The 288358-nt window shown below is 40.0% G+C and overlaps 1 pseudogene; it reads left to right on the forward strand.

The window, feature by feature from the left end:
• The first annotated feature begins 19785 nt into the window (after positions 1-19785).
• Positions 19786-128704, forward strand: LOC149199469 (putative pectinesterase/pectinesterase inhibitor 51 pseudogene; annotated as a pseudogene).
• Positions 128705-288358: the final 159654 nt, after the last annotated feature.

Raw genomic sequence — 288358 nt, forward strand, 5'->3', positions numbered from 1 at the left:
GGATGCCCAAGCCAGCACCTTAGTGGATCTTTGTACAACAAACCCTGTCACTCCCAGAGTAAAAAATGTGGAGTTCGGCCCTAAGAGAATGTTAAAGATCAGCTCCTCCCTATCTCCTTCCCAGGAAAAGGAGCTGTGTAGCCTGTTGGCCAGTCACCTAGATGCTTTTGCTTGGAGCTATAAGGAGATGAAAGGAGTTCATCCTTCGGTCTGTACCCATCACATATACATCAAAGAGGATTGTAAGCCGGTTAGGCAACCTCAGAGGAGAATGAATCCAGCCCTTAAGGACATTGTCAAGGAAGAATTGCAAAAACTGTTGGATGCCAGATTCATTTACCCCATCTTAGATAGTGAGTGGGTGTCCCCTCTGGTTTTGGTTCCCAAGAAAAATGGGAAGTGGAGAATCTGTGTGGACTACCGAGAACTGAACAAAGCTACCAAGAAAGACCATTTCCCTCTACCTTTCATAGATCAAGTGTTGGATGGACTGGCAGGAAAGAAGTTCTTCTCTTTCCTGGATGGGTTTAGTGGGTACAAACAGATCCAAATCAGCCCGCAATACCAAGATAAGACCACCTTCACTTGTCCTTGGGGTACCTTTGCCTACCGTGTCCTTCCCTTTGGGCTATGCAATGCTCCTGCTACCTCCCAGAGAGCTGTCTTGAGCATCTTCTCGGAGCTGGTCCATGATGCAGTGGAAATCTATATGGATGACTTCACTCCTTATGGGGCCAACTTCTAGGAAGCATTGTCCAATCTGGGAAAAGTCCTAACCAAATGCATTGAGATGAACTTGTCCCTTAGTCCTGAAAAATGTGAATTCCTAATGACTGAAGGGACCGTGCTAGGCCATACCATCTCTTGCCAAGGGTTACAGGTGGATCCTAACAAAATTGCTGTCATCAAGAAGGTTCCACCTCCTCAAAGGGTAAGGGATGTTCGGAGTTTCTTGGGATTAGCAGGATATTACTGGAGATTCATTAAAGACTTCAGCAAGCTAGCCTCGCCATTGTTTGGCCTGTTGGCAAAAGATGTGGAGTTTAAATGGACTGACAATTGTCAGAGGGCTTTGAATGAATTGAAGGACAAGTTGGTGTCAGCCCCAATCCTGAGAGGTCCAAACTGGGCCCTACCTTTCCAAATCCACACTGATGCCTCGAACAAAGCCATAGGTGCAACTTTAGGACAAATTGAGCAAAAACTTCCATATGCCATTTACTTTGTTAGCAAAAACTTGTCCAAAGCCGAGCTGAATTACACTGTAACTGAGAAAGAATTCTTGGCTGTGGTCCATGCACTGAACAAGTTCCGACATTATATCACTGGCTATCAAACATTTGTACATATAGACCATGCTGCAATTAGATATTTAATGAATAAACCAGATGTGAATGCTCGTATTATTAGATGGTTACTTTTGTTGCAGCAGTTTGATTTGACCATTGTTGACAAACCAGGTAGAGAAAATGTTGTTGCTGACTTTTTATCTAGATTGGATTTGTCTGCAGATGAGGATGGAACAGTGGATGACCAGATGCCCGATGAACATCTGTTTGCTATTTAAGTACTCTCTCCATGGTTTGCTGATATAGCAAACTACCTTGTTTCAGCACAGTTCCCTCCGCACCTATCTTCAAGAGAGAAGAGCAGAATCATCAGAAAAAGTGCCTCATTTACTTGGATCGGGGGCAATCTGTTCAAGCTTGGCCCCGATCAGATCTTAAGGCGTTGTGTAAGGGAGGAGGAAGTATTTGATATCCTCCTCACCTGTCATGATGGGCCTTGTGGAGGACATTTTGCAGCAAAGAGAACTGCCTTCAAAATCCTGCAGGCAGGCTACTATTGGCCCACACTTCATCAAGATGTCAGAAGATATGTCAGCCAGTGTGACCAATGCCAAGAATGGGGAAACCGACCCAAAGGGATGAGATGCCTCTCCAACCTCAGGTGACTCTTGAGCCATTTGAGAAATGGGGTATGGACTTTGTGGGCCCAATCAACCCTCCTTCGAGGCAAAGGTCTTACTTCATTGTGTGCACTGGGCAGAGACCAAAGCAATCAAAGCAGCAACAGAAGAAAAGGTGGCCGAGTTCCTAAGAGAAAACATCTTCTATAAGTTTGGCTATCCAAGAGAGATGGTCACCGATCAAGGGAGCCAGTTCACCTCCAACCTGGTTAAAGATCTACTAGCTCATCACAAGATCAAGCATAGGACTTCCACCCCCTATCACCCTCAAGCAAATGGGCAGGTGGAAGTCGCCAATAGAGCATTAGAAGGGATCTTGACTAAGATGGTGAGCAGCAGCAGAAAGGACTGGGCAGATCGCTTGGCTGAAGCCGCATGGGCTTACAACACCACTTGGAAGACCACCACCGGCTTCACACCTTATGAGCTGGTCTATGGGAAGAAAGCTTTGTTGTCCATTGAATTTGAATACAACACTTTGAGGATGGCAGCTCAGCTGGACCTAGATCTCAGCCATGCACAACAAGAGAGGTTATTGCAGTTGAATGGGCTGGATGAGCACCGAATGCAGGCCCTCCTTCACTCGGAAGTGGTTCAACTTCAGAGAAAGGTGTGGCATGACCAACACCTCCATGACAAGCAATTCCAGCCGGGAGATTGGGCCTTGTTGTATGACTCCAGATACAAAGATTTCAAGGGGAAGCTGAGAACTAGATGGCTAGGGCCATATGCAGTGGAAAAATGTCATGACAATGGATCTGTTCTTATTCGGACCATTGATGAGGAAGCCATCCCCATGCTTGTCAATGGGCATCGATTGAAGATCTACAGGAAGCCTCTCTCAAGACAAGAGTTCATCAAAACTATGGAGAAGTCAGTGTTGGTCATAGAGAAGGGTTCTGCCTCTGCTTTGGGCATACCCTGAAGAATCTAAAAAAATATATATATATAAATAATAAAGATCCTTGGGTGAAAACCTTTCTGAGGCGCCCAAGGCAGGTGGTAGGGGTGAAAACCTCATTGAGGCGCCCCTATTGTCTTTCAAAAAAAGAAAAAAAGAAAAAAATTTGGAAAAGATCCTTGAGTGAAAACCTCTCTGAGGCGCTCAGGGCAGATGGCAAGGGTGAAAACCTCATTGAGGCGCCCCTGTTATCTTTCAAAAAAAAAGAGAAAAAAGAAAAAAAAAGAAAAAAACAATAAGCAAGAAAGACAAAGACAACAAGTTTATAATGTGAAATTGCATGCAGATTGCAGGTGTTCTATGGAGGAGAGGGAGCCTCTCAACTCAGAGCCAAGGAGCCTTATCATACTACCAGGAGACCTCACCAGTACCTCCTCCAAGAATATTCAGTTCCTCCAAGGTATGTGCACAATTTCATCATGGCTTGAGTCTTCTACAGGAAGATGCAGACTTTCTACAGGAAGATGCAGATTTTCTACAGGAAGATGCAGATTTTCTACAGGAAGCGCAAACTTTCTACAGGAAGCTCTGTATTTCTACAGGAAACTTCCTGTAGAAGTTCAGGACGGGCCAGAATTCATTTTATGAGGAGATCTAACGGTTAAGGATCGGTTTGGATGCATGCAAGCTACTGTTGTCACCCTTGCACACTGTTGTCACCTTATTCCACCATCCTTGTCAACATGCAACAAGTTACCTACACCAGCAAATCAGATCGATGAGCTATCAAGAAGAAAGAAATTTTTAAAGATAAACAAATGCTGAGATCTCACACCATATTCATCCCAGTCATCCAGAAGCTCCGGGAGCGTGATCGTGAGGCCAGATCCTTCATCGTGCAGCATGCACCCAAGGAGGAAGAACTAGTTACAAGACATCCCGCGGGAGTCCTGTAACAGTTAAGCCCGCTAGAGTGGATACCATTCACAGCGCTGGCCATATGCAATGAAACGCAGGCGCATGAAACCAAAGCGTCCAATCCATCGGCAGCAGCCTGTAAACATGAACCTCCGGACCTGTGTAAAGTCATCAGTGGCAGATAGATCCACTCATCATCATCCAAAAGCTGGAAAATCGTGTTGCAGCCGCGCAGGTAAGTGTCTCGACCCTTCCTTCCATCAGATTGCATGAATTTTACTTTGAAATTGTCTGCAAAGAGTGAGGTGAACGGGTTGAACGGTGGTATGGTCACTTGAATGGCTACGTCGACCGGTTAATGGTCCAGTCGGAAGTTTGGGTGGCGGCCGTGACAAAAGGAATGAGCAGCACGCACGTGAGAAAAATCCCGTCAGGAAAAACGAGTCTAACGAGAATGGCGGCGGCGGATCTGCTGGGGGATGATCGGCAGTAAGTGAACTCGCAGACAAATGATGGAGCAACGTCAGCCAACGGTCCGGTGGGGACAGCTCACCCCCGCGCCACGGATTCCGCCGATTCAAATCTAATCGGCTAGATTGCCCGCATGCATTTATCATCCACCGTTTGAACCTCAAGTAAACATTCGGATCCCTCTGCAGTTCGGAACCCCGAGCCTTTGGCTATCAGAACGCCTGTGAAGCATCGCCGAGAGCGCAGACCAACTGCAGTCTTTCCCAGAAATCACGCGCTGCTCCTACAGGAACGCTGTTTCTACAGGAAGGCGGGTTCCTCACGTAAAAAGGTGGCAGATTAAAAAGGTAACCCTGAACTCTCCATGCAATTGGTTTTCAAGGTGGCAGAATCGTCGTCTACAGTCTGGTCATAGGAAGTTGTTGCAAGTATTGTCTGCTGTGCATAGACTGTCGTTCTACAGGATGTCAGTATAATTAAAATGTGTTAAGGTCCTCAGGGATAAATTTTCGTGGATTATGTGCATGACAGAAGCGTAATTCTACGCTCTGTCTCAGTAAGCTAAATTTCCTTCGCATTTGCCACCTCTAGTTAAAACCACAATTTTTATCATGCCGGGTGGGTTTATTAGACGGGAACCCACTGATTCACCAAAGTTAAGGGAAAACCAGGAAGTGGTGGAGCTCTTCACACGAGCACAATGGATATCCTTTTGTGACAAGCTGCAGGGTTATGACGACGAAGTGGCAGAAGAATTTTTACAAGCTTTGAGGCCGAAATACAAAACATTGGCCACAGTGAATTTCAGGGGCCTAAGCCTCAAGCTCACCCCGCAATATATCAGTCGAATTACTGAACTTCCAATGGGTCTACCGTGGGATAAGGAAGAAAGGAAGTTGAGCCAGCAGACCAAGAAAGAATTCTTTCCACCTGAGGAGGAATTCTCGGAGGACAAAAATGGGGTGCGTAGAACAAGTTTGTTGCCACCATGGAATGAAGTTAGCTTGCAGATCATGAAGTATATAACCTGTGAAGGCCGTTTTAGCATCGTGTACGGGTATCACTTTAGGTTGCTCACTGAATTGAGGCACCAGATTGATCTTCCTATAGAAAATAAACTGAGCATCTCTTATTTCTTGCTACAGTCTTTAATTGAGTGTGCCACAAAGTTAAAAGAAGGCATACCAGATCAGGTGGCCCACCATGGATTGATCAAACTTCTTGTGGAGGATGCACTTCACTCATATAAGGTTCCCCTCTCATGGGAAGCATTCAAAAATTTGACAAGAGATGGAGACATAAGGATGTTGACCGAGGAAAGTGGTTCCTCCAGCAGTGAGGAAAAAGAATCAGTGGCCGCGGGAAAGAGAGAAACAGGCCAGAAGACCCCGACCATGGTGCAGAAGAAAGAACAAAAGAAGAAGCATGAGAAAAAGGATGAAAAAGAAAAAGGTGACACACCCATCTTGTTAGCAAGAGAGAAGAGGTTGCAGAGCAGAACGGACAAAGCTGAGATGGTCCACATCAGCCCAAGTACCTCATCAGCACCCGCAACCAAACCAAAAATCAAAACCCATGCAGCAAAGCAAGCCAAGGTGGCGACACCTATGTCTACAGGAAAGCAGAAACAGGCTTCTACAGGAAGCCCGAAAACAGAGAAAGGGTCTTCTACAGGAAGCCCGAAAATTATTGAGAAAGGGACTTCTACAGGAAGCCCGAAAATTATTGGAAAAGGGTCTTCTACAGGAAGCCCGAAAATTGCTAAAACAGGGTCTTCTACAGGAAGCCCTGACAAAGTAAAACCCAAGGAGAAGAAGGCTGATATTCGTGAGAGGGAGGCAGCAGCTGTGCTGGCCGCCCTCAGCACGCCACCTAAGCCCAAAGAGAAAAGAAAGAGGGAGACCCCTCTATACTTTAAAGCTCGAAGAAGTGTCCGAATAAAGACAGGCAAACCACAGCCTCCATCCAGCAGCCCGATTGTTATTGAAGATACCCCTACTTCACCCAAGGAAAACTCCCCCTCAAGGATCACAGTCACCTATGAGAAGGGGAGCCCAAAGAAGACTAAGTGGCAAGAAAGGTTAGACCTGTTGACCGAAAAAGCTCGGCTACAGGAAGCTGAAAATGTTCTACAGGAAACTCTGACCCGGCTACAGGAAACAGAAAGGAGGGAAGGAGAAGGACCCTCATCTCCACTAAGGGAGGGTGAGGTAGAGCCACTTGAAGAGGTAGAAAAAGAACATATACCAGAACCTAGCCCTTCGCCTAGTCTGATTTCATACTACACCTTTTTAGAGGCGGGCAAAATCATACCGCAGAAATTTACTGTGCCTCTGTTTTTTTGCATTAGAGGAAGAAAGAGTCCGTACACACACATGGATGAAGATAGAAAAGTCAAAAGGTGTGGCGGACATAGGACCTTTACAAGAGCAGCTCAAGGAGGTCATAAGTGAATTGTCCATGCCCAAACACGTGGCTAATTGCCAACGTGTGCTTCTACAGGAAGAAAACCAGAAGCTGAGATTGCAGCTACAGGAGCTAAGGGCAGGGGCAGGTACATCCTCCAAGGACACCACAGAGGAACAACAAGATGGAAAGGAACTGACCACCGGTCTTGAGGAGCAAATGACACACCTACAGGAAGCAGGACAACAAGCAAAAATTGAAGTGAAAGTCTTAAAACAACAGCTGCAACAAAAAGAGGCTCAATTGGCCTGCATGGCCAGTTGGGCCATGGAGGCAATAAGGTGCAGACAACCTGCAAAATCCTATGGTTTGCACTTGAAAGACCAATGGCTGCAGTTCCAAATAAATACCCTGGCACAAAGAGGTATTTCTCAAATCCAAGACCCACAACAATTTTCTGAATTGTGCAGTACTAGTTCGTCAGAGGATAAGGCTAAATTAGCAGAGTTCTACCTCCACAATTTGGCCTTGCCTAATGTAGTTTCCTGGGATCCCAATCCTGCCTTGGGTGATATGCAATTAATGGCGTTCGCTTCATGGTTGAACCATGAGGATCAAAGAGCAGCAGAAGAAAAATCGGTCATGAGCCGAGAAGTAAACGAGCCATTGCTCATTCGAGCAGAACCAGAGGATCCAGTGGCACTCATCTCAGCACACCAACATTTGTCTACCAATCCTATAGCTTCATTGAGATATATGGACCAACAAGCCCAAGCCATAGCTCATTTTGAAGACATGGAAAGACCGTTAGGAGAAAATGTTGTCCAAGCATGCACACACAGATGGAATACATTGGCATACAGCTTGAAAATCCGAGAGTACCATACCCCAACTCGGATGAGGGAAGCTCTGGTAAGAGTAGTCCATTACAAGAAATCCATGCAAAACCTCCAGGCCAGTTGGATTTGCCTTAAACTCAGCCCACCACTGCTGCTAGGATTGACTGAAGGCAGCACAGAAGAGGATGACAGTGAACAATGGGAAGAGGTGAACAGGAAAGCTGGGTTTCATATCAGCAAGGAGGACACTACTGCAGAGGCTTGGGATGTAAGGCTAGCAGTCAAAGCAATGAAGGATGAAGAGTTGGACTAGTTGCTCAAGGATGAGCAAATGTTTTAGCTGGGGGGTCATGATGAGCCCCAATTTTTGGTAACAATTTGGGCTCATTTGGCCTACTCACCTTGCTCAACCCTTCATCTTTTAACACTTATGCATTCATTTCTTAGTATATTCGTGTTATTTGTAGGAAGAAGGGCAGGCATTATATCTATGTGGCTAATACATGATGATTTCAGGTTTTTGGCATTAAAGAGAGCAAAAGACCACGCAAATGGAGACAAGGAGACAAAAAAGATGACATTGCGGGTTCATAGGGAGGCTGTCCACCGTCTTGATGACCTTCCTCGTGATTTTCACCTTAACTCCGAGCTCCAACAGCTCTCCCCACTGAGCTTAAAGGCAGCCAACGGATTCTACAGGAACAACAGTTTAACTTTCAGTTGGACAGCCAAGCTCCACGAATGGAGGAAGCCAGCTTGATCTTCATTATGTATAAATATGAAGGCCGTAGCCTTTGATAGGAGCTTTTTGAACTTTTGAACTACTGTTGCACTTTCTAAGCACGAGCTACAGCTCGGTTTTTGCTCTTTGTAAGCCAGTTTTGGCATGATGTTAGACTCATGATTATTTAATAAAGGCAGGCAGCTTTGGATTCAATTCTGAGTTTTTAAGGGAGCTATAGCTCTCAGGTTAGGGCCCAACCTGAGAGCAATAGACCTCCTCTTCCTTGTATTGTTACTTGTTTCCTTTTAGCACTTTATTTCTCTGTTTTGATATGCATTTAGAATTTACAGTCTGCTGATTTGATTTCTTTTATGTGATTGAGTAGGATTAGTTTACAGTTCAAGTGCTTTTAGTTGTTTAGATTAGAGTAGGAGGATTGTAATTCATTAGAGCTCCAAAAAAAGGTTGATAGTGCACTCGTTGCCATCTCCGTTTAGAGATCGGGGGTGTGGGCTGTACCAACCACCAAAAAATGCAGTCTTATGCTTTCATGCAAGCTGCCACACAGTCATTTCAATTGTAGATCCATCCATGCACTCCGCTCTTGAGCACTATTGCTCCATTCCAACACCATGCACGATTTTTCTCCACACTTTACATTGCTGTTCATTGGTTTAATAACACAGTTAGAATAGGTTGATGGAATTCTCGGTTTTGTGCAAGATATAGAGGATTTGTTTCTTTTACACTGCATAGCATCACTTTATCGTGTTCTTCTTCTTCTCAACCACGCCTGAAGCCACTTGCTCGACCTCTGTTCAGCTCATTAGCCTTCCAACCCTTCTACTTCTCACGTAGCTCCATCTTTTCAACTTTTCCTTGCTTCCACCCTTCTATTCACCAACCAACTGTACCCACTCTTTCCTCATCTCATATCTCTGTCCCTGAGCCACCACAAACTCCTCCTTCACCTTACCCATCCACTCATACCACTCCTTCACTCCTCCATCACCCAAAACTCCAACCATAGCACATCCTGTAGAAGTTAGCAGACTTCCTGTAGAAATCCCGAGCTTCCTGTAGGATCCCCTGTAGACATCCTGTAGAAGCCTGCAAACTCGGTTGTCGAGCATCTGAATGTTGTGGAATCTTGTGGAATGATGTTAGGGATCCCCTGGAACTTCTCCTAGCCCTCCTGACCTTTCCCAAGCTTTCTCTCCCTTCGCACCACCTCTGCACAGCCAAACCCTAATAAGAAACAAAATCATAATCACTCCAACCACTTAAGCAAAAATACAAAAACAATGTTCTTTTCAATGGAAGTAGTTTAAGTTCATGCATTTCATATCACTATAGGTAATGGCATCATTCTTAGACATTTGCACTCCCACCATTGCATCATAGAGATTAAGCTAGTCAGATTAGGGTTTACTACGGTTTCCATGTTTTGGTTCGCTTTCAGTTCATTTTTTGCAAAGTAGATTGATTTCCTTTGAGATAGCCTTCGTCCATCATTTAGAAAGCTTCTTCTGAGAACATATAGAAGTTGGCTTGAGCCCTAGCGGACTTGTGCCAGCTGACCAAGTGACAGCTGCGACAAGAGCTAGTACTTGTGCATACAGCACCGTCGCTTCCAAGTTTGCACGAACTACCGGGTTGATAAAATTAGAGATAGGAAGCTCCAGGAGTTGTAGCATTATTGCTACAATACTGGATCCCACCACAAAGCTCATCAAACTACATAGAACACATAATTCAAAGGATCAAAACTCATTTTGATGAGACCATTTTGCATTTTTCCAAATCCATGGGCTTCTTGATAATCTCAAAATACTTGTCAATGGTAAGCCAAACCTCTAAACTCATTGTCTTGTTGAAAGCCCAACAACTGGGATGGTTCATTAGGGATTGTGATAGAGAAGTGCACATTATTCTTATGGAAGGACTAAATGTTTTGATACCATATGCGCCATAGCAAGCCAAGGAACAAAATCATATAAGTCAACAACTGATACTCCTCGATCCCCATGAATGGAGGGTTCGAGTATAGACACAACTTCAAACACGATGACATCAGTGTAAGAGTTTTCATGCTGCTAAAAAAATACCATTCCCTTCATGAGCAGAGCATAAGACTAGGTTTGAGTTCAGCATAGTGCAAGAAGCCACTGTAACTAGTGCAAGAATGTAAATGCAATGCTGCAGGCAAGTCCCAAAGTATAATCAAACTAATTTTAATCCTGCAACATACAAACTTTAATTAAACTCTCATTAATGCTATTTAAATCCTGTTAAAACAAGGAAGTAACAAATACTCTTCGAAACTAATCATTTAGCCAATCGATAGCATGAGAGAAATAAATAAAAATAAGACAAAACTGAGACCCAATAGTCATGTTTCAATTTCTAATTATAGGAAGGAAGACGAAAATGAATCCATCCTATTGGCTGATTGAACATTGTATGCTCACCCTAAGACCACAAAGAAAACACCTATATATATATATATATATATATATATATATATATATATATATATATATATATATATAATTTGTTCCCAATTTACAAACTTTACATTGTATCATATATTTATGAAATTGTTAAGAAAAATATTTTTAAATACTTACATGTTAATATCTAACAAATGTAACTACATATTAATGGGGAGTTTGACCATCAATCCAGAAAATTTTATAATGTAATGTATTATATTTTTTTTTAAATATTTAAAAGTATTTTATGAATGTAATGGCATTAGTAGCCCCATGGGGGTAGGCGAGTTGGTAATCACAATGCGGTGAAGTTTGTTAGAAAGGTGGGCTCTGTACTGAAGGTCACGAGTTCAATTCCCCTGGACTAACCTGGAGCTGTGGAGAGGGGCAGACACAGTTTCCCAGGGGTTATAGTGGTAGCGGTCAGAATTGACCCTGTGTAATGCGAGTTGCGAGGCTGCTCCAGTTGCCGATTCCTTTGTAAGCAAAAACAAGAATGTAATGGAATTAGTACAAATTGATCTCATACATCTTCGACAAGGAATGAGATTAGTTTTCATCAGATTTCAATACTATCCATGGTGTTGAAACTAACTATTCTATGATCAAGTTGCTTAAATGTTTGATTAGGGATTTAAGCTAAAAATTTGTTGATAGATCATAAGTAATGACATCATATGTATCCACATTAGTATTAACTTTATTATAGTTGTCGAAGGCAGGTTATATAGTTTTTGGTTTGGTAAAAAAAAACTTATGTCTTTTAATTAGTTCTAAAACTTTTGAGCAAATTTTATAAAAATTTTGGAAAAAATAATTATTAATTTGAATATTTTGAAAATTTAAGAATAATTTTTCAATTTCTTAAAATCTAAATTGTTTTTTTCCAATTGGCTCATCTACAATGAATGACTAATTTTATGGGCTTTTAAGTTGAGTTCTGAGAGATGAAAAATATATTAAATTATAAAAATTCTTAAAAAATTGTATATTTTCCAATTGTACTTATTCCGCTAGAGTCGTTATTATATTTTACCATGGGTTAACGCAGTGTACCATACTTTTTATGATTATATCCTCCACTTACGCCACTTAAATAAATAGATCTATATGCAGAATAATGTGCTCGATATTCCTAATTCATGCTTCATATTTGATATCTTCGAATTCTATCTTAGAAACTTTGTATTCTTTTTTATAGAGTAGGCACTAAATTTGATTTATTTAAAGTTTTCACATTTTACAATTAAATCTACACTTTTCTCAAATGTTCCCCTTGAATGTAGGGTAATCTCTAATTTCTAGCCCTAAATTCGATGTATTTTTAGTATTTCTGAGTAGTTAAATTTTAGTATTTAATGTTGTTATTAACTTACGATATTTATAATTTTCCATTAAATTCTCTACTTTTCTCAAAGCTCCCTTTCCTTGAGCTTGAATATGTGTTGGCTTAGTGGGTCCCGACCTAGGTTCGGAGTTAATTGCACCAAATAAAAAACTACACTACTAGCCCTTTCGACATCAACCCGCATAGTGCGGGCTGAAGTCTCACCTGAAGAAGTATGGGGGGATGATGGAACCAAGTTTCTACATCTAGATATCAGTGTGATGTCTTTTATTTACCTAGATCTACCTTCGTGCAGATCTATAGGCCCCTAGGGCTCGATACTGCAGCTTCCTTTAAACGGCCTCTAGACCTTCACAAAGGTCTACGATAGGTCTTTGTGGAACCTTAATAGATGATTCATCTACTTACGTGCACCATAAACAAACCCTAGATCTGAGCTCGCACATATCTACTTAAGTATTTAATAAACATAGCAAAAAGTATTATAATCTTCATGAAAGTACTTAACATGCATTCCATACAATTAGTAAGACTTATCCCATAGAGTTGTGCATCAATAGATCATTATTTCATAAAGGAATTATTCCATCACAGATAAACACAATGATTCTTCAACAGTTCTTCTTTATTGATCTTCAATATGAGGTTACAGACTTAAAACTGCCCTACGCACTCAGCTGCAGGGTTTCATGCACTCAACTGCGGACTCTACTCTAGGCCTTTGCGCACTTAGCTGCGGAGCCTTTTACCTTCTATATACCTACTGCTTACTTGCCCTTTTTCATCCCTCAAACATAGACACACCTTACTTGTCCGGGTTCAGTTTTTCCATGTTTGCTTTAGTGTTTAAGTCCTAGGGGTCTTGGTGGTATGGTTAAATAAAGGTCAACACTCCATTCTCATACATCAATGGTCCCACAATTCACATAGATTTCATGTATCAAATTTGTTTTAAGGTTCTTATGCGCTACGAAACTGTCTAGCTGTTTTTGTAGTGAAAAACCCAGTCTAGGTGTTTTTATAGCGCAAAACCTAGAATTTGCACTCGCTACGCTACGAAATTGGGGATTCGTGCGGATCTGTAGCAAATCTCACCCAGCTGTCAAATCTATCAAAATCCGTTATGTTTACATCATCAGTTTTCAGCTTATACACTCCACCTATCATATTCAACCGCTTATCCTCATCATTAGAGTCGTTAGGTGTTTTGGTACGCTCAGGTTGCAAGTTTCAAAAAGAGCCAAGTATTCACAGTCATGATTTATGTTTGGTTTCATGCATGAGGAGAAAATTGACAGGTTTTCAATTTGAATTCTTTGAAGATCAAGCGAGGCAACTTTCCTTATCCATTGCAAGCGAGGTAGTGATCGAGATTGAGACGGTGCAGGCTTCTTTAATATTCACGTTGCAGGAATTTCATGGAGGGGTCTACAGAAAGAAAGGAGCATAGGTCAGGAAGGTGTTTGAGGAACGAACCTGAAGGCTTAGATATTATCCTAAAGAATATTGAAGTTGAACGAGCATTCAAACAGGTTAGCTATTGGAGATTTTGTGAGAAACTTCAAGGAGGCCATATGCAAGTCACCAGGGAATTTGCCTTAAATTTCACAGGATTGAATTCAAAAGTTGGGATCCTCGAATTGCCAATCTCTCCAGAGGTTATATCTGTAGTCACTGAAATTCCAAGGGGATAGGAAAGGTGGTTTAAAAATATCAAGTTTGATATGACTTCGTGCAAGGAATTTTTGAAGCCAGAGTTCATGGATTCAGACTTGAACAAGTCAGCACCCGGGAGTTTTGTCAAAGACTCATATGCCAATCTACTTACCTGCATTTAAAGATACTTTACCTATGAGGGAAGGTATCATAAGGTGTATTCTTATCACTTCAAGCTTCTGCTTCATTTCACTGAGAAGATATCTCTTGATTTGCCTTTCTATTTGTTTTGTATCCTAGGACACATGTGTGATAAGGTTCAGTTGAGGAAGGAAGCTTGTGAGACGTCGTTGTTTCATCATGGCTCAGTCAAGGTGATTGTTTTGCATGAGCTACAAAAAATAGACAGGGATTGGTCCATGTTCATGTTTATGTCAGGCTTCAAGGATGAAACTGGTCTCAGTCCCCAGGCTACGAAGGTTTCTCCACCAACAACCAGTCATCGTGCAGAAACAAGGTCCAGGAGATTCGTGAAGTTAAAATCTAGGAAGCAGGTAAAGGAGCCCACAAGACCATTGATGATTTAGGACACACCCCAACAATCACAGAAAGGGAAAGCTCAGATCAAAGAGGTGGTACAAGAGAAATCTACAGGTGAAACAATCCAGAGAAGAGTAACCAGGAGCGAGTTAGCTAAAGAAAAAGGCAAGACAACGGTTACTGAGGGAAGCTCAGTTTCAAAAGGAAGTCTGAATGATTTGCTTCAAGTTATCGACATTGAAGAATCTCCTCTGGTTCGAGCAGACTTGATAGAAATAGGCATAGACAAAACCGAAAAGGCCAAAACCTCTTAAAATCTCAAATTTGATGATCAGGTTTCTAAATTTATTTTTAAACCAAGAAGACCTGTGACAAGGCGTTCAAAAAAGATACAAGAAGCGCTGCCAGAAGCTGTTGAGATTGCAACAAGATGATGGAGCTTAGTGAAAAGAGTCGCCTTCACTAAGTGGGCCTGCAGGCAAATTATGGGGCAAGTTCTATTTTTGGATCACAGCAGGAGTGATCAAAGTCTATTTTTAGACTGGCTGTCAAAAATAGAAAAGTCAAATATTATTGTCTCATAATTACGCCGTAAGGCGTTTCCCTCTGAGATCAACTCCCCTATCTGCCTACCTGTCAACGTGTAAGCCACAGGATTATATGTTAGACGATTGCAACAATTTCAGCCGTTGATCGGGGTTGCCCAAACGGTTTGGGCGTTTCATCTAATAGTTTCATCCGGGCAGCAGGGTTTGTACCTCAGATCAAACGCTTGCCCTCGCAGATCAACACTTGCCCTCGCTCTGGATTTGGTTTCAGGCTCGCTGTTCTTGGCGGTCTTCGTATTTTTCCTCTGCGTAACTCCACTGGAAGATTCGTTAGCTGCATCGGGGGAGACAAGCATTGCTGCTGAGCTGGGGAAGGGACAGAGATGGAGATCCCCAGGACAGATAACGCTTTGACGGAGTGGTTGAATCAGGGGAGGCAGGCCTGCCCCTTGAAATCCGTCGATTTTGCAGAAGAAAACTCCTGTTAAGTTTCTCCGCTTCCTTTCTTGAAGATTCTACCCATTTCCTGGTATTTGTATAAATGCTCTCCTGTCCGTCCAAAAACTTCAGCAAATTCATCTCTCCAGGTCTGTGAAGGAGGTCTCACATTCAAGATCGACATTCTTTCAGTCATTTCGTCCGCAGAAGATCCAGTGTTCTTGATCCCTTCTCAATGGATTTTCGTGATCCTTTGGAATCTGAGAATTTTCCATTTCAGGGGACATGCGGCATCGTGCAAGGAAGGAGTCAACATTAATAACCAACATTCAATGCCACTAGAAACTTCTGATGCTTACACCTTCAATGTTGATCCTCTAGGTATTCATCATACATATTACAGGGTTTTTGTTCCTTTAGTTTTCTGGATTTGTTAATATTTAGGGCCTGGTGTTTATCGGTTGGTCTTGGCAGGTAAGGAAACTTCTGTCACATACACCTTCGAAGCAAAAAAAAGAGTTTCCCTGACCACAGGTCTCACTTCAAAAAGATCCCATTTTTTTAATCGTTTGCCTGTCGTTTCGTCGTTTCTTTTGTTAGTTTCCAATTCGCAGCCTGAAGGAGATGGTGCAGTTGTTAGACAAAGTATTTCTGGAATTTTTTAGGTTTTTTCTTTTTCTTTTCAAAGGTCTTGTGTTTCGATTTCATCATATTTTTGGATATCGATATGCATGCAGGCCTGAATTGAAGAATTTGGATCTTTTCCTGGGCGAATTTTCAGGTTAATTTTATTACAGGGTTTTTGTTCCTTTAGTTTTCTGGATTTGTTAATATTTAGGGCCTGGTGTTTATCGGTTGGTCTTGGCAGGTAAGGAAACTTCTGTCACATACACCTTCGAAGCAAAAAAAGAGTTTCCCTGACCACAGGTCTCACTTCAAAAAGATCCCATTTTTTTAATCGTTTGCCTGTCGTTTCGTCGTTTCTTTTGTTACTTTCCAATTCGCAGCCTGAAGGAGATGGTGCGGTTGTTAGACAAAGTATTTCTGGAATTTTTTAGGTTTTTTCTTTTTCTTTTTCAAAGGTCTTGTGTTTCGATTTCATCATATTTTTGGATATCGATATGCATGCAGGCCTGAATTGAAGAATTTGGATCTTTTCCTGGGCGAATTTTCAGGTTAATTTTATTATTCGAGACTGTCCTTGGCGGTGAAGCTGTCCTTGCTTGGCGACGATGGAAAACCGGGATTGCATTGCGGAAATGAGGAGATCCCTCCCTTCTGGTTGATGGTAGTCTATCTTAATTGTATATGGATGGATGGATGGGATAGATATTTCTTTTATATGGATGGGATAGATATAGGCGCAGCCTGAAGGAGATGTTGCAGTTGTTAGACGATGTATTTCTGGAATTTTTTAGGTTTTTTTCTTTTTCTTTTCAAAAGTCTTGTGTTTCGATTTCATCATATTTTTGGATATCGATATGCATGCAGGCCTGAATTGAAGAATTTGGATCTTTTCCTGGACAAATTTTTAGGTTAATTTTCTTATTCGAGACTGTCCTTGGCGGTGAAGCTGTCCTTGCTTGACGAGGATGGAAAACCGGGATTGCATTGCGGAAATGAGGAGATCCCTCCCTTCGGGCTGATGGTAGTGTATCTTAATTGTATATGGATGGATGGATGGGATAGATATTTCTTTTATATGGATGGGATAGATATAGGTATTTCTTGATATTTGTAGATAGATTTTCTCCAGCAAAATAGATTAAGGTAGGCCAAACCTAACCAAGACCTTCACGGATCATTGTGAACTGGGGGGAAAGGATTACAGAGCAATCCTAGATAAGCGATAATTATGGAAGGGGTGGAATCAAATGACTACACCGTCTAAGTATTTTTGGAATTTTTTAGTTTTTTTTCTTTTTCTTTTCAAAAGTCTTGTGTTTTGATTTCATCATATTTTCGGATATCGATATACATGTAGTTGTATATGATTATTGATTGGGATTTTGTCACATCCTTCCCCTTGTTTGCTGCAGTTAAGTGGGCTTGTATTCTTCTGTTCTTAATTGCTTGCTTTTGATGTATCCCTCGAGAATCAGGGTGCTCTGCCCCTGGGGTGTAAGCAGATTTTTAAGTGTTCTTTAGTCCTGGGCTATGTCACTAGGTTGAAAGCCAGAGGATAGGGTGGGTATGTTCCTGCAAGTCTTTCCGACCATTAACTCAATTGTATTACTATGCACTTTTTCCTGCAGGAGCAAGGCATGCTAGGATATTCAAATCACAGGTTCAAATCCTTATCATGGCAGTCTGTCTGTGTAAGGTTTTTTGAAGAGTAAAACTCTATGAATTGTTGTTGTGGTTGCGGGAGGGCAAAGGCTATGGTGTATAGCTAAACCTTTAGCTTATGAGAGTGACTTGATGGTGAATATCAACTATGCATGTTCCCAGTTTGGAGTAGACTGCTCAGCGCTGCAGAATGGAAATCCATTCTATTACCCCAATACTCCAGTATCACATGCAGTTGTTGCAATGAATTTGTAGTTCCAACACTATAGACGTAATTACTGGAATTGCTACTTCGACAACTGGACTTGTGGTACTCACCAGTCCAAGTAAGTATTATTCTTTAATGCCAAAAGCCATGCCAGTTTTTCTTTGAATAACTTACCATAGATTTTGCCTCTGCAAGGATCTGCAAATCTCTACCACACAGATTGTAGAGCACTTTCTCTTGCCATAATCATTCTACATACATACTTTCATAATTCTGGGCAGCTACAACAGAGGATATTCTCTCAATACTGGAGAATTTCTTTGTTCAGTAGGGTTAATTGAGAGTGTTTTTTTAGTGTGCAAGTTCTGAAAACTGTGAATATATATCGCAGTGAGTGATGAGTGGGAGATTGTTACAAAAGCTTTGAGATTGGTTATATCCACATCTCCAATAAATAAATGTCAGCAAATTCAGATTCCAAATTAAGAAATTCAACAATAGTGATTTTAATGTGTTTATAAAGATAAACCGGAGATTTTTTCCAAAAATCTTGGAGTGCATTATCAGCATTTAGCATCTTTAGTAAGGAAATTCAACGATAATGCTATTGATATGTTTACAAGGAAATACAGTGTTTCTATATGGGTCGTTTGGTGAGTATTATTGTATGTGACTACGTAAATTATGTACAAGCCCACGATGTATATCAATGCTCCTCTCGTGGGAGTCCTAGCTAAGCTCCATAGCAACAACATGGAATCACAGTTTGAATTCAAAAAGTTATGATAGTTTTCACAATGAAAATAACGAATTTAATGATGCTAATTTTTGGAAGTTGTCTTAAATTTTGAGATTTTTGTAGCCATTTATTGATCAATTGCAGGAGAAATGGGTTACAGGTCTATTGTTTATTGCAGGAAAAATGGGTTACAGGTCTACTGTTGAAAGGTTTGTGTTTATAATTCTTGCTACTGTGTTGTCTGCTGATCACCTCGGGACTGAGTTGAAGCAGCTACACAAGATTTTGACGGTAATTCCTAGGATACGTTGGATTTTATTGAGTGTGAGAGTGACTGCCATTATTTCATTTCAGAACGCATTTAGACAACTATCCCCCTCAAACTCCTTTGATGGCACTCTTACCTGGGGCCGAAGACGATGCGGTTGATATAGTGGAGAGAATTCTTAGATTCAACACCTGGTGTGGTTCTACTGGAGCTTATTACGCTTCTTACTGGTAGGCAGCCCATTGAATTGGAAACCCTTAATCATGTTTCATTCACAGACGGTGATTGGTCAAAGGCATTTATCGCGGGAAGGTCATATGTTCGATCCCACAAATAAATAAAGAATGGCTCCTCTTAACACGGTGTACATTGAGTACCCTGTTCAGCTCGGTCACAACCCTGCAATTAGAGAAGAGAAATGGAGGAAAAGGGCAAACAAAAGTTGTAGAGAAGCCTTCTATTTGGGCACCAGCAGTTGCAGTGTTGTTAAGTTTTTTTGGTTTCTGGATTGATCCATAAACTCCTTTTCTGCTGCATCACAAAGACGAGAACACCCACTTGGGAAGTTATAGCTTTCTTCATCTTTCACAGTTTGTGCATGTCCATTGAAGTCGGTATTAGCGAAGCGTCGGCTTGTCTCATGATTCCAAATTCAAAATAGATTGAGCTTTCATGTAACACAGAAACGTAATCATGAATTTATACAAATTATACTGATGTATGAAGAAAGCATGAAAACTTCGTATTTTCATTCGACTAATATCATGTGCTACTATTTTAAACGTGAAAGAAATAACCTTTCCTATTTATAGATTCAAAATTTTGTTTTAAAAATTCAATTCAAATACCTCTAGTCTAGTTTAACATATAGTCTAGTTTAGTTTAACATATAGTCTAGTTTAGTTTATAGATGCCTCTTGAGGAACAAAAAAATCAAATCTTCATATACCTAGTTATCTTTTTAGGAAAAGAGATGCCAAAAAAAATCTCAAAAACTTAACCGCTGTGTAACGTAACCTGTTCTTACAGTCATGAGCTTGACCAGCAATGCCCTTAGCATGGTAGATGCTCTGGATACATACGGACAGAATATGGTCCTATGGAGGCCTCCAAAAACAGAGAGATCATCCAATTCCTCTAGTACTGCAGATTATTACCATCATTATAATCAAATTTGGGATGTATTAGAGGTTGATAAATTGGTTCCCGATGTGACTGTGTCCAAGGATGAATCCTCTATGAGTATTCAACAGGCGGTGAACAGTGCACCGGATAAATCTGAGCGGAGATTCGTGATACATATAAAGGTTGGGGTGTATAAGGAGATTGTTAGGGTTCCTCCCTGTAAAACTAATCTTATGTTTGTGGGTGATGGCATGGGGAAGACTGTGATCACGGGGTCTATGCGTGTGCCATCCCTGCCTGGTGTTCCAAGTACATATGGCTCTGCAACTGTTGGTAATGCTCATCATTGTTCCTCTTCCTCTTCATATTAAGTTGGAATTTATTTCTTTGCCTGAGATTGGTTTTGTTATTGTGTTTGATCATGGTGTGGTTCCTGGCAGATTTGAGATGCCTTGAATTGAAATTGGAAAATCTGCTCTTCCAACATGTTTTGATCATTACACATGGTTCTTGCGGACCACATCCCTACGTGATTTTTCGGGTCAACCTTAGTCCATATTCTCTCCTCTCTCACCTTTTGTCACTAATTCACCCTAAGAGACATTAAAAGAGCTGTTAGGATCTTGAGCACTAGCAAAGAAGTAGATGAGTAAGGTCTGCAAGTTGAATTTGCATTGGCTTTCCCTCTTCATGGTCTCAAAATATCATCCACCCCATCTTCCAATTGAAGGATATTTCTGATAGAAATAATTACAGGAATATTATGATTGGGCGTGCCTTTGTCGAACTCTATGTTATGGGCGTGAACGTGTGGCTTTCTCAACATATAGAGAGGAACAAATTCAAAGCTATGGGGCAACCAAGTCTTAGAAGAGATTATGAAACTAGTGACCACATTTTTAGCCTGTGTGCTATTATCAAGGAAGCTGACGTCCCTCATCTAAAGTCCTGTTGCTTTGTGGATTTTCAGAAGGCTTTTGGACTCTGTTCCAAGGGAATTATCGTTCTGGAGACTATGTGAAATTGGCATCTTTGAGTGTCTCATAGTTGCTTTCATGAAATTCCATGGGATATACATTAATGGGTTAGAGCATAACCGAGCGAGTACTTCCACAAGGGAGATGTTTACGTTTTACACCATGCTTTGTTTACCTTATTCTTATTTGCAGAGGATTTGATCCTTTTAGCCTCCTCCCCTAGGGACATTCAGAGATAGCTTGATGCCCCTGCCAATGTGAGGTCATAGAATGATGGTGGTGAACCTTAGTGAAACTGAGGTTGTGATTTAAATATCCAAGAGCACCCTAACAAACTTCCACTTCTTCTTCAAAGGAAGCGAGGTGGAGATTACCATTGCTTATACATCTATGGGATCTGATCCATAGCCCTTAGGTTTACCTTAAGGCATGTCTTTCAACCCAAACTTAGAAAGGGTTATAGGTCTCTCTCCATGCTTGACCGACAATACTTCCATATGCATTTTCAGAACATCTCTTCTGAGATGCATTTTTTGACACAATTAACAGACCTATAGTACTATATGGTGTTGAAATCTTGGGGCCTACCTCGTTACCACCTGACTGCGCACAGGCTGAGACAGTCCAATTCCTCATGCTACAGTGTATGATTTAGCATAAACAAACAGTTCCATAACCCATTGTACAAACAATTTGGCATTCATCCCTTTTCCCTTGAGAGCATTTTTGGACTTGTCTTCTTTCTTCACGGGAAACTCCTATCTGGCCCTTTGCCTTTTTTAGATTGCCTCCACAGGCCCCTTTGTCTAGCGAATGTGCTGTTTTTTTAAAGGCGTCTTCAGTTCTTCAAAGAGTGCCTCCCTCCTTTTAGCTATTCTCTAGATGCCCTAGTGACATCCTAGCCCCTGAATGGAGATAAACATGGATATCAAAGAGGACGTCTATCTACAGTAAATTCAGGTCACTTGGATTGAATCCCACAACGGTTTCACAATCAAATGACCTTCTACTATGATCACTTATTGTACAAGTATGATCTAGGAAGCAATTCTCTTTGATACATTTGCAGATTTTTATGGGTCTTGTTGCAGAACCCAAAGGGCTTTAAACGCTTGTTCAATTCTGTGGCCAAGGAATCCACTACCTTCCAATTCCTTCTGCATGGACATAAAGTGTGACCTTTTTGCCATGTTGCTAAGAACTACTGGATAAAAATGCCAAACCACAACACTGAGGGCCTGCATGCTGGTTAAACTTAAAAGCCTGAGGAAAGGTAGAGATTTGGCTGACAAGACTTCTTTGGAGACAATCAATTGTGAAAATGACCATCCAATTAATGAGAGAGAAATTTTCTACTTGAGTTCAACCCAGATTAATTCCCTTGCAAAGGAATGCTGATCTAGAAAGCATCAACAAAATACAAATGAGAGGAGAAGGAAACAATCAAAATCCAGCAGTGCTTGGAATGCAATCCGTCATTTGCAAGGGAAGCAATAATGATTTTCTTCATATTGTAGGTTGCTGAAAAGAAGAGAGCAATAACATTTATTTTTGCAGATTCTGCACTTCTTTCATCCTATTAAAGCAGCGAAAAAATTAATTATCGTTTTACATTTTAAGAATAAGATATTTGGAACCCTTTCATATGATAGGTGTAATGTCTTCCAACATGCATTGGGGTTTGTAAGTTTGAGAAATTTCAATGGGCATATGCTAAAATCAGATCCTTTGTTTATTCTGATAACTAGATAAATATGTGTATGCTATTTCTAAACAAAGACGGAATTTAATACTTACAATTACCATCGTTCTTTGGTTTTGAACTCTTATCAAAGGAAAATTCAATCAATCCATATTCCTCGATCCCACTAAATCTTGTTTTAGATGTTGAGGATTGCTAATTTATTTGTTTTCACAATTGCAGCTGTAAATGCTAATGGCTTCTTAGCACGGGATATAACATTTGAAAATGCAGTAGGGCCAGGTAGTCAACAAGCGGTAGCCCTAAGAGTAGATAGTGATCACTCTGCCTTCTACAACTGTGCCTTTCTTGGCCACCAGGATACATTGTACACTCATATTCTTCGTCAGTTCTATAGAAACTGCAGAATAGAAGGCACTGTTGACTTCATATTTGGAGACTCGGCAGCCATCTTTGAAAACTGTCTCATTCTGCTGCGTCCTCGTCAAATAAACTCAGACAAAGGATCATCAGATCTTGTCACTTCACAGGGTCGAACAGATCCAGCCGAGCCCACAGGATTTGTTTTCCATAACTGCACTATAAATGGAACTGAAGAATATATGAGGGCTTACTATGCCAACCCAAAAATTTACAAAGGCTATTTGGGTCGGCCATGGAAGATGTACTCCAGAGCAATCTGCATAAATTCATATTTGGGAGAGGCCATTAGCCCTGAGGGATGGATGCCGTGGATAGAGGACTTTGCTCTTAACACGCTTTACTATGGGGAATACCAGAATTATGGGCCGGGGGCTAAGGTTTCTGGAAGAACGCCATGGTCTAATCCGATACCTGAGAGAAATGTAGGAATGTATACTGTTGGAAACTTTATACAGGGAGACGAATGGCTGCCAGATACAATCAATAAATTCAAAAACAAAGGTTGGTTACTATGCAATCTTCTAATGCGTGATTTTCTTCTACATTGTTGTTGTTCCCTGATGATGGTGAAGAATTCAACGGGAAGCAATGGGACTAAAAATTCTCAGACAGTTGCAACCCAAAAATCCATGAGCCACATTGTTTCCTTCTATCACTGTTTCATTTGTCTTTGGAGTATTGCAATTTCAATCTGCTATGAAGGAGCCACTTGCTTTTCATTGGAGGAAAATGTTATTTGTACTTGTCTGCAATTTTTGCTGCACTATTTTGATCGACATTGATGACCAAAATGGCAGAATAATTTTGTACCTGGTGCAGAGGAAAGTTGTTTTGTTACTGGGAAGTTTCAACGCAGCACTGTTTTGTGATTGGGTGAATCCTCCCGCAGTTATGTTTGAAGCATGGGATAAAACTTTTGGAAAAATGTTATGAACTCTAAAGGTTTGGGTGTCTGTATTTGTTGTTGTTTTTTTTTTAAATCACGAAAATTGGTTGAATGAAAATTACAGGGATTTATTGAACCACCAACATAATATTGACTCTCAAGTTTTAAGTAGATATCATTCAAGTTCTCAATATGTTCTTAATATAAAAAAAAACATGCAACTTCTTATACAGGCTAACTGTAAGTGCAGAGCGATTTGGTGAACAGAAGCAAAAACCAGTCTATCGGTCAGCTTTCTGGTTATAGAGGACTCTACGACAACATTACAGCATACTTTTTAAACTAACCAAAAGACTTTTAAAAGGCTTGAAATAAAAACCGGACCTAGAAAGTTATAAAAGTCTGACCTTCCTGGTATAAGATACAAACTATTATTAACACCAGAAATAAAAAGACAACCACAATGAAGAATAATTTAAACATCGTTGGAACTAATAGATTCTAGAACAATATAAGTTTGGATAATACTTTGATCATTTGAAGAATAAGGTACTTAATTTTTAACAACATGTTATTCTCAACAACGTCATGGCTTATTCTGTGTGACAATTTTCATACACTCTCTTTGATTTTCCAAGGAGTGATGTTATTCAAAATATATCTCCCTGTGGGTGTCCTTATGCTGCACACAAGCAATGATGCATTCACTTTTTTCAACTTTATGTATGTTTATCATTTCCATCCATATGATTGTCTTCCCATGATTTCGAAGATGTAATTGAGTTTATATCCATCCAATTGTATTATAGGCTCCTAAACCAATGGTAAGATCAATTATTTTAGATTTGCTGACATGACTAGATAGACATGTGGGATAAATCTTATATTTATAGTATACTCCTCTTTAACGTTATGAGTTTGTACACATGTTTTAACACTTTCTCAGCTCTCAATAAAAATCAGAACATTGTGGAATTCTTTTAGGATCAGAAGCAACGCTAGGGTTGGAAAAAGCATGTAGCACTTATAATGTATCAAACTTAAAATAAGCCAGAAGTCTCCATTTTATCTGGGATTCCTCTTTGTTCATCCCTTGTCTGACACTAAGGTATATAATGTTCTGAAAAGTCTCATTGTGATATCCACTCATACATGCTAGATAGTAAGGCACACCTCTGTGTTGAGATTCAATTGTAGAACCATAATTGTTTTTGACTTTTATTGATTTTTCTTTGTCAAAATGTAGATTAGCATTGCCTCGAATTGGCCATTTGTTGATGATAAAAAATAAACACTGGTAAAGAAACAAAATTGCATAAAATTTTGACTTCTTTATTCTATGCTGTTGTTTCTTATGTCATTTGCATAAACTTTTGACTTCTCTCTTCTATGCTATTTTTTTTCATATCATTGCCTTACGGCGTTTCTTTTGCAACATGTGGTGCAAATGCTAGTAATATTTGGACTATAAACTTGATCTTATTCTCTTGGAGCACTTCAGTTTGAGCTACAGATGTCGCACATGCAGCTGTGAGAAGGAAGTATGCTTTCTTTGTGGGTCAATTGAGTTGTTGCATGCATGACTTCAATTAGAACTCAATCAGTTGAGTTTGGTGGAGTTGATTGTAGAGTTGATGGAGTTTTGTTTAGTTTGACTTTGTTAAACTAGTTGTAATTAGTCTAACTGCAAATAGACTAATGATGAGTTTTAAAACTAATTATTAACTCATAATGCAACTATAGAATACATCAGTTAACTTAGTTGCATGTTAGTGCATGTTCATTTCAACAAGGATAGGTGTTAAAGGATCAAATTGCTATCAGTTGTGACTATAGTTGTGCATGAGGATTTGCACAATCAAGGGATTGAGTATGCCAATGAGTATTTCCCAGCATATGCCTAGTATTATAGCCTCTACTCACGTGATTCCCACTGTGAGTGATTCTTTGGAGGTAAATACGAGTTTGGTTAAACCATTCTCATTCATTCTTGAGCAGGTATTGAGAAATGGAGGCAAGCAAGCAGTGGAATAGATTTGGAGATCAGATCTGAGCTGTATTGTGTGTAACAAGTGGAGCTGGTACTGGATTTCTTGTGATAAGCATTGTACTTTGTAATGTTACATGTTCTCAATCATTAATATACAGATAGTGTGGGGTTTTCAGCTGTAAGCTTTCCCCGGGTTACATATTGTGTTAATGTGTGAATGCTCTTGATGTTTTATTGTTATTGATGTTGCTATATTGATGATCAACGTAGAGGAGCTTATGTATTGTGTATGTATTCCACAATAGTACATGATCAGGATAATCTCTGTTGAATATGTGTTTATTATTCAAAAATTTCTACATGGTATCAGAGCTGTTGATCATCAGATCTACTATTCAGGAAGTGTTTACATTCTATTTCTTCAGACAGAGTATGTAATCGGGCCAGGTAGCCTCTGGATTCATCCTTCCTTTGGAAGGTGAGATATTCGATGAATGCCCATACATTCAATCTCTGTATGAGAAATATTTTTTTTTCACGAATCTTAGATCCAAGGCGGCTGAGTTGGTGCTGGTGGAATTCGAATTTGCAGCAGTATTTTCTTGGTGGCAACACAACAATATCTTTCAACGAATTGCGATTAGAGTATGCTCTTAAGGGCAGCTCAAACTATATTGCATGAAAAGACAGGATGGAGGCAGTATTGGATGATAATGGGCTGAAGGAGTTCATAGAGACGGATGTCCCAATGCCTACTGATGTTACTCAAGTTGATGCTTGGCAAAAGAAGACCGCAAAATGTTGAAGGATTCTGTTGGAGGGCGTGAAGAATCACATTGGGTCCAGCCTGCATGGAAAGACTTCTCCGTATCTGATGTGGAAGGCTTTAACAGATCTATTCCAAAGCAAGAGTGATCAGAGGAATTTGGCACTCAAAGATAAACTCAGAAACATCAAATGCGAGAAGGGTGACAGTATGCCCAAGTATCTCACGAAGTTCATGTAGTGTCAAGATGAGCTGGGAAGTGTGGGGGTTACTATCAATAATGAGGACTTGTTGAGCTTAGATCTCCTTGGTCTTCTGAAGAGTTGGCATTTCTATCAGGACTCTATCAATGGTCGGGAGAAATTGCAAGGATGGGAAAGACTGTGGTCAGATCTTGTGCAGGAGGAGATCAGGCAGAGTACCAGGGATGGATCGAAGAAAATTGCGCTTTGGTTGCCAAGGCAAAGAAAGGGAAGAGCAAGAAAGCTTCTCAGTCTGGTGCGAAAGGCAAGAAGCAGGACATGTCCAAGGTGAAGTGTTTTCAATGTCACCAGCATGGACACTATGCCACTAATTGTCCGCAGAAGAAGAAGAATAAGCAGGTTGCTGGATCTTCAGCAGGAGAGGCTCTAGCCTCGCAGTTTGAGCTTGATTTTTAATTGATCACATGCTTGGTTTCAAGTGTGATAGGATCAGTGTGGTTATTGGATAGTGGTGTGTCCTTTCACATGACGGGAGATACATATTTGTTTTTTGATCTGGAGGACAAAGATCTTGGAGTGCACATCGAGATGGGCGATGATGGCAGATACAGTGCGACCGGTATCAGTACCATTTCCTTTGAGAGGGAGTCTGGTAAACCCTTCGTATTTAAGGAAGTCATGCATGTTCCAGGATTGAAGAAAAATCTCATCTCTATGGCGATGTTAGAAGACAAGGGGTATGATGTTGTTTTCAGCAAGGGCAAAGCTTTCCTGCGCAGCAAGATAACTGGTGAGACTCGGAAGATAGGGGTTCGAGTAAGGAACCTTTATCAGTTGCATGTAGATGGATGCATAGCAATGGCAGGCAAGGTAGAAGGATTGGTGAGCCAGGATGATCACGAGTTGTGGCACAAGAGATTGGGTCACCTTCACCATGGAGCCTTGAAGATACTGCAGCAGATCACTACGGGGCTTCCTAAAGGCACTCTTGCGCATTCAGATCATTGCAAGGGGTGTACTTTGGGGAAGTTTGTGAAAGCCACCTTTCACGAGAAGGATAGTCTCGCCACAACGATCCTTGAGAGAATTCATACAGACATGTGTGGACCTATCTTAGTTGCTTCGACAACAAAACACAGGTATTATGTGATTTTTGTTGATGATTTCTCTCGTAAGTGCTGGATCTTCTTCATGCAAAAGAAGAGCAAAACATATTCAAAGTAATGTGAATTCAAGGCACTGGTCGAGAAGGAGTCGGGGAAGAAGGTGAAGGCTCTTAGGAGAGATAATGGTGGTGAATACATCTCGGATGAGTTCAAGGATTTCTACAAGGCAGAAGGGATTCGAGGAGAGCTCATAGCTCCCCATAACCCACAGCAGAACGGGGTAGCTGAGCGGAAGAACAGAATGATCGTGAGTGCTGCATAGGCAATGTTGCATGATCAGGGCCTACCCCTTCACTTGTGGGCAGAAGCATGCAATACAACAATTTATGTGCAGAGTCGTTGTCCTCATAGGATACTTGGAATGAGTACACCCGAGGAGGCTTATTCTGGTAAGAAGTCTGATCTTTCTCATTTGAGGATTTTTGGTGCTAACGTTTACATGCATGTGACGAAGGATTCCAGGAAGAAGTTGGAGTCGACCGCAGAGGTTGGCATATTTGTGGGGTACAATGATACGCCCTACAACTATCGTGTGTATTTTCCAGACAGTGGTAAAACTGTTGTGCGACAGGATATAAAATTTCAGGAGGAGAAAGCCATGAAGTGTTCACTTGAGAGGGAGCTGCACTTGCATGCAGATGAGGAGCTATTAGATCCTAAGGATGAGCTTCAGGACGTGGATTCGCCACAGGATGAGGTTCATGGAGTGGAAGAGTCCACTCATGCAACGCCAACCATCAGAGGGTGAAAGTGCTTGACAGAAGCTGAGCGACTAGCTCAAGATGCAGAGAAAGTTGTAGGACCACCTACAACCCAACGCAGGCAAAGACAGTCACCTGATCGGTACACTGGATACATGGCTCTTATGAGCAAGTGTGTTGTGACTGAGCCATCCTCTTTCGAGGAAGCTGTGGAGGATCTCGCATGGGTAGACACCATGGTGGAAGAGTATGATTCTATTGTCAGAAACAGTGCATGGGAGATTGTTCCTAGACTAGAAGGGAAATCAGTGGTGGGTTTGAGATGGATCTACAAAGTTAAGAAGGCAGCTGGCGGGAATGTGGAGAAGTACAAGGGCCCGAAGCTTTTCACAGATAGAGGGGATCGATTATGAGGAGACCTTTGCACCTGTCGCAAGGTATTCTTCCATATGGACGATTCTTTCTCTCTCAGTGTAGATGGGATGGCACATTCATCAGATGGATGTGAAGACTGCGTTCCTCAACGGAGTTATTAAGGAGGAGGTGTACATTGAGCAACCTGAAGGCTTTGAGGTCTTCAGCAGCGAGTCGCATGTGTGCAAGCTCAAGAGAGGCTATATGGGTTGAAACAAGCACCACGTGCTTGGTACACACGGATAGACAGATATTTCATAGGACTTGGATTCTCCAAGTGCGAGGCAGATGCTATCCTATACCAGATTTTGGTGGAGGGTAAGTTGCTTATCATTGTACTGTATGTTGATGATTTGATTCTAATGGGTGATGAGTTGTTGATACTTTCATGCAAGGATGATCTTGCTAAGGAGTTTGAGATGAAGGACTTGGGCCTCCTTCACTATTTGCTAGGATTGGAAATATGGCAGCACAGTGGTGGACTGTTTGTTTCTCAGGGCAAGTATGCTCAGGAGATACTAGATAAGTTCAACATGCATGGCTGCAAGCCTATTGATACTCCTCTTCCTGGAGGTTGGAGGAAGGAGGATGCCACTTCGGGAGAAGAAGTGGATGCCACTATTTATCGACAGTTAGTGGGGTCGCTGATGTATTTGGTCAATACACGACCCGATATATGCTATGTAGTTAACCAGCTTTCATAAGCTATGGTTAAGCCTACCAAGCTCTTCTGGAAGGCAGGCAAGCATGTATTGTGCTACTTGAGAGGCACATTGGGATATGGATTGTGGTATAGATAGGAGTATGAGATGAAGCTATGTGGCTTCACAGATGCAGATTGGGCAGGTAGCCCAACGGAAAAAAAGAGCACATCGGGAGGGGTCTTCAGTATTGGATCGATAGTAGTTTCTTGGTACAATAGGAAGCAGAGATCCGTGGCACTCAGTTCAGCAGAGGCCTCGTATATGGCAGCAAGTTTGGATGCATGCGAGGCTATATGGATGAGGAACATCCTGGTTGATTTGTTTAGTTCCCATTTGGATCCTACTGTGACTTCTGTGATAACCAGAGTTGCATTAAACTCTCGGCTAATCCTGTATTTCATGATAGATCTAAGCATATTGACATCAGGTACCATCATATCAGAGATTGTGTGCAGCGAAGGATCATGTTACTTTCATACATTCCAACGGAGGATCAAGATGCTGATATTCTGATGAAGGCTCTCACCAGGAGCAAATTCGAATACCATCGAGGTAGGATAGGGGTTGCTGATAATCCATATCTTGTTGAGAGGGAGTGTTGAGATTGCAACAAGATGATGAAGCTTAGTGAAAAGAGTCACCTTCACTAAGTGGGCTTGCAGGAAAATTATGGCGTAAGTTCTATTTTTGGATCACAGCAGGAGTGATCAAAGTATATTTTTAGACTGGCTGTCAAAAATAGAAAAGTCAAATATTATTGTCTCATAATAATATTTGGACTATAAACTTGATCTTATTCTCTTGGAGCACTTCAGTTTGAGCTACAGATGTCGCACATGCAGCTGTCAGAAGGAAGTACGCTTTTTTTGTGGGTCACTTGAGTTGTTGCATGCATGACTTCAGCTAGAACTCAATCAGTTGAGTTTGGTGGAGTTGATTGTAGAGTTGATGGAGTTGTGTTCAGTTTGACTTGGTTAAACTAGTTGTAATTAGTCTAACTGCAAATAGACTAATGATTAGTTGTTAAAATTATTATTAACTCATAATGAAACTATAGAATACATCAGTTAACTCAGTTGCATGTCAGTGCATGTTCAGTTCAGCAGGGACAGGTGTTATAGGATCAGATCGCTATCAGTTGTGACTATAGTTGTGCATGACGATTTGCAAAATCAAGGGATTGAGTATTCCAATGAGTATTTCCCAGCATATGCCCAATATCATAGCCTCTACTCACGTGATTCCTAGTGTGAGTGATTCTTTGGAGGTAAATACGAGTTTGGTTAAACCATTCTCATTCATTCTTGAGCAGGTATTGCGCAGTGGAGGCAGGCAAGCAGTGGAATAGATTTGGAGATCAAATATGAGCTGTAATGTGTGTAACAGGTGGAGCTGGTACTGGATTGCTTGTGATAAGCATTGTACTTTGTAATGTTACATGTTCTCGATCATTAATATACAAATAGTGTGGGGTTTTCAGCTGTAAGCTTTCCCCGGGTTACATACTGTGTTAATGTGTGAATACTCTTGATGTTTTATTGTTATTGATGCTGCTATATTGATGATCAACGTAGAGGAGCTTATGTATTGTGTACTTATTCCGCAATAGTACATGATCAAGATAATCTGTGTTGAATATGTGTTTATTATTCAAAAATTTCTACAGAAGCAAGTGAAATAGGGGAGGTAATAAAATCTTATGAAGGACCTATGACTACATCAAAAACATCATCACAGCTGCATAAAAACGACAGAGGTAAGACAGTCATCTCTCAACCAGAGGAATGTATTTTTGAAGAGTTGAAGAGAAAGTTGAATTTGGCAAACCTTGAAATTGCCAAACTGAGGAAAACCTAAAGGAAACATGCAATAAAGGAAGCTTATTTCAATAAAACGGAGGCTCTATGGGAAGATAAAATGATTTCAATACCCGTAGTGGTAAATTTTCATGCTCAGTACTACACTTGGACAGTCCCTGCAATAAAGGAAGCAAGATACATCAGAAAGGTCAATGCAAAACTGAGAGCTAGAATCAGAGTTATGAAGAAGCAAATTGAAGATCTGAAGACACAACTAAGCCAACATGAAGGACATTATTACCTAAGAAAAATCACATAGTAAGTAAGGTTGAGTCCTAAATTTTGATGGATTAACTTTTGAAGTTTATCTTTAAAGGATGGTGTCTATGTTTTAATTTTTGAACAACTTCATGACAAAGAGAAACGCCATTGCAAAAAAAAGAAAGACTCAAGAAAGCTAGATTTTGATCTTAAGCTGCGTTTTTGATATTACACAGCAGTTTCGTAGCGCGCTACGAAACTGTTGTAGGTGATGCCTAATGCACAACAGTTTCGTAGCGCGCTACAAAACTGCTGTAGCTGCATATTATCATTCGATAGGCAAATTTTGAGGGACAAAGGGAAGCATTTGTGGAGCAAGGTACACATGGCATGGAAAACAAAATAATCAAATTCATTTTTATGAAATTAAAAGAAACAAAGGGGACAATTGATTTTGAAGATCCTTGTGGAGGCCAAGCAGAAAAATAGGAACAGCTTCCTGATTTTCAGGAATAGTTCATGGATGAGGCATCAAGAGTCAGTAGGCAGTTTCAAACCATCACCACAACTAAGCTCAAGAAATCCATTTGTCAGAGAACGAGTTTGAATTGTAATTAATGCTACTGCCAACATGATGAGGAGTTATACTCCTAATTGTCTTAGGTCACTAGAACTGTTATTCAACAATCAGTTACATAGTTAGTTTTAAGTTTATGTAGGTGTCATAGTAGGAAGAATTCGAGTTCCCCTCATGTTGGAGGAGGAATCTAAGCTATGTAAAGAACTCTATATATAGGAGAAAGAGCAATGTACCAAGGGTTGGAAAATTATTCAGAAAAGCTCTCATATTGTGCTTTGTGTAAAGACTCTGTTTTTAGTAATACAATATTTGGCTTTGCTTCTCAGGAATCAGAAGGAATTTGATGTTTTGAATGTCTTGTATTGTCTTCTTCCTATTATCTACAGTGGTATGAATGTGTGATTACTTAGAAATCACTAACAGTGCTCTAATTTCCTTTATACCTTTGTAAACTATATTGGTCATATGTGTATCTGGTGTATTCTACATGTGTTGGATTCTAAATGCCCTGACTTCTATGTAAAACTAACCTTACTATCAATACTGAAGCATATCTGACTCCATAAGCCCAATGCCTATTTTCTAATTTTGTTTCAACCTTTAACACTCGTACATTTGTTTCATAGAGTTAGCCATCTCATTCATTATCAAAAACCTTAATTTTCTGAGAGAGCCCTCTGAGGTTGACGAGGCTAAGCCTCAACCTAAGGTGGGTTTGAAATAGTTACTCAAGGTCTACTTGATCAGCAGCCTATTAGAGCTATGTTTTGTGATAACAGGTGGATCTCAAAACTAACTCAACTTTACATAGATAAGGAGCTAAAACCCCCTTTACTCATAATTACTTCCGTGCTCTGCATCCACAAATCATGGAGACTTTACATATTTTTACCAAAATTTACATCAAAACTTTGGTTTTTAGCCCCAAAATTGACCCAGGGGACCCCATCCCAATAGGCCCCCAACACAAAGGTCGTGGCTCACCCTCGAGTCACTCAGTTGGCGATGCAATCTTGCTGTGAAGATCCCCCAACTCCAACTGTAAGATTGCAACCTCGACAACGCTCTATGTAGTTTCCTGCTTGACCTCTTCTACAAGCTGCTCTGTAGATGGTCCTTCCACGACTAGCTTCATTGTTTGATGTATTTGTTGCAAGCCCATCATATTCTCCTAAATGTTGGTTGTGACTTGGTAGGCTTCTTCTAACCAAGATCCAAACCTGGCCTTAAGCATGACCTCCTTCTTCTGAGTTGCTTCTACCTGTGCGAGGAGTTTCTTCCCCTCCTGCAACTTTGTGAGGCACTGCACTGAAGCAATTGAGCACGCCATCACCCTAACCTCATCATACTATTTCTACAGCTCATGAACCTTTGTGTTCAGAATCTACAGGTTTGGGTCTTCCTCCAAAGTCATCACCAATTCCATTACCTACTTAAATAAGGTTGAGCAGTGAGCAACTACAACATCCAAAGTGGCCATTCCTTCTTTTTCAGTGGGTTCGCATTGCTCCCGATCCTCAAGAAAAGTTGTAGGTTGTAATTTGAGCCATAGTTCCATGATTCTCATATTGATTTCGAATTGAACTCATCCAACTTCCACCTTTGCCTTCCAAAATCTTACAGCTAACTTCCGGATCTTAGCTTTTGGCTATGCATACATTGGTATCTGAAGCTCCGACATTGTTCTGCATGCCTCTGCTATCGTGGTATCCAGCCTGGAAGTCTGTTCCTACATTGTTTCTTTTTCCTTTAATGTCTGTGTTTTCTCGGCAAACATCTACTCATTATTAACCATGTATTCACTGATCAAATTGAGAGCGTGTTGCTACCGAGCTCTCAATTCTTCCGTTATCCCAGCTTGCAGCACATGAAGAATCTTATTGCAGAGTGCTACAATGTTCAGCCTGATGTTATTAAGGGTACTTAAGATGATGTGGTCATCGACCGTCTCTACATGTAGGGACTCTTCCGTTAAATCAATAGTGCGAAGGTCCAGGCTCCTTACCAATTCTGCAACCTGACTTGTCCCAAGTGCCAAGCTCACTTGTGCTACTCTCGCTTGACCCACTTCCATTTGTATCCTGCGAGCCTAGATTTGTAGTTCACATAGATCCTTTTGGACGCTCCCTAGTGTTTGCATATACTGTTGCTCAAACTGTTGCAACAGTTCAGTGGTAGAATCTCATATTTTTTCACTGATCTCATCGAGATCATCCTCCCTTAATACCATGGTATCACTCTACGCCTTGTTTGATTTTGTTCTTTTTGTGAGGACCTACCCGCTACTCCTGTCCATGCTTCTTAAGCTAAAATGGGGTGCTCTGCCCCTCATATCCTTTGCCGCCCTGTTCAGACTGTTCTTCCTCCTCGATTGTGGGCAAAGGGGATTTTCCGCCTCTCTGTGATTCACACTACTCTTGCTCAGCCTTCTCCTTAGCAGTGCACTCCTTCTCCATCCTAGCCTTTTCTATGGATTCCTTTTTCCGTTGTGCAACCAAATTTTGTGGCACCTGCTTAACTGCATCCCTTCTTTTCTTTCCTATCGAGATTCCCAATCCCTTACTAGTTTCGACATCCATATCTGAGGGGGTGTGGCACTATGCTGGCCATCGCTTGATTACCTCCTGTATGTCATGATCTGTGACCAAATATGGTAAATCATACCATTTTTGTTGTGATTCCTTTCGGGCCTGATTGTAAATGCGGTGGAAGTCAGCCTTGAATGTGACATAAGTTGATAATTTTTTGTACAACGTCAGGGAAAACCTTGGGCACTGGTTGATGGCCATGCAGTGGCTTGATTCTATCAAAACCCAAAATTCCTTTGTTTCTGTGATCCAGACGGGGTCCTTTGTGGCCCATAGGGAGGAAAATTGTGCGGCCTTTGGCAATCCTTATTTCAACGGAGGAAACTAGCTATCCTTCGGTAGCTTCGATGTGACCAACATAATGGAGAGAAGAAACCAAGCATAATGGAATGGCTTGGTGTCATCCTGAACCTCATGGAAATTCATAAGGAATTCACTACACAGGTACCTTGACCAGGTGAACTGCACACCCTTCGTGCATTGTACAGCTAGAGAAACCATGGGCGCTGGAACTTCATCTACACGACACTTGATCATTAACTTCCCAGCTAATATTTGTGGAGCAATCTGCACCGCAGGGTCATTGATAGAAGTGATTGAATATCCATGTGGCTTTTTCATGAGGGAAAATTCCTTCTTCATTTTGTCTGCCAAATCCTTTTCTCCTACCTTCCCGCCAAAATCCTTGGCTGGATTCAAACCCTCATGTGGCAGGTGCATGATCCTATGGATGAGCATGTTAGTGATGGGTATAGGCCCTCCTAGCCATAAACACCCATCATGCACTAAAGTAATAAAATGACACACACAGGTCATGTTGATAGTGGTGCGGTGATAGTGTGGCACTGATAATAGGTTCAACAATCTCGAATTCTCCATTCCGCAGATCCATTCCACCGTCTCTAGCTCAGTGACTCCTAAATCTGGGGAGTAAACACGCTTTATATAATTGGTTTTTGCTAGGTGAGGGAACTATTCATGATCTTCTAGGTCCTAGTCCTCCATCTTTAGCAGGGGGATTTGCACAAGGTGCGGACCTTCAAAGGGAAGTTGCTCCGACAATATTGGCGTAGAAATGAAAAACTTATCTGAATCTGGGTCCTCATTAACCTTCATCTTCCCCTTACGTGGAGGGATATAGTCAGGCAACTTGGTAATGGGTTCCACTACCTTAGTGTCTATGTCCTCATTGCCCTATCCTTCGTCGACCTCCTAATCAACAACCCTCTCGGGTTACTTGTCTTTATTTTGTTTTTGGGTTTCAGAGTGTTTTCTAGGCAATTCGCACACTGACACTGGCTTCTTTTTTTTATCCTTCTTCATCTTATAGGTTTCTCTAATAGGGAAAGGCTTCAGCCTAGGAGACCTCGGTGCTATAGGCATAGTAGCCGGAGGTTCCATACTCACTACCTCTGGAGTAGCTCCTTCAGATGCGACATCTCCCCCAATTCTCACAGTCTCAATAGGGCTTGGTCCTAACATGGTTTCAAGGATGAATTTCTTATTCAACTCTGATAAATTGGAAAATTAAGGGCTTGAAATCAAATCCTCAAAGAACGAGTAGTTCATGAGAAACATACAACATAGCTAAAAAACTCTAAGGGTGCAAAGTGTTCTCTGTTGGAAAAGCACACATAATTTATAGGGGTTTTTGAATTCAAATCCAACCGTTCCACCAAAAATTCGATCATTATTGTTGTTTTGGCAGAAAATATTCAAATATTTTGGCCTTAAATGCCACCAACCCACTCCTCTTAACCATCTTTTGGCTGTCATATCATGAACAGTGACTCCAACAATCACTTCCCGCTGTGCCGCATGACACCTCTGTCTAAAGCATAGCTTCCTGCATGCTGCTTCTCATACTGTAACTTTACCATTTTCCATGCAGCCTGTGTGTCACGTAGTCCTCCAACCCTGAAAGTGTAGTTTATAGTCCTGTGCTCCCTTACAACTACCTAGAGCATTAAGAATATCCTTCTGTCATATAGTCATTGAACCAGATCCCCTATATATGGCTTCAATCAACTTCCATTCACCCTTCCCAGAAAAGGTTCTTCATTCATATTCACGAGCTGAACTATGCCTCCATCTGTAATCACTTTGATAACATATGGCCCAAGCCAGTGCATCTGAAATTTCACCAAAAACTTAGTGAACTTGCTATCGTATAATAATACCAAATCATTTACCTTGAATGTACACAACTTGATGTGTTGATCATGCCATGCTTTTTCACGTTCCTTCTATATTTGCTGATGGAATCTAGCCAAGAATTTGTCTTCTTCCAGCTCCATCAGTTACACGATCCATTCTTCCAAGGTTTTGTGATTTGCCATACCTATTAAAGCTATTATGTGTAGACTAGGCACGATATATTCCATAGGCTTCACAACTTATATGCCATAGACCAATCTAAAAGGTGTCTATTCTGTTAGCTTTTTACAAGTAGTCCTGTATGCCCATAGCACTACAGGTACGCGCACATCCAATTCATTTCGCTGCGCGTTACAAATATTTTTCAGTGTGTTCTCCAAAATCTTATTAATGGCCTCTATTGTTCCATTAGCTTGAGGATGATACAGGGTGATCTTCTGATGATAGAAATGGAACTCCTCAGTCAATGCGCTGATTGTTTCATTTAGGAAGTGCGAACTCTAATCACTCATCAATACTTTCAGGCAACCAAACCTAGTTAAGGCATATTCAAACCAAAACTTCGCTATTGTAGCCCCTACAAAATCATTAATCGGTTATGCTTCTTCCCCATCTGGTTAGATACTCTGTCATGGGGATGATGTAGCACACACTAGTTTTCCCAACGAAACCAATTGCCCATTTTTCAAATGGCTACAATGATACTTGAGGATTCAGTGGCAACTCGTGCCTTTGCGTTGGTTTTCCCATTCGTTGACATGCATCACATGCCCTATAATACGATTTAGAATCTTTATGTAGTATACGTCACCATAACCCTGTGCGCAAAATATTCTGAGTTGTCAACTTTGCTGCATAATGTCCTCCCGCAGCCCCTCCATGAGCTTCAATGAGGATTCTATTTCGCTCAAAATCTTGCACATATCATCACAATATCTCTTCTGCACCCATTTATACAAATGTCTTGCAATCACTGGTAAATCCGCCATGCGCACTACTAGTTCCTTCTTTTGCTGACTGTATACCTTTCTGGTACCATTCCTGTAGTCAAGAAGTGAATAATATCTACAAAGTAGTTATCTGCTACGCGCACTGCAAAGACCTGTGCATTGGGAAACCCTTCCTCCAAATTGGTAGGTTATTCCCCTGTCTCGATCCACGACAGATAGTTAGGTCTTACATTCAACCTTCCTGTCTTCATAATCAACTCAAAGTCATACTCCTGGAATAATAGCAACCATCAGTAGATCTTCCCCCCTACACAGGTTTATTAGCCAGGTATTTGAAAGCAGAATGATATGTGTATATCTAGAAGTGTCCGCCCAATAGATAGTGTCTAAACTTCTACAGTGCGTATACCATGGCTAACCCTTTGCACTCTATTATTGAGTAATTCATCTCTTCCTTCGATAATTTCCTAGTACTCATGAAGGCTATAGGGTGGTCCATCTCTCCTTCACTGGCCTGTGTTAGCACTTCTCCGAATGCAATGCAAGAGGCATCGACATGTATGTGGAATTCCTTCTTCTAATATTGGAAGACCAAAATCAGCCCGGTGACCATCTTTTTCTTCAAAAAATCTAAACTATGTTGACATTCTTCATCCCAAGAGAATGTAGCATCCTTATTCAACAGTTTCTCCATGGGCACGGTAATCTAAGCATAAGCCTTGATGAACTTCCTGTAATATCCTATATGTTCGAGTGTTGCACACAGCGTCTTAACACTCCTAGGGGCCTCTGAATTCACTATCACCATGATCTTGGCAAGGTCCACCATGAGCCCTTGCTTGCACACCACATGTCCCAGGTGGAGACTTGCTACATGGCGCTTTATTAAACTGAACATCGTCCAGCCATCAAAATACACCTCCAATAAATTATGAATGAACTCCTTAAATGACGTTATATCTACATGAGATAATATCACAGGTGCATTCTTAAGTCCAAACGACATTACAATATAGTAGAAACAACCCCATTATGTTGCTAAGGTTGTTTTTTCTCCTATCCTCTAGTGCCATATTGATCTGATGGTACCCATAAAATCCATTAGTGAACGAGTAGGCCTCCTACCTTCCAACATTGTCCAATACTTCATCAGTAAATGGTGTCAGAAAAGAATTATAGACGTAGGCATCACTAAACTTCCTTAGATCTACGCAAATCCGTATTTCTCCCTTCTGTTTCTTCTCTTGAACCACCATCGCGCTCACCTAATCAGATTCTTCCACAAGTTCGATGATGCCTACTTCTAGCATCTTATCCAACTCCAAGCAGACTTTTTCCTTGTATTTAGGATTAAGGTGATATAACCTTTACTTAATAGCCGTCACGTCTGGTTTCAAAGTGATTTTCATCATGTCACCCAAGTCACTTATGATACCCTTCAAGTCTAAAAACTTGGTAGGAAAAAGATCTTGGCACTCGCAAAGTAAATCAACAACTTTATCCACTGTGGCATATCCCAGTAATCCCCAATATTCGAAAATTTTGGCTCTGTTTCAGTACCAATGTTCAATTGCTTGGTTTTCAACGACGCGACGAATTTTCTATTTGCGAGCCTTTGACCTCGCAATGGCCTTCTGCCTCCAGAATATTAATATTTCTTGGATCTTCATCCTCCCCTTTAGTGGTCACATTATAGCATTTTAGCACATGGCATAGCTAGGTACTCCAATCTGGTTGAACAAACTCCAAAGGTTCCTGCGAAATTCTGAAGATCATTGCCTTAATCTCCTACAGAGATTCATTAATTATCTTGAACCCATCTTCAAAACTGAAGGTCATTAAGAATCCTTCCCTTAATGTATCCCACTCTATGGTACCATGGTGGAGCTCCATTTCCAGATACGAATTCATAGGAATTGTATCCAAAGTATGACATAATAGGTGCACCCACTCTGGTTGTGGCTTTGTTCCATAAGATTTAGTCCACTTCACTAAATGATCATGCAGATCATTTCTCCCATCGTATTTCTCAGTCAGTCAAATTTTAGGATGACCAAATCACAACCTCATCATCCTCCTGTAATCTTTTCATTCATCAAATCTATCCTTCTGCACACCCCACCATCGTGCGGGCGTAGCACGCAGTGCCAAATCCAGTGCTTGGAATCGATGATCCTTAGGGACTTATCATTCAAAGGCATCCAGAAACTTATCTACATTAGTTAGACCATCATAATAGGGTAAATTACTTACCTCTGATGACACATAGCCAGTGATTTAGTCATCATGTTGCAGCGCAACATAGATACATCATGCAACCTATTCTGCCAATGCTCCAATTCTTCATCTGAATCTGAGGTGCAGGAACTTTCCCGGTCCCATGCAATCCTTCCATCAATTGTTGGATTAATCTAGTCTTGATCTCATGCAATTATTTTGTAGATCTAATCTAAATCATCATCACTTTTTTGATAGTCGCAGATCAGTTCAGTATATCGTGGTCCTTATGCAAGGTCCAACGGTACTACAACTAGAAGGGATTTTCTTTCAAACGACATTGTTCTCTTCTTCAAGTTGATGACTCCATTCATATCAATGGCCCAGTCAATCAAAAGGAGCATGGGGTATGGATTGTTGTCGTCAATGATCTCTATTACTTCAAAATCAGCTAGCGCACTCACACCTTCTATATCCACTGTTACTCCATGTAGGTGTCCCATAGGGATAATATTCTGTTGGTTTTCCATTCTACGCTGGATCGGAGACCACTGCAGTGCAGGTCTCCCAATTCTATCCCATGTCTGTATAGGCAAAACATTCGCATCAGACCCCAGATCCAAAATGACCTGGTCCACCTCATAATCTCCTATCTGCGCGATGAGCCTCATCTCGTGCCCTGTTCTTGTCTTATATTTGCCAATTTTTCTTACTACGTGGTTTTCGTGAAGGGTGTTTTATTTCCCCACACACTTGTTTATCAATTCTCGCAAGCCTTTCCCAACCTTTCCATCGCACAATAGCTTCATGCAGGTCTCCGAGAATGTGGTAAGCACAGAGGGATAAACCTCCATAAGTGCGCTAGTTTTTGGTATTCTATTATGGCTCACAGAGGTGGATGCCTTAGCAAATCTTTTCTTAGACTCCTAAAGGTTTCCTTCGCAAACTCCTTATCGAACCCAACTTCCTTCTCTAGGGCCTTGTGGACCCATCCATCCTCTTCAAATTTTTTTCCCTTATCATCCCCAATTGTTATCCCACTTCTCAGCACAATATTCACATTCAGATCTTCCTCACGTGGCTGAGCTCTCATCATTTGTAAGTTTTGTGTAGGTTGATGAGGTTGCGCCTTATTCGCCTACTTCTTAGCTATCAACACAGGGCATTCTTCTATAGTGTGGTCAAACTGGCTGTAGTATTGATAGGACGGACATGTTTGATTCTGACATTCCTGCGCATAGTGCCGTGGTGTCCCACAATTATAGAAAATAACCTGTCCACAACCTCTACCAGGTTCTCCTTCTCCTCGGCCATGTGCTCTTTCTTGATAGCCTCCACACACTCCTCCTGCACCCTGATCGGAGGCCAAGTTTCTTCTTGCATTCATTAGGTATGAATTCTTTCCATCATCAACTCGTAGCTATGACAGTGGTGCTCATCATGGCCCACCGATATGAAAAAATTGCAGAACAACTATTGTGGCATCTAAATGAAACTTTCCAGTAAATGACAATTATCTGTTACATGTTTTCTAGCCATCTGAAAAATAGTGAACCATAGCGCGACCCCCGTACTTGGTCCTGCTGGAGCTTCTGGCCTTAGGGGAAGTGGTCCCCCTCATGTAATATAGTTTACGAAGACAGGGTAGTGATCCTTATCATGCCCCTGGTTTTTACACTTTAGGCACTAGACTTCCTCATGCACCTTCGACCTGGCCTCCTTCTCTTTTTTCAAGATCTGCAATTCCAAGTAGAGGTTCTGTAACTGTGAGTGAATTTTTTGAACTCTCAAAGTCACGTCTTGAATAGGTGTCGCATGCAATCTCATCGTGATTTCCAAGAATTCTACTTGAGCCCCTATATTTTTTCGTGACAAAGCAATCCTCAGTTGGGGAAGAAGTGAGACTATAAACCACTCGCGGTACTGACCATCTGTGAACTACATATTAGCTTCGCGGATCACACACTTCAGCCTTTGATCTAACTCCCAAGGCATCTCATCAATCCTCATTGTTATTTCCTTAAATCCATCCACTAACTGCAAGTCAAAATTAGGATTACTAAACTCATTGTTTAAAGCATCCTTAGTTTTTGCTGGCGTTGTTAGAGGATGATCAACACAATACTTAATATGCCATGTCAGTGCGTGATCCTGTAGAGCGGTAACCAATTGTGCCTCCTTTATGTTGTCATCCACGATCTGCTACATGGTCCACAAAACATTCACAAAAAACCATAACTGATCTGTATCTTTCCTCCCTATACCCTTGAAAATTGGTAGCTTTATTGAGTTATACATGTTGAACGCTGGTGGTGGTGGCATAGGTGTGGGTGAAGGGGTATGCTATGGAGGTGAAGGTGGAGGTGGAGTGGATGGAAGATGTATTCATGGAAAAGCCTATCTTATCAGTTGGACAACACTCTGTGGTGAGGCCTGTACCGTTCCCTCATTGTCTCTCGAAGGAGGTCCAATCAATGGGCTATATTAAGGACCTACTTTCTCTCAATTTCTAAAGAGTTTTCCACTTCACATAGCTCCAAACATAAGGGCAATGGCATAACTTGCTTTTCACACAAGAGCATATTAATCTAAGTATTCATAGATATTAGATACTTACCTGACATACCTTTGAATAAGAGACTCTCTCCTTCGCTGTAGATGACTAACATATCAACCGCAAACTCTGTAACAAATCCTCCTATAATTCGATCAAGCTAGTGATCAACAGTGCATGCGATCTTGTCTTCAGAGGATTCCAACCTTTGCACTAGCTCTAGAGTCCACACTATTGGACCATCAAGCTTCCACCTTCCTTGGCCATCTACTAACTTAGCTATCCACTCGTATAGTTCGATCAGGAAGGTGCAGAAGAAAATTTCGTGTATTTCTGCATACAAATATTTGTCCAACCACTGCTCCTTTGACAGGTGAAGATTCTTGTTCTCCTGCACCATGAATTCGTGAATCTTCCTATCCAACCACTTCAAAATTTTCTTCTTGGTCGGATTCCAGTAATGTGACATCACACATCTCCTTAAGCAGATCTCGATCCCGACAACAGAACCATTTGTTGGCTTAGTGGATCCTGACCGAGGTTCAAAATTAATTGAGCCAAACAAAAACCTACTCAGCTATCCCTTTCAGCATTAACCCGCATAATGCGAGCTAAAGTCTCACCCAAAGAAGTATGGGGGGATGTTGGAACCAAGTTTCCACATCCAGAGATCAATGTGATGTCTTTTATTAGCCTAGATTTGCCTTCGCGTAGATCTATAAGCCCCTAGGGCTCGGTACTGCAACTTCCTTTAAACAACCTCTAGACCTTCGTGAAGGTCTAGGATAGGTGTTTACAAATCCTTAACCTATGAATCATCTACTTACGCTCACCATAAAATAACCCTAGATATGAGCTTGCACAAATCTAGTTAAATCTTTAATAAACATAGCATAAAGTATTATAATCTTCACGAAAGTACTTAACATGCATTGTGTACAATAAGTAAGACTTATCCCATAGAGTTGTGCATCAATAGATTGAAATTATCATAAATACATTATTCCATCATAGCATAAATCACAAACATAAAGAACATAAGTAAACAAATAAACATAGAGATTCTTCAATAGTTCTTCTTTATTGATCTCCAATATGAGGTTACAATCTCAAAACTGCCCTACGTACTCAGCTGCAGGGGTCTGCGCACTCAGCTGCAAACTCTACTCTAAGACTCAACACACTCAGTTGCGGACTCTACTTTAGACCTCCGCGCAATCAATTGTGGAGCCTTTTTCCCTCTATCTACCCACTACTTACTTGCCCTTTTTCCTCCCTCAAACATAGATATGGCTTAGACTCTCTAAGACACACCTATTTATAGCCTTTTACATACAATCCCATGGTCCACGGACCATGGGTCGATCTCAAGGACCGTCTCAACTTTACGTAGACAAGGGGCTAAAACCCCTTTTACTCCTAATTACCTCTACACTTTGATTCCACAAATCGTGGAGACTTTACATCTTTTTACCAAAATTTACATCAAAACTTGGGTTTTTAGCCCTAAAACTGACCCAGGGGACCCCATCCCACTTAAATAAACAGATCTATATGTGGAATAATGTGCTCTATTTTCCTAATTCATGCTTCATATTTGATATCTTCGACCTGTATCTTAGAAACTTTGTATTCTTTTTTATAGAGTAGGTATTAAATTTTATTTATTTAAAGTTTTCACATTTTCCAATTAAATCTACACTTTTCTCAAAGGTTCCCCTTGAATGTAGGGTAATCTCTAATTTTTAGCTCTAAATTCAATGTATTTTTAGTATTTATGAGTACTTAAATTTTAGTATTTAATTTTGTTATTCACTTACGATATTTATCATTTTCCATTAAATCCTCTACTTTTCTCAAAGTTCCCGTTCCTCGAGCTTGAATATGCAGTAATCACCTTTCTTTAGCTCTGAATTTGATACATTGGTACTTATATTTCTGCATTTTTGAGTTTCATGTTTGTTAACCTAATAATTTATTTATTTTTTGTTTCTCGACTTGTACCTTTTTTTCACATTTTCTTTGTCTATAACTTTTAAATTAAGTTTTATACTTTTATACACTAATTTGGTATTTAATTTAGTCATGATTTTAAAATTAAATAATAATAACTATTATTATTACAAATATATTTATTATTGAAACAAATATTATATATATGTGTGTGTTAGTTTTTAACATTTAATTTTATGGTATGAACTGTAATGATTTGAGAATTAATAAAATTTAAAGTGAAATCTAATCAAAAGGTTTCTTTTTCTACCAAATAGTTTTTGGTGTTTAGTGGAGTAGATAAGCATATTTTTCTATTTTTTAACTTTATTGTTTCAAAAGAAATAAGTTTAACATCCAATGAAGTAGGGCTCCACCCCCTACTTCATTTATGACCATACATTGAGAGGAATAAGTGTTTCCAAAGGCGTAAGGGTAACATAGAGAGTATATAGACCATCAATCATCCGGATCTCTGAGCTCCATGAAATTGTGTTGAATCTAAGCTAATCGGTTAGCTTCACTAATTCTTTAGTGTGATGAATTGGCTGGAATTTCTCTATAGTTTGGTCATTTTCTGTTGTCAAAGGATAAGGAGGTTACTTGCAATTTGTCTTTACTTATAGCGGGGGCTCTCACCAACCTACTATATTGTGGTGAATTGGCTTACATCGAATTTCTCTATAGTTTTGTCATTTTTTGTTGTCAGAGGATAAGGAGGTTGCTTGCAAATTGTCTTTACTTATGGAAGTGGGCTCTAACCAAACCTTCTAAACATAATTCCAGTGAGATGGGCTCTATGCCCTAGTGAAGACATAACTCGTTAGGTCTAGTGTTGGTATTTTCCCTAAGGATTGGAAGTTGGGTTACTAGTACCATTGAACTTGTGTTTTCTTGGAGGATGGCAAGTGGAGCTATGAATGGGGGTCATGATTTGATGAATCATTATACCACATAGTTTTTGTAGATTAAAAGAGAAGAGTGGGGCAAGAGAGTAGGAAAAGATGGATGGTTGTGTATGTTCATCATGGCATAAGGTTGGTTAAGAGGTACGATACATATTTTTTCAGATTCAAACTTGATTCAGTTAAATTTAGTTTTAGTTTAGTGAAGCCGTGAAAATTTTGAAAAGGACGAGTTTAGTTTAGTTTAGTGAAACAATGAAAATAAAATAGACCATAGATATCCTATCAAATTATGAGCAACATGGGCAACATTTTCATAACTAATTAGTTACATGTACAACAAAAATAGGCTACTTATGGTTCTTGTCATTGTGAATCCGAGAAGATGTGGACCAAAACTTGTGGAAATTCATAGAATATATATAGTGCGAAGTCAGATCTTGTTTCGTGCAGAGTGAATTTAAAACCACTGCATTTGATTTCATGAAATTTTTGCATTCAATCATACATTAACACACCTTGTTTTTAGTTGCAAGTATCCTCCATACCTATTTGCCATCGATCTCCTTCAATCCACAAAAAACATGCAACAATTTGCATAGTAACAAGAATCCTAGTGTTTAGTTACGACTACCTCATGTCTGCCATTTGATAGATCTTATTGGTATGGATTGACTTGTCACTTCCATGGAGCGTTCCCCTAATTTCAAATTGTCACTTGCTTGGATTTTTCACCCTGCTTGCCCTCACTGATGGCAACGTGAGAGTCAGCTACGGAAAAATGTAGAATAATCACAAGAATAGGTTGAAACCTCAAAACCATAAGCTGAAGGGAAGAACCACAACCACAGGTCGAAACCCCAAAACCAGAAAATTAAAAATCATAGAAATAGAAAAAAAGTTATGCCACATGTCAATTTCCAATTGCACGAAGGAATACGAAAATGAATCCATCCCATTGGCTTGGGTGAACAATGTCTGTTGACCCCAAGCCCACAGAGAAAACACCTATCGGTGTCTATATATATAGATATTATTTGTTCCCAATTTACAAACTTTACATTAGATTATATATTTACGAAATTATTAATAAAAATATTGTTAAATACTTACATATTAATATCTAGCAAATTTAACTATATATTAATGGGGAATTTGACCATCGATCCATAAAATTTTATAATGTAATGTATTATAAATTTGTTTTTGAATATTTGAAAATATTCTATGAACATAATGACGTTAGTATAAATTGATCTCATGCGTCTAAGAGAAGGAATGAGATTAGCTTTCATCAACTTTCAATACTATTCGTGGTGTTGAAACTAACTACTCTATGATCAAGTTGCTTAAATATTTGATTAGGGCTTTAAGATAAAAATTTACTAATAGATTGTAAGGAATGACCTCATAGATATCCACATTAGTATTAACTTTATTATAGTTGTCGAAGGTAGGTTATATAGTTTTTGGTTTGGTCAAAAAAACCTTTTGACTTTCAATTAGTTCTAAAGTTTTTGAGCAAATTATATAAAAATTTGGAAAATTTAATTTTTAATTTGAATATTTTGAAAATTTAAAAATGTTTTTTCAATTTCTTAAAATGTATATTGTTTTTTTCCAATTGGATTATCTACAATGAATGACTAATTTTATGGGCTTTTAAATTGAATTGTGAGAGATGAAAATATATATTAAAAAATAAAAAAAATCTAAAAAAATTGTCTATTTGCCAAGTGTACTTATTCAACTGGAGTCATTATTAGATTGTAACATGGGTTAATGCATTGTACGATACTATGTACCATTATATCCTTCATTTATGCCACTATATCAAATAGATATGTAGGCAAAAGAATGTGCTCTATATGTTGAAAATAACAACAAGAAATGCTAAAAATGGAAGTGCTAAAAATAACTGTTTCATCTAGTGTTGAACTTAGCTACAATGGATGAAAAGTGAAAGTGCTAAAAATAGCTTTTCTAAAAATAGCATTTCTGATGGATTCCTATTTTAGTAGGTCCCTCGGCTAAACATCGGAAGTAAAATTCGAATTTGAACTTAATAGTTGTTTGAAAATAAATTAGTTAATTCTCCATGAGTTAATTAGTTGTGAAAAATCAAACATGAAGTCTACGTGAGGACATGCAACAGTTTCTCCACTGGTTGAGGGATTTATCCATTAGTTAAAGAGATAAAGATGAGTTAATTAGTTGGCTCAGTTAACTGAGTCAAGTCCAGTTAGATTGATTTAAACAGTTTGTTTAAATTAATGTGAGTTCAGTTAGTTAATGCTTGCATGCATGTAACTGTTGCACTTCAGATAACTGAATATTCTCTCATGAATAACTCATGAATGTTAATTCAGATAGAGACCCAGTTGAGATCAGAGGAGGGACATTGTACTATCGGTTAGATGGATTTTTCCTATAAAGGAAGCTCATACATGGAGAAGGATTTATCTCCTTCAAGTTTGTGCAGTTATTTCTGAGCCAAGTGAGCATTGTGAGGTGGGAATTCACACTTGTCGAAACACTGGACCCCAGGAAAAACCACACAAGGAAATAGGAGGCTTGGAGGGTAGAGGAGAAGGTTTCTAAGAAGCCTTTGACTATGTATGAGAAGCATAGGGATTGTACTGAGAGCTAGATAGTTTCGAGCTAAGGCTTTGTGTAATCTAAACTATATTTCCACTTGTATGATATACAGAGATTGGGGTTTTAGGGTGAGGCTTTCCCCAGGATTATTCTTCTGTGTTCATGTGATTGCTTTCTCTTCATCTGTTATATGTGTTCCATTTGATCTTTCTCATATATGATTTAGGTTCTGCAAAGTTTTTTGAAGAAGTAGATCTTGTATTTTGCTTTAGTATATTGCATAATCTATTGATCTACAGTGGGAAATTCTACATGGTATCAGAGCACAAGTGATAAAGGAAGAACATTATACAAGAAGGGAGAAGTTGAAGTTTGTGATTCCTGAATATATAAATTGAGCTCTTATCACATCTCTATTTCACCTATTGCGTTCAATGGTTTGAGACTCAAATATGCCCTTGAAGGAAGTTCGAATTATATAGCCTGGAAGGATCGCATGGAAGAAGTACTAGAGGATAACGGTCTAAAGGACTTCATTGATCAAGAAGTCCCCAAGCCAACTGGTGCTACTGAATTAACTAAATGGAAGAAATGTGTGGCTAGAGCAAGGATAATCCTTCTAAAGGGAGTTTGAGATCACATAGTCTCGAGTCTCCATGGGAAGGAGACACCGTTTCAATGTGGAAAAAATTGAAAGATCTATATCAGAATAGTAGTGATTAGAGGAAGCTGGCACTGAAGGACAAGCTTTGGAAGATCAAGTGTGAAAAGGGTGACACGATCTCTACATACTTGAACAAGCTTACCTCATGCAGGGATGAGCTTGGAAGTGTAGGGATCGCGACAACTGATGATGACATGGTGAGTCTTGCACTCCTCGGTCTTCCTAAGAGTTGGCATAGCTACCAAGACTCAGTTAATGGAAGAGAGAAACTGCCAGATTGGGAACGACTTTAGTCGAATATGATGCAGGAGGAGATAAGAAGAAGCACCAGAGATGGTTCTTCATCCATGGAGGATGAAGAAAACTATGCCTTAGCAAGTAAGGCAAAGAAGGGGAAGGAGAAGGATTCTCTTTCTAACTTGAGTTCTTCCCATGGTGGGAAGAAGTTTGACAAATCGAAAGTGTGATGCTTTTGTTGTCATGAGGTGGGCCATTTTTCTACAAATTGTCCACTGAGGAAATCCATGAAGGGATCCATGGAAGGATCTGAAGGTGAAGCTTTGGCGTCATAGTTTGAGTTGGATTTCACACTGTTCTCATGCATGGTTTCATCCATGGTGGGAAGTGGTTGGTTCCTTGACAATGAAGCTTTTTTCCACATGACCGGTGATAAGAGTTTGTTCAGTACCTTGGAGGAGAAAGATCTCCAAATACTCATAGCGATGGGTAATGATGAAAAGTATAGTGTTTTAGGTGTAGGCACGGTTGTTTTTCAGAGGGAGCATGGAGCTCGAATTACCTTGACCGATGTCAAGTATGTACCAGGACTGAATAGAAATTTGGTGTTGATCGCAATGCTGGAAGATAGAGGCTATGATGTAGTCTTCAGTAAGGGAAAGGTTTTCCTTAGACACATCATCACTAGACATGTGAAGCAGATTGGTTTACGGGTCAAGAACTTCTATGCTCTTGAGGTTTAAGATGCATGAAAAGCCTTGAGCAACAAGGCAACTGATGGAGACTTGGTGGTTGAGAGGGAGAGTACATTACCTCTCAACATGCAGCACCAAAAGAAGTCTCATACGATTGTGGAGGAGCCACGATTGATGAAGCATCTTCAGGAGGCTGTGGAGCAGCCAAAACTAGAGAAGCTAAGAGGAGATCAAGTAGAGACATCTACTCATACAGAAACCTCCAGTAGGGGGAAATTTCGAGCTAGGTGGGCAGAGGGATCACATGCAGCCATACCTCTAGGTAGGAGGTGGGGCTATGTGGAGTGATCATCCCACGGAGGCTGATATGGGGTCAAGATCCTTAACGTACCTAACCTGTTTGATTCGACTTTGCTACAGGAGCCCCGACAAGGAGTAGCAGGATTGGCTGATTGGGTAGAGACAGATGCGGATGGAGTGGCAAAGAGAGCTACAATTTAGGATTGCCAAGACTGCGTAGACCTAGCAGGCTACAGCAATGCAAGAGGCACAAGAGTGTTGCACCAGTGCAGCATGGCACAGAGAGGTGTGCAACGGTGTGAGACGCATGGAGTGTTGCAGCAACTCAGAGGTTAGAGAGGGAGAATTTGTCATCAACAGGTAGAGCTTCAGCGTTAGAGTATGTTTATAGCCCAACAGAGAGGTCAGTTGGGAGTTTTTTTCTTCCTAGAATTGCTGGAGCAACCACACTTCGTAGAAGTGTTGCATACAGAAAATTCCAAAGGTACAGGATCGGGTTCGAGTTGAATGCCTTTCTTGTTGAAAGGGAGTGTTGAAAATAGCAACAAGAAATGATAAAAATAGAAGTGCTAAAAATAGCACTACTATAAATAGCATTTTCATCCAGTGTTGAACTTAGCTACAATGGATGAAAAGTGAAAGTGGTAAAAATAGATTTTCTAAAAATAGTATTTCAAATAGATTCCTATTTTAGTAAGTCCCTGGACTAAACATAGGAAGTAAAATTCGAATTTGAACTTAACAGCTGTTTGAAAATAAATTAATTAATTCTTTGTGAGTTAATTAGTTGTGAAAAATCAAACATGAAGTCTATGTGAGGACATGCAATAGTTTCTCCATTGATTGAGGGATTTATCCATCAGTTAAAGAGATAAGAATGAGTTCTAATTCGAGTAGTAATTAGTTGGCTCAGTTAACTGAGTCAAGTCCAGTTAGATTGATTTAAATAGTTTGTTTAAATTAATCTGAGTTCAATTAGTTAATGCTTGCAGGCACGTAACTGCTGCACTCCAGATAACTGAATATTCTGTCATGAATAACTCATGCATGATAGTTCAGACACAGACCCAGTTGAGATCAAAGGAGGGACAATTTACTATCAGTTGGATGGATTTTTCCTATAAAGGAAGCTCATCCATGGAGAAGGATTTATCTCCTTCATGTTTGTGCAGTTATTTCTAAGCCAAGTGAGCAGTGTGAGGTGGAAATTCACACTTGTGGAAGCACTGGACCCCAGGAAAAACTGTGCAGGGAAATAGGAGGCTTGGAGGGCAGGGGAGAAGGTTTCTGAGAAGCCTTTGAATGTATATGAGTAGCAGAGGGATTGTACTGAGAGCTGGATAACTTCCGAGATAAGGCTTTTTGTAATCTGGACTATATTTCCACTTGTATGATATATAGAGATTGGGGTTTTAGGCTGAGACTTTCCCGAGGATTATTCTTCTGTGTTCATGTGATTTCTTTCTCTTCATCTGTTATATGTGTTCCATTTGATCTTGCTCATATTCAATTAAGCTTCTGCAAAGTTTTTTGCAGAAGTAGATCTTGTATTTTGTTTTAGTATATTGCATAATCTGTTGATCTACAATGGGAAATTCTACACTATATTCCTAGCTCGTGCTTTATATTTGATGTCTTCGAACTATATTTTAGAAACTATGTATTCTTGTCTATAAAGTAGGTATTTAAATTTGATTTATTTAAGATTTTCACATTTCCCAATTGTACAAACTTTGTATTCTTGTTTATAAAGTAGGTATTAAATTTGATTTTTTAAAGTTTTCACATTTTTCAATTAAATCTACATTTTCCTTAAAGGTTCCTTTCATTGACATTGAATGTGAAGTAATCCCTAAATTTGATGTATTTTTACTATTTATGAGTACTTAAATTTTAGTATTTAATGTTGATATTAACTTATGATATTTAGCATTTTCCATTAAATTCTCTACTTTTCTCAAAGCTCCCTTTCCTCGAGATTGAATGTGCATTAATCACTTTTCTTTAAGTTGGTACTTATATTTTTAGATCTTTGAGTTTCATGTTTGTTAACCTAATAACTTTATTTTTATTTCTCAACTTTTTCTTTTTTTTTCACATTTTCTTTGATTATAACTTTTAAATTAAATTTTATACTTTTATAAACTAATTTAATATTTAATTTAGACATAATTTAAAAAATAAACTATATATATGTATATGTTTGGTTAGTTTTCAACCTTTAAAATAATAAATTTAAAGTGAAATCTAATCAAAATGTTTTTTTCCTATTTAGTGTTTAGTGAAATAGATAAATGTTTTTTTCTAAATTATAACTTTATTGTTTCAAAATTAATAAATTTAACATCTAATAATGTCTTAATCAAAATATTTATGGAAATAAAAATATAATTTTAAATATTTTTTACTTTAATAAATTTTTTAATTTAAAATCAATATAAATATTAATAAAAAATTATTTGCTTTATTTAATATTTTCTTTTTAAATATATAAAATCATTTTTTTTATTTAATATTTTTAAATATATAAAATCATTTTATTTATTTAATATATTAATATCAGTTCATATAATTTATTGTAATATAAGCTCTTAATTATATATAAATTAATATTTAATATGATAAATCACTAACAATATTATATATTCTTTGTTTCTATAAATTTTATTACCAACGTTTTTATTTATATTCATATTATTTTAATTTGATTTAATTATTTATTTATATTATGAAAATATTATAAATTATTTTTATTAGTCTTTAATTATATTCACATAATTAATGTTTTTTTTGTTTTTTTTTTTTAATTTAGTTATCAATTACTTTTTGCATAAAATGCAAGTACTAAGTAGCAACTTTGCATATTTACTTTTTGTATTGATTATGTGCATTTTAAAGTTTATTAATAAATTTGAATTTGATTATAAACGAACATATTTTGTAAATAAGATATATATATTTTTCAATTTTCTTTAAAACTTTAAAACTATATATCTTTGATTTCATACCTCATATAGAATGAAATTTTATTACAACTTTCAAGGCAATAAATTAATTTTATAATGAATCATCTCTGCAATGGGTTTGAATCTGTCATATTCGTGGAATGATCAAAATATTCCAACGACAATGTAAATGTTAATAGCTCTGGTGTCTCAATGAAGTTCTATACAATGATCGTTGTGAAAGCGCCATCATTAAATGAAATTTATGGCACTGTTGCTATTATATATAACATTACAACTCCCATGTAATGCAATTACAGTTTCACCCAGATCCCGATGAATAACCATAATTTATTATGATAAGACAAGCCTTTATAGTGCTATGGTTGCCGGCTGGAAACTTGCGTTGGCATGTGCTCGCATTCAAGGATGTTTCAAGAGTGAGAATGACATTAAATCGGAAGTTGGAAGGCAGATGGAATGTCAATGTGTTAGGGGAACTGATTTTTGTAGGGGGGGCTCTCACTGGTTCTATGGTCTCTACTATGACCCTTCTACGTGTGGAAGAGGGTATGAGGAGCTTTGTAGAACTTGGGTTGTTTATGTCTCTGCTCAAGGTTGAAAGATTGTTGTTGGTTGCAATAGGCAAGTTTGGGACCGTGGGGTTGGGAGAGAACACAAACATGGAGCTGGTGTAGTGATTCAATCTCCAAATCCCTCATTGTGCACGTAAAATGCAATAGGAGTCAAGGAGCAACGCCAAGGAATGCACGAGGTAATATTTTGAGCTTCAATGTGTGGGCTTTGAGTCTGAATTTTCATAGTAAAACTGGAAGCGTTGGTCCTTTTATGTTTGAAATTGTCTTTGGGATATTTTCTGTAAAGTTGGCTCGTCATTTGGTTTGGTGAGTTTCTTGGGGAAGGTGGTGGCTAGTGTCAATTCGTCTTGTTTTTTATGGGGAGTTGACTATGGGGTGGCCTCATTGTTGGGTAACCGATTAGCCTTTTTCTATCGTTCTTTGGCTCTGAAGACCTTTTTTTTTCTTCAAGTGGGAGGACGGGTTTGTGCTGTTTGTGTGGGTGTAGGGGGCATGCTTTGTTTGTGTTGAGGGGTTTGGAGGTTTAAGGAAGGGGGGAGCCTTAGGGTGAGTCATGAGTGTAAGATCTTACCACGACCACAATGGGCTTCATTGGTGGTTGAGTATCTACTAGCTAGGAGGGAGTTGGCGTGGGAATGCCATGTTCGTTGGGGTCTTGTGTGGCTGGTCGGGTCTCCTATTGAGGTGCTTCGCGAGGACACCATTCTTACTAAGGTTTTGGGCATTGTTGGTGGATGGTTTTTGCTTTTCACTGGAGGGGGTTCTTTTTTAGTTCTGTGGTGTTTAAGAGGGATGGGCGAGATGATATAATAATGCGATAGGCTACGTTGTGGTGGAGGACAACATGGGGGTCATGAAGGGAAGGAGATGTGGGTGGACCCTGTCGAGGGCGAGGAGGTGGGGGAGATAGAAGTGGGGTGGCAACTCAATCATGACCTCTCTCCGAGACAGGTGGAGCTAGCCCCATCCTTGGCCTTAGTCATCGAGCAACTAAGGGAGATTTGAGAGTAGGTGAGTTTCATTGATCAACATTGATAAGAAGGCGAGCTTGAGTACATAGCCTATTTCAATACCATCGAGTCTAGCAAGGAAGAAATCATGAACAATATTGTTTTCTTGCGTAGGAACTAGAAGCGAATAGTAGACCACCTATATGATATCGAAGCGCCCATGGCACATTTGGAATTCCATGTAGTTGGTTGCGCTGAACCCCCATAACCCTCGGGAGAGGGCAGAGATCGCCTCCCATGATTTATCTTGCCGTGTAGTTTGTTGTTAACAATTTTGGGTATGCATGTGGTATAGTTAGTATGGGGATTTTGCTGAAATTTTTGTAAATCAAAATTTCCTTCAATATAACCTACCACCCAACAAGTTTGGTTAGAGTGAGGGGGTAAAGGTTAAAATCCATCTAATGTAAACAATTTCTCATTTACATTCTAATGAAGATATTTTACTGACAAAAAAAAATGGAATTGCAATTTCAATCGTCAAATGAATGATATACAAAGCTTGTAAAAGGTTACTTAGTTTTCCTATAACTTGCGGGATTAGGGTGTTCCCAAAACTTGGAATATCATACCTATTGTTCGGTATGCAATTTTCATTTTACATAGATGTATATTCATCATATATGATGAAAGAGCAGTGCAATCATACCTTGCTATCATGAAGGAATACCAATTATGGGGTGAATTTTGTACCTTTGGCACGTTAATCCATACATTGGGCAATAACATGTTCAATATAATAGCCAATCGAATTTTAGCAAAAATAAATAAATTAACAAACAAACAAACATACATACATACATACATACATATATTAAATTTCAATGGGCAAAGTTAATCTATGGAAACTTTACAATTTTATTCAGCCAACCCCAAATTAATATGTGTTTGACTAAAAACTCAATGCAATATCCTACTGCTTGCAGTAGGGATAATAAGAATTTCGTGTAAAAATATGTATGAAAATAAAGAGTAATAATTGTGAAGCATTTAGTCCTTATTTTATAATAAACTATCTTTATGTCATTTTTATTATGACCACAATATATTCTAACAAATAATTTAAGATTAATTTATTGAATATTGCTAATTTTTTATAAAATTAATATTGCTAAATTTTTATAAAATGAGCCATATATAAAGATATGAGTTATGTATCTTCTCTTAAAGATATGAGTTATAAATCTTCTCTTTAATTAGAATAATGTCCATTTTAGAAATGTGTTTCTTTAATTATTTTGTTAATAAATTTCATTATTATTTTGTTAAAGTGAGATTATCCAAATAATATCAGTTTTTAAATATGTATCTGTATAATTTTTTTTTAAATAATTATTATTATTATTTTATTGAGATCATTTTTTTAAATGCATTTCTACTAAAAATTTATAATACCTTTGCATAAATTTTATTAAACGTGGACATTTAAGATCCACCATATAATAATAAGTTACATAATAGAAGAATGATTTTATTTCGTCAACAGTAAAAGCGGAGCAAACAATATTTTCATGTTTCAAATAAGGAATTTTATTTTATTGAAAATGATAAAATAATATTGAATATATACATATAATTTTAAATTTTAAATTAATATTTTTATTTTATTATAATTTTTTTCGATATTTAAATATTTTACTAATATTTTATATTCAATATCTTTTATTCTTTAATAAATATTCATCTTCTTTTCTTTAATAATTTAATAAAAAACTATTTATAAAACACACTATATCTGTATCATTTTATCTGTATAAACATTCTACTGTTTAGTTAAAGCTCTAAAAAAACCATGGATGGAAGGTTTCGGACTTTTAAAACCACTCTGTAATTTAATTAAAGCTTAAAATATCCAAAATCTCTGTATAAAAAACTTTATAATTTGTTTAATTAGAGCCTAGAGATATTGTGGATGGCAGAATTTGCTTTGTATAAAAAACTTTATAATTGTTTAATTAGAGCCTAGAGATATTGTGGATGGCAGAATTGGAACCTGTGTAGTCTCATTAAAACAAAAAAACCTTTGTAACATTCTCTAATTTAGTTAAAGTCTAGAAAAACGGTGGAAAGAAGATTTCATACCCACGTGACTTAAAATTTTTATATAAACCACTTTATACTTTAATTAAAACCTAAAAATCTTTATCATCTTTTTATAAAAGAATATGATATAATTTATTTAGTGTTTATAAAAACCTTGCACGATGGGAGTGAAACCTGTGCAATTTTTAAAACAGAAAATATTGTTATAAAACACCCTAACTTGCACGGCTTTCAGTGTGATTGTTCATTGCTCATGATTATTCATCTCTTATTTTAGGCTGTCATTTTAATTAGCACATAATTAAAATATTATTTTATAAGCATAAAAGTAATATAGTTATATAAATTAAATAGCTGTATATTAATTTATAATAATTATATATATATATATCTATATATATATATATATATATATAATTTTTAACTATGTAGATTCATTTCTATTTTATTATGAAGATTTTTAATTTGTAAATATGATTTGTTGTAATATTATGAATCTATACCATGATTTACCAATACCAAATACTCAAAAAAACCACATCTCAGCTCATATAACATTTTTTTTATGCCACATTTTTTTGTAGTTAATAATTTAATTAAAAAGACAAAAATGACATAATTATTTTGGAAATAAATCTCACCCTTCATTTGTATATACTTCTAAAAACATTCTAGAATATTTTATGGAAGTTAAATCCCTGCCATCCACCTAATAATTATCAATAATTAAATTAAAATTCTAAAAACATTTTTCCAAAATAGACATTTATAATTAGTACCATGACTAAAATAAACTTCAAAACAAAACTCAGCTTTCTTTTAAGACTAATCCAATATTTTTATATTCATATAAACATTAGAAACAAATAATAATACTCCTTAAATCATATCAAATCAATCCCAATGACACATATAAATCCCATGAAGCAAAATCTACTACTCCACTCCACAAGTGACCCAAAACTAAATCAAATAGAAAAACCAAACAAAATCTACAAAGCTACTCACAAGTCACCCAAAACCAAAACTAAATCAATTGGAAAAAAAAAAACAAAAGAAAAAGGACAAAGCCACTCCGAATTAGTATCGAAAGTTAATTTATGAATTTCTTCCATTATATAATAAATTGATTTATAATTTTTTTTCCCACAAAATATGTATCTACTATTTCATATTTAACTTTCTTCTTGTTGTGAAAAAATACAAATTTAATCCAACCATGCCAATATATAAGAGAGAAGATTGGTTGAGAAAATTATTTCAATAAGAAGATTTATCAGTTTTAATATATATATATATATATGGTATTGTTGCATCATTGGTGTATAAGTTAATCAAATGCAATATATATATATATATATATATATATATATATATATATATATATATATATATATATATATCAAAACAATATATATAATTTTTTTAATAATTTTAATTATATATATATATATATATATAACCAAAACAAATTAGAGTGGCCTTATAGTGAACTCGGAGGGTTCTCTCGAAGCTTTTTGAGCATAGGAATAAAATCTTAAATCAAGCTAAATAATTCGTTTCTTTAGGTCCAATAGACCAAAGTTTGGTCTCAGTGGACGTTAACCACCACCACCACCCTCATCATCATCAAAAAAATATTATTTAAAATTTATTATTAAATTAAAAAAATAAACAAATGAAAAAAGGTTCAAAATTCCCAAATTTATTTTAGTTTTTAAAAGTCCTAATAAAATTAAATATAATTTAAATTACTAAAAATTTAAATTAAATATAAATAAAAAATTTAATTTCAATATTAAAAAATATACTACATACTTAACAGAAACTCATAAAACATTCATTATCAACCAATGTAAAGTACTTAATAGAAACATTCATTATCAACAGACGTAGAGTACTTAACAAAAACTCACACAACATTCAGTATCAACCCACGTAAAGTATCTAAAATGGAAATCATATTTTTCAAATGCGTTGAACGGCTTTAAAGAATTTTACTTCCTTGTCAAATTAGGGTTTCATGAAAGGCAACCCTACAGAATCGTTGTTTGCTCCTACTGCTGATGTGACATTTTAAACCATAAATTCACAAAAGGCAGTGAGCAACATTTTTCCTTCTAAATTTCCAAAAGCCTTTGAACACCTGTTAACACTCAGGTTGTCCCTTTTGACTCCTAAAGGGATACGGCCGAGGTAACCACAAACCAAGCTTTTGACTGCAGGTCCTAGCCTACCAGCAGTCAGAGAGGGCTCTCTCTTTATGATTTAGCTTTGTTTAAGGGATGATTTTAGGCTAGATATGATGCACAGGGGTTTTGATTGAGTTTGGTGGGAAGGATGATGCTTTCAAGCAGAGAGGCATGCATAGTGTGATAAGTTCAAACCATTGGGCATGGAGTCATGGAGTAAGACTGCTGGTGCATTTTCTTGGTCACAAGAGGAATATGGAGCAAGATAGCTACACATAAAACAACATTCAAGCTAAATGGAGATGGAATGAAGGCTAAGTGATGAGAGGCAATTAAGAATCTCTCGTTCAGCTTAACAGAGGGAAGGTGAATGAGCTCTATCTAGGAGCAGTTAAGAATTCCTAGATAACTGTCATACATGGGTGAATTAGGGGAAATATGAGCCAAAAGGAATTCATATTTCATAGCCAATTCAGAGGAAAACATAAAGAAGCCACAAAAATTGAGCATAGAGTGCAGCCAAGCAAATTCTAAGCTAATCATTTTTTCTGCAACTTAGAAGGTAATACATGGATGATATGAGCATTTACGAATGGAAAACAGAGATAAGAAGCACTTATTGAGTCATGTAATAGCACAAGAATTCCACAGTCACTCTTCAACCATTAAACACAACAAACAGTCCATTCTCCAAGCTTGTAAGCAGTCTTTGATTATAGAAAATATCAGATATACAGTGCGAGTCTCTCTTGGAGTGAATAAACCAACCAACCCTTTTCACTATACAGAGGGTGGTATAAATAGAGAAAATATCTAAAAATATGTACAAACAGTAGATCTGAGCCAGATTTGAAGAAATGAATGATTCTAACCTAACATTTATTGCGAATAAATGAAAGAATGGCTATCTATCAGTTGTGCAGGGACAGCAGCCTCAAGAATGAATAAATATCAATCCCTCAAGCCATGCGCTGTCCTCATGGCCATAACTGTGCATGGGGCTCAACAACGCTACTCCAAAATGTGGCTTGATACATTGTTTCTGTAATAACTCTGCCTTGAAATCCTTCATCTGCGCCTTCAAGTGGTCCTGCTACTGCAAAGTGGCTTTAATGCCCATAACTGTGATCTGGTGGGCTTTGATGGCTCTGAGTTGCTTTATTGACTTTGATGGGGGCCTCTTTAATGTTATGCTGCTTCGGGTTGCTGATATTTTGAACTGATACTCTTTTTCGCTTCCTCTGATACACTTTGACACTGAATCGGGCCACTTTCTCTCTCTAATACTCTTTAACTGTCTAATCGCCCCTTTGTCCTTTAACTGATACACTTTAATATCAAAATCACCCCTTTCTAGCTGTTGTTCAGACAAAGGACTGTTGTCGCTATCTACTACCTTAGGAGCTGCTATTGATGCTTGGCCGATCAGAAAAATTGCCTTTAAACTAAAAAATTAGCAAAATTGGCCAAATAAAGGAGCTCTGGAGGCATGCCGAGGAGAAATCCACTATTTGGACCCATTTCGGGCCTGGAGCGATCTGAAAAATGGCTAAAGAAAGCATCGTTCCTTTGTACTTGGGCGGTCTCGGGCACCTCATGATTAAATCTCTAAAAAGGCCCATTTTCTAAAACAGGCGGAAAAGCCTTCAAAACTGCAGAATTGATGAATTTTTGGCTCTGCCGCAACACTATTCAAATCTTTAAATTGTGGTCGTTGGATCTGGCGCGGGCCGATCCAATGGCCCAGATCAAATCGCTATATCGGCATCGGGGTGGACCGGGGGCAGCCACATAAAAACTTGCGATGAGCGATATAGAGGGTGGACCCGAACTGCTTATAGGCCCACTTTTATTTGAAATCGGGTCCGGCCCATCGGCGAACCCAAATCGGCGGTGTTAACAATGGAACGGGTCCGCGGACTCGAAAATGCTTTGAGTGCTGCTTTATTTTATTTCGGGTCTAGCCCATATCAGAACATTCATTTTCGTTGTACAGCGGGCTCCTTTCGGACCCGGAATATATATATGCCAAGTGTTAACACCCAGGTTGTTCCCTATGACTCCCAAGGGAATACGACCGGGGTAACCACTAACCAATCTTTGGATCACAGTTTCTAGCCAAACTGTAATAAGAGAGGGCTCTCTCTTTATGATTTGTCTCTGTTATGATGGAGTTTTAGGCTAGCTATTATGCTCAGGTTTTGGTTTATGTTTTGGTTGAAGGATTTCTGTCAGGTCTTATGATGTAGTGTTTAGATAGTGAAATACCATTGGGCAATGGAGTCTGGACTTATGAAATGACTTGATATGCAGGATTGGTGGTGTTCAAACTGCAGGGCCTATTGTGTATTTTAGACAAACAAAAATAGCTTGAATGGTGATGTATGTTAACCAATAGAAAGCAATTAAGAATTTCCTATTAAGTTGGTGAGGTGAAGGTGAGCTCACTGCACAGGAGCATAACTTGAATTCCTGTGACAAAGGCCACTGCGAAAGGTGTATTCTGAAAGTGCAGCAATTAAGAATTACACTTATCTAGATTACAGCTGAAGAAAACATTCATAAACAATGCAGATTGAACTCAGGGTACTCAGTGAATAAATCCTGAAAGTTATTCTTTTTCCTTGTTGCTTAGTATTGAAAATCAGATAACACATATGGATTTTAACAAAACAACTAAATGACAGAGAGAGTTATAGAGACTTATTGTATGGTGAAATACACAGGAATCCAGCAGTTATCAACAGACACCAGAACGCATTCAACACTTCAGAAATCCGAGAAATTTCATCACTTTCTTTATTAGACTTTCAGAAAGGATTACAGCATAAGAGTTTCTTTAGGAGAAATCAACAACAACCCCTCAAGCTTATGCGAGGGGCAAATATATACTCTCAGTCTTTACAAAAATATCTGAGTTCTAAGTTATCTCAGATTTAATACTCTCACCAACTTCTAAGATATTAAAATCAGAAAGTTATTACAACATTGAATACAAAGTAAAGGTGTCTTTATGCTTTGTCAGAAGATATTTTGGCCTTTGGAGGCCACTGAGTCGGTTGGAATGCTTTGATTAAATGCTGGAGAACACATCTTTATGCTTGCTGCGCTGTATTTTCTCGGGTTTGCCACCTGTGATTTTGATTGCTGTTGTGGTGACCGAATAGCCCTGCTGAGTTGGCTCAGCCTTTGTCTTTGCTTTGTATGCTTATATACCAAAATTCTGCCTGTGCATGACTACTTATAAACTGGACAAAAAATAACATTTACAGGTTCTGGCTTGACAATATTATCTGTGTCAAATTTTTCCAGACTTCCTGTGTGGGCAATTGGTGTTTCACAATTGCCTCTATGGTTTCATCTGCTTCTGTATACTTAAAAGAAATTTGGAGGCACATCAAACAGATGATTGATCTCATTCATAATAAAAAATAGGTTGTCCACCCTATTGTACAAAATTTGCCCTGATGCTGGCCCTGATTCTACTGAAGTGCTGGGCTGTCTTGCAATTTGTCCTGCAGCATGGGCATCAACCCTTTTGATGTAGTTTTCAAGGGTAAGCAGTCTTCCTACACTGCTTAATATGCTGGGGAGGCCTCTATTCTGTAATGCCTAAAATCTGTCCATGAACTTGTTGATTTCAGTTTGCATATCCTGGGTTTTTCTTTCCAGTGTTCCAACCAGGTTTCGTAGTGTCAGGACCCTTTTAACCATTGAGATTGTCTCAGTTCTATGAGAAATTCCCATGGTGGCCAGTTGAGAGCTTGTCCTGTTATTTAAAATATTTATCATTCTGGTGGCAGCATCAGGCATGTTGCCAAGGCTGGCCCTAGCTCTGTGTATTTCCCTGTTGGCCTTTGTAATGAGTACTGTTTGTTCATCTATAGTCTCAATGTACTGCCACTGATTGGTGATAGACCGTCCAATATTGCCCCAAAGGACTGCTTTTAGCTCTGCAGTCACCTTTTCTAGTGTGAGCTCCTTCTCAAGCTCAGTTATCCTCTTCTTTAGAGCTTTTATCTCTCGCTCTTTTTCAGCTGCATTCTGTTTGCTCTTATCATATCTCTCATTCATTTTAGCCAAAGATTCTTTGGCTGTATTGAGCTCCAGCATTTGAGCTTCTAGGACTTGAATTTCATTTTGTAGCTTCTGCATATCCAGACTATGAGTCTGTTCTGTTGCTGGTGCAGTTGTTGATGTAGTTGGTGCTGTAGGCCCTGTTTGTTGAGGAGGAGGGGCAGTTATTGGAGCAGCTTCTTCAAGATTGATTATTTCAGGAGGAGGCTGGGAGGTTTGACCCTCTTCTTTTTGTTTTAATGCTGCCTGTAGTGCTGCCTTTGCAGCCTCTGATTCTCCTAGTTTGTCTTGAGTCCGGATCAGCTCCTTGTATAGAGATATCAACAGGGTTGTGGCCTCTTGATCATGCCTTTGCTGGGCCACATCATCTGTTTGAGGGTGGATTGTGGCAGGGAGTTTTATCTTTCTCCTCAATGCTGCCATGTCAGCATCCCTCAACTTCAATATCTCTTGGATCCCTTTGATATCTTTGGGATCATGTCCAATCTCAATGATTATTTCTTCCAAGGACCTTATTCTGTTGTCCTTTGCCTGGGATGATGCCCTCTCTAACTCCAGTTGAGAGGCTGTATTATTAAGGCTATTTTGTAGCCTATAGTTATCCAAGGTCTGGTCTGCCAGAGAAGCATAGACCATCTCACCCGTTTGCTTGTGTAGTTCTATTTTGTCCATTGGGTGGATATCCTTGGCCATGACCTCCAGGTTGGTCCTGAGGTAATCTGAGGCAGATTGGGGCTGTAGTGCTGTGGGCATAAAATGACTCATGATCATCTTGCCTTGCCCTACATCATAGGCAGACATAAGTCTCTGCTGATTGGTGGGAGCCATGTTTAGCAGATGGTTGTACAGCTGTCTTTTGATGGGCTCATTTCTCATCTTAATATCGATGAACTGCTGTTTGATACTAGGCCCACCTTCCCTTTGCTGCCTGGAGGAACTTACTTCTCCTCCCATTCCCCTATCCTGTTCCTGTTGAAAGGAGCTTGCTGATGTTTCCCTGCTGGGTGGGACTATACCCAGCGGCTGCCCTATTGGCATCTCTTCCTCTGAAAGAGGATTGAGTCTCTGCCTCTTCTCCCCATGAGTTGCTGATGTTGTAAGGGGAGTTTCTCTGTCCCTTTTCCTGCTGGTGTCCTCCTTTTGTGGAGTCTGGAGTGTGGATGCATCAGCTGAAGTCTCTTGCCTTGGAGGCTCAGTTTGTTCAGTGGATTTAGGGGCTTCCACTGTTTGCTTTTGCTGGGCAGGCTGTTCCTGCCTTTGTTCTTTTTGTTGTTGCTGCTCCTCTTGCTGTTGCCCTTCACCCTGCTGCTCCATCTCTTCTTGTTGCTGCACTAGGGTTTCCATTTCCTCTTCGGTCATAGGAGGTGGCTGTTCCACCTGCTTTTCTTTGCCCTTGTTGACTGTCTGTGGAGGATTCATGGTAGCTTGAGGATGCTTTGTTGAGGACGAGGCAGCTGCTCCAAGTTGTTTTTTGTATGAGAGGGGAACCTGTCCACAAGTTTCTAAGTCAGCTTCCTTTTGAATATTTCTAGCCTCTCTCTCTAGCAGTTCCTCAATAGTAATTTCTTCTTCTAGGGTACCTTCTTCCCTGCTTAATGTATTAGCAAACTGCTCGATCTCAGGTTGCCTTATGTGTGAATAGCTGCCCAATTTGTATTTTATCCTCCTGAGGGAGACAAAGTGATTGGGGTCATAGGGTATCCATTCAAAGCTAGTTTGCAGTCTGAGGGCCTCTAGGATACTGTTTGCCTCTTTCCACCCCTCCTCTTTTCTGTTGTATAGGAAAGGGCCCAGCTGGCTCCTTACCTTTAACTGTGATTTCTTGTTCTTGCTTTGGAAGTGGAGGTAGTCTGCATTCCCAAACTGCCTGAAATATTCTAAGGCAAAAAGCCTCATGGGGACATACCTTGGCAACCTAAAAGGCTTCAACTCACAGCCATATATTCTGATGACTGTGTGGTCTTGGTAGAGGTACCAATTACCAATGCTGTAGGTTTTGTTCAGGTGGAGAATTCTCCTCATTTCATCAGTTAACCTTGGAGGAGGAACACCATACAATACTGTCATGGCTGGATGAATGAATAAGTCAATGAACTCAGAGTATGTGTATGGTGATACAGAGGCACAATGAAAGACAGAGGTCCAAAACACAACTGACCTCAGATTTCCCTGGGCATTGACTTGCTTCAAGGGAATAGAGAAGCTGGCTGGCTGATAAAACAAGAATAGGTGGTATATGTATGAAGTATACCTGAACAATCTTTCTCTTTTCAAATTCATAAGCTGGTCATGGATCTTATCTGCAATGTATGTAGCATAATCATAATGTACCGCTGGGGGCTTACCAGGAGAGAATATAGACAGCATTGCCATTATGATTTCATCCACATCCTCCAGTCCCTTGAACCCTAGGACATAGCTGATCAAATCTACTAGCATTCTCCCCAATTGATTCAAGTACTGATATCCAATAGGAGGAGTTCTGATGGCTTCAGAGCCTGGTTGTACAAACAGCTGGTTGATTTTGATGACTTGGTCATTTGACAACTTGTTCCCCTTCTTTATCAAGTTCTGCATGTGGAGGGGGGTCAATGGCTTTGCAATATGGAAGTGCAGCATCTCATTTATACTCTCTGGGGTGATATGGAACAGGACTGAGCCTGTAGGGCTGATGACAGCTCTCTGGCCTGGGTCATAGCACTCTTGGCATCTGTAGATCAATTCTGGCATAGGATTTACCTGGGGGAGGTTGTAGATGGGCAAGTTTGAGTCCCAAATCCCTAAGATGTCTGCTCCACTAAGGTGCTGGGCTTTCAACTCATTCAGCATCTGAATATTATATTTGGAGCCCATTGGAAACCAGTCTATCATTTGATAATCCATATCTCCCAGGGCTTTCCATTCTAATTCCTGGTGAGGGGCATTGAGAGGCTTGATGTTCAGTGCAATTGGAGTCTCCATGGTCTTCTTTAAGCTTGTAAACTGTAAGTGGACTGTTTGAAGGGAGGAGCACTGCACAGAAGAGATTTTTATAATGACAGTTTGAGTTTCAGGTACCAGAGGGAGAATTGATGAAACAACAATTGAAATACTGTTCAAATTGGGAATAGGACTACTGTCTAGTCTCCCTTTGTCTTTTTAGCAGGTGAATTCAGTGTAAATGAGTCTTTCGCGAATGCGCGAACAGAATATTGTTTATTTGTGACAATGCGGGCAAACAAGGCTCAGCTAGTGTTTTTGGAGTTTCACAATTGTAAATGGGGTGTTTGCAGAGGGAAATTGCCGGTGAAATTGTGAGTTTCGTTGCTCTTTAAGCCCTCTGAGTATTTTTATAGACAACTGCAGGCGTACGGAGGATAGAAGACGAAAAATACCTGGTAAACAATGAGCAGAGGTCGCATATGCGTGCAGGATTGGCACTCTGGAGGTCTCCTTGGTCGATTTAGTAGGTTGGCGGAGTTCAGAACGTAAAAACAACATGCAAAGGAAACAGTAGCAAATGAGCGAAGAGTACAAAAAAATGCGTTTTTTGGCTAAATATGGACTTTTTGCAATTTGGCGCTTTTTTGCGATGACGTCAGCATGACGTCATTGGTGGGGTCAAAGTCGGATGACGTCAGCTGACGTCATCGGGTGACGTGGCAAGATGCTATTGGTCCATGGGGGATGGTGCGGTGGCAGCCACGTCGGCGGAGGGGCGGACAAAGGACCGATGCGATGGCAAGGCGGAGGTGACGTGGGCATGACGTGGGATAGCAACTTGGCGGTTAGGGCCGTAGCGGTTACGGTTAAGGGTAGCCACCACGGTTTCTCGGGGCGGTTAGGGTACGGCCCCGCAACTGTCAGAGTTTGCTCCGAGAGCCCTCAATGGGCGACGCGTGGCCGCGCCCTGACGTGACGCAACGTCACTTTCTCGGGCGCTAAACCTCTGTCGCGGGGGCCGCTCCGATATTAATACGGACTGTCGGATCTCGTGGATCTGATCCGACGGTGGACGGGGGAATGATATGTTCGGGGGATATGCATGCGGGCGGAAACCTTCTGATATTGGTTTTTTACAATGTTTTTAATGTATTTTAAAAAATAAACCAAATGCTTGCGCCAACTTTGGTTTAGGTGGTCAGAAGTGGGTTTTTTGGGATTTTTGGTAGTTTGCAAAGGGGTTTATGGGTAAAGGGGATTTATAAAGGTTTTCAATGCGCAATAATGCAGGCCCGATACATTGGATAAGAACAAAGTGGGTATTTAGGGGTTATCTTTGCAAATGAAAGGAGTATAGGTAAAACAAGGTTATTTATGAGGCTTCTTTTGGCAAATGAGGCTTTCCAAGGGGCCAAATGACTTCAGAAGAGGGGAGGGGTTTAGGGTTAGGTTCATCAAAGTGACCAGATGCCATTTGATCCCTGACAGAGAACTTATTGGCTATAATGCCAAAAGGAGGGATATTTATACAAATTTTGGGGTTTATACACCATGGTGTTAATACTAGTAGGGGAAAGGTGATATAGGGATTTACATAGTAGAGTTAGAGTTAATATGGATGAAGGGGTAAATGGGGGGAAACCACTAAGCTTATTTGAAACTTACTTAGTTTAGAGAGTAGATCAAAATGAAAAGATTTTTACACAAGAAATGTGGCTTTTGAATGAACAAGATCCACCATGAAACCATGATCTTCTGCCATGAATCTCAGCTGATAAGGGGATGTTAGTAATGAAAAGAAAGGGGGAAGGAGGGAGGTTAGTCATGCTCCTTGCTGTAACTTGATGAAGATGAACACCTTGTCAATTGATAGACTTTGCCTTGGTAAGCACAGTTAACACATCTGCAATGGTAAAGATAACCTTTCTGCAACCCCAAACACTTACCCAACTACTTGCCTAGCATTTTTTATTTCTTCTTAGAGGGTGCACTTGGACTTGCATACCCTTACTTGCCTTTTCTTTTCTTTGGCTTTTCCTTTGTTTTTTCTATCTACTTCTACCCTTATCTCATCCAAGGTCCCAGATTAAGCTGTTGGGAGCCTTTTCTTCTCTACCTGAACTACTTGTCTGCCAAGATTAAACAGTTTGGACAGACTCCTTTCTCTATTCTACAACTGTAAATTTAAACCATGGAATGATCCAGATTAAACTGTTGAATCATCCATCAAAATTTGAAGTTCATACCAAGCTAGAAGTATAGATTGGGTTCTCTTGGAAATATGTGATCTTTGAGTCATCAAAGCAGAGCATATTTGGTCCTTTCATAGCCAATCATGAAATATGAAACCTATTGGTATAGGTATCTAACAGTGGCTCCACATGCGGATGGTTTTTCTTTTGAAAGACCAAGAACAGCAGGTCAGAATGCCTTGGCCTTTTACTGCTTTTATGAACTCGAAGTTTGCTGCTCTGAATTGCCCACATTGTGTGCTTTTCTTCTTGGTAGACCTCTAATTCTATTTATCTTTCACTGGCAGTCAATAAACTTGAAAAAACTGCATTATTACAATCTAAACATAAAATCATCTATACAGTTGGGTATGTACAATGGAAGCCCATGCTGTACTTATGGGTGGTATTCAAAATAGTGCTTCAACATCCTGCCATTCACAGGACCTTCATCCAAGTCAGTTTCACTAAGACCTTTCAGGAAGTAAGTGTTGTTACCTTGTACTGCTTGGACAGCAAATGGTCCTCTCCATAAGGAATCAAATTTTCCATGTTTTCCTTTCTCTTCTCTTCTTGCATCCCACTTGAGGACTTTATCACCAACATTAAAATCTTCTGCTTTGGTTCTTCTATCAAAGGCTTTCTTTAGTTTTTCTTGTAGTACCTGAACTCTGCTGAAAACTTGATCTCTGGTTTGATGCAGACATATGATTTGATTTATCCTTCTTTGCATATCATTTGGTTCAGCTTGGCTTTCTTGAAGAAGCTTCATAACAGGCACTCCTAGTGAAGAGGGGAATTTGGCCTCTAATCCATAAACCAACTCATATGGGCTGGTCCCAATTGATCTCTTGGTTGTTAGTCTATCTGCCCATAAGGCATTGACTAGTTTCTTGTGCCAGTTCTTTTTGTTCTCTTCAAGTACCTTCTTTATAATGTTTACAAGGCTTTTGTTTGATGATTCAGCAAGGTCATTTCCTTGGGGATAGTATGCAGTAGAATGGCCCAAAGTAATATGAAATTTGTGACAGAAATTCACCATTTTCTTGGATCTAAAAGCAGCAGCATTGTCTGTAATAATTTTATCAGGGCAGCCAAACCTAGCCAGTATGTTGTTCTCCAAGAACTGAATGATTACTGAATCATTTGCTTGTCTGCATGGGGCAGCTTCAATCCACTTAGTGAAGTAGTCTGTGGCTGTTAAGATCCATCTATGTTGGCCTGAAGATGAGGGATGAATTTCCCCAATGAAGTCTAATCCCCATTGTTGAAAAGGTCTCTCTGTTGCAACAGGTCTTAAAGGAAGTGGCAGCAGTTGTCTCTTTCCCTCAAACACTTGGCATTTATGACATGATGTGATGAATTTTTTGACATCAGAAAACATGGTGGGCCAGTAGTATCCAGCCCTTAGTATTTTATCCACAGTGGACTTCCAATACAAGTGTCCACCACAGTCTCCTGCATGAAACTCTTGCATGATATTGTTAGTTTCATTTTCAATTAAACAGTGCAGCAATATCCCTTCATGGTTTTTCCAAAGTAAATTTCCATCCATCACACAAAATCTTGATGTTTTCATTTTTAGGAACCTACACTTAGTTTTGGACAGTCCTGGGGGAGCACACAGGTTTTGTAACACATAACAGATATCAGAGTACCAGGGGGATTGTTCAAAGGCTACATTGATCTTTGGAGTCGCCAGCTCTGTTTCACTGTCCAGCTGATTGATGTCTAAGGCTTGAAAATTTGTTTCTGCCATTAATTTGGCCAAGCCTTGCCCTTTTATTAGTTTTGTAGGTTTTATCTCAATGTCAAATTCCAAGATACTGGCAATCCATTTTCCTCTTCTGCCTTCTAAATTTTCTTGGGTGAGAATGTCTTTGACAATAGGACTTGGCACATATGCTTTGACATGGGAATAAAGGATATAAATCCTAAAGTCTTTGATTGCTTTGACTAAAGCATAAGCTTGTTTTTCCATGATTTGATACTTCAAAGGTGCATCTCTGAGAGCTTTGCTAAAGAAAGCAATTGGCTTCTCATTTCCTTGGTCATCCTTTTGTAATAAAACAGCTGCAATAGTATGTTGGGAAGCAAAAGAGAAAATAATAAATTCTCTGTCAAACTGAGGGTTGGTTAAGACTGGGGTTTGGGTGAGGGCCAATTTTATACCTTCAAATGCTTGATTGGCTTCAACAATCCATTTCACTTTTGAATCCTTTTTCAGCATGTTATTTAATAATCTGGTTAGCTCTGCTAGGTTTGGGATAAACCTTCTCAAGAAATTGATTTTTCCCAAGAATCCTTGTAATTCTTTGACATTTCTTGGGTGAGGCATTTGTAGGATAGCTTGTATCCTATCTGGGTCAATTCTAATGCCATCTTTTGAGATGATGTGTCCTAAGAGTTTGCCTTCTTCTAAACCAAAGAGGGATTTCTTAGGGTTCAAAGAGATTCCATATTTTCTGCATTTTAGGAAGATCTGTCTTAGATGTTTTATATGTTCTTGGTCTGATTTTGAAAAAGGTGTTAGGTCATCTAGATAAATGACTAGAAAGTCATGAATCTCCTTTGCAAAAGCAATGTCCATTGCTCTTTGAAATGTTGCCCCTGCATTTTTCAAGCCAAAAGGCATCTTTACATATTTGAAAGTTCCCCATGGAGTTGTAAATGCCGTTTTGTCCTGATCGTCAAGGTGAACTAAGATCTGGTTGAAACCGGAAAATCCATCCAGTAATGAGATCCTTGAGGCCCCTACCACCCTTTGAAGAATGTGATCCATCTTGGGTAAGGGGTAGTTGTCTTTTAAGGATACTTGGTTTAGATTCCTTAAGTCCACACACAGCCTAATCTCACCTGTCTTCTTTCTTGTAGGGACTAAGTTTGAGATCCATTCAGAGAATCTGATTGGTGCTATGATGCCTGCTTTGAACATTTTATGTACCTCTTGTTCCATTGCTGGGAGAAGCATAGGATTGATTCTCCTCAGTTTTTGTTTAAAGGGCTTTTGATCAGGTTTGAGAGGGATAGTGTGTTGGATTATAGAGGTGTCATAGGACTTTAGGTCCTCATAGCTCCATGCAAAAACATCCTGGAACTCTTTGAAGAGGTCAATGTATTTTGGCTTTTGGTCAGGAGGTAAGGAAGCAGATAATTTAATTATCTTGGGTTTGTCAATTGTACCTATGTTGCACTCTTCAATGGCTGCATTCAGGGGCTGCATTTTTGGTTTTCTGGGAATATCATTTGAATCAAAAATGTCTTCTAGCGGGGTTAGGCCTGTTGGTAGAAAATTGTCCTTTAGCTCAATGATCTCAGTTTCAGCATTGGACACTCCCTCTTCCCAATCAACCTGTTGAATTTGCTGGATGTTTTCTATATTGAAAATAGTTGGATTCAGCATTTGTTTTGCAGTTCTAGGTGATATTGGCTGAGCAGTCTATTGAAACTGTATTTGTGATGGACTTGCTCCATTAAATATTTGTGATTGACTTGCTGTCTCAAGCATTTGTGATTGACATGCTGTCTCATTGTCAATATTTAATCCTGCAAATTCTTGCTGCAGAGTTAGAAAATGGTTTATTTGCTTGTCGTCCTCAAATACTTGCCAATCATTGATGTTGTTTGGAATGGAGGGTCTGTGTTTTACTTCAGCTGTGAAACAATGGTGGGGCTCAAAGGGCAACTTGCAGGTACTTGCAAAGGTGGCTAAACTATGAGCATGTAGATTTTGGGTTCTGGGAATTTTAGTAATTTGGAATTCAGAGAAGAAGTTTAGTACCTCGGCAACAGCAGACCTATAAGTCCTTAGTCTTTTGTCATTAGTGACAAAGTTTCCTTTCACTTGTTGGATAACTAAATCTGAATCTCCCATGATTGAAACCCTGGCAGCTTGTAGGAATTTTTCCAACTTGAGTCCTAGTAAAAGGGCTTCATATTCTGCCATGTTATTAGTACATCTGAAATTCAATCTATAGGCTCTGCCTTCTGCATGACTATTTTCTTTATTGTGTACCCAAACTCCAGCTCCTGCCCCTAATTTGTTGACTGAGCCATCAAACTCAAGGAACCATAGAATATCTTGTTGGGGAGGAGGTTTTATGATCTGTTGTTGGGCTGGTAATGCAAGTAGCAATTGTGGTTTTTTCTCTAGCTTGTCTTCTAGGACAGTCTCATCATTTAATTGGATGTTCTTGACAATTAAGGCAGCAACACTATCAAATGTTTGATTGACTGTTGTTTCATGAGTGATACTACTCTTATTTGCATCTTCCTCCTGTATGAATATCTTGGTTTCAACTTCACCTTTTGAGGGAGTAGTTGTATCATTGAAGAGAATGTATGAGTCTATGTCTGAATGGACAGCATATATAGGAAAATTTTGAGGTTTTTCTTCACTGCTGACCATGTACTTCATTAGTGTTTCTCTGTACAATCTTTTTGGTTGCCCAAACACAGAGATGGTGGCATATGACATGTCTAATTGTAGGGAACCTTGGAGTTTGGCCCCCCATGATCTTGATAACAGCATTCCATACTTAGGTGGGATATCAGCAACTACCACATCCATTAGGATTGTCTTGTTTGGGTATTGAACTAGAGACACACATAAGTCTTTTATGAGACCTAGACACTTGACTTGGCTGGAGTCAAAGGAAAACAGATCCTTGTATGGTCTTGTTATGTCTAAATTCAATCTCTCCATGACTGATTTTGGCATGAGATTGTGAGAGGCACCTGAGTCAAACATTGCATTATGTAGTATCTTGTCATGAATATGTAAACTGACATAGAAAGGCAGTACCCCTGTGACTACTATTTTTCCATCCACCTCTGGGCCAAAGAGGAGTTCTGGGGTGTCATCCAGTACATTGACATCATCTTTGTTGCTAGTGAGTTGAAGGGACCTTTTGATTTGCAATTTATAGCTGTCATGCTTGGCTAATTCCAAGAGAGGAATAGCTATTTTTATTTTGCCAATTTCTGTTTCAAGATCAAAAGGTTTTTCAGATTGCGTTTTGGGGTTATAGGTGACAGTTCTTTCCTTTTTCATTACATCTTCTTCTTGATCTTTGTTTTGTCTTTGGGATTTATCCTTCTTACTCATCTCTTGAGGAGTAACATTCACATTAGGATGAGAAGAGGTAGTAGCCACAGACTGCTGTCTTGAGGACAGTGGCTCAGTGATTTCTTCAATAATCACTTCTTTAGTGGGTAAGTTTGGTTGGTCATTAGGTTCTGTGACTATAACTCTTTCAGGCTGCTGATTATCCTTTTTCTTTTCAGGCTGGTTGACATTCACAGTTCTGCTCCTTAGCTTGTACTGTTTATGGACTTCATAAACAGCAGTGTCATAGCCTTGTTTAAAGTCAAAGGATTCACCTGATTTAGTTTGGAACAGTTTGATTTCCTCATCCTCATGATCTTCTTGTGTTAAGAAAACTTGACTTTCACCATCTAGCCCTATTAAATTAATCTCAGGATCTTCATTGGGCTCTGCTGATGTGGAAGTTTCTGCATAATTTTCTTGAAAAGGGGGTCTGATTTCTGGATCAGAGTTGGCCCTGCCAACATTCGGGTTTGGATTTCTCCTAAAATTTGAATTCCTAGGAGGATTGTTTTGTGGTGCTTCCCATGATGCTTTTCTTTCAATTGATTCCACCCTATCACCCAATCTTTTCATGCTATTGAGTATTGCATCAAGCTTTTGATCAAAGGCTGTGGTTTCTTCTTTGTATATGCTTCTCTTTTCTAACCTTGCCCTGTTTCTTTTGGCAATCAGGTTTGCTTCTACTGTGACAGCAGCCTTCTGGGCGTCTTCAAGGGTCTCAGGTTCTCTTTCCTTCAACTGATATGCCATGTCAGAATCAAATCCATCAGGGAACTTGTACAAGGCCAAGTCAGGAGGAGGTCTTAGGTTTTGTGGTATTGCATTGTACACATTGTTGAATCTAGCACAATACTCCAGAACAGTCTCTTGAGGACCTCTCTTGATTGTTTCATATTCACCAAGTATGTGCAGGGACCTTTCTTCTTCTCCCATCTGGTAGTAAAGGCCTGATAAAGCTCATCAGGGGTTGTGATAGTATTTGCAGCAATCGACTTGAACCAGGTTCTAACATCACCTGTCAGGCTTTGGACAAAAATTCTCATCCTCACACTGTCATCATCTATCTCATAGTTTTCAAAGTGATCTTGCATCCTCTTAGCATGTTGAATAATAGAGTAAGGGCCAGTGGAGTCAAAGTATGTGATTTTGGTTTGGTAATCCTGGGGTAGAGCTGCAGGATTAGCAGGTAGCTGCAAGGGTGCATATCTATTTGCCATATTTGGAGGGTTGGGTGTATTAATAGGTGCTGCTGGGATAATAGGAACAGTGGGTACCCCAGGGGTAACAGGTAAAGCTGAACCTAAAGTGTGGTTCAAGGGGATATGTGCAGTGGATGAAGATGGGGGAGGAGAATCTTGAGATGTAGATGGTGAACTAGGGGAACTTGGAACAGACCTAAAGAGGACTTTAAGTGGAGTAGAAAGGTTGGGAAAATCTGCAACTGAGGTCAAAACAGCAGGCTGATCCTGCTTTTGTTGCTTCCTGGTGTTTCTAGGGATGGTATTTGGATTATCAACAATGATGGGTGGATCTGGGTCAGGATTAGCCCTAGTATGCCGAGGATTTTTCTTAGGAGCCAGCTTCTAACTGTTTTTTAGGATTTTGTGGGAAATTTTATATATGAAGGGACTGGATGAAGACTTTGGTATGGTAATATATTCTCAAAGCTAAGATGAAGATTCCCAAACAAGCTCCTCCTTGAAACTGTTAATGTAATACAGAAACAGATTAAAGGCCTCTTGACTTAGTTCAGGCTTGATAGCAGCTTAAGGAAGATATATAGTGAAAAAATCTCAAGCAGTCCCCAGTGGAGTCGCCATTTATGTTAACACCCAGGTTGTTCCCTATGACTCCCAAGGGAATACGGCCGGGGTAACCACTAACCAATCTTTGGATCACAGTTTCTAGCCAAACTGTAATCAGAGAGGGCTCTCTCTTTATGATTTGTCTCTGTTATGATGGAGTTTTAGGCTAGCTATTATGCTCAGGTTTTGGTTTATGTTTTGGTTGAAGGATTTCTTTCAGGTCTTATGATGTAGTGTTTAGATAGTGAAATACCATTGGGCAATGGAGTCTGGACTTATGAAATGACTTGATATGCAGGATTGGTGGTGTTCAAACTGCAGGGCCTATTGTGTATTTTAGACAAACAAAAATAGCTTGAATGGTGATGTATGTTAACCAATAGAAAGCAATTAAGAATTTCCTATTAAGTTGGTGAGGTGAAGGTGAGCTCACTGCACAGGAGCATAACTTGAAATCCTGTGACAAAGGCCACTGCGAAAGGTGTATTCTGAAAGTGCAGCAATTAAGAATTACACTTATCTAGATTACAGCTGAAGAAAACATTCATAAACAACGCAGATTGAACTCAGGGTACTCAGTGAATAAATCCTGAAAGTTATTCTTTTTCCTTGTTGCTTAGTATTGAAAATCAGATAACACATATGGATTTTAACAAAACAACTAAATGACAGAGAGAGTTACAGAGACTTATTGTGTGGTGAAATACACAGGAATCTAGCAGTTATCAACAGACACCAGAACGCATTCAACACTTTAGAAATCCGAGAAATTCCATCACTTTCTTTATTAGACTTTCAGAAAGGATTACAGCATAAGAGTTTCTTTAGGAGAAATCAACAACAACCCCTCAAGCTTATGCGAGGGGCAAATATATACTCTCGGTCTTTACAAAAATATCTGAGTTCTAAGTTATCTCAGATTTAATACTCTCACCAACTTCTAAGATATTAAAATCAGAAAGTTATTACAACATTGAATACAAAGTAAAGGTGTCTTTATGCTTTGTCAGAAGATATTTTGGCCTTTGGAGGCCACTGAGTCGGTTGGAATGCTTTGATTAAATGCTGGAGAACACGTCTTTATGCTTGCTGCGCTGTATTTTCTCGGGTTTGCCACCTGTGATTGTGATTGCTGCTGTGGTGACCGAATAGCCCTGCTGAGTTGGCTCAGCCTTTGTCTTTGCTTTGTATGCTTATCTACCAAAATTCTGCCTGTGCATGACTACTTATAAACTGGACAAAAATTAACATTTACAGGTTCTGGCTTGACAATATTATCTGTGTCAAATTTTTCTAGACTTCCTGTGTGGGCAATTGGTGTTTCACAATTGCCTCTATGGTTTCATCTGCTTCTGTATACTTAAAGAAATTTGGAGGCACATCAAACAGATGATTGATCTCATTCATAATAAAAAATAGGTTGTCCACCCTATTGTACAAAATTTGCCCTGATGCTGGCCCTGATTCTGCTGAAGTGCTGGGCTGTCTTGCAATTTGTCCTGCAGCATGGGCATCAACCCTTTTGATGTAGTTTTCAAGGGTAAGCAGTCTTCCTACACTGCTTAATATGCTGGGGAGGCCTCTGTTCTGTAATGCCTGAAATCTGTCCATGAACTTGTTGATTTCAGTCTGCATATCCTGGGTTCTTCTTTCCAGTGTTCCAACCAGGTTTCGTAGTGTCAGGACCCTTTTAACCATTGAGATTGTCTCAGTTCTGTGAGCAATTCCCATGGTGGCCAGTTGAGAGATTGTCCTGTTATTTAAAATATTTATCATTCTGGTGGCAGCATCAGGCATGTTGCCAAGGCTGACCCTAGCTCTGTGTATTTCCCTGTTGGCATTTGTAATGAGTATTGTTTGTTCATCTATAGTCTCAATGTACTGCCACTGATTGGTGATAGACCGGCCAATATTGCCCCAAAGGACTGCTTTTAGCTCTGCAGTCACCTTTTCTAGTGTGAGCTCCTTCTCAAGCTCAGTTATCCTCTTCTTTAGAGCTTTTATCTCTCTCTCTTTTTCAGCTGCATTCTGTTTGCTCTTATCATATCTCTCATTCATTTTAGCCAAAGATTCTTTGGCTATATTGAGCTCCAGCATTTGAGCTTCTAGGACTTGAATTTCATTTTGTAGCTTCTGCATATCCAGACTATGAGTCTGTTCTGTTGCTGGTGCAGTTGTTGATGTAGTTGGTGCTGTAGGCCCTGTTTGCTGAGGAGGAGGGGCAGTTATTGGAGCAGCTTCTTCAAGATTGATTATTTCAGGAGGAGGCTGGGAGGTTTGACCCTCTTCTTTTTGTTTTAATGATGCCTGTAGTGCTGCCTTTGCAGCCTCTGATTCTCCTAGTTTGTCTTGAGTCCGGATCAGCTCCTTGTATAGAGATATCAACAGGGTTGTGGCCTCTTGATCATGCCTTTGCTGGGCCACATCATCTGTTTGAGGGTGGATTGTGGCAGGGAGTTTTATCTTTCTCCTCAATGCTGCCATGTCAGCATCCCTCAACTTCAATATCTCTTGGATCCCTTTGATATCTTTGGGATCATGTCCAATCTCAATGATTATTTCTTCCAAGGACCTTATTCTTTTGTCCTTTGCCTGGGATGATGCCCTCTCTAACTCCAGTTGAGAGGCTGTATTATTAAGGCTATTTTGTAGCCTATAGTTATCCAAGGTCTGGTCTGCCAGAGAAGCATAGACCATCTCACTCGTTTGCTTGTGTAGTTCTATTTTGTCCATTGGGTGGATATCCTTGGCCATGACCTCCAGGTTGGTCCTGAGGTAATCTGAGGCAGATTGGGGTTGTAGTGCTGTGGGCATAAAATGACTCATGATCATCTTGCCTTGCCCTACATCATAGGCAGACATAAGTCTCTCCTGATTGGTGGGAGCCATGTTTAGCAGATGGTTGTACAACTGTCTTTTGATGGGCTCATTTCTCATCTTAATATCGATGAACTGCTGTTTGATACTAGGCCCACCTTCCCTTTGCTGCCTGGAGGAACTTACTTCTCCTCCCATTCCCCTATCATGTTCCTGTTGAAAGGAGCTTGCTGATGTTTCCCTGCTGGGTGGGACTATACCCAGCGGCTGCCTTATTAGCATCTCTTCCTCTGAAAGAGGATTGAGTCTCTGCCTCTTCTCCCCATGAGTTGCTGATGTTGTAAGGGGAGTTTCTCTGTCCCTTTTCCTGCTGGTGTCCTCCTTTTGTGGAGTCTGGAGTGTGGATGCATCAACTGAAGTCTCTTTCCTTGGAGGCTCAGTTTGTTCAGTGGATTTAGGGGCTTCCACTGTTTGCTTTTGCTGGGCAGGCTGTTCCTGCCTTTGTTCTTTTTCTTGTTGCTGCTCCTCTTGCTGTTGCCCTTCACCCTGCTGCTCCATCTCTTCTTGTTGCCGCACTAGGGTTTCCATTTCCTCTTCGGTCATAGGAGGTGGCTGTTCCACCTGCTTTTCTTTGCCCTTGTTGACTGTCTGTGGAGGATTCATGGCAGCTTGAGGATGCTTTGTTGAGGACGAGGCAGCTGCTCCAAGTTGTTTTTTGTATGAGAGGGGAACCTGTCCACAAGTTTCTAAGTCAGCTTCCTTTTGAATATTTCTAGCCTATCTCTCTAGCAGTTCCTCACTAGTAATTTCTTCTTCTAGGGTACCTTCTTCCCAGCTTAATGTATTAGCAAACTGCTCGATCTCAGGTTGCCTTATGTGTGAATAGCTGCCCAATTTGTATTTTATCCTCCTGAGGGAGACAAAGTGATTGGGGTCATAGGGTATCCATTCAAAGCTAGTTTGCAGTCTGAGGGCCTGTAGGATACTGTTTGCCTCTTTCCACCCCTCCTCTTTTCTGTTGTATAGGAAAGGGCCCAGCTGGCTCCTTACCTTTAACTGTGATTTCTTGTTCTTGCTTTGGAAGTGGAGGTAGTCTGCATTCCCAAACTGCCTGAAATATTCTAAGGCAAAAAGCCTCATGGGGACATACCTTGGCAACCTAAAAGGCTTCAACTCACAGCCATATATTCTGATGACTTTGTGGTCTTGGTAGAGGTACCAATTACCAATGCTGTAGGTTTTGTTCAGGTGGAGAATTCTCCTCATTTCATCAGTTAACCTTGGAGGAGGAACACCATACAATACTGTCATGGCTGGATGAATGAATAAGTCAATGAACTCAGAGTATGTGTATGGTGATACAGAGGCACAATGAAAGACAGAGGTCCAAAACACAACTGACCTCAGATTTCCCTGGGCATTGACTTGCTTCAAGGGAATAGAGAAGCTGGCTGGCTGATAAAACAAGAATAGGTGGTATATGTATGAAGTATACCTGAACAATCTTTCTCTTTTCAAATTCATAAGCTGGTCATGGATCTTATCTGTAATGTATGTAGCATAACCATAATGTACCGCTGGGGGCTTACCAGGAGAGGATATTGACAACATTGCCATTATGATTTCATCCACATCCTCCAGTCCCTTGAACCCTAGGACATAGCTGATCAAATCTACTAGCATTCTCCCCAATTGATTCAAGTACTGATATCCAATAGGAGGAGTTCTGATGGCTTCAGAGCCTGGTTGTACAAACAGCTGGTTGATTTTGATGACTTGGTCATTTGACAACTTGTTCCCCTTCTTTATCAAGTTCTGCATGTGGAGGGGGGTCAATGGCTTTGCAGTATGGAAGTGCAGCATCTCATTTATACTCTCTGGGGTGATATGGAACAGGACTGAGCCTGTAGGGCTGATGACAGCTCTTTGGCCTGGGTCATAGCACTCTTGGCATCTGTAGATCAATTCTGGCATAGGATTTACCTGGGGGAGGTTGTAGATGGGCAAGTTTGAGTCCCAAATCCCTAAGATGTCTGCTCCACTAAGGTGCTGGGCTTTCAACTCATTCAGCATCTGAATATTATATTTGGAGCCCATTGGAAACCAGTCTATCATTTGATAATCCATATCTGCCAGGGCTTTCCATTCTAATTCCTGGTGAGGGGCATTGAGAGGATTGATGTTCAGTGCAATTGGAGTCTCCATGGTCTTCTTTAAGCTTGTAAACTGTAAGTGGACTGTTTGAAGGGAGGAGCACTGCACATAAGAGATTTTTATAATGACAGTTTGAGTTTCAGGTACCAAAGGGAGAATTGATGCAACAACAATTGAAATACTGTTCAAATTGGGAATAGGACTACTGTCTGGTCTCCCTTTGTCTTTTTTAGCAGGTGAATTCAGTGTAAATGAGTCTTTCGCGAATGCGCGAACATAATATTGTTTATTTGTGACAATGCGGGCAAACAAGGCTCAGCTAGTGTTTTTGGAGTTTCACAATTGTAAATGGGGTGTTTGCAGAGGGAAATTGCCGGTGAAATTGTGAGTTTCGTCGCTCTTTAAGCCCTCTGAGTATTTTTATAGACAACTGCAGGCGTACGGAGGATAGAAGACGAAAAATACCTGGTAAACAACGAGCAGAGGTCGCGTATGCGTGCAGGATTGGCACTCTGGAGGTCTCCTTGGTCGATTTAGCAGGTTGGCGGAGTTCAGAACGTAAAAACAACATGCAAAGGAAACAGTAGCAAATGAGCGAAGAGTACAAAAAAACGCGTTTTTTGGCTAAATATGGACTTTTTGCAATTTGGCGCTTTTTTGCGATGACGTCATTGGTGGGGTCAAGGTCGGATGACGTCAGCTGACGTCATCAGGTGACGTGGCGAGATGCTATTGGTCCATGGGGGATGGTGCGGTGGCAGCCACGTCGGCGGAGGGGTGGACAAAGGACCGATGCGATGGCAAGGCGGAGGTGACGTGGGCATGACGTGGGATAGCAACTTGGCGGTTAGGGCCGTAGCGGTTACGGTTAAGGGTAGCCACCACAGTTTCTCGGGGCGGTTAGGGTACGGCCCCGCAACTGTCAGAGTTTGCTCCGAGAGCCCTCAATGGGCGACGCGTGGCCGCGCCCTGACGTGACGCAACGTCACTTTCTCGGGTGCTAAACCTCTGTCGTGGGGGCCGCTCCGATATTAATACGGACCGTCGGATCTCGTGGATTTGATCCGACGGTGGACGGGGGAATGATATGTTCGGGGGATATGCATGCGGGCGGAAACCTTTGGATATGGGTTTTTTACAATGTTTTCAATGTATTTTAAAAAATAAACCAAATGCTTGCGCCAACTTTGGTTTAGGTGGTCAGAAGTGGGTTTTTTGGGATTTTTGGTAGTTTGCAAAGGGGTTTATGGGTAAAGGGGATTTATAAAGGTTTTCAATGCGCAATAATGCAGGCCCGATACATTGGATAAGAACAAAGTGGGTATTTAGGGGTTATCTTTGCAAATGAAAGGAGTATAGGTAAAACAAGGTTATTTATGAGGCTTCTTTTGGCAAATGAGGCTTTCCAAGGGGCCAAATGACTTCAGAAGAGGGGAGGGGTTTAGGGTTAGGTTCATCAAAGTGACCAGATGCCATTTGATCCCTGACAGAGAACTTATTGGCTATAATGCCAAAAGGAGGGATATTTATACAAATTTTGGGGTTTATACACCATGGTGTTAATACTAGTAGGGGAAAGGTGATATAGGGATTTACATAGTAGAGTTAGAGTTAATATGGATGAAGGGGTAAATGGGGGGAAACCACTAAGCTTATTTGAAACTTACTTAGTTTAGAGAGTAGATCAAAATGAAAAGATTTTTACACAAGAAATGTGGCTTTTGAATGAACAAGATCCACCATGAAACCATGATCTTCTGCCATGAATCTCAGCTGATAAGGGGATGTTAGTAATGAAAAGAAAGGGGAAGGAGGGAGGTTAGTCATGCTCCTTGCTGTAACTTGATGAAGATGAACACCTTGTCAATTGATAGACCTTGCCTTGGTAAGCACAGTTAACACATCTGCAATGGTAAAGATAACCTTTCTGCAACCCCAAACACTTACCCAACTACTTTCCTAGCATTTTTTATTTCTTCTTAGAGGGTGCACTTGGACTTGCATACCCTTACTTGCCTTTTCTTTTCTTTGGCTTTTCCTTTGTTTTTTCTATCTACTTCTACCCTTATCTCATCCAAGGTCCCAGATTAAGCTGTTGGGAGCCTTTTCTTCTCTTCCTGAACTACTTGTCTGCCAAGATTAAACAGTTTGGACAGACTCCTTTCTCTATTCTACAACTGTAAATTTAAACCATGGAATGATCCAGATTAAACTGTTGAATCATCCATCAAAATTTGAAGTTCATACCAAGCTAGAAGTATAGATTGGGTTCTCTTGGAAATATGTGATCTTTGAGTCATCAAAGCAGAGCATATTTGGTCCTTTCATAGCCAATCATGAAATATGAAACCTATTGGTATAGGTATCTAACACCAAGCTTTCTATTACTTTTCGGCTCCGGACTTGGAGTGTACAGTGCCAGTCCCTTACGGACCCGACACTTTATTCGACTTCACTTTATGGTTTTTCGGCTCCGGAATATCGGAGACCTCCCGCTTGCTGTATAAGGGTCTCCTTTCGGACCCGAAAAATCTATATGCCGCACTTTATTATATTTCGACTCCGCCCAGTCGGAGCCATATATGGGGTTGCTGCAATAAAACATTAGCCGTTGATCTCTGGGCCCGAATGGGCGGCTGAGATTAACTCGGCATTTTGGCAATCGGTGGGGCGGATGGTATGTACATAAGCGATCGCCGACAAAATGTGAGTTGTTGATCTGCGGGATGCGATGGATGGCTGTGATCTGGTCGTTGTTTCGCTATTGGGGAAACCCGGGGGGCGGCGCTTTTATATATAATGGGATGTGATGCAATATTTTGGAAAATGTGGGTTTTAACGTTATAGCTTAATTTTTATAAAAACTTAAGTTTAAACGATAAAACATCAAAAAGGGATTTGCGATAGAAAGACTATATGCGGCAGGAAAGGCTCCCGATAGCGAAATCGCATCGACAAGGAGGAGAGCTCATCAAAAATGGATCAACATATCAAAATTTGGAACACAGCAGGGGCATTTAGGCTAGCACATTTTCATGGCATCCTTCTTTGGCTTCTGTTAGCAAATATGGAGCATTGCAGCATGCATAGTACGACATATTTGGCATGTAAAATGTCGATCATGAAAGATGATTAACCTGCTGCAGTAGGAGGCTAACAGTGGCTCCACTTAGGGATGGCTTTTCCTTGTGAAAAGCCAAGAATAGTAGGTCAGACTGCCTTGTATTCAATTTTTGTTGTATTCAGCAAAATTCCCTTTGGCTAGCTGCCTTATTGATCCTACCTAACTACCCTAACCAGCACTTACTTTGCTGTTATGTGAAATGAAATAGCCAATGCAGCCACTTAAGCAATAAAAACATGAGTGGGCTTTGCTGCTTGTGCTTGCTGGTTAGAAAAACTGAGATCTTGCAATCTGATGTGGCTTTGTTAATATTTGAGAAGATCAGGAAGCTACTGACCTCCTTCGCTGTGTCAAAAAACTGTACAAAACTGTCCTGCAACATATATACATTACTGCTGAGCTGAACTAAAGAAGTGTACAAAAGTTTAGGATCGCTATCATGCCTTGGACATGAGAGACTATCAACAATTTGATATTGAGCCTTGCAGCTTTCTAATGGAGAAGAGCGCTGATCTCTTTCATCATTCTGCCTGTCGGTGGACGAATCATTAAGAACTTGGACTGATACTTGTAACTCATTAAAGACAGGCTCAAATGGATCCTGATTGACCTGTGCCAACTACTCCTCTTCTTCTTTAAATAATTCAGATGACTCAAAACAAAGCGGCAGTGGAGCAATTTGAATCATTTGATCACGTGCTGCTGCTTCCGAGTACTCCTTTTTAATCTAAGTCTCAATGGCACTTCGGGGCTGCAAAACTAGAGGCGATGCATCTGGAACAATATTTTGATCATCCTCCAGGCGGTCAATAACAAGACTAGATGACACTTGATCATACACAGCATGATAATTATCCCTGATAAATTGAAAATATTCAAAACAGAAAGGTAAAGTTCCTTTGCTGAAATCAAAACACTCTACATTTTCCTCCTTTTCTTCATAGCTGAACTGGGCAAGTTGATCATTACATTCAAGCTGCTGAGCCTGAACTTTTCTTCCTGCCAAAATAGGATCTGATTCCTCTGCAAGGCTGATTTGGTCGTTAGGCTCATAATCATCATCATACTCATTGTATTTTGGCAAAGAGCTGAAAGAAGAAAAGCTGCCATATTCACATAGTATATCGGGAGACTGCTCCTTCACATATGGCTCTATGAATATGTCATCTGATCTGTGGTAGGTTTGTTCGTGAATGTCACTACTTTCCTCTTGCAAAACAGATATGTTCTGGTGCTCTAAACATTCCACTTTCATTGTGATTAGTTGCATCATTTCCTCTGACTTTTGTAACAAACTATGAATTCTTTCTTCTTGCTCTGCCTTGCACTATCTTTCCCTCATCTTTAGGTTTGCCTCCATGTCCACAGCAATGTCCTGCATCTGTTTCATGGTGGACGGACATCTTTCTCTCAGACAGAATTCCATTTCTACATCAAATGCTCTAGGATAGTGCAATAGAGCCAGATCGGGGGGGGGCTAATATTCAATGGCATAGAGAGATAGACTTGATTGAATCGATCAGAAAATTGCTGAACCGACTCATTTGGAAGCCTTTTTAACTCATCGTAATCTTGAATGAGCGAGAGGAAACTAACTTTGATCATCCATCTATCAAGGAAGAGCTTGGAACACTGCTGAAGATTAGAGATGTTGGCCTCAGGCAATGCTTTAAACCAAGTCCTAACTTCGCTTTGCAAAGAAAGGGCAAACAGCCTGAGACTGACATCTTCCTCTTCCACTTCAAAGATATGAAGATAGTCTTCAAAACCTTGGATATGTTTCTGGGCAGTAATACCATTTTCTCCATCAAATCTTGGGAGATACTCAGGATGATTTTTAAGCAAAGGATTGAGCACGGGAGGCAAAATTAGAGGCTTATATCTATCAGGAACTTTACGAGACACAGGAGTATATATAGGAATTGGAAGACTAGGATCTATTTTTGGTTCCTCCTTGGCTGTATGATGATCTTCAACAGCATTTGAAGACTGTTGCTCTAATGTGCAAGTAGGCTTTTCAACAAGATTTTCCAAAGGAAAAACATAAAAAACCGATCTAAAACCATTTGTAAAATACAATATACATTGTAAAATTTTATGGAAGAGAAAGAACATGATCTCTTGGATAATAATCCAAGTCAGATGTCTGATCTGCTTATACATTTCTTTTGGGTTCATTTCTCCAGTGGAGTCTTTATTATGAGGATTATGTGGAGTCGCCAGGTGGATGAACTAACCTTGAAGTGCCTGATCTCTATCCACCATCACAGATCAGAGCTAAACATGAAAATCCATGAATAAAAGGAACACTTTCTCCAGAAAACGAGGCAAACTAATCAAAATTGGGGATGTACAATAATAAACAAATGATTCAGCTCCCCAATGGAGTCACCATTATGTTAACACTTAGGTTGTCCCTTTTGACTCCTAAAGGGATACGGCCGAGGTAACCACAAACCAAGCTTTTGACTGCAGGTCCTAGCCTACCAGCAGTCAGAGAGGGCTCTCTCTTTATGATTTAGCTTTGTTTAAGGGATGATTTTAGGCTAGATATGATGCACAGGGGTTTTGATTGAGTTTGGTGGGAAGGATGATGCTTGCAAGCAGAGAGGCATGCATAGTGTGATAAGTTCAAACCATTGGGCATGGAGTCATGGAGTAAGACTGTTGGTGCGTTTTCTTGGTCACAAGAAGAATATGGAGCAAGATAGCTACACATAAAACAACATTCAAGCTAAATGGAGATGGAATGAAGGCTAAGTGATGAGAGGCAATTAAGAATCTCTCGTTCAACTTAACAGAGGGAAGGTGAATGAGCTCTATCTAGGAGCAGTTAAGAATTCCTAGATAACTGTCATACATGGGTGAATTAGGGGAAATATGAGCCAAAAGGAATTCATATTTCATAGCCAATTCAGAGGAAAACATAAAGAAGCCACAGAAATTGAGCATAGAGTGCAACCAAGCAAATTCTAAGCTAATCATTTTTTCTACAACTTAGAAGGTAATACATGGATGAGATGAGTATTTACGAATGGAAAACAGAGATAAGAAGCACTTATTGAGTCATGTAATAGCACAAGAATTCCACAGTCACTCTTCAACCATTAAACACAGCAAACAGTCCATTCTCCAAGCTTGTAAACCGTCTTTGATTATAGAAAATATCAGATATACATTGCGAGTCTCTCTTGGAGTGAATCAACCAACCAGCCCTTTTCACTATACAAAGGGTGGTATAAATAGAGAAGATATCTAAAAATATGTACAAACAGTAGATATGAGCTAGATCTGAAGAAATGAATGATTCTAACCTAACATTTATTGCGAATAAATGAAAGAATGGTTATCTACCACTTGCGCAGGGACAACAGCCTCAAGAATGAATAAATATCAATCCCTCGAGCCATGCGCTGTCCTCATGGCCATAACTGTGCATGGGGCTCAGCAGCGCTGCTCCAAAATGTGGCTTGATACATTGTTTCTGTAATAACTCTGCCTTGAAATCCTTGATCTGCGCCTTCAAGTGGTCCTGCTGTTGCAAAGTGGCTTTAATGCCCATAACTGTGATCTAGTGGGCTTTGATGGCTCTGAGCTGCTTTATTGACTTTGATGGGGGCCTCTTTAATGTTCTGCTGCTTCGGGCTGCTGATATTTTGAACTGATACTCTTTTCCGCTTCCTCTGATACACTTTGACACTGAATCGGGCCACTTTCTCTCTCTGATACTCTTTAATTGTCTAATCGCCCCTTTTTCCTTTAATTGATACACTTTAATATCAAAATTGCCCCTTTCTAGCTGCTGTTCAGCCAAAGGACTGCTGTCGCTGTCCACTGCCTTAGGAGCTACTATCGGCGCTTGGCCGATCAGAAAAATTGCCTTTAAACTGAAAAATTAGCAAAATTGGCCGAATAAAGGAGCTCTCGAGGCATGCCAAGGAGAAATCCACTGTTTGGACCCATTTCGAGCCTGGAGCAATCTGAAAAATGGCTGAAGAAAGCATCTTTCCTTTGTACTTGGGCGGGCACGGGCACCGCATGATTAAATCTCTAAAAAGGCCCATTTTCTAAAACAGGCGGAAAAGCCTTCAAAACTGCAGAATTGATGAATTTTTGGCTCTGCTGCAACACTATTCACTTCTTTAAATTGTGGTCGTTGGATCCGGTGCGGGCCGATCCAACGGCCCAAATCAAATCGCTATATCGGCATCGGGGCGGACCAGGGGAAGCCACATAAAAACTTTCGATGAGCGATATAGAGGGCGGACTCGAACTGCTTATAGGCCCACTTTTATTTGAAAATGGGTCCGGCCCATCGGCGAACCCAAATTGGTGGTGTTAACAATGGAATGGGTCCGCAGACCCGAAAATGCTTTGAGTGCTGCTTTATTTTATTTTGGGTCTGGCCCATATCGAAACATTCATTTTCGCTATACAGCGGGCTCCTTTCGGACCCAAAATATATATATGCCAAGCTTTCTATTACTTTTCGGCTCCGGACCTGGAGTGTACAGTGCCAGTCCCTTACGGACCCGACACTTTATTCGACTTCACTTTATGATATTTCGGCTTTGGAATATCGGAGACCTCCCACTTGCTGTATAAAGGGCTCCTTTCGGACCCGAAAAATCTATATGCCGCACTTTATTATATTTCGGCTCCGCCTAGTCGGAGCCATATATGGGGTTGCTGCGATAAAAAATTAGCCGTTGATCTCTGGGCCCGAATGGGTGGCTGAGATTAACTCGGAATTTCGGCAATCGGCGGGGCGGATGGTATGTACATAAGCGATCGCCGAAATGGGATATCGCCGACAAAATGTCAGCCGTTGATCTACGGGATGCGATGGATGGCTGTGATCTGGTCGTTGTTTCGCTATCGGGGAAACCCGGGGGCCGGGGCTTTTATATATAATGGGATGCGATGCAATATTTTGGAAAATGTGGGTTTTAATGTTATAACTTAAGTTTTATAAAAACTTAAGTTTAAACGATAAAACATCAAAAAGGGATTTGCGATAGAAATACTATATGCGGCAGGAAAGGCTCCCGATAGCGAAATCGCATCGGCAGGGAGGAAAGCTCATAAAAAATGGATCAACATATCAAAATTTGGAACACAGCAGGGGCATTTAGGCTAGCACATTTTCATGGCATCCTTCTTTGGCTTCTGTTAGCAAATATGGAGCGTTGCAGCATGCATAGTACGACATATTTGGCATGTAAAAATGTCGATCATGAAAGATGATTAACCTGCTGCAGGAGGAGGCTAACAACAACCACATCACTTTATGAATTAGAATCTTTGCGGAAATGTATTACCACATTTTACAATCTAAAGAAATGGAGCTAATGTGCATTTGTTAAATGTAACACTCTCTTCGAGATATGCTACAACATATATCTTCATTTTATATATATTTAGTATTCACAACAATATTTTTATCTATGAGTTTTATTCATTTGTCATATTTCAGTTTTAATTTTAAAATTAATTAGCTAACATAGAGAGACTAGTGAAATAACACTAGGTTAATTTTATTTATATTGTTAATTCATGGTGTTATCTATTTATTATGAATCTAACCAAATCAACATACTTAATTTATAGATCTAAATGATTAATTAAAAGTAAAATCTAATTAATGTTGTAACATTCAATATTATCTCTTATCATTATATTACATTAGTATAATATAATAAACCACAATAGTATTATATAAAATGAAAAATAATCTGATATTATTTCATAATTTTTTTTTAAGAAATTGTAAATCTACCACCTCTTATATCTAACGTAGATTAAACTATTAAACTACTCTTGCGATTATATTATATGATTGAAGTTCAATATTTTAATTGAAACCATCAATATAAAAAATATTGGAACTTTATATTACATTCTTATATTTTTACCTACGTTTGATATCCACAATTTCATTGTGATTAGAGATATCCATGTCTTAAAAACTCCTCAAGTTCAATGTTATATCGGAGTAGAAATGTTGGGGCCTTCATTTTGATTTTAAAAGATTTTGATTATTTTGGCTTTCCATAGAATGAGGAGGAAATGGGTGATGGCAGCAACGGTTAGGTTGTGGTGAAGACAACTGGGGCGGAAAGCAGGAACAAGTAGTTGCGGGGTGGTTGCAGAAAAGTGTCAGCAAAAGGTAGAGGTAGCTGAGCAGACAAGATGGATGAGAGGTAGCCAAGAGAAAGAACAACTGAGCAAGAACTGGTAGTCCAAGCTGCACGGGAAATGCAAAAGGAGAAACTCGTAATGAGAAAGAGTTGTTGTTTATGGTGGGTTGGTTGGTTGTGGTGTGATAGAATAGGAGCATCTAGATGCGGCTGAGTAGGATCTCTAGGTTGAAGATTGAACCTCTAAGTTTGTCATAAGTAGTGAGAGCATGTCATCAGGTATTCCTTGTAATCAATCGTGACTAAGACCGATATGTCATGTATTTCTATTTTCTTGATTTAATATGAATTAAGATCTAGACTAGTTTCTTAGCACGACATATGTGATTGCCTGTGATATATGGACCCACTTAAATTTTAAATATTCTACAAGTCTATGAACAGCTTCTTAGTGTTGAACAATGTGTTGTTGTCCCAATTATGTGTCTGATGTTGTTTATATATTAATGGTTGATGTACCCTTGACCCCATGACGACCCTTCTTAGTTCTGTCTGTGACACGCCTCGGGTGAGACTCCTTACCCTTAGGGTAAGGTGAAAATGTTGGCGTTGTCCTAGACTACAATGAGCTGTTTTTGGTCCTCCATGCCTGAACCTAGGGTCTCCTCCCTGATGACTTTTGTGCCAACAAATGGTTCTGTTTTCGGGACCTAAAGTTACAAGAACTAGTTCGGAACATGGTGTCGAGAATATTCAAGAAAGAGATTAAAGATTGGTGGAATAACGGAGTAGATCAATTTATAGCAGAACAAGTTATTCAAAGAGGACAATCGATCGCCAAAGTTAGTGAAGACACGTTGTATGCTGAGGGTGCTAGTGACTAGTACGAGATCTTCTGCTGCAAGTTCCCATAAGACTTGTATACTTGGTTAAGAAGGTTGAAAGTGCATAATCTATTAGGGGGAACAACGTCAACCCGTCATAGCTGGACTTCCTCAGATCTTGTATAATTGTAGTAAGTATATATTGATCTGACCATAGTAGTCAACTTTTGGGTATGGAATACTGTGGAGGGGTATATAGTCGAGTTTTCCGCGGAAAGTTATTAATATTTTTCAAGGGTAGAAGTAGTGTTCGAGTTTGGGTTAAGAAGAAGGTTTGTGAAGGAAGTGTCATTGTGGATTAAAATCTTCATGGTATAAGAAGGACTACTTCCCTTACCTACCACGAAGATGGTAGCATAAAACTCGAGTACTAAGGGAAGGGCCTAAGGGGAGAATGCTACTGGTTGGGGAATAGAGATGCTGCTGAAGGAATGGATGTAGAAGAGTCGCATAAGGCTAGAGGTGTTAGAGTGCATAGGAAAGCACTATTAGCAGACAAGTGGGCAGGCAAGAGTGGTTCAGACTCTGAAGAAGAGAAAGATGGGATGCCACCAAGTAGGAGCGGTGTTAGGGAACCCCCAAGAGGAAGGAAGAGAAAAGAGAGATGTCAGACAAACCAGGATTGGCGATTTAAAAGACAAGAGCCAGAATGGTAAAGAGGATCCTTCGTTACAGGTTGTGGTAAGGATAGCAGAGGAACAAATGCCGAGCAGTCGTGAAGGGGAAAGCGAAGAGGAAATGGGAAAATTCATGAGAAGGCTATTTGTCGAAGAAGAAGCATCCACAAGAAATCAGCAACAATGTCCCCAAGGTACAAGTAGTATTCCTCCCAACCTTCCCTTGGTACCTTACTATAATCTGAAAAAATTTGTTATTAAATTATCCAAAGCAATACAGGAACACATCGTACACAAGAAATATAAGGTTAGTTTCAATATAGTAAACAACAGGGGAATTAGTGATATTAATAACTTGGGACTGTAAAGATCTTAGCAGCCCGGAACCAAGGGATTTGTGTTATTGGCGCATACTCAAATAAACATGGTAGGATCTTTTACCAGATACCCAAAGTTTGAGGGTAGGGGAAATGAAGACGTAGAGCATCACTCGTATCTATGCGAAGCTATATGGAGAGCACGACACACACCAGACAAAATCAAAACAGTTGAGTTCCAGACCACGATATGAGAGAGAGAGATATGTGTTGGTTTATAAAATGGGTGGAACAGAACCAGAATCCCACAGTAGACAAGATCAAGAGGGGGTTTGTGCAAGAATTCAAAGTACCTCAGATTGACCAGTAAGGGCTATCAGAGCTATGTGAAAACAAGTAGAAGGAAGGTCAATCTGCTTGGGAACTAATGCAAAGATCTAAAGATGCTATTGCCAAGCTGAGTTACACCTTAGATCCTAATCACAAAAGGGACTGGTTCATCAAGGCACTCTTGTCCCTTACAAGGATGCCATTGATGCAACAGAAGATCATGACTCTCTAAGATGATTTAGAGAAAGCATCACGTATAGAGGCCATGGTTGGATATCCTCATGAATATCGAGGAGGGACAAGATTGCAAGATTCGTCGATTATGGGCCTTCAAAACCAGATTGCAACTTTAACGGAGAAATCGAAGGACCATCAACTAGTGTGACCAGCCAGACCCAATGTATGGTGCACACATTGCATGGTGGAGGGACATGTCGTGACAGAGTGCTCGAGGTTATGGGGAATCAATCATCCAGGGGGAATTGCAAGATCATCAGGAACCTCACTATCAACAGGAGTTGTGGCAGTAGGAGCGCAAGGAGTTTTCCCTTGACGAAACAATAAGGAATATTGCGAGATCTGTAGGATGTATGGACATCTACTGTGGATGTGCCCAATACTACATAAGTACTCCAACATCCCTAATAACAACTATTGCGAGTTTTGTGCATCCACAACGCATCACAGTGACCAATGCAAAGCATTGGATTCTCTAGCAAAACGACTGAACAGATTGGCATTCAGGATCAATGAGTCTAACCAAGGAGGACGAGGAGGAAGAACGAGAGGACGAGGTCCCGTAAGATGTTACAACTGTGACCAAGAGGGCACATCACCAGGTAATGCCTACTCCCTAGGTGACCTTGGTGTTGACAATGTAGAATCAATACTCAGGCAAGAGAGGATTGCCCAAACCTCATTGCAAAGTGGGAAGAAAGGAATAGACAAAGAGGGGTTTACTTGGTTAACGTTGAACCTTGTATCGATGACGGTCTTCCCATAACCAAAATAAATATAGTCATAAGTGGAGGAAAGAGGATGGGGGAAGGTTGAATTATGGTGGATCCACCCTTGATCGTTAAGGCAACATCCCCAAAGAGATCATACCAACTTGAGCGACAAAAATAGTATTACCATGAGGTGGCTAAATTGTTCAAAGGGATGACTGAGAAAAGGGAGAATTAGAGAGAGGATGGCCACGTGCTAAAAAATGCTCACCTGATAGAAGAATGGTTTAAGCTGTTCTTGCAAATCATTGAGGATGAATACATGTTGAAAGAGTTGCACAGAATTTTAAAGGAAGCATTGTCAGAGGAGGAAGAAGAAGCAGAACGACCATCTTCCAAATTACCAGAAAAACATACTAGAAGAGTGTGGCGAAATAAGAAGAGAAGTAGAAAGGAATTATGAATCAATTCTCAAGTTGTGGGATTCGAAATCAAGGACATGATGCTGGACCCGGGGTTCGATGTGAACATCCTTCCTATGAAAACATGGTAGGCAATAAGGAAGCCGCAACTGAGATATTTGCCGATAAAATTGATAATGGAAAATCAGTACTATATTCTACCCATTGGAAGGCTAGAGAATGTAGAAGTAGATGTGGTGGGAGTGAATATTGATGTAGGAGCATGTGACTTGGAGGAAAAATCTTCAAACTTATTCCAAAAAAATAAAAATAAAAATAAAAAAAAATCTATAGGCAAAGGAGTGGGTCCTTTAGCTAGCAATTTCCATGCTTTTCTAGTTTAAGATAGGGATAGAATTAAGAATAAAAGTATTTTGTAATAATCTCTCATGGATAAGCGATAATAAGTTTTATGCATGATTGCTTTAAAGCACTCTATGTAAAAGGCATGCTTTTGTATGGATAAGGACTAAGAGGGCTTATCTACTATATATAAAATGAAATAACGAGACGCTTAGGGGGAGAGAGTGCTCGAAAGTATTATCATTTGAGAAAACCTCTCTCTGTGTATCTACATTGGTGGTCCTCTGTTAATTGATAATTGTATGTGTGTATCAGTTCAATTGCTTTCTTCTGAGTTTGAATATCGATGAATTAGCCTTATTTTCCCATTAATGTTTAGGCTGAAGCCTTTAAAATAGTTTTTCCTTCATATTGGCGAGCGCAGGCTTCTTAAATCATTTTATAGAGTTCCGTGGCCTAAACTCTGATTTACACAAAAAATAATGAAATTACTTAGTCTGAATAGAGTTCTGGATTTGAAATTTTATTGATTCTGGTTCATACCCGTATCGGGTTCGAACCTTATCGCATCAGAGAATCACAAGTGGATTGGGAAGGTCCTCTGGAACCCCTAAAGTCTGAAACCCCAACAGTCTAGACCTAAAATAATATAGAGCAAGGCAAATAAGTTATCGGGTGCACAAGTGTATCACATCGCAAGTTCGGAGCAGGAGGAGTTTAGCCCTTTGGAATAGTGGGATCACCAATTGCGTTCTCTAATAATATATATATTATCACATCGGAGGAAGGGAGATGGAAGGGCCATTTAAAGCACCGATAGTGTAATTCTTCAGAATTAACACGAAGACTGTTTGAAAGTTGAGACAGTGGTTAAAAGCACCGATATTGTATTTTGTTCCTTTGGAACAAAATCCCTGCCGATTGTGTATTTTGCGTTGAAAACGCAGTTTCCTCATATTAAAGCACCAATAGTGTTTCTGTGTAATTCCTTTGGAATTACAGTCGCAATAGAGTATAAGGGCTCTATGCAATAAATTGCGGCAATAATAAGGATTGGAGTTCTAGAGGAAAACCCATGAGGTTGTCAGTTTAATAGTAAATGATTGATACGCCAATAAGTGGAGAAGGAGGAATTTGGCCAGATATTGAAGAAATTGTAGCCAAATTTGCGAGTTTGTCTACATTGCCTGCACCCAGGGCACCATTAGTGGTATCAGAGCAACAAGTTAACACTAAATTGAATCTTAGAAGCAGGAGAAGGAAAGTTACTATGGCTTTCAGATTTGGAAGAGGACGAGGATGTGGTGGAAGAGGATGGCTTGTTGCAATTGTTGAAGTAACGGAAGTTGTGCAACAAATGCAATCTATATTAGATGCATTAACAATAGGCAGAAACATAGATGATGGAGATATTAGTGAACCTGAGTTTGAAGCTGCAGAGGAGGAGGCTATAGCAGTTACTCCTAAGATGAGGTTCTTTCAGTCATTATTGAGATCCATAGCTAGGCCAAAGATCGAGGTGTCAATATATGAAGGAGGACTAAATCCAGAAGAATTGATAGATTGGATTAATGGCATGGAGAAATTCTTCGACTATGAAGAAATAGAAGATGAGAAGAAAGTAAATTTTGTTGTCACCAAGTTAAAAGGCCATGCAACACTTTGGTGGGATGGTGTGCAGGCAGAAAGGAAGAGACTTGGCAAGCAACCAATCAAGAATTGGAGCAGGATGGTAGCAAAGCTAAAAGGTAAGTTTTCGCCAAGCAATTATCAGCAAACCTTGTTCATAAAAATGCAAAATCTTAGATAGAGGTCTTTGAAAATGAAAGAATACATAGAGGAATTCTACAAGGTAAGCATAAGAGCTAGAGAAGCTTAGGATACAGATGAGAAGGTGTCTAGATATGTGAATGGCCTTAGGATGGATATTCAAGATGAGATAAGTCTACTGTCTCCTAAAACAATAGAGGAAGCTTATCAGATAGCACTGAAAGCTGAAGAAAAACTCATGAGGAAGTAGTCTGCCAGAGGGAGAGGTACTTTCTGAGGAAGGGGAAGTCAAGGTGGTAGAGGAAGATCTACAACACCTAAATATGGAGCTAGCAGTAGCTCAACCCAGCATGCATCCACAGGAGGTGATGCAAGAGGCAGAGGGAGTTTCTCTAGAGGAAGAGGAGGCAAAGGAAGAGGCAGAGATATAAGATGTTATAGATGTAACAAAATGGGAAACAGAGCTTTTGAGTGCCCAAAGAATGCAGAAACAAATTAGAGGAAAGCCATTGTTGCTCAAGCTGAGGGAGAAGCAACAACAATAGCAGTGACAAAAGAAGAAAATATACCAGAGAGAGGAGAATCTTTGGTAGTTAATAAAGTTTTTCTCAAGCCAGCAAAGGAGGTAGTTGAACCATCACAAAGAAAGACTTTATTCAGGACAGTGTGTAAAGTCCAAGGGAAATGTTGCCAAATGATCATTGATAGTGGCAGCACTGATAATTTGGTCTCTACAGAAGTGGTGGAGAAATTGAAGCTGAAGACAATGAAACATCCAACATCTTAGAAGGTGTCATGGCTACAAAAGGGACATCAACTGTTAGTAAATGAACAATGTGAAGTGGAATTTCAGGTGGCAAGTATAAAGATAAAATTGTATATGATGTGATACCAATGGATGTGTGTCACATATTGCTTAGAAGACCTTGGCAATATGATAGAGGAGCCATGCATGACAGAAAATGAAACACCTACAAGTTTGGAAAGGGTGGTGTCAATCATACGTTGTTGCCTCTGCAAGAAGAATATGTATAAGGAAAGAAGACTGATCCAAAAACTCTGTTACTAGGAGGAAAGGAATACTTGAAGCAGATTGAAGAGAATGAGGTAAATTTTGCTGTAATTTGCAAGCCCAAGGTAATAATGACTTCTACTAAAATTTCTGATTTACCCATTTAAATTCAAGAAATGTTGGAGAACTATTGTGATATTATTGTTGATGATTTTCCAAACGAGTTTCCACCCATTAGAAGAATTAGTCGTCATATAGATTTGATTCTTGGAGAAAGTCTACCTAACAAAGCATCTTATACAATGACTCCTATATAAAATGAAGAGGTTAGGAAGTAGGTGCAAGAATTGCTTGACAAAGGGCTGAGCAGAGAAAGCTTGAGTCCTTGTGCAATACCAACAGTGTTGAGTCCAAAGAAAGATGGAGGCTGGAGAATGTGTATAGATTCAAGAGCCATCAATAAAATCATAATCAGGTACAGATTTCCTTTGCCTAGAATTGAAGATTTAATGGATTTCTTGAGTGGAGCAAAGCATTTTTCAAAACTAGATCTTAAAAGTGGGTATCATCAGATAAGGATAAGAGAAGAGGATGAGTGGAAAACCTCTTTTAAGACAAATGAGGGATTGTATGAATGGAAAGTAATGCCTTTTGGGTTGTCAAATGCACCAAGTACGTTTATGAAACTCATGAATGAAGTTTTTAAAGATTTTATTGGTAAATTTGTAATAGTATATCTGGACGATATATTAGTTTACAGCAAGTCTAGGGAGGAGCATATGAGGCATTTGAATTATGTCTTAAAAAGGCTACAACAGGAGAAATTATTACTGAATTTGAAGAAGTGTTCATTCATGAAAGAAGAGCTAGTGTACTTGGGTTTTGTTATTGATGCTGAAGGGCTGAAGATGGATCCAGAGAAGATCAAGGAAATCATGGAGTGGCCCTCACCCAAGAGTGCTTTTGAGGTAAGAAGTTTTCATGGTCTTGCTAGCTTTTATAGAAAATTCATCAAGAATTTTAGTAAGATCAATGCACCTATTATTGAGACCATAAAGAAGGAAAAACAACCATTTACATGGACTGCCGAAGCAGAAAGAAATTTTCAGCTGCTAAAGAAGAAAATCATTGAAAATCCTATTTTGGTTCTACCTGATTTTAGTAAACCTTTCTAAGTGAAGTGTGATGCCAGTAGAGAAGAAATTGAAGGTGTTTTAAGTTAGGAAGATAGACCTATAGCCTATTTTAGTGAAAAGATAAATGATTCCAAAAAGAAATATTCTTCTTATGATAAGGAATTCTATGCAGTTGTGCAGTCATTAAAGAAGTGGAGGCATTATCTAATGTCAAAGGAATTCATCCTTTATTCAGATAACCATACACTATAGTTTATAATGTAGCAACCAAAGCTCAGTTAGAAACATGCTAAATGCGTAGAATATCTTCAAGGTTTCAATTTTGTTTTGAAGCACATAAATGGACAATCAAACAAAGTTGCAGATGCCTTAAGTAGGAGAATTGTATTATTTCAAGAGAGTCAAATCCAAGTGTTGGGTTTTGATTTTCTTAAAGAATTGTATGAAACAAATCTAGATTTTAAAGAGGCATTTGAGGCTTGTAAAAATCCTATTTTGATGGATAGGAGTAAATGGTTGGATTACTTCTTACAAGATGGACTGTTGTTTAAAAAAAAATAGTTGTGCATACCAAACTATTCAATGAGGGAGAATTTAATCAAAGAAAAACATAGTGGAGGACTTGTAGGACATTTTGGTGTAGAGAAGACTTATGAGCAGCTAAACAGATTTTATTTCTGGCCGAAAATGAAATCTGAAGTGGAGAAGTATGTGAGAACTTACAAAATCTATCAATATGCAAAGGGAAGGAGCCAAAACACAGGTTTGTATATCCCATTACCAATTCTAGATAGGCCTTGGGATATGGTAAGTATGGATTTTGTGTTGGGCTTACCAAAGACTCAAAGAGGTAATGATTCAATTTTTGTTGTAGTGGACATATTTTCAAAAATGGCACATTTTATTCCATGTTATAAGACTAGTGATGCTTCTAACATTGCTAAATTGTTTTTAAAAGAGGTTGTAAGATTGCATGAACTGCCTAAAAGTATGGTCTTAGATAGGGATTCCAAATTTGTTGGACATTTCTGGAGGACATTATGGAAGAAGTTGGGAACTAAATTAAGTTTCAGTTATGCCTATCATCCACAAACTGATGGATAGACTGAAGTTGTGAACAGGAGTTTGGGCAATCTTTTAAGGAGCCATACTGCAAAACATCCAAAAGAATGGGATCAAGTGTTGGCACAAGCTGAATATGCATATAATGACTCACCTAATAGGAGTATAGGACAGATTCCATTCCATATTGTTTATGGAATGCATCCAAGAGGAGTAACTGAGTTAAGAAACTTGGGAAAAGAAGAAATGAGAAGTGCAGAGGGTGAAGATTTTGCTTCAGAAATGCAAGCAATACATGAACAAGTGAAATGACAGCTATAGGATAGCAACATCAAGTATAAAACCAGAGTAGACATGAGAAGAAGAGAGGTGAACTTTGAAGTTGGAGATCTGGTTTTAGCACATCTCAGAAAGGAGAGGTTTCCAAAGAGGGAGTATAACAAATTGAAGTTCAAGAAAATTGGACCATGCAGAGTGTTAAGAAAGTTTTCTGCAAATGCCTATGAGATTGAGTTACCTCCTGATGTTGGAATATCACCAATTTTTAATGTTGTAGACCTGTACAAGTATGAAGGTGAAACTGTAGATGATACAACACAATATCAACAGAACCAAGAGATTGACTGGGTAAAATAGTTACCCACAACAAAGAATTTGTAGCCAGAAATAATTTTGGACAAGTAAGTGTTTAAAAAAACAACGGGACAAGAGTACTTCCAGTATTTGGTAAAGTGTAAGAATCAACCAACCGATGAAGCTACTTGGGTTACCGAAGACATGTTACAAAAACTGGGCAGTTTTGTAGATGAACTCATGGACAGGAGCCCATAAAGAATTTTGTTCTTAGGAATCTGATGTAGGAGCATGCGATTTGGAGGAAAAATCTTCAAACTTATTCCAAAAAAAAAAAAAAATCCAAAAAAAATCTACATGCAAAGGAGTGGGGTCCTTTAGCTAGCAGTTTCCATGCTTTTCTAGTTTAATATAGGGATAGAATTAAGAATAAAAGTATTTTGTAAATTGCTCATGGATAAGCGATAATAAGTTTTATGCATGATTGCTTTAAAGCACTCTATGTAAAAGGCATGCTTTTGTATGGATAAGGACTGAGAGGGCTTATCTACTATATATAAAACAAAATAACGGGATGCTCTATTTGAGAAAACCTCTCTTTGTGTATATACATTGGTGGTCCTCTATTAATTGATAATTGTATGCGTGTATCAATTCAATTGCTTTCTTCTGAGTTTGAATATCGATGAATTAGCCTTATTTTCCCATTAATGTTTAGGCTAAAGCCTTTAAAATCATTTTTCCTTCATATCAGTGCGTGTAGGCTTCTTAAATCGTTTTATAGAGTTCCGCTGCCTAAAATCTGATTTACATAGAAAATAATGAAATCACTTAGTTAGAATAGAGTTTCGGATTTGAAATTTTATTGATTCTAGTTCATACCAATATCGGGCCCGAACCTTATCGCATCAGAGAATCGCAAGTGGAGTGGGAAGGTCCTTTGGAACTGCCGAAGTCTGAAACCCCGATAGTCCGGACCCGAAATAATATAGAGCAAGGAAGATAATTTATAAGTTATCAGGTTTGCAAGTGTATCGTATTGCAAGTTCGGAGCAGGAGGCATTCAGTCCTTGGAATAGTGGGATTGCCAATTGCGATCTCCAATAATATATATATTATCACATCGGAGGAAGGGAGATGGAAGGGCCATTTAAAGCACCGATAGTGTAATTCTTCGCAATGAACACGAAGACTGTTTGAAAGTCGAGACAGTGGTTAAAAGCGCCGATAGTGTAGTTTGTTCCTTTGGAACAAAATCCTCGCTGATTGTGTATTTTGCATTGAAAACACAGTTTGCTCATATTAAAGCACTGATAGTGCTTTTGTGTAATTCCTTTGGAATTATAGTCCCGATAGAGTATAAGGGCTCTGTGTAATAAATTGCGTTGATAACAAGGATTGGAGTTCTAGAGGAAAACCCATGAGGCTGTCAGTTTAACAGTAAATGGTTGATACGCTAATAAGTGAAGAAGGAGGAATTATGCCAGATATTGAAGAAATTGTAGCCAGATTTGCGAGTTTGTCTATATCACCTGCACCCAGGCCACCAAAGACGTACACTGAATTTGAAGTAATCGACATAATGGGTGACAAGGACCCATATTTGATGCTCCTTGGGATCGACTAGGCCTATGAAAACTATGTTGTCATCAATCGAAATAAATAATTAATGATTTTTGAAGTAGAAGGGATGAGGGTGATACAACCCTTGGACCCCTATCAGGGACCCATGTTCACAGAACCCGTAGATGATAGGGACGAGCCAGGAATGCTAGACCATCTATACACACTAACAACAGGCAAAATATAAGATTACATAAATCCTACAACAAGAGGATCTATCATCTGGAGGAGTATTCAAAGCTCAAAGACTGGTTCGGAAGTTGCATGGGATGCATGGCAGCAAGGCAGATATGAACTCAATACCAGACGCTGTGCAATGATAGGCCAGATAAATTGGATAGGAACAAAGGTAAGCAACTATCCCAAATTCCATGACATTGAACCAGTGGACATCTTCTTGAACAAAGTAGATAGAGAAATAAGGGAAGATCAAAAAGTTCCATTGTTTGATAACACGCTCCTTGCCACACTGGTGAGATGGTGGAGAACACACCACAACATGTTATGGGAATGGGAAGTCATAAAGCAAGCCATGATGGAGAGGTTTGGCCAAGAGGAAGACCTCCCAGGAGATAATATGAAATACAGAGTTAATTTGGATCCTAAGAAGCACTTAGAAGGCTACATGAGAAGTTGTGAAAGACAGAGGATTTCGAAAGACCTTTGGGTACATGTATTCATACATACCCTAGGCACCATTCCCCAAGCTTGGTACGTGTAGGAGGAGCTTCGTAGACAAATGGCAGACTGGGATACTATGTGGCTTGCGATAAGGTGAATGCAAAACCAGACGAGGATGGGTTGGAAGGATTGAGACATATGACCTTTGAGGAAATAGAAGGGGAGAGAGACATACGGGAAAGTCCCATAGGAGAAGGCACACAACTTCTACTGATGAAGTTAAGAAATAAATTTTTTGGAATGGAGGATAAACCTAAGATGGTGCTGGTGGGAGATTATTGGGATGAACAGGCGCCAAAGGAAATTTTTGACCTGTTGCAAGAATACCAAGACTTATTTCCAGCGTCAATAGAAGAGCTAAAAGAAATAAAAGGAGACATAGGGGAAACGAATATTGTTCTAAGGCCGAACGCCCATCTAGTGAAGCATAGGCTATACTAATTGAACCCTAGGGTAAAAGAAAAGGTTAAGGGAGAGATCAAAAAAATGTTAGAAGCAGGGATTATATTTCCAGTAGATGAAGTGGAGTGGATAAGTCTGATAGTTATGCTGAATAAGAAATATGCAACAAAAATCAGGGTCTACGTTGATTATAGAAGTCCGAACAATGCATGTGTGCATAATCCCTTCCCAACACCCTTCAGTGACGAAGTCTTGGACAATGTAGTGGGCAATGAAGCATACTCATTCACAGATGGATTCTCAGGCTACCATCAGGTCCAAATAGCCGAAGAAGACAAAAGAAAGACAATGTTCACCACTGAATCGGGGTCATATGCATACCATGTAATGTCATTTGGGTTGAAGAATGCACCTGCGGTCTTCTCGAGAATTGTTATAGCTACATTTCGAGACTAGATTCACAAGTTTCTAGATGTGTACATGGATGATTGGACAATATATAGCCTGCTGAAGAAACACACAAGCCTACTAAGGATCATGTTCAAAAGGTGCTGAAAGTTACACATTTCCTTAAACCTGAAGAAATGCATTTTTGTGGTTCCATTTGGAACACTGCTAGGCAACATTGTCTGCAAGGACGGAGTGTATGTAGATCTAGAAAATGTTGTGGTAATTATTAACATGGAACCGCCACATAATGTAAGGAAACTAAGGTCCACCTTGGGAGATACAGGGTATTACCAACGCTTCATCAGGAACTATGCATCAATAACAGTACTGATGGAGAAGCTACTGAAGAGGACGAAAGTATTAAAGTGGATGGAGGACTGTCAAGCAACAATGGATAAATTGAAAGAGAAACGGGTAAGTGCCCCAATCCTTATCTATCAAGATTGGAACAAGACATTTCATGTACATATTGATGCATCAGGGATCACCCTAGGAGTAGTATTAGCACAACCAGGGGAAAGAAATATGGATCACCCGATGTACTATGCCCATAAGAAGTTGTCAACTGCAGAAAGGAATTATATGACAATGGAGAGGGAGGCATTGACCATGGCCTACTCTCTGCAGAAATTTAGGCATTAATTGTTGGGGTCGTCATTCAAGTTTTTCATAGATCATTGAGCATGGAAGTATTTAGTGAACAAACTAGCATTAGAAGGTAGGATATGCCGATGGTTATTACTCTTCCAAGAATTCACTTTCGAGGTGGTCATTAAACCGGGAAGTTTGAATGTGGGGACGGATTGTTTATCACGACTAGAGATTGGACAGAATGAAGGAGCATTGGATGATTAGCTACATGATGCTGACTTATTCAAAACAGAAGCAATCTTGGACTATTTAGAAGAGATTGTTGCTCTATTGACAACAGGGCACTGCCTAGATGGGTATATAGCAACACAGAAGCGACACTTAGTAGTAAGGGCCACAGATTACCAACTAATAATAGGAAATCTCTATAAGATGGGTACTGGACCAAGTGCTAAGACATTGCATACTCCAGCACGAAAGAGAAGATGTGCTATGGGAATGTCACGCTGGGGTTGTGGGAGGCCATGTAGGAGGAAAAGACACTGCAAAGAAGGTACTGCATGCAGGATTATGGTGGCCAACCCTTTACAAATATTCTAAGGAATATGCCAAGAATTGTGACATTTGTCAGAGGGTTGGGAAGCCTTCCCAGTAGGACGAACTACCTCTATATTTCGTTTATATAGTGAAAATATTTGAGAAATGGAAAATAGATTTCATTGGACCCATAACACCACCAACAATACATTTGCGTGCGAGATACATAATAATTGCCACTGAATATCTCACTAGATGGGCAGAAGCAACACCTTTCAAGGAATGTACAACCGACACTACCAAAAGGTTCATTTTCAAGAATATAATTTCAAGATTTGGATGCCCAAAAAACTTGACAAGTGACCAAGGAACACATTTTATAAATGAAACCGTTGAGTCTCTTCTCAAAATTTTTATGATTAAACATCATAAAAGTAGTCCATACCATCCACACGCCAATGGGACTATCGAGGCATTCAACAAAATACTGGAAAAGGGTCTCACGAAGATTATATAAGCTAACAAGGTTGAAAAGGATGAGAGAGTAGTAGCAACTCTATGTGCATACAAAACAACGGTGGAAAGACTTCATAAACAAACACAGTTTCACCTAGTATACGGGAAGGAAGCAGTGGTGCCAGTAGAGTTCAGAATACTGAGCATGTTCATTTCGGAGGCAACAAAAATGATAGAAAATGTAGGATTGAGAGAAAGACTGAGTCAACTAATGGAGTTTGATGAATCTAGGTTCTTGGCCGAGTTTCACCAGACAGTGGAGCAGAGAAGGAAAAAAAGTTGGGCATGATAGGCACACTAGAAGGAAAACATTCAAAATTGGAGATCACGTATTGTTATATGACAACGAGTTCGAAAAGTTCCCGGGTAAACTGCAGATGCACTGGCTGGGCCCTTTCATAGTTGGGGAAATTGGAGATTCTTGAGCGGTAAGGTTGGCACAACTGGATGGAGATATGCTACAAGGTTGGGTAAATTTCACATGCCTGAAGCCCTTCCACATGCCAACGAACACAATATCAAGTTGAAAGTGTCTCGGAAATGAGCCCGCAATTAGGTAGGAGTTAATAGAGTATAGATAAGTAATTTTAGCACCCGTTTGAGTTTATGTCTTTTACATCATTTTAATAAGAATAGGCAACAACATCAAAAAGTTTGCGACAGCATTGTCATATTATTGCAACCCATTTATGGTCGAGGGGGGAATAGGTAGAGTTAACCACCACTTGTAGGTGCATGCTTTCCAACTCTTAAGCTACATGTAGGTAGACACTTTTTTCAGTATTTATGGTCACATATTGTATTCATCCTTTCTACTGTACCAATAGTCATTTCCATAATAAGTAACCCATAATGCAACTGTCAAGTGGGAGTCGTAAAATATTTTCTCGTTAGCAACAAGTTTAGTAATAAATAACCTCCATCACAACAAAATTAATAAGCCATTTGGCCCACTCTATCCTTTCCCAGTCCACATCAGAAATGCCAGGTCCAGGTCAGTCGATGGCAGCAAAACATGGTTAGGATACATGGGGAAAGTTTATGTATTAATTATTTGCAAAAGTCCACTCAGGAAATTTCGTGTCAAGCCCGACTACTTAATTGACAAAGGATAATGAATAACTCTACAGAATTTCAATTGCAGATAACAAAAAAAGTCCAGGTTTTCTCTAAATAACAACAATAAAGACGCATGAGTTTGAAGCCTCAGGTGACAATTGTTTACTAGAGACATAGATCAATGGTGAAATGAATTCTCTTAGTTCCACAGGATAAGATATATGAAAGAATTGAGCCGATGGAGAATTTATATGAAAAATATGATAAGTAGATTTTAGTCAATGATGACCTTACGAATTGCTTCCAGTTTCTAACTCTAAAGAGAGAGGTCTACATAGAATAAATCTAGAAGGAAGATGGCACCAGAACAGCTAGAGTCGAGGAGGATTTCAAAGGATTATAGAGGTTGACACTAATCGACTTGAGAAGTTTACCAGTCTTTGGCACTTAGTTGGCTTCCATGCGATGTACCAAATTATTGGCTAGCATAATGCATGGGGGGTCCATGTGGCTTGAAAAGGAGTACCGAATTCATGAAGACGATATTCATCATCTCATAGGGATATTAGCCAGAGGAAATGCAGTAAACAAAACATTTCAAGCAGGTGCCAAAAGAGTGAAGAAACAGGGAGAGGAGAATTATCATGAAAAATATGGAACAAAGTGAGGCGAAAGGGGGGTATATTAACATGATCAGCAAAATTGACATAGGATTCGCCTGCTACATCATAGAAGGAAATACCATGAGAGACTTCGCGAGGAATGAATGCACTCCGCATAATTTCAGCTGTGGAGCTCTGCTACAATGGGGAGGTGCTCAATGGATCTCCTTTAATCTTAAACGAGCTATTTGAGGCATGTGAAGATATTTATAGGCGGAGTACTAATTTCTTGTTTGGGTACATACTGATGTCTCTAGCAATGTGGAAATGGTAGCCACCAATAGGGAGAGAGATGATGCCTATCATTGAAGGACAACTATTAGCACTCTGATACGAGCCATGGAGAGCTTCGGGGGATTCGAGCACTAAAGAAGTTAATGAAGAAGCTTTCAAAGAATGGTATGAGATAATGCTGATCACAATGAGGTCGATGTAGAGGGTACCAAAACCTCTGCTAGATGAGTTCTCTAAGGAAATCTGGTTTGGAGCCTTGCATGGGCACACCTACCTTCAACCACGGTGCGTCCATCCTGACACCTTCAAGATGAGGCCACAAAAATTTGTTTTGAATGAAGAGGCACTCCATAGTGAGGTTGGATCGTGGTCGGGGGTCACTTGCAAAATCACTCATGGGAAGTACAAATATCTGTTCGGAGGCTTGAAGCCACAGTTGTAAGAGTGAGAAGCAGGGAAAAGTCGTACAAAGAGGCTAGCTGAAGATGACCTTCACCTGATGGTGTTGCGAATGGAAGAGAAAATTTTTGCGCTGAGGCAAACAATAGCAAGTTTCAACGAGAAATCAGGTGAGGTGAACCAGTCGTTGCAATTTCAAGGTTCCACTATGTTTTCGCCAATTATTACAAATTCATTGGCTATGGAAATCCCTACTTGGGGTGTTCGCACTCCATCCCACACAACATTCCCCAAGCCCATGAAGAAAAGAGTCATTCGGAATCCAACCATTAAAAAGGCGAGAAATATCCCCGTAATTCAAACCGCCGACCTTACTAATGAGGTCGAACAGTAAGTCTTTGCATCCCCATTAGTCGAAGAAATCTCCCCCACCACCTCTGCTATCCTACCTCAGTGGCAGGAATCTTCTCCTCATATGGCCTCCACTTCTGTAACCCTGTCAGAAACCCTTCCTTCTAGCACCCGATGAGAAACTCTAGAGATGGAATTTGAGTCAACAGAGCAGGATAGAGGGGCCACCTCTGCTAGTGGCACCCAACAAATGTTGTTAGTGTCTCTACTCTTTGGGTCAGATCCACTCCAGGAGAAAGGACCAACCATAATTATTCCATAGGAGGGAGGGAATGAGCTGTACCAGTCACTTTTTCCTATAAATTTCCCTGTGTTCCCTAACACTAATAGCATTCATCCCACTCCCTAGTTCACTCCATAGTCACAGCCCATTCATTCACCCACCTCCCACTCTAAGAAATCCATAGCCAACGACCTACCAATACAACATAATTTTCCAGAACCAAGAACCATGGAAAAGATTTACATTATAAGAATTTCAACAATTATTTATGAATAAAATTATTTGTAACTCTAGTAAATACAAGTCAATTAATGATCCCCATGTTATGAAATATTATGTAAACCATAGCTACCAAATCTAATTTGATACCGAGAAAAAAATAGATTTTTTAAAATTCAATATGGAAAAAAATTGGGTGTATACATCTTTCATCCTCAAATATATTATTTTTTTAATATTTAAAAAATATATTATATTTTTTTAGTATTTAAAAAAATTGAAATAGACAATTATAATATTGAAAATGTCAAAAAACTGCTTAAAAATTGTTGTCAATGATATATGTTGCAAACATAATTATATCTTGGAACAAAATGCCTAGTTTTACATCAAAATAACACATTATGAGAATTTTATTATTTATCTATATATCCAACCATACTATAAATTATATGATGCCTAGTATAAACTAAACTTCTTACAAATTCCACATTATAGTGAACAATATAGATTCCATATTGCCGCGTAGATTTATGTTTGGAATGTGATCATATATTAAGTGTGTATAAACATTCTATCAAAATATACATTTATATCCTCAATTATTACTACTTATTTATCAAACTAAATTAAATTATATTTTGTAATAAGTAACAATAATATCTATTACTTTTAATTACTAATTATTCGTTAATATGATTAAACCACTTGTTAATATTACAATTTAGTACTTAGTCAAATTTATAATAAAAAAATCCACTAAATGTTAAACCCATTAATGTTATAAATCATAAACGAGGACTGAACCAAGTGTTGTGTTATGTATGATGTACATACAAATCTACTAGATAAATTTGGAAGGAAGTGCAAGACTCCCCAAGAGGTTTTACCAACAAAGCTGCAAGGAAGAAAACGCTCCCTAAATAGCTTGGGCTCCCATGCCAATGATAATGGCACAACTACAATCAGTTTGTTACTATTGTCGAATACTACCACCACGACCACCATTGTTTTTGTTTCTACCACTATCTACAGTCACTGTTGTTGCTACTATTATCTACACCCATTGCTATCATCATTGTTGTCATCACCATCCACACCCACTGCTATGGCTACGACTGTCGATACTCACTCCTATTGCTACCACTACCAAACTCATTATTATTGATAATCCACTACTGTTGTTCTCATGCTACAACTGAAAATGTCCTCAACACTCTCATATTATAATAAACATTTGTTATCATCACAACCCTGAAGAGTCAACATATAACATCTCTCTCACATGAATAATATTTTTGGAACATGAATAATATTGTTGTCACAGGAATGTCACAAAACTATTCCTTAATAATTTCTCAATCCCTTCGTCATGTTGCCACACATCTATGACTGTTGCATATAGTACCATTGTTATGATATGGAATACCCCTCTGTTGGAAACATTAGTATTTTCTATTGTGTGCTAAAAATAAACAATGATGACATAAAAGACATGTAGGATGATAATGTAATTTTGTATATAAATGTTTTATAAATAAATAAGTAATAAATTGGAATTAAATGGAAATTGAGCACTTGTATATGAGATTTTTGGAAGTAACGCTTCGTTGTAATGTGTAAATTGTCATTATGAGTCCCTAGGTGGAAATATAGAGGTAGTCAGTTTCCTATGTGTGAGTTGTAATAGCTATCTAGATGTGTCATTTTTAGTGATCTAGATACTATAAGTATGTAACCCTTGAGATCAATAAAATACAAGATGTGTGATTTGTGTTGTGTGTACAACCTCTCTCACTCTCTTCAAATTTCTAACATGGTATTGAAGCCTATTCTAGCTCGATTCTCTTACAGGGGGTCTAGGAAAATGTGAGGGAGCTTTGAGTGTTATTATCTCTATACATATATATTAGACATGTGAGAGTTGATTTTCTGTTTGTTGTGAATTTGTTTTTCAAGTGAGAGATTTTCATATGTATGTGTAAATCTGGAGATTATGTTGTATGGAGTGATTGTTGTGAGCCAAACTTCAAAATATTCCTTTGTCTACAAGTTTTGATTGAAAATGGCGATTGTGATTGAAAAAATCCAAAAGTGAGCATAGGATTATTTGAAGGGAGCGAGCGTCTTAATAGGAGATCGACTAGCGACATCAATGTTTCACCCTAAAAATGAGGCAAATAATTTCCGCAAAGTCTAAAGCCTAGATCCTTTGTCTCCTAGATATTGGAAGAGAGCTTTGTCGCGGCGACCAACCTTCGAATCCAACTCTATCCATCATCGCTTGAATTGGGAGGGGGAGGCATTCTAACCCCATCGCCCATCTTCCTCACACTCGTAAAAAACCCAATGGGCATCACGCCACAACTTCCATCGTAGGCCCACTGTGTTAGTAGTTTTATTCTCACCTACTTCTCTTTTGTCTTTCTCAAAACCTACAATTATCATGTGGAGGTCAGATCTGGGAACGTAAAATTCTAAGTAAGAAGTCAGCTAAAACGGTGGGACAATATGAAATCTCTAAGATTGGGTTAAGGTTCAAACTGGAATCACTGTACAAGAAACTTTGGATTGGATTTGGGAAAAATCAAACGTCAAAGCATACTACGCAGGAAGTCAAACTAAGGTAGAGGCTTGTTGAAGCCACAAATTATCACCACGAAAATGGAGGTGATTATTATAATGGCATCCTAAAGAATGTGTGGGAGTCCTAATTTATAATTTTTGTGTAAGGTGAAAGTGATGGTGGCTTCGACTATCAAATATTTGATGGTAGAATGGTCCTAATATTTTTTCTTCAAAAGAAAATTGTGATATGTGGTGTTGGCGTTTGTGTATTTTTATTTGTTATAAAAAAGGAGTGGTGGTTCTTAAACTGGAAGTCCTAGTGTCCGGAACATCAATTATTGTGTGTTTATATTAGTTATAAAAATGCGTGGTGGTTCTTAAACTAGAAGTACTAGTGTCCGAAACATCAATTATTGTGTAAGGTCAAATTGTTTGATCAACTCTTGAGCACATTCAATATCCAGACCTCCATCCTATCAACAAATGGTTAACCGAAAGTGAAATATCTGACAGATGGTGGTTGGTCCGTAGGATGATTCATTACTTGATGGCTCTTATTGCAAAATCCCCAATGAGCCGAGTTGTCAATATTGTTGATCTTGCAAAGTTCATCAATGATGGTCAAAGGCGGTTACATTTTAAATGGAGCTCAAGTAACAAATCAAAGATGTGGTGGTGAAAGAGTAGTATTTGCGAGATTCCAGAGTGGATGTGGGTGTTGATGAAGGCCAGTCATACATATATTTATTTATTGTTGTAATATTTTTTTTTCAATGTTTTCCATGTAAGAATTAAGGAAGGGTGTTGGAAGTAATGCTTCCATGTAATGTGTGAGTTTCCATTGTGAGTCCCTAGGTGTAAATCTAGAAGTATTCATTTTCTTATGTGTGAGTTGCAATAAATATCTATATGTGTCATTTCCAGTGATCTAGATACTATAAATATGTAACCCTTGAGATCAATAAAATATAAGATGTGTGATTTGTGTTGTGTGTACAATCTCTCACTCTCATCGGATTTCTAATAGATATTATATTATGATAACCTTTCCATGATCAGAATTCTAGAGAAAGAATTTTGGATAAACTTAATGGATGGGAGAGAAAGATCCATTAAAATATTAGCTGGAGATAAATGCTAAGTTGGGATTGGTATAAAGCATTGTTGAGGTTAAAAGAAAGCTTTTGGTTGAGACAACAACCCCCAAAAGTGGGACGTCGCTTGTAGAAAAATCCCACATGGAAAAGACATAAAATTCCTATTGCAAGAATCAACAGGTTGTTGATATCTTAGCAAAGGAAATCTCTGCTCGGGGGTGAATTGGGAAGGAAAAGTTCTACGGTTGGGAGGAAAACAATGGTCTACTTCCAAGTTAATTCTATTGGAAAAATTGATCCGGATTTAAACAGGAACGCAATAGATTACAGAGATAATCATAAATACAGAGATGCAATAACCATAAACACATAGATGCAGCGGAAATAATGATTCATTTCATTAATGGAAAATACTGAATACAACCAGAAATGGAAATAAACTAGCTAGGGCGATGGTAGCTATCTCTGAGAAGAGATGTGCGGCTACATGCCTCTGAACTGTTCCGAACTGTATTACAATGAGGCTCGAAGGCCTATTTATTGTTGAGAAACAATGGAAAACCCTTCACATCCCGAAACCTAACCCTAGAAGATGAAACGCCAAATTGTGGGCCCCGTTTGGGTAAATTGGTACATCAATTTCCCGGGGTCGTAACTTTGGCATACGATCTCCGTTTGACGCGTACAATAGCTCGTTAGAAAGATCTATCCGAGCACTACCACTTTGGGAAGGGCAACATCGGTCCATGGACCCATGTTGCCCCCAAATTTCCCAAAAAACGTCGTTTAGGGCCTCAAAACGGCTCCGGAAGTTCAGGACCCGAAAAACTGCTAAAAATAGTAAACTGTGCTACAATTTAGGAAACTGAAAAGACTGAAAGAGACAGTTGTGGGGGTCCAAATGGGTTGGTGGGTGGCCACCAACATCCACCTGGATCATTCCTCCCCCCTTAGGAAGCAATGGTCCCCATTGCGTTGAGTTCCTCCATCTGCTGAACTTGTCCTGCAATCTCTGATGTGTCCAGTGATGGTGGAAAGCATGGTCGACGATGGTCCACATTGAACATTTGGTGCAAGCGAAGGAATGGAGGAAGGATGTGCTCCAAAGCATTGTTCCTCATAGCTTTGGTACTGTTGTAAGGACCATGTCGAAGTGGTCTGAGCTTCTGATGGGTTCTGGTAAGGCGTTCTTTCTGCCGATGCAACCAGACTTTGTTGCCCACCTGAAACTTATGTGGTACCCCTGTGGGTGTGGAGAAGTTGTTCCTGTGTTCTGTCATGACCGTATCCCTTTGTTGCTGCTGCTGCGTGTAGGAACCCTTTGCAGGGGTCACGGATGTAGCAACGATCTTCCCCTTATTTTTGGAGTGAACCAGACAAATGAATTTTCTGGTCTGTGATATGAGCTTGCTGCCTTTCTTGGTAGTGATCAAGGATGTGGCAGTAGGTGGGGCTACCTCTGGTATCCTGTATAATGAATTATTCAAAGAAATAATGACAGCACGAGGCCTGGACTCATACACAGCATGTCGCCTCCACAAGTATGGCTGGCCTAATAATACATCACAAACATCCAGAGGTGTAACATCACACAATACCTCGTCTGTGAAGGGTTTGATGCTGTAGGGAAGGCGACACTGCTGGCGAACTTTCAGATCTCGTCCTTCATGAAGCCACCCGATACTGTATGGCTGCGGGTGTGGTGTAGTCGGTAGGCCCAACCGCTTCACGACCTCTGCTGAAACCAGGTTCTTTTGGCTACCACTGTCGACAATGAATCGCAGCGGTGAACCCTTCACCCACATCTGTGAGTGGAAAAGACGCTCCCCTTCCTCTGGATTTTCGAGCTCATTTTTCTTGATCTTGGCAGTGGCAACAGTGGCGCTGGGATCCGCATCAATGATCTGCTTCCCTTTTCCATTCCCCTTGTCGGGTTCTGGCTCAGGGTCAGAACATGCATCTGATTCGGAAGCCTTCAATTCGGCCACCAGCGACTGCTTGGTCCGACACTCACTTGTGTTATGAGTGGGACTCTTGTGGAACTCACACCACTTCCCTGTGTCCTTCTTCGGCTTCATGGTGTTGTTCTTTTCTTGCGGCTTCGACGGGTTGTCTTGGGTCACCCCGCCTTGGCTTTGTCCTTTGGGCTTCGGATTTGCAGATCCAAAGTCTCGCTTCTTCTGTTTGAACTTTTGCTCGATTTTGACAGCGTATCGGTACGCTGTTCCGAGTGAGGAGATGTTCAAGAACACCATCTCTTCCTGGATGTATTTGTGCAGGCAGCCACGGTATTTGAGTACCAGATGCAGCTCAGAATCTTTGATACCCAACTGTGTGCGAAGGGTATGAAAAATGTTTGTGAACTCTGGCACATCTTGGTCTCGTCCCTGCCGCAGTGTGGTCCATTTGATGTATTTGTCCTCATAAGTTCCGACAGGGTAGTACTGCTCCTTGATGGCATCACGGAAGTCATTCCAAGTGGGTGCGGCTGAAAATAGTGAGCCTGTACTTTCATCCTTCTGTTCGCAGTAGGTTTCCCACCAGTCCTTGACGTGGGGGGCTGCTTTGAGAAGAGCAAAAACAATCTTTTCCCGACTCGAAAATTCATGAACAGAAAAATACCCATCTAGCAGATTTAACCATTTATCTACGGCATCTGCGTCTATTTTACCCTCGAATATGAGGATTTCAAAATTCACTTGTACCTTAAACGGTGTGGCGTTTCCAGGGTCGCTGTTGGAAGCCGATGCGTCGCCTCTGGGTAGCCGCTGAAGGATCTGCGCAAAGCTATCCATCATCGCGTTCCTTTGCCGCTCGAGCGCTTCTTCGAGCAAGATTTTGATAGGATCTCCTGCCCCCTCGTCTTTCTTCTCATCCGCCATGGGAGGCCGTCGGGATTTGCGAGGCTGGTCTTGCAAAGTTTCGACCAGTTCAAGCCCTAACTCCTTATATCCCGACCTCGTTGGGGACATGCAAAGAAAAACAAAGAAAAAGCAGACCGCTCTGATACCACTGATCCGGATTTAAACAGGAACGCAATAGATTACAGAGATAATCATAAATACAGAGATGCAATAACCATAAACACATAGATGCAGCGGAAATAATGATTCATTTCATTAATGGAAAATACTGAATACAACCAGAAATGGAAATAAACCAGCTAGGGCGATGGTAGCTATCTCTGAGAAGAGATGTGCGGCTACATGCCTCTGAACTGTTCCGAACTGTATTACAATGAGGCTCGAAGGCCTATTTATTGTTGAGAAACAATGGAAAACCCTTCACATCCCGAAACCTAACCCTAGAAGATGAAACGCCAAATTGTGGGCCCCGTTTGGGTAAATTGGTACATCAATTTCCCGGGGTCGTAACTTTGGCATACGATCTCCGTTTGACGCGTACAATAGCTCGTTAGAAAGATCTATCCGAGCACTACCACTTTGGGAAGGGCAACATCGGTCCATGGACCCATGTTGCCCCCAGATTTCCCAAAAAACGTCGTTTAGGGCCTCAAAACGGCTCCGGAAGTTCAGGACCCGAAAAACTGCTAAAAATAGTAAACTGTGCTACAATTTAGGAAACTGAAAAGACTGAAAGAGACAGTTGTGGGGGTCCAAATGGGTTGGTGGGTGGCCACCAACATCCACCTGGATCATTCCTCCCCCCTTAGGAAGCAATGGTCCCCATTGCGTTGAGTTCCTCCATCTGCTGAACTTGTCCTGCAATCTCTGATGTGTCCAGTGATGGTGGAAAGCATGGTCGACGATGGTCCACATTGAACATTTGGTGCAAGCGAAGGAATGGAGGAAGGATGTGCTCCAAAGCATTGTTCCTCATAGCTTTGGTACTGTTGTAAGGACCATGTCGGAGTGGTCTGAGCTTCTGATGGGTTCTGGTAAGGCGTTCTTTCTGCCGATGCAACCAGACTTTGTTGCCCACCTGAAACTTATGTGGTACCCCTGTGGGTGTGGAGAAGTTGTTCCTATGTTCTGTCATGACCGTATCCCTTTGTTGCTGCTGCTGCGTGTAGGAACCCTTTGCAGGGGTCACGGATGTAGCAACGATCTTCCCCTTATTTTTGGAGTGAACCAGACAAATGAATTTTCTGGTCTGTGATATGAGCTTGCTGCCTTTCTTGGTAGTGATCAAGGATGTGGCAGTAGGTGGGGCTACCTCTGGTATCCTGTATAATGAATTATTCAAAGAAATAATGACAGCACGAGGCCTGGACTCATACACAGCATGTCGCCTCCACAAGTATGGCTGGCCTAATAATACATCACAAACATCCAGAGGTGTAACATCACACAATACCTCGTCTGTGAAGGGTTTGATGCTGTAGGGAAGGCGACACTGCTGGCGAACTTTTAGATCTCGTCCTTCATGAAGCCACCCGATACTATATGGCTGCGGGTGTGGTGTAGTCGGTAGGCCCAACCGCTTCACGACCTCTGCTGAAACCAGGTTCTTTTGGCTACCACTGTCGACAATGAATCGCAGCGGTGAACCCTTCACCCACATCTGTGAGTGGAAAAGACGCTCCCCTTCCTCTGGATTTTCGAGCTCATTTTTCTTGATCTTGGCAGTGGCAACAGTGGCGCTGGGATCCGCATCAATGATCTGCTTCCCTTTTCCATTCCCCTTGTCGGGTTCTGGCTCAGGGTCAGAACATGCATCTGATTCGGAAGCCTTCAATTCGGCCACCAGCGACTGCTTGGTCCGACACTCACTTGTGTTATGAGTGGGACTCTTGTGGAACTCACACCACTTCCTTGTGTCCTTCTTCGGCTTCATGGTGTTGTTCTTTTCTTGCGGCTTCGACGGGTTGTCTTGGGTCACCCCGCCTTGGCTTTGTCCTTTGGGCTTCGGATTTGCAGATCCAAAGTCTCGCTTCTTCTGTTTGAACTTTTGCTCGATTTTGACAGCGTATCGGTACGCTGTTCCGAGTGAGGAGATGTTCAAGAACACCATCTCTTCCTGGATGTATTTGTGCAGGCAGCCACGGTATTTGAGTACCAGATGCAGCTCAGAATCTTTGATACCCAACTGTGTGCGAAGGGTATGAAAAATGTTTGTGAACTCTGGCACATCTTGGTCTCGTCCCTGCCGCAGTGTGGTCCATTTGATGTATTTGTCCTCATAAGTTCCGACAGGGTAGTACTGCTCCTTGATGGCATCACGGAAGTCATTCCAAGTGGGTGCGGCTGAAAATAGTGAGCCTGTACTTTCATCCTTCTGTTCGCAGTAGGTTTCCCACCAGTCCTTGACGTGGGGGGCTGCTTTGAGAAGAGCAAAAACAATCTTTTCCCGACTCGAAAATTCATGAACAGAAAAATACCCATCTAGCAGATTTAACCATTTATCTACGGCATCTGCGTCTATTTTACCCTCGAATATGGGGATTTCAAAATTCACTTGTACCTTAAACGGTGTGGCGTTTCCAGAGTCGCTGTTGGAAGCCGATGCGTCGCCTCTGGGTAGCCGCTGAAGGATCTGCGCAAAGCTATCCATCATCGCGTTCCTTTGCCGCTCGAGCGCTTCTTCGAGCAAGATTTTGATAGGATCTCCTGCCCCCTCGTCTTTCTTCTCATCCGCCATGGGAGGCCGTCGGGATTTGCGAGGCTGGTCTTGCAAAGTTTCGACCAGTTCAAGCCCTAACTCCTTATATCCCGACCTCGTTGGGGACATGCAAAGAAAAACAAAGAAAAAGCAGACCGCTCTGATACCACTGATCCGGATTTAAACAGGAACGCAATAGATTACAGAGATAACCATAAATACAGAGATGCAATAACCATAAACACATAGATGCAGCGGAAATAATGATTCATTTCATTAATGGAAAATACTGAATACAACCAGAAATGGAAATAAACCAGCTAGGGCGATGGTAGCTATCTCTGAGAAGAGATGTGCGGCTACATGCCTCTGAACTGTTCCGAACTGTATTACAATGAGGCTCGAAGGCCTATTTATTGTTGAGAAACAATGGAAAACCCTTCACATCCCGAAACCTAACCCTAGAAGATGAAACACCAAATTGTGGGCCCCGTTTGGGTAAATTGGTACATCAATTTCCCGGGGTCGTAACTTTGGCATACGATCTCCGTTTGACGCGTACAATAGCTCGTTAGAAAGATCTATCCGAGCACTACCACTTTGGGAAGGGCAACATCGGTCCATGGACCCATGTTGCCCCCAGATTTCCCAAAAAACGTCGTTTAGGGCCTCAAAACGGCTCCGGAAGTTCAGGACCCGAAAAACTGCTAAAAATAGTAAACTGTGCTACAATTTAGGAAACTGAAAAGACTGAAAGAGACAGTTGTGGGGGTCCAAATGGGTTGGTGGGTGGCCACCAACATCCACCTGGATCATTCCTCCCCCCTTAGGAAGCAATGGTCCCCATTGCGTTGAGTTCCTCCATCTGCTGAACTTGTCCTGCAATCTCTGATGTGTCCAGTGATGGTGGAAAGCATGGTCGACGATGGTCCACATTGAACATTTGGTGCAAGCGAAGGAATGGAGGAAGGATGTGCTCCAAAGCATTGTTCCTCATAGCTTTGGTACTGTTGTAAGGACCATGTCGGAGTGGTCTGAGCTTCTGATGGGTTTTGGTAAGGCGTTCTTTCTGCCGATGCAACCAGACTTTGTTGCCCACCTGAAACTTATGTGGTACCCCTGTGGGTGTGGAGAAGTTGTTCCTGTGTTCTGTCATGACCGTATCCCTTTGTTGCTGCTGCTGCGTGTAGGAACCCTTTGCAGGGGTCACGGATGTAGCAACGATCTTCCCCTTATTTTTGGAGTGAACCAGACAAATGAATTTTCTGGTCTGTGATATGAGCTTGTTGCCTTTCTTGGTAGTGATCAAGGATGTGGCAGTAGGTGGGGCTACCTCTGGTATCCTGTATAATGAATTATTCAAAGAAATAATGACAGCACGAGGCCTGGACTCATACACAGCATGTCGCCTCCACAAGTATGGCTGGCCTAATAATACATCACAAACATCCAGAGGTGTAACATCACACAATACCTCGTCTGTGAAGGGTTTGATGCTGTAGGGAAGGCGACACTGCTGGCGAACTTTCAGATCTCGTCCTTCATGAAGCCACCCGATACTGTATGGCTGTGGGTGTGGTGTAGTCGGTAGGCCCAACCGCTTCACGACCTCTGCTGAAACCAGGTTCTTTTGGCTACCACTGTCGACAATGAATCGCAGCGGTGAACCCTTCACCCACATCTGTGAGTGGAAAAGACGCTCCCCTTCCTCTGGATTTTCGAGCTCATTTTTCTTGATCTTGGCAGTGGCAACAGTGGCGGTAGGATCCGCATCAATGATCTACTTCCCTTTTCCATTCCCCTTGTCGGGTTCTGGCTCAGGGTCAGAACATGCATCTGATTCGGAAGCCTTCAATTCGGCCACCAGCGACTGCTTGGTCCGACACTCACTTGTGTTATGAGTGGGACTCTTGTGGAACTCACACCACTTCCCTGTGTCCTTCTTCGGCTTCATGGTGTTGTTCTTTTCTTGCGGCTTCGACGGGTTGTCTTGGGTCACCCCGCCCTGGCTTTGTCCTTTGGGCTTCGGATTTGCAGATCCAAAGTCTCGCTTCTTCTGTTTGAACTTTTGCTCGATTTTGACAGCGTATCGGTACGCTGTTCCGAGTGAGGAGATGTTCAAGAACACCATCTCTTCCTGGATGTATTTGTGCAGGCAGCCACGGTATTTGAGTACCAGATGCAGCTCAGAATCTTTGATACCCAACTGTGTGCGAAGGGTATGAAAAATGTTTGTGAACTCTGGCACATCTTGGTCTCGTCCCTGCCGCAGTGTGGTCCATTTGATGTATTTGTCCTCATAAGTTCCGACAGGGTAGTACTGCTCCTTGATGGCATCACGGAAGTCATTCCAAGTGGGTGCGGCTGAAAATAGTGAGCCTGTACTTTCATCCTTCTGTTCGCAGTAGGTTTCCCACCAGTCCTTGACGTGGGGGGCTGCTTTGAGAAGAGCAAAAACAATCTTTTCCCGACTCGAAAATTCATGAACAGAAAAATACCCATCTAGCAGATTTAACCATTTATCTACGGCATCTGCGTCTATTTTACCCTCGAATATGGGGATTTCAAAATTCACTTGTACCTTAAACGGTGTGGCGTTTCCAGGGTCGCTGTTGGAAGCCGATGCGTCGCCTCTGGGTAGCCGCTGAAGGATCTGCGCAAAGCTATCCATCATCGCGTTCCTTTGCCGCTCGAGCGCTTCTTCGAGCAAGATTTTGATAGGATCTCCTGCCCCCTCGTCTTTCTTCTCATCCGCCATGGGAGGCCGTCGGGATTTGCGAGGCTGGTCTTGCAAAGTTTCGACCAGTTCAAGCCCTAACTCCTTATATCCCGACCTCGTTGGGGACATGCAAAGAAAAACAAAGAAAAAGCAGACCGCTCTGATACCACTGATCCGGATTTAAACAGGAACGCAATAGATTACAGAGATAATCATAAATACAGAGATGCAATAACCATAAACACATAGATGCAGCGGAAATAATGATTCATTTCATTAATGGAAAATACTGAATACAACCAGAAATGGAAATAAACCAGCTAGGGCGATGGTAGCTATCTCTGAGAAGAGATGTGCGGCTACATGCCTCTGAACTGTTCCGAACTGTATTACAATGAGGCTCGAAGGCCTATTTATTGTTGAGAAACAATGGAAAACCCTTCACATCCCGAAACCTAACCCTAGAAGATGAAACGCCAAATTGTGGGCCCCGTTTGGGTAAATTGGTACATCAATTTCCCGGGGTCGTAACTTTGGCATACGATCTCCGTTTGACGCGTACAATAGCTCGTTAGAAAGATCTATCCGAGCACTACCACTTTGGGAAGGGCAACATCGGTCCATGGACCCATGTTGCCCCCAGATTTCCCAAAAAACGTCGTTTAGGGCCTCAAAACGGCTCCGGAAGTTCAGGACCCGAAAAACTGCTAAAAATAGTAAACTGTGCTACAATTTAGGAAACTGAAAAGACTGAAAGAGACAGTTGTGGGGGTCCAAATGGGTTGGTGGGTGGCCACCAACATCCACCTGGATCATTCCTCCCCCCTTAGGAAGCAATGGTCCCCATTGCGTTGGGTTCCTCCATCTGCTGAACTTGTCCTGCAATCTCTGATGTGTCCAGTGATGGTGGAAAGCATGGTCGACGATGGTCCACATTGAACATTTGGTGCAAGCGAAGGAATGGAGGAAGGATGTGCTCCAAAGCATTGTTCCTCATAGCTTTGGTACTGTTGTAAGGACCATGTCGGAGTGGTCTGAGCTTCTGATGGGTTCTGGTAAGGCGTTCTTTCTGCCGATGCAACCAGACTTTGTTGCCCACCTGAAACTTATGTGGTACCCCTGTGGGTGAGGAGAAGTTGTTCCTGTGTTCTGTCATGACCATATCCCTTTGTTGCTGCTGCTGCGTGTAGGAACCCTTTGCAGGGGTCACGGATGTAGCAACGATCTTCCCCTTATTTTTGGAGTGAACCAGACAAATGGATTTTCTGGTCTGTGATATGAGCTTGCTGCCTTTCTTGGTAGTGATCAAGGATGTGGCGGTAGGTGGGGCTACCTCCGGTATCCTGTATAATGAATTATTCAAAGAAACAATGACAGCACGAGGCCTGGACTCATACACAGCATGTCGCCTCCACAAGTATGGTTGGCCTAATAATACATCACAAACATCCAGAGGTGTAACATCACACAATACCTCGTCTGTGAAGGGTTTGATGCTGTAGGGAAGGCGACACTGTTGGCGAACTTTCAGATCTCGTCCTTCATGAAGCCACCCGATACTGTATGGCTGCGGGTGTGGTGTAGTCGGTAGGCCCAACCGCTTCACGACCTCTGCTGAAACCAGGTTCTTTTGGCTACCACTGTCGACAATGAATCGCAGCGGTGAACCCTTCACCCACATCTGTGAGTGGAAAAGACGCTCCCCTTCCTCTGGATTTTCGAGCTCATTTTTCTTGATCTTGGCAGTGGCAACAGTGGCGCTGGGATCCGCATCAATGATCTGCTTCCCTTTTCCATTCCCCTTGTCGGGTTCTGGCTCAGGGTCAGAACATGCATCTGATTCGGAAGCCTTCAATTCGGCCACCAGCGACTGCTTGGTCCGACACTCACTTGTGTTATGAGTGGGACTCTTGTGGAACTCACACCACTTCCCTGTGTCCTTCTTCGGCTTCATGGTGTTGTTCTTTTCTTGCGGCTTCGACGGGTTGTCTTGGGTCACCCCGCCTTGGCTTTGTCCTTTGGGCTTCGGATTTGCAGATCCAAAGTCTCGCTTCTTCTGTTTGAACTTTTGCTCGATTTTGACAGCGTATCGGTACGCTGTTCCGAGTGAGGAGATGTTCAAGAACACCATCTCTTCCTGGATGTATTTGTGCAGGCAGCCACGGTATTTGAGTACCAGATGCAGCTCAGAATCTTTGATACCCAACTGTGTGCGAAGGGTATGAAAAATGTTTGTGAACTCTGGCACATCTTGGTCTCGTCCCTGCCGCAGTGTGGTCCATTTGATGTATTTGTCCTCATAAGTTCCGACAGGGTAGTACTGCTCCTTGATGGCATCACGGAAGTCATTCCAAGTGGGTGCGGCTGAAAATAGTGAGCCTGTACTTTCATCCTTCTGTTCGCAGTAGGTTTCCCACCAGTCCTTGACGTGGGGGGCTGCTTTGAGAAGAGCAAAAACAATCTTTTCCCGACTCGAAAATTCATGAACAGAAAAATACCCATCTAGCAGATTTAACCATTTATCTACGGCATCTGCGTCTATTTTACCCTCGAATATGGGGATTTCAAAATTCACTTGTACCTTAAACGGTGTGGCGTTTCCAGGGTCGCTGTTGGAAGCCGATGCGTCGCCTCTGGGTAGCCGCTGAAGGATCTGCGCAAAGCTATCCATCATCGCGTTCCTTTGCCGCTCGAGCGCTTCTTCGAGCAAGATTTTGATAGGATCTCCTGCCCCCTCGTCTTTCTTCTCATCCGCCATGGGAGGCCGTCGGGATTTGCGAGGCTGGTCTTGCAAAGTTTCGACCAGTTCAAGCCCTAACTCCTTATATCCTGACCTCGTTGGGGACATGCAAAGAAAAACAAAGAAAAAGCAGACCGCTCTGATACCACTGATCCGGATTTAAACAGGAACGCAATAGATTACAGAGATAATCATAAATACAGAGATGCAATAACCATAAACACATAGATGCAGCGGAAATAATGATTCATTTCATTAATGGAAAATACTGAATACAACCAGAAATGGAAATAAACCAGCTAGGGCGATGGTAGCTATCTCTGAGAAGAGATGTGCGGCTACATGCCTCTGAACTGTTCCGAACTGTATTACAATGAGGCTCGAAGGCCTATTTATTGTTGAGAAACAATGGAAAACCCTTCACATCCCGAAACCTAACCCTAGAAGATGAAACGCCAAATTGTGGGCCCCGTTTGGGTAAATTGGTACATCAATTTCCCGGGGTCGTAACTTTGGCATACGATCTCCGTTTGACGCGTACAATAGCTCGTTAGAAAGATCTATCCGAGCACTACCACTTTGGGAAGGGCAACATCGGTCCATGGTCCCATGTTGCCCCCAGATTTCCCAAAAAACGTCGTTTAGGGCCTCAAAACGGCTCCGGAAGTTCAGGACCCGAAAAACTGCTAAAAATAGTAAACTGTGCTACAATTTAGGAAACTGAAAAGATTGAAAGAGACAGTTGTGGGGGTCCAAATGGGTTGGTGGGTGGCCACCAACATCCACCTGGATCAAAAATTCTGGTTAGATTGCGATTGCTTTTCTTAGCATTTAAGGTTAGTATATATTGTTATTTGTATTGTGAGTCGAATGCTAGGGTGGAATGTAGGACAAGATTTACATAGTAAGTAATGATAATCTGTGTGGTAATAAATGGAGAAAGGAAAAGCGAAAGAAAAATATCGTTGTATTTATTACTGGAAGGTTTTTTTCATTATGGATACTATGTACGAGAGAATATTATTTTAAGTTATTTTATATTTAATGTTCTATTATGGATACAAGAGAACATGGTGGTATTACAATAGATAGTTTCTGGTTTGCAGAAAACCATTCGAGATAGTAGAATAATATTCCTTCAAGTGGATAGAATAGTATGAACTTTTAGTTCAAAACAATTGTAGATCAAATGCTAAAAGCTCAAGCATAAAAGACTAAAGTAAGTAGATCTACAACGCAAAGTATTGAATTATACATATTTTATAACATTATTGGTAGATGAATATTTATAAGGGTAAACTAAAACAGAATGGTATCTATGCATGAGACTTTATGTGTCAGTTTCAAATTTTATATATCAGTTACCAGACAACAATTAGAAATAAAACTCTGCACTAGTTATTGCTAAGAAATTTTTTATTTTAATCGTTGTTCATAGATAAACCAATCCAAAGAGATGCATGCATACTAAACCATATTTATAATCTCAAGAAGTGTAAGGAATTATAGGCTCAAGGAAATCAGGTCAACATGGCTATAATTTGCTAACCATAAGAAATTGAAGGAACATATAACAGTTACATCCATCCTTATTAGAATAAACCTTGAATAGAGATGGAAAGGTCTGAAAAACCTCAAGTCGAGTATGCCAATAAATTTTTTTATCAATCCAATTATCGAGCTAAAGAAAATAAAAAATAATTTTCTAGCTTGCAGAATTAGCCAAGTCAGAAATTCCAGCTGGTACAGAAACTTAACTAGAGTCTCCTTAGCTTAACAGAAAATTCAAAAGAAAAATGATTATGTTCCTATAGGATTACAAAAAAAGGGAGATGCATGTGCATATAACATTATAGAGTGAAGTCCAGGTAAACCATGTTGATAACTTATATTAAATTCATTAAGATAATATAAGAGTGCGTGTCATTGGAACCCAAAGATGGAAATCTAGTGACAAAATATTAATAAGTCTGTCACAGTTAGGACAAAACAAATAGCCATATGAAGGTAAGACATAGAGTGTAGAACCATATATAAAATACCAATAGCACCCAAAAAGGGCCTGTAGATATCCATTAAAGCAACTACTTGAAAATATTAGCCAATTACAAAGTAGGCAATATGTTAACAATGAAATTATGATCCTTTTAGAATAATGGTTGGCTACAAGCCACCAGTATACCAAAACTGTTAAGAAAACAAAATCTGGGGTAATTCGGCTAGATAGGAAATGGACTGTGCCATTCACAGTATTGTAGTGTTGTTTTAATCAATCTTAATTGACTCAGATTGCAACATTAATTGTCAACCCAGGGTAGGTCTTGTTGTTTCAATAGAGTTTGCATCGTCTGTGCAGATACACTCCAGCCAAGAATAAGAAAATGCAGAAAAATATAAAAGATGTCGCTGATCTAAACTGTTGAATCAAACCATGCATGTAGATATAAAAAACACTCTACAAAATTAAATCAAAACTCACAACTATCAAAGTAAAGGTGCGCCACACAGGAACTAATATCTACTCCAGTTGGTTATTACCATTATGTTGATTAAATTTGTGTAACATCGTAATATAAATGGAAACAACAACGAATGTAATCCATGATTTATACAACAACAACGAGAAACCATAAATCAACTAACTATACTAGAATGTACACTACCTATATCACTACAATCCTTTCCAAAGAGGAGGGCCCTTCCTCCTCAGCAGGGCACAGGAAGAAGATAAAAGTGATTAACGAATCAGTTGAAGAACAGTAACAACATCACCATGCTGATTGATATTAAAATAAATTCAGAATTACAGAAGCAGAGTAACAATACTCTTCCATATGACATGTCATTATACATGAAAAATTGAGTCTTTTATAGTTATTACAACCCAAAATTAGAAATAGATTAGTCATGAGAATCATGATTCTCATGCTGATAAAAAATAAAAGAAGTTACAACCTATTGCTAAATACAAATATGCATCAGTTATGATTGCAATTTCTTGAGTGTTGTTGCTTCAAAAATAAACAATCCCTACTGCTGATAATTGTTATGTGGAATAATACCCACATTTACTAGCTTCGGCGCAACAACGTCGAGTGAATGGTAGTTTGGGATGATGTGACACAGCTGGCGACAAGACTGTTGGTGTGACGGTGTGTTGGGTAGTGGATCCCCCACAACGCATTTTTTGGGCTCAAAGCCCAAGTTTTGGGTAAAGATGTATTATAAAGATTCCATGAAGTGCGTGGAACACGAAGTGAATGCTCAAGTCAAAGGGTTGGCCACCCTTGAGTATGTAAATTATTATATTGTAATGTCATCCTACCCATGGTCCACGAACTGTGGGATTGAATAAATAGAGCAAGGCTCTAAGGTGAAAAGTAGTTGTATTGGATGTCTTAAGTGGGATGAGTCTGTGTGAATAACTTTGTGTCTGTAAGTCTGGGTCGTGGGTCGTAGGAGTAGGTAGAGGCTCTGCAGCTAAGTGCGTAGAGGCCTCAAGTCCACGGCTGAGTGCATGGACCCCTGCAGCTAAGTGCGTAGGGCGGTGGAGAGATTGTAATTGGAAAAAACATTAATAAAGATAAGTTGATTCTACATATTGTATCTCTATGTGGTTATTTATGTTTATGCATCTTATACTATTTATGATTGCGCGCATCTACTTAAATGTTGAATGGTGAATGAAATTATTGGACCCACTTAATTTAAGTAAGAAATCATCGTTATAAGTACACCAAGGATAAAGAAGTGAGATAGGACCTCTTCATGCTCTTTACAGAGCTGTGCGAAGACAATTCCATAGGTTGCGAAGGGTAGATAGTTGTGCGGAATAGCGCAAGTGTGCAGGTTCAAACTGCAAACCTCGAGAGACTCCATCAAGACATCCCTAGGGTGCGGAAACCTTGTTCCAGAACCCTCCCATACTATCTCAGGTGAGACTTTAGTTCACACACCGCGGACTGTTGTCGAAAGGGCCAGTAGTTTAGGTATTTGTTTGGCTAAATCACTCTGAACCTGGGTCAGGCCCCTACAAGCCAACAAATGGTTTTGTTGCTGGGACTGGTATCTGCCTAAGGGATGTATGATGTCAAAACACTAGAATCCAACGAAGAAGGAAATTGAGGAGTGGTTGGACAAAAGGATCCATGAGTTTGCAACACAAGAAAATAGGAACGCACAAATATTTGAAGAACAATGGTTGGAGCGCTATCTGTATCTAGAGATTCACGAAATTTTCTTTGCTTCCATCCCATCCGAGCTGTATGAGTGGATTGAAAAGTTAGAAGATAGCCAAGGGAGGTGTAGGGTTTATAAGTCGATCGTGTGGAATCTAGAACTAGTGCGCAGGGTAAAAGTTTTGGAAGACCAGATCGCACGCATTGCAAACCACTAGCTTGACCGAATTATAGGCAGATTCATCACTGAGTTTGCAGTCGATACAGCTATCAGCGACAGCGAAGTAGAGCGTTGATTCCTTAAGGGATCGCGAGGTAAGTACATAAAATCATTGAACACTTGGATTAAAATGCTATTGTGCGAAAAGAGGGTTATGCAAATAAATTGATGTTTGGGACTACGTGGAGTGGAAGATCCTATAGAAACCTAAATAGCGTAGAACCAGAGAATAGCCCATTGATTTCTCCACGAAGGGAGAGTGAGAGGAATGCAAGGAAGTTTCACCATTGAGCGTGGTCATTTTGATGAGGCAAAGGATCCCACGGCTACCGCCTCCACCCACTCGGCCACCCATTTCATCTTTTTCACCTCCATCTCCACCCACCCCACCTCCACCCGGTGTACAATCCAGTATGGTGAGAATGATCAAGCTTCTATTGTTCAAGGGAGTAGGGAACAAAGATCCGGACTAGTTCTGGTTTGTTGTACGCACAGTGTGGGAAGCATACAGTGTACTAGATGATAACATCAAGAAGGAAACTCTGGTGAGCATGCTACAGGACCATGCACTGACGTGGTATATAAAAAATTCTAATGATCATCCGAATGCAGGGATCGCGAAAGTGCAAGATGCGCTGAACAGGGAGTTTAACAGACAGAAATCAAAAACACATTCAATTATCGGACTTAAGGAAAGTGCGATGCTCTCAGGTGAGACCCCCTAGGACTTGGATCAAAGGTTGAAAAGTATGATTCACGAAACAAATATGATGTTTACCGATGCAAAGTGCCATGCCTAGTTTACAACATCATTTTCACCACATTTGAGGATAGTGTTGTCACAACAGAAAATTTCCATGCAGGCAGAGGCTTTAGAAATGGAAATGAGGCTGCATGAGACCCCTATTCAGGATCCAGGGTTGGGAGTCTAGTAGATTCACGTGCAGTTACAAAATTTATGTTTGGAGACACAAAGCTTGAAGCAAGATCAGACACCACGACTAGAGGTGCGCAAGGAAGTCTGGTGCATTAAATGTAAGGGTCAGGGGCACGATAAGGATCACTGCCCTGTATTCGCGAATTACTTAGTGGTGGGAGAACCTATGCTGTTGAGGCCAGAGGCACAAGCAGTGCCCAATGTGGCGCCTGCATTATGGTGTGCAATTTGTCAGATAGGGGGAAAGCATAATACAAACAACTGTCATTTATTACAGAAGTACATGCAGATGTCGCAACAACTATTCTATAATTTTTGTAGATCAGTAGGACACAATGAATGCACTTGCTGAAGTTATGAGCTAATGATGGATTGAACCCCTGCTTATAGAATGCAGACCGAGGTGTGAGGTCTGGATCCGAATGCAACATTGGCACACACTAGATTTCACGGGTGCGGATGAGGAAGAGGAGGAATGGGACCTAGAAGGGGTCATGGACAGTTAATCTGCTATAGCTGGGAAGGGCCGGGTCATTACGCCAATGATTGTACAAGTCCTACTAGGGAATCATGTTTGTATTGTAATCAGTTCGATCATGAGACAGAGGATTTCCCTAACTTGATAACGAAGATGTGCAAAAGAGGGGTACTTTTGCCGACCCCAACTCAGAATGTACATATGATGAGGGCCAAGCCATGCAAAGATGACCCCAACGTAAATATGATGCTTAGGAGCAGTCTCACTATAGTAGAATATGAGGGAAAACAACCTACGGAAAGGTTGTGGGTTTGCAAGGCTCTTGAAAAGAAGCGTGAGTTTGATCTAGAGAGTGTGAAAGCAACATTTATGGAAGCTAAGAAAAGCTTTGAGGAGGCATCCACTTCAAGAACAAAGGATCAACAAGAAACAATGATGGATCCTTCGATGATTACTACCTTTCTGGAGACCTACATGAAGTTGTTGCACGATAGCAATGTAGTAAAAGGACTGCAGGAACTAATCACTAGGTGCACGAGAGTAGGAGAACCCTGTGTGGTCCGGAAGTTCGGAAAACATGCACTCTGCACTGGAATGGAAATGCAGTTGATCGTGCAGATCAGGGAATATGAAATGGATCAAGTAATTCTAGAATTAGAATCAGACGTGAATGTGCTGCCAAAACAAACATGGGAAACAATGGGCAAGCCCGCATTGCAATGGTCTCCTATTCAACTGCACATGGCCAATCAACAGAAGATCATACCCATGGGGAGATTAATCGATATTGAAGGCACGAGCACATTAGCGTATTTTGAAGTAATAGAGATTGTTGATGATAGCAATCCCTATCTTGTGCTACTAGGCATAGACTAGGCCACGAACATGAATGGAATTATAAATTTGAAGAAGTAAAAATTATTTTTGAGAAGAAATCACTATGTGTTGTAGTACCGCTCGACCCCGCCGAAGGTGTGCGCTACATTGAACTGGTGCGCGACGAAGAGAGCGATGCTGAGCTTGATTATATCTATTAAATAACAATGCAACAACAAGACTGGGTGAACCCAATTGCAGATGGTAGGATTACATGGGAGCACGAAATCTCCTACACCTCAGATTCAAACGAAGAAATAGAGTGTTGGCAGAATCGGCTACATGAATTAACAACACTACACTGCAATACAGTGATGAAATCAATGCATGTGTGACTACAGAGGTGTGTGACTTACCAATATATGATGGGTTATCTGTGGTAGAGGAGTTTCTGAGAGAGTTTGAGAACGCATTACCTGAACAACAATGATTCGATGCATTGAAATGGGCGCTGCACGCTACACCTTCGAAGTGGTGGGGTACACATCAAGGAAATCTTGGGAGTTGGCGCGAATGTAGCAGAATGATGCACGTACAATTTGGAAGGCCCCAGCTAAGGAGAACCGGTGGTACATGACAAGACAGCTTGCATGCACACCTTTCTCGTTGGGTGCGAATGTACAACATGTAGGTTTCCCCAACACATACCAGTCTCCAGGGAGGGAGCCGGAACAGGACGCCAGGGCAGAAGCGATGAGGTGCGCTACTCACTATCCAAGGCGAAGCATTCAAAAGAGTATGTGAAGTGGTGAACAGAGTACCCTGGGTCCCATGTACCAACTGGGACCTACGCATTCCAGCAGTCCATTGGGCCTATAGAACACTGTGCAAAACTATGGCTACAGAGACGATTCCAAGGTTGCGCAATGAAGAAAGGACTGGCAATTCTGAGGAACCCGCACAAAAGATCCCGCATGGAACAGTACCGGCGAAAGGAACAACGCGTAAAGGTTTGACAGATGAAATCACAGAGATCCACGAAGATGAGTATGCAAGTCTACAGGAAGCTATTCGGCAGGGGAATGAACAACTTTGCAAACTTGAAAACAACTGGGTATTGCTGAAAAAGAAGAACATGTTGCTGGGTGCAAAAGTCAAGCAGTTGGAAACTGAACTAAAGGAAGTCTTTTTGGATGAAAAGCCTAGGAAAACGCAGATGGAGGGGCGCACCCCTAGCGATGGATGGGAGGAATACCATCGAGAGCTAATTGGTCTAATGCCATGGTTGAGGCCACACCTTACTCAGGATGGAAAATAGGAGAGCGCACCTAACCTATTAGCGTGCGTGATGACAACAATGATGACTGGTTCACGGACCATTCAAGGGGATGCAATGGAGCTCCGTGATAGTGGTGCGACCACCTGACTAACTGTTGGTAGAACAATCTCACTGCTCCAGACAGTTGGAAGAGAGCACGGGACTATGAACCAGTCTGTGAAGGGAGTGCGTGGAAACGACGGTGCACACAGAAGCAGGAGGTCACAGGGTTTGCGCCTATGCACTGGGGGGTGCACTGTCGTGCAGATAAAGTATGAAGTGACCATTGATACCATTGTTCATGATGAGATGTTGGATTTAAGGCAAAAAGGAGCAGGCGACGGGCAATTAAGACAACAGTTATGGGCACGATTTTGGAAAATCTGCCGCTAAGGGAACATTTATGAATAGGATTTGGGGGGGACGGTTGAATTCAAATTTGAAAAGTGCTATAAAACTGCAAGGGCCTGCCACGAAACAACACTTGGCCTTTTAAGAATTGAGTTGTTGCAGAGTGTTGAGCACAGAGTGATTTTTAGAGTAGTTGTGTGCACGAACCAGTGTTGAAAATATCGGTATCGGCAAAATATCGGCGAGGGTCCAGAAAATATCTTATCGGCAATATCGGCGAAAATATCGGCAAATATCGGCAAGCATAAAAAATAATTTTTTCAAATTTTTAAATATAGCCGATATTTTGCCGATATTTTCAAAATATCGCGATATTTTGCCGATATTTGCCGATATTTTGAAAATATCGCGATATTATCAAAACAGAAAATATCGCGATATTTTCTCGGCGATATATCGTTTTGCCGAAAATATCGCGATATTTTCGAATATCGCCGATATTATCAACAGTGGCACGAACAACTAATTTTAGACCAACCACCATAACTGCTACTAGACCAGGAGAGAGTTTTGTCGAAAATATCGTTGCAGAAGCTGCACAGCCCAAAATAATTTAAAATGAGCCCGCAGAGGTAGGAGTGGCACTGGAGGTTCCTAAATCTTTGCAAACACCGAGGCCAAAGAAGAACAAGCAAGCACAAGGACCGGTCTGTATGTCCCCGTGAAATTCATGCTCTGGTCGGTTATCTATGGAAGAGAAGGGCAAGGCGATGAATGTTGAATCTGAAGATGATGAGGAGGATCTGCGAGAACTCATTGCGCATATAGAACAACAAGACGATACAGAAGAGGATGCACCACCTATGGCTTCCTCAACAAATATTCCTGCGTACATTCCTCCACAGAAAGGTAAAGCAAGGGTTCCTAAGGATTTGGAGGTCATGAAGAGTGCACTCCAGACCTCGCTACTCCCTGATGGCATCGCTTTTGAGGGTCCATTGTTAGGCACGATACTTACGTTGAAATTTTAGGACCAGGACCTTGCAAACAACGAGAAATTCCCACACTTGGCAATTGAGAGCTTGATGAAGCAGAATGTTGAGGGGTCAGTGACAATTTTGGAGCTGCGGAAGTGGTTGCACGGTGCGGAGAAGGCTAGGTTACTCCATTTGCGATGGATACCCCACTATCACCGCATGTCGATTACGATTTTTATCATCAGGCAGCTATTGTGCCTGGTGCACGATGGGTATTTGTGGTTGCAAGAGCCAATCCCCATCACAATTGCGGTAATTCACAGGGTTACTCAACTACCCTACCAAGGAAGTGACCCCACAGCAATTACGAGAAAGAGCAATGACTTGGCCCTTGCAGAGGCGATGAAGGCTAAGTAAAAACTAGAAAAGAAGGCACAAGGGTACTATTAGTGTCAGTCTTTCTAGCCTTCCTACAGTGATCAAATATGCTCTTACAAAGTGGTCTCAGAGTGTCAAGGTCAAATTTTGTCATTTCAATGAGTCTTCAAGCAAAATTTGGTCACTAGGCATTAGGTCTAGGGTTTGCCCAAATTCCAGTCTATGTCATCATTCAGCTGAGCCTATCATCATTCAGAGGGTTGTCATTATCATGTTAGTGTCGAATGAGTCATTTTACACCTTATTCATGCTTCAGTTGTGCCTAGGTAAGGTCATTTCCCTCTCCTAGGGTTTTGAAGGCAAATTCTCTTGGACGGTCAAATCATCGGCAAAACTTGTATCCTGATGTTCATACACCTTCCCCTATCCTTAAAGTACCTTATCAAACACTTCCCGTCTCTTAGATCCTCCAAATTCCTCATTTTTGCACAAACCCTAGTTTCTAGCTACAACCTGGCAATTTTCTAGGTTTGGCCTGTGTTTTGCCCTTTTGGACCCCTTCCCCTCACTCAATCTCTGAGATTCCACTTTCCCCTGCTTCTTAACATCGCTCCCCACTCCCAAAAATTTCCCCAAGAATTTAGAAGCCCCCTATCCCCTTCATTTCGCTCCATTTCGACAAAATTCTTTGTTTCACACATCGGGACAAGTCGCACTCAAATGATGTTTCAGAGCAATAAAAGATGAATTTTGGAAAACTGAGAGAGGGTTTTGTCCATAACATGCCAAAGAAGAAAAACCTCCTTCACTTTTTGCACAGGTGTCATGGTTTTAGAGAAATGTCAAAATTGCAATCGCCAGATCCAAGGAGGTTGGCCAAGGCACTAAAACGACGGAAAAGGCCCGATCCACTCCAAATTTTGGCCAAAGCCTCTTTGACTGAGCATGGTACCTTATTGGGGACTCCCAGCCCAAATTTCAAGAAATTTGGAGAAAATTTTGTCAAATGTGAATTTTTTGTGCAATTTGCAGGTTTTCTCCATTAACGGGTCTCACCCCCCGCGCGACCCTTCATCATGGCAACTCCATTTTGAAAAAACTAAGAATTTCCATATTTTTCATGAGAAGTTACATATTCTCATCAATGGACTTGAGATTTTATGAAGTTTTGGGCCTCCAGAAAGTAAAAAAACAAGCAAAAAATGACTTTCTGCCACATTTTTGAGTTGCAGAAAGCAGTCTTGGGAGATTGCAATTTTGGAGGGGCAAATGACCACCAAATTCAGACATTCTAGTTGGGTTGGAAAGTAGACTCACAGACCTTTCCAAAAATCCTACTATTTCCCAATTTGGACACCTGCAAGTGCCCCAAATATGGTCCCAAAGGCGCGCGACCCGTCAGGCAGAGGCGCGCGACCTGTGAGGCAAACTTCTCCAGATTTCACTGTACAGCTCAGAAAAACGCAGTTTGACCCTGTTTGAATTTTTGGGGTGTATTATTATCTTATTTGATGTAATTATTGTACTTTATTGACACTTTTACTCTTATGTACCTCTTCTAGAAGATTCATTCATGAAAAAGGTGAAAATTAAATGAATGAATTGGTTTCCTAGCTTATAGAGGCAAGTTGTTTTGACTGCCTAGTTTGTAGTGCTTAGTTTAGAAGTGGTTGAAACAGCTCCTAGGATAGTGAGCTCGACCCATGGAGGCAGGGAAAGAGGTTAGATGATCTATATTATTTACTTTCTTGCTCATTTTCATGGTTGGACTCTTGAGGGAGAAACTATCATTGTATTATTCATTGTATCTTTGCAATTTTTGGCTAAGGAAGACCAGGGTTTTGCAGTCCTTTTTGGGATTCTTGTGGTTACATGTATTGATGGTGTGTTTCTATATGTACTTGTAAGTGTGTTATTTGAATCATTTCCTTTATTTTCCTTCTGCACATTAAGTAAATGAAGTGTTAAAGTAGAACTCATGACTGTCATGCTCTGCTTTTAAGTTTGCTTAATTTCAATGTTTTCTATTGTTTAAGGAGAATTCAAAGTTATTGTTTGCTCTCCTTAACTCCTCATCTGTCATTCTTAATCATCCACCTCAATCAAAGGCATCAATATTGTCTCCTACCTCGCCCCAAAGAACCCCCTGCAGAAACTGTGTCCAATCCCCGCACCCAAAATTGCCATCTCCTCAATTTGCCACCAAAAACCCTAAAAACCCCAAATCAACCCATTTGATCAGTTTACTAGCCTAAAATCAGTGTTACCCTATTGTTCATCTCATCCATTGAAGATCTCACCGAGATAGACCGGAGAGAGCCCTCTCCCGCCCCGTAGGGCTAGCTACGAGGTGAAGTGGTTTGATGTTGCCTTGAGGTTTACCTTTCTCAGCCTGAGGTGAAATTTCAAGCGCTAACAGGTACTCCACCATGAGTATTCAAGATAAGGGGGTGCATGTAGCCACCCAGCTGTTGGACGAGAAGCTCATGAGGAAGTATCATGTTAATGAAGTCCCCTCGCCGGTGGTTGCACTGGCTGACCAATGTGTGGAAGGCATCTAGTTCAACTGGGTGGAATTCCTCTGTGAGGAATTTCTCACTAACTACAGGGAGGCCCTGGAGTAGGGTAAGACCTTCCACTATGCGTGGTTACTCTTATCCATCCTATTGGTGGCAAGAGAGCTACCAGAGGACAACTAATTCCCTAGTATTGAACAAGACTCACCAGAGGCCATGAGGTATGCCTCATTGTGGGCCAAAAAGGACACGAAGTAGATTCACGAGGTCAAGATATTTTGGGTGCTTATGGAGGTAAGCATCCACATGTGGATAAACCGATGGCTGCACCTCTCCCCTACTGTTTACAACAGCTTACAAGGCTCGACCGAATTTAAGGTGGATAAGCATAGTGTGTATATCAGGGCGCGAAAGGACCCCACGCAGAACTGGGTAAAGCTTCCGTTCAATGCAGCGGATGACGCCATATTTGCTGTATTGGAGTCTTGGCCCCCGGAGTGGCATGCCCTAGACCTGACAAAGTTGGACAAAGCTACTGCATAGAAACAAAAGGAAGCAGCCAAGCATCGGATCACACAACTGGCAAAGAAGCGCAGTAATGAGAAAGCAACCACAAAAGTCAGGGAGCAACACGAAGCAGAATTGGCTGTCACGACACAAAAGAAGGCTGAGGAAGACACAACAATAGTAGCAATGTAGACACAGGAAACAACGCCAGTAGATGAGCCCAGGGACGGCCAGGAAATGTCCACAAAACAGGAAATATAGGGGGAGGCAAGGACAGAGGAATGTGTGGAACCTGCACCAAAATTGACTCAACTTAAGAGGTCGTGCGCCCTTGAGAAGCCAACTCCATGAAAAAAGGTAAAGGTGACAAAGACCTCCATCAACCCAATCTCGCTCACTGAAGGAGACCTTTTTGACATTGGCGAAACAGTTCACGATGTCACTAAGGATACCTTTGAAGAATTAATGATGGAGCAGACAACTGTGTTGGGGGCGCTCACAGTGCAGTTGCATGAGCTACAGGTGCGACCTCCAGGAATGATGGAACCATACGTTGCGATGGGTACATTCGAAGTTGAGCAGATGTTGCACATCCACAGAATGAACACTTTTTTGTTACCAAAAGGTGTAGTCTCAGCAGTAGCCAAGGCGATAGGGCCACAATCAATAAGATGAAGGACTTGAGGTTGAATTTGGCATCTCTTCTGCAAGAAACCCTATACTAGCTACAGGATGGGGTAACTGCTGAGCTACGTGTTAGGGAGGGATGTGCACTATAGGTGTTGAGCGAGCAGAAGATAAACATGGAACAACTCAGCCTACAACATGAAGAACTGGTTGCAAAAACTCAAGGATTGGAACAGGTAGTCGAGGAGGCCTGTAGCAGCGTGCCAGAATTAGTTGTTTCGGTAGATATACCAACAGTAGAGAAGGTTCACCGACTGGGGCTGGAGTCCATGAGGCCAAGGAGGAGACAGCAAAGGTTCATTTGGAGCTGAACCTACAGATTGATGAGCTGTGGCTGAAGGCACAACTCTATACACCCCCTGAAGTCAAAGAGCAGCACAACTGTGCTATTCAATTGCAGTTAGCAGAAATCGAGTGCGTAGTATAGGATTGCACGAGCTTACTAGATCAGTCACTCTTCATGCTCACCTTACTGTAGGAAGATCCAACCATACAACGTTTAGAGATGGAAGCGTAGGAATTGTAGTAGGCATATGACAATGTCCAGGGGACCGCGTAGATGGTCGCCCTTATCAGCAACTGGCGAAGATGAAGGAGGCCTAGGCTCTAAAGGAACAGGTGGCTGTCGCGCACCAGAAAGAAGCAGTACTGAAAATACGCATCCATCCATGGACCGATGAAGCGTTTGTGGTGACTGGCAAGATCGAGGGAAAGTTGGTGCACATGCAGGGCATATATGCGCTAAGATAGGGACATGTCCCTGATAATGAAGCATCAGAGATTCATGCACAACTAGTACAACAGACAGCGAAGGAGTGTGTAGTAGACCTACGCGAAGCACAACATTTGCTGGATGAACTTCACACGAAGATCACCACACCGACGAAGTGACTCGAGGATGAGTCATGATGTTTGTGTTGGGGGCTTGTTGGGCAGCAAATCCCCCATAGCACAGTTTTGGGGCTTAAAGCCCAAGTTTTGGGTAAAGATGTATTATAAAGACTCTGCGAAGTGTGCGGAGCACGAAGTGAATGATCAAGTCAAAGGGTTGCCCACCCTTGAGTATGTAAATTATTATATTTTAATGTCAGCCTACCCATGGTCCGTGGACCATGGGATTGTATAAATAGAGTGAGGCTCTAAGATGAAAAGTAGCTATATGGGAAGTCTTAAGTGGGATGAGTCTGTGTGAACAACTTTTTGTTTGTAAGTCTAGATCATGGGTCATAGGAGTAGGTAGAGGCTCTATAGCTGAGTGTGTAGAGGCCTAGAATTCGCAGCTGAGTGTGTGGACCCCTGTAGCTGAGTGCGCAGGGTGGTGGAGAGATTGTAATTGGAAAATGCATTAATAAAGATACGTTGATTCTGCATATTGTATCTCTATGTGGTTATTTATGTTTATGCATCTTATACTATTTATGATTGCACATTTTTACTTAAATGTTGAATGGTGAATGAAAATATCGGGCCCACTTAATTTAAGTAAGAAACCATCGTAATAAGCACACCAAGGATAAAGAAGCGAGACAGGACCTCTTCGTGCTCTTTATAACACTGCACGAAGACAGTTTCACAAGTTGCAAAGGGTAGATAGCTGTGTGGAACAATGTGAACGCACGGGTTTGAACTGGAAACCTCAAGAGACTCCATCAAGACATCCCTAGGGTGTGGAAACCTGGTTCCAGCACCCTCCCATACTACCTCGGGTGAGACCTCAGTCTGTGCACCATGGACTGTTGCCAAAAGGGTCAGTAGTTTAGGGATTTGTTTGGCTAAATCACTCTGAAGCTGGGTCAGGCCCCAATAAGCCAACACAGTGGATCAACGCAAGGTGTGAAAGCATCCTGTAACAACATCCAATGTATAACAACAATCTGTAACAACATCCAATGTGTAACAACAACCTGTAACATCACTCAGGGTGTAACAGCGAACCGTTCTACCCTTTCCTACAGTTAATCCTTGCTTCCTATCTGCTTCATAGCTTCGTTCTCGTGAGCCAGCACTTAAAAAGAAGAACTTCCCAAAATACTTCTTCAATGTTCTCCCAGTTAGCCACGAAAAGGAATAAAGCCTTGTATTATTCAGTAAAATACAACAAAGTAACATGACAATAGAATAGTTTAAAAAGGTAAGACAACAAGGAATTTTGTCATATAGAGTCATAGGCCTGGAGGACAGAAACATCAAAATAGGGAAAATAATGTGTAGAAAATAGGTAAAAAACCACACACAACAAGTATTAGCAAGAGGAAATTTAACATAGTATAAGTAGGCAACATCCAACATTCATAGTCACAACATTGTAGAAATTCTAAATGTAGAATAAAATGATTATGCAATGTACTAAAGCAAAATACTTAATCTACTTCTACTATCAAACTTTCAGAAGCTTAGTCGATTTGAGAAAGATCAAATAGAACACATATAATAGAGAAGAAGATTCAATCACACATGAAACACAAAAGAATACTCCGGGGAAAGCCTCAGCTAAAAACCCCACTATCTATATTATCATACAATGAAAATATCTCAGAGATTACACATAGCTTTAGCTCTCACACGGCTATCCAGCTCTCAGTACAATCCCTCACTGCTCATAGACAGTCCAGACAAACCATATGCCTTTTCCTCTCTCCTCCAAGCCTCCTATTTCCTTGCACAGTTTTCCCTAGGTGCTCCAGCTGTAACCTTGTGTGACACTGATCTCACACATTGCTCCAACATACTGTAAAACTGTGAAATCCTGAAGGAATGAATTCATTCTACATGCAGGATATTTCCTTATAGGAAACATCTAGCAACTGATAGTATACTGTCCCTGTATTTGATCTCAATTGGGTCTTTGTCTGAACTGACATGCATGAGTTATTCATGAGAGAATATTAAGCTATCTGGAGAACACTAGTTGCATGCATGCATGCATTAACTGATTGAACTCACAATTAATTCCTCCAACTGTTTGGAACTAATTTAACTGGACTTAACTCATTTAACTAAGCTAACTAATTACAACTCAAATATAACTCTTCCTTATCTCCTTAACTTAGGGATAAATTCCTCAATCAAAGGGATAATTGTGACATGTCTTCACATAGACTTCATGTTTGAATTTCTCCAACTAATTAACTCAAGATGAATTAATTAATTATTTTTCAAACAACTGATGAGATCAAATTCCAATTTTAATTCAAGGACAAATTAAAATTAGAATGTATCCCGAAATGCTATCTATAGGAATGCTATTTTTATCATTTCTACTTTTAGAATTTCTTGTTGCTATTTTCAACACTCCCTCTCAACAAAAAAGGGATTATCAGTCACCCTAATCCTGTCTCTATGGAACTCAAATTTGTATTTTGACAATGCCTTAGTCAAAATATCAGCATCCTGCTCCTTAGTCAAAACGTACTGCAACAACATGATCCTCCTCGCCACACAATCTCTAAGATGATGATACCGAATGTCGATGTGCTTGGACCTATCATGAAACACTAGATTCTTAGAGAGTTTGATACAACTCTAGTTATCACAATAGATCAATGTTGGATCCATCCTATAATCAAACAACCCAACTAGAATTTTCTGCATCCAGATAGCCTCACATGTTGCCTGACTTGTAGCCATGTATTCAGCCTCCACCGTGCTAAGTGCAGTCGACCTATGTTTCCTGTTCTACCAAAAAACTACCGCTGACCCAAGGTTGAAAATTCCACCTGATGTGCTCTTTCGATCTGATGGACTCCCTGCCCAATCTGCATCTGTGAAGCCTTGAAGCTTCACTCCCTCTGTCCATCTGTACCATAATCCATACTGAGATGTGCTTCTGAGGTATCTTAATACATGTTGCGCTACCTTCCAAAATAGCTTAGGCTGAACCATAGCTTGACTTAGCTGGTTCACCACAAAACACAAATCTGGTCATGTGTTCATTAAGTACATTAGTGAACCCACAAGCTGCCGATAAAAAGTAGCAACTACTACCTCACCTGAAGTAGCATCCTCCTTCCTCCAGTTACCTGCTAGAGGAGTCTGCATGAGCTTGCACTTCTCCATGTGGAATATCCTGAGTATCTCATTGGCATACTTTCCTTTAGACACAAACAACTCCCGATCCTTCTGCCACACTTCCATGCCTAGCAATTAGTGCATGAGACGCATGTCTTTCATCTCAAATTCTCTTGCAAGGTCCTCCTTGCAAGACATGATCAACTGATCATCACCTGTCAATATGAGATCATCAACATAAAGAACAATATTCAACTGCTTACCTTCTCCCATGATGTGGTATAGGTTCGCATCTGCTTCACTCTTTGTGAAGCCCAACCCGGTGAAGTAGTTTTCGATTCTAGTGTACCAAGCACGAGGTGCTTTCTTCTGCCTATACAAAGCTTTCTTGTGTCGGCGCACATGCGACTCATGATCGAAGGTTTCAAATCCTTCTGGATGCTTTATGTACACCTCTTCCTCAATCTTGCCATTGAGGAATGTAGTTTTCACAGCCATCTGATGGATCTTCCAACCCATCTGTGTTGATAGTGCCAACATTGATCTAATAGATGAGTACCTTGGTATAGGAGCAAAAGTCTCATCATAGTCAATCCCCTCGACCTGTGAGAAACCACGGGCAACAAACCTTGCCTTATGTTTCTCAACACTACCATCATCAGCATGCTTTACCTTGTAAAGCCAATGAGAACTCACCACTGACTTGTTCTCCAGTCTTGAGACTACATCCCAAACACTGTTCTGAACTATGGAGACATGCTCCTGCACCATCGCATCAACCCAAATCGACTGCTGCACTGCTTCCTCAAAAGAAGAAGGATCAGTATCAATACATTCCCCAACAAGGGTCATGTATCCAGTGTACCTAACAGGTGACCTCCTCTGTCTACGCTGAGAAGATGGTTCTCCCACATTCTCTCTCGCATCCGACAAAATTTTGCCAGCTTCCCTGGTGTGCTTCCATCCCTCTTTGGAAGACTGTGCATGAGTGGAAGTCTCCACTCCTGGATCCTGTACATGCGGTTGCTTTGCATCAGTCTAAGGCTCCTCCTCCTTAGGAACCAAAAGTTCATCCACAGCCTGTAGTTGGAGCTCCCTCTGAAGGGAAACTCTCAAGCCCTTTTGCTCATTGAACTTAAGATCTTTGAAGACCACTGTCCTCTGACTGGTCGGCAAGTACACACGATAGTTGTGGGGTGTATCAATGTACCCCACAAGTATCCCCAACTCAGCTGTTGGCTCAAGTTTCTTTCAGGCATCCCTGGTCACATGGAAATAAACCGATGATCCAAAGATCCTGAAATGACTCACATCTGGTCTCTTCCCGGAAAAAGTTTCCTCTGGTGTCTTCATCCCAAGTATGCAATGTGGGATGCTATTCTCCAAATAGACAATTGTATTGCATGCCTCACCCCACAAATGAAGTGGTAGGCCTTGGTCATGCAGCATCGCTTGAGCTTCTCCCACAATCGTTCTGTTCTTCCTTTCGGCCACCCCATTCTACTGTGGGTTATGAGGTGTCGTCAATCCCATTTTATTCCTTCTGCTGCACAGAAGTCCTTAAACTCTTGAGAGACATACTCTCCACCATTGTCGCTCCTCAAGGCTTTTATTTTCTTCTCATATTCTTTCTCAACCAAAGCTTTGAAATCAAAAAGCTTTGAGAAGGTTTGATCCTTCTTCTGCATGAAATATATCCAGCATCTACAAGAGAAATCATCAATAAAAATCACATAGTACCTTTGTTTAGCAATGGAGGCTATAGAGAATGGTCCACAAACATCTATATGAACTCGCTCCAAGATTTCTTCTGCTCGACTGTCTCGATCATGAAGGAAGACTTGGCATACTTACCCAAGGTATAACCTTTGCATGTATCTACCTGCTCAAGTTTACCTTTGGGAAGTCCGGTAGAAATCTGCTACATGATCTTCAAAGCCCCATGATGCAAGTGGCCCAACTGCCTGTGCCATAACTCACCAATATCTTGGCTTTGCACCTTCTTTTCTTTCGAACTCAATGTAGCATAGTCATCTACCTCCAGCTTGTAGAGGTTCTTCACTCGAATCCCAATTCTCTTGGTCTGACCCATGGCTATTCTCAAGAACGCCTTTCCTTTACTGAAGACTACATCATAGCCCTTGTCTTCCAACATTGCTACCGAGACCAAGTTCTTCATCAGTCCATGCACATACTTTACTCTAGTTAGGGTGAGAGGAGCTCCATGCTCCCTTTGAAAGACAATCGTACCTTCACCTGAAACATGGTACTTTCCATCATCGCCCATCTCTATGCGCATCTGGAGGTCTTTCTCCTCCAAGGTACTGAATAAAATTTTGTCTGCAAACATGTGGAAAGAACCTTCACTGTCTCGATATCAAACACACCCAACCATCAATGAAACCATACATGCGATGAGGGTAAAATCCAATTCGAATTGTGAAGCGAATGCCTCACCTTCTGATCCCTTCAAGGATCCCTTCTTGGATTTATTCAATGGGAAATTAGTTACATAATGGCCCACCTCATGAAAATTAAAGCATCTCACTTTAGATTTTCAAACTTCTTCCCACCATAAGAAGAACTTGATTTGGAATGGGAAACCTTCCCTTTCCCTTTCCTCGCCTTACTGGCCAAGGCTAGATTTTCTTCATCATTAGGCTTAGATGAAGAGCCATCTCTGTTGCTCCTCCTGATCTCCTCCTGCATCAGATTTGACCATAGTTGTTCCCAATCTGGCAGTTTCTCTCTTCCATTCACCGAGTCCTGGTGGTTATTCCGGCTCTTCGGAAGCCCGAGGAGAGCAAGGCTCACCATATCATCATTGGCTATCGTGATTCCTACACTACCAAGCTCATCCCTGCAGGTGATGAGCTTGTTCAGATATGTAGAAATGTTGTTGCCCTTTTCCATTTTGATTTTCTGACGCTTGTCCTTTAGCACCAGCTTCCTCTGGTCGCTACTATTTTGATATCGGTCCTTCAATGTCTTCCACATTGAATACGGAGTTTCCTTCCCATGGAGACTCGAGACAATATGGTCTCGAATTCCCTCTAGAAGAATCCTCCTCACTCTCACCACACATTTCTTCCATTCTGCCAATTCTTAGGCATTAGATGCTGCTAGCTTGGGGACTTCTTGATCAATGAAGTCCTTCAAACCATTGTCTTCTATTATCGCTTCCATGCGATCCTTCCAAGCTATGTAATTCGAGTTTCCATCCAGGGCATACTCGAGTCTCAAGCCATTGAATGTCATTGGTGAATTTTGAGATGTGATAAGAAATCGATTTGGTACCTACAATCAAGAACTTCAAGCTTCTCCCTTCTCAATATGTTGTTCACAGCTCTGATAACCTTCACTCTGATACCATGTAGGAAATCTCACTGTAGATTAAACCGATTATGCAATGTACTAAAGCAAAATACTTAATCTACTTCTACTATCAAACTTGTGGAATCTTAATCGATTTGAGCAAGATCAAATAGAACACATATAATAGAGAAGAAGATTCAATCACACATGAAACACAGAAGAATACTTTGGGGAAAGCCTTAGCTAAAAAGCCCAATATCTATATTATCATAAAATGGAAATATAATAGAGATTACACACAACTTTAGCTCTCAGACAACTATCCAGCTCTCAGTACAATCCCTCACTGCTCATGGATAGACCAGACAAACCATATGCCTTTCCCTTTATCCTCCAAGCCTCCTATTTCCTTCCGCAATTTTCCCTGGGTGCTCCAACTGTAACCTTGTGCGACACTGATCTCACACACTGCTCCAACACACTGTAAAACTACACAATCCTGAAGGAATGAATTCCTTCTGCATGTAGGATATTTCCTTATAGGAAAAATCTAGCAACTGATAGTACACTGTCCCTGCATCATATCTCAACTAGGTCTTTTTCTGAACTGACATGCATGAGTTATTCATGAGAGAATATTCAGTTATCTGGAGAACGCTAGTTGCATGCATGCATGCATTAACTGATTGAACTCACAATTAGTTCCTCCAACTGTTTGGAATTAATTTAATTGGACTTAACTCAATTAACTAAGCTAACTAATTACAACTCAAATAAAACTTATCCTTATCTCCTTAACTAAGCGATCAATTCCTCAATCAAAGGGATAATTGTTGCATGTCTTCACATAGACTTCATGTTTGAATTTCTCCAACTAATGAACTCAAGACGAATTAATTAATTATTTTTCAAACAGCTGGTGAGATCAAATTCGAATTTTAATTCTCAATTTTAATTCAAGGACAAATTAAATTTGGAATGTATCTCGAAATGCTATCTATAGGAATGCTATTTTTAGCATTTCTTGTTGCCATTTTCAACAAGCATTTCCATCATCTAGATTCCAACAAGATGAAGATGTAACCAACCTCGCAGAAAATAACAAGGAAAAAACCAATGAATGACAGAGTGCATGAGTTCTGAGAGAATCCACACAAAAATTAAATTTAGGGTATACTGGAGTACCTATGCATGGTATCGTCAAGAAAACAAAAGAACTCAGAGACCAGTAGAAAACATAACCAAGAACTTAAAATGTAATAACCACAAAATGATCAATTCTTTCAAGTCGCTTCTTAAAGCACGCGAAGGCTAAACCTGTAGAGATATGGAGGTGTTGCTGGGCCTGGCGACGAATGCAAACCAAATTAAGGTAAATAAAAAGAAACAAGGTTAGTGTGAAATCTTGCACAAGACAAAGAGAATCCCCTTTAGGGTTTAGTGAGAGAAAAAAAGCTAACCCTCTTTCCCTGTAGATGCCATGAAGTGAATCCATGTTCCAATAGCAAAGCCTGTAAAATAACCATATGGAGAGGTTCCATAAAGTAAGAAACCAGTCAAATCCTTGCTCTGACAGATTTTATCACGCTGCAAGCCGAGAAAATATATAACAATAATCTGAAATAAACAATGGATATATGAAATTATAGAGAGGGAAAAGGTAAGGAAAAAACCTTTTACTTGATGCAACAACCATGACCAAACCCCTACCTCTGAGAATAGAAACGAAGCTCGAAAATAACATTTTGAGCACTAAGTGGTTAAAATCATGAAGGTCACGACTGGGACATAACTTAGACCATGATAACCTTTCAGTGAAAATGGCACCGACAAGAGGGAGAGAAGCCAGAGGGAAATGGAAAGGGTTTGGGTATAACCATAGTAGCTCGACAATAAAATAAGGTTATGCATTGAGGTGGAAAATAATTCCATATGGGAAAAATGGCGAACCTCTTCTAGAAACCAGGCCTCAGAGCTCAGCAAGTTTTCCTCCTAGAGAGCGGCGACAACAATGACTAGTGGAAGGGCTAGGTGAGGGGAAAAGCCAATCAGGGTTACCACATTTTTTTTCACCATCGATCTGCATACTTATGAATCCCAATCATTACACATAACTCGAATCAAACCTGAATGATCATGTGAATGAGGTGAGGTGGCGAGCTAACAGTGGTGCTTATTGCGCCCTAAGCTTAGCAAGGTTAAGTAATAGTTGGCGATTGTAATAGGGGTTCGACACGTACCATAAAACCACCCTATGAAAACCATCCCAGTGATTTTATTCACACCTAAGCTAACCATCGCCCTGAACCAAGACATATCTTTCACCATTAGCATGGGCTATTAATAATTATAATAATATGAAATTTGTTTGTGTTGAATGTTTAACATTAACATTGACAAGGGCGATCAACCAAATATTAAAATCCTAGGATAAGGAAAAGGAGAATGGGGGTTGAAACCATAAAAAAATGTAAGCATGGTGAGTTAAGAAAATTAGACTTGGAGACTTAGGGGAGATGATCAAATGTAATCACATACAGTCATCTTTTTCATATAAAACGACTAGCAGAAGATTGTGCGTCATCAATGGAAGTAAATGATGGTTAATGATGTTTGAGGAATAGGAACATTTTCTTTGTTTTTTGTTTTGTTTTGTATATGTTAGAAGAGAAATGGGAGATGTGACATATGGTATTAGAGCCCATGTTCTCCACTAGGCCTTAATGAACCACCACAACAAAAAAATGATATACATAGGAAAAGTACATTAAACTAACAAGTGATTCATCGTATTATGTGAACAATAGGTTGATTGTGCTACGGGATATACTAAGCAAGATGATTGAGGACACAACTGCTATTCCATTAGGAGATGGGATGTATGTATGATCTAGGAATATATTGGTGGCTACCCAACTATTCCACCTAGACCCCCCAGTCAGTTTCATATTTTTCCTCGTTCATTTCAACATTTACTATTTTTAGCAGTATTTTCGGGTCTTGAACTTCCAGAGCAGTTTGATCCCCTAGACAAATTTTTTTTGGGGGTCTATGGTAGATTCATAGCCATAGGTAGGGGCCATAGAAAAACCTATAGTACTCAGAGAGACCTTTCCAACAAGGTATCGTACGTACTAAACGAAGATAATATGACCAAGTTATGACCTCCGGAAGTTGGTTGCCCAACTAACCCATATGGGGCCCACAAACTCTTGGTGTTACATCTCCTGGGGTTAGGGTTTTGGTTGTTTACAGTTTTCTCATGTTTTCAAATAATAAATATGCCCTTGACCCTCATTGTAACACAGTTTAGAGGCATGTAGCTGCCACATCGCTTCTCAGATATATGCTACCATTGCCTGAGCTATCTTATTTCCATTCTGTTTGTAAGCATAGTTCAATATTTTTATATTAATGAAATGAAGTGTTTTTTTGCTAGATATTTGTGTGTATGATTATATATATAATTTTTTGTGTTCTTATTTATATTTGGATGAGTGGTATCAGATCGGTCTTCTCTTTCTATGTTTTTCTTTGTATGTCCCCAACGAGGTCAAGGTATAAGGAGTTAGGGCTTGATTTGGTTGAACCATTACAAGATCAGCCTCGCAAAACCAAACGAACTCCCATGGCGGCAAAAAATAAATATGAGGGGGCAGGAGATCCTTTTAAAATGTTGCTCGAGAAAGCCCTCAAGTTACAAAGGGATGCGATGATGGATAACTTTTTCTAGATCCTACAACAACTACCCACAAGTGATGCATCTTCATCGAACAGCCACTCTGGAGGTGCCACTCCCTTTAAGGTACAAGTTAACTTCGATATTCCCATATTCGAAGGCCTGATAGATGTAGATGTCGTAGATAAGTGGTTAAATCTATTGGAAGGATATTTTTCAGAGTTCATGACTTTTCCAATCGTGAAACTATTACTTTTTCACTTCTTAAAGTCGCCCCACATGTTATGGATTGGTGGAAAACCTAATGTGAACAAAAGGAAGAGAGTGAACCCTTGTTGTTTTTAGCCGCACCCACATGGAATTTTTTCCAAGATGCCATCAAGGAATAATATTACCTTATAGGGAGCTATGAAGACAAATACATAAAGTGGACCACGCTACAATGGTGAAGGGAGCAAGATGCGCCAGAGTTCACAAATACTTTCCATATCCTTCACATGAAGATGGGTATTAAGGATATTGAGAGGAATTTGGTGCTCAAGTACCATGGATGTCTACACAAGTACATCCAAGATGAGATGGAGTTCCTGAATATTTCCTCACTTGACACGACGTATCGGTACACTATAAAGATTAAGCAGAAGTTTAAACAGAAGAAGCAAGACTTTGGATCTGTGAATCCAAAGCAAGGAAAACACACCCCCAAACCATAAAACAAAGGATCAAGCCAAGGTGATGCTACCCAGGACAACCCACTGAAGTTGCAAGAAAATAACAACACCTTAAAGACGAAGAATGATACAGGAAAATGGTGTGAGTTCCATAAGAGGTCCACACAAAATACAAGGGAGGGTCGAGCTAAAGGCATCCAAATTAGACATAGGTCCTAACTCTTAATCATAACCCAATAAGGGAACTAAAAAAGGGAAGAAGATCATTGATGTAGACCCTAGTGCCATCATTGCCACCACCACGATCTAGAAGATTGAGCCTAAAGATCAAGAGGAGTGGGAATGCCTCTTCCAGTCATAGATGTGGGTGAAGGGTTCTCCACTACAGTTCATTATCAATAGTGGGAGCCAAAAGAACCTCATTTCAATAGAGTTCATGAAGTGGTTGGACCTAAAGACTATAGCACATCCACAATTGTACACCATTGAGTGGCTTCACCAAGGACAAGATCTTCATGTCAGCTAGTATTGTCGTCTTCCCTACAACATCAAGCCCTTCATGGATGAGGTACTGTGTGATGTTTCTCCTCTTGATGTTTGTGATGTATTGTTAGGACAACCATAATTGTGTAAGTGACGCGTTGCGTATGAGTCTATACCTCACTCCATGATTATTACTTTGGCTAATAAGTTGTATAGGATACCAGAGGCAGTCCCACCTACCACCATCTCTTTGATCACTGCAAAGCAATGCAGTAACATCATTTCCTAGAGCAGGAATTTTTTTCCTTATGATTCACCCTTGGGGCAAGAAGAAGGTTGTGGCCATGTCTTCTAGTCAAGGCTCCTATGCACAACAACAATAGATGGAAAAGGTCGTGGAGGAGTATAGGGACATTTTCACCTCACCCACAGGGGTACCTCTGCATTGTCAAGTCAAGCACTCCATGGATCTGACCTTGGGCTCGTCATTGCCAAATGGGCCGATCTATTGACTCTCTGTTCTGGAGCACAATGAGATCAAGAGGAAGATTCAAGAACTATTGTTACAGAAGAAGGATGGGACTTGGAGGATTTGTATTGACTATCGGGCACTGAACAAGATCACTGTCTGGAATAGGTACCCGATCCCATGGATTGATGACCTTCTAGACCAGCTCAAGGGGGCCAAATATTTCAACAAGATTTACTTGAATCAGGTTATCACCAGGTGCCTATTGAACCCTTCGATGTGTTAAAGATTGCCTTCAAATCCAAGGAGGGCCTTTAAATGGTTGGTCATGCCATTTGGATTGATGAACACCCCTACAACCTTCATGAGACTGATGAAAGACATCTTACGACCCTTCACTAATGCATTTTTGGTGATGTATTTATATGACATCTTGATCTTCAACCAGAGTTGGGAAGAGCACCTCCACCACATTCAACAACTCCTTCAAACACTATGCCAACACAAGTTGTGTGCTAACTTGGAGAAATGCACCTTTGGCCTGACCCAGGTTCAATATTTTGGGTACATCACTAATGAGCAAGGTGTACGTGGACCCATCCAAGATACAAGTCATTTTGGATTGGCCATCTACAACCACTCTAATAGAGCTCGGCAACTTTTTGGGTCTTGCCAATTTCAACCATAGGTTCATGTTGGGGTTCTCTCATATCACTTGGACTTTAAGTCAAGTCACCAAGGGTGGAGTGAAAAATAAATAAATAAATAAAAAACAAAATCAAACAAAAAAATTTGGTTGAAAATACAACAACAAGTGTTCTCCTAGTTGAAGAATTGCTTCTGTTCTGCACCAGTGCTCACATTACAATACCTGTAACAACCATTTGATATTGAGATATATTCCTTTGACTATGCTATTGGTGTGGTTCTTACTCAACATGGGCATCCTGTGCCTTACTAGAGTGAGACACTTTCAGACATAGTTTGAAAGTACCCCACTTATGATAAAGAAATGCATTCCATTATGCAGGCCTGCCATCAATGGAAGCATTACATTATGGGGAAGGAAATGGTAATCCACATAGACCACCGAACTCTATAGTTCATACAGACACAAGGGAAGTTACAGAATGATCACCATCAGAAATGGTCCACCTATTTTCAACAGTTCCATTTGAACATTAAGTATAAGCAGGGCAACACCAATAATGTTGTTGATTGCCTCAGGTGACCACCGATCATGGTGTTGATCACTGTGCCCGAATCCTATGGGCATGAGACATCGGGGTGGCCACATCTTTACAAGAGCGATCCAAAATTAGATGGCATATACTAGACAGTCCTTGAAGGGAAGCAAGCTCCCAATTTTCACCTTCAGGATCCACTGTTATGCCACCTAGGACACATCTCTGTTCCTTTAAGTGAGCATGCCAAGATGATTTGGGAGGCACACTAGACTCAGGTTGTTGGACATTTTGGAGTAGAAAAAATAATTGCGATATTACAGAAGTATTTTTATTGGTCGAAACTTTGTCATGATGTTGGTAAGTACATTAGATCCTGCACTTCCTATGTCATTGCCAAACCAACCATCAGGAATCAAGGCCTGTATACTACTCTACCTAGTCCTAGATGGCATTGGGAATCTATCTCCATGGATTACATGTTGGTCCTTCCTTCTACTAAGCACGACAATGATTGCATTTTTGTGGTCATCGATAGATTCTCTAAGATGGCCATCATTGTGGCCTACAAGAAGAGTATCATAGCAGAGGCCACTGCTAAGCTCTTCTTTGAGGGAGTATGGGTAAAATTTGGGATCCCACAATCCATTATCTCATATCGGGACAACAAATTCCTGAGTGCATTTTGGTTAAGTCTCTAGTCGATGCTAGATATAAAACTTACTAAGTCTATGACTTTCCATCCCAAAACTGATGGCAAAACAGAGGTTGTCAACATGATGATCGTACACATTCTTTGCATGTACAACTAGAATCCCTATGTCCAACACACCTCCAATAGATCTCTCCACAACTCAACAGGCCACAAACCCTTTCAGGTAGGGCTAGGATTTTAGTCATTATGCCCCATTGATGTGGCCATACCTTTTGTAGCCACTCAGGTGGGATTTGAAATCCTAGCGCATTCAACACATCCACCAGCAGGTCCATGATATATTGGACATAGCTAATAATAAGTACAAGCAGCGCCATGATCAACCTCGAGTGTCGCACAAGTTCCAAGTGGGCAAAAAAGTTTGGCTACATTTATAGAAGAAGCGCCTCACTGGACCCCACCGCAAGCTTTTCCCACTTCGATATTGGCCATACACCATCACCAAGGCCATCGGTGACAATTCCTTTGAGATCAACATTCCATTGTTCCTTGGTATGCACCAAGTTTTCAATGTAGATCACCTTTAGCCATACTTTCCACAATTGTTGGACACATTTGACATTGCAGAACAACTCACACCAACATAGCTCAACCTAGACTGCATGGAATAGGCCACAACTAATCAGATCATGGACACACAAAACAAGAACACTCACCAGCAGAGGATATAGCTATATTGAGTTGTCAAAGTAGGCCAAATCCTTCACCAGGGAAAGTGGTTCACTAGGGACTAAGGTCTACAAAAATTTCCTCACCTAAGGGAGGTTCTACACGCAATGGGGACCATTTCTTCCTAAGGGGGGAGGAATGATACAGGTGAATATTGGTGGCCACCCACCTATTCCACCTAGACCCCCCAGTCATTTTCATTTTTTTCCTTGTTCATTTTAGCATTTACTATTTTTATCAGTTTTTCGGGTCCTGAACTTTTGTAGCAGTTTTGACCCCCTAAATGGAATTATTTTGGGTTCCATAGGAAGCCCATCATTTTAGAAAAGGGCATGTGGAAAAAACTGTAGTACTCAGAGATACCTTTCCAACAAGTTATCGTACGTGCCAAATAGAGATAATATGACCAAGTTACGACCTCGGGAAGTTGGCTGCCCAACTAACCCCAATGAGGCCCACAAATTATTGGTGTTACATCTCCTAGGGTTAGGGTTTTGGTTGTTTATGGTTTTCTCATGTTTTCCAATAATAAATAGGGCCTTGAGCCTCATTGTAACACATTTTAGATGCATGTAACTGCCACATCTCTTCTGAGAGATAAGCTACCATCACCTAAGCTATCTTATTTCCATTCTGTTTGTAAGCATAGTTCAGTATTTTTCTATTAATGAAATGAAGTGTTTTTCTGCTACATCTCTATGTTTGTGATTATATATGTAAGTTTTTGTGTTCCTGTTTAAGTTCGGATCGATGTAGAACTAGTGGAAGTAGCCACTCCAATCACTAATCCATTCATAGAAGTTATACAAAATCTACAAGGGGAGTTGGCACATTTAAGGGAGAGTAATGAAAATTTGATATATACTAGCGAGGAACAAGAAAGAATGATTAGAAGTTTAATGGAGAAATCAAGCCACAAAATAGGGGAACTCAAGATATTTAAGGGAGAAGGGATAGAACCTAAAAAAATTGAGAGTGAAGGGGAGTACGATAAAACTTATTTCCGAAATTCTAAGTGGAAAAGACAGCCAGAACTTCAAGGAGAATTATGGAAGATCAAGCCCCCTAATTTTGATGGGGAGAAAGAGGAGGATACGAAACCTGGTTATTGAATATGACCACATACTTTCAATTTTGTGATTACGAGAGAAATCTGAAAGTCAGGCTATCTATTTCTCAGCTATAAGGAAAAGTTGCTTTATGGTGGGAAGAGGCGAAGAATGTACAAGTGTTGGAGGAAAAGACAGTAGTATGGGAGGACTTCTACAAACACTTTAAAAATTTCTACTTGAGTGAGTGATATTATGATGACCACGCCAAAGAGTTTTATCAGCTAGCCTAGCTGGGACAACTCACCATAGATGAGTTTGTATCCAAATTTACCAACTTACTAAGATATCTTCCATATCTCAAGGAGGAAAAAGGTAAAGTGTACCGGTTCATAAACTGCTTGCCTACCTTGTACAAGGAACAAATAAAATTTGATAACCCGAAAACCATGGATGACATGGTGAGAAAGGAAAGGTTATGCTACCAACAGTTTAAAAGTAAGGGGGAAGGGTCCTAGACTTGGTCGAATAAGGATAGGACCAAGGTCAAAATGGGAGGAAGAAGACCAAAACCAAGGTATCTTAAGAATTTTGGTCAGGATCATTAGCGGAAAGGGTTTGACAAGGTGACTGTAACTCAACAAGAAACTTCCCAGATAGGGTCAAAAATCATCGATTTGAATGCTAGAAAAGACAATGGAGACAAGGAGAAAGTATCGTTGAAATGTTGGGATGTATTGAGCCTCATTTATTAAGAGAATTCCCCCACAACCCCAAATCTTTGAAGATATACAAGTTGTTCATGAAGCTTGTATAGTGAATGTCATGGCAAGGAGTAGTCTAAGGATAAGCACAACCCTGAAGGATAGACAAAAAGAACATCGCTCCACCATGATTGAGCTAGAAGGTATTCTCGTTAACCAACTTGTCTTGGTTTTAATTGACCCAGGAGATATTTTAAGATATGTTGGACCAAAAATAGTAGAAAGTTGTAAACTAAAAACAAAAAAATGTAAAACAACTTGGCTAGTGCAATTGGCCACTAGTACCAAGAGAAGAGTCACTAGTCAGGTGAAACAATGTCAATTAAATTTAAACGGGTACATGAACATGGTATATCTAAATGTACTTCCCCTTGGGTTTTATGACATATTAATTGGAATGGATTGGCTGGAGTGGCAAACAACACTTATAAACTACCTAGCAAAAATTGTGACCTGTGTAAACCCGCATGGAAAAACCCACATCATTCACGATGTGCCAAAACCAATCTCAATTAGGAAAATTACCACCTTGCAAATGAAGAGGAGTCCCGGAAAGGATGCCAAATATTTATGGTTCAGTTAGAAGAAACTGAGCAGCAAAGTAAAGAGCTGGAAGAAAATGTTGTTCCAGTTATTAATGAATTTTTGGATTTTTTTTCCATGGAGATTCCCATCTTACCACCCCATCGAGATATATACTTCTCCATACACTTGGTACCTAGTGCAGCCTCGGTGTCCATAGATCCTTACAGGATGAGCCCACCGGAATTAATGAAATTGAAAATGCAGCTGCAGGAGCTGCTAGATAAAGGGTACATTAGGCCTAGTGTGTCACCATGGGGAGAACCTATAATTTTTGGTAAGAAAAAATATGGTACATTTAGGATGTGCATTGACTATTGTCAGCTAAACAAGATGAGTATTAAAAATAAATATCTCCTGCCTCGCATTAATAATTTATATGATCAAGTAAGGGGAGCTACTATATTTTTCAAAATCGAAATAAGAACATGATATCATGAGCTAAGGATTAAGAATGAGGACATTTATAAAACAACATTTAGAACCCGATGCAAACACTATGAGTTTTTAGTGTTACCATTTTACCTGACCAATGCTCTTGCAACTTTCATGTGTCGAATGAACAATTTAATCACCAAATATTTGGATAAATTTGCATTGGTATTTATTAATTATTTTTTGGTATATTCCAGGAATGAGGAGGAGCATAAGGATCACTTAAGGTTGGTGTTGCAAACCTTAAGGGAAAACAAATTGTATGCTAAATTTAGTAAGCGTGAATTCTATAAAACTAGAATCCAATATCTAGGGCATATAATCTCAAAGGAGGGGTTAGAAGTTGACCCAGATAAGTTGAAGGTCATGGTTAACTGGCCTATACCAAAAGATGTGGCTATTGTTCGGTCATTTAGAGGACTTGTACTACCTTAGGTTTCTTGAAGGTTTTTCCAAATTAGAATATCCCATTACCTCCCTACAGAAAAAGGGAGTAAAATTTTAATGGTCAGTCAAATGTTAGAGGAGTTTTGATAAATTAAAACATGCACTTACCATAGCTCGTATCTTAAAATTGGAAAATCCAAACAAGGAGTTTACAGTGTGTACAGATGTATGTATGGAGGGCCTAGGAGGAGTTTCGTTGCAAGATAATTTTGTAATAGATTATGAATTAAGAAATTTGAATAATCATGAAAGAAATTATGATGTATACGATCTGGAATTAACAATTGTTATACATGCCTTGAAAACAAGGAGGCACAATCTATTAGGCAAGAATTCACCTTGTTAACAGATAATTTCAGCCTAAAGTATTTATTCAACTAGATATACCTCAATGCAAGACATGCTAGATGGATGGCATTTCTTAGCGAGTTTCAATTTGACATTAAGCATATGAAAGGTAAAGAAAATAAAGTATTTGATGCTCCAAGCCAACACACTCACAACTTAATGGAAATGATAGTTAGTAGTATTAAAACAGATTTCTTAGAGAAAATTAAAAAATCTACACATAAAGATCCCAAATATGTGATGAGCCTCATCATTGGGTAATTATATGGGCCTTAATTGGTCTTAATTCACCTCCTAGCTTAGTCAAACCAACTATTCTCACAACTTATTGCATAATTTTGATTATATTTTGTTTATGAGATGAGTTAGAGTTGGATATTTTCCTTTGTGGTCTAATGTTCATGTAATGCAGGAATAAAGGATAAAAACAATGAAAAATGCAAGCATAAAGGATAAAAGCAAGGAACTGTGGCAAAGACCTTGGTAAAAACTTGAATGGGACAAGGGAGAGGAATTATAGGAGGTAAATCCTCCTCATTTACTACCCCTCCATTCAAATATTCCTCCAATCAGCTCGGAGTTCAAGCAACCCAATCATGAGGACTACAAGACAGTCAAGCAAGTGAAAAGGATAGAAAACAGTTTATATTGAATGGGGAGCAAAGCCTCCCTAATGGGAAGGAATTCATTAGATACTTTAGATGTGTAAGTAGAGAGGCTAATGTAAAACTCTACTTTATCTCTGAGTTACAAGACTTGTTACAATTTTTTATGTAATCCATGGTTTTTATAATAAATATGAGTTCTATTTTGAGCCAACACTGAGTTAACTAAGAGGGTTGAAGCTCTTGGGTTAGGGCCCAACCGGAGTAGTCAAAGCTCCTCTTTACTATATATATATGCTAGCATATATTTCTTTTATGTTCATTTGCTTAAGTAGCTTTGTGGTTCTGTTCATTTGCTTAAGTAGCTGTATTTCCATTTATAGTAGTACAACATAGATTCCTAGTGTTCTGTTTATTTGCTTAAGTAGTTGCATTTCATTACAACAGTTCCTTCTTTTCTATTCATTTGCTAAATTAGTTTTATTTCCATTTACAGTAGTGTAGAGTAGATCATTAGCTGGTTAACTAGGAGAAAAAGGTCACCCTAAGGTTGTCCACAGGTGTCTTGGCCTCAACTCCTCCCTCTAGGATCATGACTTGAGGAAGAGACCCTGCAACAACCCCAAAAACATAGGTTTCTAGTTCTCGCATGAGCTTTGGAGTTTATTGTTTAATGCAGTTACTTGTTTCAGTTCATTTTCATCATTTTCCCTCACTCTCGTTCCACCTGCACCCTCATTGGTTTTGCTGTCGTTTTCATTTGAAACCTCGTTCATCGCATTCTTCATGTATTATTTCCTCACCGTCCAATCCAAAACAAACTTTCCCAATCACCGTCTGATTCATTTGTTTACCCAACGGCCATCATGCGTGAAGTCTTCAACCTGCTTTATGCGCTCTAATCTCCACCGTCGATCCGTCTCTTGATAAAACAACCATCGCATCACCTCAATACTTTATGTGCTCCAATCTCCACTGTCGATCTGTCTAGCTTGATCCGACGGCTATCACATCACCTGATCAACAACTAGCTTGTCCAATCTCCACCTTCGATCTATCTAGCCTAATATGACGGCTATCGCATCACCAGATCACCAACTAGCTTGGTCAATATCCATCATCGGTCTGTCTAGCTTGATCCGACGGCTATTGCACAATCTCGCGCTGATTCTTACATTACCATTATCCGCTCGAGAGCACGCAAGAAAAGTGGTTTTCTTGTGCTACATGTGGCTCAGTTAGGCTAATCACGTGAAATTTCAAAATATAGCTTACAACTTTGAGGGCGCGTGAGAAACTACTTACCACCTTCAAAGCCCACTCCATCATTTCCACACGTTTATTTTTCGCGCAATATGATCTCCATCGTTCATCTGCCGATTAATCCTATCCATCCATCTCTTGATTTAGCCTCCACGATAAGATCTCTGCCATTCATCTCCTGTTAACCTTGATCATCCATCCATTCACTAATCGCCCGCGATAAGATCTCCACCATTCATCCTAATTCGTTACCCTTGTTCATCCATTTATTCACTTAAGCCCCCTCGATAAGATCTCTATCGTTCATCTTTTGTTCATTGATCGATCTAATGGTCCCTATGCACTACTACATCCTTGCGTCCTCCTTTCACCAATTTCGATATTCGACCGTTCTTCTTCTTGAAAACCGATTTAGCTTAGTTTCTTTGCTTACACCTTAGTATAGTTTGATTCCCTTTACCTCTAAAACTTATGTAGCAACTTTAGGTTAGTGTTGATTTAGCAATTCTGTTTAGCATAGTTGTTTAGATGGTTAGATAGTGTATGCTGTGGTTTACCATTACATGTTAATTTCTTCAATACTGTAGTAGAGTAGCTCTCTCTTAGGATATATTTTCTCTTCTTCCATCAAATAATTAAGCTTCATCTAGCCCTATAGAAGTCTGGCTTGAAACCCCTAGGGTCTCTTTCTAGATGAACAATTACAATAAGCAGAACCTTCACTTCTACTTGTGCATATAGCACTGTCACCTCCAAGTTTGTACGAACCCTGGGTTGATAAGTAAAGCTAGTAGCCCTGGGATTTGCAGCATTCTTGTTGCAATACCTAGGCTCATCAGTGTGTTGAGATAAAACATAGAATGAAATAGGTTCATTTACTAGGCTATGTAGAAAATGCAGAGAAACTGATGACTTAGAGAGGGAAAATGTATATCCCCATTGTACCAGAATTGAAGGAAATGATACTTGATAAGTATCATAAGAATCCATTTGCAGGACATATAGGGTGCCAAAAGATGATTCGACATTGAGGAGAGCTCTATTTTGGCCAGGCATGAAGAAGGAATTGGTGGAGTATTTATCAAAATGTATAGAGAGTCAACAGGTTAAGGTCGAACATCAACACCCAGTTGGGTTACCGAATCCCCTACCTATTCTTGAATGGAAGTGGGAGATAGTATCCATAAAATTTATAACAGGTTTACCATGAATAAAGAAACATCATGATTCCATTATGGTCATAGTGGATACATTAAGTAAGGCTGCCCATTTTATACCTGTACAATCCACCTATGGTACAACTAAAATTGCTGATATATTTATGAAAGAGATATTTCGATTGCATGGAGTTCCTAAAATAATAGTATCAGATCAAGATGCCAAATTCAACTTAACCTTTTGGAGGGGAATATTTGGAAATGGAGGTACCAAATTAAATTTTATTACAACATACTATCCTAAAATGGATGGACAAACTAAAAGACTCAACCAAATTCTAGAAGATATTCTCAAAATGTATGTAATGGATAGGCCTATCAAGTGGGAGGACTATTTTCATTTGGTTGAATTTGCATATAACAACAAATATCAGAACTCCATCAAGATGAGCCCCTTCGAGGATTTGTATGGCAAGAAATGCCATACACCCTTCAGTTGGAGTCAACTGGAGGACATATTGATTTTGGAGCTAGAATTATTGCAGATATAGGAATTTACAGGGTAAGTTCCTTAGATAGAATGCCAAAGGACACCGCTCACAAACAGATCACAGATCGATACACCAATATTCATGACGTGATTAAAACCCTCAAAGAGGGAAACAGTCCATGACCTGAGCCAACACAACCACTTCACACAATTTATTAATGTAAAAGAAATAAAATTTACATAAGCTTCTCTCATGAACGGTCACCTAACAAATGACCCTCTATGCTCTTTAAATAGATATCATGGACCAATCGAGTGTTAAGCCACGGATCAAGTGTTGGTAATACCAAGGAGAGAATGAATTGTCTTATCACCTCATGTATAGAACATATCATGATCGTTGGATTGTAAGTTACAAAAAGTACATACTAAAGAAACACACTTTACCTAACTATGCACTAGACCAAGTTGTACTTAATTATTTCCTATGTGTCGGAATATCCTAACATCCGCCCTAAAGAACAACTTGGGATAGGATTGAAGGATGTACAACTATGACACAATAGGAGAAGGAAAGAAGCATTAGAGCCTATCCCCCATTAAGGACAACTTCCTAAACTCCAACCATAAATCGAAGTTTAGTAAACTTCACCCTTGTGAGAACCTTTGTAAAGATGTCTGCAACTTGATCATCGGTTGAACAATAGTGCACTTCAAGAACATGGTCATGAATGAGCTTTTTAATGAAGTGCATGTATAGTTCAATGTGTTTTCTACACGGATTTTGGATTGGATCTTTGCATAATTGAATGGAACTTTGATTATCACACCAAAGTGTAGTCGAATGCTGCTGCTTAAAACCAAACTCTGATAGGATTTTATGAAGCCACAAGGCTTCCTTTCTAGCTTCAACAGCGTCACGATACTCTTCTTCTGCTGAAGAAAGAGAAATGGCACTTTTTTTCTTGCAAGCCCATGTAGTAGGTCCAAAACCAAGAGTGAAGATATAACCTGCTGTAGACTTCTGATCATCAGGGTCACCAGCCCAATCAGAATCAGTGAAACCAACCAATAAAGGAGATATTGTTGCACTGTAATGAATCCCAAACTAAATTGTACCTCAAACATAACGAAGTATTCTTTTTTCCAATGAATTTCACGTGGGTTTTGCATAAACCAAGAAATAAGGCCAACAACAAAGGAAAGGTCAAGATGGCTATAGATCAGATACAAAAGTTTTCCAACAAGTTGATGATATAAGGTAGCATCAACTTCAAGGGAAGTACAAGTGACTGAAACTTTACCTCGAGACTGAAAGGGATAAGGGGGTAGCTTATAGTCTTCTATGTGAAATTGGCGTAGAAGATCACAAACATACTTTGATTGGGAAAGGGAAATAACTTCTTTGGATTGCAAGACTTGAAGACCAAGAAAATAATGCAAGTGTCCTAAGTCTATCATTTCAAACTACTTAAGGTTGGAATTCACATGGTTTATAAGGTTAGGATCACTACTAGTAAGGATAAGATCATCAACATAAAGAACAAGAATTATAAGAGACTTACCCATTTTCTTGGTGTAGATTGTATTGTCCAAATGACACCTAGAAAACCTAGTATCTAAAAGAAATCTATCCATTTTGGCATACAAATCTCGAGGGGATGCTTGAGACCATAAAGGTATTTATTAAGCCGACATACAAGGCTAGAGTATGTTTTTATAAATCCAAGAGGTTGTTCCATATAGATTTCTTCATGGAAGTCCCCATGCAAGAAGGCAGATTTAACATCCATCTGATGGACTTCACATTGGAAAGAGGCAACAAAGGAAAGAACAAGGTGTATAGAGTTCATTTTGGCAACAGGTGATAAGGTTTCAGTATATTCAATGCGTTCAACTTGTGAAAAACCCTTAGCAACAAGATGAGCTTTATGTTTATCAAATTTTCCATCTGGTCCAAACTTGGTTCTGTAAACCCATTTGCATCTAACAAATTTTCGTCCCTTTGGAAGAGGAACAAGGTCCCATGTATCATTTTCTACTAATGAATGATATTCTTCATTCATAGTTTCATCCCAATGTGGATGGCATGAAGCGTCTACAAAGTTGTCAAGATCATAATTCGATGAAGCTTTAGCCAATAAAAAAGAGGCTCTATCGAATGAGAATGTGTACGACACTGATTTGTAGGATCACTTGCAAGAGCACCTGCTGCATCTCGAGTAGAACGAACTCATTTTGGAAGCAGAGGAGTTGAAAGAGGATACCGAGAAGGTGGGGGAGGATTTTCATTCTCGTTATACACAACTGGAGAAGGAATATTTTCAGAAGTAGAAGGGATAGAGAGAGGTGGCACATCCATCGAACTAGGATCACAAGACGATATATTTTTAGCGAACTTTGCATCTCTTCTAATGATAACATTTTTGGATTTAGATTGAAGAAGTCTATATCCTTTGAGATCTTTAGAATATCCAACAAAAATACATTTTTCACTCTTAGGTTCTAAGAATTTATGTTTCTCATCTATAATATGGGACCATGCTTCACTTCCAAAAACAAGAAACCGACTTACATCTTGTTTAATTGAGCTCCATGCTTCTTCTGGAGTGATATTCTTTAAAACCTTAGTAGGAATGTGATTTAGTATGTAATTTGCATAGTTAATTTCTTTTGCCCAAAAATTAAGACTAAGTCCTTTAGATTGAAGCATACACATTAGGGGAATTTTAAGGAAATTATAAAATAATAGTGGAAATACTAAAATAAGATTAGATTACATCATCAAATTTCAGAGGGAAAAAGGAAACACTATGTTTTCAACTTATCACCCTATGGGTTTACTAAAATTTCGAGTGGAAACACTCGATGGATGAAAAATTTGATTCCTCATCCAAGGAATGCCCATGTTGCATACTTTCGATGGACCCTGCTACACGAAAAATGAAAAATACATGAAAAACATGATTGCAATCACATTTTTTCATGTATTTTTCATTTTAAGTGTAGTAGGGTCCATCATAAGTATGCAACATGAGTACTCCATTGATGAGGAATTAAATTTTGCATCGAACGAGTACTCCTGCTCAAACTTTGAGTAAAACCTTAGGGAGATAAGTTGAAAATACGAGTGGAAAAGTATTTTTATTATTTTATTATTATTTTATATTTTTACTTTTTTACTCCAGAAATGGTGAATCATCCCCATGGTTGACATCATCATCTTGAATCCTATTGGTTATTATAAATTTTACTCTGCTTGTACATGTTTCTTAGGAGACCCATTTTAGACCTCAAAATTCCCCTAATATTAGCCATTTCCTTTAAGGTGTGATTCTTCCTTTCAACTACACCATTTTTTTGTGGAGTATATGGAACAAGATGTTGCAATTAAATTCCATGCTCAATGCAAAAGTTGATGAATGTTTTGTTAACATATTCTCCGCCATTACCAAATCTTAGCTTAAGAATTTGATGTCAGGATTATTTCTCAACAAAGGCCTTAAAGGCAAAGAACATGTTAAAGACTTCACTCTTGAGTTTTAAGAAGTATATCCAAGAACGTCTAGAGAAATCATCAATGAAAGTTAAGAAATATTTGTAACTAGAGAATGAAACAACTCGAAGTTGACCACATAAATCACTATGCACAAGTTGTAAAAGGCTGAGGCATGCTAAGAGGCACGTTTTTCAAAACTATCCAGATGATGTTTTTCAAGTACACATCCAGATCAAACACCATCTCTGCAAGATACCATAGGAAGACCTGTCACCATATTTTGCTTACATAGATTTTGAAGGGAGCGATAGCTTAAGTGACCAAATCACTCATGCCAAATTTTGCTCACTTCATCATTATGAGCAACAAATACCGAGGGAATAGTTGATGACCCAAAGTTTTTAAACGTATACAACATTGTAGAATCATCAACAATGCCAATCGCTAAAATTTGTCTAGGATCTCTTAGGTTCTTAATTACAAAATCATGAGGTGAAAATTCAACAATTTTACCTTCACCTGAATGAGTTATTTTATATAATGATAGAAGGTTGCAGGATAAGGTAGAAAAACATCATACATCATTAAATTGACCATTGTCTAGATGAATAGTTCCATTCCATACAACACTAAGAGATCTATCATCACCAACTTAAACATTTTTGGTGTTACAATCATTTAAAGAAGAAAATATGGCTTTGTTTTTGGCCATGTGATAAGAAGCTCCAGAATCAATGAGCCACTCATGAGAATGAGAAGAAGAAGATACATTTAGTGCATAACGAGATGGAGATGCTTGAAAACCATATGCAGAAACTATTATTCCTAAAGATGAAGTTGAAGAGCGCTCCAAATGGATGTTATGCTTCTTCATGGCTGCTTCCAAGGCATCCATCTTCTTAAATCGTTTGGATTCTAAGTGGCCATAACGATTATAAAATTTGCAATGTATATCAGTCTTCTTCTCTTTGTTTTTATTTTCCTTATCATTTTGTTGAATTGATTTTTCATTTTGAGACTAAAATTTCTTAGCACCCTTGTTTGGTTTAGGACCATTCTTTTTAGGATGTTGCTTCTTAGGATTCTTTGAATTTGGTTGATGTTGGGATGTTACGGCTTTCTTAAAAGAATTTCCAGTATTAAGAAGACTAAGATGTAAGAATTTTTTCTTGTTCTCTTATTAAAGAAACACAAAAGACATCAAAAGAGGGGGACTTGTAGTCTTGTCCTTGAGAAATAAAGTCTTCTCTAGTAGAATGGAAGGTGGAAACAAACACGCTAGTCCCAACTTAGTAGGGATGGAATAGATAAGGCTACCATATTCTTTTTTAACCTTAACATCTTCCAAGAGAAGTCTAAGGGTCTTAAACTTGGACAAAAATATCTTCAGTGGAAGAAAAATTATTAGGGCCCAATGTCAGCAACTCATTTTCAAGTTGATGGGCTCTAATTTCATTTTTAATTCCAAAAACTTTATTGATATGTTTCATTGCTTCATAGGGGGTATCAATTTCTGTGATATGGAATCTAAGGTATGGAGAAATAGACATCCCTATCAAGCCATGTGCTTGATATTTCTTATTTTCCCATTTGGCTTGCTTATCTTCATCTTTAGGTTTAGACTCTTGGTTTGAGGTTATTCTATAAAGACCTTTACTTCTAAGTAAATCCACAATGTAGGATAGCCATTGGAAGTAGTTGGTGTTGTCAAGAATAACTAAGCACAAACTTTCCATTTTAAAAGAAATTGAAGCTGTAGATGTTGAAACTAAGTGTTCTAATGGAGAGATCTCGAAAAATTAGGCCGATCAAAACAAAAATGACTTCCAGATGAAGAATTTATGTCTTTTTGAAGAAAAGTTTTTGAGGATGTCGACGAACTACGTGAATGTTAGGAAGTGAATGATAATTTTATATTTAAAAAAAAATTCCCCACCAAACTTAATATAATTAGCTCACTTTAAAAAAAACTTTATGTGACCCACTTTTATAAATAAGTGAAAGTCAATTTTACAATGGTACTGCCCCCCAACCCCCCAAACTTAATATAATTAGCTCACTTAAAAAAAAACTTTATGTGACCCACTTTTATAAATAAGTGAAAGTCACTTTTACAATGGTACTTTATAAACTATCCACTAAATTGTAACTTAAATAAAAGACAAAGAGACTTTAGAATTATAAGTAACTCACTTTTTATAATGGGTGAGAAAATTAATTTTAAAACATAAGTTACATGTGCTTTTTGAAAAAGTAACTTAACAAAAAATAATACTTGAACCCAAGACCTCTATTCTCATAACGTAACTTTGGACTAAGTGAGCTAGTTTAAAAGGTTAGTAATTTTTGGAAAAGAGGAAGGTTTTTTTTTTTTTTTTCTCACTGAAGCTTTGGAGTGTGTGCTTACTTGAAAAACCCCCTTTTTTTGACAAAACAAAAAAAACCACACAAACCAAAGCGAACACGCAAAAGTAATCCAAGCATTATGGCTTAAAGCTAGATTTTCTCGGAAATTATATATTTTCCTCAATGTTTATGGTTTTTCGAGATCACACTAAGGTGCAACGGAAAAGGGCATACGCATGAAAAAATCCTTTCTTTTTGTTTCTGGTTTGCCCAAATCGCATAGAGTCGTAGGGAAAAGAGCATACAAAAAAATGAAAGGTATAGATCCGGTTATAAAAAACAAAGAGAAAAATAAACCGAAATAAATAGAGAGATAAATAACTAAAACTGCAAATAAAGGCTGTATACCTCCATATCTTAAAAATGACATAATTAGGGCCACCAGAAACCTTTATGCATGAAACAAAAGGGGTTCCTCACTGGAACATATTCTCCTAACACAATAGAGCAGTCCTCTTGGCTCGAAAGCAGTCAAACACAATATACCTGGGAAGAAACAATCAGATGCAGTTGTACCACTTCATATTTGAATCACCAACGGATGCGGCCCTCGAATAGCTCTGATACCATGTAGGAATTTACAGGGTAAGTTCCTTAGATAGAACACCAAAGGACATTACTCACAAAAAAATCACAAATCAATGCACTAGTATTCTTGATGTGGTTAAAACACTCAAAAAGGGAAGCAATCCATGGCCTAACCCAACATGGCCGCTTCATGTAATTTATTAATGTAAAAGAAAGAAAATTTACATAAGATTCTCTCATGAAAAATCACCTAACAAATGACCCTCCATGCTCTTTAAATAGATATCATGAACCAATCAGGTGTTAAGTCACAGATCAAGTGTTGGTAATACCGAGGAGGGAATGAACCGTTGAATCGCTTCATGTCTAGAACATATTGTGACTGTCAGATTGTAAGTTACAAAAAGTACATACTAAAGAAACACACTTTACCTAACTATACACTAGATCAGGTTGTAAATTATTTCCTATGTGTCAGAATATCCTAACAGCAGGAATTGGAACAGACGGTGTGAAGAATTCAACAGAATGTTAAAGAAGCACAAGACCGCCAAAATCGTTATGCAGATAAAAAAAGGACACAAGGAATTTAAAATCAGAGATCATGTTTATCTGAGGATGAAACCTCACAAGAGCACTCTGTGTACAAGGACTTGTTCAAAATTATCACCATGGTTTCATGGACCATTTAAATTTTTGGATTGAGTCAGACCTTTAGCTTACCAAGTATCTTTGCCTAGTTACGTTAATGTTCATAATGTCTTTCATGTATCTTTATTAAAAAAATATGTACATGATAGTCCTCATATAATTGATTTGAAAATGCTACAAGTGGAATCCGAAGGTGATTTCCTTCCAAAACCACTCTGTATTCTAGACAGGAAGGAGATGTGGCTCTAGAATCGATTTGTTGCTCAGGCTAAGGTGCAATGGAGGAACTTTACTCCTGGGGAGGCCACATGGGAGCAAGAAAGTGAAATTAAAAGGAAGTAATGAGTATTGTTTCAACATAAAGAAACTGAAATTTAAACACCGAGGACGGTGCAAATAAAAGGGAGGGAGAATGTAATACCCTTTGTTGGAAACATTATTATTTTCTATTGTTAGAAAAAATAAGAAATGATGATACAAAAGGAATGTAGTATGATTATGTAATTATGTATATAAATGTTTTATAAATAAATAAGTAATAAATTGGAATTACTTGGAAATTGAAAACTTGTAGATGAGATTATATTATGATAACATTTCCATGATCATAATTCTAGAAATAATTGGATAAATTTAATGGATGGGAGAGAGAGATCCATTAAAATCTTAGTTGTGGATAAATGCTAAGTCGGGATTGGTATAAAGCATTATTGAGATTAAAAGTGATATTTTGGTTGAAAAAACAACCCCTAAAAGAGGGACTCCACTTGTAGAACAATCCCACATGGAAAAGGCATAAAATTCCTATTGCAAGAATCAACAGGTTGTTGATATCTTGGCAAAGGAAATCTCTGCTCAGGGGTGAACTAGGAAGAAACAATTCTATGGTTGGGAGGAAAAAAATGTTCTACTTCTAAGTTAATTCGATCGATAAAATTCTGGCTAGATTTTTGATTGCTTTGCTTAGCATTTAAGGTTAGTATTGTGAGTCAAATGTTAGGGTGGCATGAAATATAGGATTTACATAGTAAGTAATGATAATTTGTGTGGTAATAGATGAAGAAAGGAAAAGTGAAAGAAAATTATCATTGTATTTATTACTGGCAGGTTATTTTCTGTTATGGATAGTGTGAACCCGAGAATATTATTTTAAGTTATTTTATATTTTATGTTCTATTATGGATACAATAGAACATGGTGGGATTACAATAGATAGGTTCTAGTTTGCATAAAACCATTTGCGACAGTAGAATAATATTCCTTTAAGTGGAGAAAATAGTATGAACTTTAAGTTCAAAATAGTTGTGGATGAAATGCTAAAATCTCAAGCATAAAAGACTAAACTAAGTAGATCTATAGCACAGAGTATTGAATTATGCATATTTTGCAACATTCTTGGTAAATGAAGATTTATAAGGATAAACAAAAATAGAATGGTATCTATGCATGAGACTTTATGTATCAGTTTCAAATTTTATATATCAGTTACCAGACAATAATTAGAAATAAAACTCTACACTAGTTATTGCTAAGAAATTCATTATTTTAAGAATTGTTCATAGATAAACAAATTCGAAGAGATGCATGCATAGTAAACCATATTTGAAATCTCAAGTTGCGTAAGGAAATATAGACTCAAGGAAATCAGGTCAGCATGGCTATAATTCACTAACCACAAGAAATTGAAGGAACATATAACAGTTACAACCATCCTTGTTATTAGAATAAACCTTGAATAAAGATGGAAAGGTATTTGAAACCTCAAGTTGAGTATGCCAATAAACAAATTTATCAATCCAATTAATGAGCTAAAGCAAATACAAAACAATTTTCTAGCTTACAACATTATCCAGGTTAAAATTTCCAGTTGGTATAGAAACTTCATTAGAGTCTCCTTAGAATAACAAAAAATTCAAACGAAAAACAATTATGTTCCTATAGGATTACAAGCAAAGGGAGATGCATCCACATATAAGATTATAGAGTGAAGTTCAAATAAACCATGTTGATAACTTATATTAAATTCATTAAGCTAATACAAGAGTCCCTGTTAGTGGAACCCAAAGACAAAAATTCAGGGACAAAATATTAATAAGTCTGTTACAGTTAGAAAAAAACAAATATCGATATGAAGGTAAGACATAGAGTGTAGAACCATACATAAAATACCAATAGCACCCAGAAAGGGCTTGTAGACATCCATTAAAGAAACTACTCAGTAGTATTAACCAATTATAGAGTAGGCGGTAAGTTAACCATGAAATTATGATGCTTTTAGCATAACGGTTGGCTACAAGCCACTAGTAGACCAAAACTGTAAAGAAAATAAAACCTGGGATAATTAGAGAATATAGGAAATGGACTGATCCATTCACAGTATTACCAAGAGGAAATTTAATGCAGTATAAGTAGGCAACATCCAACATTCACAATCACTACATTTCCATCATCTAGATTCCAACAAGACGAAGATGTAACCGACCTGGCAGAAATCAGCAAGGAAAAAACCAATGAATGACAAAGTGCACGAGTTCTGAGAGAAACCACACGAAAAGTAAAGCAAGGTTATATTGGATTACCTATGCACAGTATCATCGAGAAATCAAAATAACTTAGATACCAATAGAAAACATAGCCAAGAACATCAACTGTAATAAGCACAAAATGGGAAATTATTTCAAGTCATTTCTCAAAGCTCGTGAAGGCTATATGGTGAGCTCCAGTATTGTAGCAATAATGCTACAACTCCTGGGGCTTCCTGTCTCTTAATTTTATCAACCCGGTAGTTCGTACAAACTTGGAAGCGACGGTGCTATATGCACAAGTACTAGCTCTTGTCGCAGCTGTCACTTGGTCAGCTGGCACAAGTCCGCTAGGGCTCAAGCCAACTTCTATAGGCTCTCAGAAGAAGCTTGCTAATTGATGGACGAAATCTAATCTCAAAGAAAAGCTACTTTACTTGACAAAAATGAACTGAGAGCAAATCAAAGCATGTAAACCTAGGAAACCCTAATCTGACTAGTCTAACCTCTACAATGCAAAGAATGTAAATGCAACTTCTACCAATGCTGTCATTACCTCTAATAAGTGAAAATGCATGGATCTAAACTACTTGCATCATGAAAGTTATGTTTTTGTATTTTTCCTTTAAGTGTGTGGAATGATTGTGATCTTGTGCTAACTAGGGTTTGGTTGTGCAGATGGGATGGAGAAGGAAGGAAAGCGTGGGACAGGTTGGGGAGGCTAGGAGAGGTTCCTAGGGATCCTTAACATCCATCCACAGAGGTTCCTCACATTCAGAAGCTCGGCAACCGAGTGAGTGGCCTCCTACAGGATGACTGCAGGGGATCCTACAGGATACTCTAGTTTCTACAAGATGTCTACAAACGGCTACAGGATGACCTACCGTGAGTGTTTGGCGTGATGGAGGAGTGATGAAATGGTAGGGGGAGATGTGTAAGGTAGGAATGAGGCTGGTGATGGCTGTAGAAGTGGAAGAATAGGATGGGAAGTGAGTGTAGGGAGGAGGATGGAAGGTAAAGGGCTATGTCAACGAAAGGGCTAGAGAATGGAAGTACGTGAGGAGTGAAAGACTTTGGGAGATAACAGAGCGGAGCAGAGGTCAGAGATGTGTTTGCATGCATGATCAAGATGGAGGACGAAGTAATGGAACGAGAGAAAGCAGTGTAGATGAAACAAATTGTTTATGAGTGTCACCAAAACAAGAATGCTTCAACCTGAGCTACCTGTGACATAAAATCAATGAACAACAATATAAATTGTGAAGGAAACTCATGCATGGCAGTGGAATGAAGAAGCAATGCTAAATATGAAAGTGCATGAATGGATCTAAGTAATGCCTCAGCCTACTTCCAAACAACTACAACAGTTCTAACTGATAAAACCAATCTGTTTGACTTCTACAGGAAATCTAAATCAACAGCTATACTCAAATGCATGTAAAGGAAAATGGAAACGAAATGCTAAAGGAACAATATTGATACAAAGGTAGGAGGCCTGAGCTCTCAGGTTGGGCCCAACCCCGAGAGCTTTAGGCTCCTTTAAAAACTCAAAATCTGATCCAAAACTGCTTGCTTTTATTCATAATCAGAAGTCTAATGTCATGCCAAAACTGGCTTACAAAGAGCGAAAACCAAATTGACTAACTAGCTGCAACGAAATGACTAACTACTAGCTACCAAAAATGACTACCAACTAGCTAACCAAAATGAGGCCCCAAGCCTTCTTATTTATACAATTTGAGGACCCAACAGTCCTCCTAAAAGTTAGGGACTTGGCTGCCCAAGACTTGGAGTTAACAGCAATCCAACTTGACTTGCTTGGCTGCCCTTGTGCTCATTAATTTGGTGGCCTTTGAACTCCGAGCTGATGGTGGAGAATTCGAGGTAAGGGTCCATAGATGAGGGGGACACCTTCCTACAAATCCTCTAGATTGTTCTCCCACGAATTTGGCTGCCAAGTGCTCATTAAGACCTTCAATTTTGTCTCCAAGTTGACCAACAAGGCTACACAAAGCACCCATTAGACTTGTTGGCATAATGACTAACCAAATTCACTCTATTAACATAAAAATAATAAAAAACATGCAATAAACAAATGAGAATGGTGGACTAAGCCAAATTAGGAGGTTGAATGAGCCCAAATAATTGTACATTTTTGGGGCTCATCATCACCCCCCTACTGAAAGTGTTGCTCATCCTCTGAGCAATCAAATCTCTCCCCTTGTCTTTGATGGCCTTGGTGACTTCCTTGGCTAGCATTTCAGCCGATTTCTCCTTTGGCTTCCCACTTTTCAGACTTTCCTGTAGAAACTGTTTGCTGGCTTCCTGTAGAAACAATCTCTGTCTTCCTGTAGAACCAATTTTCTCTGATTTGCTTGGTTGGGGGTGCCGTCTCCTTGAACTGTGTTGTGGCAGCCTTCATCTTCTCCTCCTTTCTGCTCTTCTCCCTCACGGCCTGCTGTTTTTCCTGTTGAATTCTCAGCTTCCTGTAGAACTGTCTTAGCATCCTGTAGAGAGGCCTTTGTGTCCAACATTTTCATTCTTTCTCTCTAAGTGGATGTCTTCGGGCTTCCCTGTTCAGAGCTGATGGATATCTTTGAAGGAGGCTCCTCCTTTTGTTTCGCTTTCGTGTCCTTAATGACAATTTGCTCCTTTGACAGTGGTTTGGGTTTGCCCACTTTTATTTGTGTGCTCCTTTTTTACTTTAAAGTACATGAAGGTTTGCCTCTTTCCCTTCCTTTTTGGTCTTGGAGGTGTGCTTATGGTGGTAAGTATGGCTACTGCCTCATTAGCTAGGATGTCCACCTTCTTCTCTTTGGGTTTTACCTTTTTGGGGCTTCCTGTAGAAGCCTGTTTCTGCAATTTCGGGCTTCCTGTAGAAGCCTGTTTCTGCAATTTTGGGCTTCCTGTAGAAGCCTGTTTCTGCAATTTTGGGCTTCCTGTAGAAGCCTGTTTCTCAATGATCCTGCAGCTTATCACAAAAAGGCATCCATTGTGCTCTGGGGAAGAGCTCTACCACTGCCGGGTTTTCCCTCAATTTAGTGGACTCAGTGGGTTCTCGTCTTATAAAACCACCCGGCATGATGAACACGGTCGTTTTAATTAAGGGTGGCAAATGCAACAGAGATTTGGTCTATTAAGACAGAGCATGCACATAATCCACAAAATTCAACACAGTCTACTTATATCGACATCCTGTAGAACGATAGCATAGGCACAGCAAATAACGATTCCACCAATATCTTTATGACCCGACTGTGGACGAAGGTCTTGCCACTTTTACTAACCAGTTGCATGCAAAGTTCAGGGTTACCTATTTAATTGGCCAACTTTTTCGTGAGGCACCTGCTTTCCTGTAGATGACTGCGTTCCTGTAGGCTGTGTTCCTGTGATTTTTCTTCTTGGTTCTTATGACAGAGTTTCATCACTGTGTAGACCTCTCCTTTGACCAATTCTCGGGTCATAATACTGCTGCTACCCCAGAACTCGATTGATCAACAAGAATTAAGCTCTCACAGACATAGTGCAGAGCTGATTTTTACACCAACCATGTAACCTATTGCAAAACAGAGATTGGACATGTGCATAGGTGAGTGTTACAATGGTTTATCGCTTCCAACAGAGGAATTTCTTAATAGGACCCATGGAAGAGAATTTGACGCAGAATCAGTTGAACATTCCGTGCACACACAGGAGAACTACTATTATGGATTCAAATGCAAGTGCAAATTAATCAGCGGATGGTGAGGGCATTTCACGGTTGCGTTCAATTGGCTGCTTATGGAAGCTTCCACTGATGGAGGGTGAGCTGGCGAAGTGCACGTTGGCCCCATGCAGACTGTCGGTCCTCACTGCAGTGTTTAACTATTTGTTCCTTGCCTATAATCACGTCCATCGATCACGCTGAAGGTTAAATGGTCACCACTGCCTGTTTCCAAATTTCCTCTTGAGTTGGCTGAGCACACGTGTCGTATCCACCCACCAAGCGCTGTTGAACTAGATGAGGGTGTCCAGTTGGCTGGCCACCGATTCCCTTAACCACAACCATCTCATTCGTTCATGCAATGCTTCGAATTACATTCATGCAACAGAGGAATTAGTTTAGTCACGTACCTGAAGTCAAACCGTTGCTTGTGAAGCTTTTTGGCTGCTACCTGCTCTGAATTTGCTGCTGCATGCTTAGTTTTTCTGGTTGCATGTGGCTGGGCTGCTAATCCATGGCTGGTTTTCTTGTGCAGGTGTCCTCTGGCCAGATGCATGCAACAAGAGTTCATTTCCACGTTCAGATCTGCATCCTGAAACTGCTGCCATTGAATTTTCACATGACCAGAACTTCGTTTTGCCATTTCTCTCAAACGGCAAACCGGATTGAGCTAAAACTTGGTGGGCATGTTCCTACCATCATGATGCATCTCCCATAGCAAATTCGTGATCAATGGATGCACGGATTTCGAGAAAATTGGAAAATGGCTGAAGATTTCAGAGCTCGATTTCTCGGAAACCGTGCATCAGAATTGGCTGAAACTGCTTGGGTAGGCTACTATCACCCACTTGCATCTCCCCATGAAACAGGTTTTGAAACGGATGCACGGTTATGGAGAAAATGCAAAAATGGCTGATGGTGATGGAGGTGGATTTCTTGGAAACCGTGCATCGAAATTGCATGAAACTGCTCAGGCATGTTGTCATCAACCTTGTACAATTCCCCATAAAACGGTTTGTCAAATGGATGCATGGTTTTCAAGTTATGGCAAAAACAAATTCTGCTCTATGTGTTTTTGCTTCAAGGCACTTTGCATTTTGGTTGCATGGCATGACAAAATGAATTTTGGTTGTGATGCAGGTGTGGAGATGATGGAGGATGAGTTGGAAGACTGCATGAGGACCTCTGAACCCTTGAGGAAGCTAGCATGTTCGCCAAACCACTTTTTGAAATGTATGCCTAGTTTCCCATAATTTCTACAGGAAGATCCTGTAGAAGCACAATGAGAAGCACAAGGTGGTGAAAAAATGATGGATGAAGGCAAGGGATGGACACACAAGTGCTTGCAGGCCTAACCAATAGACTCCCACCATCATATTCACTTTTGAAATTGGATTTGGCTTGTCCAAAGGTTCTACAGGATGTTTCCTGTAGAAATTCAGAGCTTTCCTGTAGAAGACACAGTGTTGAGGAAAGAAGCTTAATGACATGAAAAAATGATGGAAAAGGGGTGAGGAATGGAAACATGGATGTGGGTAGGCCTCATGGACATTTTCCAAGCTTTCAAGTCCTCCTCGGAGATCACTTTGGCTTTTTTGTAAGCATCCTGTAGAAGATACGAAACTTCCTGTAGAAGGCACAAAAACTCCTTTGTCTTTGTTTTGAGTGATCCACCTGACCTACAATGTCCTTCTTGCAACGTGCAGTTAGCCAATGGAAATTAGTCTTATTTGTTGTTTTTTCTTTTTCTCTTTTTTTTTTTGAAAAACAACAAGGGCGCCTCATGGAGGTTTTCACCCTAATTTCCTGCCTTGGGCGCCTCCAAGGGAGGTTTTCACCCAAAGATCTTTTTCTCTTTTATTTTCTTTTCTTTCCAACCCATTGACCGCCTCATGGAGGTTTTCAATCAATGAGCCAATCTAAGGCGCCTCCGAGGGGGTTTTCACCTTAGATTTTTATTTTTCTCTTATTTTCATTTTTTTCTTTTTCTTTTTTTTTTTCATTTTTTTTCTTTTTTCTTTTTTCTACCCTACCCTACTTGAAAAACAAAATCATTTTCAAGTATAAGAATACTTCCAATGGAGCCATGTGCACATCGAGATTAGAGACAAGATGATGTAACGGCTCGGAATGCATGCTTTGACAACTATCCAACTTTTAGAGACAACATGATCTGACTTTGAAAGTACAAAACATAGCTGAGGAAGAGAGTACTGCTGCAACTTAGTGACCTCCCGAAACCATATCTCAATATAGCTTTGATATCCTTGGTTCTTTGGCTGATCTGGATCATTCTTCATGTCACCTTCTAACATGACTTTCTCATCTTCCTCTTTTTGTTGATCTTTTTCTTGAGTACATGGAAGATTTGATGGTAACCATGAGGGATCTTTCTTTATCTCTGATTCTGATGTCTTCTCTTCATTAAGTGCAGCCCATGGTTCTTTGATCTCCTCTTTTGAATCTTCTTTTGCTGGATGTGATCCTTCAATGCTTTCAAGATGATCTCTTTTTTGCATTACTTTTCCTGAGCTTTGGTGAACATCATTGAGCTCAAGAGGAGTCATTTGCACATGTTGTGCCTCAGATTTGCAATGGGGTTGAGCTACTCCATTGCATGGCATTGGAAATGGTACGGGTAGATGAGTGGAGGTGTGATTTTGGGATGGAGATGGATGGCATTGTGGTTGGGTAGGCATTTGGGGTTTCCTTGGTGGAGGAGGAGGCGATGGTTGTGGATGAGCAGGTGGTGGAGGAAAATGAGTGGGATGAGAGTTGTACTGGGGCCTCCACTCCTGATAAGGTACATTCCACTGAGGTTGTGGCTGAGCATAAGAGTGAAACGAATGAGCAACTGGTTGGGCATAATATGGATCTGTGAAGGAACAAGGAGAATATGACCAAGGAGGAGGTGTAGACCAGGAAGGATGAGCAGGGGGACCCCAAGAAGGCATGAAGGTGGCTTGGTAAGGGTCATAATAGGTCTCGGGCATCCCTTGTAGTTCCTGCTGGTAGGGTATGGGTCCATGTGGCCTCCTTTGGTTCATATAACAGAGTGATTCAGTGGCTCTCTTGGCTCTTTGATATGTAGCTTTGATTCTGGGCAAGGAAGGGCACTGATCTATAAGATGGTATTCCTCACAGATGAAACACACTTCTAGGGAGTGCATTGGACATTCGTTCCTAAGATGCTTTTTAAGGCACCTAGGACAAAAAATGACCAAAACCCTCTTGGCTTCCTCTTGCTTCTTTTGGACCCGCAAGGTATCCAATTGCATGGCAAGAAACTGCCTCATATCACTCTTGAAGTCTTTGATCTGATTTTCAAATTCATCTTTGGACAAGATGTTGCTCCCAACATCTCTACTTGTAGCCATTTTCTTCAAAGGAATGTTTTCTTCTTCTTCTCCCCTATAGGTTCTTCAGATATGTCTTGATGTCCACCCAGCGGCTCTTTCATCACAGCCATCGAAGAAGAACTTTGGCTGTGTGAAGCAGTGGGGGTGTTGTGCAATCATTTTTCTAACTTAGCTCTACTCCTACAAGGCATGAAATAGATTGAACTGCAACTAACTATCTTGCGAAATTGAAATGAAAGCAGGAAAGGACTAATCTATTTTGCTCAAATGAAATTGCAAGAATGAAATGCTAGGCTACGCTTGCGAAATTGAAACACTAATCTACGCTTGCAGAATTGAAATGCGGAATTGAAAGGCTATTCTGGGAAAGCAGGAAATGCTAATCTATGAAAGCGGGAAATACTAATCTAGGAAAGCAAGAAAGGCTAATCTACTTTTGCATAAATGAAATTGCATAATGGAAATGAAATAAACTACTTAGAAGAAGGTTGTAGTAGAAAATAGAAGAATAGCAACAATCACCAATACTCTGCCACTTCCCCGGCAACGGCGCCAAAAAGATGGTGAGCTCCAGTATTGTAGCAATAATGCTACAACTCTCGGGGCTTCCTGTCTCTTAATTTTATCAACCCGGTAGTTCGTACAAACTTGGAAGCGACGGTGCTATATGCACAAGTACTAGCTCTTGTCGCAGCTGTCACTTGGTTAGCTGGCACAAGTCCGCTAGGGCTCAAGCCAACTTCTATAGGCTCTCAGAAGAAGCTTGCTAATTGATGGGTGAAAGCTAATCTCAAAGGAAAGCTACTTTACTTGACAAAAATGAACTGAGAGCAAATCAAAGCATGTAAACCTAGGAAACCCTAATCTGACTAGTCTAACCTCTACAATGCAAAGAATGTAAATGAAACTTCTACCAATGCTGTCATTACCTCTAATAAGTGAAAATGCATGGATCTAAACTACTTGCATCATGAAAGTTATGTTTTTGTATTTTTCCTTTAAGTGTGTGGAATGATTGTGATCTTGTGCTAACTAGGGTTTGGTTGTGCAGATGGGATGGAGAAGGAAAGAAAGCGTGGGACAGGTTGGGGAGGCTAGGAGAGGTTCCTAGGGATCCTTAACATCCATCCACAGAGGTTCCTCACATTCAGAAGCTCGGCAACCGAGTGAGTGGCCTCCTACAAGATGACTGCAGGGGATCCTACAGGATACTCTGGTTTCTACAGGATGTCTACAAACGGCTACAGGATGACCTACCGTGAGTGTTTGGCGTGATGGAGGAGTGATGAAATGGTAGGGGGAGATGTGTAAGGTAGGAATGAGGCTGGTAATGGCTGTAGAAGTGGAAGAATAGGATGGGAAGTGAGTGTAGGGAGGAGGATGGAAGGTAAAGGGCTATGTCAACGAAAGGGCTAGAGAATGGAAGTACGTGAGGAGTGAAAGACTTTGGGAGATAACAGAGCGGAGAAGAGGTCAGAGATGTGTTTGCATGCATGATCAAGATGGAGGACGAAGTAATGGAACGAGAGAAAGCAGTGTAGATGAAACAAATTGTTTATGAGTGTCACCAAAACAAGAATGCTTCAACCTGAGCTACCTGTGACATAAAATCAATGAACAACAATATAAATTATGAAGGAAACTCATGCATGGCAGTGGAATGAAGAAGCAATGCTAAATATGAAAGTGCATGAATGGATCTAAGTAATGCCTCAGCCTACTTCCAAACAACTACAACAGTTCTAACTGATAAAACCAATCTGTTTGACTTCTACAGGAAATCTAAATCAGCAGCTATACTCAAATGCATGTAAAGGAAAATGGAAACGAAATGCTAAAGGAACAATATTGATACAAAGGTAGGAGGCCTGAGCTCTCAGGTTGGGCCCAACCCCGAGAGCTTTAGGCTCCTTTAAAAACTCAAAATCTGATCCAAAACTGCTTGCTTTTATTCATAATCAAAAGTCTAATGTCATGCCAAAACTGGCTTACAAAGAGCGAAAACCAAATTGACTAACTAGCTGCAACGAAATGACTAACTACTAGCTACCAAAAATGACTACCAACTAGCTAACCAAAATGAGGCCCCAAGCCTTCTTATTTATACAATTTGAGGACCCAACAGTCCTCCTAAAAGTTAGGGACTTGGCTGCCCAAGACTTGGAGTTAACAGCAGTCCAACTTGACTTGCTTGGCTGCCCTTGTGCTCATTAATTTGGTGGCCTTTGAACTCCAAGCTGATGGTGGAGAATTCGAGGTAAGGGTCCATAGATGAGGGGGACACCTTCCTACAAATCCTCTAGCTTGTTCTCCCACGAATTTGGCTGCCAAGTGCTCATTAAGACCTTCAATTTTGTCTCCAAGTTGACCAACAAGGCTACACAAAGCACCCATTAGACTTGTTGGCATAATGACTAACCAAATTCACTCTATTAACATAAAAATAATCAAAAACATGCAATAAACAAATGAGAATGGTGGACTAAGCCAAATTAGGAGGTTGAATGAGCCCAAATAATTGTACATTTTTGGGGCTCATCACTATACCTGTAGAGATATGGAGGCAGTGTTGGGGTTGGTGATGAACGAAAACTAAGCCATGGAAAAGAAAAAGAAATAGGGTTAGTGCGAATATTGCACAAGACAGAGAGAAGCCACTTCAGGGTTTATTAAGAGAAAAAAAAATATAGCCCTCTTTACCTGTAGATGCCATGAAGTAAATTAGTATACCAATAGCAAAGAATAACCATATGGAGAGGTGTCGTAAAGAAGGAAACCAATCAAATCCTTTCTCTTATGGATTTTATCACCTTGCAAACCGAGAAAATATATAACATTCAACCGAAATATATATATGAAATCATAGAGAAGGAGAAGGTAAACCTTCTACTTGGTGCAACAACCATGACCAAACCCCTGCCTTCGAGAAGAGAAATGAAACTGACGAATAACATTTTGTGCACTAAGGAGTTAAAATCATGAAGGTCACGATTGGGACACAACTTAGACCAGGATAACCTTTCAGTGCAAATGGTGTCGACAGGAGGGAAAGAAGCCAGAGGGAAATGGAAAGGGTTTGGTTATAACCATAGTAACTCAATAATAAAGGAAGGATATGCCTTGAGGTTGCAAACAATGTCGTTTGGGAAAAATGGCGAACCTCTACCAGAAACCAGACCTCAGAGCTTGGCAAGTTTTCCTCCTAGATAACAGTGGCAACAATGATCGGTGGAAGGGCCAGGTGAGGGAAAAAACCAATTAGGGTTACCATATTTTTTTTCACCGTCAATCTACATATGGATGAATCCCAATCGTTACAAATAAATCGAAGAAAAACTGAATGACCATGTGAATGAAGTGAGGTGGTGAGCTTATAGTGGTGTTTATTGCACCCTAACCTTACCATGGCCCTGAACCAAGAAATATCTTTCACTATTAGCATGGGCTATTAATAAATGTAATAATATGAAATATTTTTATGTTTAACATTTAACATTGACAAGGGTGATCAACCAAATATTAAACTCCTAGGATAAGGAGAAGGCAAATGGGGGTTGAAACCATATAAAAATGTAAGCATGGTGAGTTAAAAAAATTAGACTTGGAGACTTAGGGGAGATAATAAAATGAAATCAACTACAATCATCTTTTGCATATAAAACGACTAGAAGAATATTGTGTGCCATCAATGGAAGTAAATGGTTGTTATTGATACTTGAGGAATAGGAACATTTTTTTTTTTTTTTGTATATGTAAGAAAATAAATGGGAGATGTGACATGCTAGATCATTCTTTCTCATTAGAGACTCTTCTATATAAGGGTATTCTCAATATCTACCATCAATTGTCATACATAAATTCAATTTCATACAAGATTATTGATGAGACTTAGTATTGCAACAAGAATATTGCAACTCCCAAGGCTACCAACTTTAATTATCAACCTGGGGTTCATAAAAACATAAGAGGTATCGGCATTATATGTGCAACATACAATTCATCATTCCTTCATTTTCATGTTGTAATGGAGTGAATGTAATGAAACAAAATCGTAAACTAATCACATAAATGGAAATGTTACCTTGAAAAAAAATTAATCCTAGGCAAGAACAACAATTTGTAATTGAAACCCTTAGAGCATGAATTCAAATAAATAGGCCTAATCTATTTTTTTTAAAGGCATGTCCTAATTGGTGTTTTATTCTTCCTTAATCATGGATTTAGAGCCTAGGGGTAATGATTCAACCCTAAGGGACACATTTTTTTTTTTTGAGCAAATCTGTTCAAGTTCGCACGTGTTAGAGGAGTGCTATAGGAAGTTACAGTGTTTGCTACAGGAAGTTATAGGTTTTCTATAGGAAGATATAACTCACTAAATGACAAATTAAATCAAATCCAAATCGGATGGGAAAAATTTTCTTATTGAATAACATGTTGTAGGTCTCCATTCCAAGTGGAATCACTCAAAAATACCCTTGTTAACATGTGCTAAAAAATAACATAAAATTACTAGTCTAAATTCTAGAAATTCGAGAACTAGTGAGTTAGTTAACCTATCAAATGACTAAACTAAACAAGTGAAAATGTAGTGGGGTAAATTTTATTATTAATTTGAATGTTTTTATGATCTAATACAAGTGGAATAAACTCAAATGAAGATCATTAGCATGTTCTAAAAAATAGCATAAAATTACTACTATTTGCTACAAGGGACTTCCCAAATATTTTGGATTTTTTGAATAAGAAAACTAATCCAAGTAGCACAATTATTACTATGACCTTCCAAATTTTTTCCAATGATGAAATCATGGTTTTGATCCTACAAAATAACTCACTTCAACCATTTAACCCAATCCTATAACAATAAATCATCAATACTAAATGCAGAAATAGGAAAAACAAGAACAAGAGATACATGTGAATAAGAAGTGAAAAGAAGAAACGTAAATTATAAAAAAGGGATTTGAGGCTCCTGGGATGGACAAGCCCAAGAATACTCAGAGTCCTATGAAGGTGACCAAGCTTTAGAAGCTAAAAATGGAACCAATCTTTATTATTCGAATCAATCTAATTACATCCATGCTAGAAATGAAAGTGGAGCTGCAAGAATACAAGTTTTATCCACAAGAAGAATAATAAAAACAAAACCTAGAGGAAAATTCAAATTGGTTCTTATAAAAAATGATGAGGAAGCATTCTCCTTGAAAGGAGGAATATTTCTCCTCCAAAATCCTTCAAGTCGTGGATCTGGTTCCCAACACTAAGAATTTGCATTAAATGACAGGGAACACATTCCTAGATTTTCTCAATCATTTGAGCTCCAACGTTTGTGCAATAATTTCATAATATACTATTGATTTATTATCCAATATTTATCCTCATATAGTAGGGAGAAAGTCCCTAAATTATCTCCTCCTCCAAATTTTCATAATCTGCCTAATATTCTCACAATATTCTACAAAAATAAATAATATTAGGCGCAAATATGTAATTATCCATAAATCTTCCTAATGAACATATTAAAGCTAAATAACATTGTCAAGTGTAGTAGGAAAGGTTTAATATAGCCTTCATGTGCCTAGAAAGGTTAGATGGGCCTTAATTTTTGTCTAATTTTGAGGGCCATCATACCCCCTACTGAAATTGTTGCTCATTCTCTGAGCAACCTATCCATCCTCCTTGCCTGGCTGCTCTTCATGTATGATGACATGTTTCATGCTTTGTGTGTTGGTCTATTTGATGCTCTTTATGCTTCTCTTCTGGCTACTCTTTTATCTACATTTTTTTTCCTATCCCAGTTTCCCAAGGAAGCCCTTGTAGGTTGAGGTTGCTTCTTTTCTCTTAGGTGATTCTTCAACTATAATGAGTTCTATTTTTGAGGGAAACACCTTAATTTTGGTTCATCTTCTTGGCCACTTGGATATTTTAAATTCACTGCGAACTTAAGTGCAATCCCATCATCATAACCCCTTACCTTTTCAAAGAATCCCATCTGGTTGCAATTTTAGAAAATGGTAAGCACTTCAATTACAAGAGTGAATTTTTGGATTCTTACCCATTCACACCCTACTGTCCATCATTTTCTCATTTAAAACATTTAACATAGATATATTTATTCTTATATAGGGTAAATGATGTTGAATAACCTAAAGCAAAAGAAAGGAATGATGTGATTTCCAATTTACTAACTTGGATACCTTTCATCCTTAGAGAATTTACCATTATGCAACCCAAACTTTCTGCAAGCATTAGGGAAATTTTGAGGTCTAAAATGGGCCTCCTAAGGAAATTATAAAATAATAGTGGAAACAATAAAATAATATTACATTACATCATCAAATTTTAGAGGGAAAAAATAAAAAACTACTTTTTCAACTCATATTTTCATCTTATCTCCTTATCAGTTTACTCAAATTTGGAGCGGGATAACTTTTTGGATGCAGAATTTGATTCCTCATCCAAGGAGTAACCATGTTTCATACTTTCAATGGACCTTTCTACATGAAAAATGAGAAATATATGAAAAATATCATTGCAATCACGTTTTTTCATGTATTTCTCATTTTTCGTGTAGTAGGGTCCATCAAAAGTATGCAACATGGGTACTCCTTGGATGAGGAATTAAATTTTTCATCCAACGTGTACTCCTACTAGAAATTTGAGTAAAACATTAGGGAAATAAGTTGAAAATACAAGTTGAAAAAAAATAGTTTTATTATTTTATTAGTTTTTGATCTTTTTATTTTTTTACCCCAAAAATTGTGAATCAACCCCCATGGTTGAAATCATCATCTTGAAGCCCTATTGGTTCTTATAAAGTTTATTTTGTTTGTACATTTTTCTTAGGAGGCCCATTTTAGAACTCAAAAGTTCTCTAATGAAATCATTTACAACTCTATTGTGTTTTTTTATACCTTTTGGAAATTAATTAATCATTGTTCAACACCCTATTAACAAATTTTCTATCAGGGAGCGCTCATGTAGTACTATTGGTACTCATGTAGCACTTATGCTATTTCCTATAGAAAATCTTTTTACTTCTTGTAGCAGCTATGTTTTCTCCTATAGCATTTTGTTTGCACCCTTTCCATTTCCTTTGAATGTTTTCTTTGTCCACAAGGTTTTAGGGCAAAATTTTCCTTCCTATAGCACTCTTATTAACTTCTTGTAGTAGTTTCTCGACCTTCCTATAGATTTTGAAGGATTCCTATCACTGCATGTAGCTTTTTAGAGTCCGCCTATAGTGCTACAGGATATTCCTGTAGTAATTACAATCTTCTTGTAGCAACCCAGAGAGGGGTTGAAATTTGATTTTTGAGCTACTAGGATGACAAAGAGTGGTGAGTACATGAATTGCACAGAACCTGAATCCTGTAGAAAGTAATATTTTCATGCTAATAGGTGGTTGGTCCACCTTTTATTTCTTTTATTTTTATTTTTTATTGTATTTTTTCCATTATTTTTTCTTTTTTCAATTTTCTCTATTTTTTCATTGCATGAAAAATAAACTCAAAGTGATTTGAATTAACTAATTTGGCCCTCACCTACCCCTTCGCACTCCTTGTTTTCCATCATGACTAAATGATCACATCCCACTTTCTCAAGTCCTGTTCACTTTTGTCTTGTCCTCTTCCCCATGTGTGAGTGTCTTAGTGGAAATGTGAAGTTAATTTCTAGATAGAACTAAGGTTGCTCTGATACTAATATTTGCTATAAAATCCTTTTCCTTCATACACTTGCAATGTTTTTAAAGCTAAAATAAGCTCTTAGGAAAGGTTTAAGGGATTTCATACCTTAGCCTTACCCTTGATGTGTTTTTGCGGGTGATATTGAGGTTATTGATATGAATGTTGAAGTTGCCTTTGGTGGTCTTGCTTCGTCAACTACACAAGCCCCAGTGATTTTCTTGCAAAAAGACAACCTGTCGATCAAACCTTGATGCATTCCCCTCATAGGTTATTCATCTGGACTTGGTCCAGCAGCAGGCTGACCAACTCCTTCAAGAATTTGCGCAAATCTGGAGGGCAACCAGCCTTCCCTCCAGAAATTATGCAATCCTGGCTGGAAGTCTGTTATAGACATATTTGGGCACATCAACCCCAAACTCATATGTCGATGTACTAGGGCTCATCAACCTATAAAAGAGTTGTTTCATACCCTAAAGGAACTAAGTCATCTGAATACATCATTCCCCAAAAGTTGCATCTCAGAAATCATCCAGAAAGTGCCTAAACTGAACCATATCTGAAAACCCTATGTTAGGGTGAGATGCATACTGCCTGCTACAATGTCAAAGTGTGATGCATACTATTTAGGCCTTCTATAGGTGCGATGGGTGAGGATGGACAGATTTCCAGGACAGTTTGTTAGTTGGTTGCTCATGGAATCTACTAGAAACTTCTCCTGTGCCACTTGCCTCTCCAGATTCGCCCAAGGATGAATAAGGGAACTGGGAAACCATCTACAATTCCCCTCTCTTGTGGAACTAATTTCTATGCATGGAATGAAACTCATCATCCCCATAGATGACTCACCCTCTTGCAACTATCTATAAAAGGATCTCCCATCCAAGAGATCAGAAGACTGAATTGTTGTGAATTGTAAGGAAGTGCTGCTAGTTTTAATAGTGAGGAGAGAGCATTGTATTGTTGGTGTGTGCTTGCTAATTAATGAGGTGAAGAAGGATTGAAGCTGGGAGGATGGCACTGGATCAGAAAAATAGGTTGTAATTCTCCTTATTATTAATAAAGTTCTTTGAGATTTTTCCCAATTGATTGTGTTAACTATAAATGCTTTCAATTGTTCATTATATTTCTGATTCTATAATGTTTATGCTATGATAGATCATGATGCTTTGACAAGTTTTTGTTGCTGTAGCTGTGCAGGTACTCTCCAAGCGTGTTAAGCATTGGGAGGAGTTATGAGATCTGCCAAAGGAGAGAGAGGTCAAGAAAGGATCAAGCGGAAGTTCCAGGTTGGTCATTTACAATCTTTCTCTTATCTGTCGTTCATAGGAAGGATATTTGAATTGCTTTAAACTGTTGTTTCTAGGTTAGTTGCCAAGCCTAGAGGGTTAGTCGTTCGACAAGATGCTAAGTTTCCTAGAAACAAATTGGTGACTCCGTTGGGGAGACCAGATGTTTGTTTGTTGTTATTTTTTGTTTTATGTTCAATTTTAAAACTATAGATAGAGTCTAAAGCCAACCAGGTAGCTTTTGAACTGCTCTTGCTTTGCAATTGCATAGTAGATAAACGTTGCTTCAATCAATCTCTATTTTAGTTTATGAATTAAACATTTTACTTGAAAACACATCTAGATTCCCTTTTGGTAGCTCAGTAGCCTCTTAGGACATTCCATCATACTTTTCTTATCATTGTTCATCAAAACCAAGCTTAATTCATTGAAAACTGTTCCACGCTAGAGCCAAAACCATTTTCAGTAGCGCTCCCTGGACCATCGCACTGTCTTCTACTGTGACTCAGTATGCATCTCATCTCCTATGTGTGAAAAGTGCAATGCATCTAATTGTCAGCAAAGGCCAGGTGCGATGATTGACTGAATTCATTTTCCCATCTAGGACTTGAGGGTTTTTGACTTGTTTTCAGTTTTGTTTGGTTGTTTTACTGAATATGAACAATGTCTCTTCACTGAAGCTTACTTGCATCACTTAGATCGGCCTCAATTTACATTAGGATTAGTGAATGTTTTTGTGTATTTGTTCCTCATTTACAATCCTTTGTCAAAAAGTTTTTTAGTCAATTTGTCGCTTCGATATAAAAAGTGTCGTAAATCGTCGTTTTTTGTCGAAAAGAGAAGTGTCATAAATTCTTCCTTCCCTTAATAATCGATTAAACCTTTCTTGATGCATTTGATTTGATTTGTTTACATTCAAAGTGTCAAAAGCATATTTTTTCAAATTGAAAGTGTCGTTTTGAGTCTTCCTTTCCCTTTTTGAAGAAAAAATTGTCAAAAATGTCATTTTGAGTGTAATATTTTAGATCTTTGATGCATTTAGTTTTCCTTTTTGCATCATTCACATTAAGGAAAGCGAAAACAAATACATGCATTTGCATTTAGCATTTTTTGATTTGTGTGCAAAAAGATGATTTAGGGAAATGCACTAGTGTGTGCTCTTTTCTCTTTCCTTAAAAGCACTTTTATCTTCTTTCCCTAGTAGTTAGGATTTTCATTGTTCAAATAAAAAAGGATTGTTAATCATTGTAGATTGCATCTTAGGAATTTCAGATCATCATTACACGGTGAACCACTGAAAGGAAAACTCTAAGAAAGATCAAATTTAAAATGAACTTCAATGAACTTAACAATGCTTTGGAATCTACCGCAACACACTTAGAGGTCTAGGCTAGACACGTGTTCTAGCATCGTTAAAACTAGTGGCTATCATTTTCATTGAAGGTTGGGTGGTTCCTCCCCCTTGATACGACAAGTGCTAGCATAGATTTTGGTTCCCTGTACTGTCGTGTATATATTGGGAGACCCAAGTAGGCTTAAATCCTTTATCCATAGGAAACCGAGTCTGCTGCCTTATTGATCGCAATGCACTGAACACAACATTCAAGAAGATTGACTGTCGTACATAAGTCCTTGGTAATTTCTCTTTAATTTATTACCAAGGTGTATATTGTAGTTTTGAGATTGGTCTGGTAAACTTTTTGTCTAGATTCTCCAGAGTAATCACTTTTGTTCCTTTTCGACTGTCTAAAAGAAAAGGTCCAAATGAGCACTTGCCCTTTCAGGCTCATTAAAAATCGAAGGCGACTAGAGTCATCTTTAGCTTTTTCTTGACTCTTTAAAACTGAAAAATCAAAGTTGCATCTAAAGTGTTGTTAAAATTAATTGACTGTGAATAACATACCTATCCCTTAGTTGATCTTAGGTTGAAACATATGGCGACAAATCCAGAGTGCACCGATCAAGGAATTCCTTTTGATGGGAATCCTCCTCCTTTTCCTTCTTTTGGAAATATTGGTGCTCCTTATATGGCTACATTTTCCCTTCTGGGATTTACTATTGGCTTGCCAGTATGGTTGTTTTCAACCTCCTTGGCTTAAAGTGTCGAGATTTCTCTGCAATCGAGTACACCTCCAACTGGAAAAAATCAACCTCCAGTTGATCCTGAAGTTGACCCTTTTCCTTCTTCCTCGTTTTTTTATTCCTCCCCTTCTTCCTTTTCACCTGGTGAAAGTGCTGGTACTAGTAACCAGGTGGCTAAGAAGAAGAAGAAAGGGAGGAGGAAGAAGAAGAAGAAGCAAATTCAGTAAAGGGACAACCAAGCAACCATTGCTTTGAATGCAACATCTAATGATAAACTACCTGTCAAGCCTCACAAAGTTTGATATCCATGCAAACTTTGTACGGGAAACCATCTTCTTCGAAGTTGTTCTGATATTCCTTAGATCTTAGAAGAATGGTCTTCCCGTTCACATCATCCTGTGTCATCAACTTCTGGAGATCATGTTGGTGACACACCATCAACTAGTGATAGTAAAGTTCATGGAAAAAAGGGAAAAGTCAAGTTTCCATGTAGATTATGTGAAGGGAATCACCCCATTCACCTCTATCCCTATCTGGATGAAGCCAAGAAATTGTTGGATAACCGTCCTACTTCACCGCAACGACTTCCATCTGGTTATAGGAAACTATCCCTAAATCCTTCACTAGTTGATGAATTGACTTACCCAAATCAAACGTTGGTCAAACCCACTCTCTCTGAAAGTGAATCCTATGAGTCTATATCCAACCCAAATCAATAGGTCGAGGTAATAATTTACCCAATTTCACCTTCAATAAATCGCACCTTTCCTGAAGAGAGTGAATATGATACCATTCGAGTTCTTTTTGTTTCTTCAAATTCAAATGAGCTTGGGGGAAATCCACCTGTTCCATCAAGACAAGAGGAAAATCCTCCAGTTCTCGTAACTCAAGGGGTTAACTCTCCCGTTTCTACGGGACCCCCTCCAAGTAGTCTAGTCACTTCCTTTGATTGGAATCGACTGGCAGGATTCCACCTTCCTTCTTATGTGCCTTTCCAGATCATAGTACAAATTTGTAAAATGATTGTATCTGGCACTATTATAGATGAAGGTGCATTAGTGAGTATCATTTCCTCAACTGCTTGGCAAGCGCTTGGTTCGCCATCACTTGTGCCTGTTATAAAGAATCTATTGGGCTTTAACAGAGGAACCAGTCGACCATTAGGGATCCTTCCTCAGTTACCTATTAATTTGGGAGGGAAAACCATTTACCTAAACATGATGGTAGTCCCAAGCCCTTTAGAATACAATTTACTTCTAGGGCGCGACTATGTTTATGGCATGGGAGATATTATTTCGACACTCTTTCGAGTGATTTGTTTCCCGCATGAAGGAAAAATTGTCACCATTGACCAGTTTTCATTTCCCGGTCCAAATATAACTCCTAGTCAACCATCATCCCTAAATAGTCCATTTATACCAATGGTATCATCCTTGTCATGGGTTAATTATGTGGCAACCTGTTCCATACCTACATCAATTGACGACTAATTCAGTGATATTGTACATCATGTACTAGGAGCATTGGAACGAGATCTTTCTTTCATGACCTCTTATGAGTTGTGATTGAATCCAAATAAAGTTCATTGTCTTGTGTCAACCTTGTTAAAAAATGAAACAAGGAGCACGAGGATAGTTCTTGGTCTTGTGTCAACCTCGTTAAAAAAAGAACCCAAGGAATCCGAGGAAAGATCATTGTCTTGTGTCAAACTCATTAAAAAATGAAACAAGGAGCATGAGGACAGTTCCTGGTCTTGCGTCAACCTCGTTAAAAGATGAACCCAAGGAATTCGAGGATAGTTCTTTTACTGTGTCAACCTCGTTAAAAAATGAAACAAGGGTATGAGGATAGTTCTTTGTCTTGTGTCAACCTCATTAAAAAATGAAACTAAGGATATGAGGATAGTTCTTTGTCTTGTGTCAACCTCATTAAGAAATGAAGCTAAGGATATGAGGATAGTTCTTTGTCTTGTGTTAACCTCTTTAAAAAATAAAACTAAGGATATGGGGATAGTTCCTTATCTTGTGTCAACCTCGTTAAAAGAAAAGAAACAAAAGGGTACGAGCAGAGTTCCTTGTCTTGTCTCAAGATCGTTAAAAAATGAAACAATGAACCCTGTAGCAAACTTCCAAGTCGAGTCTTTGATTAGATCTTGTAAAATCCCAGTCGAGTCTTTCACTTGATCTCATAAAAGAACCTTCATCCCATCCACTTGATAGCCATGAGTAGTCTACTTAGATGAATGTAATGAAGCTTGGGGGGCATGCAACAAATGGTAAAGTTACGTTTTCCTGTAGGTTATGTGAAGGGAATCACCCCATTCACCTTTGTCTATCTGGACGAAGCCAAAAAGGTGTTGGATAACTTTCTTGCTTCACCGCAGTGACTTCCATCTAGTTACAGGAGACTCTCCTTTTCATTATGCTGGGGGCATGCAAACCATTTTCAAGCATAGTTTTTCACTTCAAGCTTGTGTAAACATGAAACTGAATCCAAGCACAGTTCCCTATGGTTCAAGCTTGTCTAAAAATGAACCCATTTCCATTTTCACCCTTGTGATTGCCATTCTATCAACCTATTTCGTCAGATGAGCCTTGGTTGTTTTCATCCCATCACCACAATTCCTAATGGCCGATCATACTCTTTCACTTGGTTTTTTTACCATTTTCTGAGGAATAGTTGCAATGAGTGGTCTTATTAGCCAACCTCTTCACATAAATCAACATGTTTTGGGAAGTTCCAACATCACTGGAACAAGTTGCTACCTTAGACACCACTCGCTCCTCAAAATAGAGTCCTCTTTAAACCCTTTTCAAACTCTTTAAACATGAAAACATTGTCGAGCGCTTGTCTTTTCCGGCTTGTTAAAGTATTGGAAGCATCATCCCTCTTGTATTATTCTATCCTTTTTTAGACCTGAGCGATTAATTTACAAAAAATAACTTATGGAGTTTTCTTTTCATCCCTTTTCAAAATCTTTAAACATGAAAAGGACTGAGTTATCTTTGTCGTCAAACTTGTTAAAATAATAACGACAAACTTGTCCATCTAGACCAGACTGAGTTTCATTGTCACTAGACTCATTAAAACATCAAATAACGATGGGTTTTCCCGAAGGGAAAATTATAGAACAAGCATATGTTATCCTCCTCAAGCTGGACAAAAATAAATAGGTATGGGTCAGCAATGACTAGGGAAAAAGGGGAAAATCTTGAAGAATTTATGGTAGCAAGTCGCTCTTGAACATGACACTTTCACTTCATCTCCGTGATTGAGTTGGGTTGGGTTTTTCCGTTCACCGGTCATCATACCATTGGTCTTTCATACCATCCATTTTTTGGGGTTAAAGCTACCAATTCATCTCAATGTCGCCAACATGTTCAAGAGAAGTCATCCAGTTAATGTCTCATACACTGCAATATCTCCAACCTTCATTTTTCATGACCGCCATTCCTGGACCTTGTGTCGTCAGTTCATTTTCACCTCCAAAAATCATTTTCTTTGTTTCGTGTCATAGATGTGGGATACATCAAGGCCCTCCTACAACGAGTCACTTCTTGTCGACATTAGCTCATTATCCAAGAAGTTAACTTAGAAACACCCTTCCAATGCTTTGAAGCTTGCATACATCAAGGGAAAATTTCTCTCTTCCAGCGACAGGTTGACATCAATGACCTTTGACCGAAATATTTTGCATGTTGTTCGACATCGGATCATTTTTTCACACCACGTGAAATGTACTATAATACCTTGAGGATCATTATCATTATCGATGATCCCTCTCACGTTTGTTAACAGCTTACATCATTGGCTGGTAATCAGGCGATGTCTCTCCATGTTTGACTTTATAACATCTTTTCACATGGTTTGACTTGTACACTGTTGGCATTATGGCTAAAGTGTTGTCCTTGATGGCAACCCATTCAGGTGATAGATCACAGTACTTCATATCAGCAGCAGAGATTGATGATCAGCTATCAAATATTGAAGAAAATAAGGGGTACGCAGGTACACCTTGCATAAGGTGTGTACACGCAGGTCAGTGTTACATAAAGTGCGTACATACCCGCAATTATCCCGTTCAGGAGGTGCGTACCCCCAGTGCACACTTTTCAAGGCAAATAAATTCACATGTGGGGTTTTCTTATGTTTTGCTCTTGGTATTTAGCTGGCGGTATTGTGTTATTATGGTGTCGGCTCGTGGTATTGATCCATGATTTAAGGAAGAGCTTTCCTATATAAAGCAAAGGAGATCATTTGGCTTGAGCATGTTTTTGGGTTGAATATCTTATGAGGGCTAGATCTGGTCTAGATCTAAATAAGGCGAATCTACTGATGGACCGAGATCTCTTCGGCGCATGTTCAGATCTGTAGATCTGACTATCTGGGTTACTTCTAAAGTCTTGAAATCATCTATGCCCGGAGGTATGCAGGTGTTGTAAGAGAAAAGTGCGTACATACGCAGGAACGAAGCGTTTCAGGTGCGCCGGTACGCAGGCACAGAAGGGTTCAGGTGCACCGGTACGCAGGCACAGAAGGGTTGCAGGTGCATCGGTACGCAGGCACAGAAGGGTTGCAGGTGCGGAGGTCCGCAGGCAGTTCAATGGACTCAGAGCGAGGTACGCAGGCTAACAGTTGAGCAGGGTGCGTACTGTACACAGGCTAGCAGTTGAGCAGAGTGCGTACTGTAAGCAGGCCAGCAGTTGAGCAGGGTGAGTACAGTAAGCAGGCCAGCAGTTGAGCAGGGTGCTTACCTAAGCAGGCAAGCAGTTGAGCAGGGTGCTTACTTCTCTTAAAATCTTTGTTTATCATTGCTGTGTTCTGAGTTTTGTCCTATTATTGTTGATCTAGTTACTACAGTTGACTGGGTGATTCTCTTATACTTGATGATCATTTGATGCTTATGGATCCAGTTTGAAAATTTATGAAAAGTGGTCCTTGTAAGAAAAGAAGTAGGGGGTTGTAGCTCCCTTCCAAGAGAGACTGGAAACCGAGAGAGAGTTGTAGCTCTCTGCAGGTTGCAGCCTGCGTACTGGTAAAGGACTGTACTAGTACAAAACCATTGTAAAAGGAGTTTCTAATTTGAAAGAAGATAGAGACATATTGCAGCAGGTGGTTTTCACCCACATTGGGTTTCCACCTTACATCTTGTGTTCTTTGGTGTGACTATCTGTTTTCTTTTGTTCATGCTCATTATTTTATGGTACTGACATGCAAAAATAATTCAAATAACAAATAAAGAAGATTTATTAAAAGAATTATATAATACTGATTCACCCCCCCTCTCAGTATTATTTCCAACAATTGGTATCAGAGCAGGTCCTTCAGAGAAGCTTGATCGCTTGAAGGTAGATCGTTCATCATGAGCAACTACGAGAGAGAAGCATCAATCAGGCCACGGTTTTTGATGGGACAAACTTCAATTATTGGAAGGTAAGAGTTACTGCCTATCTTCAATCTCTTGGTACAGAAGTTTGGGACATCGTAGAGACAGGCTACGCTTTTCCTTCAGCTACTCCTACAGATGTAGCCGAGAAAAAGAAGTATGAAACAAATGCGAAAGCAGTCAGTACTCTATTAGGATGTATATCTCAATCAGAATTCATGAAGGTAATGCACTATAAATCCGCAAAAGAGATATGGGACAAAATTGTCACGAGCTATGAAGGAGATGAACAGGTAAAGCGTGCTAAACTTCAAACTCTCAAAATTCAGTATGAGACTCTCAAAATGTATAATGATGAAAGTGTGGCTAACTATTTTCTTCGGGTAGATGAGGTTGTTAACTGTATGAAAAATTTGGGTGAAGAAATAAAAGAGGCTGTTGTGGTGGAAAAGGTTCTAAGATCATTGTCCCCCAAGTTTGAATCTAAAGTATCTGCAATAGAAGAAAAGGAAAATCTACGAATTCTTACTATGTCTCAGCTACATGGAATTCTAACTGCTTATGAAATGAGAAAGGGAGGTCCATCAGACAGAAGAGAAGCTGCTTTAAAGGCATCAGGCAAAGGAGATTATTATGAAGCGAGCCACGTCCTAGAAGAAGAGGAAGAAGAATCAAATTTTGTCAGAAATCTTCAAAGGGGTTCTGGAAGGTTCAGAGGTAAGTTACCTTTTAAATGCTTTGCTTTTGGAAGAGTAGGTCATTATGCTGCAAAATGTCCTTATAAGGATAAAGGAAAGGAACCTGCTAGATGGAACAAGAAACAGAATGCAAATAAGAAAAGCTACTACACTCATGAAGATAGTGATGGTCTATCAAACAGTGATGAAGATGAACAAGGTAATGAATATAAGTTGTTAATGGCATTTGAAGATGATGATTATATGGATGCTATAGATGTGGATAACCTTTATGATGAAATTACTAGACTCAAGAGATGTATAGAAGAAAAGAACATGATCATTGATACTCTACAATTTCAAATTGATGAAAAGGAAAAACATCTTGAAAAATTAGAAGGTGAAATTGTTGGTCTTAGAAAAGAGATTGAGAAAACAAAAGCTATTAATCTCAAGTTTGTCAAAGGATCTGAAACTTTGGATGAGATTATCAATGTGCAGCGGTCTCCTCTAAACAAGACAGGTCTAGGCTATAATGGAGAAACTTCTCAAGCATCCACCTCAAAAAGTTATCTTGATGCAGCAAGAAGAAATGAACAAAAGCACAAAGAAGATCATCAGGTAAAGCAGGGACAAATTACAAACAGAAACTATCAGGGGCAATCCATCTTAAGGGTGAACAAAAGCTACAATCAGCCACAGGTAAAATCTTCTCAATTTGGTTCAAGAATAGATAACAATAGAAATTACAATCAATTGGCTGGAAGATTCGATAACCGCAAAAGTTTCTTCAATGGACAATGCTTTTCTTGCCATAACTTTGGTCACAAAGCAGCTCAATGTGTTGCATATAAAACGATCATTACTAGGGAAGCTCAAAAACAAAGAAGTATGATGGGGATTACAAAAAGGACCTATAACAACTTTTCGGTTCTTGAAAATGAAGTTGAATGTTCTATTTGCAATAACTTTGGTCATGAAGACTCTGAATGCAGGAGCAGGTTTCAACAGAAAAAGGAACAAGCCTCAAGCACCAAAACATGGAGAATAAAGGAACCTCAAACAGAAAGATGTGGGATAGCATTTTATGCAGAGGGACAGGAAAATCTATGGTACATTGACAGTGGATGTTCGAAGCATATGACAGGTGATAAAGAAAAACTTGAGTCTTATTCTACTCTAGAAAAGGGAAAGAAAGTCTCTTTTGGAAATGATACTCCTGCAACTATAAAAGGAAAAGGCATTGCTCAGTTAAAAGAAAAGGTCAAGGCTGGAAATGTTTTGTATGTTGATGGAATGAAGCATAATCTTCTAAGTGTCAGCCAGATGTGTGATCAAGGAACCAAGGTTATATTCAGATCAAATGGATGTCTTGTTCGTGATCTTGATACAGGTAAAACAGTGATCAAAGGCAAAAGAACTCCAAATAATCTGTACATATTTGAAGAAGGACAACAACAATGCTATCTGAGCAAGGATGATGAGCACTGGTTATGGCATCGGAGGTTGGGACATCTAAGCTTTTCACAAATAAGGAAAGCATGCAAATATCAGGCAGTTCGCGATCTTCCAGATATCAAAATTCCTGACAACACCATATGCAAATCATGTCAGTTTGGAAAACAAACCAGAACTAACTTTCCAGAGAAAGAAGGATCAGCTAGCATGCCTCTTGAGCTAGTACATACAGATACATGCGGTCCTTTCAGGAAAAGAACACCTCGAGGAGAAGAATACTTGATATTATTCATTGACGATTTCTCCAGGTTTGTCTGGTTAGGAATTATGAAGCACAAAGATGAAGCATTCGAAAAATTCAAATCCTTCAAAGCCTTGGTTGAAAATGAATCAGGTCACAAAATTAAGTGCCTTAGATCCGATAGAGGTGGGGAATTTACTTCAAATGAATTTTTTGATTTCTGTGAAGAACATGGGATAAGAAGAGAATTCTCTATAGCAAGAACTCCTCAGCAAAATGGAGTTGTGGAAAGGATGAACAGAACAGTCCAACAAATGGCTCGTGCTATGCTTGATGAGTCAGGAACTCCCGCAACTTTCTGGGGTGAAGCTGCACATGCTGTGGTTGTTATTCTCAACAAAACAAATGTCCAGGTGAACAGCACTCAAACTCCTCATGAGCTCTGGAGTGGTAGGACTCCCTCGGTAAAGCACTTCAAAATCTTTGGGAGCAAATGCTATATCAAAAATACGGATGAGCAGCTTGGCAAACTTGAACCTAGAGCAGATGAAGGCATTCTTCTTGGTTACTCTCCACATAGCAAAGCATACAAATGCTACAATAAAAGACTTGGCAGAATTGTTGACAGCATTGATGTAGTGGTTGATGAGAAGGGATACATTCCTAGGCAAGTACATCATGAAGACATCGAAGAAGATGAAGGCTAACCCCAACGACAGAATGATGAAGAAGAAGAACCTCAAGAAGAACCAGAGGAGAAAACAAGAATAGAAGAAAAGACTCCATCCAGATATGTTCAGAAGAATCATCCAGAATCTCAGATTATGGGGCAGAAAGAAGCAAGTGTACAAACAAGAAGAATAGTTGCAGAAGCTTCAAGCTATTTGGCATTACTCTCCTCTACTGAACCACAAAATGTGAAAGAGGCATGCAAAGATGAATGTTGGGTGAAAGCAATGGATGAAGAAATTGAGCAGATCGAAAAGAAAAACACTTGGGAGCTGGTTCCTAGACCAAAAGATAAGAATGTTATCGGGACAAAATGGGTCTTCAAAAACAAATTGAATGAAAATGGAGAAGTAATTAGAAACAAAGCCAGACTTGTGTGTAAAGGGTATGCACAGCAAGAAGGAATAGACTTTGAAGAAACCTTTGCTCCTGTTGCAAGACTTGAGGCCATCCGAATGTTCCTTGCTCTCTCAAGTTTTCAAAACTTCAAAGTATTTCAAATGGACGTGAAATCAGCCTTTCTGAATGGAGACTTGGAAGAAGAAGTGTACATTGAACATCCAGATGGGTTCATTCTTTGAAATGATCCAAATCTTGTATGCAGATTGAAAAAGGCTCTCTATGGTCTCAAACAAGCTCCAAGGGCTTGGTACTACCGTTTGGACAAATATCTTCATCAACAAGGCTTTTCAAAAGGATCGATAGATAGCAATCTTTATATAAAAGTTGAAAATGACAAATTGCTAATACTTGTTGTGTATGTAGATGACATTATTTTTGGGAGCAATGAAGAAGCTATGAGTCAAAGCTTTGCCTCGGTCATGCAGAAAGAATTTGAAATGTCCTTGCTAGGAGAACTGACATATTTCCTTGGTTTGCAAATCCAACAAAAAGAAGGAGGAATCTTTTTATCTCAAACCAAGTATCTCAAACAGATTTTGAAGAAATATGGTATGGAAGATGCAAAACTAGTATGTACACCCATGGTCACAGGATGTAGCCTCAGTGCAAATGATGAATCTGTAGCAGTACATCAACCAACGTATAGATCTATGATTGGAAGTTTACTTTATTTGATAGGTACCCGACCAGACATCATGCATGCAGTTGGAATAGTTGGAAGATTTCAGGCAAATCCGAAGGAGACTCATCTTCAGGCAGTGAAGAGAATTTTCAAATATCTTCAAGGGACTCAAAATTATGGCTTATGGTATCCTAGAGATACAGATCTTACACTTCATTCTTATACAGATGCAAATTGGGCCGGAAGCGTGGATGAAAGGAAAAGCACAAGTGGTGGTGCGTTCTTTATGGGTTCCAGACTGGTATCTTGGTTCAGCAAGAAACAGAGTTCGATTGCCTTGTCTACAGCTGAAGCGGAATATGTTGTTGCTGCATCTTGTTGCACCCAACTCCTTTGGATGATGCAGACTTTGCAGGATTTTCAAATCACTTGTACACCACCAATCCCCATCTTATGTGATAACACAAGTGCAATCAGCATCTCAAAGAATCCTGTTATGCATTCAAAAACCAAGCACATACCAATCAAGTATCATTTTCTCCGAGAACAAGTGCTTGAACAGAAGGTAAAGTTGGAGGATGTTCCTTCTAAGGAACAAGTTGCTGATATTCTCACCAAACCATTGCCCAGGGACACTTTTGAATACCTCAGGCAAAAGCTAGGGGTTGTTGATGCATCATCTTATTGCTGAACCTCTTCTGATTGATGGTACAGGTTCAGGGGGAGCACATAATGCATTATTGGCATTATGGAGGATGTGCAGAAGGAGATCTTGGAAGTAGCTGCAATATGTCTCTATCTCTTTCATGGTGGATTATGGTTCCTCGTTGCAGATCTGGTTCATATTCAGGGGGAGCATAACCCTTTGCCCTTGATGTCAAATGGGGAGAATGAAGCTGAAGTTTTGAGGTTGCCATCAAGTCCAAAGGGGGAGTGTTAGCTACCTATACCAATAGGTTTCATATTTCATGATTGGCTATGAAAAGGTCCAAATATGCTCTGCTTTGATGATTCAAAGATCACATATTTCCAAGAGAATACAATCTGTGCTTATAGCTTGATATAGACTCAAATTTTGATGGATGGTCCAACAGTCTAATCTGGATCATGTCATGTTTTAAATTTCCATTTGTAGAATAGAGAAAGGAGTCTGTCCAAACTATTTAATCTTGGCAGACAACTAGTTTAGGTAGAGAAAAAAGGCTCCCAACAGCTTAATCTGGGACCTTGGAAGAAATAAGGGTAGAAGTAGATAGAAAAACAAAAGAAAAAGCCAAAGAAAAGAAAAGGCAAGTGAGGGTCTGCAAATCCAAGTGAACCCTCCAAGAAGAAATAAAAAATGCTAGGCAAATAGATGGGTAGGCAGTTGGGGTTGCAGAAGGGTCATTTCTTATAAGTTGCATGTGTGCTAACTTTGTTTACCAAAGCAAAATCAATAAATTGAGAAGGTGTCATTCTTCATCAAGTTGCAGCAAGCAAAGAAGCATGTCTAACCTCCCTTTTCCCCTTTCCCATTTTCATTACTGACTTCCCCCTCATCAGTTGAGATTCATGGGAGAATTATGGTTTCATGGTGGTTCTTAATCTTTTAGAAGCTACATTTCCTGTGTAAAATTCTTTTCATTTTGATATACTCCTAAAAGCTAAGTGTTTCTCAAATAAACTTAGCATCATCTCCCCCCACCCACTCCTTTCATCCATATTAACCCTAACTCTATTATATAATTCCCCTATGTTACCCTTTCCCTAGTATTATAACACCATGGTGTATAAATCCCAAACAATGTATAAATATCCCTTCCCTTGGAATTATAGCCAATAAGTTCTCTATCAGGGATCAAATGGCATCTGGTCACTTTGATGAACCTAAATCTAACCCCCTCCCCTCTTCTGATTTCATTTTGGCCCCTAAAAAGCTTCATTTGCTAAAGAAAATCTCATAAATGACCTTGTTTTACCTATACCCGCTTCAGTTGCAAAAAATAACCCAAAACACCTACTTTGTTCGCTTATCCAAAGTTCCGCCCGTATTGTATATTTCCAAAATACATTGAAAAACATTGGAAAATACCCTATCCTAATGTTTTCCGCTGAGCACGTGTCCCAAAAGAAATATTTGTTTATTCCTCCGCCCGTGTCCTTATCCACCGATCACATCGCCATTCCGTTAACCGTCGGATCGGACCAAAGTGATCCGACGGTCCTCATTGATATCGGAGCGGCCCCCACGCCTGACGGTTAGTGCCCGAGAAACTGACGAAGGGTTACGTCAGTCCTCGGCCACGCGTCACCTGCTCAAGGCTCTCGGAGCGGCCTCTGACAAAACCAGGGCCGTATCGTAAGCGCTCCGAGAAACCGTAACCGCTATGGCACTTAACCGTAACCGCTATGGCACTTACCGCCCGGTTGGCTGGTCCCACGTCAGAACCACGCCACCATCGCATCAGTACTTTTGTCTGCCTCTGTGCCAACGTGTCTGCCACCGCATCATCCCTGTGGACCAATAGCAGCTTGCCACCTCACCCGATGACGTCATGCTGATGTCATCCGAGCTTGACCCCACCCTATGACGTCATGCTGACGTCATCCGAGAAAAGGCGCCAAATTGCCAAAAGGTACATATTTTGGCCAAAAATCACGTTTTGCATACTTTTTCGCTCATTCGCTATTGTTTCCGCTGCATGGTCTTTTACGTCCAAAACTACGCCACCCGCTGGAATCGACCTGGAGACCTCCAGAACACCAATTCTGCCCACATTTACAACCACTGCTTGCTGTTTACCAGGTATTTCTCATCATTTATCCTCCATACGCCTAAATTGTCTGTAAATCACTAAGAAGGCTCAAAGGACACTAAAACTCATCATTTTACCGGCAAATTCCCTCTGCAAAGCCTCTATTTCCAACTGCAAGCTCGAAAACCACCAGCTGAGCCTTGATTTCCCGAGTTCTTATCAAAAACTGTAAACTGCTCGCGCAATCGTGAGACAGTTGGTCAATCTATTAAAAACCCGCCACAAAAGATAGAGTGAGACCAGACATTGGTCTTATTCGTAATTCAAACAATATTTCAAGTGTTGTGTGCCCGCTTCACCCTCTGGTCCCTGAAATTCACACTTTCATTGCAAGTAATCACCGCTGTGTTATTCTGCCTACTTCAACCAGTTCACCTACAAGTCGGAAGCTTAATAGACCATGGAAACTCCAATTGCACTGAACATCAAGCCTCTCAATGCCCCTCATAGGGAGTTAGAATGGAAAGCTCTGGGAGATATGGATTATCAAATGCTGGATTGGTTTCCATTAGGCTCTAAATACAATATTCAGTTGCTAAATGAGTTGAAAGCCTAGCACCTTAGTGGAGCTGATATCCTAGGGATTTGGGACTTAAACTTGCCCATCTACAACCTCCCCCAGGTAAATCCTATGCCAGAATTGATCCACAGATGCCAGGAGTGCTATGATCCATGCCAAAGAGCTGTCCTCAACCCCACAGGCTCAATTCTGTTCCATATCACCCCAGAGAGCATAAATGAGATGCTGCATTTCCACACTGCAAAACCATTGACCCCCCTCTACATGCAGAACTTGATAAAGAAGGGGACTAAGCTGTCAAATGACTAGATCATCAAAATCAACCAGCTGTTTGTACAACCAGGCTCTGAAACCATCAGAACTCCTCCTATTGGATATGTATACTTAAATGAATTGGGCAGAATGCTAGTGGATTTGATCAGCTATGTCCTAGGGTTTAGGGCAATGGAGGATGTTGATGATATTATAATGGCAATGCTGTCTATGTTCTCTCCTGGAAAGCCCCCAGATGTACATTATGACTATGCCACATATATTGCAGATAGGATCCATGACCAGCTGATGAATCTGCAAAGGGAAAGACTGTTCAGATACACTTCCTATATTTACCACCTATTCTTGTTTTATCAACCAGGCAGCTTCCTCATTCCCCTGAAACAAGTTAATGCCCAGGGGAATCCAAGGTTAGTTGTGTTTTGGACCTCTGTTTTTCATTGCACCTCTGTGTCACCATACACATACTGTGAGTTCATAGACTTATTCATTCATCTAGCTATGACATTATTGTATGGTGTTCCTCCTCCAAGGTTAACTGATGACATAAGGAGAATTCTCCATCTAAACAAAACCTACAACATTGGTAATTGGTACCTTTACCAAGACCACACAGTCATTAGAGTATATGGATGTGAGTTGAAGCCTTATAGGCTGCCAAGGTATGTCCCTATGAGACTTTTTGCCCTAGAATACTTCAGGCAATTTGGGAATGCTGACTACCTCCACTTCCAAAGTAAGAACAAGAAGGCACAGTTGAAGGTAAGGAGCCAGCTGGGCCCTTTCCTATATAACAAAAAATAGGAGGGATGGAAACAGGCAAATAGTATCCTAGAGGCTCTCAAACTGCAAACTAGTTTTGAGTGGATACTCTATGACCCTAATCATTTTGTTTCCCTCAGGAGGATAAGATACAAATTGGGTACCTATTCACATGTGAGGCAGCCTGAGATTGAGCAGTATGCCAATGCATTGAGCTGGGAAGAGGGCACCCTAGAAGAGGAAATTACTAGTGAAGAGCTGCTAGAAAGAGAGGCTAGAAATATTCAAAAGGAAGCTGACTTAGAAACTTGTGGACAGGTCCCCCTCTTATATAAAAGACAACTTGGAGCAGCTACCTCATCCTCAACAACACATCAACAAGCTGCCATGAAAACTCCACAGACAGCTAACAAAGGCAAAGAAAAGCAGGTGGAACAGCCACCTCCTATGATAGAAGAGCAAATGGAAACCCTAGTGCAGCAACAAGAAGATATGGAGCAGCAGGGAGTAGGGCAGCAGCAAGAAGAACAGCAACAACAGGAAGAACAAAGGCAGGAACAACCTGTCCAGCAAGAGGAAACAGTGGAAGCCCCTAAATCCACTGAACAAACTGTGCCTCCAAGGCAAGAAACTTCAGCTGAGGCATCATTCCTCCAAACTCCACAAAAGGAGGATACAAGGAGGAAAAGGGACAGGGAGACTCTCCTTACAACATCAGCAACTCATGGGGAGAAAAGACAGAGAATTAATCCCTTCTCAGAGGAAGAAATGCCAATAGGACAGTCTTTTGGTATGGTCCCACCCAACAGGGAAGCATCAGCAAGTTCCTTTCAACAGGAACAGGATAGAGCAATGGGAGGAGAAGTGAGTTCCTCCAATCAGCAAAGGGAAGGTGGACCCAGCATTAAGCAGCAATTCATCGATATTAAGAGGAGAAATGAGCCCATCAAGATACAGTTGTATAACCATCTGTTGAACATGGCTCCCACCAATCAACAAAGACTCATGTCTACATATGATGTGCAGGAAGGCAAAATGATCATGAGTCATTTTATGCCAACAGCAGTGCAGCCCCAATCTGCCTCTGACTACTTGAGGACTAACCTGGAAGTCCTTGCCAAGGACATCCACCCAATGGACAAGATAGAACTGCATAAGCAAACGGGTGAGATGGTCTATGCTTCCTTGGCAGACTAGACGTTGGATAACTATAGGCTACAAAATAGCCTTAACAATACAGCCTCTCAGTTAGAGTTGGAGAGAGCATCATCCCAGGCAAAGGACAACAGAATAAGGTCCTTAGAGGACATCATCATAGAGATTGGGCATGATCCCAAAGATATCAAAGGCATACAAGAGATATTAAAATTGAGGGACGCAGACATGGCAGCTTTGAGGAGAAAGATCAAACTCCCAGCCTCAATTCACCCTCAAACAGATGATGTGGCCCAGCAAATACATGATCAAGAGGCCACAACCTTGTTGATATCTCTGTACAAGCAGCTAATCCAAACTCAGGAAAAGCTGGGAGAATCGGAGGCTGCAAAAGCACCACTATAGGCAGCCTTGAAACAAAGAGAAGAAGGGCAAACCTCCAAGCCTCCTCCTGAAGTAATCAACCTTGAGGAAGCTGCTCCAACTACTGCTCCTCCTCCTCAACAAGCAGAACCTACAGCACCAACTACATCGACAGCTGCACCAACAACAGAGCAGACTCATAGTCTGGATATGCAGAAGCTTCAAAATGAAATTCAAGTCCTGGAAGCCCAAATGTTAGAGCTTAATCAAGCCAAAGAATCTTTGGCTAAAGTAAATGAAAGATATGACAAAAGCAAACAGAATGTGGCTGACAAGGAAAGAGATATAAGAGCTCTCAAAAAGAGAATAACTGATCTTGAGAAAGAGCTCACACTAGATAAGGTGACAGCAGAGCTCAAAACAGTCCTGTGGGCCAATATTGGCCAGTCCATTACTGATCAGTGGCAGTTCATTGAGACCATAGATGAACAGTCAGTACTCATTGCAAAGGAAAATAGGGAAATACACAGAGCAAGAGCAAGCCTTGGCAACATGCCTGATGCTGCCAATAGGATGATCAACATATTGAATAACAGGACAAGCTCTCAACTGAACACCATGGTAATTGCTCACAGGACTGAGACAATCTCAATGGTTAAAAGGGTCCTGACATTAAGAAACCTAGTTGGAACATTAGAAAGGAGAACCCAAGACATGCAGACCGAAATCAACAAGTTCATGGACAGGTTTCAGGTATTGCAAAACAGAGGCCTCCCCAGCCTACTAAGTAGTGTGGGAAGACTGCTTACCCATGAAAACTATGCTAAAAGGGTCAATGCCTTTGCTGCAAGTCAAATTGCAGGACAACCCAGCACTTCAGCAGAATCAGGGCCAGCATCAGGGCAGACTCTATATAATAGGGTGGAAGACCTGTTTTTTATCATGAACGAGATCAATCATCTGTTCGATGTGCTTCCAAATTTCTATAAGTATACAGAAGCATATGAAACCATAGAGGCAATTGTCAAGCACCAATTGCCCACATAGGAAGTCTGGAATAAATTGACACAGATAATATTATCAAGCCAGAACCTGTAATGTTATGTTTTGTCCAATTTATAAGTGATCATACACAGGGAAAATTTTGGTAGATAAGCATACAGAGGAAAGATGAAAGGCTGAGCCAACTCAGCAGGGCTATTCGGTCACCACAGCAGCAAGCACAGTCACAGGTGGCAGGGCCGAGAAAATACAGTGCAGCAAACATAAAGACACATTTTCCAGCATTAAAGCAAAGCGGTTCAACCGACTCACTGACCTCCAAAGGTCAAAATATCCTCTGATAGACTTAAAGAGCAGTTATGCTGCATTCAAAGCTGTAATAACTTCTTTTCTACTTTCCTGTACGAAGTAATGAAGATATTTCTCTCTCAGATGACTCAATGCCTGAGATATTTTGTATAAACATTTCTATAAAGTCCCCTTCGCATGAGTTTGCAAGGGTTGTTGTTTATTTCATTTCTATACTTCTGTTGCTGTATAACTCTCAGAGAAATAATACAAAAGGTGGATGGAATTTCCAAAGCTCTGTGTTCCTTGATGCACTATGGTGGCTGGCTGATTGTTACAGGATTCCTGCATGTTTCATAGCACAATAAGTCTTCTTTTAAACTCTGTGTTATATGTTTTCTAGTCTTTCATGTTCTTTCATGTTTCTGTGTTTTATTCTTAATGGCAAAGTAAAAGAATAGTTCCAGGATTTAATCACAGATTACCCGGGACTCAATCTAAGCTGTTATAAATGTTTTCTTCCAGATACAGTAAATAAGGTGTAATTCTTAATTGCTACACTTTCAAGCTATATCTCTCACTGTGATAAATATTTCAGGAATTCAAGTTTTCTCCTGAGGCATCTATCTCTTCCCCACACCCCAGCTTTAGTGGAAAATTCTTAAATGCTTTTCACTGGTTGTTCACATACCACCATCATGATCTAATTTTGTTATATGAAGTATTTAAATGGCCCTGTAATTTCAGTAAATCATCTAAAGGTTTCTAAACACTTGTAGCCACAGACTCCATTGCCCAATGAAATAAACTCATCTGCAGATTGTACACTTCAAGTAGAGAAATATATCCTTCAACCAAAATATAAACCAAAAACCTGAGCATAATAACTAGCCTAAAACACCCTCAAAACAGAGACAAATTATAAAGAGAGAGCCCTCTCTGATTACAGTTTGGCTAGGCACTGTAATCCAAAGATTGGTTAGTGGTTACCCCGGCCGTATTCCCTTGGGAGTCATAGGGAACAACCTGGGTGTTAACATAATTGGCGACTCTGCTGGGGAGTGCTTGAGATTTTTCAATTACTATCTATCTTCCATAGCTACTATCAAGCCCGAAATCAGTCAAGAGGCCTTTAATCTGTTTCTGTATCACATTGACAGCTTTAGGGAAGAGCTTTTTAGGGAATCTTCATCTTAGTTTTGAAATATATATAGCCATTCCAAAATCTTCATCCAGTCCTTGCAGATATAAAAACTTCCTGTAAAATCCTGAAAAACAGTTAGAAACTGGCTCCTAAGAAAAATCCACAGCACACTAGGGCAAATCCTGACCCTAATCCACCCATCATTGTTGATAATCCAAATACCATCCCTAGAAACCTTAGGAGGCAGCAAAGGTAGGAGCAGCCTGCTGATCTAACTTCAGAATTAGATCATCCCAGCCTTATCTCTACCCCATGCAAGGTCCTTTTCCGGTCTACCCCTAGTTCCCCTAGTTCACCATCCACATCTCAAAGTCCTCCTCTCACATCTTCATCCACTACACATATCCCCTTGACCAACACTCTAGGTTCACCCCTACTTATCACCCCTATGGTACCCACTGTTCCTATTATCCCAGCTGCCCCTGTTAATCCTCTAAATCCTGTAAATATGGCTAACAGATATGCACCTTTGCAGATACCAGCTAATGCTGCAGCTCTACCCCAAGATTACCAAACCAAAATATCATATTTTGACTCCAATGGTCCTCTGACAGCTGTCCAGCATGCTAAGAGGATGCAAGACCATTTTGAGACCTATGAAATAGATGATGACAGTGTCAGAATGAGGATGTTTGTTCAAAGCCTAACTGGGGATGTAAGAACTTGGTTTAGATCCCTGAATGCAAATTCTATTACAACTCCTGATGAACTGTATCAAGCCTTTGCTAGTAGATGGGAGAAGAAGAAAGATCCTCTGCACATACTTGGGGAATATGACACTATCAAAAGAGGTCCCCAAGAGACTGTTTTGGAGTATTGTGCAAGATTTAACAATGTATATAATGCGATTCCACAAAATTTAAGACCTCCTCCTGATTTAGCCTTGTACAAATTCCCTGATGGTTTTGACCCTGACATGGCCTATCAATTGAAGGAAAGAGATCCTCAATCCCTTGCAGAGGCCCAAAGGGTTGCTATCACAGTGGAAGCCAACCTGATTGCCAAAAGGAACAGGGCAAGGTTGGAAAAGAGGACTGCTTTCAAAGAGGAACCCTCTGCCTTTGATCAGAAGCTGGATGCTATACTCAATGGAATGAAAAGATTAGGGGACAGAGTGGAATCGGTTGAGAGAAAATCATCATGGGAACCACCACAAAACAACCCTCCTAGGAATCCAAATTTTAGGAGAACTCAAAACCCAAATGTTGGCAAGACCAGTGCTGACCAAGACATAAGACCCCCTTTCCAAGAAAATTATGCAGAAACTTCCACATCAATAGAGCCCAATGAAGATCCTGAGATTAATTTAATGGGTCTAGATGGTGAAAGTCAAGTTTTCTTAACACAAGAAGATCATGAGGACGATGAAATCAAACTGTTTCAAACTAAATCAGGTGAATCCTTTGACTTCAAACAAGGCTATGACACTGCTGTCTATGAAGTCCATAAACAGTACAAGCTAAGGAGTAGAACTGTGAATGTAAACCAGCCTGAAAAGATAAAGGATAGTTAGCAGCCTGAAAGAGTCATAGTCACAGAACCTAATGACAAAATAAATTCACCTACAGAAGAAGTGATTATTGAAGAGATCACTGGACCACTGTCCTCAAAACAGCAGCCCATGGCCACTTCACCTTCTCATCCTAATTTAAATGTTACTCCCCAAGAGATGAGTAAAAGAGGCAGGTCCCACAGTCAATATAAAAACCAAGAAGAAGATTTAATGAACAAGGAAAGGACTGTCACCTATAACCCCAAGACCCAATCTGAAAAACCCTTTGACCTAGAAACTGAAATTAGCAAACTAAAGATAGAAATTCCGCTGTCAGAACTAGCCAAACATGACATCTATAAATTACAGATCAAGAAGTCCTTTCAACTCACTAGCAACAAAGATGATGTCAATGTGCTGGATGACACCCTAGAACTACTGTTTGGCCCTGAAGTGGATGGAAAAACGGTAGTCACAGGGGTATTACCTTTCTATGTCAGCTTACATATTCATGATAAAATATTACATAATGCAATGTTTGACTCAGGTGCCTCTCACAATCTCATGCCAAAAGCAGTCATGGAAAGATTGAATCTAGACATAACAAGACCATACAAGGACCTGTTTTCCTTTGACTCCAGCCAAGTCAAGTGTCTAGGGCTCATAAAAGATTTATGTGTGTCTCTGGTTCAATACCCAAACAAGACAATCCTAATGGATGTGGTAGTTGCTGATATTCCACCTAAGTATGGGATGTTGTTATCAAGATCTTGGGGAGCTAAACTCCAAGGTTCCCTGCAATTGGACATGTCATATGCCACCATCTCTGTTTTTGGGCAACCAAAAAGACTGTACAGAGAAACACTCATGAAATACATGGTCAGCAGTGAATAAAAGCCTCAAAACTTTCCCATATATGCTGTCCATTCAGACATAGACTCATACATTCTCTTCAATAACACCACAACTCCCTTAAAAGGTGAGGTTGACACCAAGATACTCATACAAGAGGAAGACTCAAATGAAGGAATTATCACCCATGAGACAACAGTCAATCAAACACTAGATACTGCTGCTATTCTAAATATCAAGCATACCCAATCAAATGATGAAACTGCCCTAGAAGACAAGCTAGATGAAAAACCACAACTTCTACTCACATTGCCAGCCCATGAACAGATCATTAAATCTCCTTCCCAACAGGATATTCTATGGTTCCTTGAATTTGATGGCTCAGTCAACAAGTTAGGGGCAGGAGCTGGAGTTTGGGTACACAATAAAGAAAATAGTCATGCAGAAGGCAGAGCCTATAGATTGAATTTCAGATGTACTAACAACATGGTAGAATATGAAGCCCTTTTACTAGGCCTCAAGTTAGTAAAGTTCTTACAAGCTGCCAGGGTTTCAATCATGGGTGATTCAGATTTGGTTATTCAACAAGTGAAGGGAAACTTTGTCACCAATGACAAAAGACTAAGGACTTATAGATCTGCTGTTGCTGAGGTACTAAACTTTTTCTCTGAGTTCCAAATCATTAAAATTCCTAGAACCCATAATCTGCATGCTCATAGTTTGGCTACCTTTGCAAGTACCTGCAAGCTGCCTTTTGAGCCCCATCATTGTTTTACAGCTGAGGTAAAACAAATACCCTCCATTCCAAACAATTTTAATGATTGGCAAGTATTTGAGGATGACAAGCAAATAAACCATTTTTTAACCCTACAGCAAGAATTTGCAGGATTAAATATTGACACTGATACAGCAAGTCAATCACAAATACTTGATACAGCAAGTCAATCACAAATACTTGATACAGCAAGTCAATCACAAATACTTGATGGAGCAAGTCCATCACAAATACAGTTTCAACAGATTACTCACCCAATGTCACCTAGAACAGCAAAACAAATGCTGAATCCAACCATTTTCAACAAGGAAAACATTCAGCAAATTCAATCAATCAGTTGTGAGGAAGTGGCCAATGCTGAAACTGGAATCATAGAGCTGAAAGACAATTTTCTACCAACAGGCCTAACTCCACTAGAGGACATCTTTGATTCAAATGATATCCCCAGAAAACCAAAAATGCAGCCCTTAAATGCAGCCATTGAAGAATGCAACATAGGCACAATTGAAAAACCCAAAATAATTAAATTGTCTGCTTCTTTACCTCCTGACCAAAAGCCTAAATACATTGACCTCTTTAAAGAGTTCTAGGATGTCTTTGCATGGAGTTATGAGGACCTAAAGTCCTATGACACCTCTGTTATCCAGCATACAATCCCTCTCAAACCTGATCAAAAGCCCTTTAAACAAAAATTGAGGAGAATCAATCCTATGCTTCTCCCAGCAATGGAACAAGAGGTACAGAAAATGTTCAAGGCTGGCATCATAGCACCAATCAGATTCTCTGAATGGATCTCCAACTTAGTCCCTACAAGAAAGAAGACTGGTGAAATTAGGCTGTGTGTGGACTTAAAGAACCTGAACCAAGTATCCCTCAAAGACAACTATCCCTTACCCAAGATGGATCACATTCTCCAAAGGGTGGTAGGGGCCTCAAGGATCTCACTACTGGATGGATTTTCAGGCTTCAATCAAATCCTGGTGCACCCTGATGATCAAGATAAAACATCATTCACTACCCCATGGGGAACTTTCAAATATGTAAAGATGCCTTTTGGATTGAAAAATGCAGGGGCAACTTTTCAAAGAGCAATGGATATTGCTTTTTCCAAGGAGATCCATGACTTTTTAGTCATTTACCTAGATGACCTTACACCTTTCTCAAAATCAGACCAAGAACATATAAAAAATTTGAGACAGATCTTCCTGAAATGCAGAAAATATGGAATTTCCTTGAATCCCAAGAAATCTTTGTTTGGTTTAGAGGAAGGTAAGCTGTTGGGCCACACCATTTCTAAAGATGGCATTAGAATTGACCCAGATAGGATACAGGCTATCCTACAAATGCCCCACCCAAGAAATGTCAAAGAGTTGCAAGGATTCTTGGGAAAAATCAATTTCTTGAGAAGGTTTATCCCAAACTTAGCAGAGCTAATCAGATTATTAAATAACATGCTAAAGAAAGATTCAAAATTCAAATGGATTGTTGAAGCCAATCAAGCCTTTGAAAGTATAAAACTGGCCCTTACCCAAACACCAGTACTGACCAATCCTCAATTTGACAGAGAATTTATCATTTTCTCTTTTTCCTCCCAGCATACTATTGCTGCTGTTTTATTGCAAAAAGATGACCAAGGAAATGAGAAGCCAATTGCTTTCTTTAGCAAAGCTCTTAGAGATGCACCTTTAAAGTATCAAATCATGGAAAAGCAAGCTTATGCTTTGGTCAAAGCCATTAAAGACTTTAGGATTTATATCCTTTATTCCCATGTTATAGCATATGTGCCAAGTCCTATTGTCAAAGACATTCTCACCCAAGAAAATTTAGAGGGCAGAAGAGGAAAGTGGATTGCCAACATCTTGGAATTTGACATTGAGATAAAACCTACAAAACTAATAAAAGGGAAAGGCTTGGCCAAATTAAGACAAAAGAAAATTTCCAAGCCTTAGACATTAACCAGCTGGACAGTGAACCGGAGCTGGCGACTCCAAAGATCAATGTAGCCTTTCAACAATCCCCTTGGTACTTCGATATATGTTATGTATTGCAAAACCTGTGTGCTCCCCCAGGATTGTCCAGAACTAAATGTAGGTTTTTAAAAATGAAAGCTTCTAAATTTTGTGTTATGGATGGAAATTTATTATGGAAAAACCATGAAGGAATATTGCTAAACTGCCTAGTTGAGAATGAAACTGACAATATCATAAAGGAATTTCATGCAGGTGACTGTGGTGTACACTTGTACTGGAAGTCCACTGTGGATAAAATACTAAGGGCTGGGTACTACTGGCCCACCATGTTCTCTGATGTCAAGAAATTCACCACCTCATGTCATAAATGTCAAGTGTTTGAGGGAAAGAGACAGTTGCTGCCACTTCCCTTAAGGCCTATTGCAACAAAGAGACCTTTTCAACAATGGGGCTTGGATTTCATTGGGGAAATTCACCCCTCATCTTCAGGGCAACATAGATGGATATTAACAGCGAAAAACTACTTCACTAAGTGGATTGAAGCTGTTCCATGCAGACAAGCAAATAATTCCACTATCATTCAGTTTTTGGAGAACAACATATTGGATAGATTTGGCTGTCCTGACAAAATAATAACAGAAAATGCTGCTGCTTTCAGATCCAAGAAAATGGTGAACTTCTGCCATAAATTTCACATCACTTTGGGCCATTCCACTGCATACTATCCCCAAGGAAATGGCCTTGCTGAGTCATCAAATAAAAGTCTGGTGAATATCATAAAGAAAGTACTAGAAGAGAACAAAAAGAATTGACATAAGAAGCTTGTGAATGCCCTATGGGCAGATAGACTAACAACCAAAAGATCAATTGGGACCAGCCCATATGAGTTGGTTTATGGATTAGAGGCCAAATTTCCCTCATCACTAGGAGTGACTGTTATGAAACTTCTTCAAGAAAGCCAAGCTGAACCAAATGATATGCAAAGAAGAATCAATCAAATCATATGTTTACAGCAAACTAGAGACCAAGTTTTCAGCAGAGTTCAAGTTCTACAAGAAAAATTAAAGAAGGCCTTTGATAGGAGAACTAAGGCAGAAGATTTCAACATTGGTGACAAAGTCCTCAAGTGGGATGCAAGAAGAGAAGATAAGGGAAAACATGGAAAATTTGATTCCCTTTGGAGAGGACCATTTGTTTTCCAAGCAGTACAAGGAAACAACACTTATTTCATTAAGAGTATGAATGAAACTGACTTGGATGAGGGTCCTATGAATGGCAGGATGCTGAAGCACTATTTTGAATATCACCCATAAGTGCACCCTGAATTTTTCCTTGTACATATCCAGAGGTATATATTATTTTCTGTCAACATGTAGAAATGCAATTTCTCAAAGTTTTCCCAAACTGCCAGCGAAAGGTGAATACAATCAGAGGTCTACCAAGAAGAGAAGCACACAATTTTGGCATTTCAAAGCAGCAAACTTCAAGATTGGCAAGAGCAGTCAAGGAGCAAGGAAATCTGACCTGCTGTTCTTGGTCTTTCAAATGAAACACCATCCCCATGTGGAGCCACTGTTAGCTACCTATACCAATAGGTTTCATATTTCATGATTGGCTATGAAAAGGTCCAAATATGCTCTGCTTTGATGATTCAAAGATCACATATTTCCAAGAGAATACAATCTGTGCTTATAGCTTGATATAGACTCAAATTTTGATGGATGGTCCAACAGTCTAATCTGGATCATGTCATGTTTTAAATTTCCAGTTGTAGAATAGAGAAAGGAGTCTGTCCAAACTGTTTAATCTTGGCATACAACTAGTTTAGGTAGAGAAAAAAGGCTCCCAACAGCTTAATCTGGGACCTTGGAAGAAATAAGGGTAGAAGTAGATAGAAAAACAAAAGAAAAAGCCAAAGGAAAGAAAAGGCAAGTGAGGGTCTGCAAATCCAAGTGCACCCTCCAAGAAGAAATAAAAAATGCTAGGCAAATAGATGGGTAGGCAGTTGGGGTTGCAGAAGGGTCATTTCTTATAAGTTGCATGTGTGCTAACTTTGTTTACCAAAGCAAAATCAATAAATTGAGAAGGTGTCATTCTTCATCAAGTTGCAGCAAGCAAAGAAGCATGTCTAACCTCCCTTTTCCCCTTTCCCATTTTCATTACTGACTTCCCCCTCATCAGTTGAGATTCATGGGAGAATTATGGTTTCATGGTGGTTCTTAATCTTTTAGAAGCCACATTTCCTGTGTAAAATTCTTTTCATTTTGATATACTCCTAAAAGCTAAGTGTTTCTCAAATAAACTTAGCATCATCTCCCCCCACCCACTCCTTTCATCCATATTAACCCTAACTCTATTATATAATTCCCCTATGTTACCCTTTCCCTAGTATTATAACACCATGGTGTATAAATCCCAAACAATGTATAAATATCCCTTCCCTTGGCATTATAGCCAATAAGTTCTCTATCAGGGATCAAATGGCATCTGGTCACTTTGATGAACCTAAATCTAACCCCCTCCCCTCTTCTGATTTCATTTTGGCCCCTAAAAAGCTTCATTTGCTAAAGAAAATCTCATAAATGACCTTGTTTTACCTATACCCGCTTCAGTTGCAAAAAATAACCCAAAACACCTACTTTGTTTGCTTATCCAAAGTTCCGCCCGTATTGTATATTTCCAAAATACATTGAAAAACATTGGAAAATACCCTATCCTAATGTTTTCCGCTGAGCACGTGTCCCAAAAGAAATATTTTTTTATTCCTCCACCCGTGTCCTTATCCACCATCACATCGCCATTCCGTCAACCGTCGGATCGGACCAAAGTGATCCGACGGTCCTCATTGATATCGGAGCGGCCCCCACGCTTGACGGTTAGCGCCCGAGAAACTGACGAAGGGTTACGTCAGTCCTCGGCCACGCGTCACCTGCTCAAGGCTCTCGGAGCGGCCTCTGACAAAACCAGGGCCGTATCGTAAGCGCTCCGAGAAACCGTAACCGCTATGGCACTTAACCGTAACCGCTATGGCACTTACCGCCCGGTTGGCTGGTCCCACGTCAGAACCACGCTGCCATCGCATCAGTACTTTTGTCCGCCTCTGTGCCAACGTGTCTGCCACCGCATCATCCCCGTGGACCAATAGCAGCCTGCCACCTCACCCGATGACGTCATGCTGACATCATCCGAGCTTGACCCCACCCTATGACATCATGCTGACGTCATCCGAGAAAAGGCACCAAATTGCCAAAAGGTCCATATTTTGGCCAAAAATCACGTTTTGCATACTTTTTCGCTCATTCGCTATTGTTTCCGCTGCATGGTCTTTTACGTCCAAAACTGCGCCACCCCGCTGGAATCAACCTGGAGACCTCCAGAGCACCAATTCTGCCCACATTTACGACCACTGCTCGCTGTTTACCAGGTATTTCTCATCATTTATCCTCCATACGCCTAAATTGTCTGTAAATCACTAAGAAGGCTCAAAGGACACTAAAACTCATCATTTTACCGGCAAATTCCCTCTGCAAAGCCTCTATTTCCAATTGCAAGCTCGAAAACCACCAGCTGAGCCTTGATTTCCCGAGTTCTTATAAAAAACTGTAAACAGCTCGCGCAATCGTGAGACAGTTGGTCAATCTATTAAAAACCCGCCACAAAAGACAGAGTGAGACCAGACATTGGTCTTATTCGTAATTCAAATAGTATTTCAAGTGCTGTGTGCCCGCTTCACCCTCTGGTCCCTGAAATTCACACTTTCATTGCAAGTAATCACCGCTGAGTTATTCTGCCTACTGTTGTGCCCTACAACAACCCCCCATTTCATATCATTCTTATTTACAAAAAATTAACATATGGAATGGGTCCCTTTTAATATTTTTTTCCATCAATGCTTGTATGTTCAAAAGGCCGCATAATCAAATGAGTTTTCATGTATTTAAGCCTTTTTGGGATATTAATATTTCAAATAATAAATAATCTTTTGTTATTGCGATAAAGCGATCGCAAGATCGCATATCGCAACAACATGAGAGATGCATTCAAATGGCATTTTGGTCTCCGCCGATGCGATATCGCTATCGGCGATCGACAATGTTACATGCACACCACTAACGGCACATAACTCATGCCCCGATGCGACGCGATATCGGCGATCAGCTATCGGCGATACCTCATGTGGAACCACTTTATGTTATAAATCCTGACCCGATGCGATATCGCTATCGGCCGTCGGCAGAATTCCATGCACTTCAATAAGGCACCCGGTTCCTACCCCCGATGCGACACGATATCGCAATCGGCAACCCCAAAAACCACCTTATATGCACCTAGCTCTGTTTCCATGCGCCGGCCCGATGCGATATCGCTTATCGGCTGTCGGCAGGATCTTTTGGTGATAATTGTGCCACACTTATTTCCCGAGGCGATGCGATATCGCTCATCAGTGGTCAGCATTCTTAAAAGCCATTACTTAAAGCTCTAATTTTATATTCATATCCGGTTGACAGAGCGCGAATCCCAAAATGCCGTTAAATGCAAGGGATAAGGTAATGCGTGCGTATTTAAAAGATTTTGCCCCTTCGATTAACGAATACCTGAGCTTAACCGCCAGAATATCTGTTGCACGCTTAAAGAGGTCATTCAGCCGGATAATGGTGTGATATTCATTTAATGAGTAGCAGCCCTTAAATCGCCATTAATGCATCTGCAATATCTGCCCACCGATTGGATCCACAGCCACTTTTGGGAATTAATCTCCCCACGCTTCAAATGATATATCTTTCCCGTTATGGATTGTCATCGTCATTTCTGTTGTTACGATTTCTCTTGCAATTGTGTAGAATTCGTCTTTTGAGAGAAGCTTAAGCATGATGGGGAAAAGATCCAAGAGGACCACAGGCTCCGCTGCTACGTCTGGTGCAGGACAGGCTGCCGCAGAAAGCAAGAAAGGCCTAATTTCAGACACTACGTGCACTGGTCTTAACAAGACTACATGGCAGGGCACATATAATCTATTAGAGGCCGAACAACCTGAAGTTTCAGTGTCAGCGGCTACTGCGGACTCACTCAAAAAGTCCGATGCAACTCTCAAAGAGTTAGCCGATTCCTTTCTTCACAGAATAGCTGCCAGAGAGCAAGTCCTTCCCTACACTGATGTAGTGCGATGGGCAATCGAGGAAATTCCAATCATTGACAGAACGTTCCACACAAGAGACGGACGGATCTTCGGGTCGTTCAAGCCAGAGCACCTGAGGGAAATGTATCATTTGCCTGAACCTGAAAGAATTTATAACAAAGCCTTCGTCGAGAAGTTCGCGGCCGAAAATGAAGTACAATATGAACCCATCCGGAATTGGAGGCAGAACCCGGCCAAACACAAGCACGAAAGCTCGGGTAAGTACTCCGTCGATTCCTTGGCTTCTCCCTATTTCTATGTGGGGATTATGATGTGTAGACTATGGGGGTTGCATGACTCTGCTAATTTCGATATAGAAATGGTTCCCCTAATGGAAGCAGCTGTTAATAGTTTTATCATGGATTGGGCCACCATTCTCTCTGATAAGTTGGCTGTAGCTGTTCGTGACTTTAGAGCCAAATCCAGTGTTACCGAAAGGAAAATCCCGCCATTTTATTATAGTGCTTACATTATGGATACTTTGTGTTTTAATTCTGAATTTCCTATCCTTGGTTGGAGGTGGACCGCCCAAGACCCCTCACCCATTCATTTGTACCACCAGAAGTTGTGGAAGTCCTCTTACAAGGACCATCTGTATCAGATTTGCAATGGTTTTATGGTCCCTATTCATTATTCCATTTTTGATCGGCTTATCCCCAAAATCTCCTATCTCGCCTCCTTCGACTTACCAGCTGTAGCAAGTTGGTTCGGAGAGGAGCGCTTCACCTATATCAGAGTTTATGGGAGCCAAGCCAGACCGCATGTTCTCCCTTTATATGTTCCAGACAAATTGTTGGCCCGAGAAATCTCTTACCAGATCATGGCCGAGAGTGTCACTCAAACTCTCAAGAAAGAGAAGAAGAGGGGCTGGCCCTCTTTTCCCTTAAGAATTGGTGTTTTTACTCTGCATAATCTTCAACATGCAGAAAAAGAGGCAACAAAGATGCAAGCTTTATCCCTAGCCACTCTCCCAAGTAGACTCTATGATCCACATAAAACTGCCTACACTGCCCTAGAACAGGCCAAATTAACCAAGGTCGTCCATCAAGAGGACATATTTGATGACCTGTTCATCGCCGCCGAAACATTGTGGGGTGCCAAAGAGCTTGCTAGGATGAAATACAATGATGAGACATTAACTGAGTTCAATAAACTTAGAGAACAGAGGTTGCAAACTCTGCCTCTAGATTTATTGTCAACAACCCCAGCGTCTTCCTCAAGCGAGCCTGGTCAGCAACAGACAAACCAACCTCCTGTTACAACTAATGATCAAAACAAACAGCAGGAGGAGAGGCAAAAGAAGCTACAGGCAGAAAAGCAAAGAAAGGAGCAAGCTGAGAGGCAGAAAAAAGAGCAGTTAGAAAAACAGCAAAAGGCGCAGAAGGATCAAGAACAGAGAAAACAGAAGGAGACAGAGGAACAAAGGAAGAAAGAAGAAGAAGAGAAACAGAAAAAAGAACTAGCAGATAGGCAGAAAAAGGAATTAGCGGATAAGCAAAGAAGAGAGCAAGAAGAACATCAGCGAAAAGAGTTAGAGGAGCAGCGGAGGTTAGAACAAGAAAGAGAGCGGAGCAAATCCCAGACAGAACAACATAAACAGACCTCCATTGATCCCGAATTGCTTAAACAATGGAACCAATTCAATTCCATTATCAGTGGAAAGGAGGGCTCCAAAGACACAGGCACATCTAAAACGAGCGATGCACCAGATACCACTTCTTCTCAGGTTCTAAGTGGAACCAACAGCCCACCCATTTCAAAGGATGTCGAGGTAATTACTATAGACCCTTTTGATCAAATTGTTCTCCAGGTGGAAGATATTCCTCCCCTGGATGTTTTCTACAGCCCTAGGCACAAAGCAGTTGTTAAGCGCTCAAGGAAGAGACGAAGGCTTGATCAACCTTCCATCTTTCCTGAGCAAATAGTCACGGGGAATGTAGTCTGGAAGGAGGAATTGGACCCCTCCGATGATCTAACCAAGCTATCGCAGTATGCGGGAGCTTATTCTGCAGCAACTATTGATAAAGCATCGGAGGTAAGTCTTTTGTTAAAGACTAAGGACCAGGAGATTTGTGCATTGCAAGCAGAAGTAGCTGAGACGCGAAACAAGGCAGCACAGGTAGAAGAACAGTTGCTGGCACAACAGCAAGCAAACAATGTGTTAACCCAGCAACTGCAGACTGAAAAACAGAGGATTGACCAGAGCGCAATCCAGAAGCAGAAAGAGTTAACGGAGGAATTGGCACAATTGAGAGCGACAAACGAGCTAATGACGAAGTCAAAGGATGAGCAAATCGCTCAACTGTTAGCACAGCTCGAAGATATCAAAGGCACCAAGAAAGTCGAAGATTTCAGAGCAGAGGCAGCTCAAATAAATAGTGCATTAATCTCTCAGGTTAGACTCTTGTGCCGACAATTAACTGAGGCTGAGCCATTATGTGAAGTATCTACAGCAGTATGTCAGCAAATTGAAAAAGCCAGAAATGAGCCAGATCAGGTCGAAGAAACCATAGCCTCATATCTTGATTGGCAAGATACTGATGTAGGGAAAGAAGCGAACTTGCCTAGGATCTATGAGCCATTCAAGGACATACTCTTCACAGAATGGAACACTCAGATGATGAAAGTGGAAAGGGCAGCTTCAAGGTGTAAAATGATTGCCAGCAACATGATAGATTTAGTCAACAATACACTCTATTTGGCCAACATGATCTCTCAGTGCACACCTGGAAGCATAACCATGACGAACATGATTGAACAAGCAAGTTATCATGAACTGGAGGAAAAGAGAAAGTTAATCGCTGGAGTAAATACTTTAACCTCCGACGCATATTGGCTCTTTCTAATCAAGCTGCACACTCAAAGGTCGGCTCTTAAGTGTTTAACAGATGCTCTCAAATGCCTAATCCCCAACATTTAGGATGCCACATATGATGCCCAGCTCACGTCGCGTCTCAACACTCCACCGGAAGTAGAGCCAATGCTGGCGATATGTCATCAGAAGAATAAAGGCAAAGAACCCACCGAATGAAGCATTCCTGCCGACTGCCAGATCGCCAAGAAAGATGGAGAAATAGTTATTGATGCCAATTTCATAGCTGTTCAATTTTTTCTTAGATATTTAGATTAGATTAGTATTTATAGACCCTTTCATTGTTTTGGAAAGGGTCGTAAAATTTTGTAATAGACTTAAAGGCTGAAGTTCGCACTATTGTGCTTCAGCCTATATTCTTTTGTGAAACTCGACCAATAGTATTTAATTTGACGAGAAGGTTGTTTTATGCATTTGCGCACTATTGTCTCTTGTTTGGAATGCTTTCTGGTTTGAAGGAAGGACTGCGACATAGCGATTAATGCATCGGATTGTTAAACAGCTTACATGGTACTTTTATCTGCATCTGTTTTCTTTCCTCTTATATGAATTGTTGTGTTATTATTTTTGCTATTGTTGAATACATGTATGCGCTGTAACAACAAATTTTCATTTCATTCCACTATTGGATGTTTTGTGATATGCCCTTTCTTTTAATCATGCATGTAGCAATGATATGAATGACAATGTGTAGTAATTCGCTATTATCGCTCTGCATAATTAGCAATTTTAAATGGTTCAAACGTCTATGCTTTAGTGTTAGAGTCATCTATATGCCTGCCTTAAAGCACAGATTATCAAATGCTACGCTTTGAAAGATTGATAAGTCCCGGGATTAGATTATAGTTAATATATATTTCGCCGATAGTTTTAGTTGTTCACTTATTACTATCATACCTCGTAAGTTACTCGTCCATCCCACTTTTATCTATTATTGGGAAACTGGTCCCATTATCCCCAGTCGGAGCCACTATTCCAAACGGAAAAGGAGCTGTACTAAGGTCCGGACCGGGTGGTTTCCCCTTTGTTGTGGCAGCGATTTTCGAGGCCTCAACAAAATTGGCGCTAGAAGGAGGGCCTCAACTGTGAATGGCACATAAGTCCAAACCTATAACCCATTCCAAGAGTACTTCCCCCTCCGAATCCCCTCGATCTTCTCATTTGCGTACTGGTTCACCGGTATCCGAACAAGGAGAAGGGGAATCAACTACCACTGCTCAAACCCACCATACCACAGAACAATTAAGTCTTGAATCACCTGAAGTTCAGTCTCTAATCCATAAACTTCAGAGCTTCTCGATTTCACCACAGAAATCTGAGGTATTAGAAAGCAGTGCGACTTCGCAATTCAATCTCACTCACCCTCTCACCAGACTTCAGAGCGAAAAACTCGGTATTGAACCCACTGAGTTTCCTTTACCTAAAATGAAAAAGGCAAAGAAAATTACTGAAGGATCTGATAGTGAAGGGCTTTCATCCACCTCCTCCACCACATTCTCTCCTCTGCGAGGTCAACCATCCACTTCCGCATTGCAAATTGTTGCCCATCAGACATCAGAAACTTCAATATCCCAACCTATTCACTCCTCACCTCTTATCCCTTCCCATACATCTGGAATCCCAACAGTAGTGTCAACCACTGTTGCTATCATAATGGCAGATCCATGGACTAGGCTAGGAGCAGTCAATATGCCTGCACCATTGCATGATCTACCCGATGCTCTCGAAAAATGGCTGCCTAAATTCAACCCAGATGATGGGACCCAGGCTGAAGAACACATCAACAATTTTATGTTAGCAGTTAACCTAAAAGGAGTGACAGAGCAAGATGTTGTTGTGAGACTCTTTCCTTACACCTTACAAGGATCAGCAGGATCCTGGTATTTTTCCTTACCTTCTGGTTCGATTACCAGTTGGAACACATGCCAAGAGCAGTTTCTTACCAAATATGGAGATGATAGGTCCTTAGAAACTTTAATAAATGACCTCTCCAATTTGAGAATAGAGCACAGGGAACCAATAAAGGAGTTTAATGCCAGATTTAATAAACTACTGAATAAAATCCCTACCGCTTCTAAACCAAGTGAACAAATCCGAAGCGAATGGTATATCACTGCCCTACCTACCAACATAGCCATTTTTGTAGACAGGGCTGGGAAACCTACCTTAGCTGAAAACATGAGAGAGGCACTTGCTGTTGAAAAGCGCATCAATGCTTTAGAAAAGAAAGCTGCTTTGGAAGATAGAAAAGCTAAAAAAGTCTCGTTTAAAGAAGATTCCAAGAAGAAAACCCTAAAGGATCCATATGACATGGAAGGTTTACAAAAGGTCCTTAAAACATTGTCTAATGAAATGGTTGAGATAAAGAAGCAGGTGGCCGAAACTTCAAACAAAAGACCATTTAGAACTTTTAAGAAAACTGAATCAAAGCCGCCCAATGTTATATCTAACGCAGATTCAGACCAAGAAGAAGAGGAAGAGGAAACATCTTCACAGACCGATGATGAAGAAGAAGTAGCTAAATGCCATGGAATGTGGGATTTTATACTCCCAAACTCTGATATCGAGAATGAAGAAGAAGCCTTTCCGGTCACTACAAGAAGTAAAAGCACTCCTGAACCCGCCCAGGCAACTTCAAAGAAAAGGAGCGCAGGTGCTACTACAGCAAAGGAAAGAGTTCCCCCAAAGAAGTCACCTGTAGTAGTTCCCCAAAACCAGCCTTCAACTTCTAGTTCTCCTTCAACATCCAAGACTCTAGTGGTATCCGATTCAATGGAATATAACATTGTTGATGACATGAAGAAAACTAAGGCAAATATAACCATGTTCGAACTTAGCAAACTAAAGCATAAAAAAAAGCTACTTCTCAAAGAATTAAATGTTGTTCCCTCTACTCCCCTTCCCAGTGCAAGAGCTGCCAACGATTCAGGCCAGCCTCCTGCAGGTATGGTTGAAATTAACGATTCAGTTTTAATCGGAGATAAATCAAATTCTCACACTCCACCCTTCCTGCTAACTTATGAGATTTATAATAGAAACCTGCACAACTGTTTAATTGATTCAGGGGCCTCATCTAATATAATGCCAACTTCAGTTTGCTCTAAGCTGAACATTGAACCCCAGAAGTCTGTCATTCATATTGTACAGTTGGATAGGACTAAGGTGCAGGTTGTGGGAGAAATTAATTCTGTAACCATCAGGTTGTCAGCCGATCCCAGAATTGTTCAGAGGATTGACATCTTAATAGCCGACATACCTGAATTTTATGGTTTGATTTTAAGCAGAGATTGGTCCGAAAAACTACATGGGTATATTTCCACAGATTGGTCACATATGTGGCTTCCCTACAAGGGAAAGCCGAATCAAATAAGGATCGATCGGGAGAAGCATATGACCCACACAGTTACTGAATTTGAACAAGAAAACCAACCTGTGGCATTCAACAACAATATTTTGGGGAACTATTCGTTCGAATCATTCTTTGGCAACTTTGTTGCCCAACCATCTCCTTTTTCAATCAATCATTTTACATCTCAGATTGAAATTTTTTCACAAACAGATAAGTCCAGATGCTTTAATGATGCTGAGAAAAATGTAGATATTTTTGTTAATACTTCTTTATTTTGGTCTTTATATTTTGATGGCTCTAAGTCCAGTGAAGGCTCAGGAGCAGGTTGCATTTTGGTTAGCCCGCAAGGAGAAAAGACAATGCTATCTTGTAGGTTAGAATTTGAGTGTACTAATAACACAGCCGAATATGAAGCTTTGGTCCAGGGTTTATATAAAGCGATCGGCCTTGAAGTGTGATATCTAAAAGTGTTCGGCGATTCGGAAATCATTGTTAAACAAGTTAGAAATGCAATTCATTGCCTTTCGACTCACCTTAAGCATTATCAATCGCTAGTACAAGATCTTACTTCACACTTCTTAGCCTTCAACATTTCTTCTATTCCTAGGTCACAAAACTCAGCAGCCGACCTACTAGCCAATGTAGCTTCTAAGCTTCTACCTTCCGAAGGCTACAACCTTGATAGATTTTCTGTAGAATTACTTTTTAGGCCTTCGATTCCTGACAATGTCACTAATTGGAGAGTATTTAACCATGACGAAGATATCTTGCAGTTTCTAACTTCGGAAAAATCCTATGACAATCAAGTCATTGAGGAAGATGATCATGATTTACAGATGAAACAAGCGCCTCAAGAAAATTCAATTCCCAAACCCGTGGTGAAGCTTGAAGACCTTTATGATATCAAAGACAGGTTTAAACCTGTAATTAATGCAAAGCTTCAAAGTTCCACCCTTAGGTTCGAATTAATAAATCTAGGCACTGACGATGCTCCTCAAAACATCAACTTAGGAATAGGACTTTCCCAAGAAGAAAAGGAAGCATTTATTAAACTATTGAGAAAAAACAAACAGGTCTTTGCTTGGAAATATGATGACTTAAAGACATATGATACATCTATTATCCAGCATACCATCCCTATGCTTCCTGATCAGAAACCAATTCAGCAAAAGTTAAGAAAAATACATCCAAATTTGGAGACCCAGATAAAGTCGGAGCTTAATAAGCTCTTGAAAGCCAAAATTATTTTTCCGGTCCGACATTCAAATTGGGTCTCTAATATGGTGCCAGTCAGAAAGAAAAATGGTGACATTCGAATCTGTATTGATTTCAGGAACCTGAATAAAGCGAGCTTGAAAGATAATTTCCTGTTACCTACTATGGAGCAAATTCTCCAATCAGTAGCAGGCTCTGAATTGATGTCCTTTCTTGATGGATTCTCCGGATACAACCAAGTTTTGGTTCATCCTGATGACCAACTTAAAACCACATTCAGAACAAAATGGGGAACTTATGCATATCAGAAAATGCCTTTTGGACTCATAAATGCGGGAGCGACATTCCAGAGAGCCATGGATATAGCCTTCAAAGGGTTGATTAATCGATCAGTAGTCGTCTACCTAGACGATATTACTGTATATTCTAAAAAGAGATATAATCATTTGCATGACTTAAATCAAATATTTCAACGATGCAAAAGATATGGTATTTCTCTAAACCCAAAGAAGTCTTTCTTTTCTCTTGATCAAGGAAAACTCTTAGCCTTTATAGTATCCAAAGATGGCATTTATATTGATCCTGATCGGATTAAGGAAATTTCTGAAATCCCTTTCCCACATAATAAAAAATTGATGCAGTCATTTTTGGGTCAGATTAATTTTGTCAAACGATTCGTTCCAGATTTCTCTCAAATTGTATTACCACTTCAAACAATGATCAAGAAGAATTCAGTCTTCAAGTGGGGATTAGAAGAAAAGCAAGCTTTTGATGTTATCAAGCAATCAATAATCAATACCCCAGCCTTGAATACTCCCAATTTTTCTAATCATTTTACATTGTATACCGTTGCGTCCGATGTATCCTATGCTGCAGTTCTCACGCAGCCAAATGATCACAACTTGGAAGCACCCATTTCATTCTTTAGCTCAAATCTTCAGGGTGCCGAACTAAATTATTCCGATGTGGAGAAACAAGCCTTTGTTGTGTTCAAAGCAGTTAAACATTATAGGCCCTTTCTTTTGAAAACTCACACGAAAGTTATAGTCCCTTTCCCAGCGGTAAGGCAACTATTAATTCAAAAAGAACTGGGTGAAAGAAGAGCCAATTGGGTCACAGCGCTTCAAGAATATGACTTAGAAATAAAGCCAGCAAAGATTGTTAGGGGCCAAGGTTTTTGCAGGATATTGGCAGGAGCATCAAACATTCCTGAATCAAGCGACATGGATCAGACTCAATCAATCAATCAGATAAGTGTCACTGATTCTGAATCTCAATATGCAGATTTAATATTTTATTTGAAGAATGGTTATGCTCCTCCAAATTTATCTTACAAAAATAAAAGGGCCATTAGGTTAAAAGCGAAGAATTTCACTCTCATTGATGATGTGCTTTTTAGACAAAATTATGATTCTATCCTGTTAAGATGTCTTGAGAAAACTGAAGCTAAAAAGGTTTTACAAGAGCTACATGATGGGCCAGCGGGAGGACACTTTGGAGCAGACACAACAGCCCACAAAGTTATTCATGCTGGATATTATTGGCCTACACTGTTTAGAGATGCTCATGAATACGTAAGAAAATGCTTCAATTGCCAAACCTCTAGTGGAAGACAACGGAAATCAGCTTTCCCTCTGCAACCTGTCAACATTGAACAACCATTTGAACAATGGGGATTAGATATCATTGGAGAGATTACTCCACCATCTTCCAAACAACATAGGTATATCCTCACTGCTACCGATTATTTTACCAAATGGGTAGAGGCTATTCCTTTGAAGGCAGCAAATTCAGAAGCAATCATTGAGTTCATTGACCAATTCATCATTACCAGGTTTGGTGTTCCAAACGCTCTCGTTTTTTATAATGCTTCCTATTTCTCAGGAAATGCTATATATGATTTCGCTATTAAGAGAGGGTTTAAACTGAAATATTCTGCTAATTATTATCCCCAGGGAAATGGTTTAGCCGAATCTACTAATAAGAATCTCATCAAAATTATTAAGCGAACTGTTGAACAGAATCATAGAAACTGGCACAAATCTCTAGTGTTTGCATTATGGGCTGACAGGGTTACACAAAAGGCTTCTATAGGTTCCTCCCCATTTAACCTAGTATATGGAAAAGAAGCAGTATTGCCTACCAATCTTGTTCTACCCTCTTTAGCCCTAGTACAGTACATCGAAGAGACTCTTTCTTCCTCTATCCAACTTAGACATGACCAGATTCTCAAACTAGAAGAAGAAAGAGAGAAAGCCAGAATCACTCACGCCAAACATCAACAAATCATCAAAGCATCATTTGACTTAACCTCATCCGATTCCAAACATTTTCAAGTTGGTGACTTAGTTCTCAAATGGGACAAGGCCCATGAAGATAAAGGTAAACATACCAAATTTCAGAAAATGTGGCTTGGACCATTTCAGATCTGCGAGAAGATAGGCCATTCAACCTTTATATTGCAAGATTTATCAGGGTTGAGAGATTCTCTCCCTGTTAATGGCCTGATCTTGAAGAAATTCTTTAATTGAGAAGGTAATCCCTTCTCCTCTTTGTAGATTTGTGTAGTTTGTAGGATCAGTAGGAAATAAAATTGTAGAGTATCTCCATTGACCCTTGGCTCAGTTTGAAGAAGCTGTCTCACAAAATAATACGAATATTTGCTTTTAGATAGTAGAACCCTCAACCAAAAGGAATAATTTCTAGGGAACTAGATATCTGTGTGTTCTGAAATCACCACCTAACGTTTTGAAGACTCTTCTCGAAAGGTAAAAGTTCTGTGAATCATTTTCTGTTTTCAAAACTGGTCTCCAAAGGTTATTCATTTTAAGATGAAAACTAACCCATTGTCAGCATCTTCAACTCTTCACCTGTCATCCATTTGCTCTTAAGGAGAAAATTTTTCACCCCATTCACTAAAGTATATGGTTACTCAGAGTGTAATTCTAAAATATAGAAGATTAAAGATAAGAGGTCTTATTACAAGCCTACTTACCATGTTCATAGGAAAGTAGTTTGACTGACATTACCAATACTGCCTATCATAACAGGGTAATGGCTTGAAATTTCAAGACAAGAGGTCTCATCACGAGTCGGCTTGTTCAGTTAAATTATTACCGGTGAATGGCATTGTCAACAGCTGGCCACCAAACCAGGACAATGGCTTTTTATCTTATCAATGACAAAGAAAAAAAAAAAAACAGATAAAAAAATAAAATATGGGAACATATTTTAGTTTCATTCTGTTAACTACAATCTTATGTGAATGGAAAAGTGAATAATACTATGGTTAAAAGGTATCCCTGTCGAGACTATAAACGTTTGCTGGCAACAGAGGCTCTACCTATGACAGAGGGGTTAATTATAAAAACTGATTTGGGAAAGTTTTTGTTTTAATCATTATAAACCAATAAAGGCCTATTTTAAAACTTAGAATGTATTTATTTTTCTCAAAACCAAAAGGAAAGAAGTTAACATAATTCACTTGGTACAGAACGCATGAATATCCGGTTAAATTAGAAGTTTTCCCTTTTGATTGAGTTTCTAGTTTTGAAAAGCTTGAGTGTTTGGATTATTTTCAGAGATAACTGGTTCTTCCAGCGAATCGCCAATTGTTGTGCCCTACAACAACCCCCCATTTCATATCATTCTTATTTAAAAAAAATTAACATATGGAATGGGTCCCTTTTAAAAAAAAATTGCATCAATGCTTGTATGTTCAAAAAGGCCGCATAATCAAATGAGTTTTCATGTATTTAAGCCTTTTTGGGATATTAATATTTCAAATAATAAATAATCTTTTGTTATTGCGATAAAGCGATCACAAGATCGCATATCGCAACAACATGAGAGATGCATTCAAATGTCATTTTGGTCTCCATCGATGCGATATCGCTATCGGCGATCGGCAATGTTACATGCACACCACTAACGGCACATAACTCATTCCCCGATGTGACGCGATATCGGCGATCGGCTATCGGCGATACCTCATGTGGAACCACTTTATGTTATAAATCCTGACCCGATGCGATATCGCTATCATCCGTCGGCAGAATTCCATGCACTTCAATAAGGCACCCGGTTCCTACCCCCGATGCGATGCGATATCGCAATCGGCAACCCCCAAAACCACCTTATATGCACCTAGCTCTGTTTCCATGCGCCGGCCCGATGCGATATCGCTTATCGGCTGTCGGCAGGATCTTTTGGTGATAATTGTGCCGCACTTATTTCCCGAGGCGATGCGATATCGCTCATCGGTGGTCAGCATTCTTGAAAGCCATTACTTAAAGCTCTAATTTTATATTCATATCCAGTTGACAGAGCGCGAATCCCAAAATGCCATTAAATGCAAGGGATAAGGTAATGCGTGCGTATTTAAAAGATTTTGCCCCTTCGATTAACGAATACCTGAGCTTAACCGCCAGAATATCTGTTGCACGCTTAAAGAGGTCATTCGGCCGGATAATGGTGTGATATTCATTTAATGAGTAGCAGCCCTTAAATCGCCATTAATGCATCTGCAATATCTGCCCACTGATTGGATCCGCAGCCACTTTTGGGAATTAATCTCCCCAAGCTTCAAATGATATATCTTTCCCGTTATGGATTGTCATCATCATTTCTGTTGTTACGATTTCTCTTGCAATTGTGTAGAATTCGTCTTTTGAGAGAAGCTTAAGCATGATGGGGAAAAGATCCAAGAGGACCACAGGCTCCGCTGCTACGTCTGGTGCAGGACAGGCTGCCGCAGAAAGCAAGAAAGGCCTAATTTTAGACACTACGTGCACTGGTCTTAACAAGACTACATGGTAGGGCACATATAATCTATTAGAGGCCGAACAACCTGAAGTTTCAGTGTCAGCGGCTACTGCGGACTCACTCAAAAAGTCCGATGCAACTCTCAAAGAGTTAGCCGATTCCTTTCTTCACAGAATAGCTGCCAGAGAGCAACTCCTTCCCTACACTGATGTAGTGCGATGGGCAATCGAGGAAATTCCAATCATTGACAGAACGTTCCACACAAGAGACGGATGGATCTTCGGGTCGTTCAAGCCAGAGCACCTGAGGGAAATGTATCATTTGCCCGAACCTGAAAGAATTTATAACAAAGCCTTCGTCGAGAAGTTCGCGGCCGAAAATGAAGTACAATCTGAACCCATCCGGGATTGGAGGCAGAACCCGGCCAAACACAAGCACGAAAGCTCGAGTAAGTACTCCGTCGATTCCTTGGCTTCTCCCTATTGCTATGCGGGGATTATGATGTGTAGACTATGGGGGTTGCATGACTCTGCTAATTTCGATATAGAAATGGTTCCCCTAATGGAAGCAGCTGTTAATAGTTTTATCATGGATTGGGCCACCATTCTCTCTGATAAGTTGGCTGTAGCTGTTCGTGACTTTAGAGCCAAATCCAGAGTTACCGAAAGGAAAATCCCACCATTTTATTATAGTGCTTACATTATGGATACTTTGTGTTTTAATTCTGAATTTCCTATCCTCAGTTGGAGGTGGACCGCCCAAGACCCCTCACCCATTCATTTGTACCACCAGAAGTTGTGGAAGTCCTCTTACAAGGACCATCTGTATCAGATTTGCAATGGTTTTATGGTCCCTATTCATTATTCCATTTTTGATCGGCCTATCCCCAAAATCTCCTATCTCGCCTCCTTCGACTTACCAGCTGTAGCAAATTGGTTCGGAGAGGAGCGTTTCACCTATATCAGAGTTTATGGGAGCCAAGCCAGACCGCATGTTCTCCCTTTATATGTTCCAGACAAATTGTTGGCCTGAGAAATCTCTTACCATATCATGGCCGAGAGTGTCACTCAAACTCTCAAGAAAGAGAAGAAGAGGGGCTGGCCCTCTTTTCCCTTAAGAATTGGTGTTTTTACTCTGCATAATCTTCAACATGCAGAAAAAGAGGCAACAAAGATGCAAGCTTTATCCCTAGCCACTCTCCCAAGTAGACTCTATGATCCACATAAAACTGCCTACGCTGCCCTAGAACAGGCCAAATTAACCAAGGTCGTCCATCAAGAGGACATATTTGATGACCTGTTCATCACCGCCGAAACATTGTGGGGTGCCAAAGAGCTTGCTAGGATGAAATACAATGATGAGACATTAACTGAGTTCAATAAACTTAGAGAACAGAGGTTGCAAACTCTGCCTCTAGATTTATTGTCAACAACCCCAACGTCTTCCTCAAGCGAGCCTGGTCAGCAACAGACTAACCAACCTCCTGTTACAACTAATGATCAAAACAAACAGCAGGAGGAGAGGCAAAAGAAGCTACAGGCAGAAAAGCAAAGAAAGGAGCAAGCCGAGAGGCAGAAAAAGAGCAGTTAGAAAAACAGCAAAAGGCGCAGAAGGATCAAGAACAAAGAAAACAGAAGGAGACAGAGGAACAAAGGAAGAAAGAAGAAGAAGAGAAACAGAAAAAAGAACTGGCAGATAGGCAAAAAAAGGAATTAGCGGATAAGCAAAGAAGAGAGCAAGAAGAACATCAGCGAAAAGAGTTAGAGGAGCAGCGGAGGTTAGAACAAGAAAGAGAGCGGATCAAATCCCAGACAGAACAACATAAACAGACCTCCATTGTTCCCGAATTGCTTAAACAATGGAACCAATTCGATTCCATTATCAGTGGAAAGGAGGGCTCCAAAGACACAGGCACATCTAAAACGAGCGATGCACCAGATACCACTTCTTCTCAGGTTCTAAGTGGAACCAGCGGCCCACCCATTTCAAAGGATGTCGAGGTAATTACTATAGACCCTTCTGATCAAATTGTCCTCCAGGTGGAAGATATTCCTCCCCTGGATGTTTTCTACAGCCCTAGGCACAAATCAGTTGTTAAGCGCTCAAGGAAAAGACGAAGGCTTGATCAACCTTCCATCTTTCCTGAGCAAACAGTCACGGGGAATGTAGTCTGGAAGGAGGAATTGGACCCCTCCGATGATCTAACCAAGCTATCGCAGTATGCGGGAGCTTATTCTGCAGCAACTATTGATAAAGCATCGGAGGTAAGTCTTTTGTTAAATACTAAGGACCAGGAGATTTGTGCATTGCAAGCAGAAGTAGCCGAGACACGAAACAAGGCAGCACAGGTAGAAGAACAGTTGCTGGCACAACAACAAGCAAACAATGTGTTAACCCAGCAACTGCAGACTGAAAAACAGAGGATTGACCAGAGCGCAATCCAGAAGCAGAAAGAGTTAACGGAGGCATTGTCACAATTGAGAGCGACAAACGAGCTAATGACGAAGTCAAAGGATGAGCAAATCGCTCAACTGTTAGCACAGCTCAAAGATATCAAAGGCACCAAGAAAGTCGAAGATTTCAGAGCAGAGGCAGCTCAAATAAATAGTGCATTAATCTCTCAGGTTAGACTCTTGTGCCGACAATTAACTGAGGCTGAGCCATTATGTGAAGTATCTACACCAGTATGTCAGCAAATTGAAAAAGCCAGAAATGAGCTAGATCAGGCCGAAGAAACCATAGCCTCATATCTTGATTGGCAAGATACTGATGTAGGGAAAGAAGCGAACTTGCCTAGGATCTATGAGCCATTCAAGGACATACTCTTCACGGAATGGAACACTCAGATGATGAAAGCGGAAAGGGCAGCTTCAAGGTGTAAAATGATTGCCAGCAATATGATAGATTTAGTCAACAATACACTCTATTTGGCCAACATGATCTCTCAGTGCACACCCGGAAGCATAACCACGGCGAACATGATTGAACAAACAAGTTATCATGAACTGGAGGAAAAGAGAAAGTCAATCGCTGGAGTAAATACTTTAACCTCCGACGCATATTGGCTCTTTCTAATCAAGCCGCACACTCAAAGGTCGGCTCTTAAGTGTTTAACAGATGCTCTCAAATGCCTAATCCCCGACATTCAGGATGCCACATATGATGCCCAGCTCACGTCGCGTCTCAACACTCCACCGGAAGTAGAGCCAATGCTGGTGATATGTCAGCAGAAGAATAAAGGCAAAGAACCCACCGAATGAAGCATTCCTGCCGACTGCCAGATCGCCAAGAAAGATGGAGAAATAGTTATTGATGCCAATTTCATAGCTGTTCAGTTTTTCTTAGATATTTAGATTAGATTAGTATTTATAGACCCTTTCATTGTTTTGGAAAGGGTCGTAAAATTTTGTAATAGACTTAAAGGCTGAAGTTTGCACTACTGTGCTTCAGCCTATATTCTTTTGTGAAACTCGACCAATAGTCCTTAATTTGACGAGAAGGTTGTTTTATGCATTTGCGCACTATTGTCTCTTGTTTGGAATGCTTTCTGGTTTGAAGGAAGGACTGCGACATAGCGATTAATGCATCGGATTGTTAAACAACTTACATGGTACTTTTATCTGCATCTGTTTTCTTTCCTCTTATATGAATTGTTGTGTTATTATTTTTGCTATTGTTGAATACATGTATGCGCTGTAACAACAAATTTTCATTTCATTCCACTATTGGATGTTTTGTGATATGCCCTTTCTTTTAATCATGCATGTAGCAATGATATGAATGACAATGTGTAGTAATTCGCTATAATCGCTCTGCATAACTAATTATGCAGAGCAATTTTAAATGGTTCAAACGTCTATGCTTTAGTGTTAGAGTCATCTATATGCCTGCCTTAAAGCACATATTATCAAATGTTACGCTTTGAAAGATTGTTAAGTCCCGGGATTAGATTATAGTTAATATATATTTCGCCGATAATTTTAGTTGTTCACTTATTACTATCATACCTCGTAAGTTACTCGTCCATCCCACTTTTATCTATTATTGGGAAACTGTTCCCATTATCCCCAGTCGGAGCCACTATTCCAAACGGAAAAGGAGCTGTACTAAGGTCCAGACCGGGTGGTTTCCCCTTTGTTGTGGTAGCGATTTTCGAGGCCTCAACACCTACTTCAACCAGTTCACCTACAAGTCGAAAGCTTAATAGACCATGGAAACTACAATTGCACTGAACATCAAGCCTCTCAATGCCCCTCATAGGGAGTTAGAATGGAAAGCTTCGGGAGATATGGATTATCAAATGCTGGATTGGTTTCCATTAGGCTCTAAATACAATATTCAGTTGCTAAATGAGTTGAAAGCCCAGCACCTTAGTGGAGCTGATATCCTAGGGATTTGGGACTCAAACTTGCCCATCTACAACCTCCCCCAGGTAAATCCTATGCCAGAATTGATCCACAGATGCCAGGAGTGCTATTATCCATGCCAAAGAGCTGTCCTCAACCCCACAGGCTCAATTCTGTTCCATATCACCCCAGAGAGCATAAATGAGATGCTGCATTTCCACACTGCAAAACCATTGACCCCCCTCTACATGCAGAACTTGATAAAGAAGGGGACTAAGTTGTCAAATGACCAGATCATCAAAATCAACTAGCTGTTTGTACAACCAGGCTCTGAAACCATCAGAACTCCTCCTATTGGATATGTATACTTAAATGAATTGGGCAGAATGCTAGTGGATTTGATCAGCTATGTCCTAGGGTTCAGGGGAATGGAGGATGTTGATGATATTATAATGGCAATGTTGTCTATGTTCTCTCCTGGAAAGCTCCCAGCTGTACATTATGACTATGCCACATATATGGCAGATAGGATCCATGACCAGCTGATGAATCTGCAAAGGGAAAGACTGTTCAGATACACTTCCTACATTTACCACCTATTCTTGTTTTATCAACCAGGCAGCTTCCTCATTCCCCTGAAACAAGTTAATGCCCAGGGGAATCCAAGGTCAGTTGTGTTTTGGACCTCTATTTTTCATTGCACCTCTGTGTCACCATACACATACTGTGAGTTCATAGACTTATTCATTCATCCAGCTATGACATTATTGTATGGTGTTCCTCCTCCAAGGTTAACTGATGACATGAGGAGAATTCTCCATCTAAACAAAACCTACAGCATTGGTAATTGGTACCTTTACCAAGACCACATAGTCATTAGAGTATATGGATGTGAGTTGAAGCCTTATAGGCTGCCAAGGTATGTCCCTATGAGACTTTTTGCCCTAGAATACTTCAGGCAATTTGGGAATGCTGACTACCTCCACTTCCAAAGTAAGAACAAGAAGGCACAGTTGAAGGTAAGGAGCCAGCTGGGCCCTTTCCTATATAACAAAAAAGAGGAGGGATGGAAACAGGCAAATAGTATCCTAGAGGCTCTCAAACTGAAAACTAGTTTTGAGTGGATACCCTATGACCCTAATCATTTTGTTTCCCTCAGGAGGATAAGATACAAATTGGGTACCTATTCACATGTGAGGCAGCCTGAGATTGAGCAGTATGCCAATGCATTGAGCTGGGAAGAGGGAACCCTAGAAGAGGAAATTAATAGTGAAGAGCTGCTAGAAAGAGAGGCTAGAAATATTCAAAAAGAAGCTGACTTAGAAACTTGTGGACAGGTCCCCCTCTCATATAAAAGACAACTTGGAGCAGCTGCCTCATCCTCAACAACACATCAGCAAGCTGCCATGAAAACTCCACAGACAGCTAACAAAGGCAAAGAAAAGCAGGTGGAACAACCACCTCCTATGACAAAAGAGCAAATGGAAACCCTAGTGCAGCAACAAGAAGAGATGGAGCAGCAGGGAGTAGGGCAGCAGCAAGAAGAACAGCAACAACAGGAAGAACAAAGGCAGGAACAACCTGTTCAGCAAGAGCAAACAGTGGAAGCCCCTAAATCCACTGAACAAACTGTGCCTCCAAGGCAAGAAACTTCAGCTGAGGCATCAATCCTCCAAACTCCACAAAAGGAGGATACAAGCAGGAAAAGGGACAGGGAGACTCCCCTTACAACATCAGCAACTCATGGGGAGAAAAGACAGAGAATTAATCCCTTCTCAGAGGAAGAAATGCCAATAGGACAGTCTTTTGGTATGGTCCCACCCAGCAGGGAAGCATCAGCAAGTTCCTTTCAATAGGAACAGGATAGAGCAATGGGAGGAGAAGTGAGTTCCTCCAATCAGCAAAGGGAAGGTGGACCCAGCATTAAGCAGCAATTCATCGATATTAAGAGGAGAAATGAGCCCATCAAGATACAGCTGTATAACCATCTGTTGAACATGGCTCCCACCAATCAACAAAGACTCATGTCTGCATATGATGTGCAGGAAGGCAAAATGATCATGAGTCATTTTATGCCAATAGCAGTGCAGCCTCAATCTGCCTCTGACTACTTGAGGACTAACCTGGAAGTCCTTGCCAAGGACATCCACCCAATGGACAAGATAGAACTGCATAAGCAAACAGGTGAGATGGTCTATGCTTCCTTGGCAGACCAGACGTTGGATAACTATAGGCTACAAAATAGCCTTAACAATACAGCCTCTCAGTTAGAGTTGGAGAGAGCATCATCCCAGGCAAAGGACAACAGAATAAGGTCCTTAGAGGACATCATCATAGAGATTGGGCATGATCCCAAAGATATCAAAGGCATACAAGAGATATTAAAATTGAGGGACGCAGACATGGCAGCTTTGAGGAGAAAGATCAAACTCCCAGCCTCAATTCACCCTCAAACAGATGATGTGGCCCAGCAAAGACATGATCAAGAGGCCACAACCTTGTTGATATCTCTATAAAAGTAGCTAATCCAAACTCAAGAAAAGCTGGGAGAATCGGAGGCTGCAAAAGCAACACTACAGGTAGCCTTGAAACAAAGAGAAGAAGGGCAAACCTCCAAGGCTCCTCCTGAAGTAATCAACCTTGAGGAAGCTGCTCCAACTACTGCTCCTCCTCCTCAACAAGCAGAACCTACAGCACCAACTACATCGACAGCTGCACCAACAACAGAGCAGACTCATAGTCTGGATATGCAGAAGCTTCAAAATGAAATTCAAGTCCTGGAAGCCAAATGTTAGAGCTTAATCAAGCCAAAGAATCTTTGGCTAAAGTAAATGAAAGATATGACAAAAGAAAACAGAATGTGGCTGAAAAGGAAAGAGATATAAGATCTCTCAAAAAGAGAATAACTGAGCTTGAGAAAGAGCTCACACTAGATAAGGTGACAGCAGAGCTCAAAACAGTCCTGTGGGCCAATATTGGCCAGTCCATTACTGATCAGTGGCAGTTCATTGAGACCATAGATGAACAGTCAGTACTCATTGCAAAGGCAAATAGGGAAATACACAGAGCAAGAGCAAGCCTTGGCAACATGCCTAATGCTGCCAATAAGATGATCAACATATTGAATAACAGGACAAGCTCTCAACTGAACACCATGGGAATTGCTCACAGGACTGAGACAATCTCAATGGTTAAAAGGGTCCTGACATTAAGAAACCTGGTTGGAACATTAGAAAGGAGAACCCAAGACATGCAGACCGAAATCAACAAGTTCATGGAAAGGTTTCAGGTATTGCAAAACAGAGGCCTCCCCAGCCTACTAAGCAGTGTGGGAAGACTGCTTACCCATGAAAACTATGCTAAAAGGGTCAATGCCTTTGCTGCAAGTCAAATTGCAGGACAACCCAACACTTCAGCAGAATCAGGGCCAGCATCAGGGCAGACTCTATATAATAGGGTGGAAGACCTGTTTTTTATCATGAACGAGATCAATCATCTATTCAATGTGCCTCCAAATTTCTATAAGTATACAGAAGCAGATGAAACCATAGAGTCAATTGTCAAGCACCAATTGCCCACACAGGAAGTCTGGAATAAATTGACACAGATAATATTATCAAGCCAGAACCTGTAATGTTATGTTTTGTCCAATTTATAAGTGATCGTACACAGGGAAAATTTTGGTAGATAAGCATACAGAGGAAAGATGAAAGGCTGAGCCAACTCAACAGGGCTATTCGGTCACCACAGTAGCAAGCACAGTCACAGGTGGCAAGGCCGAGAAAATACAGCGCAGCAAACATAAAGACACATTTTCCAGCATTAAAGCAAAGCGGTTCAACCGACACATTGACCTCCAAAGGTCAAAATATCCTCTGAAAGACTTAAAGAGCAGTTATGCTGCATTCAAAGCTGTAATAACTTCTTTTCTACTTTCCTGTACGAAGTAATGAAGATATTTCTCTCTCAGATGACTCAATGCCTGAGATATTTTGTATAAACATTTCTATAAAGTCCCCTTCGCATGAGTTTGCAAGGGTTGTTGTTGATTTCATTTCTATACTTTTGTTGCTGTATAACTCTCAGAGAAATAATACAAAAGGTGGATGGAATTTCCAAAGCTCTGTGTTCCTTGATGCACTGTGGTGGCTGGCTGATTGTTACAGGATTCCTGCATGTTTCATAGCACAATAAGTCTTCTTTTAACCTCTGTGTTATATGTTTTCTAGTCTTTCATGTTCTTTCATGTTTCTGTGTTTTACTCTTAATGGCAAAGTAAAAGAATAGTTCCAGGATTTAATCACAGATTACCCGGAACTCAATCTAAGCTGTTATAAATGTTTTCTTCCAGATAGAGTAAATAAGGTGTAATTCTTAATTGCTACACTTTCAAGCTATATCTCTCACTGTGATAAATATTTCAGGAATTCAAGTTTGCTCCTGAGGCATCTATCTCTTCCCCACACCCCAGCTTTAGTGGAAAATTCTTAAATGCTTTTCACTGGTTGTTCACATATCACCATCATGATCTAATTTTGTTATATGAAGTATTTAAATGGCCCTGTAATTTCAGTAAATCATCTCAAGGTTTCTAAACACTTGTAGCCACAGACTCCATTGCCCAATGAAATAAACTCATCTGCAGATTGCACACTTCAAGTACAGAAAGATATCCTTCAACCAAAATATAAACCAAAAACCTGAGCATAATAACTAGCCTAAAACACCCTCAAAACAGAGACAAATTATAAAGAGAGAGCCCTCTCTGATTACAGTTTGGCTAGGCACTGTAATCCAAAGATTGGTTAGTGGTTAACCCGACCGTATTCCCTTGGGAGTCATAGGGAACAACCTGGGTGTTAACAGGGAGATTGTTGGAATTATGGCTAAAGTGTTGTCCTTGATGGCAACCCATTCAGGTGATAGATCACAGTACTTCATATCAGCAGCAGAGATTGATGATCAGCTATCAAATATTGAAGAAAATAAGGGGTACGCAGGTACACCTTGCATAAGGTGCGTACACGCAGGTCAGTGTTACATAAAGTGCGTACATACCCGCAGTTATCCCATTCAGGAGGTGCGTACCCCCAGTGCACACTTTTCAAGGCAAAGAAATTCACATGTGGGGTTTTCTTATGTTTTACTCTTGGTATTTAGCTGACGGTATTGTGTTATTATGGTGTCGGCTCGTGGTATTGATCCATGATTTAAGGAAGAGCTTTCCTATATAAAGCAAAGGAGATCATTTGGCTTGAGCATGTTTTTGGGTTGAATATCTTATGAGGGCTAGATCTGGTCTAGATCTAAACAAGGCGAATCTACTGATGGACCGAGATCTCTTCGGTGCATGTTCAGATCTGTAGATCTGACTGTCTGGGTTACTTCTAAAGTCTTGAAATCATCTATGCCCGGAGGTACGCAGGTGCAGTAAGAGAAAAGTGCGTACATACGCAAGAACGAAGCGTTTCAGGTGCGCCGGTACGCAGGCACAGAAGGGTTCAGGTGCGCCGGTACGCAGGCACAGAAGGGTTGCAGGTGCGTCGGTACGCAGGCACAGAAGGGTTGCAGGTGCGGAGGTCCGCAGGCAGTTCAATGGACTCAGAGCGAGGTACGCAGGCTAGCAGTTGAGCAGGGTGCGTACTGTACGCAGGCTAGCAGTTGAGTAGGGTGCGTACTGTAAGCAGGCCAGCAGTTGAGCAGGGTGAGTACAGTAAGCAGGCCAGCAGTTGAGCAGGGTGCTTATGTAAGCAGGCAAGTAGTTGAGCAGGGTGCTTACTTCTCTTAAAATCTTTGTTTATCATTGCTGTGTTCTGAGTTTGGTCCTATTATTGTTGATCTAGTTACTACAGTTGACTGGGTGATTCTCTTATACTTGATGATCATTTGATGCTTATGGATCCAGTTTGAAAATTTATGAAAAGTGGTCCTTGTAAGAAAAGAAGTAGGGGGTTGTAGCTCCCTTCCAAGAGAGATTGGAAAACGAGAGAGAGTTGTAGCTCTCTGCAGGTTGTAGCCTGCGTACTGGTAAAGGACTGCACCAGTACAAAACCATTGTAAAAGGAGTTTCTAATTTGAAAGAAGATAGAGACATATTGCAGCAGGTGGTTTTCACCCACATTGGGTTTCCACCTTACATCTTGTATTCTTTGGTGTGACTATCTGTTTTCTTTTGTTCATGCTCATTATTTTATGGTACTGACATGCAAAAATAATTCAAAGAACAAATAAAGAAGATTTATTAAAAGAATTATATAATACTGATTCACCCCCCTCTCAGTATTATTTCCAACAATATTGGTGGTGCGTTCTTTATGGGTTCCAGACTGGTATATTGGTTCAACAAGAAACAGAGTTCGATTGCCTTGTCTACAGCTGAAGCGGAATATGTTGCTGCTGCATCTTGTTGCACCCAACTCCTTTGGATGATGCAGACTTTGCAGGATTTTCAAATCACTTGTACACCACCAATCCCCATCTTATGTGATAACACAAGTGCAATCAGCATCTCAAAGAATCCTGTTATGCATTCAAAAACCAAGCACATACCAATCAAGTATCATTTTCTCTGGGAACAAGTGCTTGAACATAAGGTCAAGTTGGAGTATGTTCCTTCTAAGGAACAAGTTGCTGATATTCTCACCAAACCATTGCCCAGGGACACTTTTGAATACCTCAGGAAAAAGCTGGGGGTTGTTGATGCATCATCTTATTGCTGAACCTCTTCTGATTGATGGTACAGGTTTAGGGGGAGCACATAATGCATTGTTGGCATTATGGAGGATGTGCAGAAGGAGATCTTGGAAGTAGCTGCAATATTTCTCTATCTCTTTCATGGTGGATTATGGTTCCCTGTTGCAGATCTGGTTCATATTCAGGGGGAGCATAACCCTTTGCCCTTGATGTCAAAGGGGGAGAATGAAGCTGAAGTTTTGAGGTTGCCATCAATCAGAAGAGGTTCAACAATAAGATGATGCATCAACAACCCCCAGCTTTTGCCTGAGGTATTCAAAAGTGTCCCTGGGCAATGGTTTGGTGAGAATATCTCCATGTTTGACTTTAGAACATCTTTTCACATGGTTTGACTTGTACACTGAGTGAAGATTGAATGAGTTTGAAGACCCCGGATCTAGTTTCATCCATCCTGGCTACAATATATTCAGGAGTAGAAGAACATCAAATGTACACAGGCTCTACACAGATGGTCATCCTAATCATGGATTATGACTCTATAGTTGTAGGATCACAAGTCTGTATCTGCAGATGACTATCTGATCTATGTAAATGAAATGAAAATTTATAAAGCTAAGCATGGGAATGCCTCCCTCAGCTAGTTCATGAAAAATCATATTATCATGATGTATTGTATTGTAATTTATGCAGGTCACCTTCCAGTTTGAAACTTCCGATCCTCATGATAAATCATTTCACCTGACATGAACATTTACGACCTCATGCTTTAGGGGGAAACTGGGGCACATCAACAGCAAAATCATATGTCGATGTACTAGGGCTCATCAACCCCTAAAAGAGTTATTTCAGACCCTAAAGGAACTAAGTCATCTGAATACATCATTCCCCAAAAGTTCTATCTCAGAAATCATCCAGAAAGTGCCTAAACTGAACCATATCTGAAAGCCTTGTGTTAGGGTGAGATGCATACTATTTAGGCCTTCTATAGGGTGAGATGGGTGAGGATGGACAAATTTCTGGGACAATTTGTTAGTTGGTTGCTCATGGAATCTTCTAGAAACTTCTCATGTGCCACTTGCCTCTCCAAATTTGCCCAAGGATGAATAAGAGAACTGGGAAACCATCTCCAATTCCCCTCTCTTATGGAACTAATTTCTACACATGGAATGACACTCATCATCCCCATAAATGACTCACCCTCTTGCAATCATCTATAAACGTTTCTCCCATCCAAGAGATCAAAAGGCTAAATTGTTGTGAATTGTAAGGAAGTGCTGCTAGTTTTAATATTGAGGAGAGAGCATTGTATTGTTGGTGTGTTCTTGCTAATTCATGAGGTGAAGAAGGATTGAAGTTGGGAGGATGGTATACCAATTTCAAGACAGTGGTAAACGAGGCATGGAAATCTTATATTCCGCCAGAGGGAGCAAAGATGTATCAATTCCAACAAAAGCTGAAAAACTTAAAACAAGTCCTCAAAGTCTGGAATCGCACACATTTTGGTAACATACAGGAGAATCGCCAAAGACTGGAACAGCAAATGAAAGCACTTCAACAAACTTTCATTCTAGAAGGCAGAACAGATGAACAAACACAACAGGAGCAGATCCTTTGGAATCAAATTGAAGAGCGCAGGAAACAAGAAGAAACTCTCTGGCGTCAAAAATCCCGAATCAGCTGGCTAAAAGAGGGGGAGAAGAATACAAAATTCTTCCATAAAACCACAATCCAAAGGCGAATGCACAATAACATTACATTCATAAACAATCAACAAGGGGAAAGAGTCGAAGCACATGAGGATATGGAGAAGGAATTCATAGGATATTTTAGGGATATTCTCAAGGAGCCCACAGGTAATAGGGATGAAGCAATCAGAACCATCACGCAACACATTCCTCGAATCATAACGGAGGATCACAATAATAAACTGCTTCAGCCCACGTCTCTAAAGGAAGTCGAAGAAGCCATGGCTCAACTTAAAGATGGCAAGGCTCCTGGGCCTGATGGCTTTACAGCCAATTTCTTTCATGAATTTTGGGAGCTCATTAAAGCTGAGGTTTGGGAACTAGTGGAGGAATCCAGAATCATGCACTGGATCCTCCCTGCCCTTAATTCCACCTTCATAGCATTGGTTCCCAAAGGAGAAGAACCAAACAGGCCGGAAAAATATAGACCAATAGCGTTATGCAATGTTATCTACAAGCTTATCTCAAAGGTCATAGCGAACAGGCTTAAACCACTCCTTCCACTACTCATCTCTCCAGAACAGACGGGATATGTAGAAGGTCGGCAGATCATGGATGGAATAATTCTATCAAATGAGGTAATTCACTCATTAAAGCTTCTCAAAAAACCAGGTATGATTCTAAAACTAGATCTCTCTAAAGCCTTTGATAAACTCAGTTGGAAGTACATTCACAAAATGCTTTTGGCTTTTGGTTTTAGCGCAACTTGGACCAGATGGATCATGAACCTTATCTCCTCTCCCAGCTTCTCTGTCCTGCTGAATGGTTCACCCTCATCTCCTTTTCGTCCCTCTCGTGGCATTAGACAGGGGGATCCACTTTCACCTTTTCTCTTTGTTCTAATGGCAGAAGGGCTCAGCAGGCTTCTCAAATCCGTTGTTTCCTCCCAAGCTCTAAAAGGTATCTCCATCCATGGTCTCAATCCTCAGTCTCATCAGCAGTTTGTTGATGACACCATGTTATTCGGCCATCCTTCCTCGCAAGAAGCCTCTGTCTTCAAATCTTTACTCTCCCTCTTCTCCGACGCCTCTGGCACAACCATAAATGCCTCAAAATCTCAGCTCTTCTTCTTCAACACCCCCCACTACGCAAAGGAATATTGCTAGAATTCTGGGGTTCACCATATCCCATCTGCCTTCCAAATACCTTGGGGCTCCCCTATCTGACTCTGCCATCAAACATGCTTCTTGGCGGTCTCTCCTTGATAAATTAGAATCAAAGCTTTCATCATGGACTTTCCGTGCTCTAAATATGGCAGGCAGACTCGTCTTAATCAAATCAGTCTTACAAGCAATGCCATTGTATCTTTTTTCCATCATGGCAGCTCCAAAATGGGTCCTTAAAGCCATACGTAACCTTCAGCGCAACTTCCTATGGGGCTCCTCTGGACTGAATAGAAAATGGGCTCTTGTTAACTGGAAAGAAGTCTGTAAAATCAAATCAGAAGGAGGGCTAGGATTAAGGGATCCTCTCCAAAGCAACAATACAATGGGAGCACGAATGTGGTGGAACTGGATCTCCAAACCTCATTCACCATGGGCCAGATTATGGCAAGCAAAATATGCCTCGGGAAGTCAATGGTACGATCTCATAAGAATCAAATCCACAACCCAAGGATCACCCATCTGGAACACTGCAAAGCTTCACAGCAATTTCATTCAAGAGCACAGCTTCTGGGAAATTCACTCAGGCATGAAAGCAAGGTTCTGGGAGGATTCGTGGCAGCAACTCCCTAAACTAGCAACTTTATTTCAAAAGCCTCTTTGGAAAATTCATATGCAACAGGCGAACCTCACTCGTGTCCACCAATTCTGGCAACAATCCATGCATCATGACTTCAAAATCTGGAAACCAGCTAGCCTCTGGCAGATGGACTGGTAGGGAGAAACGCATTCTAACATCGATCAGGAACTCACATACAGAAGAATTCGCTACTCCAACCAGCAGGACAGACTAAGATGGGGTCATACACCCAAAGGAACATTTACCACTAAAGAAGCTCATCAACTGCGCTATTCAGACATCCAGGCAGACAAGGATCAAATATGGGGAAAAGTTTGGCTACCAGGTCTATGGCCCAAGATTTCAACTTTCTTATGGCTTCTAAGTAAAAGGCACATACTCACCTGGGACAACTTGATAAAATGGGGATTCATTGGGCCATCAAGATGCCCAAATTGCAATCTCAACTCTGAGACCATCAGTCATTTAATGGAAACATGTCCGCTAGCTAAGCAACTTTGGGAGAAAGTTGAAAAATGCAACATGAGATCGGACGCAAGGATGGAGGATGTAACAGAAACTATCAGGAATTGGACTAAGAACCCGTTCAAAAGCCAGCTTCTCAACTCTCTGTGGAGTCTTATTCCAGGCTTTTTGTATTGGATTCTCTGGAAGGAGCGAAACTACAGAATCTTTAATAATACCTACCGGTCAATAGACGCTCTGTGGCTTATCTTCAAAAAAAACATTCAGGAAACCTTAGCCATCAGGACGTGGTATGATACAGACATGCCAGAATCTCAGCAGGAGCGCAATATATTGAAAGAATGGAATCTAGACCTTTCCTCCTTAGCAAAGGTCATCACCCGTCCCTCAATCAGCTCCACCTCCCCGTTATCCTGGTCCCCACCCGCTACCAACTCATACAAGCTGAATTTTGACGGGGCGGCCAAAGGTAATCCTGGGCCTGCCGGATTTGGAGGAATCTTCAGAAGCCACACAGGAGCATTATTGCATATATACTATGGATCAATTGGTAAAGACACCAACAATGCAGCAGAATTGGAAGGACTCTGGGAAGGGATTTGCATAGCAGAACAAAAGCACTTCTTCCCTCTTGAGGTTGAAGGAGACTCTTTCATTCTCATAGCCGCTGCTAAAAGATTACAGGTAGGGGCTACCGCAGTCAAGATCGCATCAAGTTGGAGATTGCTCAGTAGAATGGAATCACTGGAGGAAAAGCTAAAAAATCCCCAAAGCATAACCTTCCAGCATGTAAGAAGAACAACAAACCAGGTAGCAGACAGAATGGCTAACCAGGGCGTATCTCAGCAAATACCATACTTCTCAGGTTCACTGGACATGGTAGATGATGACCAACTCAAAAAGGACTGCATCTCTTTGGTGCAAAAAGATCTCTCCCTCCCGGATGCGGGTGTTTAATATGCAGCGCAGCCCACAGGTGGTGCGTCACATGGGCATGTGTCAGCCCGGACGTGCCACGCAGTACCCTGCAGCCTGTTTCATATGGGTGAATGCAGGTGATCCTCCGCGGGTGTTATTACCAGTCTTGTCTGCCTTTATTGTCCTCCTGCAAATCTGTGCGATGGCGCTTCATATGCCGGGAGCCTCTGTCACATTCTTGCATTCATTCGAAGCTGCTGGGCACTCCGCTGCAGCATTGGAGCATTCTCTGGTGAGGTGGGGGATTGCGCAGGGACATTCTTGCTCTGTGGCAAACTTAGCAATGCAGAGGGAGCGCCTCAGAATGAGCAGCCGACGAGGAGGCTCTCGGGGTCGGGCTTCAGCTCAGAGGACCGCAATTTCTCCTTCTTCCTCTGTCGAGGTAACATCTGACCAGCATTGCTTCCATGGTAGAGCAACGGGACGTGGCAGCGCGCCTGGGAGTGGAGATATACCAGAATGCGGACATGCAGCGCATCCCACAGTCAGGTATAGAATACCTTGCACACTGGCAAACTCCACATTCATCATATCTGTTTCTGTCGAGCATTGTGGCAATCTCAGAGGTCAAGCTGAAGCAACTCAAGGAAACCCTCCACCGGCTCAAGGGACTGTGCCCACAATTGATATGCAGGTGCCCACAATTGATCTGCAACGCCCTACTAGGGAAAGTTCCTCCCCAGCTACTCAAGCTGCCCTTGCGGGCCCAAGCGAACCGGCTCAGAGGATCCATACCAGCTCGGTGGTCCCTCTCTCTGACTTGGATGACTCCCAGCAATTTAGGGGCAAGGTGGAGGAAGAGCCCTATACCACAGACGATGATTAATTCAACCAATCAGTTCGCTCTCAGCAGCCTGGAAAGGAAAGCTACACTCTGTTTTCGTACCTTGTTATCTGTATGTGTTCGGTTTCAGTCTGGATTTCAAAATCTATGTGTCGGCTATAAGGATTCATATGTTTATCAGTCCTTGATCAAGTAATGTCATGTGTCGTTATGTTAGTCCGTCACAACATGTCCATGCTCAACATCTAATTTTTGTACCTGTTCAATTTTGGGTATGTATAAATTTGGGCAAACTGTCAATCTTTCGGCAGGAGTTACAGGGCCATGGCCCTGTTGTAACACTGATGTAATTTTTTGAATTTTTGTACTATAATAGAATAGCCTGATTCAGAAAAAAAAAAGTTGGGAGGATGGCACTGGATCAAACAATTGGGTTGTAATTCTCCTTATTATTAATAAAGTTCTTCGAGATTTTTCCCAATTGGTTGTGTTAACTATAAATGCTTTCATTTGTTCATTATATTTCTGATTCTATAATTTTTATGCTATGATAGATCACGATGCTTTGCCAGGTTTTTGTTGCTGTAGTTATGCAGGTACTCTCCAAGCGTGTTAAGTATGAGGAGGAGTTACGAGATTTGCCAAAGGAGAGAGAGATCAAGCAAGAATCAAGCAAAAGTTCCAAGTTGGTCCTTTACAATCATTCTCTTATCTATCATTCATAGGAAGGATATTTGAATTACTTTAAACTATTGTTTCTAGGTTAGTTGCCAAGTCTAGAGGGTCAGTCGTTTGACAAGACACTAATTTTCCCAGAAACAATGCCTACTGGACCCCAGAATTGCACAATTTTTTTGAGCAAGCTTGTTATAGACATTTTTGTGCCTTACAGCTCCAAGCATGAAATGTCCATAAACTAAAGGCTCCTAAGTCCTTAAAAGTGTTGTTCCTACCCCTAGAGGAACAAGGCTAACAAACCACAACAATTCATAGAAGTTCTCCACCAGAAACTGCTAAAAAACAAGTCAATTCAGGATCAATTCAGAGGCTCCACTAGCTGTCTGCGCTGAAATGCAGAGATTACACTGGCTAGGTGCACTGCAATGCAGGTAGAAGCACTACCAGGGTGTGCTGAGCGGGAAGTGACAAATGGAAAGTTCATTCAACGAGGTGCATGCCCCCCCCAAGCTTCATTGCATTCAACTCGGTGGTTGGAATGAAGGTTTACCTTTGAGATTTGAAAAGGGGATTTGTTTCATTTTTTAATGAGGTTGACACAGTAAAAGAACTATCCTCATGACTCCTTGTTTCATTTTTTAACGAGGTTGACACGAGATAAGAACCGTCCTCGGAGTCCAAATCCATTAGATATAGAAGGTTTCATATTCCACTGTGGCCACTTCCGCCAGATTACTCGGAGGCGGTAGGGAAAAAGTACCCATTAAGGCAGGGTCTTTTAGGAGACCTACTCCGATATTTTGGAGTGAATTATTGCTTCCATGGATCATCAGAATGCTTCCCGTAACTTGTGAACTGTTGGGAAGAAAAGTTTGTTGGTCGACGATTGTAATTCCTCCTTGGAAGGGAAATGCAATCTTCCTGAAGTAGGTCGACACAACTGCGGCCATGGCATAGATCCATGGTCTTCCTAGTAGGATGTTGTAATCAAGATTCCCATCGATGACTTCAACATCTATTTCTACTATTTTCCCTCCTAGTTCAACTTTCAAGTTACTTAGGATACCATATGGGGTATATGTCCTTCCGTTGAATGCTTTTAATGTCGTCGAAGATCGCGACAAGGTTGGAGATCCTAAAGTTTTCCAGCAACTCATCGACATAATGCATGTAGATGCCCCCTCATCAATAATTGTTCGATGAACAGTTTTGTTGAGGGCTTTCACTTGAATAAGGAAAGCTAGTTGAGCTGGTAACTGAGGGTCATATCCTTTATGATCAAAGGCCACAAGATTGGAATCCATTGGGTCAATCCCACCTATTGCTGATAATAAAGCTTGCTCTTGGGAGAAGCAATTTTGCGGTACCTCAAGTGTCGACATAGCGGACGGCGATTGGGCCAGGTCCTCTATTATATTATAATTTTGTGCTATTTTTGCACGAGGTTTAAATGTTGATTTGTGCACTACTCCCTTTGGTGACTTTATCATTTGTTCAGGAATGATGGGTGGCACAACTTTGGTTAAAGTTGTTGTCGAACTACTTGGTTGTTCATTAGCCTTGTTGTTCGACAGCTTTGGATTCCTGTAATCTTTATTCCTTGTCAAAGCATCATTTTTCTGCTTTGATATAGACAACATAAGCACTTGGGATCGGGAAGCATTTTGATTAGCAACCAGTTCGGTTCCCAAGCTTGGAAACAGATCAGTCAACACTGCTTAGGTTTTTGAACTCTTAAAGAGTTTCTTAACTTCAGCTATATGTGGACAATCTCTTGTCCAATGATCCTCATCGCATATATGACACCCCGCAGGGGGTTTCCTTTTTCTCCCTTTCTTTTTCTTCTTGCCCCCTGGTTGCTTCAGTTGTTTGCCCTTGTCCGTCGACACGGCATTTACTTCCGAGGCAAGAAGTTCCTCATTTGCATTTTGATTGGAAATCTTACGGGCCTTTTTAGATGTAGCCTTTGTCGATTTCGTGTTTGTCGCGCCAATCACGCCATCGATGGCATGAGAGTCATTGTTTGATTTAGGAGGAGGAGGAATTGAGAATTCCGGTCTAGGGGCGTCAGGTATTTTGTCGTAGAGCGTGCCAGACTGAGTATAGACCAAGTCTAGATATTGCGCACGAGCGATAACTTGCTCTTCTGTTACGACTCCCCCCTTTGCCACATCTTCCATGATTGTAGGAAGTAAGGATTTGATAAACCATTCAGCTAATAGCTAATCGGGAACGTACGTTTTTACCATCCTACAACGACGTCGCCACTCATGTATATGATCAGATATGTGAGTGGCCCTTGTCTGTTTGAAGTTGGTTAGGAGTTCCGTTCCCGTTTCATACCTTATCGGTAATTGAAAATGGGTTAAGAAAGTCGTGGCTAAGGTACTGAAGTTGTTGAACGAAGCTTTAGGCAATTCAATATACCATTTTGCCGCTGGACCAGTTAACGTCCTCTGAAAAAGGCGAAGCCTAATCGAATCATCGTTTAGGGTGTTTGATGAACACCACAGATGAAATGTCATCACATGATTCGACGGATCTTCACCTGGATTTCCATTAAATTTAGGAATATCTGACGGAAGTTTATGCGGAATCGCTGGCCACCAAGGGGCATAAGCAATTGCATCATTCGTCAGCCGGTTTAGATCTGGTAATTCTAGAGTTGCTACAAAGGGCAACTGTTGATTCAGGTTAGGCGAATCATACCCAGGATAAGATGGAATCGCCTGAGCAGTGGGTCTTTGCATACCAGCATAATGTATTTGATGCTGGCAACTTTGACAAGGTTGATGGGCATAACCATTATAATATGGTTGTTGATAACCGCTTTGGAAATGTGATTGCCCATTACTTACAAAGACTTGTTGCTCAGGTCCTTGATATGATTGCTGGAATGGGGGTTGTTGAGTTTGAACCATCTTTGGTTGTTGAACCATTTGCTGTTGACCAATACTGGATTATTGACCAAGATGAGGAGTCACAGTACTTGTTTGATCCTGAGTCGCTCCAGATAAGGAGGCACTAACCTGAGGTTGTGATTGAGTCGTTGAGACAAGAGGTTGTTGTATCACAACCTGAGGCTGTTGGGGTTGACATACAACAGGTAGCGCTTGTACTTGCGACGCAGTCACCATAGCAGGTATAGTGGGAATATTTGACACAGGGTGGACTGGTTACATTGAATATACAACCCTTGGTTGCTGAGGCAGTATTGGTACCCAACCGCTGGATGTAATTCCAGTTTGACCTGAACTTTGTTGTAAACTCCCATATGGTTGTTCTCTGGGAGGGAACAATGAAAAGGCATACTGCCCTCCATATGGTGGCAATCCAGTACTTAAAGGGTAGATTGGCCTTTGAAGACACATTGGATCAATTTGTTGAGTTTCAACATAAGAAATACCAGATGATAATCCGGATGAAGAAATAGGAACTAACCATGTCGTCGAAACAGTCTCTGGTTGGACTCCAGCTTGTTGACAATTTGCCGGGACAGATGGTATACCAGCAAACATCGTTGGAGTAGCAGCAGGAGGCTCTGCCGCTGCTGCGTCGGATGACACAGTCCTGGATGTCGACGGTTGTTTAGACATATTTAGTCTATCCAAAATATTTTCTAGCGATTCTACAAGAACTTACGATGAAAAGAGACTAACTTCGAAGATCAACGAGGGAATGGTGATGATTATTCCATTTAAAATAAATTTTAACAACGCTTGGACACAACTTGCTTTTTCAATTTTAAAGAGTCGAGAAAAAGCTAAAGATGACTCTAGTCTCCTTCGATGTTTTAACGAGCCCAAAGTGACAAATGCTCGGATGGACTTTTTCCGTTATAGAGTCTGAAAAAGGCCAAAAGGAACTGCTATGGAGTTCTAGGTAGAGGGTGTGCCAAACTTTTCGCAAAACCGCAGAATACTTTTTAGGGTACGGACGGTCGATCTTCCTGAATGCTGTGTTTAGTGCATTGCGATCAGTAGGGCGGCCGACACGGATTCCTATGGATAAAGGTTATATTCCTATAGGAGTCTCCCAATATATACGCGACGGTACGTGGGAGCACAATCCGTACTGGCACTACCGTCCCTTAGGAGGAATCACCCACCATCAACGAGATCGACAGTCACCAGGCTTTACGACGCCGGAACACGTCTCTAGCCTAGACCTCTATGTTGTGCGTTATGTTGCAAAGCATTGTTAAGTTCATTCAATTTATTTTAGGTTGATCTTTTTATAAGTTTGCCTTTCTGGATCACCACGAGATGTATGATACAATTCCTAAATGCAGTCTAAAGATGATAAGGAAGCTTTATATCTTTTCAACAATGAAAATCCTAGCTACAAAGGGAAAAGAAAGACGCCAGCTTTTCTCAAAGAGCAATCAGCACACTCTAATGCACTTTTCCTAAATCAAGCATGCAAACTATCAAGATGCAAATGCACAATGCAGGTGTTTGTTTTCCTCTTTCTTAATATTGATGCCTAAAAAGAAAGCTTTTTGTACAACTTGAATTTGCTTTTAAATGACAAATAGAAACAAGTTTGCTTTTTCGAAATCAGAAAGGGTAGAAGAGAATACAACACTTTACGACTTTCGAAATGAACACTTGTTTCGACACTTAAAAGAGACAAACTCAAACCAAAAGCAAAAGTAAATGTATAACCAACTGGAAACAACCAATGAACTCTCTCCTAAGATCACAATCAACATATCTGAATCAAGGGCTACAGGATGATTATTTCACTCTTGCAAAGGAAAATTGTAAATGATGCCACAAACACATAAAAACACTCACAGTCTTTTTGTACAAAAGGAGGAGGAATTTAAGCAGAGAAAAGGAGTTATTAGATAGGTACCTATGCTGGTTACAGGTTGCAAAAATCAGAGATCAAAACAAGGAAAAACAGAGCAGAGAACCCCAGCTGCACAAGGCCTAACTGGATCAACGCACCCCCAACACAGAGGTTTTGACATTCAGCGCAGGTAGCCTTCACGGGACCTACGTTGAAATGTAGAACCTCTTCACAGAGTCTGCGCTGAAGGAGAAACGAGAGTTCCTCACTGGGTTCTGGGTCACAGTTTGCTGATTAATCTACGGTTTCAGGCCAAATAAAAGCAACAAGCAAGGTACAATCAAAGGGATGCTTTGAGGGAGGACTAAGATCTATCACAAAGGATCATCAAATCATTTGTGAGTCCATCGTTCAGATCATAGACAAATCCAGTGATTGGATCAAAGCAGCAGCTGTCTACTTTGCATCTGAGAATAGCAGATGTAGTTCGATTGTTGCTGTTGAGTCTATGAAAAAAACAATGATAGAGACACAAATAAAATGACTAAACAGATGTCCCCAGTGGAGTCGCCAATTTGTTGTGGGGAAAAATGCCTATGCAGGATGATCCTATCCACCTAAGGTGTGACAGTGCCTTAGCAACAAACAGAAACAGCTATTCCAGTATTCTTCCTTTATGAATTAAGAATGAAGAGAGATGGATGGACTAACCGGTGTCTTCCGTTTGTCCCTCGATCCGGTTTCTCTTCTCTTTGAGAGTTCCCAGCTACTTGCCTTCTCGCTCGCCCAGCTTCAACAGGTCCCTGCAAGATCACAAGAAGAGAACACTACACAAAGACATAGATTCATATTCATAACTAGTTTAGGATTAGAAATAAACTAAACATACTAATGCAATCATACATCAAAGATACATCAGTATATAGGAGAAACCAAGATAGCTTTATTGATGAATAACAAGGTTTAGGAGGAGATACAACCAAGAGGGCTCCAATCCAGCATCTCCTTCCCAGCAAATGAAATTCCTATCTTCACCTCCCTTCAAAGCATTAAGCACCCAATGATTCCATGGGAAGTTTCTAGAAGATTCTTTGCAATAACAAAATTCCAGCCTCCCACCTCTGGATCTCTGGGATGAGAGATCTATATATAGATATTTGTAGAGGTGTGAGTCAGCTCTGGGTTTTTGATTAATGTCTTCTCTCTGATAGTTCTTGATGCCACTTGGAGATCTCATTGATCTCTTACTCATCCTTGGGCGATTTTGAGAGGCAAGTGTCCCATGAGAAGTTTCTAGAAGATTCCATGATCATCCACCTCGCAAACTGTCTCCGCCACTTGTCTTTTCCCGATCAGCGCACCCTCACAGTGTATTTAGGTGCACTGATCCACTGATCAATGCACTTCCCGTGTGTACAAGGTGCACTGAAATGCAATTCCCATGTGTACAAGGTGCGTTGATCCAGTTTTGACCAATTTTGAGTAGTTTCTGGTGGAGAACTTCTAGGAGAAGTTGTAATTTGTTGACCTTGTTCCTTTAGGAGTTGTAACAACACTTTTAAGGACTTAGGAGCCTTTGCCCTACCGCCTCTGAGTAATCTGGCGGAAGTGGCCACAGTGGAATATGAAACCTTCTATATCTAATGGATTTGGACTCCGAGGACGGTTCTTATCTCGTGTCAACCTCGTTAAAAAATGAAACAAGGAGTCATGAGGATAGTTCTTTTACTGTGTCAACCTCATTAAAAAATGAAACAAATCCCCTTTTCAAATCTCAAAGGTAAACCTTCATTCCAACCACCGAGTTGAATGCAATGAAGCTTGGGGGGGCATGCACCTCGATTTGCATTATTATGTTGGGGGCATGCAAACTGATTTGTGTTATTATGCTGGGGGCATGCAAGCTTATCATCGAGCAGTTTTAGCACACAGTTCATGCTCGTTAAAAAATAAACGCAAGATACGAGCAATTTTAGCACATAGTTCATGCTCGTTAAAAAATAAACATAAGATTGAGCAGTGTTTTTCCGCGTTTAAGCTCGTTAAAAAATGAACTATCTTTCGGTAAATAACCACTGTGAATGTAACATTATCAGCCACTAAAGCCTTGGTCGTGTTTGCACCATCACCTCCACTTTTCCATTGGCCGATCGTTCACCTCCATATGATTGTTTACCCATTTTGAGGAACAACTGCGAAGAGTGATTTCACTAGCCATCCTTGTGACACTACCATGATTGGAAAATTCCAACCCGTACCTGGAATCAGCTGCTAACCCATTTTATCACTCGTTCCTCAAAAGACGAGTCTTCTTTAAGCTCTTTTCATCTGACTCATAAAATATGAAAAGATTGCCGAGTTTTGGCCTTCCAGCTTGTTAAAGCGACCGAAAGTGCTATCCCTCCTCTAGATTTTAATCTTTTTGGACCTGAGGGATTATTGCACAAAAAGATCGAGTGCTTGTTTTGTTCGGCTCGTTAAAACTATCGAAAACTCATCCCTTCTGTATTGTTTTATACCTTTTCGGACTTAAGGGATTAGATGACGAAAAAGGACTTTCGGAGTTGACTTTAAGTACCTTTTCAGACTCTCTAAAAATGAAAAGGACCGAGTTATCTTTGTCGTTAGACTCGTTAAAATCATTAAATAGCGACAAACTTGTCTTTAGACGAGAACGAGTTTCACTATCGCTAGGCTCGTTAAAACATAGCGATGGGCTTGCCCGAAGGGCAAGTTATAGAACAAGCATATGTTATCCTCCTCAAGCTTGACAAAAATAAAGAGGTACTGGTCAGCAATGACTGGGGAAAATTGGGAGAAACTCAAGAAAACTTTGATGGTAGCAAGTCGCTCTTGAACATGACACCTTTCCTCCGTACCACAATCGGGTTGGGTTGTTTCATTCACCGGTCACATCGCCATGGTCTCGCCATACCATCCACCTTTGGGGTAAATGCTACCAATCCATCACATAAGTGTCGCCGATATGCTCAAGAGAAGTCATCCAGAGAAGTCAACCATGTCCCATCCACTACCATACATTATCCTTCATTCTTTCATGACCGCCACCCTGAACCATATATCATCAGATCGTTTTCACCTCCATCAAAATCATTTGCTCCGTTCTGTGTCACTGATGTGGGATACATTAAGGCCCTCCTTTGACGGATCTCTTCTTGTCGACATCAGCTCATTATCTAAGAAGTTGATCTAGGAACACCCCCTTCAGTACTTTGAAGCTTGCATACCTCAATGGCAAGTTTCTCACTTCCAGCGACAGGTATACATCAATGACCTTCGACCGAAAGATTTTGCGTGGTGTTCGACGCCAAGTCCTTTATTCACACCACGTGAATTGTACTGCAGTACCTTGAGGGTCATTATCATTATCGGTGATTCCTCTCGCGCTTGTTAACAGTTTGCATCATTGACTGGTAATCAAGCGATGTCTTTCCATGTTCGACTTCAAAACATTTCTCACATGGATCGACTTGAACTTAGAGTGAAGATCGGACGAGATTGAAGACCCCGGATCTAGTTTCATCCATCCGGGCTGCGATATATATTCAAGAAAAATAAAGACATTGGCATGTACAACATTACAGCAGATAATCATCCTACCAAAAGGATGATGATTTCATCAAAATCATCAGTCTACCATCAGACGATTGTCTGTTCTATGTACAAAAAAATGAATTTATAAAGTTGAGCATGAGAATGTCCGCCTCAGCTAGATCATGAAAGCAGTATGAAAAATAATGTATTGTATTGTATCTTATTACAGGTCTCCTCCCAGCATTGAAAGAACTTCGGATCCTCCTAATAAAGCATTTCACCCGATAAACGGCCTCATACTTTAGGGGGCAACTGTTATAGACATTTTTGTGCCTTACAGCTCCAAGCATGAAATGTCCATAAACTAAAGGCTCCTAAGTCCTTAAAAGTGTTGTTACAACTCCTAAAGGAACAAGGTCAACAAATTACAGCTTCTCCCAGAAGTTCTCCACCAGAAACTACTCAAAATTGGTCAAAACTGGATCAGCGCACCTTGTACACATGGGAATTGCATTTCAGTGCACCTTGTACACACGGGAAGTGCGTTGATCAGTGGATCAGTGCACCTAAATACACTGTGAGGGTGCGCTGATCGGGAAAAGACAAGTGGCGGAGACAGTTTGCGAGGTGGATGATCATGGAATCTTCTAGAAACTTCTCATGGGACACTTGCCTCTCAAAATCGCCCAAGGATGAGTAAGAGATCAATGAGATCTCCAAGTGGCATCAAGAACTATCAGAGAGAAGACACTAATCAAAAACCCAGAGCTGACTCACACCTCTACAAATATCTATATATAGATCTCTCATCCCAGAGATCCATAGGTGGGAGGCTGGAATTTTGTTATTGCAAAGAATTGCTGTTGGTTTGAGACTGGAATCATTGGGTGCTTAATGCTTTGAAGTGAGGTGAAGATAGGAATTTCATTTGCTGGGAAGGAGATGCTGGATTGGAGCCCTTTTGGTTGTATCTCCTCCTGAACCTTGTCATTCATCAATAAATCTATCTTGGTTTCTCCTATATATTGATGTATCTTTGATGTATGATTTCATTAGTATGTTTAGTTTATTTCTAATCTTGAACTAGTTATGAATATGAATCTATGTCTTTGTGTAGTGTTCTCTTCTTGTGATCTTGCAGGGACCTGTTGAAGCTGGGCGAGCGAGAAGGCAAGTAGCTGGGAACTCTCAAAGAGAAGAGAAATCGGATCGAGGGACAAACGGAAGACATCGGTTAGTCCATCCATCTCTCTTCATTCTTAATTCATAAAGGAAGAATACTAGAATAGCTGTTTTTGTTTGTTGCTAAGGCACTGTCACACCTTAGGTGGATAGGATCGTCCTGCATAGGCATTTTTCCCACAACAAAGCTTCACCCGGAAAATTGTTCAATCCTTCCCAGCTGGGGTTCTCAGCCCAAAATTTGTGCAAATCTGGGTAGCAGTCAGTTGGGATGCCCAGAAATTGTGAAAATATTCTGAGAAACCAGCCTAGCTCCCAGCCAGAAATGCATATTTTCTCCCAACAGTTGAGCAGCCTCTTGCATGTGCAGTTGAGTTGACCGGTTCCCTCCCAGACCGAGGAAAACAAACTTGCATCCATAGGCTGCTTCTCCCAAGGTAGCATGAAAAGGCACCCCTTGTTTTAGGGATCTATTTTTGGCAGTTGGAGGATACATGCAAGGATCATTTCAGAACCCTCCCACCAAGTGTCGCTTTTCCTAAATTTGTGGCATGCACATCACATCTTCGATTTTATCAAAACTCATGAACCAGACATTGCAGAGCTCATTCCTAACATCAACCTCATAGCTCTGACATCTCACATCAGATCTAGGACCCGGCGGCACATTCAACTCAGCTGTTTTGCGGAAAACCCAGTTTCAATGTCTTGTGTTTCATTTATGGTGTTTTTTATGTTTCACTTCGTATGAATGTTGTTTGCTTGATTTTAGTGAGCGCTTGATGTCATTTTGATACATACTAGCTTTTACTAGCACTGTTTCAGTTTTCGTTAAAATCTCACTATTGTTGCATGCATGAAATCATTTTTCATGAATGGTCGTCGACTCAATGACTTGCCTCACTGACATGCATGTTGTTTCATTTTCTGAATCTTTCATTCACCATTTGCATGCATGATCATTCACTTATGCTTACACTCAGCATCGACATGCATCTGCATTCACTTTCGCTTTTAGTTTCCTGTCGGTGAGTCTGGGCAGCCTTGGCCCAGACTTTGCCTCACCAAGACAACATTGCACAATCCTAAGAGGGAAGGCTCTGTCTTCCTCTTAGGAAATGTGCATTTATATCGAGCGACTATCCTCCAGTCCTACATTGCATAATTTTGAGGGATAGTAACTATTGGCCTAGAAAATTGCACAAAGAAGTCACTAAGCCTGCAACCATTGCCAGTTGAGATTGGCCATTGTGCAATTCTAGGAGTCAACAGCTAGATTGGACTATGCATTGCATAGTTCCAGCAATTAGTTAGCCTCCTAACATCCTAGAGTGTGCCTTGCACAGTCTTTGCAGTTAGTCTCTTGACCTCCTGGTGGAAATTGTGCGACCTTCATGATCATTCACACAGGTATGTTGCAGGTCAGTTCTCAAGTTCATTTTGATTTTCGACTAACATATTGCTCTCCATGAGTGTTGCCATGTCTCTAGGTATCGGGGATGTTCATCTACCTCTCAGTAACACAGATACAATGGTTTCTAGGATATCAGAAATGAAGACACCGTTCAGAGCACACTTGGGGATGCAGTCGATATAGTGTCTATGAGCTTGCCTACTCAAGAATACATCAATTTGTTCATAGACAAGGACGTCAAAATATGACGGCAACAACATCATAGTGAGCATCATCATGAATAGAAACATACCGGATGCAACGAATGCAAGAGGAAGGTTGTTGACAACATGGAGGCAGAACGAAGTTGCAAGCTCAAGCATATCCACTCATGATGAAAGCAGCTTTGGGGACTCATGCTATGAGGTGATTATGAGATCGCGTGAATACAGGGAATGGAAAAAAGAAGGAGTTGCATGTACTGAAGCAACAATTAAAGGAAGAACATGAGCTACACAGACAAGCGAAGGAGTTGCAGCGGGATCAGGAACAATAGGGGGCGCAACATGCACTCACAGATGAAACTGCACGTGTAAAATTTATAGATCTATCCCAGCAGCTGACATGGAGCAGACATGGTGAGCAGTGTTGTTTATTGCATGTAATGGATTCAGCAGCATGCATGTCATTTTGCGCACGCATGTGATCCAACCCATTTAGCACACTCACCTTGAAGGCGAAGACAGGAAGCAAGTCCAACTGGAGTTGAGCATGTAGTTGACAGTTGATGCCCATGACCACCAGCACACACTAGAAGATCAACATGGAAAATATGCATCAATTTGTTGCTAGTTCAGTTGCACCAAGAAGACCATGTGCATGCTAGCAGACAAGTTGGATGAAGGAACCACGCCAATGCACTCGGATGCAATGAAGGCAAGAGTTCACTTCAGCAAGATGTCACCATGGGGTGCATGCACACCATCACGGACGACCAAGCTTGGCATCATCTCACCACCTTCACCATCACAATCATGTCAAAGAGTTGGTCTCATGAAAATAGACCGAGTGTCGGTGATGTCTTTCATGGCTTGCTCAAGCCATTTTTTCTCACATGGGCACATGTGCATTGTAATGTAACTTTTTGTAAAGTGTAAGTCAAGTGTTGATATTCGAATGTAATAGTCATAGAGTAGATGAAGAGTCATGAGGGTAGATGAACTGTCACAATGGGGAATGTCAAGGATCACCCCACCCTTTTCTATAAATAAAACCTCATAAATCATTGTAAAGGCTTTTGGTCATCCAAGCGTCCGATAAGACTATCTTGGGGAAAGCTTGATAGTATTGTAATGAGCTTTGGCTTCTCCACTGTACAAAGCTAGTAAATCTCTTTAGAGGAGCAATCGATTGTTGATGTAAAATTTCGTTATCGGAACTAGTGGTTGGAAATGGATGTATTGTATGACTGGAACTTACACTTCTTAATATAACAAGAGCCAATACATTTCATGCATATGTTGTGTTTTATTCTATGCTATCTGGTTTACTTTAAATGATACATGTATTTTTTTTCTTACGCATGCATGTGTGGAATACTCTGTATAAGTATGTATGAATCTTTCTGAAATGTGTTGTTGGTGTAACCATCACTTTGGATTGCTCGCTAACTTGTTTTCCAGCTTATGATGCATCTTCACTTGTTTGTTCCCTTCCAAACTACTTACTATCATAGGTTTCCAAGGGGCACACTCATCTCAACTCCTGTGTGTTAGAACTTCTCATGCACCTTCCTTGACTCACTGCAGCTGTCACACCCTTGCTACTAATAGAGTCATCTTACTTGCCTCTGTGTGAAATCACAGTCACAGAATTACCATACAACCCACTGCTAGGAATCCTACACCAAACAATTTGAGGTCTAATTGGGAATTTTTACTGGGGAGATCCCCTTACATTTTGGTGAGTCAACTACCATCAAAATTTTGGCGTCAAAAGGAGGGCCAGATGACAAGTTAAGTCCTCACATCTATTCTCAATATCTACATATCTATCATGACTAACTACTGATTTTCTCTTCTAGAGTGCATGTCTTATGGAAATGACTTCATTATCTCAAAAAAGATCTTGGATAACTTGTCTCATAAAACACATGATGGTGGAGGCCACATAGCCTTGGTTAGGCACACGGTCGGCGTTGTAAACTCATGAAAAAGGAATGGAATCTTTGAAGAATACATGACCTACATGTTATTTGCCTACATGCTTTGAGGGCACCGAATGCACTGATGTGCCACGCAGCCCAAAAAATCTATTCATTCTCTTGCTCATCTGATCACACAGATAGATTGTGCTTTCAATCACTTTGACCGTAAAGCACTCAAGAAAGAAATTCTAAAATTATGAAAAGAACCCGATGAATCCATTGAACAGTTTCAAACAAGCTTTTGTAATCTTGCATACTGATTCTCCAAAGATAATATTGATTGTGAATGTCTCAATGGGAGATTTGAGTATCTTCTTTACATATCTGAGAATCCACAATTCTTGAAATCAGTCTAATCTCGATCATACTCTGGTGATGGAACTACACAATCATGAGCAGGCATAGTCGTTGCCACAAGTGATTTTCCACCTTCACCTCATCAAACAACTCCACCACTGCGGAGTGATGTGGGAGACCATGCACATACCTCTGTTGAAATGTCACATCCTCCCACCCCACTTGCTCTTGATATTTGCGCAGATTTGGCTTGCAAGCCTGTTGGTTGTCACGTGGATTCGTTCCCTCAACCTCCGCCATCATGTTTTTTTGATCCTCCAGATTGTATTGTCTTGTGTTCTCCCATTCTGGACTCCTCACCTATTGTGAACAAGGATCAAGTTGTCGACAGAGTTGGTGTTATGAAGCCAACCTATGCCATCATTCATGATGAGTGTGTGCGGGAATCTAAGAAGAACCCACGGTGAAGGATGACTCCCTTCCACCTGCACCTCATCCACTTCATCCTGAAATCCCTTGTGATTCTTCCATTACTAATTTCCCCTGTGAAAACCCATTTCTAGATGTTTCTACTTCCGATCATTCACAGGACACATCAGATGTCAGTCTATCATCACATTGTGGAGAGGACACATCTTCCTCTAGAAATCCGTCCAATCTGTCATCTGTCATTTCTAAAAACACAGAGGGTGAACATATTTTCTTCTCATCTACCCCTCTACTAGATTCATCAAATCATGAGGATGCTGAAAAACATCCTAAATTTTAGTTCTTGGTTGTCGTGATCTCTCTACTTCTTCATCTAGTCATGATGTTGATTCAATCATTATTAATCTATCTAAGACATTGGTCTACAATGATGTATCTGTTAACAAAGTCAAAACCCCATAGATTGTTGAGGCACTTTAGCCTGAGTTGGTGGTTATGTCAAGCCCTCACTGTCCTGAGGTTGGTTTCACTTCCGGTCAGGAAATTTTTGAAAAACTCAAGGCTCCTCATCACTCTCTGCTTTGCATTGAAGATCAACCAAACACCCAGATTTCACTTCCTCCACTTGAACTACACAATCCCATCACTCATGTGTTGGAGGAATATTAGACAGCAAGCACACATGCACAACATAAGTGGTCTACCTTTCTCATGTTTCCTTGCATGTCACAGTCAAGAGAATGCACACACTCAAGATCTGCATGTAGTGTAGCACAACACCATGGCAGCTCCATAAAGTGCATGTCATGCACTTTCACTCATCTCTGTTATGTGGTTGCTTGTAAACTCAAACTGTGTTTGTCTTCACTATTATATCTTTATTGTTTGCTGGTTCACATAGCTATCTTGTTAATGAACCATGCCTTCACAAACATGGGTCAAAAAATGTGCCTGTGGCTGCATTGGAAGTATCACTTCGCGTGAGATGGCCCATGCACCATTAGCTTAGGAGTAGGAATAGTGTTTGCCTTCAATCTGATTGCTTGCATGCTTGTTTTCTTGCTTTGTTGGCTTGTTCACTTTCTTGCTTGTTTTCTTACTCGTTTTGCTTTCTCTTTTGCTTCTACTTTTGCTTTTCTTTGTTGTTTGTTTTCTTGTTTTGTTCGTAGGTTATTTTCATATGAAACCATGTATGACTCTTGAAACAAACTGAGTAAAGTACGAGAGGACTTGTACAACTATCAACATTTGGTTATATGTTGCCCGCTCTCTTATGTAAGAACTTGTTGTCTTTAGTCCATGATACATCAATGGAAAATACGTATTGTTCGAAGTGAACCTTGGTGAAAACACAATGCTTGTGCGCTCACTAGTACCACCTACTCTAGTCAGTTATTTTTTGGTTAATCCTTGTCAGCTCAGTCAAGTAGAGTAAGGTGAGGGGGGAAAACCTTAGCAGGCATGTCAAAGGTATAATAAACTACTTCTCTATAGGAACAACCTCTTCTTCTCTCAATAAGTCAAGATCCCTCTTCTACCTATGAAATGAATATGTGTTATGCATAGTTATGAAGATGAAAAATGAAAAAATGAAAAAGTGAAAAAGGTTTGAAAAAATGAAAAATGAATAAGGAAAAAGAAGAGAAAGGCTTCCTGCACAGATAGGTGATGAAATTAACTCCACCGGGGTACAAACCAGACTTGCTAGAAGCAAGGCCATGCTTTTGTTCCTATGTGACTCCACTGGGGTACAGTCCCAGCCTACTGGCAACGAAGCAACACCAAAGATGAAACTAGGACTTTGACGACTATATTGCTTGTGCACCAATATACCCCTCAACCCCAATCGAAACAATTGTGTTGAATTGGCTTGGGATGTGTGTCAATCGACCAAGATCTTGGTAGATGCTACATCTTACAATCAAGCAAGTGTGGAAACCAAGATGAACTGAGAACTAAACAATACTTCTAGAGGTGCTAGACTTGCTTTTCACAAACAAGGTCCATTCAAAGAGCTCGAGTTCTACCAGTGTGTCTCCAAGTATTGTAGCAGATACAACCACCATCCAAAATTTTTCCTTAGCTTCATTTTGGAGCCTCCCTACCAACTTTTACAGTAGCATGTCTTGCTTCGTCAAGTACAAAAGCTCCAATGATTTTCTTGTAGAAGGACAACCTATTGATCAAACCTTGATGCCTTTCCCTCATAAGTTGTTCATCAAGACTTGGTCTAACAATAGGTTGAGTAGCTCCTTCAATAATTTGTGCAAATCTAGAGGGAAACCAGCCTTCCCTCCAGAAATTGCACAATTCGATCTGGCAGCCTGCTGGGCCCCATAATTGTGCAGATTTGCTGAGAAAGATTCACCCAAAAAATTGTGCAATCCTTCCCATATGGGATGCTCAGCTCAAAACTTTCACAAATCTGGGCAGCAGTCATTTTCTCTCCCCAAAAACTGCACAAATCCTCTGAGCGGCCAGCCCAGCTCCCAGCCAGAAATGTGAATTTTCTCCCAGGAGTTGAGCAACCTCTTCCATGTGTAGCTAAGTTGACTAGTTCCCTCCAAGACTGAGGAAAATAGACTTGCATGCATGGGCTACTTCTGCCAAGGCAACATGCAAAGGCATCCCTTGTTTCAGGGATCTATTTTTGGCAGTTGGAGGTTACATGCAAGGATAATTTCAGAAACCTCCCACCAAGTGTCGCTTTTCCTAAATTTGAGGCATGCGCGTCACATCTTCGATTTTATAAAAAAATCATGAACTAGAAGTTGCAGAGCTCATTCCTAACATTAACCTCGCATCTCTAACATCTCACATCACATCTAGGGGTCGTCGACACATTCAACTCAATTGTTTTGGGGAAAACCCAATTTCAATGTCTTGTGTTTCATTTCTGGCACTTTTTGTGTTTCTCTTTGTATGAACTTTGTCTGCTTTATTTCAGTGAGTGCTTACTATGATTTTGATACATACTAGATTGTACTAGAACCGTTTCAATTTTTGTTAACATCTCACTGTTGTCACATGCATGAAACTATTTTTCGCGAATAGTCGCCGATTCGGTGGCTTGCCTCACTCACATGCATGTTGTTATGTTTTATGAATCTGTCATTCACCGTTTGCATGCATGATCATTCACTTATACTTACACTCAGCATCGCCATGCATTCGCATTCATTTTCACTATCAGTTTCCCGTTGGCGAGTCTGGGCAGCCTTGGCCCAGACTCCACCTCACCAAGACAACATTGCACAATCCTGAGAGGGAAGGATTTGTATTCCTCTCAGGAAATTCTCATTTCTACCCAGTGATTGTCCTCTAGTCTTGCATTATGTAATTCTGAGGGACAGTGACTATTGGCCAAGAAAATTACACAAAGAAATCACTGAGCCTGCGACCATTTCCAACTAATATTATGCATTGCACAATTCCAAGAGTTAGTAGCCATAATGGACTATGCATTATGTATTTCCAGCAATCATTCAGCCTCCTAGTAGCCCAGACTGTGCCTTGCACAGTCTTGGCAGTTAATCTCCTGACCTCTTGGCGAAAATTGCATGACCTTCATGATCAGTCACACAGATATGTTGCAACTCAGTTCTTAAGTTCCTTTTGGTTTCTGAATGACAGATTACTTGTAATGAGTGTTACCATGTCTCTAGGTACTACGGGTGTTCATCTCCCTCTCAAAATCACAAGTACAATGGTTTCTAGGAGAGAAGAGTCAAAGAAACCATTCATAGCACACTTGGTGATGCAGTTGATCAAGTGTCTATGAGATTACCTACTCACAAAGACATCAAGTTCTTCATAGACAAGGACATCAAAATATGGTGGTAGCAACATCAAAACGAGCAGTGTCATGAACAACAGTTGAAGGAAACATACTAGATGAAATGAATGCAAGAGGAATTTTTTTGAAAACATGGAGGCAGAAAAAAGTTGAAAGCTCAAGCAGATCCATTGATGATGAAAGCAACTTTGGGGACTCGGGCTATGATGTGATAGTACAATCGCACGAAGACAAAGAATGGAACAAAGAAGGAGTTGCATGTACTAAAGTAGCAACTCAAGGAAGAACCTGAGCTGCACAGACAAGTGAATGAGTTGCAGCAGGATTAGGAAAAGCAAGGGGCGCAACATGCACTCACGGATGAAATTGTTCAAGTACAAGTTATAGATCTATCCCAGTAGATGGCACAGAGCAGACATGGTGAGAAATGTTGTTGATAGCATGCAAGGGATTTAGTAGCATGCATGTCATTGTATGCATGCATACGATCCAACCCATTCAGCACACTCACCAAGGCGAAGACAAGAAGAAAGTTTGACTGGAGCTGAGCATGTAGTTGACAGTTGATGCACATGACCACCAGCACACACTGGAAGATCAACATAGATGCTATGCATCAGTGTGTTGCTAGTTTGGTTGCACCAAGAAGACCATGTGCATGCCAGAAGAAAAATTGGATGAAGGAGCCACACCAATGCACCTGGATGCAACGAAGGCAAGAGTTCGCTTCAACAAGATGTCACCATGGGGTGCGCCACACCATCATGGAAAACCAAGATTGGAATTAGCTCACCATCTTCACCATCACAGGCATGTCAAAGAGTTGGTCTCACCATAATGGACTGAGTATTGGTGATTTCTTGCATGGGTTGCTCAAGCCATTTTGTCTCACATGGGCACATGTGCATTATAATGTAACGTCTTGTCAAGTGTAAGTGAAGTGTCGATAGTCGAATGTAACAGTCATAGAGTAGATGAAGAGTCATGAGGGTAGATGAATTGTCATAGAGGGGAATTTCAAGGGTCACCCCACCCTTTGCTATAAATAGAAACTCATAACTCATTGTAGAGGATTTTGTTCAGCCAAGCTTCCAATAAGACTATCTTGGGGAGAGCTTGGACAGTATTGTAACGAGTCTTGGCTTCTCCACTACACAGAGCTAGTACATCTCTTTGGAGGAGTAGGCAGTTGTGGCTGTAAAGTTTCACTATTGGAACTATTGGTTGGACATGGATGTATTGTATGACTAGAACTTACACTTATTAATATAACAAGATCCAGCATGTTTCATGCATATGTTCTATTGTATTCTATGCTAGCTAGTTTACTCTAAATGATATATGTATTTGTTTGCTTATGCAAGCATATATGGACTACTTTGTATAAGTATGTATGATTTTTTCTGAAATGTGTTGTTGGTTTAACCATCACTTTGGATTGCTCGCTAACTTGCTTTACAACATGTGATGCATCTTCACTCATGTGTTCCCTACAAAACTACGTGCACCTTCCTTGAATCACTGCCCCTGTCACACCCTTACTAGTAACAGAGCCATCTTACTTGCCTCTGTGCAAAATCACGGTCAAGGCATTACCATACGACACACTGCTGGGACTCCTACACCAAATGGTCTGAGGTCTAATTGGGGCGTCTTACAGAGTAGATCCCCTTACATGTTAGCGGGTCCAGAACCATCAACATGATCTAATGGTGAACGTGATGTGACTTCCTCAATCTATGATTCCGATGTCTATTCTTCATCAAGTGCAACCCATGTTTCTTTAGTCTTCTCATTTGAATATTCTTTTTCTAAATGTTGTCCTTCAATAACATAAAGAGAATCTCTTTTTTGCAATATTATTCATGAGCTAATATGAATACCATTTAGATCAAGAGGAGATATTTGGAAGTGTTGTACCTCAGCATTGTAAGTGGGTTGAGCTACTTCCTTGTGTGGGTTTGGAAATGGTGGTACAGGTAGTTGAGTGGGAGTGGATATTTGAGACGGATGTGGTTGGGGTTGTGGTTGCGGTGGAAGTGGATGGTAGGGATAGCATGGAGTTGGGTATGGAGGATATTGAGGAAAATGTTGAGGATATTGTGGATTTCTCTCATAAGGTATTTTCCAACCTTGTTGCCAAGTTTGGGTTTAGGGTTGAGATGGACAAGGTTGCCAAGGAAAAGGTTTGTTCCAATTTCTTTGATATGGATGTGCATAACCTTGAAATTTTGGATTAGCTTCTTGCATCATACTAGGTTGACTAGGTTTCCATGGTCCTCTTGGAGCTACATAACATAACTGCTTTGGTGATTTACTTTCTCCATTGTCCTCTTAGTAAAATTCCTTAAACCTTGGTAGTGATGGACAATATTTAAAAACATGTGATTTTGCATGGACAAAACAAATATCAGCCTCATCCTGCATTCTTAACATTTCTACTTGTTTGCTTAGATTGCTAAGAATTTCTATTTTAAAGTCATTAAACAAATTTCCAAGTTTAGCTTGACTTACCGATCTTGATGTTGATTTACTTAGTTTTTCCCTTCCTCTTAATATGTGTTTGCATGTTTCACAAATTTCTTCAAATGATAATTGGTATACATCACCTATAATCATGAGATCAAGGAGATCAATCCACTCATCCCTACTTGTTCTAAGTAAGAGGGTTTTTCGTGTGTCAGATCCTAAATGATTTAATTTTCCTTCTTAACATTATACATGAACCTCTCTATTAGATCCTCAAGGCTCTCATCTTATTTTTTATTCATTCTAAAGATTTCTTCCTTCAGATAATGATCTTTATATTTTTATAGAAATATATTATGCATATCATTCCATGATCTTATTGAGTTAGTCCCTAAACTCATGAACCATTTAAGAGCTCTATCCTTCAATGTTGCTAGAAACAGTCTCAATTTTTTAGTGTTTAATAAGTAACCATAAGATCTACAAGCAATTTCAAATTCAAAGAGAAAGGTTTCCAGATCATCTAACCTCATACCATGCAATTTGGGAAGGAAATATGGAGGGATATTCTTCATATGCACACTGACATTAGTATCTTGAATGGGAAATCCAAGAGGATCTTCTTCATTGTCATCATCTCCATCCATTTCTTCTACCTTCTTTGTCACCTCCTCTTCTTATACCTACAAAAGTGGATGGTGATGTGGCTCTTACTGCACCACATGATCAAATGGGGGGGTGGTGTTGGAAGAGTTTTTTATTTTATTTTTTTGAATAAGAATGCTAATGCAATGCAATTTTATGTTCTTGAAATGAAAGATGCCTAATGAAATTTTTTGTTTTTGGAGAAAGTAAAAGAAATGAATCAACTAGGGAAGAAAACAATGTATGATTTGACACCTCCCCGAAAACGATGCAAAAAAGTGATGAGCCACAGGATTTCAACAAGAATGTTGTAACTCCCAAGGTTAAAAAATTAATTATCAACCCAAGGTTCGTACAAACTTAAGAGGTATTACCACTATATGTGCATCATACAATGTGTCCTTCCCTTATTGTCATGATGTAATGGAGTGAATGTAATGAAACCAAATTCTAAACTAATTTCATAAATGGAAATGTTACTTTGAAAAGAAATTAATCCTAGGCTAGAACAACAATTTGTAATTGAAATCCTATAAGCATGAATTCAAATAAATATGTCGAATCTACTTTTAAAAAAAGGCATGTCCTAATTGGTGTTTTATTCTTCCTCAATCATTGATTTAGTGTAACATCCCTAGTGAAAATTCCATGTAATAAAAGTTAAAAACAATAACCACTAATGAATGGGACACTTATTCCAAGATGAATGTTGGGCATGACATCCTAGGCAGTGTTCATTTGGTTGTTTATGGTTAAGGAAATTGGCAAAGGCAATGACTAAGGCTTTGGAAAGGAAAAATGGCATTTTTGGCACATGTATTTATGGAAATAATGGAAATTAGGAGAAAAAGGAGGTGAAAGGTCACAGGTTGCATGTGAGGAGGAAACTGAAGGAAAATAATGGAAGATGAAGAAAATAGAGGCCTCATTTATAAAAAGGCTTTTGAGGATCAGTGGGTAACCTTTTGTTAGCTTAGCTTTGGATCTCTTTCATTATTCTCTCTCTCTCCTATACTCTTGGATACTTAGAGTTTTCTTGGAGCACTTTGGCATTGGAGCAAGAAAGGAAAAGAAGGCAAGAGGAAGCAAAGATAAAGTAGGGAAAGGTAGGATCAAGCAGCTACAACGAGCTTCATTGTAGGTATCGAATTCCTCCTTGCTAGAATTGACATGTATGGCATTGCATGTGGTTCTTTTCTATCATGGCATGGTTTTTTCCAGGTGTGACAATGTTTTTCAACCTAGCCTTTCCATTTCCTAATAGCCATGGTGTGATTTGGTTGAGCTGGATTGATGGATGGATTCGAAGCTGAGTGAGGTGGATCTCCAAAATGATAGAACACATGGCCTAGTAACCCCTGAACCGGATTGTGGGTTACGGTAAAGATGAATTTTGTGTTGCCTCGGATGGCCTAGGAATCCTTCGAGGTGAATGGAAAGATATACAGTAAATCCTAGAGGTAGTTTGATCTTCATTGGGCCTATTAATCCCAGGTTTGGGATATGCATTAAATCTTAGAGAGTGGGTCTCATTTTAGGGCCTAGTGATCCAGGTTTGGATTGCAGTAAAGCCTGAGAGACTAGGAGACAGGAAAATTCCTCATGGTGTGGGTGGATAAATCTGGTGGCATCCTTGCTTGTTTGGCCTAATGATTGGGTAGAGATCATTGTAAATCCTATTATGATGTGTTCCTTGTGTTGGCCTAGTGATCCAAGATGGATTACGATAAAGTTTTGTTTTTATTGGTGAGGATGAAGTGGTTTAGCCTTAGTATGCCCTGGTTGAGTTATTTTACTTTGAGTCCCACATTCATGCTTGGAATATGGCATGGGGGTGAATGGATGAAGATAGATTTGGCTCAGCCATTCTATGGTCAGGTGGAATGTGGTAGTCCCATATCTGGTTGGTTCATTGCATTGATTAATGAGAAATTAATTCCCTTGATTTTCATGTGAAAAATGTACTAATGTATATATGGATTTTGATGGTTGATATGTTCATCATATTTATATTCTTATTATGTTGGTTATATTTACATTTTATGATAGAGAGTATGTATGCATCTTAGAATTTTTTTACCTGTATTTGAATGGATATGGTATCTATGACCTAATAAGTAATAAGGAAACAAATGGCATGCGGGAAAAATGGTTCATAGTGATTCTCATATAAGTATGAGATCCTTACACTTAATTATATTGTGTACACCTATCGGTTACATGTTGACAATATGTTTGATGAAATGCCTGTCATGGCTAGTAGGCATCTAATTAAGTTCTTGATCAAATATTTACTTTTGCATCATTGTTTCCATGTACTTTACTTGATTCTGAGCTTTCATTCCAATCTGGGTAGTGGCCTAGGCTCTAGTCTTGAAAAAGTGGCTTAAATCTTGAGGTTGTTGGCATAGAACTAGCAACTTTAGTCCACATTTGTTGGCAGGCAAGCCTATTAGAGCGAATTTAGGTCTCTAGCCATTGCCTTGCCCATAGCATGAGAGTGACTATGGCCTAAAAGGTCCAAAAAAATAGTGGGATCTGATGACAAGCTGTCTAAGTGACTTACTTATCTTGTGAGGGATTTTTTCATGATGTTGGATGACTGTGTGTGATGTTCCATCAATTCCACTTCCTTAAGGTAACCTAAGAGGTTGAATTTGATCATGGTAGCATCTCATCTCATGTTTACCCCAGTTTGCATGGTTACTTGGGTGGATGTGGGAGAAGGGTGTTACAGAGTGGTATCAGAGCATGGTTCAACTCTCAGACTAGATGGGTTGAATGTGTTAGCCATGCATGCATGTTAGTTTCATGTGTGTCTCTTACACTTATATACATGTTGCAATTTCTTGATGTTGGATTAGGGTTGTAGTATGATTATCATGGAGAATTTGATGTTGATTTGATGAAGAGTATTTGACATGAGTATGTGACTGATTGTTTATGGTTATTTGTCACTTACATGTTGATTTTATGGTGCCTACTTACATCCTTGTATGTTAGGTTACATTATTGAATATTTCTATTACATGTATCAGCCTTGTAGGTTGATTGCAAGAACTGATCGATTATGTTCGATTACATGCATATATGTGTATTTGTATTTGGCTAGTCATTGCTCATGCATAGTGTCGGTTGCATTTAGCAATGTGTGTAGTGGAGTAATAGTTTTTGTCATGCATAAGGTCATAGCATGTATTGTTGATATGTCCTTGTATTGATGACTGGATCCTAGTAAGAATGATGTTTATGTGTTGATACATTTACTTGCATATGTTGATATGTTGTTATGATTATATTATACATGTATCACATTGATTTGGTGATATTGCAGACAAGGTATCCTCGCCAAGCTATACTAAGGTACGTTGGTTTATTGTGATTTGGTTTATCTGACATATTTGCATTATAAGAAGATAAATGTCAAATAGCTAGCAAGGTGGTATACTACATAGAATCTCCCTATGCATCAAATGAGCAGCGTGGTGTGGGGCATACTTCTAATTTGGACGATAAATTGAGAAGCTTGAAGGAAGATATAAGGAGTTGTAAAGAAAATAATGATCCGATCATATAGGCACAAGAGAAGCAGACAGAGGTGAATTCTATCCTTCTTCAGAGTTTGTCAGACTTGCAGCGACAAGGCCTGCTTTGGATCAGCCATGCACATGAGGATGGGACTAATGGGGCATATGGTAGTAGATCTCCTAGTAGACTGAGGTGGGATAGATATGAAACAATGAGAGATGGCAGGTTGTTGGAAACTCCAGATAGGAGGGGTGGTGAACACAGGTATTATTCTAGTTCTGGTTTTGATAGACATCATGATCATCATCGCTATTGTCCTTATCAGAGGAATTATAGGGGATACTTACCATATGAACTCAAGAAAGAAAAACCACATAATTTTGATGGATATATGAAGAAGATGAAAGATGTAGAGGCTTGGCTACTTAGAATGAACAAATTCTTTGAGTTTCATAATTACACGGATAACATGAAGGCCATAATAGTTATCTTTAGCTTGAAAGGTAAAGAAGACATATGGTGGGAAGATGTTAAGCGGGTTAGAGACATCAGGGCAGATGACTTGAGCTTATGGGAATTCAAGGGGCTTATGAGGAGGAAGTACTTGTCATAGAGGTACTATGACAGTAAGGAAAAATAATTCTCTGAGCTAAAGATGGGATCAGTGACAGATGAAGAGCACATGACCAAGTTTTTGGAGCTATTAAGGTATGCACCATATCTTACTTATGAGAAGGCTAAAGTTCAATGGTTTGTTAGTGGTTTTCCATTAGAATTTAGAGACCAGATTGAGTATGATGAGCCTTGGTGACTTGAGGAAGTTATTTGGAAACTCAAGCATTGCTATGAACAATCAAAGTGTAAGAATAATACCTTACTCTCTTTCATGAATTCCGAGATATATTTGCATGGTCATATGAGTAGATGTTAGGAATTGACTCTAGTATAGTTTAACATGAAATTAAACTGTATCCTGAAGTCAAAACAGTATGACAGTGCCTCTGAATTGTTCATCCAAAGAAGGCTGCTACCATTAAAGCGGAAGTTGAAAAACTTTTGCATGTTGTTTTCATTTACCCTGTTCCTCTTACTGATTGGGTTTCCAACATTGTTCCTGTCATGAAGAAACAAGGGAAAATATGAGTGTGAGTCGATTATAGGGATGTTAAGCAGGCTTGTCCAAAAGAAAATTATCCCACTCCCTTTATCGACCAAATTATTAATGAGTGTGCCCGATGTGAAATATTCTCATTTATGGATGGCTTTTCTAGCTATAATTAGATCAATATCCTCCCACAGGACCAATCTAAAACTGATTTTATTTTTACATGGAGCACATTCGCTTACAGGAAACTCCCTTTTGGTTTGAAGAACATAGGGGCCACATTTCAGAGGGAAATGAATTATGCCTTCCATGACATCAAACATATTTTTCAACCATACCTTGACGATTTACCTGCTCATTCATGAAAGCAGACTGATCACCCGCAACATTTGAGAGCTATATTTTTACGGTGCCGACACTTCAAAATTCGACTCAATCCACACAAATGTGTGTTTTGTGTCACTTTTGGTTTTTTGCTTGGTCTCATAGTGTCTAGAGAAGGGATTTGACTCAGCCCTCTTAAGGTTCAGGAAATTCTAGACTTGCCTCCACCTTCCAATCTATTACAGTTACATAGACTCCAAGGGAAAGCTAACTTTCTAAGGAGGTTCATTCCCAATTATGCTGAAATGGTTAAATGATTACTCGTCTCTTGAAAAATGGGATACCCTTCCATTGGGGTCAGGTTGTGCAAGCTTCCTTTGATGCTCTTAAATATACCTTGATTAGAGCGTTATTAATGAATTCCCCAAATTATCAAAATGACTACTTCCTATACCTCACCACTGCAGATACAACCATTGGTATGGTTTTAGTTGAAGAAGAAGATGGGATTTAACATTTGATATATTGTTTGAGCCACAATATTAATCACACAAAATTTAATTACTCTTATGTCGAAAAGCTAGCTTTGGCAGTTGTTCAAGCAGTACAGAGATTTCGCCACTATATCCTACTCTGAAAGACCACTATCATTTCAAATTGCTACCCTATGACATATATTTTGTCACGTCAATTGCTGGGGGAAGTGCTCAAAATAGATACTAATTTTGCAGGAGTTTGATTTGGAATTCATCAGATCCAAATCAAAGAAATCTCTAGTTTTCGTCAAGATTCTTTGTGACCTTCCCTCAACTGCCATCGATTTGACATAAGAACCATCAATTCTGGATGGGTCTCTATTCCTGATTTCGTCATCTGACCCGTGATATGGAGATATATTGATTTATCTCTAGGCCCAAACTTTCCTCCTGATACCTCTCAATTGTAGCAATGACGTTTCTGATACCAAGCCAAATATTATCTGATCATTGGCGACACTCTTTATCGTCGTGGTAATGATACGATTTTATGGAGGTACCTCACACATGAGGAGTCTGAGAAAGTTTTGAATGATTTCCATTTAGGTGCTTATGGTGGACACTTATCTGGTTACGTTACCACACAAAGAATTCTTCATTCCCATTACTTTTGGCCTACCATATTCAAAGATTGCATTATTTCTATCAAAAGCTATCACACATGCCAGATCTATGACTATAAAGCTAGATTATCACCTACACCATTGCATCCTGTCACCATTGTTGGACCATTTGCCAAATGGGGCATTGACTTCATGACATGTAACCCTCACTCGACCAGGGGGCATGGGTACATTATAGTCGTCGTTGACTATTTCACAAAATGGGCCGAGGTGATGCCCACATTAAACAACAATGGCGAGATGGTTGCATTTTTCTTTTTCAACCACGTGGTTGCCTGGTTTGGTGTACCACAGGCTATAGTTATAGATCATGGGTCACATTTTTGTAATCACATGATGAGTGAGTTAACTGCCAAGTTAGGACTTTCACATGATAGTTCTACTCCTTATTATTCGCAAGCTAATGGACAAGTTGAGGCCATCAACAACGTCCTTAATTGAATGCTTCAAATAACGATAGGGGTTCATAAACGAAACTGGAATTTATGGTCATATCGAACTGCAGTAAAGAATGCAACCTGATTCGCACCCTTTCAATTGGTGTATGGTCTAGAGGAAATCTTGTCGATACAATGTGAAATTTCATCTCTTAAACTTGCGATTGACCTATTAACTGACACTTTTGATGAAGAAGCATGTTTCTTAGAACTCATCCATCTGGATTAAACCCATCGTGAAGCTACATCAGCTAATGAAGCACATAAGAAACAAATCAAGGCACAATACGACAGAAATGTCAAGCCTTGAATTTTCTCAAAAGGAGACCTGGTCTTGCTTGATGATCAGGAAGTTGATAAACTAGGATCATGGAAATTTGAACCACTATGGATGGGTCCTTATATTTCAAGCATGTTTTGGAGAAAGATACCTACGAGTTGGTGGATTATGATGGAATTCCATTGTCATAGCCTTGACACGGGTTGTACCTCAAATGTTATTATGCTTAATTGAGTGTAGTAAAATCACTGTATATATGATTTAATTGCATGTGTGTGTGTCAGTGTGTATTTTAGAGTTTTTATTTGGTTATTAATTTGCTTTGCATTTGTTTCATATGTCAGAATCTTTGGAACCATTTGTTGGTTACGTCAATGGTGCTAGTCGTAGTATGCAGAACCTATCTTTTGCAACATGGGCCATTTTTGCTCCAAGTGGCGAGTTAGTGAGTTTTCAAGGGATTTGTATTGGTCGTTCAATGAAAAATATCGTTGAGTATAGTGCATTTATCAAACTTCTCTTTGATGCCATTTCAATTGGCATTCGCCGAATCATCATCAGGTCGGACTCACAACTCGTCATACTACAACTTACAAGTGTTTATACCATCCGAAGTCCAACTATTCTTCGTATATTCCTTAGAGTTCATCTTTTCAAAAGACATATTGAGTACATTCAATATCAACATATTTCCAGAAACTTTAACACATTAACTGATTCCCAGTGAACTATGTGTTAAATAGACATTTGCAACACATGTAAAAGTAAAATTTTCAATTTACATCATTAGTTGAATAGTATTTCACATAACCATATATAAGAACTCTGAAAGTAAAAATAGATAGAAGTTTTTAAATTTTTTTACAAAAATTGTGTCCAAGACATGTTTTGTCATCTGACGTCAAAACTCAAAATGCATACAAAAATCATCCTAAGTAGACCCAGTGATGCTCATGATAACAGGTTACGACTTGAGCTATCATGTGCAATAGCTTCATCCCATGGCTAGGAACACCAATAGTATGGCGATGCAGCCTCATAGGTAACTTCTCAATTCGTACATCCAGAATACGAAGGGCTAACCCCTCTATGTGATCCTGCAACTCTTCCAGTGTCTTGGTCAAATCAAAATCCTGGAGAACTGCTCTCCTGAAATTTCTCCACGTTGGTTCACCTGCGTCTTGTTGATGTCCCATAGGTTGAATGGTACCAACATCTATATGCATGAGAACGATTTTAGTTTATTCTTGGAAACATTAAAAACACAAAAACACTTGGTCAAAAATAATTTACCTATAGCACCCCATTGAGCGCCCACTAGTAAACTTAAAATTGGACCTCCATGAAAATCCATCCCTATGTATGGATGCTCCTCAATGACAATGTGTTGTCTATCGATCAAACTGAAGAATGTAGTAGAAAATATGATATATGATTGACCAGCATGTCTAGCCATCAACTTGACCCACCTCTGCATCCGTGGATCTCTAGGACTAGCTACACCCAGTGTTACATGCTGAGGTTGCATCAATGGAATTCTCTCTAAGGTAAAAGTGATTAAGATTGAGCCATAGCTAAAATTCTTCATCTTACCACCCTTTACTTTTTTCAGTTTCTCTTTCAGTGAAGAAAGTACGGCCTCACACTAGTTGAATGTTGTTGGCTCAAGAGACTCAAGAGCATACTGCATATATGATCTGTTCACCAAATGAAGTGTCGCACTACCTGCCAACTTTGTGATTGTGAAAAGGATTGTTCTCAAAGGCATATCATGAATATCTTTGATTATTATCTTTCCATCTTTTCTAAGCTCTGTACCTAGCCAACATAATTGTCGAACATAGTCCCTCACTGACTCACCCCCACGAGATGAACCTGAAAGAGAAATGGGGGCACTACGTCTCGACAACCCTGTAAGAAAGTAAACATCGTCGATCAATATACGAACCAATTTTTCCCCTATGTGAAAACCTTGATCTGTTGGATCCCATGCATGAACTAATAACTGCAATAGTTCTAATTATTGCTTCATTCCAGACAACCTGAAGTATTTGAGCAACCCACAGTTTCTGAGGGCCTCAACTGTACCTGGATCATTTAGGGAAACCATGTCTTGTTCTTCATGCTCTCTTTCTCTCCAAGTAATAGACATTCTGATCTAATGAAAGTTTGAAATCAAATCATAAGCTTAGTTAGGATCCATTTCATGCAAAAAACTAGAGAAGTTTTGGGTCAAACAGGTGAAACAAATATGTCAAACTTTCCCAGTGCATTCTTGGTCAGGAGATAGTGTGTTACAATGCAAGTAACCTTTTTTTTGGGTTCACTACAGCATAATTTTCAATGTGAAAGGTTGCGTTGATCCCAGAGTGAAATATTCTAACCCTAGTGACCCCAAAAACCATAAAAATTTGCATGAAACTGTAAAATAATGACATGAAAAGAAAGAGGAGGGGTAGATATCCTACCTAGTCTGGAGGACACGAGAAATGATCCACAGAATCTATCACAATAAGTTGCTGAAGTTCAAGGTAAAAAATTGGTTCAGCATACAAAACTGAATGGTAAATATCAAATGGTGAAAATGACATGGTAAATTCTTGTTTTATGTTTATTTCATGATCATTAAATGAATAAACTTTAGTATTTACCTATTTTTACCAATGAAACAGGTATGTTTAATCTGTTTGGTGGTTCCTTGAGAAGATTTTACAACTCACTTATGGAATTTGATGGGCACGATCGTAAATTGTACCTTGACCACAAAGCATACTTTTATCTCTTTTTCGAGCTCTGTTAAACATCAAAAAAGAAACCCCCCTAGAGTCCTCTTTAAGCTCTTTTCAGACTCTCGAAATATGAAAATATTGTTGAGCGCTTGTCCTTTTTAGCTGGTTAACGGATTCGAAACGACATCTACTCAGTATAATTTTAACCCTTCTCCATATTGAAATAAAATATTTATGAAAAAGGAATACATTGATCAAACATGGTCAATAGGTTCTCTCTCGTATTATTTTACGCTTTTTCGGACTTGAGAGAGAAATCTACGAAAAATAACTTGTGGAGTTTTCTTTTGTTCCCTTTTCAAACTCTCTAAACATGAAAAGGACCGAGTTCTCATTGTCATTAAACTCGTTAAAACATCAAATAGTGACAAACTTGTCCATCATGACAAGACCAAGTTTCAACTTTGTTAGACTCGTTAAAACATCACATAGCGATGTATTCACCCAAAGGGTGGAATTATAAAACAAGAATATGTTGTCCTCCTCAAGCTTGATAAAAATAAAGAAATTCTGGTCAGCAACGACTGGGTAAAATGGGAAAAGGGGAAAACCACTTTATGGTAGTAGGTTTCTCTTGAACATGACACTTTCACTTCATCTCTGTGACTATTTGGGTTGGGTTATCTGCTTGATGGTTATCATACCTATGATCTATCATACCATCCATTAATTTTTTTAGGTCAATGTTGCCAATTCATTCAATGTTTCCGATGTTTTCAAGAGAAGTCACTCAGTTAAATTCATCCTTTGCAATACTCATAAACCTTCATTTTCATGTCTACCATTCCTGAACCTTGTATCATCAGTCACATTTCATCTCCAAAAATCATTACACTCATTTCGTGTCATTGATGTGGGATACATCAAGGCCCTCCTATGATGAGTCACTTCTTGTCGACATGAGCACATTATCCAAGAAGTTGACTTAGAAACACCCTTTCAGTACCTTGAGGCTTGCATACATCAATGGCAAGTTTCTCGCTTCTAGCGATAGGTTGACATCACTGGCCTTCGATCGAAAGACTTTGTATGGTGTTCGACATCAAAACATCTATTCACACCATGCAGAATGTATTGTAGTACCTTGAGGATGATTATCATTATCAGTGATTTCTCTCGCATCTGTTAACAACTTACATCATTAGCTAGTCATCATACGGTGTCTTCCCATGTTCGACTTCAGATCACATATTCACATGATTAGACTCGTACTTGAGCGAATGATTGGACAAGATATAAGACCCCAAATATAGTTTCATCCATCTGGGCTACGATTTCATGAGAGTACTTAATCATCTATACAATGGCTTTACATAGATGGTCATCCTATCATGGGTCTATATTTGTAGACGACTATCTATGTATATGTAATGAAAAGTTTATATGTTGAGCATGGGTATGAATTCCCTCAACAATTCATGAAAAATCAAAATATCTTGATAGTATGTATTGTAATTGATGCAGGTCACCATCCGCTTCGGAACCTCCTCATCACATCATAAAGTATATCACTTGACATTATCATTTTCAAATTCATGCTCTACGGGGAAGCTATTACAGATCTGTTTGGGCACATCACTCCCAACATTCAAATCAGTACTATTGGGGCACATCAAACCCTAATTGAGTTGCTACATGCCCTAGATAAGTCACTAAATTGAATGCCTTCTTTCCTCACAATTTCTTGGCCTGAAACCCTCCAGAAATGCCTCCTTGAGGGACCAGCGTAGCCTTGGTTAGGGGTAATTGGACTTCATTGCAGGTAGACCCATGCAAGGGTGCATTTCAGTGCACTTAGGCCCACTTTGACTTGTGTTGGGTGAGATTGAGTGAAATCTTCATAGGGTTCTAGTAATATTCTTATCTTCTGGATAATTATAGAAGATTCCCACTCTTATCATCTCCTATGACCTTGAAATTGGATAGGGAATGAGTTAAGTAACCTCCTATCCTCTCATCCCTTCCTCTATGGAAACCAACTCCAAAATTGGAAAGGCATTCAATACCCTCATTTATGACCAAACCGCCTCCATTTTCCTAGAAATTGAGCACTCATATAACTGATCAAGGGACTAAAACTTGAAGATTGTAAGGAGATATTGTTGGTTTGAGGTTTGAGATTATAGACAAGTAATGTTATGCTGCTGGAATGGTATGCTTTTGGTGTGATGAAGGATGGAACTCAAGCTGGATGAGTGACATGGGATTGGACTTCTTTGGTTGTAACTCTTCCTTCTACCTTTAATAAAGATGTTTATCCCTTTTCCCATATTCTTGTCTTTATGTATGATGATTATATGTGTAAATTCTTTCGATTCCATTTGCTTATAGTAGATAAATCTTTTGCTTTGATTGGTTTTTGTCCTCTGTTTATGATTGTAGGTGTTGATCGAGCGGATTCAGTTCGAGAAGGAGTGATGGGAGAAATTCAAAGGAGACAAAGGGAAAGAGAAAGTTAACAAGTAGGTCCCTTGTCTTATCTATCTATCATAGGAAAAGGTTAAACTCTTTAATTCTGTTGTTCCAGGTGTAGCTACCCACCTAGGGAAAATGTGTTTATTCGTAGATGCAAATTCCATATAACAAATTTGCGACTCTGCTAGGGAATGACTATCATTCCTGGTAGCTTACCTTCATCATAGTACATCCTAGTAGACTTTTCTTACCTTCATTGATATTTTTCTAGCCTTTTGGAAGTCTTTTTGGTTGAAAAAGTGTGCTTAGATGTCTTTTGATTGGCCTCTCTAGCACCAACGCAGGCTTAGTTAGGGGACAGTGCATTGTAGATCACCCTTGGCTTAGACATAGTGCTCCGCAATGCAGTCTCTCCCTCTCTGACCTGCGTTGATCCTCATTAGGCTTAAAACCCACCTTTGAGTTAGATTTTTCCAAATTTGCTTCTGAAGTGGTTTGCTGAAAGATCAATGATTATTATGACTCTGAAATCAAGATTGTATTTCCTTTCCTAGCCCTACTTTTGCCTTGATTTTTTAGCGTTTCTTAAGAGTTTTCTTTATCATTATCAAAGTTAGCTTATAGTCAATTAGTCTTTTCTGAAAAGGAAGTGTCATAAAGTCTTCATTTATTTAAAAAAGAAACTGTTGTAAAGTCTTCGTTTCTTGTGAAAAGTATTGATTGATTATATGTGCATCTAGTTCCTTTTTGTTCATCTAAACACTAAAGGCACTAAAAAGAAAAACTTGCATCATGCATTGAAAATTTTGTGTGCCTGTAGGAATAGTTTAGGGAAATTGCAATAGATTGTGCTCTATGCTCTTTGATTAAAGGAATCTGATTAATCTATCCCTATTAGCTAAGGTTTTCATTGTCAAATTGAATGAAAAGAATGCTTATCATATTAGTTTCATTCTAAGGAAAATTCGTAAGCAAGATCAACTTAAAATTAACCTCAATTAACCTAATGGAGCATTGTCACCTAACGCAAAAATTTAGAGGTTCCAGGCTAGAGATGTGTGTCGACATCGTAAAACATAGTAGTTGTAACTAACTTGTCTACGATACATCTGGAGTGTGATACCTCATTCCACATACATGAGTATATTGTAGCCCATCCACGTACCTTCGGGTATATAGGGTGGTGTTACAGTACGTAAAGTATAAAGGAATGCTCTCACTATGTTGTTTCACATTAGACAATGCTAACATGGATTGGGCCTCCATGTACTTTTAGGTATATATGGGAGGACTACATTAATTTGCTATCCATCCTTAGGTGAGTGAGTCGGACACCTTGTACACTGTGATACACCAAACATAGCATTCAGGGAGATTGTCTACCCATACTTCTCAGTTCACCTATAGGTATTCTACAGTTCACAATTTCTTGGTAATACTTTTGCCTATCTTACCCCTTTTTGTTTATTTCTTTTTTGTAATAAAATCAATCAGAAATCATGGAGGAATATCAACACTTACCCCATCATTCGTGGAGGACAATGAGTAAACCGCCTTTACCGCCTAAAGCTACACCTAGTCGATCAAAGTAATCTTGTTTAACTGAGTCCATTACATCTCAAACCTCTGGTTATTCATATGATTTACTAGAGTCACCTATACTGATACATACTACGACACCAATTACTCCAATTGTTACTGGTATATCTTCCACTGAGGTGGAACTTTTACAATTACCTGAGGATACTAAAAGTGAAACTAGTGAAATGATAACTGAAGTTGTTCAACAACAAGTTGACCCCCAACCTGAAGTTGTTCAACAAGAAACTACTTCTGAACCTGAATCTATTCAAATGGAAGTTAATCTAGAACCTATCATAGTTCAACCAAAAGTTACTTCTGAACCCAAAATTTTTCAAGGAAGTCACCCTGAACTTGTTCTTCTTTTGCCGCAACACTTGGATTTCGAAGTTGAACAATCATAAGTTGTTACTATACCGGAAGATGATCGATCATTAATCCTCAGACATCAGTAATAGCTGGAACTTCCTCTTTACCGTAGACTCAAATACCATAAATCTATTATAGACCTGACGGTGAAATCCTTCCACCTAGTTTAATTGTTATTGAGGAGGAGTCTGAAGAAGACAATACACCTAGGACTCCGTTTCATTTTGGAACTAGGCTTTATCTTTATCCTTATTCACCTAATTTTACTTCTCCTTTTGATCCTGCTTCTTTCCAAAGACCCGTTGATTCTTCAAGACATTTATTGGGTCAGTTAACTATGGTTGAACAACCAATGACATCCCAGACTTTATCATCTGATGCAGTTGCGGCAAAATCTACTGTTGCAACCTCTTCAATGTTTACTACAACCCCTGAGTCACATCTTTGTGGTGTTCTGTCCATCCCACCAGGTTATGAATCATTATCTGGAACCCACTTAGGAGTTGCTTCTAGTCCATGGTTTTCACCCATGTCCTCTACTGGAATTTTACTTGGTTCTTCACTTACGGGAACTGAACAGTTTGATCCATCATATCAATATCAAACTGGGCAATCTGGTTATCGTCCCATGTATCCATTTTACACTGGATTGCCTCCATATGGAGAACAATATGCCCATTCTCCTTATCCTCCATTTATTGGGGGACCATCATATGGTAGTATCCCGTTGCATTTAGGTAAGCCTGGAATGAATGCCTGTCAATGGCAGCCAATAATGCCAGTTCAACCAAGGCTCTTGTATCCATCACAACCCATGCAACCTATTTCATTTATACCTATTACACCTATTGTTACAGCTTTACCACAATCAAAAGCTCAGTTAGTTCCATCTCAACCTATGCAAGCTGGACCTTCAACCTCTTATCCAAAAGTTTCAGGACTATAGGCTTAGGCTTCTTAGGCTTTTATACAACAATCGCTTGTATCTAGAATCCAAACAACCTCAAGTTAGTGTACCTTTAACAAGGATGACTCAGGGTTATACTGGTCTAGTTTATTCACAACCTGGTCAAACTTACATTTGTGGGAAACAAAAGCTATATCAACAATAGTTGCTCCAATAGCTTTGGCAGCCCCAATATCAACAACAAAAATTCTAGAAATACCAACCTCAACCTGGACTTGGTCAACAAGCCTATGCTGGGTTTGGTCAACAACAAACTTACACAGGTCTTGGTCAACAAGCCTATGCTAGGTTTGGACAACAGAAAATGTATCCTGGTGCCCAACAACCACCTTATACCAGATTTTCTCAACAAACTTAGCCCTATTCAGGTTACCAACAACAAATTCCTTATGCTAGTATGCAAAGGCCTATTGCTTAGGCAATTCCATCTTACCCTGGTTATTCTCAGCCTAACTTAAATCGACAATTGCCTTTTGTGGCAACTCTAGAATTACTAGATTTAAACCGGCTCACCAATGATCCAATTCTTTATGCACCTTGGTGGTCGGTGATTCCACATAAGTTACCTTTTGACATTTCCAAATTCAATGGAAACCCTGGAGAAGACCCATGAAATCATGTCATGACTTTTCATTTATCGTCTCCATAAAACTCCCTTAATGATGATTCAGTTAGCCTTCATCTTTTCCAGAGAATGCTTACTGGTCTGGATGAGAAGTGGTACATTGAGTTACCATGATCTTCTTTTGACAACTTTACAACTTTGGCCACCACATTTTTAACCCACTTCCAGTTACCTATCAGATATGAAACTGGAACGGAACTACTGACCAAATTTAAATAGACCACAACTACTCACATATCTGATCATATTCATGAGTGGTGTCGTCATCATCAAATGGTCAAGAATTATGTTCCTGATCAGCTTTTGGCTGAGTGGTTTATAAAATCCTTGTTTCCATCTATCACCGAGGATGTGGTGAAAGGTGGAGTTGTTACTGAAGAGCAAGTAATTTCTCGTGCCCAATATTTGGACTTGATTTATACATAGTCTGGCATGCTCTATGACAAGATCCCGAATGCACCCTGACCAATTTATATTGTTCCTCCACTACCATCAAGTAAGGACTCTCATGCCAACAATGGTGTGATTGGTTCTTCGATCACACAAATGGTAGGTAGACCATCTGGTCAAACACTTGCCATTTTGAATCAAACTTCAAATGCATATGATAACACTCTTGCTTCTAAAATTAATTCCATATCATCTGATAAGGGCAAGAATGAAAAGAAATGAGGAAGCAAGAAGAAGGGGGAAAACAAGAAGAAACAAAATAATCCCCCTCAAGAGAAATCATCTGATTCCTCTCCTACAGCTAGGAAACCTCATTACCCATGTTTAATCTATAATGATGAGCATTTTACATGAGATTGTCCTCACCTCTCTAAAGTCTCAAAGCTTCTTAAAACTTCTATTACATCTGCAATGTTGATTCATCCTTTTCCGAACCTGAAGACACATATGGTTGCTACAAACCATTTTTCCACTTCCCAGGTGCTTATGCTATCTGCAACTAAGCCCAAAAACGATGTTATGGTGACTACATGAAACAAATATTATGGAAATCCACTATTTTCATTAAATAATCAAGCCATTGATCAACCTAATCCTTCGACTTCATCTTCATCTGAAACTATTCTGTCACGTATTACACCAGAATTAATGATAAAACTGCCTAAGGGAGTTGTACATAAATTGACATTTAACCCTCGAGCTCGAGCAGCACAGAACTATAACATAGTAGGAGATTTGGCTCAGTCACCTTCTGCTATGTCGATGCTTGAGGTGCTATAGAATTGTCCCTCCCAGAAGCAGGCTTTGTTGTCAGCAATTGGTGGAATCAATCCAACTGATTCCAATATTGTGGTTTTCAACCATGTGGGTTATACGTCATAGTTACGAGCACAATTAGCATTCTTGATTCAAGTAAATGCCTTGAATAAACATATTCACCAAACCATTATTAACGCAGGAGCATCTACTTGTATTATGTCTATGAATTGCTTGAAAACACTTGGTTCACCGACGTTGTCATGTTCACCAACAACGTTAAACGCTTTTGACGGTCATACATATATTCCTTGTGGGATTTTGAGTAATCTGCAAATTGAACTGTGAGGGAAAATAATGACTGTTGAAGTTGACATAGATGATGGACCCCTTGACTACAACATTTTTCTAGGAAGACCGTGGGTATATACTATGGTTGTTGTGATTTCGATGTACTTTCGTACAATCACATTCCCTCATAAAGGCAGAATCACAGTTTATTTATCAACTCACCTTCTTTGCATTGAGTTCATAGGCTACTGGAAGCATTCCATTAGTACACAGACCCCCGCTATCACTTCAAAACATTGGTGTAGGTCTCTTCAAGGACTCTTCCCCAATGGGTACTTTTTCACTACCATCACCATCACATATGGCGGAAGTTGAAAAAGTTGAGACTTGCAACATGATATCTTCCACTTCATCTGACTTAAGGAAGATTACCAATAGTTCTAAAGTTGATAGTAGTAATGAAATCATGCTACTAAGCCCCATTGAACTTGCATAGCAATCAATATTTTTGGCTTGTGCGGAGAACCCAAATCCATCTTCACCAATTGTATGGGTAGATCATTCATTAGAATACGATACTTCTTCTGATCCTTTTTCACGTATATTTTCTACTGATGAAGGAATTGTCCAATCAATGATGATAGAAGAAGAACCATGGGAAGATTATCATCATCATTCCCGTCTTCCAGATGACATCGAATATTTTTCAAATGTACTTAACCACCCTTCAGTTGTTGATTTTCTTTTGAATTCTGTTTTTATAGATATAGTAGATTCCAAGCGAAACCTGTCAAATATTGAAGAACATTTCTATCAATATTTCGACCAAACCTAGTGTTGTAGAAAACATTTATGTTGACAAATCTTGTTCTCCATCAAAACTTGATACTTACCGTACTCTGCTTCATGAATTCTAAGATACATTTGCATGGTCATATGAGGAGATGCCAGGAATTGACTCTAGTATAGTTGAAGATGAAATTAAAATGTATCTTGATGTCAAACTAGTACGATGGCACCTCCGACCTGTTCATCCAAAGAAAAAAATTTGCATTTTGGTTTCATTTACCCTGTTCCTCTTACTAATTGGGTTTCCAAAATTGTTTTTGTCATGAAGAAACAAGGGACAATATGAGTGTGCGTCGATTATAGCGATGTTAATCAGGCTTGTCCAAAAGACAATTATCCCACTCCCTTTATCGACCAGATTATTGATGAATGTGCCGGATGTGAAATATTCTCATTTATGGATGGCTTTTCTGACTATAATCAGATCAATATTCGCCCATAGGACCAATCTAAAACTGCTTTTATTTGTCCATGGGGCACATTGGCTTACAGGAAACTTCCTTTTGGTTTGAAGAATGCAGGGGCCACATTTCAGAGGAAAATGAATTATGCCTTCCATGACGTCAAACACATTGTTCAACCATACCTTGATGATTTACCTGCTCATTCATGAAAGCAAATTGATCACTCACAACATTTGACAGCTATATTTTTACGGTGACGACATTACAAAATTCAAGTCAATCCACACAAATGTGTGTTTTGTGTTGGTTCTAGTTGTTTGCTTGGTTTCGTAGTGCCTAGAGAAGGGATTCGCCTTGACCCTCTTAGGATTCAGGAAATTCTTGACTTGCCTCCACCTTTCAATCTATTATAGTTACAGAGACTCCAAGGGAAGGCTAACTTTCTGAGGAGGTTCATTCCCAATTATGTTGAAATGGCTAAAGGATTTACTCGTCTCTTGAAAAATGGGATACCCTTCCATTGGGATCAGGTTGCACAAGCTTTCTTTAATGCTCTTAAAGATACCTTGATTAGAGTGTCATTAATGAATTCCCCAAATTATCAAAATGATTACTTCCCGTATCTCGCTGCTGCAGATACAAACATTGGTATGGTTTTAGTCGAAGAAGAAGATGTTATTGAACATCCGATATATTATTTGAGCTACAATCTCAATGATACAGAAGTTAAGTACTCTTATGTCAAAAAGCTAGCTTTGGCAGATGTTCAAGTAGTACAAAGATTTTGCCACTATATCCTGCTCTGAAAGACCACTGTCATTTTGGATTGCAACCCTATGACATATATTTGTCACGTCCATTGTTGGGGGGAAATACTCAAAATGGATAGTCATTTTGCAGCAGTTTGATTTGGAATTCATCAAATCCAAATCAAAGAAATCACTAGTTTTAGTCGAGCTTCTTTGCGACCTTCCCTCGACTACCATCGATTCAACATCAGAACCATCAATTCTGATGAGTCTCTATTCTTGATTTCATCATCTGACCCATGGTATGGAGATATACTAATTTATATCCAGACCCAAACTTTCTCTATTGATACCTCTTACTTGCAACAATGACGTATTTGATACCAAGCCAAACATTATTTGATCATTGGTGACACTCTTTACCATCGTGGTATCGATATGATTTTACAGAGGTGCCTCACACATGAGGAGTTTGAGAAAGTTTTGAATGATTTCCATTCCGGTGCTTGTGGTGGACACTTATCTGGTTATGCTACCACATAGAGAATTCTTAGTGCTGGTTACTTCTAGCCTACCATTCAATGATTGCATTATTGCCGTCAGAAGTTGTCACGTATGAGAGATCTATGACTGTAAAGCTAGATTACCACCTGTACCATTACATCCTATCATCACTCTTGGACCATTTTCCAAATGGGGCATTGACTTCATGACATGTAACCCTCACTTAGTCGGGGGGCATGGGTACATTATAGTCCTCGTTGACTATTTCACAAAATGGGTCAAGGCGATGCCCACATTAAACAACAGTGGTGAGATGGCTGCATTTTTCTTTTTCAGCCATGTGGTTGGCTAGTTTGGTGTACCACAGGCTATAGTTACAGATCATGGGTTGCATTTTCACAATCACATGATGAGTGAGTTAACTGCCAACCTAGGACTTTCACATGATCATCATATTCCTTATTATACATAAGCTAATGGATAAGTTGAGGCCATCAACAAGTTCCTTAAGCAAATGCTTCAAAGAATGATAGGGGTTCATAATCAAAGCTGGCATTTAATCCTGTACTCTTCTTTATGGGCATACTGAACGTCGGTAAGGAATGAAACTGGATTCAAACCCTTTCAATTGGTGTATGGTCTGGAGGCAATCTTGCCGATACAATGTGAAATTTCATCTCTTAAACTCATGATTGACCTGTTACCCAACACTTCTGATGAAGAAGTGTGTTTCTTAGAACCCATCCATCTAGATGAAACCCATCATGAAGCCCCATCAGCTAACGAAGCACATAGGAAATGAATCAAGGTGCAATATGACATAAATGTCAAGCCTCGAATTTTCTCAGAAGGAGACCTCGTTTTGCTTTATGATCAAGAAGCTGATAAACTAGGAGCAGAGAAATTTGAACCACTATGGATGGGTCCTTATATTTTCAAGCATGTTTTGGAAAAAGGTGCTTACGAGTTGATGGATTATGATGGAATTCCATTGTTGCAGCCCCGAAATGGGCTGTACCTCAAATGTTACTATGCTTAAGTGAGTGTAGTAAAATCATTGTATACATGCTTTAATTGCATGTGTGTGTGTCAGTGTGTCTTTTAGAGGTTTTATCTAGTTAGTAATGTGCTTTACATTTGTTTCAGATGTCGGAATCTTTTGAACCATTTGTTGGTTACGCCGATGCTGCTAGTCATAGCACGCAGAACCTATCTTCACTAGCATGGGCCATTTTCACTCCAAGTGGAGAGTTAGTGAGTTTTCAAGGGATTTGTATCAATTGTTCAATGAAAAATATCACCGAGTATAGTGTAATGATCGAATTTCTCTCTAATGCCATTTCACTTGGCATTCACCGAATCATCATTAGGTTGGACCCATAACACGTCATACTACAACTTACAAATGTTTATACATCCGAAACCCAACTATTCTTTGTATGTTCCTTAGAGTTCATCTTTTGGAAGGACATTTTGAGTACATTCAATATCAACATATTTCTAGAAACTTTAACACATTAACTGATTCTTTAGCGAACTATGTGTTAAACAGACATTTGCGACACATGTAAAAGTAAAATTTTCAATTTACATCATTAGTTGAATAGGATTGCACATAACCATATATAAAAAATCTAAAAGTAAAAATAGATAGATGTTTTTAAATTTTTTTAGAAAATTTGTGTCCAAGACATGTTTGGTCATCTGACCTCAAAACTCAAAATGCATACAAAAATCACGCTAAGTAGACCTAATGATGATCACGATAACAGGTCATAGCTTGAGCTATCATGCACAATAGCCTCATCCAATGGCTAGGAACACCAATAGTATGGCGCTGTAGCCTCATAGGTAACTCCTCAATCCGGACATCTGGAATACCAAGGGTTAACCCCTCTATGTGATGCTGCAACTCTGCCAGTCTCTCGGTCAAATCCAAATCCTGGAGAATTGATCTCTCGACATTTCTCTGTGCTGGTCCACCTACCTCCTATTGATGTCCCATAGGTCAAATGGTACCAACATATGTATGCATGAGAACTATTTTAGTTTAGTATTGGAAAAATTAAAAACACAAAAACATGTAGAAACTTGAAAAATCGAAAACACTTGGTCAAAAACATTTTACCTATAGCACCCCATTGAGCGCCCAATAGTAAACTTAAATCTGGATCTCCATGAAAATCCATCCCTATGTATGGATGCTCCTCGATGACAATGTGTTTTCCATTGAGCCAACTGAAGAATGCAGTAGAAAATATGATTGATGACTGCCAACATGTCTAGCCATCAACTTGACCCACCTCTACATCCATGGATCTCTTGGACCAGCTACACCCAGTGTTACATGTTGAGGTTGCATCAATGGAATTATCTATAAGTCAAAAGTGATTAAGATCGAACCACAGCTAAAATTCTTCGTATTAGCACAGAATCTCTCACAATCAACTGTTGAAGTTTGAGGCAAAAAATTGGTTCAAAGCACAAAACTGAATGGTAAATATCAAATGGTGAAAATGACATGGTAAATTCTTTTTTTTTTTTATGTTTATTTCATGATCATTAAATGAATGAAATTTAGTATTTACCTATTTTTACCAATGAAATAGGTATGTTTAATCCATTTGGTGGCTCTTTGAGTAGGTTTTACAACTGACTTATAGAATTTGACGTGCACGACCATAAATTGTACCTTGACCACAGAGCATACTTTTATCTCTTTTTCGAGCTCTGTTAAACATCCAAAAAGGACCCCCTTGGAGTCCTCTTTAAGCTCTTTGCAGACTCTCAAAATATGAAAAGATTGTTGATCACTTGTCCTTTTTAGCTCATTAACGGATTGGAAACGACATCTACTCTGTAAATGTTTAACCCTTCCTGGACTGAGATAGATTATTTACGAAAAAGGAATACGTTGATCAAACATGTTAAATAGGTTCTCTCTCGTATTATTTTACACTTTTTTGGACTTGAGAGATAAGTATACGAAAAAGAACTTGTGCAGTTTTCTTTTTGTCCCTTTTCAAACTCTCTAAACATGAAAAGGACCGAGTTCTCATTGTCTTTAAACTCATTAAAACATCAAATAGTGACAAACTTGTCCATCACGACAAGACCAAGTTTCACCTTCACTAGACTCATTAAAACATCACATAGCGACGGATTCACTCGAAGGGTGGAATTATACAACACGCATATGTTATCCTCCTCAAACTTGATAAAAAATAAAGAGGTAATGGTCATCAATGATTGGGGAAAATGGGAAAAGGGGTAAACCACTTTATGGTAGTAGGTCGCTCTTGAACATGACACTTTCACTTCATCTTTGTGACTATTTGGGTTGGGTTATTTGCTTGATGGTTATCATACCTATGGTCTATCATACCATCCATTACTTTTTTTTGAATCAATGCTTCCAATTCATTCAATGTCACCGACATGTTGAAGACAAATCACTCAGTTAAATTCATTGTTTGCAATACTCATAAACCTTCATTTTCATGACCACCATTCCTAAACCTTGTGTCGTCAGTCACATTCCATGTCCAAAAATCATTACACTTGTTTCGTGTCATTGATTTGGGATACATCAAGGCCCTCCTACGATGAGTCTCTTCTTGTCGACATCATCACATTATCCAAGAAGTTGACTTAGAAACACCCTTTCAGTACGTTGAGGCTTTCATACATCAATGGAAATTTTCTCACTTCTGGTGATAGGTTGAAATCACTGGCCTTTGACCAAAAGAATTTTTATGGTGTTCGACATCAAAATATCTATTCATACCATGCAGAATGTATTGTAGTACCTTGAGGATCATTATCGTTATCAATGATTGTTGGCTTTGTATGGGCCTGACCCAGGTTGAGAGATGATTTAGCCAAATAAATCTCGATACTACTGGCCCTTTTCGCAACAGTCCACAAAGTGCAGAATGAGGTCTCACCCAAAGTAGTATGGGAGGGTGTTATAACCAGGTTTCTGCATCCTCCCATACTACTTTGGGTAAGACCTCAGTCTGCACTCCGTGAACTATTGCCAAAAGGGCCAGCAATACCAAGATTTGTTTGGCTAAATCATCTCTGAATCTAGGTCAGGTCCATACAAAGCCAACAAATGGTTCTATTGCTGGGACGGGGATCTACATAAGGGATGTTTGATGTCGTGGCACTGGAATCCAATGAAGAAATAAATTGAAGAATCGTTGGACAAGAAGATTCACGAGTTCACGATGTAGGGAAACATGAATCCAAGAGTGCCTAAGGAGTAGTGGTTGGAGCAATACTTATATACAGAAATCCACGAAATTTTCTTTGCTTCCTTTCCTTTTGAGCTATATGTGTGGATTGCGAAGCTAGCAGATAGTCAAGGAAGGTGCAGGCTCGATAAACCGATCGTGTGGACTCCGGAATTAGTGCGTAGATTAGAAGCCTCGAAAGATAAGATCGCGTGTGTTATGGACCATTGGCTCGATCAAATTATAGGAGGATTTATCACTGAGTTCGCAATAGATACGACCGTCAGCTACAGTGAGGCGGAATGATGCTTCCTCAAAGGACCGTGAGGTAAGTATATTAAATCTTTGAACACTTGGATTAATATGCTATTGTGTGAAAAGTGGGTTATGTGGCTAAATTAATATTTGGAACTACGTGGAGTGGGAAGATCTATAGAAACGAAGGTAGCGTAGGGATAGAAAATAGCCCCTTGATTTCACCTCGATGAGAAAGTGAGGAAGAGCTCGCGGAAGTTTCACCAAGAAGCACGGTCAGTCTGATAAGATAGCAGATTCTACATTTACCACCTTCACCTATAATGCCATCCGTCTCACCATCTTCACCTCCATCTCCACCCACCCCACCTCCGCAACCCTCGAAGTTCAGTATGGAAAGCATGATCAAACTCCTGGTATTCAGAGGAGTAGGAAATGAAGATCCAGACCAATTTTGATTTGTCGTCAGGATAGTATGGGAAGCACAAGGAGTTGTGGATGACAATATAAAGAAGGCTACATTGGTAAGTGCATTGCAGGATCGTGCCCTAACATGGTACATTAAACACTCTAATGATCATCCAAACATAGGAATCGCAAAAATTCAGGTAGTGCTGTGATCTAGATCTTGGGGGAGGCCCCCAAGATCTAAAAAATTGAAATGGATCTTGGGGAAAAGGCCCCCAAGATCTGAAAAATTGAAATGACAAAAGAAAAAGAGTAGAATGCCCAATA

This window comes from Pinus tabuliformis, chromosome 2_1, assembly GCF_031772625.1.
Source record: "Pinus tabuliformis cultivar Carrire ecotype Pingquan chromosome 2_1, CPIR1, whole genome shotgun sequence".
NCBI lineage: Eukaryota > Viridiplantae > Streptophyta > Pinopsida > Pinales > Pinaceae > Pinus > Pinus tabuliformis.